At 52.9% G+C, this 284,166-nt stretch overlaps 4 protein-coding genes and 1 long non-coding RNA gene across 18 annotated transcripts; 2 read left to right on the top strand and 3 right to left on the bottom strand.

Moving 5' to 3' along the window:
- Positions 1-97,255: 97,255 nt before the first annotated feature.
- On the top strand, positions 97,256-123,707 carry VSTM2B (V-set and transmembrane domain containing 2B). The gene is made up of 6 exons (XM_045772726.2): positions 97,256-97,480; positions 97,886-98,508; positions 99,060-99,244; positions 100,172-100,201; positions 101,487-101,964; positions 123,066-123,707. Exons 2-6 carry the CDS (start codon positions 98,427-98,429, stop codon positions 123,152-123,154), a joined length of 864 nt encoding a protein of 287 aa, XP_045628682.1. The 5' UTR covers positions 97,256-97,480; positions 97,886-98,426; the 3' UTR covers positions 123,155-123,707.
- Positions 113,615-163,881, bottom strand: LOC123776625 (uncharacterized). 6 transcript variants are annotated; one of them, XR_015728002.1, is made up of 5 exons: positions 163,675-163,881; positions 161,818-161,926; positions 150,590-150,684; positions 115,789-116,020; positions 113,617-114,200 (listed from the first exon to the last, which is right to left on the bottom strand). It is a non-coding gene; the product is annotated as an uncharacterized LOC123776625 (long non-coding RNA). The 6 variants fall into 6 exon arrangements; XR_015728001.1 differs by lacking the exons at positions 113,617-114,200; positions 115,789-116,020 and adding exons at positions 142,692-144,015; positions 146,718-147,007; XR_015728000.1 differs by having other exon boundaries at positions 113,615-116,020; positions 163,630-163,876.
- Positions 163,882-163,937: 56 nt separating this feature from the next.
- LOC123776621 (ribonuclease P protein subunit p29) lies at positions 163,938-173,647 on the top strand. Of its 3 annotated transcripts, none has more exons than XM_045772722.2 (7): positions 163,942-164,161; positions 166,119-166,171; positions 167,755-167,978; positions 169,403-169,480; positions 169,646-169,707; positions 171,285-171,386; positions 172,319-173,647. In XM_045772722.2, the coding sequence occupies exons 1-7, from the start codon at positions 164,146-164,148 to the stop codon at positions 172,453-172,455; spliced, it is 672 nt and encodes a 223-aa protein (XP_045628678.2). In that variant the 5' UTR covers positions 163,942-164,145; the 3' UTR covers positions 172,456-173,647. The 3 variants fall into 3 exon arrangements, with proteins under 3 accessions (XP_045628680.2, XP_045628678.2, XP_045628679.2); XM_045772723.2 differs by having other exon boundaries at positions 163,944-164,152; XM_045772724.2 differs by lacking the exon at positions 169,646-169,707 and having other exon boundaries at positions 163,938-164,161.
- A 1,078-nt stretch (positions 173,648-174,725) lies between these two features.
- MEAK7 (MTOR associated protein MEAK7) lies at positions 174,726-218,061 on the bottom strand. Of its 7 annotated transcripts, XM_045772718.2 has the most exons (12): positions 217,224-218,061; positions 213,636-213,726; positions 196,170-196,382; positions 194,475-194,698; positions 190,206-190,241; positions 187,281-187,457; positions 185,110-185,340; positions 184,639-184,783; positions 182,336-182,764; positions 179,764-179,882; positions 178,109-178,288; positions 174,726-177,671 (listed from the first exon to the last, which is right to left on the bottom strand). In XM_045772718.2, exons 6-12 carry the CDS (start codon positions 187,431-187,433, stop codon positions 177,558-177,560), a joined length of 1,371 nt encoding a protein of 456 aa, XP_045628674.1. In that variant the 5' UTR covers positions 187,434-187,457; positions 190,206-190,241; positions 194,475-194,698; positions 196,170-196,382; positions 213,636-213,726; positions 217,224-218,061; the 3' UTR covers positions 174,726-177,557. The 7 variants fall into 7 exon arrangements, with proteins under 7 accessions (XP_045628674.1, XP_045628670.1, XP_045628672.1 ...); XM_045772714.2 differs by lacking the exon at positions 190,206-190,241; XM_045772716.2 differs by lacking the exons at positions 194,475-194,698; positions 196,170-196,382; positions 213,636-213,726; positions 217,224-218,061 and adding an exon at positions 193,871-193,919.
- Positions 218,062-241,306: 23,245 nt separating this feature from the next.
- On the bottom strand, positions 241,307-281,144 carry COTL1 (coactosin like F-actin binding protein 1). The gene is made up of 4 exons (XM_045772706.2): positions 280,888-281,144; positions 280,545-280,627; positions 256,999-257,156; positions 241,307-242,601 (listed from the first exon to the last, which is right to left on the bottom strand). The coding sequence occupies exons 1-4, from the start codon at positions 280,962-280,964 to the stop codon at positions 242,491-242,493; spliced, it is 429 nt and encodes a 142-aa protein (XP_045628662.1). The 5' UTR covers positions 280,965-281,144; the 3' UTR covers positions 241,307-242,490.
- Between the last annotated feature and the right edge of the window lie 3,022 nt (positions 281,145-284,166).

The raw sequence follows: 284,166 nt of genomic DNA, 5'->3' as shown, positions 1-284,166 counted from the left end.
GAGTACAGGTCTTTCACCTCCTTGGTTCGATATATTGTTTGATGTTTTATTATGTTGGTGCAAGTCTAATGGGATTGTTCTCTTAATTTCTCTTTCTACTACTTCATTATTAGTATATAGAAGTGCAACAAGATTTGTGTATATTAATTTTGTGTCCTGTGACTTTACAGAATTTGTTTATCAGTTCTAGCAGTTGTTTGGTGGACTCTTCAGAGTTTTCTGTATATAGTATCACATCGTCTGCAAACAGTGGAAGTTTTACTTCTTCTTTAAGTGTTTATTGCTATTTTAAGCCCTTACCTTTGGAGTACTTTGTTACACAGCACTAGGTAACTGACACAAACTGAATCTCCCAGTGCAGTTAAGTTCATATCACTCACCTCTTTGTTTGCACAGAGGAAACGGAAGAGCCCTTCTGTTCATGGCAGAGTTGACTTTAGTTGGATTCTGAGCACACGAGGCTTACCTGTGTTGCTGCCCTGTGTTTTCCCAGTGCAGTGATCCAGCTTTGGTCCACATGACCGAAGTACGTTCATATGTATTGATAGTCTTCAGCTGAGCAGGGCCTGGTGGGGCCTGGGTAGCCACCGCTCTACAGGCCTATCCAAGACGTGGGTTACTACCCACTTTGTGAAGAGCATGACAGATCCCAGGGATGCTCCTGTCACCAGGCCCACAAATACCAACACTGAGGCATCCCCAAGCATCTTGATACAAATGAATTTCCCTCCAGTGCAGGGCCAGGGCCCACGCTGCGGCCTGTGCTCTGAGAACCACAGCAGGATTACGCTGGCAGCTGGAGGCTGGGGCAAATGCAGGCTGCTGGCTTCCCCAAGACCTGTCTGGGCCAAGGTGTGTGACGCTGCCTCATTCCCTCCTGACGCAGGCTCTGGATGCCAAGATCGCAGTGAGAGCGAGAGGGATCACATTTGTGCTGAACCTAGGCCTCCAGCCAAGTGTGCTAGAGGCAGCCCAGCCTCTCGTCCCCACAGATAATGACAGATCCATCATCTAAGCACTCAGCATGGGGACCAGCCCTGCCAGGCATGCCTGCCAGCACTCGATGTGCCCTTATGGTCCTCCCATTATAAGGGACAGACATTCAGGTCAATCCAGTTTAGCAAACATTGTCTGACCAGCTAATGCATGTTGGGCACAGGAGTAGCGGCTGGAGGAAAGAGAAGCTAACGTGGCTCCTGCTTTCCGAAGCCCCCCTATCCAGGGAGTGGAGAAATACAGGATACCCAGGAAAAATATAGATAAGAATTGAACTGGGGGGCCAGTAGCCCCTGCCTCTTTGGAGCACCCAACAACTAGGAACATTAGAAGAGGCCAAAGGGTAAATCCTTCAGCCTGGGCTCTGAAGAGATCATGAGGAAAGGCTTTAAATGACGGCCAACGGCAGATGTTGTCATGGAGCCGCGGGCCAGCAGGGCGTGCTCAGGGAGCGGGGCATCACTCTATCACAGCAGTATGCTACGTAGGTCAGCTCGCGACACAATAATCCTGTGTAACGAAGAACGACAAAACGACAACAGCCAACAACCAGCCTTTGCTGCTCACGGCTTTGCAAGCTGGCTGCGGCATCTCTACGGTAGCCTTTGGGCCGAGTTCTGCTCCCGTGTCTCTCCTTCCAGGACACAGGCTGAAGTAGGAACAGCTACTTGAGACATACTCTTCTCAAGGTGCAAAATAAGACTGCACACGGCCAGGCCAAGCCACACGACCACATTTAAAGCCTCTGGTCAGATGTGATGCATTTACATCTGTTCACATTCCACTGGTGACAGCAAGTCACGTGGCTGAGACCAAACTCAGTGGGACTCTGCCCAGGAGGAGCCATGGCAAGGATGGGGCAGGAAGGGAAAATATAACAAATAATATAGTCTTCTTAACTGATGGTGGCCAAGAAGTCATAGGAGATGAGAGGAAACACAGACTAAAGTTTCACATGGGAGGGACTGGCTGGTTGTCCACCAAACTATTTGTCTTTCTCTCCTGGGCACAGAAGTACACAACACTTCCCAGGTTCCTTTACAGCTCGCATCTGAATTCTGGCCAAAGGAAGGTGGTAGAAGTGAGGGGCTCTGCTCCCAGGCCCAGCCCATTCAAACCTCCCACCTACCTTTCACTCTTTCTTCATCCGCTGGGTAGCTATACAGACTCCAGCCCAGGGACCGGAGGCCCAAAGTGATGGCAGAGCCACAATGTGGAAGGAGCCTGGATGCCCGAGTCCCCACTTGGAGGACAGTGCCCTGGAGAGTCAACTGACCAGGAACTCCCATATTAGTTCCTTCCAGGAGTTCTGAGTAAACTATGTTAAGCCACAGAGATTTGTTACAACAATTCATCTACTATTACCCCCGTCACTGAGGTCCCACTGCGTGACTCACGGGAACACACTTAGAACTGGAGCCAGAGAGGCCTGGATTGAAATACCAGCCCCAGCGCATTACACTGGGATGAGGTTAAACAAATTGCTTTACCTCTCTAGGCTTTAATTTCTCATCTTTAAATGGGGATTCATAGTTCCTACCGCAGAAGATATATCAGTGACAAACTGTTTCTGAACCAGGTGGGTGTCCTGCTGGCCTCGGCAGGGTTGCCCTATCAGCCCAGAAATTTATAAGAGGCTTTTAGGAAGTTGCAAATCAGCTACATGGCATGTCAAGGGTTAACTCTTCCTGGCCGCTGTCTTCACTAGGGTTGGGGGATGCAGGGGAACCAGATGCATCCCATGGGGCTGGGGTCTGGGAAGATCCACCCTGGAAGAAAGGCATGGTTCTCTGCTTTGTTAGAAGTCCCCCCCCTCCACAGTTACTAGAGAGCCTGCAGGAACGGGGGGGGGGGGGGGGATTCTCTCCACTCAGCCTGCTGCCTGTCCTTGACCCACCCTGTGCCCCTAAACCTGCAAAGGCCATTTTGAACCCCAGATACTGAGGCTCAAGCCCAGCCTGGTGGACAGGGATTCCTAAAGCAAGACACATAGAGGAGGCTGGGAGGGCCCAGAAGGCCCCAGAGACAAGCACCAGTGCAAAGAAGGGTCAGCAGCCTTGAGTCTGGACGGCCAGGTGTTACTGTGATTTTATTATTTATGGCTTTTTTTTTCCCCTGAAACACACAGAGGAAGAACACAAACATTGCAGATTCTCAAACCTCAGCTTTGCTATTCCCTTGCTGTGTGACATTCAGTGAGTCCCTTACCTTTCTGTGCCTCAATTTCCTCAACCATAAAACAGAGACAGTGACCCTACTCTCCTCATTGGGCCTTTTGTGGGGATGACATGAGCTGATACTTAGCAAAGAGTATCCCCGGCCCAGAAAGAGCTACGTGGGCGGTTGCTGAACGGACGGCACAACAGAAGGGAATGAGGTGGGAGAGAAGACCAGAAATGGGAGAGAAATGGATGGGAGGGGATTCAAATAGGGAGAGAGAGAGAGGGACACAGGCAGGCTACCAGGGGGACAGATGGGCACATGGACAGGAACAGACAAGCAGGGAAAGAGGAGCAGACGTCTGCGTGAAAACTAGAGAAAGAGTCCCCGTGAGAGAGCAGAAGAGGGACACCAAACCCACAGAAACCCCTGGAGAACGGAATGCAGACACAGCATTCCCGATCTAATTGCAAAGTGCTGGTTCTCTAGGTGGCTTCTTGGGTCACGATTAATTCCACGCCCCTGAGCAGAGCGGCTATGAAAGCCCAGGTGCCCAGGACTTTGTGGCCTGTGTGCACAGAGAAATGAGCAGATCCCAACGGGTTCCCTTACACCCACGGGGCAGCCCAGCTCCACACAGGGCCTGGCCCCTGATCCCATCAAAAAGCCCAGGAAAGGCTTGGGACAAGTCAGAAATCTTATTCAAAACTCGATTTCCAAAAGCAGTGCTGCTCGCCACCTCCCCTCTCAAGTTCCAGCCTAATGGGTTTCACAGGGCAATGTCACACACCCTCTGACAATGGTTTCTGACCAAGGCAGCCGCAGCCCCATCACTGTAGGGGTGCTCCTGGGCTCAGCGGCGACCGCATCTGCGTGGTCAGAGCTGTCGGAGGTAATGTCACTAATCTGCGTCTAAGAGGGAAGAGGCGGCAATGAACGAAATGTTATCTCCCGCCATCAGGCCTTGTCTGGTCCAGGAGCTGACGGGTAAGCAGACTTCCAGGCCCCGTCCCCGCGGGCTGGGTCTGCCTGGCGGGCGTGGGCAAGCGCTGAACCTGGGAGGGGAAGGAGGGCATGCAGAACACCGCAGCCAAGAAATACAACGGCTCTCAGGGAGAATGAAAGAAAATGACTTGCCTACGTTCGTGGGGTGTGTTGGTGGCATGACTGAGCCTAAACCCCAAAACTTCTGCCAATCCTGTGTTTTCCCACCACATCGCACACTCACTCTTGATTGTCGCTTATAAATGATTTAATCAAGTGTTCATACAGACAGAGAGATAGCTCTGTTTTCTCGTTGACAAGTTGGGGTTGTTCTGAGGACACTAGGAGGTAAGTGGCTTACTGTGACGCCCACAGCTCAGGGACCGACACAGCATCCGTGCTTGGCGAGGGTTTGCTGTTGTTGTAGCTGCTATTATTAATAACTGCTATTATTATGTACTATTAATAACAGTCATAATAAAATGGGGCTGTGCGACGTGCTTTTCCACGCAGGCTGAGCTCCCCAGAACCCGGTCGGCTCCGACTCTGGAGTCTGACCCCAGAGGCAACTAGAAAATGCACTCAGGACTTTTCCCCCCCAGCACCCCCCCAGTGTGCAGCCACTGAAGGGACCTAAGCAAATGTTTCCGGAGGAGCTGCTCCGTGCCTGCCATGGTGCTGGGACTTCACACTTGTCATCTTAAATCCAACCGCGTAGTCCTTGAAATAACCATTTCACGGATGAGACACAAAGGCCCGGAAGGTTACACAGGGGCCAGACCCTTTCTCAGGACAGTAGGAGCCTCTGCCTGCCTAGCCCAGAGTAATCTGGCCAGCCTCGTGCTTCCTGCAGAGCTAGGGGCTAGCGGACTCCAGGCCCAGCATACGTATGGGGGCCTCGGCCATTCTCCCCAGCTCCCGCCTCACGCCCTCCCTGCCCATCTGGAGACCACAGGCAGCTAGGCCTGGTTCAAAACGTGCCTCAGCCACATTCCCCTGGGAGCGGGAATCCTTACCCACAATGAAGGAGTAATTAATACACAGCCCTGCAGGGCGCCAGGACGTTGGCGTTGGGACGCGGGTATGAAGAACCTCTGTAGGCCCCAGGCTTCCTCAGCTCCTGTCTGGCGCCCTCTCCCATCTGCAGAGTATCCAGGGAAGGGCATGCAGCCCAAGGTGGACAAGCAGGGAACACCAGCGAGGGCCAGGCCGGGGGAGGCCCCTGGTAGCTCTCTCCAGACGGGAGCCTCTTCCCTGGGACTGCTGCCTCCTGCCAAGCCCCAGCCATCACTCAAGTTCAACAGGCACCTGTGCTGATCAAGTTGGACGAGTCTGAGTCCATTTGAGGGTATTGAATTACACACTTCTTTCCCCGAAAGGCGTAGGGAGATCCACCCCTGGCTGCTGACCCCGACGGGCTGCGGCTGTATATATGTTCCGGGCCGAGCCTGGGGCTGCTCATTGGAGACTGCCACTTTTCCCAGGGAAAAAGGACTCTCCTAGAAAAGAAGGAGATGGAGGCCCCTACAGGAACCTGGGAAGGGTCCATCGGCCTGGTCTCTTCATTACCAGTATTTGCTGAGCATCTCTGACAGGCCAAACACTACGTGAGGCTCCGGGAACACAGCCCTCAGCAAGCCAGCTGTACTCTGAAAGCTCTGGCATGAGGATGCCAGGACTGTCCAGATGGGGGAAGGGCATTGGTCAGTGGAACTGAAGGCCACTGGGGGTGGAGAATAAATGGGCAGGCTCAGGGGCCCGTGCACTTAGCCCAGGCCCCGCTCTCAAGCCCCAGGGCTCTCCGCCTACCCACACTCACACGTCGGTGCTGCAGGTCCCCACTCCGGGCCACGGGACAGCAGAACCAGACTCCTTCTCCAAGATGGCTCCTCAAGGTTCGCACCCAGGAGGGGCTAGATGTCCCATGTCCCTAGACGTCAGGATCACTGCAGGGTGGGGCTCTAGGCACCAGCAGCCAAGCTGTTGGTTGGTGAGGAAAAGCACCGACAGCACAGGACTCCAACCCGCCTGCCCGACAGAATCTCATTGTTCAACACCAGAATCCGGACCCTCTCCAGACATGTTGCTACGGTCCTTTTCCCCTGGTTCTTTAGGGAAAGGGAAAGAAGGAAGGTGGGTAGGAAATAGGAAGGGGATGGAGAAGAGAAGGAAGGAAAGAGGAAAGAAATGGCAAGAGAGCGGGCAAGAGATGGACAGAACCACCACGGGCGTACGTAGACCAGCTTTCGCGGGTCTGCTGTTCTTCGAGGAAGACAATGATTCCCTCGGTATTTAGGCAAATACGTGGCTCGCCCTCCCCCAGTTCCCCAGGGCTTGTGGCTGTTTCCCAAGCTGGTCCCAAGGAGCTGAGGCCACGGAAGGGCTCTTGCAGGAAGACACCGCGACGCGCCGACTCCTGTCCCACAGACAGAGGTCCAGCATCTGCTTGGTCAGTGGAATTGAGGACGCATCTGCAATCACTGTTCCGTTTTGTTTGGTTTTGAGCTCTAGGCCTGAGGTACTGCTTCTTTAACCGCATCAGAGCCCACCAGTCAGAGCAGCGAAATGCCTGGCACGTCGTGGGCCAAGAGTGATAGGACTGGGGCGCCTGGGTGGCACAGCGGTTCAGCGTCTGCCTTCGGCTCAGGGCGTGATCCCGGCGTTATGGGATCGAGCCCCACATCAGGCTCCTCTGCTATGAGCCTGCTTCTTCCTCTCCCCCTCCCCTGCTGTGTTCCCTCTCTCGCTGGCTGCCTCTATCTCTGTTGAATAAATAAATAAAACCTTAAAAAAAAAAAAAAGAGTGATAGGACTGACGCCTTGGAATTTTCGCAGGCCCTGGCAGTGCAAGGCCTACTGTAACAGATGCTCTCTGGGGAAGACTGTTTCTAGAAACCAGGTGCTTGCACTTTCCTCAAAAGATACCAGGTTTCTAGAACCCTCACAAAGTGTGACAGCACGGAGGGGCCAGTTGAAGCCAAATGCCGTGGTGGCCGAGATTGGCCAAGAAGACACCCGTGCATTTGCACATGGCTATCAGAGAGCCCAGCTAGAGGAGGGCCTCCCAGGGCCGCAGAGCCCCAACCTGTCAGGAAAAGGGCCTCCACTGTCTGCCCTGGAGCACAGGCTTCCTCACGGTACCATCTGTTGGGTCGCACATCCATCCCTGAGCATCCCGTGACCTTCCCAACAAGAGCCTGAGGGGAAGGACCGGACACAAACAGGTTATGTAGAAGGTAAGCAGGGAAAGCACCCCCACGGGCGTGGGGCAGTGGCTGGGGAAGGGGCAGCGGCCAGAACAGTCTCGTGAGGAGCGGGCTACCTCTGAGGGTGTTGGAGAGATGTTGAGAGCAAGCTTTAGATCTGACCCCTGAGGCTGAGCAGGCTGGAGGGTGCTTGGACCGCGTGGGCCCATCCTCGGCTCCTGGGGCACCGACTCGCCAGGACCCTGGGCTGCGGCACCGCCTGGGCTAAGCCCACTCCTGCTGAGGCAAGACCCTCGGGAGACAGGACCAGCAGGGCGCATGGGAACAGGGGGTGCTGAGCGGATGGGGGCATGAGATTGGGGTTTTCTGCATGCTGCATGTTGGGCCTGGGGTTTGGATGAATCAGACCCAGTCTCCACCCTCATAGAGCCCCCAGCTGGCACAGGGAGGGATGGCAGAGACGGCCCGTAAGAGCCCCCCTTGGCCTGCCACAGCAGCAGCGTGATGCACACACCCAGTCCTCGGAGGTCGGCCTGGCCTCTGGACATAGAGGCAAGCAGAAGTCTACGCCTGGCGCTTGGACCCCTGTCACCAGCAGGAGACCATCCCAGAAAACCACACCATAGACTGAGTCCACATGCTTCTTCCTCCCAGGCAGCAAACCCCGTCTCCTGAGACAACGGAAAGTGGGAAGAGGAACGTGTTCCTCGCCCTGGGAGCCAGAAACAGGAGAAAGGGTACTGCTCTGTCCGCGTCCGTGGGTGATTCATAGCCCTGACATGCACGGAGCCTCAGGTGGGGGAACGGGGGCAGCTTCCCATCTCCTGAAGCCGTCGCCTCTCTGCGGGCCTTGCAGATTCCCCGGCCTCTCTGGGTTCTACACTCCCCGTGGGGAAGCCCCATGCCCACTGGGCTCCCAGACAGCCCGGAGCGGAGGCAGCAGAGGGGATCGGAGACTGGCGTCCGGCAGGAGTTCTGCCTCGTCCCCTGGGGCAGAGGCCACACGCCATCCCTCTCTGCCCTCATCCTTAGGGCCTCCTGCCCCATCAGGATTGTGCAGAGCTGCGCAGAACTCAGAGGACGAGCCTGCCAAGCGCTGCCAGGCCCAGTGTTAACAGACTCTCTTTCCATTATCCCTCCCTCCCATCCTGCGAGATAAAATAGATTAAATCAAAAATGCTAAGATGGAGTGTCTAAGGGCGGTGTGGCGTGAGTACAGATCCTGCTGGCTGGCCGCGCTCCTCACGAAGTGACTCAGCTCTTCTGGATTTCTAAAGACATTTCTCTCTAGACCAGCCGGCTTGTCAGCCCTGCCTTCCTCCTCCTCCCCACCACACTACTGCAGGAGAGAGCTCTCTGGAAGCCTTGTGTCGCCCACAAGCCCAGGTGGGGGTGGCTCATCTTGGACAGCGAGGACTCTGCCTCCCTCCGGCATCCTCGTACCCCAACCGAGGGAGACGAGGCACCAAGAGCTGCCTGACCCAGAACATGAGCCTCTCTTGCTCCCCCGTCAGGGAGGACCCTGAGCAGGGTGCCTGGACTTGGGGAGCACCTTGGTCCGCTCTCCCTTTCTCCCACTATGATCACTCCTGCCTTCAGAGGGCTCCAGAGGGGACCTCCTCAGAGTGCCCAACCTCACCCCATCAGAAAGCTCTTTGCATCTCTAACCCATGTCCTCAAGCAGGAGGGTAGCCTTCCTCTCCCTCGGCTAACGTCGGGATGGACTGAAGCAGGTCCCCAGCCTCCGAATGGGAGCTGCTCTTGACCCAGTGACCGGCCTCTCAGTGCCCCGAGGGACCCTTCCATGCAAATGGGAATGGCAGGAATAGTGGCCAGTTAGTGAGGGCTTCCTGTATGCCAAGCACTGTGCTAGGGAAGGATTTCGTTATTTCTTTTTTAAAGATTTTTATTTGTTTATTTATTTAAGAGAGAGAGAGTGCATCTGAGGTGAGGGGCAGAGGGAGAAGCAGACTCCCCGCTGAGCAGAGAGTCTGATGTGGGACTCGATCACGGGACTCCAGGATCATGACCTGAGCCAAAGGCAGACGCTTCACCGACTGAGCCACCCAGGCACCCCAGAATTTCGTTATGGCATGCTTATCCAGCACTGCCAGGGCATAGGTCAGTTACACACCTTGGCCAAAGCCTGGCAGTGGATGAGCACAGAGCCGGAATGCAGAGCAGACCTCTGACTGCCCACCTGGGGTCCTAACCACGGTGCTGCTCCCCCTGCTCCCCTCCTGATGGACACCTGCCCCCTCCACAGGGCCCTCAGCATTGGGTCTCAGGAGGGACTGACTGAGTGGCCCCCACAGCCTGTCAGGTCCGTCTCCCCTGTTCCTTCCACCCCTGCACTGGGCCCTTTCTGAGCAGTCGCCAGGCCTCCATTCGTTCAATCCAACCCTCTCAGCTTGTCAGCTTGCCCACTCCGAGCCTCAGCCCCTCTGTGGTGTGTAAGAGGCCAGCAGCCCCATCCAGGGCCAGGGAGCAAATGGCAACACTGCCCTCCCATCCACAGGCCCCAGGAACAGCTGGGCAGGTAAACACCCCCATGTGCACTACAGGTCGTGTGGGGCCCCAGGCACCCGTGGCCCTCCAGAAGATGGGAGCTGCCCTGTGGGGGAGAGCACGGGCCTGGGAGCACTCTGGCTGTCCCTCCACCACAAGCCACAGGCTCCGCTGGGCAGGGAGACTCCTGGGCTCTGCTTCTCTCCGTGAGCGGCCAGTCCTTCTGCTGGCAAGACTCAGAGAGATCTCAGCAAGGCTCGGCCCACCACCGGCAGTGGGTCGTCCAGCCTCGGTATCCTGTCTCTTTGAACAGCCGTGTAAATAAAACAGCCCTGTCTGCCACCACATTACAAGAGGGCACGACGGATCTTAGGAAAGGGGAGAATGCATCTGCAGAGCAGAGGGGCCCCTAGCACTCCGTGGGCTCACAGGGCCATCCTTGAGGCCCTCGAAGATGCCTCAGAGACGGGCAGGGGGTCCTCTGCAGAGGCTGAAGCTGGAGGGCGCCGTGCCATTCCCGCGGGAACCCCAGGCAAGGGAGGCTGCGGGGTCCCTGAAGACTCTAAGCCACCGGGAGTGCCCACCACAACCTGGGCAGTTCCGTGCTGTTGGCGTCGGTGGCAGGGACAGCAGCAAACAGCAGTTACTTGGTGTCCTTCTCTGAGCACAGGAAGAAGCAGGGACGACCCTTGGCTTGTGCCCCTTGCAGTCCAAGGAAGGGGCAGGGCTCAGCAACCAGGAGCCCCTTGCCTCTAGAACTCGGCACGTTGACTACTTGCCTCACGGGGCCCACTGCGCTCCGTGTGTGCGGAGGGGAGCAGGCATGACTTTAATCACGGCAACCTGTGCGGGAAGAAGGAGGCAGGTGCTGCAGCCCAGGCCCTGCTGGAAGGGCCAGGAAGCCAGAAGTGGACCACGGGGGTGGGAGGACTTGGACAGGCAGGAGGGGGGAAGTTCCAGGTGGAGGGGCGGGATGAGTAGTGAGCAAAGGGCTGGAAGTAGAAATGCACTTGGTGGTTGGAGGCTTGTCTGGAATGGAGCACAGGGAGCCCCGGGAGCAAGATGGGAGCCGGGGGGGGGGGGTAGAAGGGAGAGGGCTTTGATGTTAGGCTGGAAGGTAGAGGAAGGTTTTAGAGAGATGGTCAGCCTTAAAGGGTCTGAAACTCCCGCTGGAGAAGAGCCCAGAGACAGAAAGACAAGGTGGGAGGGATGGGGGGAGAGGCAGAAAGAGGGAGGCAGCAGAGAGAGACAGGAGCAAGCAGAGAAGGAAATGGGCTCCGGTTCAGGCCCAGGACCCATGGGTGTCCTCCAGACTCTGGCCCATGACTCTCACCCTCCCCTGAGCCCAAGACAAAGATGTTCTGCAAACCTTACCTGTCTGAGGCTAGCAAGCCAGACACTCCTTCTCCTGGTCTTGGGGGTCCTGGGGCTCCTACCTGGGCCAGGACGCTGCTCTCCGCAGTGCAGAGGTCACTGAGTGGCTCTCTGCTACAGGACTCTGGGCCCCAGATGCCCCATATTATACCACGGCACAGGCCCTTCCAGCCTGCGTTTCTAAAGGCCTCGAGTCTCCCCGCTCTAGGTCCAGGCCAGCTGCAAGGGGCCTAGGGCTCTGCACAGTGAGGGGCCGTGTGAGTCCTGCCAGGGTCTAATTCTGCTGCACTTACTCAAGAGGTGGAAGGGAAAGGTCAGATTTGACAATGGGACCATCTGCTTTATCACATTCTGGCTATCTGGATACTCCTCTGTAACCCATCTTCAATAACATTCCTGGCTTACGTGCCAAAGAGAGAGAAAACTGGACGCACAACCATGGGCATAAATGCCTAATTAAGCTCATTCTTTGAACCAAACCGTATTTGCGTGCATCTGTCGGCCCTCCTCCATCTCAGGCGCTGCAGGGTGCTGGGACAGCATTAATGGGAGGGCCTGGGAAGGGGGACGGGGAGGGAGACAGCCCAGCCTGGCAGGCAGCCCTCCCTCCCATCCTCCCCCAGCACTTCCCTGTCTCAGAGCTGCCCTGGCTCAACTCTTCGGTCTTACAGCCATCCAATTCACCCAAGCCTTTGTCCTGGGCTTGCAGCCCTGACCTGCCCCAGCCCCCAGGGTCCTGGCAGCCACCTGCCCCTCGCTCTGCCCCCTCTGGAGCAGCACCTGCCAATGACAGGTCCTGCCTAGTCTGGGAAGGTTCCCGTAGCTGAGGCTCGTGTCCACTTCCTTTGTTCCAGGCCCTAGAAGGAAACCTTCCCCTTTCCCAGTGCCTTCCTCAAAGCTGCTTGCAGCGGCCAGGTCACCAAAGAGCACTGAGGAGAGGGGACCCTGGGAGCCAGGAGACCCTGTGGGGGGGCTCTGATAGCCCCTCTGTTGCCATCTTGCTGGGTGACGGCTTTATCTCCCTCTGCCTTAGTTTCCCCATCCGTACCCAGAGGGCTGGACCCAAGGCTCTCTGTGTCACCTGCAGCTCTGTCTTCAGGGACCAGGAGCATCTGCCAGACTCTCCCACAGACTGGCTCATTATAAAGTGAGAATTGGGGGTGTGACCTGGCCCAGGGAGGGCACAAAGCCCTAAACAAAACACAGAGATGATCTCATCTCCTCCGTGCCCCACACTTGTCACCCGGGCCACAGGTGACCACATGTCTGAGAGCCGGCCTCCCCAGTGCCACGTTGCCACTCTCCCCAGTGCTCCCAGCTCCTGATACAATAGCCCCACAGATTGTTACAGCCCCCACGGGCCATGCCGCTCCTCCCTTAGCCTCATGCACCCCCTCTTCTGGAAACACTGGTGCCTCTCTTCACTGCCTGACTCCTCACTGCTCAGGCCTGTGCTGGGTGTCAGCGCCCCCAGGCCCTCCCATGCCCCCATGTATCCCCGCGCATCCCAGCAACCATCCCACAGACATCCCGGTGTCTTGCCTGTCTCTCCAGCCAGCCCATGGGCTCCTCCACCTCAGGGACCTCGGCCATCCTCCAGACCACTGTGTCCCCAGCACCCAGTTCTAGGCTGACTTGGGCTGAATGCTCTGCTCATATCTCTAGAATGAATGAGTGTGAATGAATGAGCGTTGGACCCATGGGACCCACAAACCTCAACCTTTTGTACAACTAGACCCCAAGGAAAGCACAGTCTCCCTGCTCCTGGGCCTCCCACTCCCCAAGGCAACGCCTGTGTTTCCCTGAGGGCCCCGGGAGGCCCCTCCCCAGGGAGGAGTCAGCCCTAGCTCCCCGCTGCTTCCTTCGTTTTGTTTCTGTCTTGCAAACACGTTCAAATGTTTAAATTCTGTTTGGGGAACAATTGGCCCAACATATGGTCGAATCACATTTTGTCTTCCAATGAAAAAATACACAGAAAACTTGGGAGATGATGACAGACAAGCTTTATCGTGTTTTTCTCTTTGGTTTAATAGTGCTTTGTACAACATGAGCATTCACGGGTGAGAGGCTCTCAGCAACGGTCCCAACGCCTCATTCTTCTCAGGGGGAAACTGAGGCTCAAAGAAGGGGTGAAACCAGCCCGAGTTTTCTTGACGTGAAACCCGGGTCCCTGGCAGTCGCCTCTTCCTTCTCAACCGCCTCAAGAGGGCTGGACCTGACTCTCCTGACGCCATTTTGGGTCCCTGTAGATTCTGATGTCTTCAGATTCTGTGGCTATGAGGTTTCACATCCTAGGGGGCAGGAGAGCGGGGAGCAGGGGGCCCTTTCCAGAAGCCCACCCCCAAAGCTCTGTCAGGAACAGCGTGACAGGCCAGGCTCCCACCTCACCGCCCCGTGACGTCCAGAACCCACCGCTCGCCCAGAAGGATCCAGGAGGCGTCTACAGGGGAGACACTGAAAACTCGTTGGGAAGCAGGAGACCCTGCCCCTGCCATGCCCTCTGAGAGCCCACTCCCTCCTGCCCCTTCCCTGAGACTCCAGTTCCCTGGGGTGGGTTTCAAATGCCAAGCAGCCCTGGCCTGGCCCCCGGAAGGCCCCACTTGGGCAGAGCCTGACTTGATATGATCAATCTGTGTGGGGTTATGCGTTCGTGTCAGTCGCCCCCTCCCCCCCAGTACAATATCAAATCCTGTGAGTAGGAACAGTGCCGCCTTGGCTTGCCTTACGGCCCCGGCCCGGGGCACAGTGGCAGTGCACCCTCGGTGCTCCACGCGACGTGTGCCTACTTTGCCCCCACTTTGTGAACGAGATCGGAGCCTCAGAGAGGGAAAGAGGCACATCCAAGGCCATAAGAGGGCAAGGCCACGACCGTACCTGCCGAGCCCCACTCTCTGTGGGGCAGGAGCTCAGGAGCTGGGACGTGCTCCCTTCCAAGGGGGCAGGTTCCGCCAGACGTGCGTGGGGCCCATCCCTGGCCTTGAGCTGAAGGAAGGTCGTTCTTTCCCTTGTTCTATGGGTTGTGGGGTCCCCGGTTGCTGGGCTCACTGCCATGTTTCACCAGGGTGGGTGTGGGGCCAAACGTTGGCCCTCCAGCACCATCAGCCTGCAAGGAGGCCGCCCCCAATTGGAAGATCTGGCTGTGTGAGACCGAGGGGATGGCTCCAGGTGGGGACCAGCCAGAGACAAGACCAGGGGGAGAAGACATGGGCCAGGAGAGCATGAGGGCCTGCCCCACCTGAGGCCTGGGCCTGCTCTGTGTCAGGCTGCAGAGCCCCGCACACGGCTGGGCTGCGGGCCTGGAAGATGGGCCTTCCGTGGTCACCAAAGCTGGGACACTCTTCGCCCAGAAGCCCCGCGCAGACAGCACAAGCTGAGCCTGCAGCTGACAGGACATGGCCCCAACCACTCTTGACCAGCTGGGGGGCCACGGCTCATTAGCTCCTAATTAAGAGAAAATACACGTCTGACCTTCCTTCCTGAGTCGCTCCCCACTCCAGGGCCTGGCCAGTGGCAGGTTTGTGCAACCAGATGCTCACAGGCCCACTGCCGCGGGACAGGGCCTCCCGGCTGGGGGGCAGGGGGTGTCTGTGCTGAGGGCCGGAAAGGGGTGCAGGACCTCGTGGATGAACAGCACTGTGTGGGAGTGGGTGGCAGTGGGGCGGTTCCTGCAGCTGTAAGATGCTGATTGGTCCATCCATCCGAGGTTTGCTGCAACCAGCCCTGCGGCCCCTAGAAAGCCAAGCCACAGCCTCTGACTGTGGGAGCACAGAGCGGAGAGCAACACAGTCCACACATGGGCCTGTGGGACAGGCAGGGTGGGTGGCTTCCCAGAAGAAGGGTGCCTGACATCTGGGTCTTAAAGGATGAGTAGCAGTTTGCCTCCAAGGGCAGGATGAGGAGCTGTATTCCAGACAGAAAAGACAGCCTCGTACAGAGTCACAAAGCTCAGAACCCTTCAAACCCAGGTCTCTCAGATTTTGAAGCTGTTGCCCTTAGACTCGGGTTTTGCGAGTCTGTGCGTGAGGAACCTTGAATGCCATGCCAAGGCTTGCAGAAAGGCCAGGGATGGGAGGCATGTGCAGATGTGGGAAAGCTCTGCCGAGAGCCTACTGGATAAAAGGGGAGGTTTGGGAAACGTTTCTGAGAGAGAAGCCACAAAATTCAGTCCGATCTGAGCAACTGGATACTGGACAAGTCACCCTACCTTTCTAAACCTGAGTTTCCTCTTTCATGTAAAATGGATCCCAGGGATGTCTGTCCCCCCCTCCAGCTTCGGGAGGAGCAAAAGGACCTCCGGGGCTGACTGCCTGGCCTGGGGTGTCTGAGCACACCGTCCCAGCCGTCACCTGTCACTGGTGTCCCGAAGCCAGAGGTCTGTCATCCAGAAGATGAGGCCGCCTCCTAAGCTGTTGTGAGGACAGGGTGACAAGGTCCCCGTGGACTGGTCAGCTCGGGGTCTGGCAGAGCGGGAGCACTCCGTGAGGGCCCCAGCTTGCAAAGAAGCGCACACACCACATAAAAACCGACGGCACCGACGAGAAGGTAGAAAGGAGCATCCAAGCAGCGGACCAGTTGTATTAGGAAAGAGGATTTAGAGAGTGGTGTAATAGATACTCACTGTGTTACTGAGATCGTAAATCATATTTATAATATTTAATAATTTAAAAATATTCTTTACAAAGTCATATGATATGAGTAATTATTATAGAAAAGCCCTGATCCCGAACACCTGGGGTTTGAAGCTTTCAGACACCAGGAAACACCTGGGGACACCAGGGTGTTCCCCCTGCTTCGGAGGGACAGTCCTTGGTGCTCAATGGAGCGGACAGCTTCAGAAGGTCGCAGTGTTGACAAGCCTCTGCCTGGATCTTGTCCCCAGTCCAGAAAAAGCACAAGGAACAAATGGCTGCCCTGGGCCAGACCCTGGGCTGAGCTCTTTCTGTGAACTGTGGTGTCTGATCTTCCTGTACCCTCGGAGGAAGGGATCTCGTGGCCCCACAGCAGTGCTCAGGGTCTGGACACCATGGCTCCTTCCTGGTGTGTAATTTCCCATCTGCCAGGGATGGCAAGCTCCCCACCCCGCGAGCACGGCGGCTTCGTCCCCAGGGTCCTTCAGAAACCAGGAAGCATCAGCCTCCCCACCCCCAGGCTCCGGGGCGTGAGGGGAAACACCCAGGCTGGGCTTCCAGAAAGAATGCCACCATCTCGGCTCTTAGGAACGGAAGAGAGTAGGCAGGTGGCCTCCACCCGAGGGCGAGCAGGGGTTAGGAAGATGGGGGGGGGGGGCACAGCAAATTCTGGGGTCTGCAGAGGCATCGGGAAGACGTGACAATTCATACTCAGGGACCAGAGAGGACCAACCTTGAATGTCAAACTGATGATGGACCTGTTCCATGGAAGGTTAGAAACAGGATGTGACAAGAAAAGAGCTAAAGAATGAGGAAAAACCATGTGGCCATGGTGTAGTCCAGGAAAGGATTGGGGAAGGAGATTTCTAGATTCAATCCTTGCACTCTAAAATAAAAACTATCTTCTGGAGCCACTGAGTTAAAGGAGGCCAAGGTCCCACTCCTGGCTGTTCGGAACGCTGGGAAAGCTCTGGAAGCCGCAAAGCCCCTAGTAGAGCCACCCTTTCTTTCATCTGCAAGACAAGGCATCGCTCCCCAAGTCCCAAGTTGTGTGGCCGTGGCTGCGGTGGCCGCCCAGGTGAAGAGCTTTCCAAGACAGGCAAGGCGGGCACGCAGGTGTGTGCCAACACGCAAACTCACACACTTGTGCGGGAGCCTGGGCTGGTGTGTGTCGTCTGCTATCAATTGAGACAACAAAGAGACGTCGTGAAATGCAGCCAGCAGATGGGAGCGCACTGAAATGCCAGCCAGAAGACATAGCCCACGTCAGAAAAGCAAAACTCTAGTCTAGCAAAATCCTTGCCTCCTTCCTCCCTCCTCGGAGAAAAAAATCCCGTGGAGGGCCCTGGAACTTTGGCAATCCAAAATGAGTTATTTATTCAGGACCACCGCACCATCGTGCATGTTAAGTACAAAAAGGAAAAATGCTTTCGGATTTGGAAATGGGGTTGCAGCCACAGATGGTGCCTGAACATGCATAAATTCGGTTGCTGCGTGAACAGATGGAAACTTGAAGTTTAAAAAATAAAAAAATAAAAAAATAAAAACTTTAGCATTCATCTGCCAGACCGCTGCCAGGCTGGAGAAGGCGGAGTCTGTCACTTGGCTCGGAGGGTCTCGGTCTTCCAATCTGTGGGATGGGGGTAAGAAATTGTGCTGAGTTCAAGGGTCAGGCTAAAGGGAATTGGACTCCTGACTCCACCGTTTACTAGCTGGGGGAGCAGGGGATTGTGGCTTAACTTCTCTGCGTCCCAGCTCCTCATCTGAACAAGGGAGTAATGAGGACGACCTCCCAGGACTGCTGTGAGAATTGAAGCAAGTCGTGTGCAGAGCGTACATCTGCTCTGAGGCAGAGTGAGGACCCAGTGAATGGGAGCGCCTCCCGGCAGGTGCGGCAGACCTTACCTGCCAGGTAAAATCGCAGGTAGCCTTGGAGGGCAGCGGAAGCACCAGGAAAGTCCCCATGGTTAGCCCCCCAGAGAGGCTGGGGAGATGGAGAAGAAATGGAATCTCCTCCTGCCGGCATCCCCTTTCCAGAAGACTCCCAGGCTCTGGGCAAGCTCTCAGTAAACCAGGATCTGCAAAGACTATGCCATGTGTGGACAGGCTCGGTAAGACCTTGGAAAGAAGGAGTACAGTTCAGATGGAAGGTTCTGGATCCATTGCCCAGAGATTCTCATTCAGGAAATAATTCAGGCCTGAGTTCCGCCCCAAAGCAGGAGGCCCCCTGTGGTGGATTGATTGCAAAGGTGGCCACATTTCCTCACCCCTCCCTGCCTGCAGGCCCCTTGTCCCGTGACCCACCGAGTGGTGAAGTTTCTTAGACCAGCCTGCCCTTGTGACTTTGGCCAAAAGCATGCCATGGAAGTGACAGTGTGCCCATCGAGGCCAGATTCCTGCTCTCTTTTGTTCCACTGTCTTCCCTGGGCGAGCAATGCTGGGCTAACTGGCTGGAGGAGACTCGTGGAACAGGGCCAAGTTGCCCCGGGGTCCTAGCTGAGGGCCCGGATATGGAAGAGGGTCAAAGGTGAAGGTCAATAAAGTCACTCCACTAACCTGCAAGTGACCAGAGGTGATGGAGTGAGCCCTGGCAAGCCCAGCTCAGGCCAGCAGAACCACCTGGCCAGTCCACTGGGCAAGGGCCAACACCCATGCTCAGAATCGCATGCCAGGGATGTCTGGTGGGTGCTCGGTACCCAGTGGTTTTGTGGCAACAGTCACTGACCTGCCCCTTGCAGGGACTTCACACTTCAAACCAACCTCCTTGCTCTGCGGAGAGTGGGAAGAGGGGGAGCGGGGCATTCTCAGTACAAATCCAGAACTGCGATTCAAAATTCAGAAACTCAATTCAGAGGCAAGGAGCTCCCTGTCCCACACAGACCGTGCTGCCAGCCCTGCAGCAAAGGGCCACGTCACCAGCATCTGAAAGCCCCTTCGTGGCACAGCTGGTTTCCCTGGGGAATGGTGGAAATGCTGGCCAGTCTCAGCACAGGTCTGCGGAGAGTCCCTGGTCCTCAGCCACCAGCCCAGCACCACAGAGAGGGCAGCCCCAGCCCATTGGGCACCCACAGGCAAAGGGAAACCGGAGGGTCTGGCTCCAGTGGTGGCTGCAGACTATGGAGCCGGGCAGGAGGGCTGGCACCTGCAGAGCCCCCCTCCCACATCCTGCTGATGCTCTCCAGGGAGACCCTCCCACCCCCCGCCCCCATGTGGCCTCCGTGGCGGCACACGTCTGGACACTTCTAGCTCTGGGCCCCAACAGGACCCCGGCTGACGTTAAAGAAACACTCAATGACCCTCGTTAAAGATGGTAAGACAGACTTTATTCAGGACCACGGAGGTGGGCGCAGGGAGCGCGGCCACGGGGTCTTGTGGTGAGGGAGAGAGATCGGGCTGGACTCCGAACATGGCACGGGCGAGTGGGAGCGCACAGCCAAGGAGCAGGTCAGCGAATGAGCAGTCACTAAGAGGAAGCCTCGGGGCTGGGGGATTCCGGCTAAACCTACCCAACAGGATTCTTTCTGGAAGACACGCCAGTGTGATGAGACATTACCTGGGGAGTATGGGAGGATGAGGACCTGATCAGATAGTGAGGGTGGGGGCTTCTTGCCAAAACTGGGTTTTACAAGGAGATGCACAGGTGGGCCTAGAAGTTTCAGAAGCCTGATGTGTGGCCAAGCAAAGAATCTTTGTGGCCATGGCCCATCAGGGGATGAGGCATTGTGCCCATAAGCGTGGCCGAGGTGGGCAGCACCGTGGGCTCTGTGAACCCCTAGTCCTGCACAGATCCTCCAGACCAGGCCTTCAGGTCCATCTGAAGCCTGAGCTGGTCAGGGGTGTGGTCTCAGGGGAGAGATTCCCAGCACAGAAAGAAGAGGTGATCTCCTCCTCCCACTCCACTCTGCTTTCAAAACTGCCCATTGGTTGTCTTAACTGAAAACATTTCCTGAAGAGTCTTGCCTTCAGTTTCATTTATCGTGAGTGTTACTTTCCTTTTGCTACATTGAACTTGCACACCTCTGCAATTCACAGAGTCTCAGTCTTTAGAATCACTCCTAGAAGGTGCCTTCTCAGGGGCAGTGACCTCTGTCTGGGATGCCTTTCCCCTAGTTTTCCATCCAGCAAACGCCTACTCATCCTTCACACCTGGGGCTGACACCTCTTTCATGAAGTCTTCCATGGTTTCCCAGAGCAGAGCTAACGACACTATCTTCTGGGCTTTCTGGAATTTGAGCTGTGTGTCTCCACGGGGGCTGACCATAGGTCAGAAAACTATGGCTCACAGGCCAGAACCAGCCTGTCCCTCATTTTGGTAAATACAGTTTTATTAGAACACCCCATGCCCATTTGTTTACATGTGTCTCTGGCTGCTTTCCTGCTCCACCAGGGACAGAGACTATATGGCCCTCAAAGCCAAAATATTTCCTATCTGGTCCTTTAGAGAAAAAGTTTGCTGACCCCCGCCCCAGACAAGGACAAGAGCTAGGACAAGGACAAGGGCTGCTTGTCTCGGTCCCAAAGCCCTGGCCTAGAGCCTGGCCTGCAGAAGTCACTCAATGCAAGTCTGCTGAATTAACGAATATGTGAGTGAATGAATGAGCAAGTGGAGAGGTTATGGATGTATCACAAACCAAGCCTGTATTTGCAATGTCATGCGTGCTTCCCTGGACCAGGTTCCCAGAGGGCCCAATGGAACTTTCCACAGACCCCACAGTTCAACACACGCTACTAAGAGAAAGAGCTCCAGGTTTCGGGAGGTGTGGGCCTCCACGATGTGTTGGATATTGCCCTGGCCCCCTCTCAGCCATTGTAGGAGCAACGGCCGCAGACGGGTGTGGCTGCTGGCACCTGCCGCCACGGCCCCCTGCATCTCGTGCTCTCTGCCCTAGGGCCCTCTGCTTCTGTGCCCTGCAGTGCCCAGGAAAACTCTCAGCCTTTCTGGCGCATGCCCGCCTCGGAAGCGCAGGGGAGTTACCAGCCCCAGGAACTCCTGGTGAAGGGGGGATGCGAGCCCGCGGGTAAATTCTTCCCTCCTCTTGTGTCTCAGGTGGGCGATTCTGACGCATGTTCCACACACGGCTTGAGAGGGTCCCCAGGAGAAGAGTGTGCCAGTTGTACCCTGTAGTTATACCTTTCTCAGTGGGCCAGTCCCGCGCTGTAGCAGCACGTCCCCAGAATAAACCACCTGCACACAAGCCATCGGTCTGGGCCACCGGGTTAAACAGCCCCGCCCCTGCTGCGGTGGGACAGATGATCACCTCCTCAGGGCTCGTAAGGCCTCGTAAGGCCCCACAGGGGACCTACGGTGCGTCCATTTGCAACTACAAAATACCACTTGCTCCGTGGCTTCAAACGACAGGAATTTATTCTCTCGCAGTTTTGAAGGCCGGAAGTCCAAAGTCACGGTGTCTGCAGGGCAGCCCTCCCTCCGAAGGCCGTAAAGGACCCCTCCTCGCATCATCCAGCTTCTGCGGGCTGGCCCGCTGCTGCCTGGCTCCTGGCCGCATGACCCCAGGCTCTGCCTGTCTTCAGTGGCCTTCCCTTTCTCCTACAACCCCAGTCACTAGATTTCGGTGTGTCGACTCCGAAGAGAGAGGCTCCACTTCTCCGGCTAACGCACGGAGGGGCTTTCAGGACCATCCTCCAGCGGCCAGGCGCCGATGCCCTGGAACTTGGCTTCGGTGTCCCTCGAGGAACTTAATTTGTCAGCAACTAATGAGATTGTTCATAAACTTTTTCACATCTCCCCGGCTGCACAGTGAGAGCCCAGGCCGTAGGCACGGGGCCTGCCGGAGCTCGGAAACCTCCACGCCAGGAGCCAAGAACTTTGAGTAAACCACTTCCGAAGAGCAAGTGACCTAACCTGCCCTTGAGCCCTCCCCAGCCCTGCACTTCCTTCACAGCCTTTCCCAATTTTCCTGGTCTCCAAAGAGAGGACCCTCACCCCAACGGGTGGAGAAGGCAAAGCCAGGGGCCCCAAGACTCCCCACAGGGTTTCCTTGGGGGAAAGGGGAGGTGTCTCGTCCTCCCCTGATTCTCCTCCAGCTTGTCACCAGGAGTGTCTCATAGACAGTAGGAGCTTAACATGGACTTGCTGAATCACCGGAATGTGGCCTGCTGGTAGGTTTTCTAGGCTCTGCCTCAGGAGACGACGGGAGCTGGAGCTGCTGGCCACGCCAGGAAAGAAGCTCTGAGTCAGAGAAAAACGAGGCTTTTTTGTTTGATTGGATTTCTACTCCTGGCTCAGCCTGCAAACAGTAAACATCGAATGTCTCATCTCACAATTACGCTAAAAGGTAGATAAACCCCTGGAAGCTTTCATTTGGCGTTTTGGCTCTAATCACCCTTTATCATCTCTCTCACCCGGCTGTTCTGGGGCAGGCAGGAGAAGGCCGGGCAGGCCCCTGGCCATCTGCCCTCTCCGGCAGCGCCCCAGCTCTGGGCCGTGGAGCACCCCGCACAAGGCACAGTAGCAGGGCTGCTCCCTTGGCCTCCTGGGCTCGAGCTCTGGCTGGACCCTGGCTTGCAGGACACGTCAGGACCTTCGGCATCCTCAGTGCACTTGGCCCTGCAAAGGGGACACATGGTAAGCAGCTTCTCCTGGAGCTCATCGTAAAAGGCCCAGCCCACATTAGCCAATAAAAGAGGAGACAGGAATCGAGGCTCCATCGGCGCCGCAAGGGCCAGCGGCGTCCGGCTGTGGTGTTGTCCTGCCCTGGTGAGCGGCCTGGAATCCTCTGACCGGGACAGGACCCTCTCTGACGTCAGCCAGGCAGAGCATGGCTCTCAATGCATGGGCACAGAGCCAGATCTCCCCAGGCTCCCCCACTTCCCTGCTGTGGGGCCATGAGTAAGAGGATTGACTCTCTGAACCTCTGCTTCCTCCCTGGGAATGTCCCTCCCCTCAGGGGCGGGAGGACCGAGCTTGGGCTCTGCAGGGCTCAGCACAGTGCCGGGCACATCCTGACAGCTCAGCCTGGAACGCTATTATTATCCTGGTTCCTCCACGCCCGTTTATCCGGGGTCTGAAGTTCCCATCAGGAGCTGGCAGCTCCCAGGCTCTGGGGCCTCCTCTTCCCCAAATAAGGAGCCAAAACTCTGAGCTAGGGCCCTTTCCTTCTAGCCGAAGCCCCCATGGGAATACTACCACTCTAGCCCCCCTCGGACAGCCCCACCAACACACACGAGCACACGCAGGCACAGGCATCGTCGCACACGCCCACCTGCTCGTGCACACGTACATGTCCACATATACATGTGTGCCCTCGTGCTCACACACACGCGCTCACGCATGCACACTCAGACACACGTGTCCGTGTGTATGTTTGCACACGTTTACACACTCAGACGCACAGGGGCTTGCACATATGCAGGCTCGCATCCCCACGCTCATGCTCTCACACGTGCGTGCATGCTTTCACCACGCACTCACACACATGCTCACGCACGAGCACACACATGCACGCAAGCTCTCACGTGTGGGTACACACTATCACATGTGTACATAGACATGCATGTGCATTCATGCTCACATGCACACATGCAAACACGCATACACTCAGATACTCACAGCTCACCCCCTTACTCTCCTCTCCGCTCAGAACCCAGGAGCTGTCTTTTCAGCCCAGTAAATCCACTTTTACAGCCCCAGATGGAGGGGGTGGACACGATCCCAGTGACACCTTTACGCCACGTCGCAGCCCTGGAGCCAGGTTTTATGACTGAGCTCTAGACCTCTGCAGCGGAGGCCGGAGCTGGCCGAGCAGTCAAGCGCAGCAACAGAGGGACAAGCGGGGCCGTGACGGAGGAGACAGAGAGCGGGAGAGTGAGGGCTTGGGGCCCTGGGCAGCCCATAACTCAGGCCCCCCAGCACTGGGCAATCAGGAGTGTCAGCCACATGCTTTTCTATCCCTCATCTAAAACCACCACTTAGTCTTCCAATATCTGGGCTCAATTTCCTCTCAAACTGATGGAAGTTCCATCCGATAATATACAGATTTGGTTCTCCATGTGTGCTCTCCGAAAGCACAGAAGGACCCACGGCCCCTGGCTTTCTCCATCTCAAGGGCTATCGCCCTCTTCACCCTGCCTTTCTTGTTTTAACCACTTTTTAATACATCGTGATACTTCTGTTTCTTCTAGCTCCCTCCAGAAGTCCTGGATTTGCTCAGAAGATGGATGGAAGCAAGAAGACTCTGTCCCCATTTCTGAAGGGAGCCAGGGGTTTCCTGTCCCCAGAAACCCTGATTTTGTGGCCAAGAATGAGCTGTCAGAGCAAGGAAAGGTACAGGGTGTGGCTGCCATGCCTGTCCGCAGGTGTGGGCTCTGGGGAGGACGGGGGTCTCCTGGAGGCCTCTCCCGGAGGTGGGGACCAGTGCATCCAAGGACCAGAGGAGAACTAATATGGACGACGAAGGCCTTGGCAAGGCACGGAGAGTGCCTTGGAGTGCCTTGGCACAGAGTAGCTGGAGAGCTACTCGGTTGCGTTAAGCATTACCCTCTTGACTCTACTAAAAAAAAAAAAAAAAAAAAATTTATTTATTTGAGAGAGGGAGAGAGCAAGGGGAAAGAAGAGAGAGAATCTCCAGCAGACTCCCCGCTGAGTGAGAAACCTGACACAGGGCTCGATCCCAGGACCCTGAGATCATGACCTGAGCTGAAATCAAGAGCTGGACGCTCCACCGACGGAGCCACCCAGGTGTCCCTCTTGACTCTACTTACTGAAGTTCCAGGGGAAGGCAGAGGCGCAAAGTCCCGGCACTTCGCCGGAACTGAGCACAGCAGCAACTAAAAGCAGGGTGGTGGGTGGATCCCCAGGCAGTGCAAGAGCAGGAGCGCGGGAATTGCACTGGCCACGGCTCAGCCTCCAGGACAGGGAGTGTCCACCCCAGTCCCTCACTGGAGAGATGAGGAAACTGAAACAGGGCCAGAGTGGACAGCCACAGGGAGAGGATTCCCCCCGCCCCAGGCCTTGCCAGCAGCCTGTCTCCAAGGCAACACACCATCCACAGAGCTGTAGGACCAAGGAGGTGCTTCCGCTGGAAGACTTTCCGACTGGCCCACAGGCCCTGCGGCCGCCCTGCGGCCACCCTGTCCACAACTGGCCCTCCGTTCTTCTAGACCAGGGGGCGCAGACAAGCGGTGCCGACCCAGATCTAGCCCATGAGGGGGTGGTCTTTGTCCTGTGTATTGCATATTTAATTATTAGAATTAGTTTCCAACTTTTTAGGATTGTGTTTTCTCCCCCCTCAACCCACACACACACAGACTCTCCACTCCTAGGATGTGACTTTCTTCTGGTGGGAAGAGCCCATCGTGGTCTCGTGCATGATTCTAAGCTCCAAGAACAGAGGCCTCGTGTACTTCATCCACCCTGCCCCCACAGGCCCGCCGCAAGGCTCCCCAATGCCTACAGGCACCCCAGCCTCATGACCTCATATGGCTCGAGAAGAGGCCAGCCGCTCTGGGGCTGGCACCCCTGTCAGTCTATTCTGGAAGTGACACAGTGCCCAGCTCCTCACGGCCAGCCCTGGGGACCATCTGTAGCTTACAGGCCCTACTCTCCTGCCCGGGAGGCCAGAGCCCAGCAAAGGAGGGGCAGGCCTTGGGGCGATGGTCATGGGCAATCTCTGCCCCTTCTTTCCCTCCCTCTCCACACTCCAGATCTTCCCTATGGGCGTGTACGTGCACACGCACTTGAGCAAGCGTGCACACACGCACCATGCACTTTCTGCCGCTTCCCCTGACCCAGCCAGCTGCCTGGAGCACGGTTCCATCGCATCTTACACCTGCTTCCCTGCAGCCTCTCTCCCAGGAGGCCCGCAAGGCCTCCCCACTCCCTCCTCCTCTGCTAACACGATGGCAGCCTTGCAGGATGGAGGCCTTGTTTTCTCAGTTCATCTCCCAACAGCACACAAAGCAGACGCTTTGATGACCCCCATTGACCAGGGCCTCCAAGGGATGCACACCTGGACCAAGCTCACATGGGTGGCAGGTGACCGGGCCAGGCTTTGAACTCCGCACTGAGCTGAGCGCAAGCTCCCCGGAGCTGCACCACACAGCCTCCTCCCAACGGTGTGCCTCCCTGTCCCCTGGGGCCTGCTCTGCCTCAGCTGATGGGATGTGGCCATGAGCACCGCTGGTAGGACCCTCCGAGCCCTTCTGCGGCCAAGACCTTGCCCAGGGGCTTGCCCCGTGTCATCAACCTTGGACCTCACCAGTGTTTGAGGATAGAGACATCGCCATCCTACTTGGCCCAGCTGTGGGGAAAGGGCGTGGCCCATACGGTCTGATGAGCGGGCACACCTGGGGAGCCCCTACCCCAGACACCCAGACACCCCCCTGGCCTGCACACGGTCTCTCTTCCGTGCTAAGTGGCACTGCCTTCCCCTCCTTCACTGGTGCTGGGCCTTGGGAACGGGGATGCCCCCACTACATACCCCAACGTCCAAGCTGGACACACATCTCAGCTTTTGGGCCAACCAGCCCTGTGGACAGCTTCTGACACTGCAGGACAGAACAGTCACAGGGCAACAATCGAACCGCGAGGAGCCGGAGCTTCTCCGAGAGGCGCACTGGGGAAAGTCAGCCAGAGGGTCGCCCTGCCGGTCAGAAGCACTTCTGTGCCTGGAACCCCGGGCCGTCCTTCCAGGCCCGGACCTGTGGCTCCTCAGAGAGACTTCCTGCCTCCTGAAGAATGCTTTTGAGAGGGGTGATGCCATATATTCTTGTCATCATATGTGTATATATATTTACCCCAATCAAAATTCCTGGGGGAGAATGTTACTCTTTCCTTTGAATGGAACGTCTAGGTTAGAAAGATCTCAGACTCCAGGGCCCTCACAGAGGCTAGTCAAGCTCTGTAAATGTTGGCTGCAGGGCGCCGTAGTGTCGACACGAGGGAGGGAGGAGGTCTGTCTACTTGACGAAAGTCTGCGATGACACAGCCGGTGTTAGCAGTGTCCCTAGAAGAAGGGCTCAGGCCTCTTATGGTGACATCACTAGAGAAACAGGCACATATCACCAGCACGTAATTTTCGAGAAATGTGCCCACTGTCATGGATGCTCCTCAAAGAACGGTTACGGAAAAATGGAGTCTCAGACACTGGGAGACGAGAGGAGGCACTCAGCAGCTGGGCCACACACCTGTGGGAACCGCCAGGACACAGGGGGGCCGTGCAGTCTGTGCGCCACCTGGTTGTGACCCCTAAGGCAGGCTTGACAGCCCAGGGACCTTGTACAGACTCTCAAGTCAAGACTTTCTAGCCTGCCCCCTGTCCCCACTCAGGGCTCACCAGCTCGGTCAGCGGGTCCCCAGGGCGCGCCACCCTGCTTTCATGAGTTAACTGATGAATGCAAGAGCTACTCGGTAGACACCTTCCACGTGCTGCAGCTGGAGAGGAGAAAGTTCCAAAGCAGGAGAGAGAAGAGAGCAAGTGACTATACAGTGGTCTGTGCAAAGGGCTTGGGGGGGATTCGGCTTTGGCTGTGGTGGTCGGGAAGAGCCTCTTCCATGCCCCGCTGCCTCTTGGAAAATGGCATTTGGGCTTGGTAGGACTTTGACAGGTGGAGGCAGAGTTTGCCAGAGAGGAAGACAGCCCAGAGAGGGGAGCCAGCACCGGGGAGGATTCTGAGATGGGAAAGCCCGCGCAGGGCCGCAGGGCCGCATCTAAGGTGTCGTCGGCAGAGGCCAGGCTCTCCTGCCCCGGCTGTCAGCTAGGAGGCTCTCTGGGGTCGGGGTCTGCTTCTATCCCCTGCACGGGGCCCCCCTTCTCCCCTCCCTGGTCTACCAGGGACTCCTGCCACCAGGGCTGGCCACAACAGTGGCTCCTGCTGAGTGCTCCCCTGAGCTCCTCCCCAACCCTCCCTCCTTTGCCCTCAGACAGCCCAGCCAGGTGGCTACTGTTGAGACGCCTACTTTAGAGATGGGAAACTGAGGCTCAGGCAGACCAAGAAGCCTGCCCCATCACATAGGATGCAGAGCGTGTGACGTGGTTTTGGAACATCGGTGAGATTCAGTGGAGTGGAGTCTGGAGCCAACGACCAAGAAAGAATTCTCGAGACGTCTTTGATACAAAATGGTGGTTTATTAAAGCAGGGGGACAGAACCCATGGGCAGGAAGAGCTGCTGCCACGGGGTGTGAGGGGTGGCTGATTATATACTATGGGGTTGGGGGAGGGAAGGAAAAAGGGAGGTTTCAAGAAAGTACTTTAATACTTAAAGAAGACTCACAGGATAGCTGAGGCCTTGCGGTTGTCAAGATTGTTTCCCCCTCTGGTAAGGCATTCACGTGAAGATAGTCGGGAACTTCCTGGAGGAACATTACACTCTGCCCGCTTCCAGTATCTGTCTATGGGCTGCAGGTTATAAAGAACTTCAATTGTATTTACATTGCCTTCTGGAAGCTAGGTTACTGCTAGCTTTGTTCTTGTAAACTGCTAAGACATTTGTAAACTGAGGGAGACTCAAGTCTTGCAGGACTGTGGTCTCTATAAGTTAACTATTTCTTTGTCCTTTAGGGCAGCCAGGAGTGCCTGAGGGATGTCACCTACATCCCATGGTGGGGGGGGGGCGCATTATGGGGTATCAGTTTCTGCTTCGTCCTCAGCCAGCCTTCTGCTCCCTCACCATCCTGGAGCTCACGAGGATTTCTCGAGCCTCCCTCCAAGACTGTCTCTGTCCTGCCTCCTGCTCCTTCCCCTCCCTGCCCAGAACCCCTTTGCTGGCACAGGCAGCCTGGCACCACTCAGGGCCTGAATAGCTCCAGCCTGCAGAAACGGAGCGAACTGATGGCCGCGTGCATCACTTTTATGACGTTCATAAGAGAGTCATAATTAATTTCCCAAATGCACGCGAGACTCAGGGGATAGACGGGGTGCTGTTCACAGATTGCACGATCCTGTGATGGTTTTAGGCAAATGAGGAAAGAGTATTATTTGCTTTTTTAACTGTTGCCTGGTGCATTTTGGTCTTGATGATGGCATTTCCAAAGCAGTTTCAGAAACAGATTATAGAACTAACATATTTAATCTTTAGCAAAAACCCGAGATGTAAGGAAAATTGTGATGTCTGGCGTTTTTATTTTGTGTCTTTTGTTTCTTTTTCTAGGACGATGTTTTCTAGAGTTAGGGCAAAATGTAGCACAAAGTAAAGCAACAATGGCGCTTCCTATGTAAACAGCTACATTATCTCCAATTACTCAAGCTCAGGCTGAGGGCTCCCCCCACCCCAACCTCAAGAGAGCAAGAAAGGGAGTCAAGAGGGCAGAAGCAGGAGTGCAGCCACCACCCACCCACGAGGAGGATTTGAGGCCCTGGGAGAAGCCCCTACCCCCTCCCCCCACTCTCCCCAACCCCACCCCCACGCCCCACCCCCCCCACCCCCCGTCTGGGATTCCACTGTTAAGAAATGCATTTCACAAGTGATGCTCTGCCCTCCAGGGACATTGATCACTTCCGGGTGAAACAGACTGGAACTTAAAGGAGCGAAGAAGGAAGGTGTGACACCAATAAGAAATAAATATTTGATTTGCCCCAGGTTGGTGGCACACAGCTCCTAAAACTTTTGGGATCTCCTGAATGGTGACAGTGTCTTTTGTATGCTAATGAGATGACTGGTGGCTGGGGGCCCCTAGATGGCTTCAGGATGGGGGCTGGTCAAGAAAAGACCAAGGCAGGATTAGAGAGTTGGAAATTTCAGCCCCTTCAACCCCCATACCTCCCAGGCAGGAAGCCGGGGGGGGGGGGGGGGGGGGCTAGAAATTAATTTAATCACCAATGGCCAGTGATTTACTCAATCTTGTCTATATAATGGAACCTCCACTAGAAAAACAAAAACAAAAAACCTAAACGAAGGGGTTCAGAAAGCACCCACACGCTGTCAGGGTCACATGCTCTGAGTGGACGGGTGCTCTGTGCCCCTCCCCCACAACTTGTCCCCTGTCTCTCTTCCAGTTAGCTCTTCCTGGGTTGCACCCTTTATAATAAACCACGGACAGTAAGTAAAGCACTTCCTTGAGTTCCGTGAGCCAGTCAAGCAAATTTTCAAACCCCAGCATTCAAAGCAATTCCCAGCCAGCTGGTCAGAAATACAGGTGGCCCAGGACTTGTGATGGCTTCTGAAGGGAGCACAGCCCCGTGGGACTGAGCCCCTACCCCGTCGGGTCTACGCCAACTCCAGGTAGCGAGTGTGAGACCTGAATGGGATCGTAGGGCCCTTAATTAGTATCCGGAGAGATGGGGGACTGGCTGGTGTGGGAGCAAAAACATCCCCCCACAGTTGGTGTCAGAGGGCTGGTTGTAAAAAACGGTGCATAGAGGGATAAAGAAATCCAGAGCACAGCCCGACATGACGCACAGGGGACATGGTGGTAGCCGCGGAGGAAGGGGGGCAGGCAAGGTGGCTCCACAGGCATTAGGAAGACAGGCGTGGTGCTCCGGGAGGACTGACCGTGGGAGAGGGGGATGTGAGAGATCGGTGGATGCTCCCGTATCCCCCCCTCGTCATTCACCATTTAGCTCACGCCAAGCTCTGTGTCTCCACTCCCGGGAGTCTCTGCTCGCAGGAGCCTGCTAGGCCAGTGCCCAGAGCAGAGCAGGGCCGAAGGGTCCGGGATCGAATGATCCCAGGAGCAGCCCTCATCCAGTAGCGCCCAGATGGTGGTGGACAAAGAGCCGGCTTCACGACCCCTCCATCAGGACCACTCGGACGCGTGTTCCACAGCATTTCCCAGAGCTGCCCAGAGACACGGAGCCCCAGTTACCCACCGCAGTAACCTGCTCACTGCCCTCTTTCCCTTCACTGGCTCACTTGTCTTCCCTAATTGCGCTTCCTGGATCCACTCCAAGGCCAACTCTGTGCACTGAGACTCTCCTCTCTGGGTCTGCTTCTGGGGAAGCCCAGCAGGAGAGAGCCTGTCCTGATGGCCCATCCCACCATGGCCGGGGAGGGAGTGCTCTGATTTGCCAGACCTGGGCCACAGGCCTGTCCTGGACCCAGATGGGGAGCTGGGTTCAGACCCACCTGAAACATATGGGCCGAGGGTAGGAGAGGGGAGTTCCCAGGGGAAAGCGGGGTGTGTTACCAGGAGAGAGAACGCCGTGGTGAGCAGGGAAAGCAGGTGGCTGCAGGGGCCTACAATGAGAGGGCAGGGTACAGACGGTCACAGAGCATTCCAGGGCACTCTGGAGGCTGAACAAAGTCGGAGGGTGCAGGGTACGAGAAAGAGCTAGCGGAGAGGGAACGCCACCCTCAGAAGTTACTCCGCCCTGGGGCTGGGGGACAAGGCCGCAGGAACTCCACCCCACCGTGCCGCAGAGCAGCTGGGCCCCACGCAAGCCTCCATCCTGGCACAGAGGCCAGTCATGGGAGTTCGTCCACCCCCTCCTCCAGCTCGTGTGTTTCTGAAACCCAGGCCGGAATGAAGGAGCCAGTGGGGAATGAGCTCCCCGAGAGCTGGGGCGTGGGCCCTACATGCGGCAAGATCTCCGAGATGTCACTGATTATGTAACTGGGCTCTGCCTGCTGCCAGGAGCCCCGGGGGGAAGCCTTTCCCAAAGTTTGTGCCTCCGAGCTCCTGGGTCTGCAGAATGTTCCTGCACATGCCCAGGGTGGGTGGAAGGGGGTGGTGTGATTCTGCCATCAAGAAAACGTGGGAAAGGGTGGATTAAATGAAATCAAACGGGTATCTACCAGAGGACTCCTCAGGGCCTTCACTGTGTGGTGTATATAGGACTCTGCAGGGAGAGCCAGCTCACGCAGTGTTTCCCAAACTAGATGACCTCGGAACACCTCTCAGAGCACGTGTCAGGACCAGGTTTCAAGGAAAGCCCCTTCGGAAAATGCTGAGCCAGCAGGGCCGCCTTTCATTCCCCAGAGGCCTAGCCCTAGAATGTATTCCAGACACTCTGCCCAACAGCCCCAGGCCCTGGCTGCTCCCCCACACTTACCTATCACCTCCCACCCCCCAATCTGATATAAGTACGAAGCAGGCTAAGCCGTCAGAGTCAAATGCGGTTTGCTAAGCCACTTCAACTGCGTAGACACGGTGGAGCCCGTGAGGGTGGGTGTGCGGCGAGTCCTCGGACTTTCCCGTTACCGTGTCAATAATGAAAAGACTTGAGTGCCTGAGAGCAGGTCCGTAGAACCCAGGATGCACATTAATGCCCACAGTTGTCAGCAGTGCGCATCTCGTGTCCGTAACTGGATGAGACACCTTATTATAAAAACTGCAGTGGAACCTTCATTGCCTCCTTTCTATTCCCACGATTATAAGATCCGTTTTAAGGCATTTTTCCCCTTTCTTTTTGCGTTTCGGCGTGCAGCACCTGGTTTCATGCCTCACCTCATCTCTGACAAGACACTCTCCTCACGTAATCGTTCTTCCAGGAGCGTGCTGGGTTTTACGGCCTCTACGGTAGGGACATTTCGGGACAATTAAGTGCCAGGGACATATGCCTCCTTGTCCAGTGGCTCCACCATAAACAGCCTGTAACCATCACCCCGACACCCCCGAGACACTGCTAAACACTGACTGTATAGCCTCATGGCGTTTTGTCTGGATGAGGGCACTTCTCGCGTCCTCATGAGAGCAAGACGATACATAGGTGCCCCTCGATGCGGTTTTCTCCACGCAAACCCGCTGGGCAGTGTTTGAATATCCCGCTTGGGCTCCCCAGTTCGTAGTGCAGGACTAGAGGCTGGTTTGCCTCCTATGAGTCCGACAAAAAAGCCTGAGTGTGGTCCCTTCAGAACCCAAGAGCTGGCCACCCCCTGGCTTGCAAATAAGGAGAGGATTTACCAGCCCGCCGCCAGGTTTCCAGCCACCCCCCCCCCCAATCACACTCACAAGAAGGTTCACCTCATGTGCAAAACTCTTCCGCATCCAGTATTTAACTTCATCCGCATCCCAGGGTCTGGGAGGTGGACAAGACAAGCGCATTATTTCCCTGGGGGAGGGGAGAAAACCTTGACTGTAAGAGGAGCGGCCCCTGGCTCAAGGACATCAGAGTGTTAGCGGCAGGATGAGAACCAGGTTGGTCTGGGGACACCGGGCAGCGCTTCTCCCCTTCCTCAAATATCTTTGCTGGAAACTCAAGCTGGGCTCTGAGACGCGTGAGCTGGAGTGTGGCCGGTAGGAGCTCTGCTTCTGCCAGCAGTGAGGAGTCCAGCCTGGAGGCGGCCACACCCTGCCCTTGAGCCTGTTCCCATCTCTCTGCTTTCTGGTTGCTTGCAGACAGTACGAGTATGTTCTCTCTCTCTGTCTCCTACAATGTCACTTCCATTACCCCAGCTTTCCCATCTGACGGTCCCTCTTATCATCTCCCAGCCTCTGCTTGGGAGCTGAGTGGTGACAGCCTAGCCTGGTCCAGTCTGAGGACATCCAATGGTGAGCACCAAGTAGCCGAAACCCAGTTGCCGAGGAGGAGTCTATCTACCCAAACGGCCTTTCCTGTCCAGCTCAATGCCACTTCCAGAGAGTTCCTATGATACCCCCACAGGCGCAGCAGATGTCTCCTGCCACAGCCCTTTCTGCCCCACAGGCCCCCCCGCTGCCCACTGCCCCCTCCGCTCTGGGAGCTCAGTGTGGTCAGGCTATGTGTTCCTTGCCTCTCACGGTGCTGGGCACATGTGGCGAGCACCTTTGCTGGGTGAGAACTGCAGGCTGGACAGCACAAGGCCCTGGTTTCACTCCTCCCCCCACCCCAGGGGACTGTGTTGAGGGGGAGGGCACAGGGGCAGATGGCCCTTACAACCAGGCCAGGCCTCCCCAGCCCCCAGACAGGCACCGTCCAAGACACAGTCCCACTGGTGGCAGCTTTCTTCCAGGAAATGTTGCCCTTCCCATCATTCCAGGCTGTGCTGAGAGTGGTGGGTGGCTCTGAGGCCGGGGCTTGGCGACAGGGCTCCCATGGGGTTCTGCCAGTCCCTCAGTGGGTTTGTCTCACCCCCATCCCTCTCTCCAGAGAGGAAAGATGTCCCGTGGGGACAGCCAGATACGTCCTGGCGAGCAGCTGAGATAGAGGCAGCCAAGTGCAGGATCAAATGTCTGAAAGCACAAGCCTTCAAGGACCCCGGGGGCGCCAGGGACATGCCCCTCCCCCTTCCCCTGGTCCCGCAGGTGTCCAGCTGAGAAGGGTGGCTGAGCATTCGCACAGGACAGCAGGCTTCCACTCACGTGCAGGCTGGCTGGTAGCCCCTCACACCGGGAGGGCCTCCGAGTACACAGCCACAGACTTCGACCCGTGGCCGAGAGCCACTGTCTTGTTTTCATCTACCCAGAGCTCGGCTGAGGTCCTGGTGAGGCCCCAGGTCTTAATTCTTCAGACTGAGCACAGAAAAAAGAATGAGAAATACCTCATTAGTAATTTTCTGTGTTGACTATATGATGATAATATATATATAATATATTTTGACAACATTGAGTTAAAGAAATATATTATGAAAATTAATATCTCCTGTTTCCTTCTACTTTTTTTTTTTAACCTAGCTACCGGACAATTTTAAACCCCACGTTAGCAGTGTATTTCTATATGTCAGCACTGTGCTCACAGGCCCAGCTCGAATATGGGGAGAACAAGGCAGACAGCATGTTCTCCGTGGGTCCCACTGAGGAGTTTGGACTTTGGCAGCCGTAAGCCACCCGGGGAATCTGGGCACAGAGACTCTTACAGGTCTTGAGGATACAGCAGTCAAGAAGGAAGACATGGCTCCTCCCTGGTGTGGCTTATGTGCTTGTAGGGAAGACAGACCGCAGACAACGAAATAAGTAAAGGAGCAAGACAATGTCAGATAAAGAATAAGCCTGAGTGATATGGAGCAGATTGACTGGGGAACCCTTTAGGAGGAATGGTCAGGGAGGGCTTCTCGAAGGAGGTGGCATTTAAGTTGGGACTAAATGAAGACCTGGAGCTGAGAAAGCAAAAAGCTAGGCAGAGGGAGCAGCAGACCTCAGTGCCCGGCAGGAGCAGGGGTAAGCTGTGGGCATTTGGGAGCCAGAGCCCACTGACCAGATGGAAACAGGAGGAAGATCCCCTTGACCTCAGGCAGGGGTCTCGTGTCTCAAGAAGAGTGGCCGTCCAGGGACACTGGGTGATAACTTCTGTTGCCTGAAAATCAGGGTACCTGGACCGCTGTTCTCCTTCATCCACTTACTGGTTGTGACTTTGGACAAACCTTTCTTCCTGCCGCGTTCTCGTCTCTGAAATGGAGTTGGAACCCTTGCAAGGCTACCTCGCGAGAGTTCGCTCAGACCAAAGAAAGCAATGGTTGTGGGCGCTCCCATCACTCGGCCCCACTGAAGGGCCTTCCTCTAGGGTCTGGACACGAGCGGGACTGCAATGCAGATTTGCGGTAAGAGCGTCAACAGCCTTCCAACAACAACACCCACAGCCTGCGGAAGACCAGGGTGTGCAGGGTGGGGAGGGCATCTTGGAAGAAGGGGCCTTTGATCTGGGCCTACAGTCAAGCAGAATGGAGGGAGATAAGATGAGCAGAGGAGAGGAGGGCATGGCACCCGCGAGGGTTTGGAGGTAGGGAATGACGAACGCGTAGGAAAGACAGAGCACACGGCAGAGAGCAGCCTCAGGAAAACGCCAGGGGGGCAAATGGTACTCACCCAAACGCTGTGCTTGCCGGGAAACCACCCATGCCTCCGGGGCAGACCTTCCCCCATTACCCAGGACGACCCCAGACTGGCCCCAACGCCCTCCAAGACAGTGCCACAGCTTGCTGGTAGGAGCAGACAGCACCAAACATGTAGATAAGAAATGTATAATGAATAAACATTATTTAAAGGGACTGCGTAATGCCATGAATTTTTCAGTGGCAAAAACAGCCGAGAACTTATTAAAAAATGCATGAATTTCATATTTGATTATAAGTCAAGAGCAGCCAAAAAGAGAGAGGGAGAGAGTTTGGGGTTGTGGGGGGCGGTGGGGGGTGGCAAAAGGCACCAGCAGCCTCGCAGACTGGAATTAATGAGGTTGTCCCTAACGGGGAAGGAGTGACATGGTGATTAGTTAATTACTATTCAGCCGCCTGTAATTAATGCACAACCGAAATTGGTGTACAATGAATTAAACTACCACATAAAGCTGCTACCCAAATTGAGCCTAGGACCTTGATTGCTGATTGAGGAGGGCTATTACCATGGCTGCAGCATTGTGATTTCAACAGTGGCTCCCTCCGACAGCACGTTGTGCGACTAGCAGGAGAGTTGAGCTGAAGAAATCTGCTGTTGTGCGACTAGCAGGAGAGTTGAGCTGAAGAAATCCACTGCCTGGGGCCAGGCATCAGTCATCCTGATGCTCACGGGCAGCACGGGGCTCCCGCACGGGCGGCTCTGGCTGTGGTCCAGCATCCAGCCCGGGGCAGGCCCACAGAAGGTGCTCGAAGGCAGTGCAGGTGTTGAGGACCGGGGCGGAGGGATGGCGGGAAGGAAAGAGGGATGAGAGTGGAACAGGGATGCAGCTACCATCTGTTCTCTCCTCTCCAGGAGCATCCTTACCATCCCAGGCTCCAAGTCATCCTTACCCTTCCTGAGGGCAGGACACCCAGAGTGGGGGCGACTGCAACGGTCCAAGCTCCACACAGCAGCCACGGGGATCTTTCATAAAGTCAGGTCAAACTATGACCCCCGGCTTAAAACCCTACTGTGGGTTTCTATCATGGTAAGAATGAAATGTATTCTCCGTAACATGACTTACGAGACCTGATGGGACCCAATCCCCGCTTCCTCACCACTTCGTCTCTCCCGTCCTCCTCATTCACATGGCCCAGCCATACTGATCTTTCCATGCCACAAAATCTCCAAGCTTAAGTCCACCTCAGGACCTTGACACGTGCTGTTCTATCTGCTTGGAACTTTCTTCCCAGACTTTTTCTCTCCATGCGGTCTCAGCTGAAATGTCATCTTCCCAGAAAGGTTTACTCTAACTTCTTTGCGTAAATGAGCCTTCCCACTACTACCATTATTCTCTGTCACATGAACCCTGATTATTTCCTTCATAGTACACCCTAGGGGGATCTGAATTATTTTCTTTAGGTATGCTGTCCCTTGTTCATACTGTTCCCCCATTAGATCATAACCCCACAAGGGCAGGAGTTATCTGTTCTCTCCCATGTACACCCGTGGCCCCATGACTAGTGTCCAGTGGGGAACAGCAGCAGGGAGACCCAACACAAAGGCCACATAGAGGCCCCTACAAACGATGGGCTTCCCGGCTCAGGAGACACCAGAGGTAACTCAGACTGGGACTGCCCATTGTCCCCACCCCCAGTGGCTCTGAAGAAGTGGGCTGAGATTGCAGCTAGAGGGACCCCACAGACAGACATGATTGTGGGAGTTGGAGACTGGTGAAGCAGCCAACCCACATAGAAGGTTCACGAACCAGATGGTCTCCTCTGGAGCCCACCCCCCATGCCCAGAGCTCCACAGGGCCTCCCTCCCCATAGACGGGGCCTTGGGAGAGTAGAGGTATCCACCTGCCACGTCTCAGGGGGGCTCCCTTGGCCTAAGCCAAATGCCCTGGAGACTGTGAGGTCCCTGGGGACAGGAATCACATCCTCCTCTCTGTGCCCCACTGAGAGCGGCCCACCACTGACACCCCCCACACACTATTCTGTCAGTCAGGGCCCTGTGGTTATAAGTAACAAGACCTGATTCAAACTGGTTTAGTTGACAAAAGGGAGGAGTTAGTGACTCACTGATGGAAAAGTCCAGGGGTGGCTTCGGGCATTGCTGGATCCAGGGCTCAGTGATCAGGACATTATCCCTTCTCATCTGTCGGCTTTGCCTTCCTCCTGGGAGACTAGCTCTCAACTAGCATCTCCCTAGGTGGGGCTTATTTGTTAAGATATTGTTTATTTATTTCACAGAGACAGAGCGAGCACGAGCAGGGGGAGGGGCACAGGGAGAAGCAGGCTCCCCGCTGAGCAGGGAGCCCGATGTGCGGCTCAATCCCAGGACCCGGAGATCATGACCCCAGCCGAAGGCAGGGGCACAACCAACTGAGCCACCCGGGCGCCCTCAGGCAGGAGTTCTCAAGAACCATTTTTATGCCAGTCTGGTGAAGCCTATGGACTCCTCGGAATAATATTTTTACATTTGTAACATATATATAATTAAAATGAATGGGTAAATAAAATATATAAATACATAAAGTCAAAATGTAAAATTTATTTTATAAAATAATGCATATATGCATGAAATAAAATAAAAACATTGGAAACCAATTATGCCGAACTACAGTCCTACGCATTCACCAAAGTGAAGAACCCCTGCCCTGGCAGGGGTCCCCAGCAGCTCCCCACCCACGTTCCCTGCAGCAGTACCCACTAACGCTCAGGACTGGTTCTCACTGGGCCAGCCTAGGCCACCTGACCACCTCTGGACCCATCACTGGCCAGGATGCTGATCGGCCGGGCGTTGGTCATGTGCCACATGACGTGAGCCTGGTTATGGGTTCAGGCTCCCCTGAAACACAGTGATTGGGAGGTAAGGAGGGAAGGGGAAGTGGACAGAAATGGCAGACGCCCAGTACCCTGGTGACAACTGGCCCCTCGGGCAGAAGCAGCAGGTGTGCTGTGGAGAGGCAGGAACGACCGAGCTCCTGAGTGACAAGCCCAGCGCCGCACACAGAGCACAGGGGACAGCTGTTTTGCATCTCCGTTTCCCCACCAAACAGTAATGACTTGGGCAGTCACTTAACCTTTCTGAGCCTCAGTTTCTCCAACTCCAAACTGGGGGAAGTGAGCGGCTCACAAGGTACAGAGACTGAGAATGAAGCTTAATAGAAACACGAAGTACTGAGTGAGTGCTCGGCTAACGTTCATGCCTTCTCCCCGTAAGTGTTTGCTGAGCACACAGCATGCATGCATCCCTGACGGGGGCACAGCTGAGTAAGACACGCTCTGCCCAGTCCAGCTCTGAGGTCTGCCTCTGCCCAGCTACCAGCCAGCCCCCTGTGGCTCTGCGGCACGGTAGTCTTTGGGAAGAAGGGAAGAGGCCCCGGTCAGGAACTGCTGAGGTGGGGGAGCCCTGGGCAGGGTGGGAGGTTCATGGGGGCTGCTCACAGAGTGGGGATGGTGGGCTCAGACCAGACCAGATATCACCTTGCCCCACCCCCAGGCCCACTGCCCTCAGGGTGTCTTTCTCCCTGTGGGTTCCCCATCAGAAGGCAGAGCTACTTTCCAGAGCCCCAACCCCACCCTCAACCACAAAGGAAGAAAAGAAGTTCTACTCCCCAATCTGATGCTACATACGAAAGTCTGAGAACACTAGCTCAGCTCCCGACTCAGTGTTCAGGGAGACAAGCAAGATCCCAGAACACGTGGGAAGAGAGGCACAGAACGCAGTGGAACGTTCCCTCTGCTCAGGCTCTGGCATGATAGGAGAGAAGCCTTGTCTCCCCACTCCATCAGCCTTAAAGGAAAACAACCGCTAACTCCAAGCAGACATTTCATGAGAGGCCTTGGAAGAGTCTCTATGCCTCTGCAGGCCTCAACTCTCCCATCTGTAAAGTGGGGGCAAGAATCCCCACTTCCTGGAGTTGTCCTGCCATCACGCGGATGAAGGAAGAGCATTTCCCCGCCCGAGCGCTCTAGTAATTCACACCTACAATGGAACCAGCCCGGGGAGGGGGAGATCTTGGGGCCTGGTTCTTGGCACTGGGCAGAGCCCCCTGGGAAGTGTGCTCTGCCAACACCACCAGACCCAGCTCTGTCTGCCACCACCGGGGCTCTGCAGTTTCTTCCAGCTCTGACTCCTGGGAAATGGCCAGAGTCCATTTCAGACGAAACTGCAAGATTCCCCAAGACGGAGAAAATCAGATTTGTTCTCCGTCTGACTTGCCCTCCTCTCCTTCCAAATGTTCTCTAGCTGGCTCTGATGCTCCATGGAGGGGCTGTCAGTCTTCACTGGTTCCTTCCACGAAGCAGCAGCTCCGGCTCCCACTCGGGCCCCAAGATGATCGAATGGGGAGGCACTGGGAGAACCTTCCTTCCTGACTCTGGAGGGGACCTAGAGGTCGTGTTCCTGTAGAACACAGGATGCCTCAGTCTGGGAGGTACTGGGAGGTTTTCCCACCTGGTTCCACTCTGTCACTAAACAGCTGTATGACCTTGGGCTGTCACATCCTTGGGTCTCAATTTCTTTGTCTAAAAATGGGTCCTCTCATTCTCATCCTGACCGCCCCCATGGAGCTCAGTAAACTGAGGTCAGACAAAGGGACAGTGGGTGCCACTTCAGGATGAGTGCTGGCCCCGCAGGGTACAGACTGTTTGCGGATGTCCCACTGCCTGGAAGAGAATGACCATGGACTGGAAGGCTCAGAGACCAGGCCAAGTGCTCTCGCCACTGCCTGCTGCCTACAGGAGGGAGTGGAAGGCAACCCCAGAGGAACACGCTGAACTCACGCGGTCGGTAGGAGAGGAGGACTAAACGGCAGGGCATTGGCCCCCCGCTCTGAAGAGCATGCAAGGAGCATGGAGCCTGGCAGACTGGGGCCAGCATCCCTAGCAGGACAGAGGCCTCTCTGGAAGCCCTCGATTTTTTGGAGTTCCCAGGACAGTGGTTTGGAACAGCATTTTCTCGTCCCTCGAGGACCTGGTCACACTGACAGACCAATAGCCAAAACTGAGGCTGTGGGGGACTCCCAGGAGTTCTGCCTGGGGAATGGAGAGGGGGCTATCTGGCACGCCCCTGGGATCTCAGAGGAGAGCCCCAGGGACTCAGGGTGGGGCTGGGGAGAGCCACAGGGGTGCAGGGAGAGGCCATAAGACCATGTCTTTGACTAGAATTTTGGTTTTTCATTTTTTTTTTAAAGATTTTATTTATTTATTCGACAGAGATAGAGACAGCCAGCGAGAGAGGGAACACAAGCAGGGGGAGTGGGAGAGGAAGAAGCAGGCTCATAGAAGAAGAGCCTGATGTGGGGCTCGATCCCAGATCGCCGGGATCACGCCCTGAGCCGAAGGCAGATGTTTAACCGCTGTGCCACCCAAGCGCCCCATGGTTTTTCATTTTTTGAAGTATAACATACATCCAGGAAAGTATCTGAAATGTCCGACTCAATTAATTTTTAACTTACATATACACTGCATAACCACCTCCCAGGCCGAGATACAGAACATTTCTAGCACTGGGGATTTCCATCCTGTCTCCTCTCACGGACCCCCCACCAAGGAACCACTATTCTAACTTCTATCGCTGTCAGTGTTTGAACTGCATTTAAGTAGTTTGTGTGTGTGTGTCCAGCATCGTGTTTTTGAGACACCTGTGCTGACGTACGTGTCCATAGCTATTTTCTGTTTTATTTCTGAGCAACGTTTCAACATGTAGTTGTCCTCACTTTGTTGATTCATTCACCTGTCAGTAAGCGTCTGGGTGGTTTTGCAGTGTGGGACTATTTTGAGTAAAGCTTCTATGAACATTCTTGTTGCTATCTTTTGGTGCCTACAAGTCATTCATTTTTCTGGAGATATGCCCACGAGTGCAAGCGATGGGTCAGAAGGCACGCACACGGTCAGCTTTAAGAGAAAATGCTAACCGTTTTCCACATGATCGTATCATTTTATGTTGGAACTCAGAATGCGGGAGAGTTCCAGTTGCTCCACATTTTCACTAATGCTCGGTATTGTCACTCTTTTGATGGCCATTTGCATATCCTCTTTGGTGAAGTGCCTGTCCAAATCTTTCACTTGTCTTCTTATTGAATTGTTGTTCCTTTCCCTGATTTGTAGGAATTCTTTATATATTCTGGTTGGCAAGTCCTTTGTCACATATATGTATTATGAGTATCTCCTCCTGCCCGAGGAGCTTGTTGAAACCGCTGATTCCTTGGCTGCCCCCCTAGAGATTCTGGTTGAGAGGGCTTTTAACCAAGGCCCCCCAGAGATCTGCTGCCTTGCTCACATTTTGCTTGGAGAACCCCACTGAAGTGCAGGGTGGGAAGGCAAAACACAGGATGAATCCCCATTCTGAACAAGTCTGCAAACTTGTGGACGGTTGGTTGTGAGAGCCTTACAGTCCCTGCCCCATCCCTGCCGCCCCCTCCCCACTCTGCACTGGGGGGAGGGAGGCAGAGAATAGGCTCCTCCAGGCAACCGAATGTCCCAGGTTCTGCACACAGTTTGCAGAGTCAACAGATGTGGACTGAAGGCCCCTGGCTCCGCCACTCCTAGACCTCCTTATGACTCAGTGTCCTCATCTGTGAAATGGGGATAGTAACTATGTCTACTTCATAGGGTCACTGAAAGAATTAAATGAGACAATGCATATGAGGTGCTTAAGCCTCGCATGCAGCAATACCCAATAGATGGTAGACGATTTTACTTATTAAATGACAGGTGGCCTTTCAGCTTTAAATGGCCACCTTCTGTCTCCATAAGGGCTCAGCTTGTCCTTCCAGGAGGTCTCTGACCAGTCCACTCACATCTGTCCTGTGGTTCCACATAGAAGTTTAGGAAGGTCTGGGCAGTACAGAGCACCAAGCCCCATAGCCCTGCCCTGAAGCCCAACCCCGCTGCCCAGGGCTTATCGTTAAAGTCGGCTAAGAAAGGATGTGGCTCTGGTCCCTTCCTGGAGCTCCCAGCTGCCAGGCCACCCTTCTCCCAGACAGACGTTTCAGTCTCATCCCTCCCAGAGAGTGTCTCTGTCCTCATTTGTGCTGGTTCTATTTCACTGAGGGCTCCAGCCGCCTGCTGGCAGCAATCTCAGCCAGGGAGCATACCCAATATAATACAACAGCCATCACCCCAAGAAAGTAGCAGCAGCATAAATGCCTGTGTGCCCTGTAGATTTCAGGAGCTCCTCAATGACTTTGCCAGCCCCAGACAGGCAGCTGCCCAAGGCCTGGGAACATGTCAGAAAGCTTTGCCTTGGCCTTCCTGCACACAGCGTGGGGTTCTGGGAGCCTTCGGCAGCCGGGCTTTTATGTCATGAGTAACATTCAGTCTGTTTGTGGAATGAATGGATTGACTAACCTCAGATCCATTCATTCATTCAATTTCAATTAAACGAGCATTATGGAGCAGCTCCTATTTTTACTAAATGTGTGTGACCAGACCTGAAGAGTGTGTTTTGCAAAACAGAGAATCATTCCCCTCGTGGATGGGATGGGATGGGATGGGATGGGATGGGATGGGATGGGATGGGATGGGATGGGATAGGGTGGGATGGGATAGGGTGGAATAGGGTGGGATGGGGGTATGACTTGGTAGAGCTATTGACCTGCCTAAGGGACCCCTCTCCTCTTCTCAGGAATCCCATGGACTTAGAAGCCACAGCCATGAGGAGAAGTTTTCCTATTTGTCTAATCTCTACCCAGCCTGCTTTGGCTTAACCACGTTGGCTTAACTAACATCTTTCCCGTGGCCAAAAGATGGCCCTTTATCTGACTTAGCACCAGGCAGCCATGCTGAAATGTGTCATCTGTTGGTGTCAGAGTCAAGCCCCAGGTGCGCTGGCTCATGAGACACAGTCAGAACTCGCTGCTCTGGAGAGCTGAGCAGTGTCCGGCTGCTTCCTCTGCCGTCCTGCCTCTCCAACTTCAGAAGCCCTTTGCTAGTCATGCTTGCCCACGGATGACCCCTGGGCAAATTTGCCCGACAAGAACTTTGAAGCCCCACCATGTCTGCTTCCCGTGGGATCTTCAAAATGGTTTGGCCATTGCTACACACAGTCACGGACACGAGGCATTGCAGGGCACGAGCACACAGACACTGGTTAATATGTGCCAACACTTCCCAGCACATGCCTCCTTTCAGTATCTTATAATGGCAACTAATAAGAAAAAACGGCCTCCACAAATAACATAAGCCGTCAGCAAGCCGGAGGGGTGCCTGTTCAGAGAGTCCTGCTTCCTGACAGTGGGAAGGAAATGGGCCAAGCCAATGGGGACCCCCCCCAAAGTACAGTTTTAAGAGTGAATCTCTCCCCAGAAGTCCTCAGCAAAAAGACGGCAGGCTCCGTAGAGAGACAATGCCCCCTCCCAGGCAAACAAAGGGAAAGATGCGATAGTCACGCCAGGATACAAACCTTCACAGGAGCCAGTGAGTGAACGCAGTGACACCAACCACGGTGTTCGTTGGGAATGTCCTCTGTGTTGCACACAAGGCTCAGAATTTCACATTTATCTTCTCAGTTAATCTTTGAAGTTACACCAGGATGGCTTCCATTTTACAGTGAGGAGATGAGGAGTCAGAGAGGTTAAGGAACTTGCCCAAAGTCACAGAGCTAGTAAGTGGCAGAAATAGATTTATGCCCAGGCCGGTCTGATTTGAAAATGCATTCAGCCCACTGTCTGTCTAGGCACGCCTCTGCAGCATGCCTGCTATATGAGGACTGGCCCCCAAATGGTTAAGGCTCAGCCCAGAGCTTCCCATGTAGGCCTAAGCCAGGACACCCATCAGCAAAGCCATCTTTGGACAAGCCCCGAAAGCTCCCACCTAGACCTCGAGTAGAGCTGAGACCCCTGGGTCCCCAGGGCTCTCCTGAGCTCCTGAGGCATGAGTACCTGGACATCAGCAAAAGCACCATCTTTGCCACCTGCCCAGAGGGAAAGTTCATTTAGCTGAGGAATCTTCTTTCTTCTCTTTAATTGGTAACAATGAGCACACTTCAGTTAGCCTCAAAACCTGCTTTGGCCTCATACTCTATTTCAGAAGCCAGAGATGGAATTGCGTTTCCAGTCCTCCCCAGAAACCCACCAGCCTGCACACGGGCCCTGACAGCCCTCCTCCCACTCTCACTCGCAACAGAGTTCTGGGGGTACTGGATTTCTAGTTGTGGCCCAACACTGTCCTGGCCAACCGCAGAGCCCTGGCCCCTCCCTGAAGACAGGCTGGCCCCTCGGCTGAGAACCCTCTCAAACCCAAGCGGTCTGCTCAGACAAGTCAGAAATGCCACTGACCAAGAGATCAGTGACAAGGAGACAAGGATTGGCCTGGCAGGACCTAACTCTATGACTTTAGCTAAAACTCGCATCAGTGCTGGACTTTTGTTTCCTTCTGTGTAAAGTAGGGGTGCTTGCAGCCTGCCCCCCACCCCCAGGTTATAAGGTAAGGTGCTTGGTAAGCACGCACTTGCCAGATAGCGGCAGGGCAAGACCTCCCTGCTATGTGTGAGAAGTCCCACCGCTGTGCCAGGGTGTGCTCAGCAACAGCAGCAGGTAAACCTTCATGAGTCTCACTTGAGAAATTGTGTATACAGATCCCGTCATTAGTGATGCAGCCCCTCTAATTTCACTCTGAGAGCTCTCTGTGGGACCTTAGTCAATATTTGCTGAAAATCAAATACGGACCTTGTTATGATTCCGTGCAGACACTGTGCTGAACTCCACCAAAGCATGACCCAGGCTCGAGAGAACATTAAATTAATTTGCACAATAGTCCAGGGATGAAAGGCATCTCCTGACCCCTCTTCCAATTCAGGGGACCTAGGCTCTGCCCGGGCGTTCTCATTGATTCCAGGACTCCACTATCCCGATGGTGAATCAGCACCATCATGCCTGAAAATACAAGGCACAGAGCCTAGCACGCTGTCAGCATTCAGTGAGCAAGGGAGCGAATGAAAGGGCAGACGGTAGGGGGGCAGGAAGGCCAGACCCGGAGTCACAGAGTCCGGAGTTGATCTTGCCCTGCCACCCCTGCCTGCTATTCTCTGGCTTACCCTCCGAGTCTCTAATTTCTCACCAGGAAAATAAAGTGAAGATTCTATGTGGGAAGGATTAAATGAAAGAATCTTGATAAAGGGCACAGCACAGTGCTGGACACCTAGCAGGCTCTCAAAAACGACTATAATAAATCAACCAGCCCATAATAATAACAAAGCCACATATCAAAAAAGCAGGATTCAGATATACGTAGAGACGTCAACTATTTGAAAATGTAGACATAGGAAAAAACTGGCTGGGACTCCACTTGGGATGGGGTTTTAAATTCCTGTTTGGAGCCTGCCCTGCTTCAAACTCATGCCGTTATCACGGCTAGACTAGCATTCAAAAAACTGTGACTCGCAAAGCTGTCTTCGAAAACAAGAGAAGCATCACAATGATGAGTGATGAATTAAACACAAAGGGGCAACATACAAGCGCAAAGTGCCAGAACTCTGGTGTCAGAAGCCCTGGAGTGCCCCCTGCAGGGGTCGTGGGGACTAAGACTATCCCACAGGAGGCGGGGAGCCACTGCGTGAGCCAGCCGACCAGAGCTGGGCTGTGACGGCCACTGTCAGGGGAGGGGGTATGCTAGATGCTTGACGAGCCTAGAATCTGAAATCAGTGGAGGAAGTCTCAGTGCTAAGTGTATAGAATTGGTTGGGTGCTGCTATATGCTATGGACTCATTGAAGAGAAAAATGACAGACTCGGGTCAGCCCATTAATGACTAACTTCGGGTATGCTATGACACACAGAAGGCCTCTGGGATGGTGCTGGAAGAGTTCACCCCTCTGACACTCAGAGAGCAGACCAGACTTAAGAGGAGCCCTAGGATTGGACCGAAAGAGCAACAAAACTTCAGAAAGAGTGAGACCTCCTAGGCCTAAGTCAGGGCCTTGAAAGAAAAGAACTGGGGCCCTGAGAGTTGTGATGGTGACATCTGAGTGCATGCTTGAGAACATTGAGCCCCCAGACTCCCCAAACCCTCTCTGCCTTCAGAAGTGGTCCCCTATCCCTTTCTAGAAGACAGCAGACCTCCTTGCCTGAAATATATTCAGAGGCCCCCATGGTGACAAATCCCTTGCAAGATATCATCTTCCCTCCTCAAGATCCGCCCCCACCTCCCCTCCTGGTCACTAGAAAGGTGGCCAGGGTTGAGCCTCAGCAGGGCCCAGTTGGGGAAATGCTAGTCCTTCTAAGGGAAGAGAAGGATTATTCACCAGGGGAGTGGAAGGACCTGACCGATATGAACCCACAGGAACCTGGAAGCCTTGCCTGGAAGTGGATCTTGGGAGTGACAAGCCAAGGGCAGGTGGGAAAGGGGCACAGAATATAAGGCTGTAAAGAGATTTAACACTTGGGTCAGGTTCTGGGAGCCACTCCCAATAACTTCTGGAATGGCTCCTGGAATCTTGGAAAAAATGTCTCACCTAAAATAATATATGAAAATATGAGATCAGCCTCATTAGAGTGTTAAATGAGGGATTCAGATCTTTTGATCTCGGCGTAGTTGACACGTTAGAATAGATCTATCATATAAGATCCAAGTTCTTACCATATGACTATGTCACTAGAGGGAATCCATAGGACGTGTCCTTAAGTAAGGAGCAGAGAAGGAGCTGGGGAGGGGGCGGTGGGGCGGCTACAGGCATCATCGAGGAGCTCAGTGGTTGCTGTCTGCTATGAGCTGTGCTGACAATAGATCTTGTTGTAGCTGGCTCCCTCGAGTCCCTAAGGACAGCGGGATCTAAAACAACAGAGGCCCCGTGGCAGCACTCAGTCATCAGGAGCGAGGCAGAAGGCAAGGTCCGGATGGCAACCAGGGGGCTCTGACGTACAGGGATGTGTGGTGATTCCCAGCAGACCATGGCATCTCTAGAGCAAGCTACGTGGGTAGTTGGCAGAGGTATTGATCAAGCATGGACAACAATGAGCAGATACTGGAGATAAACTTCACCAATGGGCAGTCACAGTGCTGTGTCACTTCTCAGAGCCAGAGCCTGTCAACTGAAGAAAGACCCTGAAATGATATTAGATGTAGAAACAACATCGATCACTCCAGGTCTGAGTAACAGTGCGTTGCGGAAAGGGGAAATCCTCTCTCTAGTATTGGACAGAGAATCTGACCTGACATTGATACTTGGCCCTCAAAGCACAATCATTCCCCACCCTCATTACAGTAAAAATGCACAGGTACAGAGAATGAAGGGAATCTTTCCCCCATTGTGGGCAATAGATCCACACCCCCCCCCCAAGCAGTCATTCCCTCAGCTCCTGAATACGTCCTCAGGACGGACAGACTTAGCAACTAGCATGGTAGGAAAGGCCAAATGCCAGGCCCTGGAATTGCCCCTGACCCGCTGGCCCAACCAGTCAAAATCAACATAACATCCCCAGGGTAAAGGCAGAAATTAGTGCTATTTTCAAAGGCTTAAAGAATGTAGTAGCAGGGACCCTGTTATGTCCCCCGTTTCATGCACAAGTCTGGAACCTGCAAAATCCACAGGAAGGACGGTGGGTAATGGTGAAACAGCTCAGACTTCACAGACCTTCGCCCCCATCACGGCTCCTGTGCCAGACGTGGTGACTTACAGCAGATCAACAGCCTCAGCTGCTTACAGTGCAGCTAGCGACCGTGTGTGTGTGTGTGTGTGTGCGCGCATGTGTGTGCGTGTGTGCGTGTGTGTGTGCGCATGTGCGCGCGCGTGTGCGTGCGTGTGCGCGCGTGTGCGTGTGTGTGTGCGTGTGCGTGCGTGCGTGTGTGTGTGTGTGTTTATTCCCCATCAGGAAAAAGAACCAGAAGCAGTTTTCGTTCACACGGGATGGAAACTAATACATACTTGCGGTCTTTCCCTACAGCTATGTTAACTCTCCCGTTCTCCGTCACAATGACCTTGAACGTCCGGACATTTCGCAGCGCATCACACTCATCCACAATTGTCCTATAGAAGTTGGAGGATAAACTGCAAACTCCCAGGGCCTGTCACGTCGGCCCCGTGGGCTCAGGAACACTGGTGCGCGCTATACCTCCAGCCCCCGAGGAAAAGCATGGTGCTTGTGTTCCGAAGACATATGCACTACGCTCGGACTACTTCTACGACTCATCCAACAGGCAGTTTTGAGTAGCGCCGAGTTAGAGAAAGCTCGGCCACGGGCCCAGAATGCAGCACAAGCAGATCTCCTGCTTGGATCGTGGGATTCGGCAGACCCAGTGGGGCTGGCAGTGCCTGGGCTAAATCAAGGCGCAGGGTGGAGCCTCTCCAGTGGGAAGGATATAGCACAGAGTTTGAAGATTTTGGAGTAAGCCATGCTCCAACATCTTTTTTATTCAAAAATCAGCTCCTGTAATGTGAATGTCATGTCAAGACTGGGCTTCTAACCAGGGCGCATCAAGTGGGCTGCCACCAGAGCTGTCCACATCAGGCTGAGTGCCCTCTGGAGTGACAAGTGATGACACTGAGTGCTAGCGATGCGTCATTCTGTGGGAGTTACACATCCAAGATCAGGCACAAGCAGGGCCAGAAACACAAGGAAGCTATACCAACCAAAGACCCAGACCCTCATATCACCAATCTATGTTGTGCCAATTCACCCTATGGTCTTATTGGAGGTGGGAGTGATCTCTATAACAAGCCAACAAAGGAGGAGAACACCTGGATCTGGTTCGTGGTTTGGGTCCACTCAGCATGGTGATGCAGACGAAGGTCCACTTCCACGTACAACTGCGCATAGGGGTGGCCCTGTGAGCCCAAGCAGACCTTCTGGTCAACCACTTTGCATAGAGGAATGGCCGAAGGTAAGGAGATACATAGATTCCAGGGCAGTTCAATTGTTTGGTCGATTGGTCAAGATCAAGAAAGAGAAAGATTCAAAAACTGGGACCAAGGAGATCTTGTATCACATGTCAATGTCCACAGGGAGCACCCCCTGGAGGGGGTCATTTAACAACCAGGGGGACAGGTGCTCTTAACCAGGAGGTGTCAACGAGCACCATCAACACTACAACACCTTCAGCACAGTACATGCTCGGCCACTCAGCAGAAGCCTTTCACACAGTGTCATCCTCAAGGACACCAGCAAAACACCAGCGGCAAATTAATTATACCCAACTTCTCGCTCCCTGGAAAGAACAGTGACTCATCCTGTGAGGGATTAATACGTACTTCTGGTAGGTTTGCCTTCCGTGCCCATCGCACCACTATCCAAAGCAAACAGCGCATGATTCATTGTTGCTGAATTCCACATAACATCACCTCGCATCAAGAGACCCACCTTCTGGAAAGGAGGTCAGACATACACAAGGCTCATTGGGCCTGCCACCTATTGTATCATCCCAAAGCTGCCAGCCTGAGGCACTAGCTTGGAGGTGACACCCTGCAGGGTTGGCATATAGTCCTCGAGATGCAGAATATACCTCAAATGAAACACCATTATACGGTGTTCTCTCTTCAATAGATATAATATATTGATCTAAGAAATAAGAGGTTAAAGAGGGTGTGGTCCTGCTCCCTCACTCCCAGTGACCTTCTCTTTTCCTCCTGGTCCCCTGAAGGAGAAGTTTCACCAGGAGACACAGTAGAGTCCCAGTAAACTTAAAAGTAAAGCTGCCACCTAGTCATCTGGGGCTCCTCATACCAGTAGACCAGCAGAAAAAGAAAGGAATTGTCACACTGGCAGAATTACCAGAGAAGACAGGGTTAATGATACACGATAGAAAAAGGAAAATCACGTTTGAGACACAAGAGGACCTGATAGGCATCTCTTGGGGCTCATGTATGGTCATGGCAAATGGTAATTACAGCAATCATAGCCTGAGAGGACAGAGTTCTGACCCCTCAGGGAATGACGGTCAGGCCCACTCACCAGGTAAGCCACCTAGACCAACAGAGCGGAATCCAAAATGGGTGGTTGAGGAGAGACCCGCTGAGTATCAATTATAGCCTCAGACCAACCGGAGCAGTGAAGGTCTTAGCTTATCCTACTTACCGTCTTTGTCTAAGTTATATTTCCCAGAAATTATAAGCCATCACTCACCCAAGGAACTACGACTGGACAGAGTGAAACTGTGAGACATAAAATGTGGACTAATGCAGTACTCCCCCCAAATTCCTTTGGCTATCTTTGGGTACCCTTCACCCATCTCCTGGACCCAAGTCTGGGTAACTCTGAAGCATAACTTCCACTCCAGAACTCTCTGGTGACCAGGCTGAAGCCACTCTCCAAGGGCCTGAGCCTGAGCCCGGACCTCGCTGGCTTCCTCCTTCTCTGCCCTCCCTCTCTCCCCGCCTCTCAGACTCTGCCTTCACAAACTATTTTCACATCAGTGCTCATCTCAGAGGCTGCTTCCACAGCCCTGACCGAGAAGGTATCTCTGTCTTTTCCTCATCCTAGAAAAGTGAAAATTGTTTCTGAGGAGAATTAGGGGATTGTTGGAGCAAACACCAGGACAATCGGATGTGACGGAAGGCTTCCAGGGCAACCCACTGGATGTGGAAGAGTCCCGAAGCCCTAAGGTAACTCCCACAGGAATGCCAATGTTCCCAGGCAGATGTAGTAAGCCCCAGAACATTTAACAACACCTCCAAGAAGGTTGCAAAGCCCTGCTCTTCCTACAAAGCCGCACACCACCCCGAGATGCTCTCACCCACCCCCCATCACTTCAGACAGTGACTAGAAAGCAGGTTCACAGCCACCACCCGTAGCTGACGGGAAAGACCCATGGGGCTCCCGTACGGCGATCAGAGCGGAAAAGACGCCCAGGTAGGTGCTGTGTGTGAACAAGACAAAATGGCTCGGTGTGGAAGCCAAGCAAGCGCAAGACAGAAAGACGGGAGGTGGGAACACAGCACAGCGGAGGCAAGACAACCAGACAACTAGACAAGCTAGACAAACACATCACTCCAGCCCCAGAAGATAAAAGCCCACCGTTGCTTGAAATTAGAGAAAATTTTAATAGAAACATGAATTTAATAAAATTAAAATTCAAAGATGAGATGATGGAACTACAGAAATGAGCTGGAAAAAGAGATTGAAAACCCTGGAAAACATAATTAGAGCCCAAAAGACATCATTATAGAGGAACAGAATGGATACGTTGATCATCTAATTATTGACTGGCATAGAGGGAAAACTTAGGACAATAAGAGTGAATGTGAAAGAGGAAAGAAAGGAGGAAACGAGGGAGGGAGGGAGGGAGGGAGGGAGGGAGGGAGAGAGGGAGGGAGGGAGGGAGGGAGGGAGGGAGAGAGGGAGGGAGGGAGGAAGGGAGGGAGGGAGGGAGAGAGGGAGGAAGAAAAACCCAAAGGAATCAGAACCAATACAGAGACAGATACTGACTCTAAAGAAAAAGACAGATTATCTTAGGAATAGTTGGTATTCCTGAACAAGAAGACCCAACAAATGAAACAAAATACATATTCAAAGATATAATACAAGAAATTTTCCCTGTATTAAAAAAGAAATAACTGAAACTGCCAAAAACAGAACAAAAAGAGCATAATGTATTTCAGGCGAATTTGATACAGAACTCTCACGTAAAGACACACCCACCCTCATGAAGCTATAAAACCCGAAGTTAAGAGAGAAGACCTCACACATTTGAGCAGAAAGAGCAGAATCACACACAACAGGAAAATCAGGCCGGATCTGGCTTCTCTGCAGTGACATTCAACCAGAAGAAAAGGGGTTCATATCTCAAGAGTTCCAAGAGAAAGAAAAAGTGAGCCAAAAATACGACACCCGGCCGAAGTCATTCCTGCACAAAGGCAAGAAGCAGCCGTTTCAAGCTATTAAATACTTCAAGAAATATAGAGCACGTGGGCCCTTTTTTTTGAAAAAAGAAAAAGAAAGAACTAGTCACTATTAAATTCAACCCATTAACAGATCAATAATAATAATAGTAATAATAAAATTCACTCAGGAATTTTGAGACAAGGTGAAAGAACTAGGGATGAACGAGAATTTATCTAAGTATAGAACAAATACTAAGCGACTAAGGGAATGAGGATTATAGAAGACAGTTCTTTAACCTGGGTACGGAAGACGTCATAACCTGACTGATAACGCTCAGCAGATGGGAGGGAAGCTGACCAAGGTCTCATATTTTAAAAAAGGGAGTCCAGGGGCGCCTGGGTGGCTCAGTTGGTTAAGCGTCTACCTTCATGATCCCAGGGTCCTGGGGAGCCCACTCCTCCCTCTCCCTCTGCCCCTCCCCTTCTGCCCCCTCCCCTGTTTGTGCTCTTGCTTTCTCTCTCTCTCTCTCTCTCAAATAAATAAATAAAATCTTAAAATATTTAAAAAAAAAAAACAGAAGGGAGTCCATTGAGTAAACCTAAAACTTTGAAATAAACTTGAAACTTGGAACATACTTTTTAAAAATAATGACTATGAACTCCAGATGCTTCTCAAAATCTCTCTTCTTTATTTGTAAGGGACCTTCTAGGAATTAATTTTGTTTACTTTAAAAAATATTTAATGTTAACAGTTCCCTTAATTTCACTTCAGTTACTTTTTTTCTAAGTTCCAGGGAAGTTCAATATAATAGTTTATCTTTTGAAAGAACATCTAGAGATGGTCATATTTTCATAAAAGTAAAGGTCACTGCATCCATGTTGCCTTCGGTCATATACTTGCATAGATAAGTGTCTGGAATTATGTTTTGCCAGGGTAGTGGGATTTTTTTGCAACTAGCACAGTTTTTTTTTTTTAACTTTCTTCATTTACATTTCTGTCTTGTTTAAAGTCTTTATAATAAGCATATTTCATTTTTATAAAAGTAATAGAATGATTTCTTGGAAGCAAATATGCCAAGATAAGTGATTAATTTCCAGTGGTGAGACTACTGATGATTTGTTTGTTTTGTGTTTTGTAATTTTAACCAATTTAAACTTTAAAAATATGTTTAAGAAAAAAATAAGGATAATCATTTAAAAAATAGAAATAAAATCTATAATTTCCAAATTAACAGAAGAAAATGATAAACGCTTTAGTAATCAAATGTAAAGCAGAAAGGGAGTTGCAGAGAAGCAAAGAATTACCATGGCAAAGAAAACTTATAAAATAAGATAGTAAAAATAAGTCCAAATAGATTATTTCAATATTCATAATAAATATATACAGATTTAAGTTACTCATTAGAAGACAGAGTCTAGGGGCGCCTGGGTGGCACAGCGGTTAAGCGTCTGCCTTCGGCTCAGGGCGTGATCCTGGCGTTATGGGATCGAGCCCCACATCGGGCTCTTCCGCTGGGAGCCTGCTTCTTCCTCTCCCACTCCCCCTGCTTGTGTTCCCTCTCTCGCTGGCTGTCTCTATCTCTGTCAAATAAATAAATAAATAAAATCTTAAAAAAAAAAAAAGAAGACAGAGTCTAAGAAACTACAATTTTCTTAATCGAGTGATATGGTGCTTGCTACAAAAGATACACTAATATAAATAACCCAGAAAAGCCAAAAGCAGAGAAATGGAAAAGAATATTTCTGGCAAAACAACAAAACAGGAATACCAATATTAGTAGCAGATCAAATCAAACTTAAGACAAAAGCCCTTTATAGAGATAAAAAAACAATATGTAATTGTAAAAGGAAAGGCCTCACCAAGCAGATATAGCAATCATATACTATGTACCTTACAGGACCGCAGCCCCAAAAATACATAATGCAAAACTGACAGAATTACAAAAAGAAGCTGACAAATCTATAACCAGAGTGGGAGATTCTAACTCACTGTATTAGAACCTGGTCCTGCAGACAAAAATTACTTTGGATATAGAAAATTTGTACAACACCGTATCAAGCTTGGTCTAATAGATATATAAAGAACCATGCAATCAATAAATAGAAAGTATGCATTCTTTTACAGAAAATCAGGAATATTTACAAGTAACCAGACTTGCAGTAGAACAAAGCAGAAGTCTCAACCAATTTCAGAGAATCAAATATCACAAATATCATTCTCAGACCCTAATACAATTAAACTAGAAATTGCCAATTAAAAAAACTTTAAGACAAAACTATGGAACATATGTAATGACATTCCTAAACCATGTGTGTGTTAAAAATGCAAATCCTAATCCCGAATTAAAATATTTAGGGCTAAATGAAACAGGGGTTCTACATACCATGAGTTGTAGGATAAATTCAATATAGTTCTTTATAAATTCATTTATATAAAAATAAAGGGAGGCAAAAATAAATGAGTTAGTCATACAACTCAAAGTAAACTCAAAAAAGTAAGTGGAAGAATTTTATCTGAGGTAAGGATTGGAACGTGAATAATCTTATCGAAATAATCCCCGAAGGAACCAGTAAGTAAGGAAGTAAGGAAGTAGGAAAGCACAATTAGGAAAGAGTTGTTTAGTCTTGTGGCAAAGGAGTTGAGTAAGTCGTTGGGTAAAGGTTGCATGAGGATGGGAGGGATGTATATTGCAGGGACTTCTAGCTCTCCATGCCAGCAGAGGGCTCCAGTGCTCAACAGCACTCCTTTGAAGATTTCAAATACAAACATTTAACAGCAAAGTACATAGAAGCTGGGGAAGGGGCACACTGAGCTGGTAAATATGATACAAAGGCATTTGGTAAGGGCACCAACAGAGCCTTCTACAGAATTCTACATAGAAGAGCAAACAATTCTACTAAAAGAGAAGCTTAATGCAACAACAACAGTAACAGCAACAACAACAACAAAAACAGTTATTTTAAAAGAACGAGAGTAGATAAATGTCTAGAAAAACAAACGAAAAAAAATAGCAAAATTGCACTTTTGAAAGGGCAACATTTGGGTAGCCAACATTGACTAACTCACCATAACCTATCTCTTCCATGGATTACAACTAAAATTCTAGACAAAATAGAGAAAATGACTATGTTGAGAAGTTAAAAATTCCAGAGCAGCCACTAAAAACAAAAGAACCAACAGATGAATAAAAATGAAGAGTAACCCAAAAAAATCCAAATAATCTAAAAGCAGATAGGAAAGAAAGAAGAACAAAGAGCAGAAAGGACACACAGAAAACAAACAATAAAACACTTGACCTAATGCAAACATATCAATAATTATATTAAATATAAATGATTTAAACATGCTAAATAAAAGACAGAGATTATTCGTTTGAATTTAGAAGGAAAAACGTCCACTAAATGCTGTGCAAACACTTGAGGGAGAAATCATAACAATTCTACCCAATTTATTCCAGAATACAGAAAATGAATTAATATTTCCCAATTCATTTTGTGAGGCCTTCAGTACCTTATTCCAAGTCTGACAAAAGATATTATAAGAGAAATCAATCTATCAATCGATCAACAAAGTACAAGTATTCAAAATACATAAAGACCTTATATAATTCAACACCAAAAAAACAAATAACCCAATTTAAAATGGGCAGAAGATATGAACAGACATTTCTCCAAAGAAGACATACAGATGGGCAACAGATACATGAAAAGATTCTCAACATCATTAATCACCAGGGAAATGCAAATAAAAACTACAATGAGATATTATCTCACACCTGTCAGAATGGCCAAAATCAAAATCACAAGAAATAACAAGTGTTTGTGAGGATGTGGAGCAAAAGGAACCTCTGTGTACTGTTGGTGGGAATGCAAACTGGGGAAAGTGGTACAGCTACTGTGGAAAATAGTATAGAGTTTCCTCAAAAAATTAAAACTAGAATTACCATACGCTCCTGTAATACCACTACTGGGTATTTACCCAAAGAAACTGAAAACACTAATTTGAAAAGATATCTGCACCCTTATGACTACAGCAGCATTCTCTACAGTACCCAAAGTATGGAAGTGGCCCAAGTGTCCAAGGACTGACGAATGGATAAGGATGTAGCATATGTATACAATGGGATATTACTCAGCCATAAAAGGAGAAATATTGCCATTTGCAACAACATGGATGGAGCTAGAAAGCATAATGCTAAGTGCAATAAGTCATTCAGAGAAAGACAAATACCATATGATTTCATTCATATGTCAAATGCAAGAAACAAGAAACAAAGCAAACAAACAAAATAAAAATAGACAAACAAAAAGACAGAGTCTTATCTATAGAGAACAGACTGATGGTCACCAGAGGGGAGGTAGGTGGGGAGCTGGGTGAAATAGGCACAGGGGATTAGAGCACACTTACCTTGATGAGCACTGAGTCATGCATGGAGGTTGAATCCCTGTATTGTACACCTGTAACTAATATCACACTGTATGTTAACTATACGGGAACTAAGTCAATCACTAAGTACGTAAATAAATAAATAAACTATAGACCAGTATCTTTCATAAGTTTAGATGTATAAATTCTGAAGAAAATGTCAACAAATCAATTCCAATAATATTTTGAAAAAATAATACATTAAAGGGGCACCTAGATGGCTCAGTCAGTTAGGCAGCTGACTCTTAATTTTGGCTCAGGTCATGATGTCAGGGTTGTGAGATCGAGCCCCAGGTTAGGCTCCATGCTGGGTGTGGAGCCTGCTTAAGATTCTCTCTTTCTCTCCTTCTGCCCCTCCTCCCACTCTTCCTCTCTCAAAAAAAAAAAAAGAAGAAGAAGAAGAAGAAGAAGAAGAAGAAGAAGAAGAAGAAGAAGAAAGAATAATTCATCATGATCTTGTGAGGTTTATCCTGAGAACACAAGGTTAGTTCAGCTTAGCAATAAATGTAAATCACCATATTAACAGAACAAAAAAGAAATAGCTTGTGATCATCTTCATAGGCGCAGAAGAAGCATTTGACAAAATCCAACCATTTGTAATTTTTTTAAGATCTTAGCAACCCTGGAATTTAAGGGAACTTCCTTAATCTGACAAAGGCCATCTACAAAAAAAAAACAAAAAAACAAAAAACAAAACTATAACTAACATCCAATTTGATGATGAAAGATGGAATAGTTTCCCCCAATGTCAGAACCAAAGCTGTCTATGCTCATGACTTTTATTCAACATTATACTGTAAGTCCAAATGAGTATAAAAAGGCAAGAAAAGGAAATAAAAGGTAAACATATTGCAAAGGAAGAAATAAATATCTCCCCCCCCACAGGCAAAATAGGGGCTAAACAGAAAACCCAAAGGAATTGATAAAAAATAATTCCTACAACTAATAAATGAGTTTAGCAAGATCATGGGATATGAGACAAATATACAAAAATCAATTCTATTTCCACATACTAGCAATGCACAAAGGGAATTCAAAAATTTAAAACAGTACCATTTTGTGTTTACACCACTTATCAGAAAGTTCAACACTTAGGTATAAATTTAAGAAAACACGTGTAGGACTTATACACTGAAAACTACAAACTGCTGCTAAAAGAAAAGATCTAAATAAATGGCGTGATAAATTTATGTTCAAGGACTGGTGTGTCAGTATTGAAATGATCTGTAGACTCCGTGCAAGTCCATTCAAAATCCCGGGAGGAAATTTTATAGATATTGATAAACTGTCTCTAAAATTGATTTGGAAAGGCAAAGAAAATAAAATAGTCAAAAAATTTGTGAACTGTAACAACAAAGCCACAAGTCTTCCACTACCTGATTTTAATATTTGTCATAAAGCTACAATAATCAAGACAGTGTGATTGTGTAAAGATAGCGTGAAAGTATAGAAATAGACATAGAGATCTATGGAACAGAATGGAGTTCAGAAAAGGACCCGGAGAAATGTAGTCAATGGATTTTTTTTTTTTTCAAAAAGTTCAAAGGCTTAAATTAAATAGAAAAAAAAACAGTTTTCAACAAATAAACATGATAACTAAACAATTGGATAGATATAAGCAAGAGAGAGAGAAGAGAAAAAGAAAAAAAAACAAACACTTCCACTCACACCTCACACCTTATCCAAACATTAATACATCAAAATGTATTATAGACACAAATGTAAAACTAGAAAAAGAAAGGAGAAAATCTTTATGACCTTAGGTTGGAAAACGAGTTTTTAAATACATCATCAAACATGACCTACAATAGGAAACAAAAGCAAATTGAACTTCACTGAAATCAAAAACTTTGCTTTGTGAAAGACACTTAATAGCCACAGAGTGGGAGAAAATATTTACAAATCACATATCAGACAAAACAACAACAACAACACCCATCTGTATCCAGGATAAACAAAGAGTTTCAAAACTCAACCAGAGGAAAATACAAATGGGCAAAAGATTTGAAAAGGCGCTTTGCCAAAGAAAATACACAGATAACAGGTAAACACATTTAAAGGTTCTCAACATCATTAGTCATTAGGGAAATGCAAATTAATACTACAGTGAGATAGTATTACCTACCTATTAAAATGGCTAATTTTCTTTAAAAAACTGTCAATACCAAATGCCGTCTAGGATACAAAGTAACGGGAGCTGTCAAACATCGCTGGTAGGAATGCAAATTGGTATAGTCACCATGGAAAGCACTTTGTCAGTTTCTGCTAAAATTAAACATGCACTTACCATTTCATACAGCAATTCCAGGCTCGGGTATTTAACCAAGAGTAATGAAAACTCATGTTCACATAAAATCCTGTACATAAATGTTTATAGTGACTCTATTCATAATCACCAAAAAAAAGAAAAAAAATTGTAAAAAATGTAAACGTCTTCCACTGGTATTGAATGGATAAGCAAGCTGGCACGGGCATACAGTGGAATGCTTTTTTTTCCTATGGAGCTTAGCGATCTGATATTAAAATTCAAATTGAGGGTGGAAAAAGGGAAGGCAACACAATTTTAAAAAGAAAATGCAAAGAGAGAAAATGTGCCAGGTAATAGATTTGTTATAGAGCTAACCTCCTTGAACCACTGTGGTGTTATACATACGGGAGGAGACGAATAGACCTGGGCTAATCCAGAAATGGAAGTACCATTTAGTGGGGAAAGGTGGAGTGTTCCACCAGTGTGCTGGGACGATGGTCTATCTACACATACATACCTGCCTACTTAATGCTCCTACATTTCACTATTTACACAACCTCCATCTGCGAATTGTAAAGTTATAAAGGTGAAAACGTAAAAGGTTTAGAGATGGATTTCTTAAACACGATACCAAGAGCACACACCACCAGAAAGAACACAATGAGAAGTGTGATTACATTAAAAATTAAATTGTCTGTGTGTCAAAAGCGCCATTAACACATTTGGAAGAGGAAGTCATAATCTAGGACCATCTATCTCAACACATACAATCAACATCGTAGTCTCAAGAATTCATAGAGTACTCTTACAAGGCAATTAGAAACAAATAGTTTAATGGTCAAATTCATAAGAGATAAAACCCTAATGGCCCATAAGCATATGAAGTGCTGCTTAATTTCACTAATATTCAGAAAGAATTCAGATCAAAACAATGAGATGCAGTAATTCCACATCGGAGCGCGGCACCAGGTTGGCGGAAACGTCAGGATCCGGAGATGTCCAGGGGTGCTTGAGACTGAGGGCACAGAAAACCATTCACGAGCTGCTGGTGGGAACTAACACTAATATAACTACTTTCAAAAACAATTTGGCAAAATCGAATCGAGTTGACCGTGCCCGTACCCAGCGGCTCAGGATTCCCCTGCTGGGTGTGCGCTGCCGAGAAAGCTGGCCGGGCCCTCCGGAAAGTGCACTCTGGTTGTGTCAGTGGCCGCAGCAGAAAGTCCGCCAACAGACAATGGATAAATCACCGTGGTCCAGTCATACAATACATACCGCCCTTCCACTGAAATGAATGAACTGAATGTGTCCATGTCCACAGGGAGAAATCTCAGAAGCATAATGTGGAGGAGGAAAAAACAAAGATCGGTACAAATTGCACGACACTGTTCCCATAAAATGTGGGATCACCTACAACGATCGTTCATGGACGCATTTGTATGAGGCCAAAGTGGGAGTCCTGATAAGGAAGGATGCACCCCACTTCAGTGGCTGGCTCCGGAAGATGTATAGAAAAGGTCTTCAACTCTATCTGTAACCATTTTCCTGCAGGAGGAGGAGAGGGGGAGGGGAGCGAGGAAGGGAGAAGGATGAATGAATGATGCATTTCTATGTGAATGGGCTGTAGACTGTTTTCCCCTGTATTTTGTTTCTTTCTCATTGAATGATTTTACAACAAAAATAAGAAGAAGAAGGAAGAGATGAGGGAGAAAGGAAGGAAAAGACCAAATAGAAATTCACCGAAGTACAACGATCTCCTTAGAGCATTATGGGAGATTGCATTCTGTTCTTTACACTTTGTCGTATTTTCTAAATTATCCCCGGTAAGCATGTATGACTTTCATAATCTGAACAAAAACAATGAATGCTGTTTTAAAAGCACCTTGCGAAGCCGTTGTGATGTGAAAGTCTGGGCTGTGGGAGAGGCGCTGGTATTTTGGACATCCAGGCCAGCTCCCAGAGCAACTTTTCCAAGTCAGCTTTCTGAGAGGACTGATAAGGGCACAACCGAATTTAAATTTCACTATCAGTGCCACCCCCCGGGCCTCAGGAGGTGAGGGCTCCAGGAGTCTCGATCCCTCTGCCAGCTTCCTAGGGGACAGGGGCTGCAACAAGAGATAAAAGCCAGCTTTGTTGTTCTCTCCGAAAACCTGAAAATCATTCTTGAAAGCCAAGGTCACTGTCCCTACAGCCAACTTATCATTGGGAAGGTCCCCTCGATGCCCTTGAAACGTGGCTATGATCCCCTAAATCTCCCAGCATGGGCACGATCCTGTGTGCGTCATGAGACATTGTGCGCGACAACTTTAAGTTTATCCCTAGGGGCTTTTACATTTATTTCTCAGAACTACTCTGGGAAAGCTTTGTCTTGTTTCCATTTCGGAGTGGAGAAACAGGGAATCAGAGAAGTTAGTTAACTCGTAAAGGGCCACCCAGCTAACAAGCAAGGTAGAGTGAACACCCCAGGAGGCCACCCAGAACTCTAATAGTGGAATATAAGGCACTAGTAAAAAACTAAGGAGTTAAAAGATTTTGGGTAGGGGTGGAACATTACCCCCAAATCCTAATCCCCCATCAAGACAGCAACCCCAAGTGTAGGGGCAGGGTGGGGCCTACTTGGAGATCAGACTGTGAGTATTCCCATCCCAACACCATCCTTGCCATCCTACAGGGGTCCCTGTAAGTAAGAGCCCACCACCTCCTCCCACCTCCACTGCCCATGCTTAATTATCAGGCACTTAATACGGAAGACGTTGAAGTAGCCTGGAAAGAGCTGAATGAACGGGAGTGAGAAAATGCTCCATGCTGTCTCCCATCAGTCTCTCTGATTGCTCTCAGCTCGGTTTTCTGGACAGGGTCTGTTGCAGCCAAGCTCCAAACTAGTCATTTTTAACCTCCTCCATCAGGAAAAACACGCAGTACTTAGAGGCCAGCGGGGGCCCTCAAGAGATCTAGGCAGGCAGCAACCCACAGAGCGGCTATTCCCCAAAATTGGAACTGGCTCTGGGAAGTCCTGCAGGTTTCTATACACCAGCTTAACAACTAAGTTCCCAAGAGGGAGGGGAGGAGGACTGGAGCCTTCTGGCCAGTCTCTTGACCTCCTCGCTGGGACCCTGGACCTGCCAACTCCAAGCTTAGCCCAGCATCCACACTGGGTGACTTCATCTCCTCTCCCCATGGGGCAAGCGCCCTCTCCATGCCAGGCTTTACCGGGCCTGAGGATGTGCCCATGAACCCGGTCTTGCCCACCAGACAGGAGGTCAGCTAAAAGCAGCAGGAATAATTACTCATCTGCCTAGGACTGGGAGCCGCTGGGGCAGCATGCATTACCGAAGGGGTCTGACATTGCCCTCCTGATGCCCTGGGGCCACTAGCTGGACGAGGTCCCTATTCTCAGCAGAGCCTGATACCCCAAGGGCTGTCACATCATCTTGACCCAATCCAGGCATCTCCCCCCTCCAGTCTTCACTCAGTCCTTCAGGGGCCAGGAGGTGACTTAAGCGTGGTCCCAGGGTAATGGGAGCACGGGCCTGGAGAGCATGTGCTCCTTTACAAGAATCACCCCTACTCATGATATACATGGGGTAGAGGCAACCAACAGGCAACTAACTACCTGTTACCAGCACCAGGAATCCAGCACCAGCAACAGGCCAAGGAGAGAAGCAATCTGGGGTAGGGGTCGCTGAGGTTGGATGCATGAATACATGGGCCCCATTATACCAGAGCTTTCCATTTTTTCGAGAAAAACTGGAATTCCCAATTTTTATATTAAAAATGCTCAAAGTTTTAACAGTAGTAACTATTTCTAAAAGGCTGTGTATCTCCCTGAACCAGATTGAACAAGTGTACAGGTTGGATTTGGTCTCCAGGCTACCATTTGGTCTATGGGCTGGCTAGTGGCAGGTCCAAGTGATAGAACACAGCCATCACCACGGTAACAATAATAGAAGGCCAGTCTCTCACTACCATTGACAGAAGCTTACACTAAATCAGCCCAATGAGGGAGCGTGTTTTCTGTGCCTTTGTACCTTGGCCCATCTGGGATGTCAGAGACACTGTGGTGGGCGGGTCCATACACGTGGACGTCCAAGGGCCCACTTAGTCCCTCCACTCTCTGCCACAAAGCTTCCTCCCAGGGGTAGAGGATGAAGTCTTCCAGCATGGGAGCTGGGCTAAGACTGGGGAGTGGGGGGGGGGCGATGGCCCAGAAGTGGGGGCCCCTGGAGGCAACCCTATCCAATCGGGGGTAGGACTCAGTGGACAAACCCGTCAACCTGCTGTCTCTGGAGGGACAACTCTGAGGGGTGTTCTGTGAGCGACTTCAGAGGGTCCCCAGCAGGAGTGAGCCATCATTGCCCACAGCAGTAGCCAGCTCACTCCCTTGTCTTCCTCCTGCCTCTTCTCCCCTCTCCACCCCCTCACTCCTGCTCCTTGGCATCCCTCCCAAAGAAATCATCTGCACCCAACTTCTTCAGTCGGCTCCTGCTTTCAGAGGAACCTAAATTAAGACAGATGGCTTGCAGCTAAGGACACTGAAGCTCAGAGAGGTTAAGTAACTTGCCCAGGGCCACTCAGCTCATAGAGGACAGAAGTGGGATTAAATAAGGACTGGCTGGCTCCCAAGTCTTGCTCTAACCACTGTCCACCACCTCCTTGCAGAAAACCAGGCTTTGGTCCCTTGACCACTAAGGTCATGGTCAGTTTTCACGCTCTGAATCTGAGCCTTTCAGTATGCCCAGGGGAAAGTGCCCAGAGCGTAGCACACCCACCAAAAAGTAGGAGTGTCTACGCTAGAACTGGGCAAAACTGGTCCAATGCACACCCCAGAGAGTCCTGGGAAGAGTGGGCTCGGGACACTGTCCAAACACCCCAGAAGTTTACCTGTCTTGCTCCTCCTTAGAAAGAGCAGGGCAGAGGGGACCTTGAGCACCCCCTAGGGGCCAAAAAGATCCAGTGGTGCCTGAACCGTCAGAGCTGAGTGGGGCTTGACGGGCAGGGAAGCTGCAGGTAGGAAGGCTGGGGCCTGGACAGGCGCACGTTCCCAAGACCCCACTGCGGGCTGGGATGGACAGAAGGCACATAAGGAAGAGGAATGAGTCCAGGGTTCTGCCCTTCTCCACTCCAAGGAAAGACGGGCCTCCAGCCTCCCAGGACGGCCACCCACTCTCTCAAGCAGGAGGGAGGAGGCCAGGCCCAGCCACAGCCTGATGTCAGGGACTAGTCAGGGAAGCCGGGCAACGCTGGAGAGAAAGGGTCCCAGGCACAAGGGATTTGGCTGTGTGAGGCTTACCTCCCTGGCAGGCGGGCAGTGCTAGGGGTCAGGGCCTCCTCATCACCCCTCCCGACCAAATGGGCCCAGGCTAGGACTGCAGGGTCCGCTCTGCCATCCTCTGCGGGATCCCGGGCCCACAGGCTCGCTTCCTGCATCTGTTTCCTATGTCCTAACAATCAACCACCATGTCGATTAAGCTCTCCGTCATTCGCGACTTCTGCGGAATCACGGCAGCCCAGTGGCTCGGGGCTGACGAGCGATGCCTATTCTGGGGCCGAGGAAACTCAGGTCCAACCAGGTTAGTGACCTGCCCCAAGTCACACAGCCTATCCACAGCCTTCAGCGCCTTTTGATTCCAAAGACCACATGGACTTGCTATGCTTCACTTCCTCTACTCCCTTTATTTTTAGAAAAAAAACATTCTAGAAGGACCCTCAACCCCAGCATTTCCAGGATCTTCACTCTGCTGGAAGTGGAAGAAGGAAAACCGTACACGACCTGTTTAAGAGCCCATACACACCGAACAACTACTGAGCAGAATGAGCAGAGCCAGACCAAAGAGCAGGTGTGCTGGCCGAGCAGTGGCAGGTCGCTGGTCTGGGGGCTGCAGCACATCAGAGCTGCAGCCGTGGGCATGAGCCCTGGATTTGCCTGCAGACCCCTCGCCAAAGCGCCCCCTGAGACCTGACCAGGAGAACCCCTATGGGGCCTGAGCCAGCACTGTTAAGACCCAGGGACACCACATGAGAGCAGGAGAGAAGCCAGCCCAGCCTCTGCAGGGCACATGCAGTCCCCAGAGTCCAGGGGAAGGGAGCAACTGCGGGAAACCGCTCACACAAGTGTCCGCACCCCTCTTGATGAGGCCCCATGAGTGCACAGGGCAGCTGTGCTGTTCCCATGCCCCTGGTGAGGACCCGGAGCCTCGGACAGGACAAGCAGCAAGGATGGGCCTGGAGCCCCGCTGCTGACAGCCATGCCTTCGTCTCTTTGTCCTGTGTGCTCCTGGTAAGCGCCTTGCTCTCTACACATTCATTCAGCAAAAGCTTGCAGAGTACCAAGGCCGGACCCTGCTGGGCACCATGGCTCAGTATGGGTTCTAGCTGGAGCTCTGGGCCAACAGCTCCTTGAGGTCAGGGAGGATGGCTACTTCCTGGATCCCCTCTTGGTGCCCAGAAACGCAGGCATGGTGGCCTCTAGACGGGAATTCTCTTCCATCAGGCCAGGGAGAAGACCAGACTATAGACTCAGGAGGCATATTTAAAAGCACTTGTCAGACACGTGATAAAATGACATGGAACCACACACACTCCTTGTCATTGTCACTGTGGATTTCCTGGGTTTGATACAGTGCTATTGTTACATGGATGTAACTATGGGGGACACTGGCTGGAGGCTACCCCGGATCTCCCCCGCCACTGCAACTTCCTGTCAATCAAGGATTATTTTAAAATAAAAAGTGTTTTTTTCCAAAGTTCTTGCAGGGAGCTGAGTGTGATAGTGTCTCCTTGCCTCGCCATTGCGTCTTCCTGTGACACTGAGTTGCCAGGAAGGAGAGGCAGAGCCCCAACGAAGCCTTGGCACTGTCTCCCCAAATCACTCCAGGTCAGAGCCGGCCCTGGGAGTTCTCTCCTCAGCCTCCAGTTTGCAGAGATGAGCCTAGGGAGAGCATCAGCAACTCCATATAAAGAGGAGAGACTCTGATTTATTTCCTGGGCAAGAAGGAGCTTGGAGGTGCTGCAGGGACTTTCAGGGGGAGAGCAGGGGGAACGATTTCATGTCACGGTGTTTCATTGACTTGGGCCACAGGACTCAGATTTACTGTTCCAGGAAGGACTGGAACAAGGACGGTGATAAACTGAGGGCCAGAGGTGACCAGGAGAGGTGTATGGAGAGAGCTTGGTATCAGGAGAGATTTGTGGAAATAGCTTGAAAACGAGAAAAAAAAAAAAAAAAAGCTTGTTAAAAGTATACTAAAATAATTCCCACCAGCCTATTCCTTTCCCACTGTGCACCCCAGGAACATGCCTTCATGTCCTCACGAAACCTGGAGAGAGTGAACCCTGAGGGCCGCCTGCCCGCCCTGGGGCCCTCAGCGCAGTCAGGGGCTGGCCCACTGCCTCGGGAAATGCTAAGGATGATTTCCCGGCAGAGCCTTTCTACTGAGCGCTCCCCACACACTTGTCCTCTGAAAGGTGACACTATGCCCCCATTTCCCAGGTGAGGGAACTGAGGCTGAGAAGCTAAAGAACTCACTCGAGGTCACGGGGCAGGTCCATCTGACCCCAAACGGATTCTCCGAAGGGCTGTACCAGGCTGCCCCCAGCAGTGGCTGAGGTGGCCCAGGATAAGGGTGCTTTCCTGAGACTGCCCGGGAGTGGCTGAGTGCCGGTGATGCTGGAGTGAGGGGAGCAGGCAGCTGGTAAGCGCCCTCCCTGCCCCACCAGGCTGCCCTCTCGGTGCTGTGCTGGACCCTTCCCCAAGTCTCTTCTCAGCCACCAGAACATGGATCCTGAGGAAGGAGGAAGTGTCTGTCCAGCCCCACTTTGCAGATAATGTGGTAAAGGCCCAGGGAGTGGAAGAGCTGGCCGGGGCCTCCTGACACCACCCCAGGCCTCTGGTTCCAGGCCATGGAGAGGAGGGGAGGGGGACTCATGGGAGACCTGGCCCGAGAGTGAGGGCAGGGTCCCCAGACCAAAGGAAGCAGGGATGGGGGAGCCTGGTGTGAGCCTGGCAGGCGCGGCCTCCAGGGGCTCTTAGCCTCTCTCTTGGCCTCAATTCTGCAGGCCACAGCCTGCCCATTTTGTCAGCTGTGCTCCTGACCTTACTGGGGGCTGCCGACGGACTCCGATCTACCTGGTGTGGCCAGCTCCAGTCTCACATGCCTCAGAGAGAACTAGGGCAGTGGGGGAGGCCTCTCCTGGACCCAGCATCCACGGAGCAGTTCACGCTAGCCCTCCGGGGCCTGGGTGCTCAAGGATGGCAGTGATGCTGGGACAAGCAGCATGTCCTAGCCCATGGGCCTGGGAACTGGGGACCTGGGTTCCTGTCCTGGACAGCTAGCTGGCTGCATCCTCTTCCCACATCTGCAGGCTCCCATCAGCACAGAGGCTGCCAGGTCAGAAGCCCTGCCTGGCTCCCACCTCCAGTGTGGGACTCCCAGGAGCAGACTGTAGGTCCCACCTAGTCAGGCTGGCCTGAGAGGACCCCTAGTTAGAGATCAAGGGAAAGCCTCCTGCCTAGTGGGATTTGAGAGGCACTCCCAGAAAAGCACCCCACAACCACTCAAATATGCCTAAAATACACCATCTCTGCATCGTTCCTTTGAGGCATGCATTAGCCACACAAGCCCTCTTGGACAGGATGCCTGCATCATCTCACCTGTAATGGACTCTTACCAGGACGCAGGATGGAAGGGGCAGCCTCCAGAGAGGTGGGGGGAGGGGCCAGCCAGACCTCTCCTCCCCCTTCTCTCTCCTGATCTCCCTGCAGCCCTGCCGAGTTCGGGCTTCCATTCCCACTCTACAAATGGCCACAATGGTGAGGGGCAGCTGGGGCCAGAACTCAAATCCAGGTCATCTGACTCCTGAGCTCTTTCTCCATTAAGGACTGCAAGGAAGAAAGGATGGACAGGCCCATACCCCCCATCAGTCCAGCAGCTCCCAGAGCCGCCCCTCAGCCCACCTGGTCCGCCTGGGGCAGAATAAGTTAGCAAAAAGCAAAATGAACAACAATATAGCAAACCTGACTACAAATTAATACATTTCGTTTCCTACAGGAAATACACACTTTTCCATCACTGTGATAGGTTTACAAAAATAAATATTCTTGACCACAAAAATCTCTACTTTCCAAAATTATATAGGCCATAATCTTTTTTATCACAACACCATAAGACTAGAAGTGAATAATAAAAATGTAAACCTAGTCCCTTAAGGCTTTCCAACCTTTTTAAATTTAAAACTGTCCCACAAAACTCTTGGACTAAATAGAATTTTCACGCTTTTTAGAAAAGAACAAAAACAAGGTGTTCATATCATCATATGAAAGCTAAGGGATTCATTCAAAAACATGCACAGAGGAAAATTAATAGCCTTGGTTGATTTCATTACTGAACAAGAATAAAAGAAATAAACTGAGCCTTCAACTCGATACATTAGAAAAAAGCAGATAAACGTAGCATGAGAACATAGGAGAAAGGAACAGCCTTTCTGACCTAAGAAGGAGGGGCGTCCAGGTTCCCACTGCCTTTACACGAGACTGTTTGCATAAACGAATGCTGTCTGAATGCTTTTGCAGACCATGTTAACATTATAATCTGTTGAAATAAATATTGTGGGACACTGACTTAGATAAAAACTCTTTTCTGTGTAAAACATGAAATGGGCACAGCACTTCAGTGCCAGGGCCAGACCAGAACCTGTGAAGGAAACGCACCCACTTACATTGAGAAAGACCCAGCAAGTCACTCCAGCCAGTGAGACTCAGAAAAACCTGACCCAGTACTTGCCCATCCCCACCCCTGCACGCTAACTGCAGCTATCGGATTCAGAAACTGGAATGCCATACACATACATGGCTGTTTGTAACCAACACAGATTGACTGAAAGCGTGGATTAATGATGACGACGATGATAAGGTGAATTCATACTAGTGATCAATAATGATTGAATATTAAAGTTCCTATGGGTGGAAAAGGCCATGGTGAGGGCAGGAATTCTGAATCAGGTCATACGGAAAGTACAAAATGCGGGACTTTGGGAGAACACAACGTGCAGCGAGCACAGGTTTGGCGTGAACCCCATGCTCAGCGCTAGCCACGCCCTGGAGAAGGCAGGACCGGGTGTCTCCCTTACACCTGTGACCGCAGGCAGGTGACTGAAGGAGAGTCTCCTCTTGGGGCTTCAGCGTTGGTGACGGTGGCTTCTCTTCCAGCAGCTGATGAACCCCAGTGGGGCAGAGGCCAGAAGTCAGAGGGGACCCTCCAGGAACCCTACTATTGTGTTGGCCCTTAAATAAGTGCACGTCAAAGCACAAACTTTGTAAAACTTTTGGCACAACTGGACGCTTTCCGCCTCTATCAGTGAGCAAGCCCTCAAAATAAGAAGGAATGAGGAAGGAGGGCAGGAGGGATGGGAGGAGGGAAGGGAAGAAAAACCTTAGCTCATTACAGACAAATGGCTGCCAGCACTTACTCCGGACACCTCTGCCACTCAAATCTTACAACCGTTCAGTCTTCACCTCTAGACCTTCCCAGGTCATTCATGACCTCACAGACTCCGCTCCGGGCCCACAGCAATGGTTACCTGCATGGCAGATACATTTCCGTATTTGATTATAATTAACTTAGTAACTATTTTGTAACAACTTTATTGAAGCGTAATTTACATATCATAAAATTCACCTGAAACTACCTTTAAAGCATGCGTAATGAGCAATTAGGAACTGAGCAAAGTTACTGGGAGAACAGGAACTTCTCAGAGCTGCTTGGGGACCTACAACGCAGACATGCACGGAACTGGACCGTCCCTGAGGAGTGGTTCTGGGGACTGGACCCTTTGCTCCCCCTCCTGAGCAAGTGCAAGGGTGTGTGGATCCCAGCGGGTGAATGTGACTGTGTACGCCCAGGCATCTCGGACATTCTCGCAGCCTGAGGAGCCCCATTTCATTGCAAAAATTATGTCTCTGAAAGCTGCTGAAAAGGATTGTGGGCTGTAATTAGAATAAGGCCCTACAGGATTACATTCACAAATGTAATTACATAACCGTTTAGGACTAAATAGCACTGTGAAAGGATGCAGTTTCCTGAGGATTGCGGCGAGGGGAGGTGCGGGTACCTCTCGGGGAGCCAGGGCTTCCGAGACCCCTTTCCGATGCCCGCTGAGCCCAGAAACAGAGGAAGGTGAATCTGAAGGTCCCCAGTTCCTCAGCGGGTTTGTCTTGGGTATCAGAGCAGATAGACTTCATGGATGATGAGGATACGTCCAAATATGACCCAAGCTGGAATTCTCGTCTGGCTCACGTTAAACACGCTAGAAAAGAGATGGTGGGTTTAGGATTCACCAGCTGCTTTTTATTTGGTTCATAGAAACGGTGTCTGTGCCACATATGTGGCTGCAAGTGTCAGGCACCCAGCCATCTGAGAAAGTGCCTAGAATCTGTTGTCTTACTCTCCTGAGGCCTGGGGAGCACTCAGCCTTTGGGACCCTCTCAAGCATCACTCAGCGGAAGAGAGCGGATCATTCCTATTTCACAACGGACGTCAGCATGGCAACCGTCCCCAACCCTGGGCTTCCAGAGAAGATCTGACCTTGTATGATTTCCTTCTATCAGAAAGCAGTGATTTATTCAACGTGCTATGCTTCTCATAACTTTGTAAGATATGTCATGTGGTTAAATGTGCAACTGAGAAAAATCTCTTTTGTTGGTCCGAGTGTCCTCGATTTTGGTCCAGAAAAAAAAAAGGTAGCTGTACGAGTAGACCACAGCTTTTGAAACCATGACGATAAATCGCATTAATTTGGACGCCATTAATCTGGAGTATGTGCTAATCCCATAGGCCTAGGAGGAAGCTTAGCTTTGAAGAAAGCGTTTGCTTTCTAAGCAAAGAAGGGTGCCAACAAGCCACGGTAAGCGTAACCTACTTAAAAGCAACTGTTGTTCTTAAATTAAAAGGTGCACGTTCAGTTATGCCTGCTGGTGAGCCCTGAGCTCTCAGATCCCCCTCCCTCTAGACCAGCCCACCTGCCGCAGGCTACCAATGCCAGGACCTCACCTGGCCCCGGCAAGCACGATGCTTCCTCCAGTACTGAGTTATGAAGTGCAAGTGCCCCCCGGGAGCCACTGGTCTCACAGACATCTTGGGGAAACTGAGGCCCAAAGAGGGGAAGGAACCGGCCCAAAGTCCCACACCCAGCAATTCCACCCCATGGTTAGAGCCCCCAGCCTTTGCCTCACACAGATCAGGGTTCTAATCTCAGCTCTGTCTCCTTTGGTGAGACTTTGGACAAGGCCACCTGGCCCTGTTGAGTCTCCATCCATGTAAGACGGATGAAGGCTCCAGACCTCTCTGAGGTCTGGATGAGACTGATCCAAACTCCAAGTCCACTCTCCGTGAGCATGCCCCCCTAAAATCTTTGCAAACCCCTGCAGTCACCTCTGCCTGGGGACCCCGCTCCCCTGCACAGTCTCTATTCCTACTGCATCGACTCCAGTGGGACAGCCAGCCCGTCCTCAGGGGCACATCCCCCGGGGAAGCGGTAGGCTTGCTGAAGGGTTAGGTTGAGGTTAGGCTCCCCAACAGCACAGGAAGGGGGCTGGCACTTTGTACCCTTCGTGTCACTCAGGCAGGTGTTGGCTGTGGGGATCAGGGGATGCAATCAGCTCAGGGCAGTTCCCCAGAAAGGGGGCAGAAGCCCCATAACCAAGTCTGGCCAGGGCACCCCCAGCAACCAGCACAGGGAGCAGGTGGAAATGGTGCCCTGAGACTTCCATCGTGGAATCACAGCTCCACATCGGCATCTGGCCCCCTGGCCCCGGCCCACACCTCAGAGTGCCCCTCACCCACACGATGCCACCTTGCCATGCTCGTGCCCTTTCCCCTGTTCCCTGCTCCTCTTCGTCTTCTCCCCTCTCCCTCCCTGGAATGAAAAGAGTCTCATTTTCTTCTGCAGAACAGCATCATCATTCTTTTATCCTTCTGTCGCCCGAGCTGCTGGCCACACGCTCTGTATATGGTGACCGCCATCCCAACGTTTGCCCGATTTAGTGCTGAAAGTCCCACGTCCCCGGAACCCCTGCACCCCTGTACCCCGGGCAAACTGGAACGCAGAGTACGGAGCCAGCTGAAATGGTCTAGAATTGAAACACCCTTAAATCCGAATTGCTTTTACAGCCACCGTGACTTATCGAGGCTCTCTCTCAAATGGACAGTAAGTATGATGTTTGCTAAGACAGCTAATCATCTTTTCTTTTTAATCGGGAATGGGTACTGCGTTACGTCAAATGCTGCTTTGGCCTCTATTAAAAGACTCACATGATTCAATCTGCTACTGGAGTAATTACATTAGCGTATTTCCCAATGTTGACTCGCCCTTTGTTGCCGGAATAAGCCATATTTGAACACACTGTATATTTCTTATGATCTCATGCTTGATTTGATGTTCTAATATTTTAGAGATAACTTTTGTTTCTAATGAGCTTCATCCACAGTTTTCTTTGGCTGCCTCTGTCTGATGTGGGTGCCTGGCGTAGGCTCACCTTGCAAAATGCGCCTGGGAACTTTTCCACTTTTTTCACCCATTTCCTGAATACCCCGAGCGCAAGAACAAAAAATGAAAGAAGAAAGATATTCAAAGATATAATACGGGAAATTTTCTCAAGATGAAGAGCTTCATTTTTACATCCAAAAGGCAAAACATCTTCAGGAACGAATTTTTTAAATGGATAGCTATTGAGAAATATAATGGTTAACTAATACAGTAATTCTTCAGTCGTTCACAGAGGAAAAGGAAAGGGGTTCTCGGGGCGGGAGAGGTTTGTGAAATCACGCTGTGTTTAGTCTTTTCCTCAACCATTTTCAAAGCCGTGGAGGAAAGAGAAATGTCCACAAACTTGCAGTGAAAATGTACACCTAAAATGTTATGACCATTCCATGTGTCGTTCGAGTGAAAAAGCAACAGGAAAACCTTGTCAAAGAACGGGAAAGAACTCAGGGAACATAGCCTCCAGGAACTTTTCTTTAAAATCTAATTGATAGTTAAACCCAGGCAAAGTACAACAAAAAGGATAGCGTTAGGGGGAAAAATGGAGAGGTCAGGATATGGGTCTTCAAGCTGGAAATCTCCAAAGCAAAGGCAGTTTTAAAGGCGAGACTATGTCTCCAGTTGTCCTTGAAATCTGAAAATCAGGTGACAGGCATTTCCTAGCATGAAGAAATCAGGCGGCACAGAACCCATGATTCTCAGAAAGAAAAATAGCTATTTCACAATAAAACCAAACATCAAACTAGGGGGGAAAAAAAACCTTTGAAATGGAAAAGTCATGGGAAAAAAATGACAACCGCTGAATACAATAAAATAGAGAAAAAAGAAAGCCTGTAGAAGAGAACCCAAACATTATAAACTTAGACAAGGTGAAAGAACAATCTAGTGAACAAAAATAGACAAAGAATCATCCAGAAAAAAGAAGCAAACCCTGCTAATTTCCTCATCTTTCAGAGTAAGGAGCCAGTTGCAATTGTCTAGAATTGAAACATCCTTAAAATGACTCGCAGCTCACGTCGTTTTTCATAATCTTTTTTTTTTTTTTTTAAATCTTAGGGACTCATTTAGGAGTGACATTTTTCTGAGGTGAAGACACATCGCTCTAAAGTTCAAACACTCCCACTGTCACTTCAGGCTTCCCATCGCTGCTATTAAATCAAGCAAAATTTGATGATTTTATTTGTGAATAGCTGTGTGAAATAATCTCATCGTATCAAACTGCTTCTATGGATGTGCCTGCATCTATTCCTAGAGAGAGATCTGGAATGACCACCACCTATTTTTTTTTCTTTTTGCCTCTCTCTTTTGCCTGTATTGTTTATGATAACACATTTTTTAATAAAATCAGTAAATCCATTATTCTTAAAGGGAAGAACGAAATAAAGGGAGGGAGGGAAGAAGGGGGGGAAGAAGCATTCAGGTACGAAAACATGACTCAAGTTGGTAGATAGCACTCACTCCTAAGACTGTTGCTAGAAGCCCTGGGGATGCTGGGGGCTCTGTTTTTGCCTGAGCTGCCTAACCTGTTCAGGTGACGACCTACAGACAACAAGGGCACCCATATGGGAGAGGCTGCGAGGGGATTAATCTCAAAGAAAAGCAGAAAAACACATGGAAATAGAGAGAGGTTAAACCCCTGGATCAAGCCATGCCTGAAGCCTGAGCCTTTTAGTTACTGAGTCAATAAATTGCCGTCTTTGCTTAATCCAGGTATATAATGGTCTTTATCAGCTGCAACTACAAGCATCCCAACAAAGCGGCCTCCAAAGGCCCTTCTGGTTGGAATTTGGGATTTCCTTTGTCCTAAAAATGTTTCCCTGCTAAGCTCCTGCCAATCGTCCTGATTAAGTCTCAGTTGCACATCCTATTCCCAAGGCTACTTGTCAAGTAAAGCAGTCGGCACGTGGCAGAAACCCCCCGAGCCAAGCCAGAGGTAGGGCTCCCTCGTGACCAAGACACACGCTCATCCATTCACCAGCCCCATGCTGTAGGGGCTCCGCCCTGGCTGCTCTCCTCACCCAGGCCTGCATCTGCTTCAAAGGACCTACGAGGGCTGCAGCTCTCCCACTAATTTCCAGGAAGGAAAATTCTGGGGTAGAGGGCAGGAGAAGTTTAAACCAAGCACCGGGTTTAAAAGGAACTTTGATAAAAATCCAGGCTGACCTCCCCAAGGAAGGGGGTCCTGTGGGAGAGCTGCGATGGGTCAGCCCCAAATGCTGCTACCGTAGCTGGGGACAGCTCGAGACTCCTAAGGGCCCCAGAAAATGCGGCGGGGTGCACGTGAGAGGCACCAGCCTGCGCCTCCCCCCGTGAGCCTTCAGGGGCCTGCCCTGGAATTCCTGGTTCTCTCCCAGCTTCCCTTGGCTTGTCGTGGGGCCCCGCCTCTCCTTTGCTTACCCATGAGCTCAGAGTGAAGAGCTGAATGTGGCCCGTCTCTGAGCGCCCTCAGCCCAGGTCCCTGCCGGGTCCAGCGTTCAGAACCAAATGAACCAATGAATGAGTGATTGGATGAAACCGGCAGTATTCTCTGCTCTGGGGTTCTAGGAACCTCGGGCCAGCGGGGTCCCTGCTGCATGGTGCTCACATTCTTCTGGGTCACGCCTCCAAACAAGAGAAAGAAGAGGCCATCGGGGCAGGGGCCGGGCATTCGGGACATCAGACCACCGTGTGCAATCTCTGCCGGTTAGAATTGCCTGACCTTGTAACTGCACTAAATGTCTCCTGTCCGAGCCAATTTCTTCAAGTGTCTGCACCAGGCATGGCATGTCTACGTTTCCCTGAGCGCAAGAACTGACACAGGGTAACGCAGTAAAGGGTCTGGGGACAGGGCCCAGGGCAGGAAGCCTCGCTCTCCTCTCCTGAGTTCCTTAGGCGACTGAATTCAGCCTGGCCCCTAACTGTCCATTTCTGAAATGGGCTTTCCCACAGAGTCCTCGTGTGGAGATGAGGGTCACAGTCCATTTTATTGGAATCTAGAACCCATGGCTACAGCTAAGACCTGGGTGTGACACTCCAGGGGCCTGGGGACCAAAGGGGGGGTATGCAAATAAGCCCCATCTTCCCCAGCAATCAGCCCTGGGACTCTGTGAGGACCGAACAGGAGGTCTTGGGGGACCTCTTCTGCAGGGCCATGGGGCCCCCTCATTATGTTTGCGTGATAAGAAGAGCCACTCAGACACTCAAGTTCAGTTAAGCCCAGGGACTCTCTTTGTCCACAGGGAGAGAGAGAGAGTGCAAGCGAGCGAGCGAGATGGCCAACTGTCCCCTTAAAAAACAGTAAGCCACACAGCAGGCACCTGGGATGTGGGAAGCTCCGCATCAGCAATGGAGCAGCTGAGGCCCAAAGAGCAGAGGTGACTTGCACAAGGTCACAGAGAGCCTTGCCTGCGGACTCCTGGCCCAGAGCTCCTCCCTGTGCCGTGACGCCGACGCTGGTCAGTCTTTGCCTCTCACACCGAAGTTACTAAAACACAAGTTGTCAAAATATCAGATACAAGAAGAGGCAAGAAGATTAGATGCAAAAAAAAAGAGCAACAATTTGGGTATTCTCCAAAATTCTCCAATTGCTTGAAAACTAGTGCCTTCTTTTAAACTTCCCCCATGTCTAACGTGTTATCAAATATTTTATGAAGTCACAGATCAAGCTGTTTCTGATATTTTCAGGAGCTCCATGTCAAAAGCTGATGTTAATATTTTGCGAGAGACAGGTATGGGGAACAAATGCAAAATCAATGCCACCTGTCTCCAGGAAACGACTCGAGATTCCAGACATCAGAGAGGCCTGACGCAAGCAGATTCAGGAACCAGAGCCCCCGCCCCCCCCCCCCCCCGCACAGGCAGAGAACGATGGGAACTACAATGACTCCTTTTTGGTCAAAAGAAACACCTCGGTTGTTAAAAAACAAAGGTAATGAGATTGAGCCATTTCTGGGTGATTCTTTCTTCTTTAAAACCGTCACCCCAAACACTGGTTTCTAGCACAGTCCTCACACTTGACAGCATGGTGGTATGTGGTTGGATAGCAAGAGGGACTTCCTCGATAAACAAGGTGGAGCTGGGGAACAAGTCAGTGAGGCTCATCCCTGGGAAGGCCCATTAGCCCAGAAGCATTCACCTGTCCAGAGGCAGGGGACTGAGAACATGGCCTCCAAAGGCCCTTAGCCGCCAAAGCTTCTGAGAAGGCTGGCAGAGGAGGAATACCACCGGAAGCTGGCCCCGGGAACTCGGGCAGAGGGCATGGCTGGGAAGGCTTCACAGACTCGCCAGGCTGGCTCCCAAGCAGGGTGGGCTTGACAAATGGGCCAAGGTGTCTCCGGAATTCCAGGCAGCAGGAGGCATTGTGACCACTGGGTCAGCCAACCGTTGGCCGTGTAGTAGAGCCCTGAGGTGGTCCTTCCAGGTGGGCATTTGCCGTCCCTTGTGCATGTGGCTTCTCCAGCCCTGGAGACCCTGAAGACTCAGCCGTCCAAGCAGCTTCCCTTCCTACCTGGCATCATGGCTACTTGTGTCCATCTTGCTTCCGTGGTGGCCCGTGGCCTTGACATAAGGTCTGACAATGACATGTGCGTGGGTGGGGAGAAATGGGCAGGGTTGCAATCTGGAGAGGTCTGGCCCACAGCTTGTCCTTATCACTGCCCATCACCGCCGTGGACCCCTGTGGCAGGCCACGCCGCACGCAGCTCTCTGCTCTCCAGCTGCCCGGGCATCAGGGATGTGTGCCGGCCCAGCGCCCAGACCACTCCACCCCACCGTCCCAGCTCCTCCCTCTGCTCAGATCGGGTCTCTTCTCCCAGAGAGCGCCAAGTGGGCACCATGGAGAGCCAGCCAACAGCTCGCCACCACACCACTTCCTCTCACCCTGTGCCCCATGGCCGCTGAAGGGGCCACACCTCTTGTCCCTTGCATTCTCTCTTCCGTCTGGTTTCCTGAGGACCGCCTCGGTCCCTTGGCTGGTTTGGGGACTGCTTCGGTCAGAGACATTCGGTGGTAAGGGGCATTCGCTGGCCGGTTGAATCACAGCAGACCTGCCAGAGGACATTCTGCAGATCTGCAGTCAGTCACTACATTTACCATGAGCAAGGAGCCTCCATGGCTGGACAGATATGTCTTCAAGTGGGCGTGACAGTCCGAACGCTTGGTGACAAGTGGCAGGAAGCATCCAAGACAGATCACGCAGGGGGTGGGGGAGTTTATGGGCTCAGTAGCCAAACCCCAGGAAGGGTGGAGTCCAGCGGGGCCAGGGGACAGGGGGGATTGTCAGGATTCTCTCTCCCTCTGTCCTCTCCAGCTCCTCCCACATGAGCAGCACACTGTCACACAGGCTTCCTCTTTGTGGCTGGACGGTGGCCGCCACAGTACTAGGGCTCCCAGTTCCCAGCTTCCTAGGGTTGGAAGTGAGCATAAGAAGTGGTGCCATTCGGGGCGCCTGGGTAGCTCAGTTGTTAAGCGTCTGCCATCAGCTCAGGGCGTGATCCGGGCGTTCTGGGGTCGAGCCCCACATCAGGCTCCTCCACTGGGAGCCTGCTTCTTCCTCTCCCACTCCCCCTGCTTGTGTTCCCTCTCTCGCTGACTGTTTCTCTCTCTGTCAAATAAATAAATAAAATCTTTAAAAAAAAAAAAAAAAGAAGTGGGGCCATTCCCTCGGCTCGGCTGATTTGCTGGCTTGGACCCCACCCCCCGCCACGGGCAGTAGCCTCGCCTCCCCCCCAGGAGCTTCATGCGTGAGCGAGGGGACAGGATGTTACAGAAGGGGCAGAGATAGCATTCCGGCAAAGCGAAGGATGCCCACACACGTACATTTGGAAACTCTCTTCGTCCGCCACTCCTACACCGGCAAGCGCTAACCCTGTGCGAGGGTCGTTTACCCTTCTCATATCTGAATGGGGGCTTTTCCCGGCTTCATTCCAAACTGCAGAGAAGCTGGCAGGCAGTGGAGAGGGGGTGGTGGGGTCGAGGCTCCCCTCTCCAGAGAGATGTGCTCTGAACAGGGCCCTCAAAGCCTCGGCCTCCAAGAAACACACAGTCCCCTCGATGAGTGTGTGTTGGTCCGCTAAGGCTGCCATAACGAAACACCGCAGATCGGGTGGCTTAGACAATTTATTTTCTTACAGTTCTGGAAGCCAGATATCCAAGATCAAGGTGCCAGCAAGGTGGGTTTCAGGCTGGGGCCTGCTTTGCGGGCTTGCAGGTAGCTAGCGTGTCTCTGCGTGCTTGCAGGACCTTCACTGTGAGCATGGGAGTGGAGGGGTGGGGAAGATCGCTCTTCCTCTCCTTATAGGGACACCCGTGCCATCAGATCAGGATTCCACCGTTAGGACCTCAGTTAACCTTACTACCTCCTAAAGACCCTATCTCCAAAAACGATCTCATCAGGCATTGGGGTTAGAGCTTCAACATAAGAAATGGGGGATACGATTCCGTCCACAGCAGCGTACCAGGCCCCGTGATGAGTGGGAGCCGCGGAAGAAGCCTGCGGTTAATGTCTATGTCCTTCAAATCACCAGGCATCACCCAGCCCTGGCACCAGACTGAGGGCAGGCACACCCGCAGGCACGCGGTCATGCAGGGGCAGACCCTCGTCAAGCCCTAAGAGTTGTCCTCCATCCCCTCTGCTATTCTGGACCCGCCTCCCCCCAGGAGCAGACCCTGAGACAGAGTTCAAGTTACAGGAGTTCTATTAGGGGCCTGGGAAGGAACAGTGCAGGATGTGGGACAGTAAGCAGGGGACCGCTCTGAGCAACGTGCAGGGCACCCCTGGGACACTGCAGACCACACCTCAGAGCGGCCCCACCCAAACGGTGTGGAAGCTGGGGTCTCATCGTCACTGCTGAAAGCTGCTTCTGGGGGTGTCGGCTCCCGTATATCCAGGCCCTTGCTCCCTGGCTACAAGGACATGCAGGCAGGGTCGCAGGTACAAAGGGTAAGATGCGGCTGGTGTGTGGACCCACTGTGAGTGACTTGGGGACACACGCACCGGTGGTGGTGGCCACACTCTCCAAGCAGGCACTTCCATGGGGCTGAGAGCAGCTCCAAGGGCCCAGAGACAGGGGACCCACACCAGGGCTTCGCCCCAGTGGACGAGCCCGGGCCTCAGTCAAAAATGACCACAAGCCACCAAGGGGTGCTGGGTGCCCCCCACCGGACCCCTGCCTGCCCCCTGTGATGTGTGAAGCTTCATGCCCAAGAAGCAGCACTTGCCCTGGAGTAAAAGCCCCCCCTCAGGTCTGTGTATGCAGCAGGACGGGGACAGAGACCCCATCTACCACGTTAGGTCGAGTCAGACAATTCTCCTGTCTGCATCATAATTCACTTTATTCAGAGGAATACATTACAGCAAAATATTAAGGAAATTTTTTAAAAGAAAAGCCATTTCCCTCACTAGTATTATTTTTAATGAGCTAAGTGATGTTAGTTTTGAAATTGCAATCGGGAGAGAAAGCACGCACACACACACACACATGCACACACACAGAGTAATGGACAATTTTAATTTTCAACAATTGTGATTGTGAATAATGTTACTCATAGCTTCCACGGTGGTTTATATTCATTTGCCTAAAAGCCAAACCCCAGACTTCTCTATTGAAGAGTCAAAAGATGACTCAGGCGGGGCGCCTGGGTGGCACAGTGGTTAAGCGTCTGCCTTCGGCTCAGGGCGTGATCCTGGCATTATGGGATCGAGCCCCACATCAGGCTCCTCCGCCATGAGCCTGCTTCTTCCTCTCCCACTCCCCCTGCTTGTGTTCCCTCTCTCGCTGGCTGTCTCTATCTCTGTCAAATAAATAAATAAAATCTTAAAAAAAAAAAAAAAAAAAAAGATGACTCAGGCCAACCGGTACATGTCTGTGCGCCCCACCTCCCTCTTCTGGAAAATCTTTCCGGGCTGTACCCAGTTATCAGAACCATGGGGTGTTCTGGGCCCTTGCTAGGGAGTAGAATCATTTGGGGAAGCGGTTAAATTTAAACCCTCTGGCTCATGACCCGAATCAAGCATGGGAGCCCGGGGCAGGGGGGAGGCTGGGTCATTCCCTGCAAGTGGCTCTCCACCGTCACAATTAGGAATTGCTCGAACACAAAACATTCAAATGGACAGCAGCAACCCGCACGCTGTGGGCTCCTTTAAAAATAAGCCCCATTGTTCCCCAACCGCCTATTAATAGCTGGAAAAGACATCTGTTCCTAATTTGGTCTTCTCAAATCAAGAAATCTTCCCGTCACTTCCCTCCGGGGCCAGGATGAAATCAATCAAGTGACAAAATGTATCAAGCACCAGGCACATTCCAGCCCAGAGGTCAGAGCCAACTGCAACCTGACCCAGGCCATGCAAAGCCCCGTGGCGGAGGTAGCATGCGCCCTCTCCGGTATCGACATCCTCCCATGCAGTACAGAGACCACGAAGAAAGACCCCCATGTGGGCTAGTCACAGCTCCTTCAGTACTCGAGACCCCTGCTCCATCACCAAAGGCTGGCTGTCCCACCAGATTCTGACTCCAAGCATAGCTCCCCTTGGACTCTGCCAGTGACGGGCAGCTCACCACCTATCAGGGGACTCTTCTCACCAGAGGATATCTGTGACGGCTAAACACACCTAAAACCCATCTCCCACGGTAGGACTGATGCCTCTCTAAGGGGCCACATCAATTCTTCCTATGTCAGTTCTTTGACTGCTTGAGTAGAGATGCCTGCCTGTTGCCAAGACTCATTTCTCGCTTTGATACCTGGATAGCAGGGAGCTTGTTATGAACCCAAAGCCCAGAAAGGACATGGTCACAAGGTGGCTCTCCCTCATTCTTGGGAGTGATCCTGTGCCCCCTTCCGTGCCCACTCCTGCCGTTCCAGACTCACAGCCCACCATTCCTCCGGCACTCCCTGCCCTCCCCTACCCCAGGGCCTTTGCCAGCTCTTCCCTCTGCCCAGCACGACTTTCTCCAGTTTCTACACAGCTTGTCCCCATCTCGTCCTTCAGATCGCAAGTCCTCAGAGCAGCCTGCACTGACCGTCCTGCTAAAGGGCACCCCAGCATGCCCGGGGTATTACCCCTCTTGTTAGATGCTTTGCATACCGGTGAGCACTATATGCTTTCTTCTCTCTTAGTCACACGTTCATCTCTGACTCCCCTTCTAGAATGTAAGACCACCAATACGTACAGGCTAAGAACTCAATAAATGGTCGTCATCTGAAGAAAGAACAGCTTTACAGGCCGAAGAAACAGCAGCAGGAGCCAAAGCACCAGAGAAGCCGTGGAGCCTATTGGTTCTAAGCACAGGCTTTAGGTCGAGAAAGATCTAGGTTGGCCAGCTGTGCGGCCTTGGGCAAGTTACCCGACCATCCCGAGTCTCGGCTTCTGCACCTGCAAAATGAGGACAATAACCGCACCTGCTTCCCTGGACGTGAGTGAGGCGGTGTTTGCAGAGCACTTGGTCTGAGAACAGGTTCAGAGCAAACCCTCCATCGGGGGGCGATGGTAAGTAGTGGGGAAACCCTGGTCAGGGCTGCGGCCGTCCAGGGGGCCTGCGTCTCAGAGCGAGACAAAGCAGGCTGGGTGGCGGGGAATACGAGAGCTTCTGCCCCTGACGGCAACACCGTGGGAGGAACTGCCCAGCCCCTTGGAGCCGGGAGTGGAATAGCCAAAAATAAACGACACCACTGGGACCCAGGCTGGGGACCTGCCCCCTGCCCAGCTGTTTCTCACTGTCCTCCTCCTTTCTGCCCTGCGGAAGAGCTTCCAGCCCACTGGGGGCCTGGAGCTCAGGGGAGGGGACCAACAGCGGATCACATCCATGGCTGTTTCATCTGCGGCTCACATGCCCTGAGAGCAAGGAGGCCAGCGAGAAAGGAACAGGCCTTCAGCACCCCTTTCAAGGAGGCTCGGAGCCTCCTCCACCGCCAATGCGGGTCCCACAGGCAGGGCTGTGGGAGAAAGCAGATGTCCTGGAGAAATGGGCTCCTAGGGCCTGCCTCCAGCTCCACAGGCCCGATGCCCCCCACGGCTCCTGGGCCGGAGCCAAGGCGCTTCCGCTGGCCCCTGGTTCCCCAGGACACAGCCGGAATTGTGCGGCCCGCGGCAGGCGCTAAGCTGCAGCTGAGGGGACAAGGCCCAGCTGTTCCTGGAGACAAGCGGGCAGCTTTCTTCCCGCATGAAAAGGGGACCTGTGTCCCCTGGGGGAGGGGAGGGAGGGGGAGGAAAGGGGCCAGGGGAGGCCCAGGCAGGGCTGTAAGCACCCCTCCTCAGGGTCCCCTCTGTGCCCTGGAGTGGGCCAGGTGGGCCAGGAAGGGGAAGGCAGCACGGGGTCCTGAACAATCGCTTAGGCTTGGCCCTGGCTGGAGCCTGAGGCCTGGCCTCTGCTCCTGACCCCTGTGCAACCCTGAGCCAGTCCCTTGCCACTCTGGCCCCATGTTCTCCACCATATAGGGGGAGCTCGACTGTTTTCCCTTTGATCCTTGCAAGAAAGGGGGTGGACCATTTCCTTAGGAGGGCTGGTCCCCCTGCGTGAAGAGGAAGCAGGACACAGGCCCACGAAGGTCTGGATGGCGCTGCTACCGGACCCTGCGTCTGCTCGGCAGCACAGTGCAGGGAACACTGTGGGCAACCACTCACACGCGTGAAACCCAAGGCCCCAGAAGGCACCCAAGATGGCGCTGATAGCAGAGTTGAGACAGACTCTGCCCCCGGAGCACCAGGGCACTGTCACAGAACATGAGGGCCTTCAGAGTCCTCCCTCTGAAAACTGACTAAAAATATCCAAGGCAGGTCTCTTTTCTTGTCTTCTCTTCCCTGGGTCTTATCATTAATCATACACCCCATTCTTTAGAGATAAGAAATCCACACATGCCGATACCAGTCTCTCCTTCCACACACACACACACACACACACACACACACACACACACTCCCCGGGGCAGCTCAGGGCAGGCTTGTCCCCCCGGACTTCACTGCGGGCTCCGGGTCCGGGTGAAGACAGCCCCAATGACCTTCGTGAGTGCCCGGCCCTTCAAGGCTCCGCGGCAGAGCACAGGGACCCACCGTCCCAGGAGAGCACAGTCTGAGGCACAGAAGAGGGACAGACAGTGTGCCAACAGGGTTGGAAGAGGAAACGCAGAGCACATCAGACGAAGCTTCTAGAAGGGGGCTGGGTGGACAGATACTGCTAGGACTCTTCCAGGCACAACTGACAGAAAGCTGGGGTCCTGGAGCCAGGAAAGGAAGGGACCGGCCACAGACGTGAGAAGCATGGGCGTGCCCCTCTCTCCGGGCCTGGCTGAACCGGGGACACGAATAACATCATAAGACCATCTTTCTATGTGTCAGCTCTGGCTTCTCCCCTAAGGGTCCAGAGATGGCTCTGGTCACCTCACAGCCCACCACTGTGGGTGCCGGGCATGCTGCCTTCCTGACGACTCTGGCCAGACCCCTCATTACGGCAGGGACACTGCATCCAGCCTGGGCCCTGTGCATCCCTGAGCTTATTACCATGGCCGGGGGTCAGAGTGTTCTGACTGGCAAGGTCTGGGTCACATTTATATCTCCAAAGCTGGGAAGCAGGGTCAGCCCCACGTACCCCACAAGGAGAGGGTGTGTGGCTGGGAGAGGTTATCTCCATATGGGAAGAGCTGCAGGCGTTTTTCTTTAAAATCAGCTATTCACTATAAATGTGAACAGCGTGCCAGTATCGCCCTTTCCCACAATGTGGGGGTGGGGGTGGCTGCAATCTGCAAGAGTAGAGAGAATGAGGCTAGCATGAAGAGAAAGGGAGAGAAACAGGTAGAACAAGCGTCCTGATTGATTCATTGGAGTCCCTGGATCAAGCTCTGCCTGAAATCTGTTTGAGTTACGCGCATCGACAGGTGTCTTTCTTGTTTGTTTTAGACAGTGTGAATTGTTTTTCTGTCACTTGCGACCAACATGAAGACATGTTTAAATTCCTGCCCTCCCACCTAAATGGTGAGCTCCAAATGATCAGAGATCCTATGGTTTCCATCTCTGGATGCCCAGCACCTGGCACAGGGGGGCACGGGTGGGAGGTGCTCACTGAGGGCTTGGTGAATGACTGAAACAGCATCAACAGTGACGAGGACGATGAGGCTTCTCCTCTCACTGCCTCTGCCAGCTCTCGGCATTCGTGGAGCACAAGGCCATCCCCCCTGCACCTGCACGCGGGGCACCTTCCCCATCCCCCACGACACCCTCGGACTCAGGTGGGGGGGGCCGAGGATATTGTCACCCAGCGTTCTTTCCTCAGGGCTTGTCCTTTGTTGCATGTTGATTAAAATGTTTTTAAGAGACCCGTCTATGGTACTAGGGAGCCACCTTTTGGACAGGTGGCGTCCACGCGGCCTCAGAGCGTGTCCCCCTTCTCCAGGGTCTCCCTACAAGGCCATCAGGGTACCCAGGCACGCTGGTAGAGGGCTTCGGCAAAGCAAGGCAGGCAAAGCCTCGGACATGTTGTGAGAGTGAGATGGAGATCGTTAGCCCCCATTTTAATTTAACAAGCCCAATTTTATAAATAAGAGTGAATTTTCCCAGGCTATTATACCTAATTATGCATTTACATCAATTCACATTATGCGGTTGATGAAATGTTAATACCAAAGGCAATTTTCTGCTGACGGGTGGCATGGAGAAGAGCTTTCTTCACATTACAAGTCAATATTTTTGGAAATAATTACCCAGTTGCTCACTAGAGTCTGCACTGATGGACCCAGTGGCTGTGTCTACACAGGCCCCAACCTGAGATGCTGGAGGGGAAACCCCCGGACAGGGAAGGAAGCCGGGAGAGACCAAGGGCGCTGAGGGAGGGATCCTGGCGGCCTCCGCCGGCCGGCAGAACGGGCTTCACCCTGCCTCCACCTAACACCCGTACCGTGGCCTTCGATGACGTTCTTACTAAGTTGCTCCAGAGCTCAGACGTTCATCTGCAAGACGAGAACGTCACTCTGTCCTCGGGCATAAAGGCATTTATCCCTTGGCTCCTTTGTTTGTTCAAGAAATGTTCACTGCAGGTCACTCCCTCTGGGCACTCAGGGACACCCAGTACCCGCTAATGACGATTATACGGAGGCGGGCCAAGCACACTGACATTCTCACGGACCCGGCCCATCACTCTTGGTCCCCGGGGATGACACATCTCAGGACTGATGGAGGCCAGCGGCCCCAGAGCCCCAAGACAGAACCAGAAGGACCACCCTTCCGCACAGAGCCCCAGCAGCTCTTCAAAGGGCTCCCTCCACACGGGAGGCCCGGGGGACACCTCGGCATCACCCGGGAAGAGGTGGCAGGGGTCAGGATGGGATGGCGGCTGAGGACGTAAAGAGAAACAGGCTGATCTGAGAGACATCCAAGGGTCAAATCACCACGCTGCTCCCTCCCTGAGGCAAGAGAGAGAAAGGAAGTAATCTCTCCTGCGGGGCTGCAGGGAGCGCAGGCCAGTTACTAAGCCAGAGATAACTTGCAGGTTCACAGTGGACCAGGCGCTGGGGAGGGCCAGCCTGACAGGTGCCCGTGTGACAGCCGTGTGGAAGCCACAGACACACACACACACCTCCGTGTGGAGCTGGAGAAGAGGGCCCGGGCCCCAGCGGCGAGGCGGCTGGGCAAAGACGGGCAGCCCGCTCGGAGGCGGTGGCACGGCCAGCGCCGGAGAAGGGACGTGCTTGAGGAAGAAGAGCATGCCCAGCCGTGCCGAATGTGTACAAGGTCAAGTTAAGGACTACACAGTGTCCCTTAACCTCGAGAGCCACTGCAGTGAAGGAATGGGGTGCTAGCCAGGCCGAGGAGACCTGGACAACGAGGACCCAGACAGACCTGCCCCAAAGGAAAGAGGGGGAAAGGCGGGTGGTGGTCTCCGTCAGGCTCTAAAGGAAGGCCCCTGGAAGGAGACCAGCCCTCGTCCTCCCCAGCCTGGGGCTGCCGAGCCCAGGAGTGAGGAACAAAGCAGGCACCGTGGGACCTATGGCCCAGCTCCTTCTTCCCGTGTGGGAGCCCAGCCTCCTTCCCTGTAAAGGGGAGAAGAATTCTAGACACAGGGCTGCTGTGAGGGTGAAAGGGCATGCGCAGGTGAGAGACCTATGACTGAAAAAAACCCAGATTCAAGAACAAATCCTCACCCAAACTTGAAATGGACAGAAAATTCAGGGGAGTCTGAAAATTCCACAGGACCATGTCTCATAGAAATCTCTAGTCTCACAAGTATGCTCATATGTGCACAAGGGTGCTGCCCAGTCCTCTGTCCGTGTCTCCGTGGGTTTCAGATAAGGCTTAGGGCAGAGAGGGCGTGGGCCGCACCAGAGTCATGCCGGGCAGGGGCCACAGCTGGGGCTGGTGCGGGATGAGGCCTGGAGAGCCCAGCATGCTAAACCGATGTGGCAGACCGGACCCTGTAGGCCAGGGTATAGCCGGCAGACTCCAGAGGTTTATTTTTGTAGAGGAAACAACATTTAAAAATTAAATCCTGCGTAGAAACCTGGATTTCCAGCTTCACCCAGAAACACTAGAGCATTAGACCCCACAGGCAGGGCGTGAGGGCAAGTGTGGCCCCAGGCCCGGGTCCTCCCCAGCCTCTCCACCACTGGCCCCTTCATGCTTTGCGTGTCTGCCTGGGCCCTGAAGGCTTCAGGCCTCGCACCTAGAAGAGAGATAGGGGACTGCAGTCTCCAGGCAGCATGAAGGGACAGGAAGCGCTCACGCAGCCTGGGCAGCTTGGCCCTCTTCCTCAGCGAGGGGAGGGCCTGCCCAGAGTCCCCATCCACTCGCCCACCAAGAGCAGCCAGGAGAAGAAGGGAGAGCAGCTAAGGGGAGCAAGTCAGGTCAGCTCAGGTTTGCAGTCCCAGGGGGATGTGCGCCATTAAAAGGGAGAAGAAGGGGAGAAAGGAGCAGGAGTAGAGGGAGGAATGGAGGAGAAGGAGGAGGAGGAGGGAGGAGGAAGAAGACGGCAGGAAGAGGGAGGAGGAGGAATTGAAGGTGAGGAGAGGCACAGCACAGTCTCCTGCTTCCTGTTTGATGCCCGTAGGAGGCACGCAGGAGGGCTAGCCAGCCACCAGGCTGCACCTTGTCACCCTGCCTTTGTGCAGGGCACACCGGCCTGCACACGCACACTCCATCTGCACACGCACCATCCATGCACGCACCGTCTGGGCATACGCACACCATTTACACACACCTATGCTGTCTGTCACACCAGTTGTCCGTGCAGACAAATGCTATCACCGCGCGCGCACACACACACACACACACACGCGCAGGGGGCAGGCTGTCTGCACACCGGCGGCCCATCTGCACACAGGGATACTCGTGCACTCACACACACACACGCACAGCCTCCCTGCATCTGTGCGGTCAGTGCGCATAAACACAGCATGTGCCCCCCTCCCGTGTTCTGAGAGCGCACCCCTGCGACCGCAGGCCCTGGATAAAAGGGTTGGGCTCGAAGGCCAGGGCCCGTGGGGAGAGCGTGCCCGCACCAGAGTCTTTGAGGGGACAGGCCGCAGGGCGTGTGCCGGAAGCACACAGCAGAGAGGTTGGCAATGCCTGGAGGCAGGACCCAGGATGGCCATCCTCCCAGTTCCACCCCTGCCCAGAGACGGGGCTGCAGGGGTGGGGAGAGCTGCGCCCCTCTGTCAGGCCTCCAGGGTTACTCTAGGCACACTCTGCCACTCTCTTACCATGAAGCACCCCGCCGTTCTGTCACCCTAAGCTCTGTCGCCTTGCACAGATGTGACACCCCCTTCCCCTCAACTTGGCCACTGTGGGCTCCCCCCAGCCATCCCCAGCCGGGGGTTCCAGAAGCCACGCTCTATCCCTCCTGCCTCGGCACAGGCAGCACTGTGGAGACCCCGTGGGGTCAGTGCCCTCGAGGACCCCCACCAGGGAGCTCTGAGTGTGGAGCCCACCAGAGTCCGCTCCTCTGTGTTCCGGCTTGCCTTTCCCCAGCCACCAGCAGGGCCCTGTCTCAGCCACACACCCAGCAGGTGCTCTCAAAAGGCTTGCCAGGCTGGGTTGAAACTCTTAACACCACCTCTCTAAAGTGCACGGAGCAGAATCGAAACTTGACAAAAATTCTCGTGCCCATTCTCCACCCTTGCCAGCTCCCTGACCTGAAAAGAGCAGGACAGGGTGTTCTGTTCCCCGGGGACAGCTGGCAGGCCGAGCCAGAGAGAGGTAGGAAAGGGGCACAGGCCAGTGTGGACAGGGTCTCTCCCCAGCCTCCCACCTCTTCCCAAACGGAGAACCTTATTCAACAGCTTTTTTTCTTGGAAAGGGAAAAATGACATTTTGAAACATTACTGTGAAAAATTAATTTAGGTCTGAAGCATCAAAGACATTTTGCAAACAAAACCAGGGCATTTTGTGGCTGGCGACTGCCCGAGTTTAAACCCCCAGGCGCCCCAGCCCAGCCAACAAACCCCAGGGGGTGTAAGGACCTCACCCACCTGCAATTGCTCTCCAGGGGAAAAGCGTGGCCAGGCTCCAGAGCCCAGGGGGACAGGAGAGTAATCACACGCGTGCAAAGCCAAGGCAGCCCCCGGCTCCCCAGGCAGGGTGACCTTTTGTCAACTTCGGACGGGAACACAAATCTACCGTCACTCTGGATCGGCCTTGATTGGATCAAAATCCCATTGGAAAACGGGGGGGGGGGAGGCAATAAAACCTCCAGAATTGATATTAAACCACTGACATTTCACAAGCCGAGCGGTTCTGGCAGCTGCCAGTCTACCGGCAGGAGGAACTCTAAAGGGGCAAGTCAGGCGTGAAGGTCATGGCGGTGCCGAGGAGCCTCTCCCAGGCCCGGGCATCAGCACGGAGGGGCCAGGGGCCTAGCTGGCCAGGGCCCAGCATGCTCAGGCCAGGGTGGGAGCCCCTGCCTGGGGGTCCATGTATTTTTCCAGGTGCACCCCAGCAAGAGAGATGAGTGGACCTCCAGGGCCATCCAGACCAGAAGCTCGGCGGCTCTGCAGAGATAATGTCAGACCTGGAGTCTGTGCCTGTTTCCCTGCCCCAGCGCCCTGCTGGGCAATACCTACTGCAGCCCAGCAGCGGGGGGAGCCACTATCCAGGGTGAAACAGGACACACAGACATTCCTTTGAGCAACGCGCCAGGAACTGTGCAAACGCCTTGGCTTCCTGCCACTCAGCACACACAGCCCCCGCCACGTGCCAGGCCAAGTGTCCAGAAAGGTCCAGGCCCACGTTCTTTTCCTGCAGGTAACCCACCTTGGGCAGGAGCAGGGAGGCAGGCTGAAATAAAGCACTCTACCAGAACCAGGCACCTGTGCGTGCCACCGTATGCGGACAAGGAGGGGGACTCGAGAGCCCTCGTGTTTACTCCCAAACGCCACCAACTCCAGGCCCAGACCTACAGGTGCCGGCCTCAAGGAGCAAGTGGGAGAAGGAAGCCCTGTCCAGGGCTCAGGGAGCCCAGGCAGCCACTCCAGAGATGGCACATCCTGCCGCGTCCCTCACGCCCCCCACCCGCGGAAATGGCAGATGTCACTTAACCATGACAGCAAGCCCAGCTGTGGCCTCAGAGTACTTCTCAACACAGAGCCCCAGTAGCAAGCAGCACCTCACGGGAGTCGGCCCGTGGGAAGACAGCAGGTCTGAGCCTTCCTGAAGTAAGAGCTTAACCGGGCATGAGGGGTGTTCTGAGTGCGAACGGGAGGAGGAGATCATGAGGAAGGCTTCCTGGAGGAAGAGTCTGGAAGCAGGATTCAGTCGGAAGAGCGAGTGGATAGGCAGGTGAGCAGACCCTGGCCTGGAGCAGAGATGGTGTGGCGGGACCATGGGGCTGGGGGCTGCAAAACAGCACAGCAGGAAGCATCATCAGCCCAGCACTGGGGCACTGAGATGGGGCCGGAGGGGAGCCTTCCCCAGAGCACAGGTTCCACTTCAGCTCTGGATGGTGGCAGGAGATGGAGAGCCCGTTCTGCTCCCTCACTCTCCAGAGCCAGCCCCAAGAAGTGGCACCAAGGGCAGCGCGGCTCGGGCACGGGGGTAACCGCCTGTGGGCCGCAGTGACTCCTGGTCCCCCACAGGGATGCTCCGGTCAGGAGCTTCTAGGTGGTAGCCCGGAAAGATGTAGAAAGATGCCAAAACCTTAGGGTCCTGGAAATAGAGCCATCCGTCAGCTGGACAGGCGTCTCCGGAACTGCTTCTGGGGCCCAGAAATGCCGGGGACACGGGACCAGAGTCACCAGCGTGAGTCTTCCCCATGACAATTCACGAAGCCACTTTATGGAGGGAGCCCCACAGGAGCCCTAGGAGGCAGGGATCACGCTGCCCTCTGATGGAGAGCAAAGGCTCAGCTCAGCGTGGGGGAGAGACTCAGCCCAGACCCACCAGGCTTCCACCACCCCATCTCTGCCCCCGTAGCCCCGGGCCCGGGGCCGTGGTTCTCCGGCCGCATGAGGCCAACTCCCCAGAAGGCTCCTCAATCCCAGATTCAGGGAGCCGCCGCGGACACCTCTGGCCCCCAAAAGCATCTGCCCCGGAACCATCGAACATCTCGCCACAGGGGAGACCTTGCTGTGGGTCGAGAGGAAGCACTGGAGCCAGAGCCCTGACCCTCGGGCTGACCCCTGGCCATTATTAGCCAGCTCTGTGTTTCTAATCACCGTCCTCGCCATTAACGTGAAGAAAGCACATCGGGAAATAACAGGGTTTTATCTCAAACCGATCGATCTGCTCAGATCCGTCTGGCCCCGGCCTCTTAATTCTCCGTAATGTCAAAGCAATTTTTGGTTAAGTATACAGTCTGTCCTCTACTAAATTAAACTAATAGATCTAGTGGGAAATAAAACCCCAAGTGTATTGAGAATATTAAAAATTTTTAAAAATAAACTCTTCATGGGTCTGTAAGATTTACTTTGGCAAATGATGAAACAAATAACACACGGACAGGCCGTAATAAGATTCATTAGGGGACACTCAGCAACGATGGTCACTTCCCCGCAGGCCGCACCACCCCGACCAGGCACCCGGGCTCGAGGATGGCCAGGCAGTACCCTGAAATCCCCCAGCCACATCCTCACGACACAAACGCCAGCAGGACACACGCTTGAGAATGTGGACCATGGCGGCTGGTCCCGCAGCTCACGGGCTGAGCATTCTGCTACAAACCCTTCATCTCAAAAGTCCGTGCTCCCATTCCCCGCGCAGTCAGCATGCTGGGACCCCCTCTTTACAGATAGGGAAAGCGAGGCTCCGAGAGGCCAAGACAAGACCAGGATCTGAACCGGAGCCCATCGGATTCCACACACCCGGACACTGCCTTGCTCTGTTTTGTTTTGATTCATTTGGCTTTTGACTTCATTTTTCATTGAGTGATCACTGGCCTAGGCCACGAGGCAGGATCCTGCACAGACGGGGCTCAGCAGAGCCCGTGTCTGAAGCCTCCAGAGCCAGCCCACCTGCTATTCCTGCCAACCCCGGCCTGGCACCTGTGGGCATGGGCATGGGAGGCGCAAGAGAGGAGAAAGGTGAGGCAGGAACGAAAATCCCATTTTGCCGTTGGAGAAACTGAGGCTCAGGGGCTTTCCCAACCGCACCTCAAGGTCCCAGGCACCTCTGGCGGGCTAAGGAAGGGTGGGGTAAACCCTTTGCCCCTAAGACTTGGGCACCGTGGGGCTCGCCCTGAAACCCTCACACCAAGTGTGCTGCTTGCCACAAGCCAGCTCTCAAGTGCAAAGAGAGTGGGGAGAAGAGAAGGGTGACAGGTGAGGTCTCACCGTAAGGCCCCTCCTCAGAGCTAGGTCCAGATAAGGACAGGTCTGCGGCAACCCCTTGCTCCTGCTCCCAGCTCTCCGACCTGCCCCCACCCCTACCTCACGCTGCTGTCAGTCAGACCTCCTCCTTGCCACGTTCAACACTAGCCAATGGTCCCATCGTGCTTCTTCTTCTGGACTCTTCCCTGCCTCCTCACCCCTGCCCAGGCCGAAACTCATCTGGGATGTTGATGCATCCTAACCACAGCCCACTGAAGCCAGGCAAATTCCTCTCTGCCCACAGGCCTGAGCAGAAAGGCCACACATGCAGGAAGTCTTACTCCCAGTCCCCGCTCCCTGAAGTTGCCCTGCCAGGACTGGGGTCACTCTGCGCTCGATTTTTTTCCTCATTAGGGTCCAAGCCCCACAACCAGGATCGTGTCCTATTCACCTCTGAGCCCCACCATTCTAGGCACAGAAATCTTTACCGTGGCTAGAAGGCTGCATGCGCCCTGGCCTGCCTGCCGAGCCCCCCGAGCCCCACTGTGCCCCCTTCACTTACGAGGGTCCGCCACCTTCTTCCCTCCACCTGCCCAGCCTGCCATACCCTTGGCCTTCGCACTTGCCACGCCATCTGCCTGCAGCATTCTGCCTCTCCCAGGTGTCTGCCTAGCTGACCGCTTCAGGTCTCCCTCTGTCCACCGCGGCTCCCACCAGGTGTGTCTGTGTGCGAGCACACGTGTGCGCGTGCATGCGTGTGTGGGCTGCGGGTCGTGTGTTACGCACAGCTAAGGTGATCAGGTCTGGGTTTTGTTTCTTGCTGCAGGTGTATCTCTCCCCACTTCTGGGCTGGAATGGAGGCTCCCTGCAGGCAGGATGCTACGGATTCCCCGCAGCCTGCACACTATAAAGTCCGCGTCTCCACGTATGTGCGGATAAATGAATAATGCACTCTCAGGACACGTGGGCTGGGTAAATGCTTGAGGTGAAGCAGGCTCTGCCTGGAGTGTCTCCCCTCATTCCGTCTCTCCAGGCAATCCACAAGCCTGATCAATCCTGTCTCCGACAAGCAAACAAACAGCCCCAGGTGCAGGGGACCCAGAGCAGTGACACCCATGCAGGAATGACAAGCCAGACCTGGGACTGCAAGCCAGGCCTGCTTCTCAGGGCGCATCCGGGCAGGGCCGGGGCAAGGGCAGGCCCACCTCCCTGATGGCCTGGAGACACGGTGTGAGCGGAGGACCCGCTCTTGTCTCCCAGCGATGCAGGGGCCAGAGCCCCACTGTCAGCCTCCTGGACGCGGGGCCAGAAGAGGACAACAGGTAGCCAGACTGTGAGCTTTGCCACTTGCCTTCCCCCATGTCTTAGGGGCAGCCAGGGCACAGAGAGGGCCAGCCTCCGGACCTCCGTCTGGAGAAGCTGACCTGATGTTTGCCCCTGGAGGGGAGTAGTCCCGGGGTGGACTTCGGGCCTTTATCCCGTGACAGGATGGCCACTGAATGACTAAACTGGCCAAAAATAAAAGCCCCCATAAATCTGGTATTTCCCTTTAAGCTGTCGGGTACACAGAGTGTGCCGGGATTATTGATAGAAAAGTTTATGGACGGGCTGCATCTTAAAATCAAATACATTACCCAAAATCAATGTTGCTGTACGCGGTACGGGGAGGACAGGAAGGTCAGCCGAGACAAGAATATCGAAACCAAAACTCCAAGAGGACCTGAGCATTAAAATAAATAAGTTTTGAAAGTGAGTTCCAGGAAACACATTCACTTAGGGCTGTAATTTAAGGGCACTTTCACGAAAGGCTGGGCAGTCTTTTTAAAGAGAGCTTTTCGAAGTGCCTTTGAGAGTCTAGTGAATCCGTCCACAAAATGGCACTGACAAGCGCTGCACAGCCCGACTGGCCGCCCAGCACAGCAGCGCAGAAGGACCCGGCCGGACAGAGCGGGGTGGCCACCGGCGAGCACCCAGTGCACGTGGGTCCGGTACGCGGTGGGCCCAGCGGTCACGCCACAGGACGGCCCACCGCCAGGTCCCTGCACGCAGTGATCCTGCAGGCATTTTGGAGCCTGCGAATGGAGAGAGGGAAAGAGAAACCTTGTAGTCCAAAGGGTGTCGGTTACGGCCTACTGATGAACATTCAGGATCGGAGACGTGACCGTTCTGAAATGCTCTCAAAAGTCCATCAGAGGGAAACTGGCCTCACGTCACAGGACCGACATATCCTCTAAACAGGGCATCTTTGTGGGAACCCAAGGGACAGTGGCAATTGCTAGGGGTGAGTGGGGTGAGTGACTATGTCCCCAGAGAGAAGTTTCCTTTTGTGAAGGGAACCAGAGAAACTGCACACGCTCCATCAGAGATGCCATCTTTAGAGCCTCCAACTGAGACCTTGTTCCACGTCTCAGCAGAGAGAAGGAACCAGCTCCCCTGCAGAAAGGGGGGGAAGAGGCCAAACCCCCTTCCTGCCACAACTAACAGCACTCCCGGTCGCAACATTTCCTGAGCCTCACCGAGGGCTGGCCTCGCTGGGAGTTACAGACGCAGAGAGCGAGGGCGCAGCTGCTACCCTCACAGTCTGCGAGAGGGGACGGAAGAGCAAACAGACCCTCTGCTCACAGAACTCCTGGGCACCTTTCAACAAGCAGGGAAGAAGCTGCAAGGCAGGGTCAGGCTGCCGTCAACCAAGGGCAGAGGGGTCCTGCTCTCCATATCAACTGGGTACAGAGGCCAGAGTGTCCCCTGGAGCAGGGAAAATTGGAGTGTTCTGGTTGAGAGTTAGAACCCCGGAGTAAGACAGACCCGGGCTAAAGCTTTGCTCTGCCACTGACTAGCTGTGTGACGGGCGGCTAGTTCCTCAAGTTCTCTGAGCTTCAGCCACAACAGCTCTAAAATGCAGCGAAATCACAGTGTCTATCCCACAGGGTCGTTATAGGGGTTAAATGAGCTCATTCATTCACTCCACAACTATTTATTTTTTAGTTTACTAAAATTTATTTATTAGTTTACTCTATGCCAGACCCTGTCTAGGTGCCAGAGATGTGTCAGTGAACAAGGCAGCCAAAGAGCCCCATCCTGGTAGAGACTACAGGCCACAAACAAGAAACACAATAAATAAGGATATTGTACCATATGTTGGAAGGCTTAAGGGAAGGAGGAAAAAAGAGAGTAGGGTGAGGGGAGTGCTGGGGAAGAGAACATGCAGACTGCACTATAAAAACGGTGGTCCCAGGATCCCGGTTGAGAAGACAAGTTCTTAACTAAAACCAGAAGAACATGACAGAGTTTGTGGACCAGGTATGGGGAAGGAGCATCCCAGTCAAATGATACAGCTGGTGCAAAGGCCCTGGGGTGGTGCCAGGGTGTTGCACTGTAGGAAGAAAGCCAGGGTGTCTAGAGTGATTGGGGAAAGGACAGAGAACACAAGATGAAGACAGAGCAGTGGAGAGGGAAACAAACAGACATGACATGGAAACATGTCAGACATGACAAGGCTGGTGGTGTTTATCCTGAGTGGAAAAGGAGCCACTGGTAGGGTTTTGAGCAGAGAAAGGATGATCTGATTTCTGTTTGGGAAGGGTGGCTTGATTGTCATGGTGAGAACTAATGCATGGAAAGTGTATACCCAGTGCCTGATACATGAAAAGCATGTGAAAGTATAGCCGTTATTCTTGTTAATAACACCAACTCACGAAGTGCACAAGATACACCTTACCGCAAGATACACCTTACCCCACAAGGTGCTTCAAGTCTAGAAAACTCACAGATCTCACGGATAACCCAGGTGTAACTCCCTCTAGCTGCCAGAATTCTCCCCTTGCGTATCCCTGATCCCTGGCCATTCATCTCTGCCTGTATCTGGCTTCAGGACAGAGATTTCCACCTCCCCAGGCAGGCCTCTGCACAGTGGGCTGGCTCTCGCCATCAGAACCCTGCCTGGAATCAGTCCCCAAATGAATCTGCCTTCCTAGAATCCCACCGAGGTGCTGAATCTCCGTAGCACAGTGCAAGTCTGCCCCCTCCCTTCAGAAGCTGAGGACGGCAGTGGGGCCTGCAGGGTCTTCCGTGCAGCAACCCAAGGCAGTTTCTAAAGGAAGGTGGGATTTCTACCGGAGAGCTCCTGGCCCTAGGAGGATGAAATGACAGAAGGCAGCTGGCGACTGCCTCCTTGGGTTGGAGTCCCCAGAGAGAAACTGTAGGAAGAAGAGGAAGGCCCTAGACATTCCTCCCTTTCCAGCCACAGACCTTGGCAAACAAGGGCTCCCTAGCTGAGCAGCAGTGGCCTGAGGGGGTGGGAATGACTCCTTGGTCACAGATGGGGATACTGAAACCCAGGCCCAGGAAGGGCAAAGGGCACACTGTCCAGGGGCATCCTATTGGTAAGAACAAAGCTTAGGAAGGGACTGACGCTACTTGCCACCGAGGTTGCCGGCCCTGGGCAACACACATCAGGTCTGCTGCTGGGAAGACCTGCCCTCTGGGTTTCCTTCTCCCCAGCTCGCTCTCGGGGAGCACTCTGGTGGTCCCTCCAGGAAGCCGGCAAGCCAAGCCAGGAAAACAGACACGGCAACTGTCAACCCGAGGGGGGCCTCTCACTCCCTCTTGTAGGACTGAGCTGAGAGGTTAGGGCCAGGAAGATAGGGACAAATGAACTGAAATCCGCGATTCGGGTCTCCCATGGGAAGGGAAGTGAGAGAGACCCAAGCCTAGCTGCGGGACTTGCACCTACAACTGTGCGCCCCTTGGAACCGCAAGCCGGCCCCACGTTCCCCTTTGGGGGCCAGACTGCACTCCCGCAGAGAGCTGGGGAGGGGCAAGCTCCCAGCGAAGACTGGGAGAGGTAGAGGGATGCGGGAGATGCAGGGGCGGGGGATGGGCTCCGGAAAGAGGCCGTGGACCCGACCTCTCGCCGCCTGGGGATCCCCCGCCTTGTACCCGGTAAAGAGAGGGCCGCGACCAGCGAGGAACGAGTGGGAACGCGGGGGCCAACGACTGAGGTGCAGGAACCCCACCCCCGCTCGGAAACCTCCGGAGCCCTGAGTCGTGCTGGGCGCTCCCCACCCCACCCCACCCCCGCCGCCTCTGCCGTCACTCACGGCCGCTGCTCGCTGGCTCGCTCTTGCGCTCTCCGCGCCACAGGCACCTGCTCGCCGGGCGCTCTGCGCTCACTTCTCGCTCACACACTGCAGACTCCTGGCGTCGCCTCCGTCACCCGGCCTCGTCCCCAGCCCCGCACAGCGCTCCGCCCTTCTCCCCGGCCCCCGGCGCCCACCCACCAGCCATGGCCTGGGCCTGGGACAAAGAGCGGGGCAGCTCACTGCTGCCCAAACTGGGGTAAGGAGTTGAGGGCGGGGGTCTGCGGAGAGGGCCGCGGGGCACGCGGGGTGCAGGGATAAGCGGCCGTCTCGTGCGATGAAGATTGGGAAGAAGCCAGGGAGAGTTTGGGTGGGAGGACCCCCAGCCAAAGCGGGTGCGGGCGGGGCTGCGCTCCAACCACAGAGACTGTGGTCCCTCCAAGCGACCCCAGCGGGGGGGCGCGCTCCGGGGCGGGGGAGGTGCCGGCTGTGGAAGGGGAGGGGAGGGAAGGGCGGGGGTATGCAGCGGTGGAGGCGGCTCCGCGCCCAGCCACTGACCGCCCCCTCCTTTTCCCCTTCCCCTCCCCCTCTCACCGCCTCTCTCCGGCTCTGGGTCCGCCACGCCGGACCCGCTCTCCTGGCGCTGCACTGTGTCGGACGCCAGGTCTGCGCGCCGCGGCTGAGCGCCCACTCGCCTTGCGGAAAGAGCCGCTGAGGGACCAGCGGGGGCGGCGGCGGGAGAGCTCGGCGGGAGCCGGAGGAGGTGGCATTCGGGAGCCAAACCAGAAAGAGACCGGGAGGCAGAAGCTCGCGGCTCTGAGGCACGCACTCCCTTGGCCAGGGATGGGTCCAGGGGCGGCCCAGCTTCTGCCCGGCCCGCCGGGCAGAGACTGAATTGAGGTTCCCCATCGTCCTGTGGACGGCCCGAGAGAGGGAAGCACGGACAGATCAGCAGTAGCCTCCCGGCGGGACCTCGCGTCCTGCGCCCCCCGCGCAGCGCCCCCCGCCGGAGCCGCGCCGGGCAAGCCGGCGAGGGAGCGGGGCTGATTGGCGGCCGCCGGCGGCCGGGGGAGGGGGCGCCGCGCCGGGCCATGGCAGGCTCGGAGGCGTCCTAGCCCGAGCCCGAGCCGGATCCGAGCCCACGCTGCCGCCACCGCTGCCTCTCCGCGCCCGGGCCCCCGCCGCCGCCGCGCCCCCCGCGGGAGATGGAACAGCGGAACCGGCTCGGCGCCCTCGGATACCTGCCGCTGCTGCTGCTGCACGCCCTGCTGCTCTTCGTGGCCGACGGTGAGCGCGGGAACTTTGCTGCCGCAGGGGGCTTGGGGGGTCCTTGACGGGGCCGCCAGAACCAGCCTGTCCCGGTCGCCAAGGAGCCGGAGGAGGAAGAGAAGGGGAAGGCTTCGCGGTCTCCAGCAATCCCGGTGTGCAGCCCAGGCCCAGAGGGGTAGGGGGGAGGACAGCAGCGAAGTGTCGCCGCAGCGGCGGAGCCCGCGCCGGGGTCATTTGAAGCCGGACAGGTGCTCCCGCGGAGAGGCGGCTTTCGGGGCGCGGGAGTTGGCGCACCCCAGCCTGGCTCTGGCAGTGCGGCTGGGCGCGGGGTAGAAGCATAAGCCGCCCCTGCTGCCCCGCCCGATCCGGAGGGAAGCAGCCTGCAGCGGTAGCCGGTCTCTGCTGGGGCCGGGCAGCTGTTCGACCGAACTTTGCTAGCGCCCGGGCCACGCTTGTGGCTTCAGGGTGGCAAGCACAAGGCCAGCGAGCCGGGGACGCACCGTCTCGCCTAGGGTTGCCCCAGGCCCCCGCCCCACAGTTGGTCACGCCTCTCTCTTCCCCGCCCCCAGCTACATTTACCGAAGTCCCCAAAGATGTGACAGTACGGGAGGGAGACGACATCGAAATGCCCTGCGCGTTCCGGGCTAGCGGAGCCACCTCGTATTCGCTGGAGATTCAGTGGTGGTACCTCAAGGAGCCGCCCCGGGAGCTGCTGCACGAGCTGGCGCTCAGCGTGCCGGGCGCCCGGAGCAAGGTAACCCGCCGCCCACGCGGCGCCGGCGCTCACCGGCTCAGGCCGGGGCGGCTGGGGTAACCTGGGCAAGGAAAGCAGGGCGCCGCCCTGGGGAGCGCCCATCTCCCACGATCCCCGTTCCCACAGCATCTTGAACAGCAGCCCAAATCCTGGTCATCCCTTCCTTTCTCCTTTCCCTTAAAAACTCCGGGACCGTAGCCTAGCCCCTAAAAAGCAACACCTCATTCAGTTCGCCTGCTCTTGCTTGCTGGCTGCGGGCCCGCAGTCAGATGGGTGCTTGGTTGGTGAAGGAAGACCACTTAGTAGGGCCAGGCTTTCCCTGCCCTCTGCTGCTCCGAGGTCCCCAGGGCACAGGGCCAAGGAGTTAAGCTCCTCCGGGCTGGGTTCCAGAGGCCCGCAGTGCACTTCCAACCCCCCCAGGATCAGAGGGAAGGCCCCCCTGGCTGTCTGCCTCTTAAAGCAGTCTCTCACATACACTCTAACACACACATACACATCTACCTTCTACCCAGGGTCCCACCCAGAGTTACTGCTCACGTCTCCCTCTGCGTCCTGTCCAGATACACCGGCCCCTCTATCCAGCTTTCCACGGGGTTTAGAGAAACACGGCAGGGAATGAGGATGCTCCGGGCGAGGGAGATGAGGTTTTCTTCCCACCCTGGTGGCAATCCAGCCTTTTCTCTTTGGCCGGCAGGTGTGCTAGGGCAGCCCCTCCTTGGCCAGGCACCATGCTAGCTCCAAGCCCTGCTTCCTTCCGGGTAACACTCCAGGAAATCCTGATGTCCTTGGTGACTTCAGCCCGGCACATCCCGAGCGGCTTCGAGTCCTAGCCCGCCCGCGGAGAGTCGCCTTGCCCGAGGCGCATCTGAGTTCCTCGAGCCTGAAGGCCGAGAACCTAATGTGTCTCTCTCCCTCTTTGCATTTTAGGTAACAAATAAGGATGCAACTAAAATCAGCGTAAGTGTGGAGCCCCGCGCGGGCCGCGGGAGACCCCTTCTGGCCGCTTCGCGCCCCACATTTTCCTCCCTTTTAGAAAGGCTCAGCCGCCGCGCGATGTAGGGCCGTGCTCGCAGCCTCGCGTTGTCGGTTGCTTGGCATGTCGGGGCGCCATCTGTCGCCGCTAGCGGAATCGGGTTCGCTTTTGTGTAAATCAAGGGTCCCAGGCCTGAATCTCCTTCCTCCGTGCGGCGCTCACCTGTAAAACTCTCCTTCGTCTGGCCGGCGCGTTCAGGCACCTACGCTTCGATGGGCTTGCCTCTCCTCTGCTGCCTTGTCTCCCAGCAACTGGAGCGCGCTGCTCCTGGCGCTGGCCCTGACCCGTTCGCCCACTGGTGGGCCTCCCCCCCCCCCCACATACACACACCCGGCACCTCGGTGGCGCCCTCCATCGCAGCCCTCTCCTCCGCCTGGGTTTCCGGTCTGGTCCCTGGTGCTGTGGGTTCGTCGTGGGGGACGTGTGGGGCGGGGGTTGGCGGGGCTGCCAGGGGCGGGTTGGGATCTGTAACTCAAGGGGGAGATGCGCCCAAGCTCTCTTAGCTGGAGCGTGGAAATATCAGGGCCTGGAGACCACTGGGGCCTCTGGATCTCTCGGTTCCCAGGTGAGGCAAAGCCGTTGATTGCCAGCCTAGGTGAGGCGCTGTTGTAGGGAGCTTAGCAGAGCCCAGGGAGCCCAGCAGCAGCCCCAGCGTCGCCCACCTCTTCGGGAGGGCGGAGGGTTTGCTGTGAAGGGCTGGGGGGCAGGTACTTATGTGTACTCTTGCGAGCAGAGTGGCTGTCCTTCAGACACTACCCAGGCGCTCTGGATTCCAGAGTGAAGGAGCGTTGGTGGGAGTAGATGTAGAGGGTTGGGCTTAAGGCCGCGCAGCAAAGACGGGTGGCTAGCGACAGGAGGCTGAGCCTGGATTTCTCCAAGGTGCAGAAGGAAGGGAGGAGGGGTAGGTTCCGCAGTTCTGATGGACGGAAGCATAGTTTGGCGGGCGGATGCACTTAAGATGATGGGGACACGTCGCAATGGGTAGGGCCATCCAGGGTCCAATCAGGGTTGGGAGCCCCATGCTACTGGGGAGACACGGAATGAAAGAGAAACTGAGTCGCCAGGGGCAAACCTGCGTCCGAGAGGTGTTGGGGTGCTGCGGCACGGGGGCGCAAAGGCAGAGGTGGGCGCGGCTGCATGGCGCTGGCAGAGAGCGCGTTGCGGGCCTGCGCATCCTGGCCTCTGACCCCAGCCCCCGCTGTCTTGCAGACCGTGCGCGTCCAGGGCAATGACATCTCGCACCGGCTGCGGCTGTCTGCCGTGCGGCGGCAGGACGAGGGCGTGTACGAATGCCGCGTGTCGGACTACAGCGACGACGACACGCAGGAGCACAAGGCCCAGGCTCTGCTGCGCGTGCTCTCGCGCTTTGCGCCGCCCAACATGCAGGCCGCCGAGGCCGTGTCCCACATTCAGAGCAGCGGTCCGCGTCGCCACGGCCCCGCCAGCGCCGCCAACGCCAACAACGTGGGTGCCACCGGCGCCGCGGGCCGCGCCACCTCCGACCCCGGCCGCGGCGACAAAAGCCCGCCTCCGGGGAGCCCTCCCGCCGCCCCAGGTCCCGGAGTCCCCGAGGCGGCAGCCGCCTCCGCGGCCCACGCAGCCACCACCACCGTCGCAGCCGCGGCCGCTGCTTCGTCAGCGTCGCCGCCACTGGGCCAGGCTGTCCTTCGCCAGAGGCACGGCTCAGGTAAGGGCGGGTGCCGAGAGGGGGCGCGCTTGCGCGGGGGCTGCGGGACGGGTTCGGGGTCGGGGACGCGAGTGGGGGAGGGGGCTCTGGCCGCAGGGGAGGCCCCGCTCTGGCATTTGAGCTCGCCTGGGGTTGCTGGTTCACTTGGGTTCTCCTGGGGCAAGTTTTCCGCAGCCGCAGTTGGGCTCGCTCGCCTCCTGCTGTTTCCTGTTTATTGCCGGTCGCTCAGAAGTATTCAAGAAGTGTATTTACGAAGGGGGTGGGGGCTGCCCTGCCCGAATCTCCGGGTACACCGCGGGCTGCAGGGTGGGGAGCCCTCTCTTGAGTTTGGAGAACTGGACCCTTTTCTCCTGGAGCCGTTAGAGCCTAGAGGGTAGGGCACTGGCACCCCGAGTGGGGGGAGGTGGTTACAACTCAGGCAGTGAGCATCTGGATGCTGATTGACTGATAGAACAGACAGACTTTGTCCAAGGCTGTGTGCGAGGGCCTGGCTGTGTAGCCTCTGCTCTCTTTGGCTAAGTCCCCATTGGTGCTAGGCGTAGGCTTTGCTATAAATAGTCCCCTTGGGGTCCTCTTGGGGAATGAGGGAGTGGGAGAGCCTTGTCATTGCTAGGAGGGCACCCAGAGGTTAAGACCTGCTTTCCTAAGGAGCTGAAAGGGCTGTGGGAGATGGAAGGGGGGCAGGCGAGAGGAGAGTCAGAGAGCAGAAGGGAAAACAGAATGACTGCCAGGGCAGGCAGCTCTGAGGCAGGAGGGGCTGCTTGTCAGTAGTGGGGGTTTATGGAGCGTAGGTAGGCCTATTGCAGGGAGTGTCCCTCCCCAAGCCGTCCCCCACTCCCTCTGCCCACTCAAAGGTGGGCATCCGAGATGGGCTCAACTCCAGCCATCACTCCCTGTGTCTGATTTTAAGCCAGTGACTCCCTCTCTGAACCCCACCTCCAGACTTGTTCGGTCCATAGTCCCAGAGAGAGCATTTCTACTGGCTTTGCAGCACTAGACGGCTGCATTCTTTGACGGTGGCGTATAAACGTCCCTGTGGGATGGAGCACACTGCCATGCCCTACGCCCATGCCCCTCCAAGTGCAGACCACTCACCACCAGCACAGAGCTGCTAAGGATGGAGGGTCCTGGGCAATCCTGCTGAGTCTGAGGGGACAGGCCTCCCAGCCGATCTCCCTGGCTGAGATCCTACCCGTCTGTCTTCGTGTCAGTTCATTGTATCTCATTCAGTTACACCGCCCTTTGGGGAACTCTCCACGCAGCTCAGGCTTCTGGCTGGATCTTACGCTCCACACAGCCCCCCCACTAGACTTTCCCCCAGGCTGTGGGAGAAGGTGGTTGAGCTGAGACCTGTGGAGCGCCTCTCCCCAAACAGCCCCGGCCTTTCCCACCTGACTTGGAATTTTCTACCCCCTGTATGAGTGTAAGATAACACTAGCTGCTGTGACAAGTAAACCCTGAAATGCCAGTGGTTAACACTATTCAAATGTATTATTTCTGGTTCACATCTCGTGCTGCTCTGGGGGTGGGGGTGGACAGGGCCTGAGGTTCTGTTCCGTGAATTCATTCAGGGACCCTGGCTGACATACACTCTACCATCTTCAACAAGTGGCTTCCAGGGTCACTCTGGGCATTAACAGACAGCTGACAGACAAGACTGAACGGAAGCCACCCTTCTTAATCCAGTCCCCTGAGAAAACCAAGCCTGATGCTCTGAGGCAAACATTGTGTATAACAATTGACTTCTGTCTTGTACATTTAGAATGTTCTAAGTTTGCATCATTCTTGGAAGACCGAGAACCTGGCCACAGAAATCATTTTGCTAGGGGTGAATTCTCTCAGAGGAAAGCTGGTGTAGAGAGTGGCAAGGCAAGTGTTTAAGAGCCAGGCCTCCAAGTGGTAAAGATTACGTTCACCCTCATCTTTTGGCCAGAACTCAGTCACGTGGTGCAGCAAAGCTGCAAGGCAGGCTGGGAAACGTAGCCCTCGGCTTGGCAGGTGCTGTCCAACCTCATGTCTTGTCTCTTCTCGGTGGAAGGGGAGCATAAATCTTGCGGGGAGTTAGCCATCTCCGACTAGCACACAGTAGGTGTACCGGAAAGTGTTTATTGACTTGTAGAGTGATTGGCTTAATTGGGTTGGTGGGAAAAAATCCTCTGCCCCATGTCCTTGGGCCCCAGCAAGTGAACACACATGTGTCAGGCTAGAACGTTCCTCAGGGATGTTCCATAGTCCCCGAGTAGAGTGCAGAGCAGAGCATTCAGAAGGCAGGGCCAGATGTGAGTTGTGCTTCCAGCAATGATTGGCTGTGTGACTTATGCAAGTGGCCTGATATCTCTGAATGTATGTCCTCATCTGTAAAATAGAATGAGAATCCCTGACCTCAGAGGGAGCTCAGTGTGGAAATTCCTATGTAAAAGTTCATTATCATCACCGTGGCCATTATCTGCTCTGGCCAGAGAGGAGGGGACAGGGGAGATAAAGCTGAGTGGTTGGCAGTTGGGGGCCAAGCTGCTGAGGGCCTTGAATGCCAAATGGATCCAATGGGGACCATTAAAGGCTTTGGTCAAGGAAGCATCATATGAAAAAGATGTTTACTGGTAGTGTTCACAGAAGGTGTTAATGAGACCAAGGCCACAAGCTCATTCCTGCTTGAATCTCCCTCTCCGCCTGGCTGGAACCTTGACACCCTGAGACCAACCAGGGCTGATCTGTGCCTGGCTTGGCTGGCCTGATACCCAGTCTCTGGGCTGACCACAAGGGGGTTCCAGGGTAACTCATCCCCACAACAGGGACCCCTCTGTGGAGACAGTGCCCTTTTCGGAAGATCTAGAGGTCTTCGCGTCAGTTCAGTTCTGATGGCATGGTGCCCACGACCTCCCAGCAGATGGGGCCTTGGGCACTTTCCAGCCACAGGGCAGCATTTTAATGCCCCCACAGATCAGGGCAGCAGCCCAGTCTGGGGGAATCCTCTGCTCTCCCATGGGGTGGCTTGTAGTGTGCATTTCCCTCCAAAAAGCACAGCCAGGTGGGCTCCCATCAGGGCTGATGGGGCAGTGCCACCAGGATAGGGGTACGGTTGACCCCTAAGGTCTCTGTCACCCCAAAACCGTTGCCAGCTCCTGAACAAGTCAGGGACCATGTAGACACATCTCAGAAAGAACCCAAAGTTTCTTCCCAGCTCCCATTCGGAAGGCCAGAAGGTGTGCCTTTTGCCAAAAGACCAGAAAGCCTGCATCTTCCCATCTCCAGGTGAAGGTCTTGGGAGAGTCCCGGTGCCGTGGGCACCTCCGTGTCCCACTGTGGGCATGGAGAAGTGCAGTAACTGACTTCTAACCCACAAACATACCCAAATGGCCTCGATCCCAAAGAGGGACCCATGCTGTCCTACGTGTCCCATCCTGCCCACCACCCAAGGCCACCCAGGTTTGGGGCTGTCGGTGGAACAAAGCCTGGAGATGGTGTTTTGGATGGCAGGCATCGATCACCTTCCTGCAAGGCTGTGTCGTTGAGCAGTGCACGGTCCTGCAGACCATCCCGGGGTGCAGCAGGCCAGCCAATCGCCCAGAGCCGCCAGCAGCATGAGCCGGACAGGGAGCTTGAGACCGTGACCTCAGGCTTCACCTCCCCTGCTCACACTTGTCAGCAGCCTAGAGGACAGGGGACCAGCCAGGACTGCGGCCACCTGGTTAACAAGCACAGAGTGTTGACAGAGTTTATCAGTCAGGGTGCTGGTAAAGCAAATGGCACATTCAAACAGGGTTACCGGGGAGAGGCGACAAGAGTAGTTTTTGAAGGTGTGGACAGGGTTAAGGCAGTTAACAAAGGGTGAGTGCCAGTCCCCAGGGCTAGGGGCAGTGGAAGCCATTAGCACCCCTGGCCTGAAGGGGCAAAGGGAGAGCAATGAGTATAACGCAGAGGGGCTAGCCAGATGGAGCAGCCTGCCTGACGGGCGCTGCGGCCTTGGCAGAATGCCCCGGCGAGCATCTCACTTTCCCCCCGCCCTCCAGTTCCTGTCAGGGCCTCCCACTGGCCAAACCATCTGAGAGCCACGGGCAGGGACTCCGGCCGACGCAGCCTAGAAGGACAGGTGCCCAGGGGCTCAGAGCAGAATAGAGCAGGGCGGATGGTGGGTCTGGGGGGCACAAAGGGAATAACCCAACTCTCAGAGGGAGGAAGATGGACTCCACCCCACCCCACCTCCAAGATAAACCCAAAGCTGAGCTCCTAGTTAAAAAGGCCATTCCAGGCCCCGGTCAAGTGGACGCCCTGGCTGTTTCAAAACGGCAGCGTCGGGGACAGTCCCAGCCCACCTCCCAGTCACCGGTGAAGCAATTGCTCCTGGAAGAAAGTCAGAAGAAGTCCCAGAGAACACTGGGCTCCTCCGTCTTTCAAGCCAGCTACTTTGGTAATGCCAGGAGAGGGGCAGCGGCGGGGGCGGGGGGCGGTCCCGACTTGCAGCTCTATCCGTCAGCTACTGCCCCGGCAGGCCAGACAACCCTTCCCGTGCCCCAGCGGTGCCCAACACAGCCAAACTCATATTTGCACTAAAAGTTTATGTGCAAAAACTCATTCATTTCACGTCTCATTTGTCAAGAGACATTTTGATATTTGTGCTTAAAAATAACATGGGCTGGACTAGCACAGCGGATCTGGCACAGGAGACCAGGCCCCTTCGTAGCCATGTTCTCGTAAATCTGGCTCCTAATTAATCTGAACGCTGACCTATACTTTATGAACAGTTTGCTGCTGATTGCCATTTCTAGAAAAAAAAAAAAAAGAGAGAGAGAGAGAAAACAAAACAGAGTACCTTCCCGACAAACCCTTCTAATGGGGAAAGGCGTGCACCGCCGCGAAGCCACGTGCAGCCTCAGAAGAATACAGTTTGGAGCTCAACGGCTTGTGTGTTGGCAAGAGGTTCCCCTCTGCAGGGACCTGGGGATCAGATCGCAGGCATGTGAACCTCTAATTAGCCTCAAGGCTCGGGCTCCGAGGAGAGGCGGCCTGGCCCCTACAGAGAGCCGGCTGATGTGGCCAGCTGCTGCCTGGGGCCCACACGGCGAACTGGCTCTCAGTGTTTCCATTGCTAATGAGAGACAGTCAAGGCCATGGGTGTGCCGGCTTTTGAGAGGCTCTTACTGCTGGGAGCCATCGAGGCGAGCATCCTTGGGTGTCGCCATGGCAACCGTAAACCATGACCCAAGGGGGCTGTGGACAAGGTGAAGGCACTCACTCTCAACCCCTGGCCCCCGTGGATGACCAAGCTGGTGCAAGTGGGGACAGGGTGACCTGGGAGACCCAGTGGGGTCAGGCGACAGTCACCTGGGGTTCCCAATCTCCCCGGACCCATGAAGACCCCCCAAAACAATTGCCTTCAATAAACAACCCACTCTTCCCTCAAGCTCTGATGTGACATGAGGATCATAATTAAAGAGAAAATAAATCCGGCAAAATTTGTCCCAGAGAAGAGAAGGCGAGGCTCCTGAAAGAGAAAATTAAAGGATTTCATAAAGAAGACGGCTGAGCCTCACAGCTGGTGAGAGATGCCTGCAGCATCCCTGACAGCAGCACGTGTGTGAGGTTACTGGCCACGTGGCATCCTCTCCCTCACCGGCCGGTCACATGACTGCCATGAGCGGGGAACCAGCAACAGCGGCCACGAACCCAGCTTGAGGGTGTCAAGCGCCGCCTGGATCTCCACCACAAAGCTGTCTGTGTCAGCGGGAGTCCCAAGAGGGCTAGCCCTCAGCCAGCTAAGGCAATCAGAGGGGGCTTCCTATAGGCAGTGTGCAATTTCTGCCTGGGAGAGGCGCGGGGGGCTTTGTCTTCCTGCTTAGGTCAGTCCCGGGAAAGCGGCTGGAGGCCTGGCCTGCCTCCCCATCTCGTGCCACATGACTTGAGAAAGTTGCACCAGAGGGGATGGCCTTCATCCACCACGGAGTGGTTAGCCAGCTCGTTGCGTGGCCCTTCTCTCCGCATAAGGGGGACCCCAAATTAAGGACAAAACAGCCACCTTGTGGATCGCAATGATGATAAATAATTGTTGCCTTTTACTGAGCGCTGAGTATGTGCCCCACACACGCCTATCACAGGTTTCCCTCCTTCTGCTGTTGCGCATAACTCCTCCTGCCTCCCTTCACCACACAGTCCCCTCCCCCGGGAGCAGACCCCTTCCCCAGCCGGGGTGGCAGCCCCCACGAGAAAAGCAGAGAGCCGGCCTTTCTAAATGTCACTGGGAGCCAAAGCCACCAAGGAGCTTCTCGTTAAATATGCCAGGCGCACATTTTTAAAGCTCTGATTATTAAGGATTCCCCAAGCATCTGTAGGGATAAATGAGGTCAAGTGCTTTTGTAATACGATATTGATTAGTTCTGCCCCATGTGGACAGAGGCGAGGGCTTGGCTGTGGTCTAAACCCCTGAGCTTTATGGGAGATGCTGGCTTGGTTTTAACACATTTTTGCAGCGCGGGAGGAAAGAAAGTATTATCTTTCCTATTCCCCCATGCTTTGCTGACTCTTACCAGGCGTCTCAGAAACTCCTATCCGAAGCATGAGAGGCTCCCTTTGTCTTATTTTTGTAAGGGCTGCAGGAAAGTTTAAGATGACCAGCCAACAGGCCCGGCCCCTGTAACTGCTGACCCTACCTGTTCCTTGAAGGGTGACAAACCTTCCCTGCGCAGGGGCTTCTGGGAAATAAGCCTGCTTGTCAGTGGCTTTGCTGCTCTTGGGGAAGTTGTGCTGTAAATACCAAGACGCCTTAACCGATTCGGCCTCTCCGGGCCACAGTTGAGCTGCTACTGAGCAGCTAGCCATGCGGGGGAGGGGGGGGAAGGGGCTCAGCAGCCCCCGAGAGCGTGAGACCTGTGCCCTCCATGAGTCCAGGGGAGGCTGTTTCTGGAAAGTATGGGTTGCTGTGTTCCACATTGCCACTCCCTGGACTGAAACATCAGAGCTCCTCTGGACTGGCTTCTGGTGTTTCTGGTCCAAGCGGAATGTTTGGGGGGGCCACTGTCTGTACAAAATAGAGCCAAAGTGGACATTTCAAAAGCTTTCTCCCCACCTGTCATCCACCCACTCAGCCACCTCCAGGGGCTCTGCTCCGTCCAGCTCGAGAGCGTCCGCCTTGCCAGAGGGCCGCCCTGGGGAGCAGACCCTTGATGAGTGTGGAAGCCAGCTCTAAGCAGGGCACTGCCTGAGCGCCCCCAGCTGGACACCTGGTGCCCGTTAGGGCGAGCCCAGGAGAAGTGGCCCGGTCAGTTCTCTCAGGAGCTGCCCATGGTGGTGGAAGAGACCAAGCACAAACCCAGAAGAAGCCCAGAACAATTCAGGAGGAAGTTTTTCTCGCCGCCTTCCTCGGACATTTCATTCTTCCTTCCGACATGTCGAATGTTCCTTGCTGTTCAGTGAGATGGCTCATAAGCAAGCCAGCATTGGGTGCCACAAGAGTCTCCCCATTTCTGAGCCCCACAGAGCCCCGACCGCCGAGATAGCCCAGTACGTGCCTTATCTTCCATAACCTTCGTAAGTACCGTGCTTCCCATTTTCCGCGTGAGTCCAGCTGCTTGGATTCGAATCCTGATCCATGCACCCCCCGTGTGACCTCCACGTCTGTTCCCATCTGGGTGGTGCCCGTGCCCGTGCCAGCATCAGGGGAGATAATCCACAGAAGGAGCTGAGCCCAGCACGGGGCTGACACCTAGCAAACGCCGGTAGACGCTGGCTCTTGCTATCCACATCATTCAGGTGAATGGCATCGACCATCCAGGATCATTTCATGGAGTTCTGATCCGAGACATCCGTCCCTCCGCACGTGCTGTGAGCATCATGGAGCTAAAGGTGATGGAAGGACCTGGGAGCTTCAGAACAGTTTTCCCTTCAGCTTGCCAATGGCTCAGCGGGTTGCTATTTTTGTCCTTTTTCTCTCAGTGCCTTTCCCGGGGGGGGGAGTAGGAAATGGGGAGGACGCCACGTCTTCGTCCTGGCCTGGCTGTGGCTGTTCTCAATGAGTTAGGAGCTCCTTGGTGAGCAAGGACAAGCTCATCGTGGCTTCTCGCGGTCCACCCTGAAGCTATGCCGCCATGTGCACGCACCTGCTGCAGGCCGCACTGTGCACCTGTGTCATGCCTGGTCTTGCTTCACAGCCGTCTAGGCTGCTGTCGGCGGGGAGGCCGTCGTGATGGGAGGAGGCAGGGCCTTTGGTGGCTGGAAAGCCAAGATCTGAGGAGAGCCCGGAGTTTGCAGCACTAGCCAAGGGCCCCTCCACAGGAGAAGGGAGCAGAAGGAACAACCCCTTTGGGGTCAGTCAAGTAGCCAAAGGGCCTCCGGAGCAGGCCTGGGCTGGGGAGGAGGTGCCCCATGTCCCCCTTGGGAAAGCCTGGTGTCCCGCGGGGAGGCACCCGTGGAGTGATGGGGCTTGGGGCTGCTGGCACAGGCTTGGGCCTGGACTGGCTCTTCCACACAAGCACCTGTGGTTGCCTTTCATGTTCACGCTCTACCCAGATGCCCTCTGTGGCTCACTGTGCCTGGTGACTACCAGTAAAGTGTTGCTTGGGCCCCAAGGACCAGTGGGGAGAAGGGGGGACAGAGACCACCGTGGGGAGGGGCTGGGAGCCTGAGCGGGCTGCTTGCAGGGACGGAAGGCCAGGGCCCCTCCTGCCCAGCCACACCCCTCCCTGCCCCATGGGAGCTTGCCTCCCACCCAGCACAGAGAGCCCACACAGGCTCACCCAAAAGGAGGCCCACCCACTCTTGATGGCTATTGCCAAAGACCGAGAGGCCCTTGCTCTGCTCATCCCTGGCCCCCTGCCCATCAGCTCTCCTCAGGAGGAAGTCTGTTTTCTTTAGCCAGGAAAGCCCAGCTGCAATTGAGTCGCCTTATAGCAACTTTTATTACAATTGATTGTCACAGAAATGCCACTTGGCCCAGATGAAGGATCTTTAATAAACCGGAAGGAGGGAGAGATGACATCATGTCATGGCTCATTCTGAGCTGGGGCTCTTGGCCAACTATACCTGGTCTGGCCAGAGCCAAGGGGCAGGGGGCTGCCCGAGCATCAGGTAGACCCAGCCCCTACCTCAGGAAGGAGCTCGCAGTCTCACAAAGGGGGTCAGACCAAGCAAGAAGTACTCGGAGAGTGAATGCAGGGCTCAGCTGGGGCACAAGAAGGGCTCAGAAAAGGTGGGACCAGTAGAGATCGCTTCACAGGAGGGAGAAAAGCTTTGTTGACCCTGCAGCCAAAGGGGTCTCATCCACTCTGGGCTCCCAGAAGGGCTCCACTGCTGTCTCAGGGCTCCCAACATTTCCCTCCCTGTCAGGCAGTCAGTGCCTGGCTGAGTACCCCATCCAGGCTGATGCCCCGGGCAGGCAGGCCCAGTTCTTTCTCAGGCCTCTATCCTCCCTACTCCGCGTTCGTTGGGCCTGGCACTAGGTCATTCACTCACTCGTGCACGCAGCAAATGTCAATTGAGCATCTTTTATGTGCAGGAACTGTGCTGGGCATTGAGGACACATACAAGGTCCTCAGAGTCTGACAGCGGGAGAAACAGACATTGATCAAATAGTCACATGACAAGTGGAAATTTGCAGCCATGGCTGGTTACTCTAAATGAGAGACCCATGGGCTACAGGAGCTAAAAATAGGGGGACTTGACTCACTCAGGGAAGTGTCTCTGAGGTAGTGATGCTTGAGCCATAATCTGAAAGATGGTTAAGAGTAAAGAGAGAGGCTAAAGAGAGTAGGTGGGGCTTCTAGGAAGAGGGGACAGCATGTGCAAAGATCCTGTGGCAGGAGGGAACAGGGGAGTAACAAAGGCCTGACAAAAGATTACTATGGTTGGGGCAGCAAAGCAAGAAAGGGAACAGAGGGAAATTTAAGTAAAGAGTAGTTCAGAGCTCAAACCCCATAAGGCCTTATGATAGAGATGGGAGTTTGGGCTTTGTCGTAAGGGCAACAGCATGGGGAGCAAGTGGTTGATAGGGCATGATGGTTTTGGAACTGACGCTCTGGCTGCAGTGTGGCGGTTGGAGAGGTGGGGACAGAGCGGATGTGGAGAAACGACTTCAGGGGCAGTGATCCAGCCAGGAGATGATGGGTCTTAGACTACCTGTTTGGATGGATAGGTGGTAGGATCAGCAGATGGGCAGAAAAACAAGCTGGTGGCTGAGTGAAGGGAAGGATGCGGAGGTATGGATGAGAGGGTAGGAGATGAGTGGAAGGAAGGATGAGTGGAGGTGTGGACGGATGGAAGGCTGAGTGCACATGAGGATGGGTGGAAGGGAAAATGTGAACGGGTGGGTGAATGGGGGATAGAAGGAAGGGTGAGTGGGTACATGGATGAAACAGGAATGGGAAGATGGGTACACATGGGGTACAAGTGGGGTCTTACAGAATGAATGGGGTTGGGGCTGCAGACATGCCCAGGGTTGGCATGGCCCACACCTGACACTGTATACTCAGTCCCTATCTTCCAGGAGAAAGGTCCTAGGAAGTGGCATGGCACAAACTGGCTCGGCCCAGAATTCCGTGTGAGCGCTTGCTTCTGTCTGTAGTCCCCAGGCCACAGTCAGAATGGGCAGGGCACGTGGACACAGCCAGTCCCCAGCCTGCTCCAGCTCCCCTAGCACCCAGGCTCTAGAGGGCACCATCAGTCCCTGGTGAAGCTCAGGAGTGGGGGACCTTTCCATCTGCTGGATACTGGGCACTCTGGTGAATGCAGCCTGACCAAGACTGACTCGATGATTATTGTCCATGTAAAAGTTAACGTGGATACATTTTTTCAAGCATCTAAAAAATCAGATCTCCAGGTGGGCAGATGAATAACTGTATTCACATTAAAGACTAATGTAACAAAAAATACGCAAGGCAATAATTCATAACGCATTCTAGTCTACGGAGTCATATTTTAACGTGTGACATATCCTGGGCAGCTCCTCTGTGCTAATTTTATTTAATGAGCACATGTTATAGAATTTCCAGAGCACTATTCCTGGGCAATTAAAATGTGTTAACCTTTTCAGTTAAACTCTATTTCTAAAGAAAAGTCCTCAGTGTAAAACAGAAAGAAATATCTGGGCACGGCCAAGGCAGAACCTAGAGGAGAGGTTGGCAGTGCTGGCCTCAGGGTCCTCCAGCCCTTCTTCCCTGGCCCTCCGGCCTCTCTTCATGGCCAGGCCCCACTCCACTAAGCAGGGCAAGGAGGCTGAGGCCTGGACCCACACTGAACAGCCTTCACAGAGCAGAGCGGGCATCGAGTGTCCGACATTCGCCTGACCTGGGGGATCTGGGGCATGCTCGTGTCAAGGGACACAAAGGCTATGGAGGGGACCTGTGGGATTCAGATGGGGCTAGGTTGCCCTGAAGATGGGCAGGGTCCACTCATTTGAAGCGCTGGCAAGTCCTCTATGCCCTATCTGTGTAATAGGCACACTAGCGCCCCAGCACCCACAGGTCTGTGTGTTTCAGATCTGGAAAGGGTCCTGGAGAGCCTCTGGTGAATGGTTCCCAAGCTGTGTTCCTGGGAACCCTGAGCCCCAGCCCTACCCCCAGCTTCAACCAGAGCTGTTCAGTTTCTCTAATGGTTTGAAACATCAGGGTTCCATGCAGCAATTAGCTTAAAAGGCGGGGGGGGGGGGGGTCTCCCGCTTTAGAAGATTTAAAAAGCAACTGATAAAGTCCAGATATTACATATATATAACACAAAAATCCACTAATTACATAGGGTATGCAAACACCTGATATATATGTGCCGCCACCTAAGGGAAGAATTTGCAGTGGCTTACAGAGCTGCGTGTGACATCACAGAACAGAAACATTTAATGAAGAAATTAGAATAAAGGGAAAATGAATGTGAGATGGTGGAACTAGTCTGAGGAAACGCTGGACAAAGAGATGTGCGTACGGTCTTGCGTAGTTGAAAGGTCAGATCAGTGTGATAGCAGCCGGCCTCCAGCACCAGCTTGTGTTTGAAGATGAAAAATGAGCTTCCAAATGCGAAGCATCTGGTGGGTGTGCGGCGCATCGTGGATGCTGAGACTAGGAGAGCCTTCCATTCTTTCACCCAACAAATATTTTATGAGCATTGCAGGGTGCGGGCAGGGTGCTGGGAGACAGGAGTCAAAAGGTCAACCTCCCACAGGCACCCCATGCAGCTGGGAAGAATCGGAACTTGCTCTCAAGTCCATAGGATGCAGGGAGCCTCCAGATGGAGTCAGGGAGGCTGCGGTGTCTGAGGGGGACCTGGGGGTGCAGAGGAGCCCGTTAGAGGAAAGGCAGGCACAGGGTGAGCAGTGTGGAAGATGAGGGGGCTGGAAGGCAGGTGTGAAGGTGCAAGGTGGTCTGGGGCAGGGCCGGGTGAGAAGTTAGGTCTTCAACCTGGGACGGGGTCCCTGGAGGGCTGGGGCTGTGATGTGTGCTTTGCAGTTGAAAAGGCCGCTGTGGCCTCTGGCTGGGCAGGTGCCTGGCTGTTTGGGGTGAGTGGATGTGGGAGTCAGGAGCTCGGAGAGCTGATACAGTGAGAGGGAGGGTCGAGGGACCAGGCAAGGGTGGGCCAGGGGCAGTGCAGCAGGGGGAAGTACAGGAAATGAGAACTGTCTTGGAGGTCACCTTGTAAGGGCCTCTGGGCTGGGCTGGGGAAGGGGAGTGGGCTGCGGGCAGCCAGAGGAGACAGGGCAAGGCCGTCTAGTAAAGGGGACAGCGTGAGTGGCCTCCATGCAGCACCCCAGTCTGGAGCTGGGGCACCTGCAGCATTGTGGAAGTAGGTGAGGCAGCGGGATCCCTGAGCGGGGTCAGGAAGAGCCTCCAGCAGGCTAGGGAGCCTAGATTCCATTCACAGCTCCCGGGGAGTCACTAGAGATTAACCCCTGTAATTAACTGCCTACCCGCTGTGCAACTTTAGGCAAGCCACTTAACCTCTCTGGGTCCCACCGGGGAGAGGCGAAAGTGGCTTCTACCTCCCAAGGCCACTGAAAGGGTGAACGGAGAGAATTCTCTCGCTACTGAGAATGCAGAAGCCTGTGCCTGTTAGCACCCTGCAGCCTCAGAGCTCGGAGAATCTGGATGGGCAGTGGGGGATCCCCCATGAGGCCTGGGTCCAGCAGTGAGGGAGGCCCCTGCCACCCCGGCCCCGGGCACACCCTGATGCTCACTGTGGTCAGGGCTACCCCTGGCCCTGCCAACACTAGCCTCCTGACCACACGGAAAGGCCAGTGTACCATTTTCATTCAGTGACACCATTAAAGGATCATTTGGGGCAAGATCTCATTTCAAAAGAAATAGGAAAATGGAAAGGAGCACGCAACAAAGTTGGCCACATTAAGAAGCCATTATGAAGGTTAAAATACAGAAAAACATCTCATCCCACGCCGTCTCCCTTGGAAGCAGCCTGGGGCTGGGGTCAAGCTGGGGCACTGGGGGAAGAGCTCCTGCTCTCCGGTCCTGAGAGGGAGTAGAGGCGGTGGGTAGGTGTGTAGACAGCAGCCAGACCGTCTGGGGGTAATCTGGGCTCTGCCATTTATCTTAGCGTGGCCTTGGTAGGGCCAGATTTAGCAAATGAAAATATAGGACACCCAGTTAATTGAATTTCAGATAAACAAACGATAGCATTTTAGTATAAGTAGGTCCCATGTGGTATTTGGGATATACAAGCACTTAGAATTACTCAGTGTTTACCTGAAATTCAAACTGAACTGGCATCCTGTATTTTCTCTGGCAACCCTAGGCCTTGAGTACGTCACTTCCTGTCTCTGGATCTCAGTTTCCCCAGCTGTAAAATAGGGATAGAACAGCAACTCCTACAGTTGTGAGGACTATATTTAAGGCATCACACCTGCCCTGTGCCTGGCCAGCTGTGCTGCCGTCTTTCTGAAGGTGCTTGCCTCTGTCGGCTCGGGCCTGGCTGGGTCTGCTGCCGGCCATCCGGCCATCCGCTCCCCAGGATTGTCATCCGCTCCCACTTCAGGTCGCCATTTCGCACTGGGGACGGGGCTGCTTGCTGGAGGCAGAGGAGAGGAGGAGGTCCGAGGCCAGCCCTGTGCTGCACAGGTCCACCGAGGCAGGACCTGTAGTAAGAAAGGCACTTATGGGAGTGGGGAGAGAAGGGGGGGAAGACAAAGGGCCACATGAACAGCACAGACATTTGTCCCAAGCCCTCTGTGCCGGGGTGCTCAGGGAGGGCTTCCTGGAGGAGGTAGCGCTGGTTCCAGGCTTAAGGCACAGGTCAGAACTAGACAAAGGAAAAGGGGGTGCTGCAGGGTGAGCCCAGAGTCCACGGCAGGTGCTCAGAGGGAACGGTGGACTGGAGAGCAGGTCGGCTGGCCGGGGGCAGCAAAGGTGAGGTTGTCAGGGAGTGTCATGGAGAAAGAAGCCCCAGCTGTGGCCTTGAGACAGTGGCTCTTTCTCCTCCAGCGGAGGGGACCTATCAAGGTTCTGTACCGCAGAGAGCGTTCTCAGGTGTGTCTGAAGTTGGGAGGTGAGCAATGGGTGGTAATGGAGACAGGAAGGTGCTCTAGGAGGTCACGGGGCCCGTGGCATGGCAGGGAAGGCACAGCAAGCAAGGGCTAACACGAGTGTCGCACACCTACCTCCGCCCCCATTCACCCCAGGGAGCGCCTGGGCTCCTCCCACTGCGTGGCCACTGAGGCTGCCGGAGGACAGCTCGTCTTCCAACCCAGGGGGTCCCGGGCAGGCCAGGCAGCAGGGCGATCGACACGGGACCAAGGGACCCACGCCTGCCTGCTCTCCTGCACCTCTTCTTCCCGCACTCAGCTTTCCTTCCGAATGTCTCGGTTTCCTTGTGCCTCGTTTCTGCCCTAGTTACCAGCACGCATTAATGTTATGGCAGAAATTAATTCTGTCCAATTCTGTCGGTGCCCGGTTCTTCCTTGCTGACTCCCTTTGAATAAATAGCCATGAAGAGGCTTTAATTAAAACGCCAACAAGGGAAGCAGCCTCCTTGCAAGCCGGCGTCTTCCCACCCAGCTGCGGCCAGGGAGGCGGAGAGCCACGGCGGCGTGGGTGCCGGTGGCCGTGGGCAAGTCAGGAGTGTCAGAGCGGGGAGGGCCAGGGCCAGGCCTCCTGGAGGCTGCCACAGAGCGAGCTCGGGGGCTGCAAACTGGGGCACCACGGAGGGCCAAGCCGGGGGCTGGAGGCGAGTGAGGCTGGCTGAGCAGAGGGAGCCCCACCCGCTCAAGGCCAGGGAGGTAACCAGCAGCTACCCTGGGTCCATGTGGGGTCAGGAGGGAGCCATGAGCTGCAGATTCCTGCTGAGAAGAGCGGCCAGCTGCGGGTCCTGCAGATGGGAGGAAAACGTGCCCAGGGTTCCTGGGACTCGAGCCTTGCCAGTAGACACCCGAATCTGTGCTTTCATGTAAAAGCCTCCTCCCCAGTTTACATGTTGGATTATAATTTATCATTTTTAAAACTGTGTGCACCAAGCCAGACCCCTCTGCAGGCCAGACTGTGCCTCCAGTGGCCTCTTCTCTCTCCTCCTTGCTGTTGCCCCTGGGCCCTGTGGGAGCTGGTGATTTGTGGCCAGGGAGGCGGGGCTGGAGAAGGGGGTGGATGGTGAAGAAGAGGCAGAGGCCGGCCCTCAGGAGTGCCCCCAACCCTGCCCTCAGCTCTGGCCTGGTGCTTCCAGGTCATAGGCATCTCCACCGTGGCCATGCCCTCTCTGCTCGACTCCATAAGCCCCTAAAAACCCGGCAAGAAGCCCTTTGCACCCTGGCCCTGGGACACTCTAAGAGGGAGCTTCCTCCTTTAGCTAAAGCTCGACCCTCTGCCGTGGGTCCAGGATGGAGTAGGGCCGGGCGGGTCCAGGACTGCTGATGGGAACAGGAGCGAGGGCCAGTCCATCCCCGGCGGCTGCAGCCAGACAGCCCTCCGTCCCATGGCTCCGGGGTCCGAGGCCAGCCCGTAAAGACCCGCCACTCGTAGGCCACTGGCTCTTGGGGGCCAGCCCTCCTCTCTCCCTTTGAGGCAGAGCAAAACGGGAAAGGCCCACACTGGACATCAGCACTGACGGGCCTCGTCCAGGGCACTCCCTTGGCCTCCTCCCTTTCTAGCCAAGAAGCCCATATTTAAAAGATGTGTTACGACAGCATGAACAGATTCATGCGGCCTTGCTCTGCACAACACAGAGGAGGGGACTGTCCTCAAGACCCTCATCACCGCCCTTAGGTTAGGACAGCCAAGCTTACTGGCGGAATGGCTTGTTCAGGGAGGCTGGGCTAGTTCTCTGGCTACCTGTAGTCAACATGTGAATATTCTAGTGCAGGGCTGGAGGGGGAAAGGCCCTGCCTGGTGCTGTCAGCCCTCAGAGTGAACCTCCAACCTAGCCTGGGCCGTGAGAGCCGGAATCAGCCTGTTATCTGTTTTTATAGGTAGAACCAGGCCTCAAATGTATCTGAATTGTATTTACTCTTTGCAAACCTCAACTAAATTTTAGTTTTTACTCTGTAGCAAAAGCAAAATCAAAAAAGCAAAAAACAACCTCCAAGCAGCGCTGAACTCTGGGGGCATCGTTTGCAAAGCCCTGACCCAGGCCAGCCCCTCCGCTCTAGCAGCCAAGTCACCAGGAGGCCTGCGGCTGTCTCCTGTCCATGGCCGGCACGGCAGGTGCTAAAGACCACATCAGGGCAGAAGTTACCCCCGAGGCCGGGGAACCTGGGAAGGGCAGCAGGGCACATGGAGGGAGGACCGGTCAGCCCACTGGTCAGCCGGGGAGCAGCTCACCATGCTCCTGATGCCCACGGAGTGGGGGCGGTCCCCCTGGTGCTCCCACGCCCATGAGAGTCTGGGACAGAGTGGGGGTGTCCTGCTGCTTCCCCTGCAGGCCCTCCCCCCACCAGCAACCTGACTCATGGGCTCAGCAGACAGTGTGGACAGGGCAAGGGTCCCAGAGGATGACCCAAGCAAAACCTCCTCCCTCACTTCTATCCCAAGGGCCTCAGAGATTCCCTGCTTTCTTTTTTTTTTTTTTTTTTTTAATTTTTTTTTTCAAGATTTTATTTATTTATTCGACAGAGACAGAGACAGACAGCGAGAGAGGGAACACAAGCAGGGGGAGTGGGAGAGGAAGAAGCAGGCTCATAGCAGAGGAGCCTGATGTGGGGCTCGATCCCATAAAGCCGGGATCACGCCCTGAGCCGAAGGCAGACGCTTAACCGCTGTGCCACCCAGGCGCCCCTCCCTGCTGTTTTCTGACAGGGCTTTCGGCATTCTGCTATTGTCGTGTCGGTGGAAAAGTGGGCTGCTGCCCGGTCAGAAGCCGCTGGGCTGGTGCCTTTGCTATGCCCGTGGGGGCTCAGGGCCCCCACTGGGTTCTTCCGGAGCCTCTTATCCCGTCTTATCCCGCTCGCCATCTCAAGGATAAAAGTTAATATTCACAGAGCAAAAGCAGCTTTGATTTCTTTAAGAATGATTAGCAGAACGGTGATACTTGTTAAATTAAAGAAAGAATCGGCCACTATTCCATCAGAGGGCTTCCCTCACCTCTGACTTTCCAGCCTGATTTTAAGGAGCCTGATGTTCCAGCTTAATCATGACAAGCAAACTTGTGCGTGTTCCAGTGCTATTCCTGGTCCTCCTTAGGAAGGGAAGGCATAGACAGACACCGTTAGCATCCGGTCGACACAACAGCCTCACGGCCCCTGGAGCACAGCCGCCTCCACGCTGCAGAATAAAGGAGGCCAGCACAGGAGATCCTACCTCAGCTGAGCCGAAGGCACCCGCCCGGCCCTGCCCTGGACAATCAAGGTGAGCCCCAGCCAGCGGGCAGTCCCGGCTCACTCCAGGAAAGTGAAGACAAGGACGGGGGCAGCCTCCGAGGGAGGCCCAGCAGCCCCGTGCTCACCGTCAGTGTCCCTCCGAGGAGCCGGCCCCTGGGGAGAGGGACGCTGGACTGCCAGAATCCTGACTTGCCTCCGGTGTAAAGAGCCCTCTTCCCCCAGGGCCAGCCTGGAAGTCAGTCTTGCTCAGTCTGCCCTGATTCATTCGGGAAGCCAGGAGTGTGGTTGGATATCCAGTGAGAGATTGGCAAGATGTTCCAAAACCTAGGGCCTTCTCCCACCAACGATCCAGGGATGTCCGTCTGTCTTGTGAGAAATGGCTGGGGAGATCATTTGCCCTGCTTCTTCTATCTTGGAAAATTTTCCTCTTGAGAGAAGGACAACCCCTCACATTCTTTTTTCCCCAACACTCTTCAGAGAAGTGGTTATGCTACCCTTTTCAATAAGATCTGTCTGCAAAGCAACTGTGTTTGAGGCACTGCTGTTTACATGATTGTGTAACAAGGGCACTCGAAAATTCCGTGGTTTTGGTGTGATGTGACAGCCATTCATTTAGCTCACGATCCCGCTGGTTAGTTGGGCAGCCCCTCTGCTGGTCTCATCTGGGCTCACTCGTGCTTCTGTGGACAGCTGCCCTTTCAGCTGAGGGCTGATTGGACTCGACGGGCCTCGGCTGGGACATCTCATGGCTTTGATCCTGCAGCAGCCTGGCCCAGGCTTGTTCACAGGCTACAAGAGGCACAGAGGAAGGGCAAGCCTCAGTGTACAGCACGTTTCAAGCCTCTGCTTGCCTCACCCTTGATAATATTCACTGGCCAAAGCAAGTCATGTGACCAAGCCCGGAGTCATACCGTAGGGTGTGGATGCTGGAATCGCAGAGATGAGGGAAGGAGATTGTGGCCCTTTTGGCGATCTACCACTATGATCTTGCTTGATCTGGACCCCAACCTGGTAAGACATGCCAAGCACCTGTTAACTGCATGGAGCCATGCCTATGCACATCCCCACCTTATGGAGTGCGGAACAAGGCCCAGAGAGGGAAAGGGTGCTGCCCCAGGTCACACAGCAGGCTGGCTTGGAAGCCTCTCTCCCAGGTGCCAGCCCACTGCCCCACACCACCTCCCTTGGCCCCCTCTATGGTGACACCGGGCCAGGGAGTAGATATGTGTCACCAGGAGCCAAACCCTGGCTGTCCTCCCAGAGACATGCACCAGCAGAGACAGCGCAGACCCTGGCGTCTGCCCTCCCCGGGCACTGGCCTCTGTGAACCACCGTCTCAGCCCCCCAGCCCCTGCTGCTCCCACTCTGGCCCAGCATGGAGTGGCAGGCTGATTGTTTTAATCCAGGATCTTTAGAAAGTCTCGTGCAATTTTAAAACTTCGCAATGTGAGTAGGTGATATTGTGATGCTGGGAAAGGCCAGTCAGCAGTATTTGGAGGAAAATTAAAATTTCTCTTCGCATCTCCCATGCACACAGCTGCACAGGCCATGTTTACCTTGCCTGGCTCATGAGCCCAATGGCTGTTTCTCCGGCCCCCACGTGCGTTGAGGGTCTGTGCTCTGCTGCGCGCATCCATCTGCTTTCCAGGGCCGCACGCGGCCGTTTCTGTCCCGTCTGCACCTGCCCGAGTGTCAGGGTTTGCAAGAGCACGAAGATCTGAGCCAGGAGATCTGGAGGCCAAAGGGCCCAGTCCGGCCACTCAAGTCCCAGGTGCCCAAGAGGCAGCGCTCTGCCTGCTGCAGCCCCAGTTTCTGCGCACCTGAGTCCAGGTGCCTGGCCATCCATCAGCACATCTGTCACCACATGCACCCTCATCCTTTCCAGTGATGTGTGACGGTGAAAAGCAGCCATGGAGGACCCGAGTCTTTGGAGTGACCACCATACCCTGGACCTCCTTAGTGATGGATGGCAAGATACACATGACAGCTCCGGCCAGGCAGCAGGGACGGCCAGCAATGATGCCTGTGTGGAAAATTAGTGTCTGAAGAGCACCCTTGGAATTGTCCTGTCCTTGTGCTTCTCCGAGAGGTCTCAGACTGTGCTTGGAAACCACGGACGGTGGGTGAGATGCGCACCACAGCAATGGCCCCTGGATCATTGATCCTTCCTCCTCCTCCTACAAAGGGAGACCGGGGCCCAGGACATGGTGATTGGCAGAGGAAGATGGATTCGGGATTGGCGGAAACATCTTGGACAGAAGATTCCTGGCTCTTCCAACTGGAGAGAGGGGCAGGTCATGCATGGGTTAGGGCCCAGCCTGATCAGGGAAGCCAGAAACCCAGCCTGCCTGGCTGTGGCCCCTGCGGCTGCGAAGTAGGGGCAGCCACGGCCTCTGTACCACCTGCTTGGCCCAGGAGAGGGTCGCCTGCACCTCTCCACAGGCGCAGAGCTCCTCCAGCCGACTGGCTGGAGTGAAGGGAGGAGAGAGGCCTCCAGAAGGAACAGGGTGGGGCTAGAAACTATCTGTATTCATGCGGCCCGACCCTGATCATGGGCAGTGACGTCCCCAGGGTTTAGACAGCACCTCTGCACTGGCTTCTCTCAAGACCCCTGGAGCATCCCACTGTCCAGGGAAAGCCTGGGTTCACACGTAGGCCTTCCCCAGTTTACACCGGAGGCCTCCAGTAGACGTAGACCCTGATGACAGATGGGCAGGAAGCAGGGGCAGGCCGCCCAGGGAAGGCAGAATGAAGACACACGCCACCATTCCAGTGGTGGGCCAGGGGTCCAAGTTAATGGCAGTCCTGGAGAAGCAGATGGAAGTGACCTCCCACTAGAACGGTGCAAGGGTCACTCTTCCAGGAACGTAGCCCACTCACTTCCACCAACCAGTGATTTCCAAGCTCCCCACTTTGACCCCAAGGGCTCCACTGACCATACATGGAAAGATGACTCAGAAACATCAGGGTGCCTAGGACAGCATTTGTGAATACTAAATTGTGCAATTCAGGCCAGGGTTGGAGGGGCTGGAGTCGTGTGCAATCGTGGAGTCTCCCTGGAGGAGGGGGAAGCTGGGGCTTAAATGCAGAGGGTACTTTGCAGTGTATGTTGAGGGTAGTGGTAAGGGGAGCATATTGTCTTTTTATTTATAACAACGTGGACTTGAGAACTGCAATCTAGCACGCCCAGCTTCAGGCTGGGTCCTTGTGTCTGACCACAGTAGGCTCCGAAAACATGGGGTCTGTAAATAACAAACAGCAAAATGCCTCACCGTGGTATGGAAGCACCACCAGGCATCAGCTTCTCCCTGGTCTGCTCATGGCCACTAGGTTCGCGTGAATCAGGCACTCACCGTGCCCGTTGTCTCGTCCCCTGCAGGCACTGGCCCTAGCTCCGCCACGGACCCACTCCTGTCCCTGCTCCTGCTAGCCCTGCATCAGTTCCTTCGCCTGCTGGTGGGACACTGACAGACACGGCCAGCCTGCGCACCTCAGCTGCCCCACACGACCTGCCCGGACCCAGTGTGAGGCCCGCAGTCACAGATGGACACAGAGAGACTTGAGAGAAGCATGACCAAGTCCACGTGGAAAATAAATAAATCATATTTTTGGGGAGGTTACACAAACGTAGAACACCTAAAATAATGCATCTAGTTTCCAAATAAGATGGAATTTGGACCATGCGGTATGCATGGGGTCAGTGATTTCTCTACTTCAACGTATTTTTCTTTTCTAAACTTTTCCTCCAAGTCTTCATTTTGCACGAACTGTTGAGCAGTTATCTTTAGGATACTATGTAAAAATGTTGGGTCAAAGCCTTTCTGACAAAGCGAAATATTTTTAGTAGATTATTGTGTTTAGGAATTTTTTATTTACTTTTTTTCTTTGGGGGCTTTCCTTTTTTTTATTAAAGTAAATTATTTCTTTTGAGACATTTTGATTAAAAAAAGATACATCTTATCATAATTAAAATTCACTGTCAATAATATTTATTTTTAAATAAAGATTGGAAACAAGGTCAGACACTTGTTTATAAACTGTATTGTATATTGCTGATAACAGTTGAATAAAAAACAACTTTGAAATAACCTCTCTGCAGGCATGTATGAATGTTAAGCCCTGGAGCCTAGAACAGCCCGAATGCCATGCGTCCTGTTCTTTGAAGCCAGCTCCAGCATGGAGGACAGCCCAGGGAACCTGGCCAAGGCTGCACAGAGCAGACAGGAGTGTTTCCCAGCCTCCACGAGGCACAGGGGACCTCACGGAGCCAGGAGCGAGAGGAACCCCCAGCCTGGGTTCAGAAGGAAAGAAGGTCCTTGGGAAGAGGTGCGATTTAAATCAAGAACCACTTTTCCCCTTCTGGTTTAAAGTAATTGTGCAACACATTGGCCCACTTGGACATGACAGTTTCACCTCCACCGACTCCATTACTGGATTCACTGCTAGTTTGAGAAGGGAATTCCGGGAGAAGGTGGGGCAGCTCATGCTCTTGCTATATGCATGGAGAGATAGCTTTGAGCCTCTGAAATACCTGTGCTGGGTAGGTTCCACGTGTCTTAAAGAAATAGACATGCCTTGGGGGCTGTTATTCATTCCATGATAAGATTGCATGAAATAGCCAGAACCCATTGGATTTGTTTGTCTAGCCAGTTTTTAAACAAGTGTGTTTGTGCTTGACGCACCTCATCTTCCTGCATTCTGTGGCAGGTGGAGCTGTGTAACCAGCTCGGACCAGGGACTGCTGAACAGAGAGTATACATGACTTCCAGTCCCAGGCATTTGACTGCTAGTGCAAGACCCTTCAAAGCCCTCTGTTCCTCTGATCAGACTGCCAATTTTCAAGACTAAATAGCTAGCCTAGGTACTGAGTGTCTATGGTGCACGCAGCCCCCTCTGCTGGCCAGCCCTGGAAATGCAGCACCATGGCGAACCGGCCTGCGCTGTTGCCAGCCGCTGAGCTTTGGAGCTGCACGTTCGTGAGGTGCGGTCCAGCCTATCTCCGCCGATTCGGCAAGGCACTGCCCTATTCACTGGAGAGGTGAGAGGAAAGGAAGGTGCACTTGGATAACTCCAGGAGTGCAGAGACCCCCGGTGTGGAGCTGATGCACTGAGATGCTGATGGGGAGACCACCTCCACTTGCTGTTTCTGGCAGATACATCAAGTTGTTCACATTTCATTTCTATTGATCAGCACCAATCAAGCTGTAAATTTAATCACTTGTCTGGTGGATAGTGATCCTGCCAGAGGATTATCTCTTTTATAGTCAACTCAATACTGCAGCAGGCTAATGCCATGTTAAACTCAGGCCCTCTGTGCTTGAAAAGAAAGAGGCAGCTCCTGGGCAGATGCCAGGTTGAATGGAAGTGATGTCAGTGGTGGGATAACATTGCGCCAGATCACTCCAGGGCCCGGGGCTGGGGAGCCGTTTCCCATCCCCAAAACCAGACTGTCTGTATATGTGCACTCAGCCAGGTTTCTGCTGGAAGCAACTGGACCAGCGTGGTGCACACGGGAAAGACCAGGCAGATGTGCTTTGGGGAACTGCTCTCCTGGGCTGCCCCTGTTCTGCACAGATGGGCAGAAGCCTGTGAGTTCTCCTCGGGACCAAGGTTTCCAGGAAGGATATCATGGGTGAGGCTGGGCTTAACCTCCCAACAGAGGCCAATGGAAGTCAGACCAAAGCCAAAGTGGAACTAGGGTCCATGAGAGGGAAAAGCAAATCCCTCTGACCGTGGACCCTCCTGGACCATGTCCCTGCTGGTTCAATAGGAGGAGGACAAAGGAAGGAGACTCAAAGGACACAGAGGAAGGAGAGAGGAAGTGTGCCCCTGTGCACCCAGAAAGCAGATTAACGAGACCCTCCACACATGCGCCCTGAGGTCCCTCATGCAGCACTCCAAGATGACGACAGAGAGTGGGCTGGCTGCACTGCATTTTTGGGGATATATGCAAGCCAGGAGGAACAAGCACCCACCCAAAATGGAAACCATGGGATGGGACTCACCAGCCAAACCACATTTTCCCTTGGATTTTGGTTCAAGTCCATGGCAGACAGGGGCTCAGGTATGAGGACAAAGACGAATATTTGGATTTGAGAAGCAGGGACTGCAGGTGATTCAGGAACTCTGGCCCAGGCTGTGAAGACCACCCAGTTGGCTAGAAGGGATTGTGGAAGTGTGGGTCATCATTGCGAATAACACCAAAATGAGGGTGAAGAGGCAGGAGGGGAGAGGAGGGAAGTGATGGCAGGGCAAAGTCCACCCCAGTGGGAGACTGGGTAGGGGCTTGGGGGAGGGCAGTCGGGCGGTGAGGGGAGCAGGGATGTTGGAGAGAGTGGCCACACCCCACACCCAGGGGAGCAGCCCTGCGTTCTGCAGTTGTGCTAAGGGCTGGCCCTGGTTAGCGCACCCTGTGGTCCCGACCCACGTGTGTCTTCCAGGCAGCATTTCAGGGCAAAGCTTTGCAGGAAGGACAGGAGTCCTCAGACAAGTGACAGGAGGCGGTGGCATTCTGAGTTTCAGTTCTGTGTCAACCCCACATTCCTAGCTACTGCTCTGACCCAAAAAGCAGAGCTCCATCTGACTGATCAAGACGGGCCTTGGTTGCACTGTAACAAAAGGGAGCCATCTGCGAGCTGAGCTTGGGGCTAAGGGGCTCCTGACAGCGGACGGGGTGGGAGGGGGTGGTGTGATTCCTGCTTCTCTTTGCACTGCTTCCCCAGACAGACTCGTCCCGGGATCAGAGGGCATCAGGCATCCACGTTGCCGGCGTTTCAGAGGGTGCACCCTCCCCACTTTTTCTGGACAAGTGGCAAGAGGCTCAGTGCCTTCGTTCCTCCTGTGCGGGGACAGGTCTGTTCAGCAGCCTACTGCTTCAGAACATTTCTGCTTTCTGCACAGCAGGTGATGCCGCAGTGGGAGTGGCCCAGCGCCTGGGGGAGCTTCAGCCAGCCTGGCTGCGTGGTGGGGCTGCTGCCCCTCAGGCCTCCCTGCCTTCCTTTGCCTGGAAGAACCTTTAGCAGATGCCCTCGAATGCATGGAAAACCCACGTCCTCTAGGAGGACCCACCCTCTTTTGTGCCTGCAGAAACATGAGGTGAAGTCTGAACACAACACCAGCAGGACCCCTTTTAAATGACAAAGAGCCGTGGAGAACTAAAAATATGTATCAAGTCAGAAAACATGACTCCGCACCAAGTCTAATGTGCCACCAACCAGCGAAAATCAGATATTCCCTGCACTTGATCTTTTATTTTTTTATTTTTTTTTTAAGATTTTATTTATTTATTTATTTGACAGAGATAGAGACAGCCAGCAAGAGAGGGAACACAAGCAGGGGGAGTGGGAGAGGAAGAAGCAGGCTCATAGCGGAAGAGCCTGATGTGGGGCTCGATCCCATAACACCAGGATCACACCCTGAGCCGAAGGCAGACACCTAACCGCTGTGCTACCCAGGCACCCCTGCACTTGATCTTTTAAAAGAGCATGTGATTGTATCAATAAGTGATAATCTTAGAAAATATGGATGATATCTTTCCGATTTTAAAGTGGGAAGGATTTCTTAAATAACCCCCCAAAAGTGGTAACTATAAGAGAACAGATGGATGAGGGTGACCAAGTATACTGCAGAGCATTGCTTACCAAAGCCACCATAAAGAAAGTGAAAAAAGACTTACAAAATGCAACCAATAAAGGATTAATATCAAGCATGTACAAAGAACTCCTAGAAATTAGTAAGAAAAGCACACGTGATACAATGGGAAAATGGAAAGAAAACGAACTACAAAAAATATGGCCGGTAAACACAAAAAAGGTGTTCAGACTCACCTCACTAGTGATAACAGAAATGCACGCAAGTCTGTAATGATTATGGCCACTCAAGGACCAACAGTGAGACAGTCTGACGATACCAGGTGTTAGGATGTGGATCGCAAGATCTCTCAGGCATTGACTGTGGGAGCGTAAGTTGGTGCAACCTCATTGGAGACATTTGCCCCCGACTCTCAAGACTGAACATTCCCATACCCTGTGGCCCAGCAACCCCACTTCTTTTGTACACAAAAGCCAATGGCAGCCCCATTCACATAACCTGGAAACAGACAAGTTTCCGTGGACAGGAGAATGGAGGAATATGGTGTAGAGTATTCTCAGAAGGGACTATTACACAAGAGCTAAAAAAGGAACTACATTTTATTATGTATTAGTTGAAAATAATAAGCTCCAAAAGATTACTTACAGTATAATATTCTTTTTATGAAGTTAAAACCCAACGAAAGCCAATAGATAGAGGATGGATGGATGGACGGATGGATGGATGGATGGACTCTTTAAAAAACCTGTAGATGAGATAAAACTATCCAAAAAGGGAAGCAAGAGAGTGATGAATACGGATACGGAACCATGGTTACCTTGGTCAGAGGAGGCCGAGAGATGGGGCAAAGGAGGAGCCCACAGGTAGATGGAGGGGATTATCAAGATCTTAGTTTCCAAACTCAGTGGTGAGTTCGGGGACTGACTGCATTATTTTGAATGAAGGAGTGAATGATACCACACTTGAATCAGTGATGAGTTTATCATGGACAAGGACCGTGATCAATCAATTCAGCGCAGGTGAGGTGAAAAACAAAAGAAGAGACTGAGTCCCATCAGGGATTTCTATTAAACCAGAAAAGTAACATTCAACTTCCCCTTTCTACAGCCTCCAAGACAAATTCACGTCCACCTCAGTCTCCCGCCTGGGGGTTGCAAACTGAAGGTTCATGAACTACCGCCGGCTCAGGCAGGTTTTGCTTGGCCTGCACAAGGATGTTGACTATTATTTTACAATATCAGGAACGCTCATGTAAAAATCCAAAGTTCTGTCTTCTCTTGAGAAAATCATAATATGTGGCCACATGGGGCCCACAATCCTATGCGGTGACGATCGATGGGTGCCGAGCGGCTGTCCCCGGAGAAAGAGCACGGTCTCCCCACCTCCCGACAATCCCTCCGCTCTCTCGCCCCACCCAGCCTGCTTCATGCAGGTGCCCGGATCTGTGAGTATCTGGGGCTGATGAGTGCGCCCCCAAGAGGCCTCCGTCCTGCCTCTGCCCTCAGCAGCCTCTGACAGCTGTGTCCAGTCTCCTGGCCTTGCAGCCATTCAGAATGCTTCCCAAAGGGGGCTGAAGCAAAAGAAGTTTTAGGGTTAACCACAATTCCGTTCCCAAAGCAGGTAATTGATGTTTCTGTAGTACGTGTATCCAGTTTTCGATTTAAGAACACAGTGAAGTTAAATTGGATCGCAGATAGCCTAAGCTTTCTTTTCCTTGCAAATGTTGATTTTTCAGTGCTTTTTTTCCAGCAAATTATAGTATACAAAATTTTCCATTTTGCTTTGGAAGGCCTGTAATATGTCTACAGAACAATCTACCAACACATTCTTATCTACATAACCGACTAATGCCCTGTTTGCAGCCAAACATCGTCCTGCTCCCTAAATCCCAGAAAGCTTGGTATTGTCAAGCTCCTCTCCAGTGACCCAGCTCTAAGCCCCTGGATGGTAAAAATTTGATCCCACCAACCGCCACCTCCCACAGCTTCTCCAAACAGGGTCCTAATGATTGGTGCTTTTAACTCAAGCAGACCACAGTCACTTTTCAGAACATTAATTCCCATAAAATGGAATGTCAGTTTTACAGGGAAGGCTCCCCTTTATCAGCAAAAACTGATTCCATTTGACTGATTAATTGTCCTTAGAACTGTCAAAAGCTTCCAGACTAGCGGTGACAGCTGGGGAAGAGATGGCCAGGCAGTGTTGCGATGTGGGGCACTCCTGGGCCGGGAAAGCCAGATTACAAATGCACAAATAATTAATTCAAATCAATACAGCGAGGGGTTCAGGCTGAGAGACATTCAATTATGTTGTTCAAAGAGAAGATGCTGGTCTTCAGCTAGTCCGCTCCACGCTGCAAATAATAGAGTATTTTTAATTTGTGCAGCAGGGATGTTAATCTTTCCTGGTGTAATCCAGGCCTTGGGGAACGCCATAAATATGTGGCACTGAGTAAGTGAGGCTCCCTGGGGAGGGCACTCAGTCAACCCAGCCCTGGCTTCCCTGCCTGTCTCTTTACATCAATCTCTCAACACTCAATTAAAAAATATATGATAGGCTAATAGATGATGGATGGATAGACGGATGGATGGATGGATGGATGGATGGATGGATGGATGGATGGATACGGAGGCAGAGACAGAAATAAAAATTTTCAAAGACTGTCAGATATCCACACCCCCAACCATAAACAGTTTATGACTTCTAGATTTTACTTGAGCCAGTAGTACCAATAAATCCCAGAGGCATTATTCATGTCCCAAAAGGAATTGATTTAGAATTACCTTAAACAGCAAACTCCTGCAGCATGTTTAAAATAAGGTCTGGGGGCGCCTGGGTGGCTCAGTCGTTAAGCGTCTGCCTTCGGCTCAGGGCGTGATCCCGGCATTCTGGGATCGAATCCCACATTGGGCTCCCTGCTCCGCTGGGAGCCTGCTTCTTCCTCTCCCACTCCCCCTACTGGTGTTCCCTCTCTCGCTGGCTGTCTCTATCTTTTTTAAAAAATAAAATAAAATAAGGTCTGAATCTTAATTTTATTATATGAAAACAGAAGCACGAGCATAAGTGCGTGCGTGCGCGCACACACACACACACACACACACACACACACACAGAGGTTGGGAAGGTTATACACCAGGGTGTTAAGGGTTGATGTCTCCATGGCGGGTGGGACTGACTGTGAGTGTTTAGTGGCTGACTGCAAGGCTCAGCTTTTCCATGATGAACACTACTTCTGTAATAAAACAAAAGCAATAAAATATTTTTAATTAAAGCAATTCTCACACACAAAAAAGATGATTCGTCTATAAAAATGTCACGTTCCTATAGTTTTCAGAAGGAGTTACTCTAGGAAGGGGCCCTCAGGGAATGTGGTGCTACCACACCCACCACCCAAAAGAGAAATCTGTTTGGCCCAAGCACGGGGCAGGTGGCAAGCAGGACTCAGGAAGGGGAGGTTAGGGAAACGGGGTGTCCTGGGGGCCATGGACCCATGAGGTCTGCAGCCTGATATTAGCTACTGTTATTCACGCAAACACGCATTGGTTACTATTCTACACGGAGCTCTGCACAGGAGAAAGAGCTGACTGTGGAAGGGTCCCCGCCTCCACAATTCATTAAAGGAGCTGGTGGTCCAGCAGAAGGGATGACGCATCCATAGTGACTGGAATTCCAGTTGGACCAAGATAAACACAGTAATGGGGCAGAAGGGGACCCAGGGGGAGAAATAATTAATTGTGATGGGGTACAGGGGAGGGAAGCAGGGGCTCATCAAACATTCGTGGAATTGAATTGAAGTGGCATTTAAGCTGGGCCTTAGGAGCCCTCCCTCCCTCACCCTGACGCTTGGAGAGACGTATTAGACACAGACGTAGCGGGATTTCCTCTACGAGGACCAGAGCTACTGTCATTTGGGCAAAACTCAGTGCTTTCTCACAGCGGCTGTCACCGGAAGTGGAGGCCTCACTGCGTCTCTTTCCGAGATGTGTTGAGATGTGGGAACAAGATCTATAGATCTTGGGGCGGCTGAGCCAAAGGCAGCCCGTGTGGGAGGCTCAGAGCCCACTCAGGAACATGGATAGATCTCTGAGCAGGGCCGAGACACAGAGCTATGCTGAAAGTTGAGTCAGCCACAGGGAGTGCCGTGTTCCAAGCCATTCCACGCAGGTGGTGCTGGGAGACAGTGCTGGGCACCTGTCACGATGGAGACAGATGTGGGGGGAAGCCAGGCACACCACAAATCAAAAATAACAAGGAAACCTCCAGTCAAAGAAAACACAAGCAACACCAGCTCTTTGGCTCCTCCCTTTGTCAGAGCCTGGCATTCTGTGAGCACAGACTCCCCGGACAACAGAAATGCGCCCAGCGGAGATTTTGCAAATGAATAGGCAGATCCAGGGCAAAAAGATGTGTTTGTTGACCATGCTAAAAACTACAATCAGTCAAATAAAGAGAAATTTGCCATCTCCCCCTAAATTGTATGAGGCAGGGACTAAGAAAATGATCTATCAAGCAGGAAATATTTCAGCAATTGGTCCTTATTTATTAAAGAGATGTATGGCATTTGCCATGCCACCATGTGCATTTTCTTTTTTTTTTTTTAAGATTTTATTTATTCGACAGAGATAGAGACAGCCAGCGAGAGAGGGAACACAAGCAGGGGGAGTGGGAGAGGAAGAAGCAGGCTCATAGCAGAGGAGCCTGATGTGGGGCTCGATCCCACAACGCCGGGATCACGCTCTGAGCCGAAGGCAGACGCCCAACCGTTGTGCCACCCAGGCGCCCCATCCCTGTGCATTTTCTATAAAATAGAAATTGTAGAAAGAAGTCCAGAAAACCAGAGAGAAAGATCAGAGGTTTTGTCTTTGCTTGTTACTGTGAATAAAGTTCCCACTTAACCAACTTATGACATTGATCAAGATAGAAAGGGAAATTTTCACTATACTGATGACAAACGATTTTTGAGATAATTATTCCACCATTCCAATTTGGGGACATCTACTCTGTTCCCACATCAGAGTTACTTAGTTCTTCAAACGTGACCTGTCGGTGTGTCATGACTGCATAGATGCTTTTACGGCATGCAGACCTTCCCTCGGTCTTCTTGGGCTTTACCCAGCTGTGGTGGATGCTTCCAGATGCAGGCCAAGGACCCGTCCCAGAGGCTTGGCCCGTGTCCTCTGCGTTCCCGCCCAGGGCTTCCACTAAGCCACAGCACTGTTCGGTCTGGAGCAGGCACAGCGGAAGCACAGTGGGGGTGGGGGGTGCCCGGAGGGTCCCGTGGGTCCCGCGGGAATGCCCTCCTTCCCGTTCTCTTAGTGGACCGTTCTCAAGGCATCCTGCCTGCTTCTGTACTGTACAGCCGAGCCCCGTTGCCCACAGAAATGACCTAGATAGAACATCCTTTATTGTCTCTTCCTCCTTCCAGGCTCACTCTCTGCTCCCTCCCATCTACTTTCTAGAATCACCCCCAAATAAATTGCTTCCACTCAAGTCCTTGTCCCAGGCTCTGATTAGGACTCAGCTTTGCAGTGTGGTGCCGGCCGGCAGCCATTCTTCCTTTACAATCGTATTTCCCTGGGGAACTACCATGCTCTCCGTGTGCGCAGATCTCTGGAGGTGAATGCACGAGGGACCCGCAAGAGACCCACATCTGAATCTGCCCCTTCCCCACCCCCGAGCAGGCTCAGGGCCACTGGGCCCCCTGGAGGGAGAGATAGAGGGTGAGAAGAACGGCTCGGGGCCATTCCCAGGTGTCAGTAGTTTATGTTTAGCGGACTGTCTTGCTGAAGAGCTCTGACTGTGTCTTCTCCTGCCCACCCACCCAGCTCCTTCGGCGCACCTGCCTCCCCCATGAGCCCCTGACAGCCTTCACCAACCAAGAGATTCTCTGCAATGGAAGATAGCCAGAGTCAGGGCCCTGCAGCTGGTAAAAGACCACCCACTGTCAAGTATGTAAGTTATACATCTAGCTGCCCCAGGAGAAGGTGTGTACCTCTCCGTCTCAGTGCCTGTCTCTCCCTGTCTCTGTCTCTCTCTGTCTGGCTCTCTCTCTCACACGCGAGTGCATGCGCGAGTCCTATCCAAATTCCCAGAGAAGGGCTGTGATTGGCCCAGTTTAGGTCAGATGATTAGCCCTAATCCAATCAAATGTGACAAGGAGCTGGGGTTATGTTACCCAATGTGGCTTCCAGCCCCACCCCCTTCAGCTGGTGAGGGAATGGGGTGCCATTGCAATCGGGGAAGATACTGTAATGAATGTCCATTATATCAACGCTGCTCACACTTCTCTGTGCTCACAAATTCCTGGAGGGTCTTGTTAAAAGGCAGGTCCTGCGTAGGGCCCGAGGGTCTGTATCTCTGACAAGGTGGTGCTGATGTTGCCGTGTACGCCCCGCACTTTGAGTAGCGGCACTACGGTATCAGGCAGGGAGGACCCTCTTCGGCCTCACAAACAAGAGAAACCACTGCTACACAGCAAAGATTACAAGGAAGACTTCTTGCTGGGCGAGACAGAATGAGTGAGTTGTCAATGACATTTTCATGGGGCTTTTTTTACACAGGGACATTTAACACAGCCTACAAACCAAGCCATTAAACTTTCAGCCAAGTAATTACTTTCATCAAGTAATGATCAAATCAGACCCTAACCGTGAGCCTCACCCTCCCATCACTTGCCAGGGATTGTGACAGGAACATCACGGATTAATTAAAAGAGGTGATTTTATATTTTGTCACAGCATTTTTGGGACAGTGGCATCAATTGGCCAAGTCAAAGTGGTCTGCTTCTTTTGCCTACTTTGCCCAATCCCTGGAGTGTCCTCGCCTGTCCTTCCTCTTGTAAATCTCATTTCTCTACAGCTCTGGTGTCTTCTGCCCTCACCGGTGAGGGCTCCCAGCCTGCCGAGTACCACACTTGTGCTTTGCACTCCCCCTCCCAAGCCCTAGTCTTCATCTGTGTCTGTCCTTTCCTGTCCATGGCCTCAGAAGCTACCAGTGACAGACAATCCTGTTTCAACTGCTCCTCATGGCTGTGGCCATGTTGCCCTTTACCCTGCCCCATCTTCCTACTAGCCATTTAGGAGAGAACCAAGGTCTCAGGCTGAAACACCCATGGGGTTTGTGGCAGTGTCCAATTAGGGGAGCAACTCAATCTTGGTGGAGACCCTACAAACGGGATGCTGCAGAGTCTGTCTGTGAGGCTTCAGAGGGACAGGGAGAGCCACACGGCACTGTGGTCCAGGGATGGCACTGCAGACACAGTGCAACCTTGACACCTGTTGCTTAGTATTCATATCACCATGGTGCCCGGCCCTTCTGTCCAAGCCCTGCGCACCTCTCTTCTGACAAGGGCCACCCAGGGCAGGTTTCCCAATATAGCCAGACCCAGAATTGGGACCCACAGTGATCTTGCAGATCTGATGGAGTTTACTCTTACTCATGGGCCTGGCACTGGAGTCAGGAGTTCTCTTCTCAGTACCCACACTCAGGAAGAGCCCAAAGCCTCCAATAGGAAAGCAACTCATGGGAAGGGAACTCTGTACTCCTCCAGAGAAACCTCCTCTCCAGTTCAGCAGTGTGGTCATGACTATAACAAGGAATAGGATAAAGAGCTCATGCGAGGAGAGGTGCAGGCATGGCTGGATCAAGTGTGCAAACATCATCACCAGGCCTAATATTCCCTCCATCTCCCAGCTCTGCTTTCCTCAGGGCTGACTTGGGTTCTGGGCAGGCCTCTGTTTGTGTGGTACCTCACAGGGATTACGTCCTCTAGTTTAGCAACCAGTGGAAAGAGACCATCTCTCTTCCTAAAGCTCCTGGGGTTGCCTCTCAGAGGTCTGTCTTAGGTTATGTGCCAGACTGAGAACCAGTCACAGCGGCCAGGGAGGTGTGGAACTCTCACTGGCCAGGAATGAGTCATAACCTCTCACTAGAGGTAAGAACTGAGGGCAGGACAAATGTACTCCCCAAGAGGAAGTTGAGGGCTGCTAACAGAAGAAACAAATTTCAATTTGTCTAAAACAACTAAATTCTGGGGACAACGCATAAGTTCGTACAACTTCAGCTATTATATATAATATCACAGTAAGCAGTTATCCAACATGGCCAAGGATAAACCTATCTTTCAGACTGAAATGACGGGATCACACAAAGACCATACCCAGATCACTGAAGGTCATGGATTACCCCAGATGGAGACCTTGAGATGAAGGTTAGAGCAAAAGTAGTCTGTTTAGAAGGTCATGAGATATCTATAAGGGAGGCGGAAAGTGAGACACTTAATAAAGGGTGTGTTATCGGTCTCATTAACACTGTGGTGAACTGAAACCAGTCCTACCAGGGAACTCTGGGAGATGTCAAATCACACCTGAGTTATCCCAAGCAGGGGTGAGGGAGCTGGGGTATTTATACACCAACTCCTGCCTGTTGGTTCCCAGGAGCTTCTGGCTTGCTGTGCCCAGTGACAAAGGAGCCCTGAGGCAGAGAGATGCAGGTGCTGGCTGTTGGAAGTGGGGCTGGCATGCACTAAGGCGGGAAGGGTGACAGGAAATGGGCAGGCAACCAAAAACATTCACAGTCTCCAAAGACAGACTAGACTGAATAGACGGCACCACGTGGTCTTGAAGGTCCTAGAGTCATTTGAGAATCTTGTGATCCCTCCAGCTCTATAGTAAGAATGTCATTCACCGCTGTATCAAGCTCTGTACAGAAATATAGTTAGTAGAGATTTTTGGTAGGTAGAATATTAAGTAGAGTCACTTTATGAGGTTTAAAAGTTAGAAATGTCTTCTTGAAAAATGATCCTTTTTTCCTCTTCGATATTACTCTTACTCAGAATTTCAAAACATTTTATAAATAACATGGTCTCTAAGCCACCCTGAGAAAAGAAAACTGAATTTCAAGGGTTTTTTTTTTCTTAAAGTCATTTTCTTTTTTAAAAAGATACAAACTGGTTGCATAACCTCCTGAAAACAATGTAACTGATTAATTGATTTTTGCAGTTTTAACCCAATTGTTCTGACTGTTGATGAGATGATACTGTGGCACGTACGGGATTTAGCGTCCCAAATCTACCTTGTCCAGTCACCACAGCTGGTCCCCAGAAGGAACACTTTGTTCCCAGAGAGCCCAGGCCAAAGGTTTGATCATTACGTGTAAGAATCATCCCAAGTGCAAGGCCATTAACCCCACATGCACTGGGCCCTTTCCCCTTTAAGAGGCAATTTAATTCCCATCATCTCACTTGACCCTGGGAGACCAGGAGGACCTAGACCATAAGTTCCACCCCACAGATGGGCTGAACTTCATCCAGGTGAGATGAGGTACCAAGGTTGCTGGAAAAGGTGGAAACCAAGCTTTACTCTAAACTCTAGCATGAAGATCTTTCCACCACACCCCTGGTCCCCAGATAATTGGTTTTTCTTGCATTAGTAAAATTATTACATCAAGCCATCTGAAATGCCATATTTATTGGTCAAAATGATCAAATTACAGCATTGCCATTTTCATAGATCAAAGAGGTCAAAACCTAATATTATCAATTTCACCTGGTTCAACCTAATACAAAACCATTTGGGAACCTGAGTCTAAGTGAGCAAGAATATCAGAAAAACCATTACTACTACCATCTCAAATAGGAAGACTATTTTAATCAAAAAGGTGGGAAGGTGACTACATCACCATGTGAGACATTGTGCTTTGTGAAGCACGAGCTGTGCTATCTGTATTATGTTCACTAGACCTGCCTTGGGAGCCAGGGAGCCATGTCAGTCTGGAGTCCCCATCTGACAAAGAAATGCCAGGGAAGCCCATCCTGGGGCCACTGCCACAGAAGTCCTGTGCTCCAAGGAGTGCTCTGCTTGGATGGTCCCTCCTCCATTGCACTGCCTCCCTACCCACACACTGACCCAGGACAGGGAAGGGTGGAAGGTATGAGACGGCTGTCATTGGGTCCCTGGGAAGCAGCGTGGCAAAGCATCCAAGGGGCTGCACAAGTTGCAAGGACATGATCTGCTTGCAGAGCCACCCTCGCTGCGTGGCATAGATGAGCAGAGTGGGTACCACAAGGGAGAGACTCCTCTGATCTCAAGGCAGAAAGCTACAAGCTGAACAGACATGATGACTCATAAAACCCAAAACTGTTTTGAGACCAATTCCTTTTTATGTAAAAAAGAAGAAGAAAAAGAAATATGTCTGTTTATTCTTTCTCTGGACTGAGCTTAATATTTAAATAAAGCATTTTACGAACGGGCCCCACAAATCATCATCTTTGCTGCATGAGTTCTAATTGCATTATCGCTTAACTGCAAAGCAATAGAGTGTGTAATTTGGGAGCCGTAATGCCTGGGGGCGGGGGGCAGGGATGATTTAAACTTTTCATGCAAATCCCAGAATTCAGAAAACTGGGCTGAGAACAGCAGCAAGAGTCCAGCTTCCTCTCTAGCTGGCTTCTTGGATACCTCAAATCTCCATGTCAGGGAGGCAGCAGAGAACAAAAACCCCTCAGATGGCGCCTCATGCTACCCTCGCAGCAGAGCCTCCTGAAGAGATGTGGAGTGCAGGAATGGCATGTCAGTCAGCAGTTACTGTACGCCTGTTGCCAGGCTGCATGAGCACCAGGGACACCCACATGAACATGGCTGGTTTCTGACTGCAGGAAAGCTGCTCTAGTGAAGGGAAGCAGACATGTCAACAGAGCTCAATGATGGAGACACGCGGAGGAGGTTTCTTCGAAAAAAGGACGCCTAGACCCAAGTCTCTAAAAGACAAAGTTCGATTTTTAAAAAGGAGCAGTGAGACTAGCCGGATGCTCACTGGCACTTGCTTCTCTTGGGTGCAACTGATCTGCTGGAAAAGTGCTCGTGAAGAAGCCAGGAAGGGAGCAGCGGGGAAGCCGAACAGAGAAAGGAGAAGGCAAGCAAGGGTATGATTCTCAGCAAAGTCCCAGATTCAGCCGGACCCCTGGCGAAGCTCTGAAGTGTAAGTTACACCTCGGAGTTTGACCTACCTCAAGGCAAGGATGCTGGTCTTTTCTTCCCCCAGGCAGGCAATCATGTTTATGGGATGCTCCAAATGAGAAAACTATTCTCTACCTACAAAGGAGGCGGCTCTGGTGCTCAACACCATCCCACAGAAGGATGCAGTTACGGTCGGTTAGACAAAAGCCCACAATGCTTGGGGAGAGGTGCGTGCGGTGCATGAAAGGGACCCAAGAGGATCAGGGCTGGCCGACACCCAGTCTGTAACCCAGACTGGCTCAACCTCGGCAACGAGATAGGGGTGGAAGATTTGCCAAACCATGCCTGCTCGTAAAACCCCAAGCACGCTTGCCCACTTACCTGCTCTCTTTCCAGTTAGTACAAGCCCTCCAACTTTGTTCTTTCTTTCCAAATCATTTTAGCTACACCAGGACCTTTTCACTTACATATACATTTTTTAATTAACATGTCAGTTTCTACAAAAAAACATCCAGGATTTTGACTGAGATTATGTGAAATCTATAGATCAAGTTGAAGAGAACTGACATCTTAACAATATTGAGTCTTCTGATCCATGAACACGGTGTATGTCTCCTCGTTTACGTGAGTCTTTAATTTCTCTCAGCAGTGTCTTGTAGGTTTCAATCTACAGAACTCGCATATCTTTTGCCAAACTTATCTGTAGGTAGTTCAACCTTTTGATGGTATCATAACTTACATTATTTTGAATTTAAATTTCTCATCACTGCTACTATAAGGAAGTGTAATGTGTTTGGCCATATTGATCTTTTTCTTGCAACCTTACTAAACTCACTTATAAGTTCCATAGCTGTTTTTTTGTAGATTGCTTATAATTTCCTACATAGGTAGATGCTGTCAACAAATTAATATGTTTAGCTTCTTCCCTTCCTAACTGTATGCCGGCCTGTTTTGTTTTGTTTTTTCTTTTCATGCCTTATTGCACCAACTACCACCTCCACCATGGAAGTGAATAGAAGTGGTAAGAACGGACATACCTGTCTTGTTATTGGTCTTTTGAAATAGTATTTTCTCTTTCACCATTAAGTATGCTGTTAGCAGGTTTTTCACAGAAACTCTGTATCAGGTTGACAAAATTGTGTTCTATTCTTAGTTCACCATGTATTTTTACCATGTTTACTATTTTTAACCAATTTTTACATGGTTGAATGTTGCATTATTGTCAAATTATTTTCTACATTTATTGAGATGATCATGTGATTTTCCTTTTTAGTCTGTTAAAAATGACACTGATTTATTTTCAAGTGTTAAACTGTGCTTATGTTCCTAGAACAAACTCCACTTGGTTGTGATGTATTCTTTGTGTTTTGTTGGATTCAATTTGCGAAAATCTTGTTAAGAATGTTTGCATCTAGGTTCATGAGAAATCTTAATTTGCAGTCCTCTTTTCTTATAGTGTGTTTTCTGGTTTTGCAATTACAGGTAATGCTGGCCTCACAGAATAAATTAGGAACTCCTCCCTCATCTTCAAGTTTCTAGAAGAGTTTGGATTGAATTGACATGTTTTTCTTTAAATGATTGGCAGACTTCTACACTAAAGCCACCAGGGCATGGAGGGTTCTTTTATGGGAAGCTTGTTGTTGTTTGTTTGTTGTGTTTTATTTTTTGTAGGCTCGACACCCAACTAACGACCCAAAGATCAAGAGTCACATGTTCTATTGACTGAACCAGCCAGGTGCCCCTGTGGGAAGGTTTTTAACTAGACTTTTAATTTCCTTAATGGATTTCGGGCTATTTGGGTTATCTACTTTTTTTCATGAGTAAGCTTTACTAATTTGTGTCTTTCAAGAAATCTGTCCATTTTCTCTAAATTGTGGAGTAATGATTATTTTTCCTGATGCCCTCTGTATTACAAGATTTTTCCACTTTTGCTGTTGGGGACATGACTTATTCCAGCCCTGTATGAGTTCAGAGGTTTTTCTACCTGCTTCTTTCTAGCGGTTCTTTCAGTTGCCTCAAGTAGTTTCCTCACATGCAGGCACTGACTGATACTCAGCTGAAGACGTGAGTGGAACCTGAGGACTCCAGAGTGTTCTCTCTCTTTCTCCTCCCTCCCTTCCTATCTCTCTTTCTTCACCCCCCTCTGGTAGTCTGCTACTTTGGCCTCCCTAAATCCTCCACTCAGTCTCCTCATCTTGAGTAAACCACTGGGCTCTGTGTGGACTTCCCTCTCCCTGGAAACTCACTCACCTCATGGAAGAGGTTGGGACCAGAGATAAATATCTGGGAGCAAGGACACAGAGCTAGTAAATAAAACCATAAGTACAACTGGAGAGCCTGTAGTGGAGGAAGGACAGTATCTTAAATATAAAACCCATAGGGGCAGGGTATGCACAAAAGAGACTATGATGTAGGAGAAGAAAGATGTAAGTAGAAAGAAGCTCATCAGAGATGAAGTTATAGAACCTAGACTTTGGAGAGTTTCAAGGAACTGAAGGGCTCCAAGTGTCCTTGCCCCAGAGGTGCTGGGCATCAATGTCAGAAGGGCTTACACAGGCACAATGCCACCCATGCCATGAGTACATCCTGTGCTGTGACTTTGCATATGCTTGTTTCACTGGTTTTGCCAATATGAAAAACTTGTCCCCTTTACCAGAGAAGACTAAAGTAGGGGTGAGTGAATGAGACGGGCAGAAGTGGTACAAGCCATACTTTCAAGAAGCTTGGCTGAAAAGGGAAGGAGATTAGTAGCTAGGGGAAGGCAGGACCAAGGTGTTGGGAGTGGAGGGGACACTTTCTGCTCAGTATCCAATCTTCAATCTGTGCATAGTCTGAGGAAGAAAAGGCAGCGGACAGGTAGAGCCTGAGATAAGGAAGAATGAGGATAATTGATGGAGCAAGATCCCAGGAGTTGGGAAGTGGGAAGGGTTTGGCCCTGTGCAGGAGGGAAGAATGAATGCCAAAGCAGGACAATTGCAGCTTAGAGAGAGAGCAAGTCTACAACCCATGTACTGCTCTCCCTGTTTACCAAGAGAGGCTGACAACACATGGGCAGTTCACATGTCAGCCTATGACAGCCTAAAAACAAGCCTCAGATTTGTTTTCTAGCAGCCCAAAATTGCAACTCTGAGACTTATTCCCTGCAGCAGCGGCAGTAAGTCCCACCAACGCACTGAGATAGTGGGCATCTGCACGTGGTGCTCAAGGCCACAGTTTAGGACTGCCTTGGGTCACCCAAATGGTGTGACATAGACAAGACATTCAAGAAATCCATTCTGCATAGTATCTATACTGAAGCATTAAGTTCCACATAGGAGAGATACAACCACCTGATTTCTACAATGCAGAAATGTATCATATTGATAGAACATGGCAACCCAAACTAGTTGAAGCCAAAAGAGAATTTATGGGGCTGGACTTGGCTGCAACTCAGTCCAGAGCACTCCCAGGTTACCTGATGCACAGGCAGCTGCATGTGCTAAGCTAATGGCAGCAAGTTCACCAGCTGAACAAAAGTTCTGGAGTTAACTCCTGGTTCTAACTGATCCGGACTGAATGATATGCTCATCTGGAACCAATTGTCAGGGCCAGAGGGACTCAATGTGCTGACTGGGTGATCCCAGGATGGCCTGACCTTTGCTGAATGCACATGGGCTAAAAATGAAGAACAGTCACCTTATTCCTGGGGGGTGGTTGGGGGGGGGAATGCATGCCGGGAGGCACAAACGACTAGTGTTCCTACAAGAATTACTTCAAGGCATCAGCTCTGGGCGGGACTGGTCCAGGAATGGAAAATGGACACAAAGAGCCATGGCCTATGTGTGCATCTCTGATGGAATGTAACCCTACATAGTGTGTACGAGAAGGAGAGAGAGAGTAAGCCACAAGCTGGGAAAATGAAAACCTCATTCGAGAAGCACTGCATCTTTCAGATGGTGCAACAGGTATGCTTAGAAAACAGTGTTCATTAGCTTCTCCTTGACCTTTGAGCTTGCTGCCCCTTCAATTTTCCTTCAAATGAACCCATAATTCCATCTCAAGAATTGACTGGAACTAATTCCTTCATTAAATAAGCTTCATTTGGGGGCTGACTACCTTGAGTCCTGGAAGAAAACACATCTTACTTTTGCGGAGACCAATCTAGGTCAGCAGTGCAAAAGCTTCTTTTTGAGAGAGGTGAACCACCAGCCCTTGGATGAAGGGCTGAGGAAGCTTTTGTACTGAAGGTGCAAAGTGGAGAAAAGAGAGCAATGGCATAAGAGCCAGTTGAGAGGGCAAGCAGAGTGCACACATACCTGCTGCTTGTCTCACTGCCCAGCCGGGAAAATTCTTTGAAACAGAGGCGTGTCTGTGATCACAAGCAGGCACGAGCAGTATCTCCAGAGCAGACGCAGAGCCACCACTGTTGCCTGTAGCCTGAGGCAGGGGTTCGCTCCAGTGGTCCCCGAAGAGCCTGTCAGTTTGTTCAGGAGTGAGAACAGACACAGGGACATTTGGGACCTTTGTTCTCCACTTGTGGGTCCCTTTGCTAGCAGCAGACAACCCTGGTAGCCAGCCTCCAAAATGGTCCCCAGTGATCCCTGTCTTCTGGTATTGTTTCTCCCACATTGAGGAGCAGTGGACATGATGATGTCTCTGGAGGGTAGATCATAAAAGATACCGTAGCTCTCACTTGCTTTCTCACTGACTCTGGGAGAAGCCAGCTACTATTTTGTGAAGATGCTCAAACAGCCCAGTGGAAAGACACACACAGCAAGGAATCAAGGTCCTCTGACCACATCCATGTGGACAAGCCATTCTTGGGAGCAGACCCTCCGGCCCAAGTCAGTCCTTCAACGGACTGATGTCTGGACTGCAAGATGAGGAACTCAGTGAAGCCAGAAGTCCTCAGTTAACCCACTCCCAAATTCCTGACCCACAGAAACTGAGGTAATAAATATTCTCACAAGAGTCAGTTTTGGGGTTATCTGTTATGCAGTAAAATAAATATTATAGCTCCACTTCCAGATGCAGGCAAACAAGTCTTGTCTCCTGGTTATCTGTCTAATATTTGCAGGACTTGCTCTCACTCAGTGCCATGATCCCATCCTTCTGGACAGAATCTTCCAGAGGGCAGGGACCAGGTTGTCATTAATGTCCACTTCCTATGCTCCTAATTTCCCCCCACATACTATAAATGCTCAATACACATTTCCCAGATTAACTTGAATTTCTGTCTTCTGTAGGGGAGAAAACTTGTGAACACAGAAGTGTTTCCTTCTCCCAGAAATTACCTTCCATAATTCAAAATGAGAAAATGCAGCTCTTTAATTAACAGAAAACATCTAAACCCAGACCTCAACAAAGTTGGTATATTGTAGAGGCTGCTTCTCGCGGAGATTATAGCTACTTGCAAAGGAGTCCACAGGTCAATACAATTTCAGAGAATTGTGTCCAGCAGGCGACCTCCATGTCCGAGAGAGGACCTCACTGCAGCACAGATCAGCGGCATGTGTCTGCTTGGCCAGCACCATCCCTGGTGAGTCACAGCGTCAAACAGCCCACCCACTGGGGAGGACTTAACGTGTGCCCAATACCATCTTGTCACTCTGCCAAGGGGTCCAACACAGAGCCCCATCCCCGGGGGTAGGAGGGCTTTCAGTTGGCTAGGGCAGGAAACGTGCCCATGGAAAGATGAGCCACACCCACATCTGAATTTGCCTAGGATCCAGCAGAGTGGCAATGACGGTAGGTGGTCTTCAGAAACCAAGGAGGGGCTCTTCACTCTGGAAAGTGTGCCACGCCCTGTGCTCCTTGTCAAGGAATGCATGGTCTTACATAGACAGCTTGCCAGGGAGGGCCTGCTAACCCAGCCCAGAGACAGTGCACTCAGGCTGAGCCCTAAAGGATGAGCAAGAAGCATCTGGGGGGAAGAAAGCATCACGAACAAGCAGCCTCATGAGGCAGGGAGAAGAGCAGCTTGTCATGACTGAGCATGTGATGTGAGGCAGGGGTGAGGACAGATACGGTGGGACATGGGTTGTGGAGATGTTGGGAGACAGTTCTTCATGGAACTGTCACATTTCTGCATATCTCATGAGCAAAGGCACTGGTGGCCTTTTTTCTGGACTATCTTTTCAAGGATGTTTGTACAGTGAACTGCCTTGAAAGACAGAGATTTGCTCTCCCTCTGGAGTGAAAGGCAGGTATGCTGACTCCCCACTACAAAAAGTTCAGGAGGCCCTAGGATTCCTCTCCTGTGAAAGCTGAGTTGAACCAGTACAGGAAAATGCTGATTATGGGCCACCATTACTGCTGTGAGAACGGAGTCCTTGGCCTCTGACCCAGGACTCGTGTGTGTTCTACCAGCATCCATGAAACTGGCAGACCAACTTGTGAACGGGAAAATAGGGTACAGTTCCTGACAGGGGGCCCCTGAATTCCAGGTTCTATACTGCCGGTTCTTGAGAAGCAAAATTACATATGTCTTTAGCCATCAAGGAATGCTATTGGGAGCATAGCAGGGTGTTCAGATACAGGGCCATTTATTGGGTTGTTTTGTGTTTTTCTCAAGACATACAGAAATCTCTTAAGGACAAAGTTAAATTCTTCTGATCTTTTTTTCTTAGCAGGAGTTAAGTAAGAGGCAACAGGGTAGAAGGGGGAGGATACCTGGAGCATCCCACCAAAATTAGAAAAGTTCCCGAGACTGTGAGTCCACTGAAGTCACCAGGACTGCTGCCTGGAGGAGGTAACCAAACTTGTCCACCACCTGTAACAAAAACCTACTGACACAGATCATCAGACCCCTCTACAGATACAGCAGTCTCAACCTCCCTGGGCATTGTTTAGTCTGCCCAGGCTGCCAGAACAATAAAATCCCACAGACTGGGCGACTTACACAACTGAAATTTATCTTCTCACAGTCTGGAGGCTGGAAGTCCAACTTCAGGGGGCCAGCATTGAGGCTTCTGGGGAGAACCCTCCTCCCTGCTTGAAGATGGCTGCCTTTGCACTGTGTCATCACATGGTAGAAAGAGAGGGAGCAAGCTCTCTGGTGTCCCTTCTTATAAGGCACTAATCCCATCATGAGAGCCCCATCCTTCTGACCTCACCCAAACCTGATTACTTCCCAAAAGTGCCATTTCTAAATACCATGACACTGGGGATTATAGCTTCCACATACGAATTTTGGGTGGGGGGGAACACAATTTAGCCCATAGCAGACAGTCTGGAGTCTTGACCCCCAAGAGCTCCCAATACACACAACACCCACTAATTTATGATACAACACTCAGGGACCACTCAAGTCCTCAAGCCAAGAGAAACTTGAACACCAACTAGTCCAGCCTCTTGCCACTGAGTGAGGAATAGCAACAGTATCTAGAGTAGGTGGCTGGTTAAATTAAAAAATTTTTTAGAGGGGCGCCTGGGTGGCACAGCGATTAAGCACCTACCTTCGGCTCAGGGCGTGATCCCGGCATTATGGGATCGAGCCCCACATCAGGCTCCTCTGCTATGAGCCTGCTTCTTCCTCTCCCACTCCCCCTGCTTGTGTTCCCTCTCTCGCTGGCTGTCTCTATCTCTGTCAAATAAATAAATAAAATCTTTAAAAAAAAAATTTTTTTAGAATCTCAAGGAAGCAGGTATCCTCCTTATTCCCCTCAACAACCCAATGTACCCTGATGGTCAAATTGGTCAAATCATCTGACAATATTCTCCGGATTTCATTTAAACCTAATTTCTTGACCTTTGGTTCCATTAAAATGGCACTTGGTTATTCTAACAATAATTTTTGCTGAAAACCACCCGAATTGCTTTTAACTCAAATGGACAGTTGCAAAACGGAAATGTTAAGGTGCCCCAAGCCCAAGAATCATAAAACATTCTGCATTACAATTCAATGTCAGGCGAGTGCCATTAGGATGTCACAGGTAAAGAGATTTCACAGGTAAGGAATCTCTCCTGTTCAGTGCCTGAGAATCCAGACTAGACTAGAGTCTCTGACTCAACTGGGCCTTCCTCCTGTGGCGGCTCCTTCTCTCCTGCATCGCCTCGTCCATCACAGGCCAATGCAGTCACTCTGCAGCAGACGCTCTTGGATTCTAGACTGCCAGAACCCGGGAGCCAATGCTTCTCTGATCTATTTCCCGGCCAGCTGTCCAAAAACTCTGCACCTTGTCTCACACCATATGCATTTCTCATGAAGGTGACAATACTCAGGCCCGCCTTCAGAAGACCAACACACACACAAAAGTCATTTAAAAAGGCAATATCTTACACTCTGACTCTAGAAGCCTTCGCTGGTGGATGATTTCTGGCTTTCTCTGCATTTCACACAGTGAATTGTCATCCCTCAACATAAAGTTTTCCCCCAATGGTGACAAGACATGGGGTTTAGGAAAGAAAATGTATGCTGGAGGGGAAGGAGGGGGAGGCTCATATCCGCAGTAAGAGGAGCAGGGGCTGCTCCGAGCTCGGTCATTTTTCCTTCTCAGAAAGGATACCCAGGGAGCATCAGGTAGTATTTGTGTTAGAGAACTGGGACAGCTCTAAACCCCATCTACCAGGTACAACTTCCCATTTTGTTAGAGGTTAGGAAAATCAAATTTCCTGGTTGCCTTTTGAGGGTGTGGCTGTCCTGGGTCTCATCCAGTAACACATCACACAGCTTTATCCCTTCCAGTTAGCGCCCGATGCAGGAACTGATGTACTAAAAATCCACTTCATTGATCTTCATCTGAGAATATGGTTAGCAAGGTATAACTTCTTCTGATCAATGCTACTGATCAATTACCTAATGAAAGAAAAATAAAGGAGGGGCCTCCTTGGCATCAGAATGAATGTATATACGTCCAAAGCAGCACACCTATAACTAACTCAGGACTGATTCTCTGTTCAGGACTCTGCATTAATAACAGATAACTTCCATGCACAATGAAAGATGTGTGCTCTGTGTTTCAAGGAAAGCATGTGTGTCTCCAAGAGGGAGGGGAAATCACCTCCTAAGGCAATCAGCCTCTGGGCAAACGGAACTCAGTGCCTGGCATAGCTAGGTGAAGCAAAGTAGCTCAATTTACAGAAGAGGGGGCACAGGAGGGCTCCTCACACCTGCCCCTCTAGTGGTCTTTGCATACAGCTTTATCAAGGTCCTCAGTGGAAGGAAGGCCAGGAAATAATAAAGAAGGAAAACATACTACTTCTCCTCAGTTATAGCCAACCAAGATAAGTCAAGCTCTCAGGCCTGTGCCCCGTCAGATGAAATTCTAAGTCCAGGTTTTCATTGTGGAGGCAAAAGGGTGACATGAGCCAAGTCACTTTTTATCTCCTCCCTTGTCCCCACCCCTCATCCCCACCCTGACTCCTTAGACCAGGCTCAACTGCCAGGTGAAGGGTTCACTGTCACATGGCAGAGTTTCTTTACTACCCTCAAGTAGTGTTTATATTTCAAAATAAACCTCTGGAGAAAGCAATGCTCCCCCTGAAGGAATGACTCGCCATTGGCATTCCAAGCACCCTGGTTCCTGGAGCAGGAGCATGCCTGTTACTATGGGGTGGGGGTGGGGGACAGGGGTGCTTTATGGTGCCCCTGGATTCACACAGCTCAGGAAGTAACCTCTTCTGCCTGAGCATGAGCCAGCCCTCTCCGTGCCTCTCAGTGGACTGCAGACAGGCAGTCACTCATGCGTCCCTTCACAGATGCTCTATGCATGTCCGTGGGGCTCCCGCGCTGCGGGTCCCAGGATTCCCACAGGCAGCCTGGAATAACAAGGGGCAGCACCCCATTCTCCTGCCCTCGCCACCTTCCATCTGCCCTCCACAAGCACTTGCTGTCCCTTGATAAGGAGGAGGGAAAACTACAATCAAGTGCTTCCTAACCCAGATGTCACGAATAAATGTCACCAGTTAGTGTCCAACGTCAAAATAATAAATAAATAAATAAATAAATAAATAAATAAATAAATAAATCTATCTTAATCTGCAGTTTTGCTAAATAGCTTCAGCTCCCTTTGTCTTGATTTCTACCTCCATGTACACAGAAAAGGACACTTGTCTCATGAAATTCATGAGCTCATGTCTATATATCACTGGCCCATATTGTATTATTTACTCTGTGGGTAGGAGTGTCTCTCTCCATGGTAATAACAAGGTCACTGGGCAGAAAATCATTTCACAGTAAAAGGAAAAAGGGCACTTCCAAAAGCAAACAAAGCCCACCACAGCGGAAATTCCCTCACCTCCTCTAAGCAGCCCCGTCCAGAACCCGCTGCAACCTACCCGCAATCCAGCCAGCGGAACCGCTCCTCCCCTCTCCCTCCACCTCACTGATGCACCACCAATTTCTGAATGTCAGCCACAATCACGCCTCCTCCCCAGGGTCTCATCGTTCCTCTCTTCTTTTAACCTCCATCTTGTTTAAACCACTTAACTCGGTCATCATCCATTCTGGCAGGGAAAGCGTAAATCAAAATCAAGTTCCATTGTTTAGAGAGAAATAACCCCATCTCCTGGATGGTCGTGGGTTTAGTACCCAGGGCTGCAATTCTTTGAAGTGGATGGTAAACTGGGGTTTTGACAGGCTGGGAGGAAAACAACTCCAAGACTCTGGGGGAGGCCGCCAGCCACCGATTCAATCCTTGTGTTAGGCTGCCATCTTGTGACATACTGGGATATGCAGCTGAGGACCCAAGGCGGCATTTATGTCTAACATTGTAAAACCTTCCCCCTCCCCAAAATGTAAACCAATAGATAATAAATGCCAGTATAACCTCTCTTAGCCTAAATGGCTGAATATTAAAGTCAGTTCTTCTTCAGGCATCAAGGAGCCTCATTATATAGGAAAACAGATTACACAGCGGACTCAAACTTTGTCAGAAATCTAAAGTGTGTCCTGACATTGGCCCCTCAGACCACCTCCCCTCTCATGGTCTCCTCACCACCCAACCCTGTGTCAGATGGGCTGGGCCTTCTTCTTGCCTATGAGCCAGGTGTGTGGGCTTCCCTCATGGCCATTAGTGCTCCAAAAGCAAAGACCAACAGGGCGTCCAGGAGTGTGCTAGAGATGGATCTGCCATCAACACCCTCAGAGCTCCCGGGTGTCCCCACTGAGTCCAGGGGACCATGTCAAATAGAGGAGCCCCTCCAAGCTCACGAAGAGGGCTGCTGTCCCCAGCCAGGCCCTGAGTGCTCTGCAGGCCAGCACCTGGGATAAAGTGGACCCGGTCCTCTCTGTTACTTCACTGACAAGCGGGAACAGACCCTCATTAACGAGGTCTGACTTGGCTACTGCGAATACAGAAAATGACTGGGAGTCCAGCCTAGCCCTGGAGCTATTCTCCAGCTGGCAAGCTGCACATCCCAGCTCTCCAGATGCCTCAGGCTCTGGGACGCGGCCCTCGGGGCCCAGAGCTCACAGAGAACCTTTCCCAGGATATGACCCCTCTCCAGTAGGGCAGTGGAGGCCTCAGGCGGGCGGCTAAGAGTCCCCAGGGCACCTCTCATTTAATAAGCAAGACACAGGGGCCCAGAGAGTGCTCAGCGAATAAATATCTGTTTATCAGATGATTAAAAAGGAAAGTGTGTGTGGTCTGGGGATATAGTCTCAGTAGTTATAAAAAGGTTAACTTTGCACATGTAGGCTGCTGCCATCACAGGAAACACTGAAAGCATTTTTCAGCTATAGAATTTCTCTGCTGAAATTCCTCCCTTTTTACCCATTTTGTCCCTCTTTTCCTCTAAGTGATTCGATGTACTTACAATAGTAGTTTTTATTGAAGTATACTTGACATACAATATGATACTAGTTTCAGGTGTACAACATGTGACTCGACAATTCCATACGTCACAAAATGCTCACCGTGATAAGCACAGTCACCATCTTTACCATACAAAATTATTACATTATTGGTTATATTTCCTACTCTGTACTTTCCATCCTCGTGACTTATTCATTTTATAACTGGAAGTTTGTAACTCTTAATTCCTTCACCTATTTTGCCCATCCCCTCCCATCCCCTTCCCTCTGGCAACCACCAGTTTGTTCTCTGTATTTAAGAGTCTAATTCTGGGGGCGCCTGGGTGGCACAGCGGTTAAGCGTCTGCCTTCGGCTCAGGGCGTGATCCCGGCGTTATGGGATCAAGCCCCACATCAGGCTCCTCCGCTATGAGCCTGCTTCTTCCTCTCCCACTCCCCCTGACTGTGTTCCCTCTCTCGCCGGCTGTCTCTATCTCTGTCAAATAAATAAATAAAATCTTTAAAAAAAAAAAAAAGAGTCTAATTCTGGGTTTTTTTTTTCTTTGTTTGCTTTGTTTTTTAGATTCTACACATAAGTGAAATCCTACCATATTTGTCTTTTTCTGTTTGATTTTTTTCACTCACCCTTGTACCCTCTGGATCCATACGTGTTGTTCAGAAAGATAAGACTTCACCGTGTTTTACAGCTGAGTAGTACTCCATTGTAGACACAGTTGATCCTTGAACAACACAGATTTGAACTTCATGAGTTCATTTATATACGGATTTTTTTAATAAATACAATAGAATATCATAAATGTATTTTCTATTCCTTAATTTTTTTTATTTCCTATATTCAATTAGCCAACACATAGGACATCATTAGTTTCAGATGTAGTGTTCAACACTTCATTACTTGCATATAACACCCAGTGCTCACCACATCACGTGCCCTCCTTACTACCCATCACCCAGTTACCCCATCTCCCACCCCCTCCCTTCTGTAACACTCAGTTTGTTTCCTGGAGTCCAGAGTCTCTCATGGTTTGTCTCCCTCTCTGATTTACTTGCATTCAGTTTTACCGCCCTTCCCCTGTGGTCCTCTGCACTATTCCTTATGTTCCACAGATGAGTGAAACCATATGATAACTGTCTTTCTCTGCTCGATTTATTTCACAAGCATAATACCCTCCAGTTCCATCCAGTCAATGTAAATGGTAGCTATTCATCCTTTCTGGTGGCTGAGTAATATTCCATTGTATGTATGAACCACATCTTCTTTATCCAGTCATCTGTTGAAGGATCTCCACTGCTTCCACAGTTTAGCTATTGTGGACATTGCTGCTAGGAATATTGGGGTGCATGTGTCCCTTCTTTTCAGTACATCTGTATCCTTGGGGTAAATACCTAGCACTGCAATTGCTGGGGTGTAGGGTAGCTCTATTTTTTTAACATATTGAGGAACCTCCATACTGTTTTCCAGAGTGGCTATACCAGTTTGCATTCCCACCAACAGTGTAAGAGGGTTCCCCTTTCTCCACATCCTCGCCAACATTTGTTGTTTCCTGCCTTAAGTTTAGCCATTCTAACTGGTGTGAGGAGGTATCTCATTGTGGTTTTGATTTGCATTTCCCTGATGGCAAGTAATGTGGAGCATTTTGTCATGTGTTTGTTGGACCCTTGTCTGTCTTCATTGGAAAAGCGTCTGTTCATGTCTTCTGCCCATTTCTTGACTTGATTATTTGTTCTTTTGGTGTTGAGTTTGATAAGTTCTTTATAGATTTTGGGCACTAGCCCTTTATCTGATAAGGCATTTGAAAATATTTTCTCTCATTCTGTCAATTGTCTTTTGGTTTTGTTGACTGTTTCCTCTGCTGTGCAAATCTTTTTATCTGGATGAAGTTCCAATAGTTCTTTTTTGCTTTTGTTTCCCTTGCCTTTGGAGACGTGTCTAGCAAGAAGTTACTGAGGCCAAGGTTAAAGAGGTTGCTTCCTGTGTTCTCCTCTAGGATTTTGATGGATTCCTGTCTCACATTTAGGGCTTTCATTCACCTTGGGTTTATCTCTGTGTATGGTGTAAGAGAATGGTCGAGTTTCACTCTTCTGCATGTGGCTGTCCAACTTTCCCAGCACCAATTATTGAAGAGACTGTCTTTTTTTCATTGGATTTTCTTTTCTGCTTCACCAAAGATTAATTGACCATAGAGCTGAAGGTCCATTTCTGGAGTCTCTACTGTGTTCCATTGATCTATGTGTCTGTTTTGGTGCCAGTACCATGTTGTCTTGATGATCACAGATTTGTAATAGAGCTTGAACTCAGGCATTGTGATGCCACCAGCTTTGGTTTTCTTTTTCAACATTCCCCTGGTGATTTGGGGTCTTTTCTGGCTCCATACAAATTTTAGGATGGTTTGTTCCAGCTCTGTGAAAAATGTTGGTGGTATTTTGATGGGGATTGCATCAAATGTGTAGACTGCTCTGGACAGCACAGACATTTTAACAATGTTTACTTTTCCAATCCATGAACATTGAATGTTTTTCCATTTCTCTGTGTCTCCCTCAATTTATTTCATAAGTGTTCTGTAGTTTCTGGAGTACAGATCCTTTACCACTTTGATTGGGTTTATTTCTACATATCTTATGGTTTTCGGTGCAATTGTAAATGGGATCAATTCCTTGATTTCTCTTTCTTTAGTCACATTGTTTATGCATAGAAATGCAACTGATTTCTCTGCATTGATTTTGTATCCTGCCATGTTGCTGAATTGCTGTATGAGTTCTAGCAGTTTGGGGGTGGAGTCCTTTGGGTTTTCCACATAAAGTATCATGTCATCTGTGAGGAGAGAGTTTGACTTCATCTTTGCCAATTTGAATGCCTTTTATTTCTTTTTGTTGTCTGATTGCTGATGCTAGGACTTCTAGTACTATGTTGAACTATAGTGGTGAGAGTGGCATTCTGTCATGTTCCTGACCTTAAGGAAAAGATCTAAGTTTTTCCCATTGAGAATGTTATTCACGGTGGGCTATTCATAATTATGGCTTTTATGATATTGAGGTATGTTCCCTCTAGCCCTATACTTTGAAGAGTTTTTATCAAGAAAAGATGCTGTATTTTGTTAAATGCTTTTTCTGCACCGAGAGGATCATATTGTTCTTGTTTTTTCTTATATTAATGTGCTCTATCACACTGATTGATTGTGAATGTTGAACCACTTTTGCATCCCAGGAATAAATCTCACTTGGGTCTAGTGAATAATCCTTTTAATGTACCGTTTGTTCCTACTGGCTAGGATCTTGGTGAATATTTTGGCAGCCATGGTCATCAGGAATATTGGTGTGTAATTCTCCTTTTTGATGGGGTCTTTGGTTTTGGGATCAAGGTAATGCTGGCCTCATAGAATGAGTTTGGACATTTTTCTTCCACTTCTATTTTTTGAAACAGCATCAGTAAAACAGTATTATTTCTCTTTTAAATGTTTGGTAGAATTCCCCTGTGAAGCCATCTGGCCCTGGACTTGCTTTTTAGGGAGTTTTTGATTACTGCTTCAATTTCCTTGCCATTTATTCATCTGTTCAGATTTTCTACCTCTTCTTGTTTCAATCTTGGTAGTTTATAAATTCCCAGGAATGCATCCATTTCTTCCAGATTGCCGAATCTGTTGGCATACAGTTACTGATAATATGTTCTAACAATTGTCTGTATTTCCTTGGTATTGGTCGTGCTCTCTCCCTTTTCATTCATGATTTTATTATTAATTTGGGTCCTTTCTGTTTTCTCTTGGATAAGTATGGCCAGATGTTTATCAATCTTATTCTTTCAAAGAACCAGCTTCTCATTTCATTGATCTGTTCTACTGTTTCTTTGGTTGGATTCTATTCCATTGATTTCTGCTCTAATCATTATTTCTCTTCTCCTGCTTGGTTTAGGCTTTATTTGCTTTCTTTCTCCAGGTCCTTTAGGTGTAAGATTAGTTTGTGTATTTGTGATTTTTCTAATTTTTTGAGAGAGGCTTGGATTGCTATGTACTTCCCTCTTAGGATGGCCTTTGCTGTATCCCATATGTTTTGGACTGATGTGTTTTCATTCTCATTAGTTTGCATGGATTGTTTACATTCTTCTTTAATTTCCTGGATGACCCATTCATTCTTTAGCAGCATGTTCTTTAACCTCCAAGTGTTCAAGTTCCTTCCAAATTTCTTCTTGCAATTGAGTTCTCGTTTCAAAGCATTGTGGTCTGAAAACATGCAGGGAATAATCTCAATCTTTTGTTATCGGTTGAGACCTGATTTGTGACCCAGTACGTGATCTATTCTGGAGAAAGTTCCATGTGCACTTGAGAAGAATGAGTATTCTGTTGATTTAGGATGGAATATTCTTTATATATCTGTGAAGTCCATCTGGTTCAATGTGTCATTCAAAGCCCTTGTTTCTTTGTTGATCTACTTAGATGACATGTCCATTGCTGTGAGTGGGGTGTTAAAGTCCCCTGCTATCATTGTATTATTGTCAATATGTTTCTTTACTTTGGTTATTAATTGGTTTATATAATTGGTTGTTCCCACATTGGGGGCATAGATATTTACAATTGTTAGATCTTCTTGTTGGATAGACCCTTTAAGTATAATATAGTGCCCCTCTACATCTCTCACTACAGTCTTTTGTTTAAAATCAAATTTGTCTGATGTGAGGATTGCTACCCCAGCTTTCTTTTGTGTGGTAAATTGTTCTCCACCCCCTCACTTTTCAGTCTGGAGGTGTTTTCAGTTCTAAAATAAGTCTCCTATAGATGGCATATGGATGGCTCTTGCTTTTTTATCCAATCTGATACCCTGTCTTTTGGTTGAAGCATTCAGCCCATTTACATTCAAAGGAACTATTGAAAGATATGAATTTGTTGTCATTGTATTGCCTGTAAAGTCCCTGTTTCTGTAGATTGTCTCTGTTACTGTCTGGTCTATGTTACTCTTGGTGTCTCTCTTTGCTTACAGAATCCCCCTTAATATTTCTTGCAGGGCTGGCTTGGTGGTCACATATTCTTTCAGTTTCTCTCTGTCCTGGAACCTCTTTATCTCTCCTTCTGTTCTGAATGACAGACTTGCTGGATAAAGTATTCTTGGCTGCATGTTTTCATTTAGTACCCTGAATATATCTTGCCAGCCCTTTCTGGCCTGCTAGGTCTCTGTGGATAGGTCTGATGTTATTCTGATGTTCCTCCCTCTGTACGTGAGGAATCTCCTCTCCCTGGCTGCTTTCAGGATAGCCTTTTTGGCTCTAAGATTTCCAAGCTTCACTATTATATGTCTGGTGTTGATCTGTTTTTATTGATTTTGGGAAGGGTCCTCTCTGCCTCTTGGACATGAATGCTGGCTTCCTTTGGAAATTCTCAGCCATGATTTGCTCAAATATACCTTCTAGACCCCTCTCTCTCTACCCAACCCCTCTGGGATTCTGCTAATTCTGACATTGTTACATTTGAAGGCACATTAAATTTTCAAAGCTTTTCTTCATGGGCTATTAGTTGTCTTTCTCTCTTTTCTTCAACTTCCTTCCTTTCCGTCAGTCTGTCCTCTAGGTCACTTAGTCTCTCTTCCACCCCTATGACCCTAGCTGTTAGAGCATTCAATTTAGACTGCATCTCATTCATAGCATTTTAAATTTGACCTGTTTGGATCTCATTTCTGCCCTTAGAGATTCCATATTGTCATTTATACTTTTTCAAAGCCTAGCTATTAACATTATAATTGCTTCCTGAACTCTATCTCTGACATCCTATTTATATCCATATTGATTAGCTCTATGGCAGAAGAACATTGCCTCTGGTTATTTCCTTTGCTGTGAGTTCCACCTTCTAGTCATTCTGACCAGGAAAGGATGGGTGAGCTAAAGAACAGAGTCCAACGTAAGCAAATGCACCCTAAAAAATCTAAAGTGGTTGGAAGCCACCACAGAAAAGTGAACAGAGCCAAAATGAAACAAAACAATAAAAAAAAAGGGGGGGTGGGGAGAGAGACTATAATCTCACAGGGTGGAGAAAGCAGGGTGACCCACTCGTTCCTGACTGAATTTTGCTCTGTGTGTTAGAAAACACTACATCCCAAAGTTGCAAAGAAACCAAAACCAAAAGTGAAAAAAGTACTAGAATGAGGCATAAATCTATAAAATGTAGATGTAAAAAAATGAAAGTTAAAAAGTGACTTAAAAACAAAAGTTGGTAAAATAAGAATCTAGTTGAAATGGGAAAAAGGTAAAAAAAAAAATAGAAAATAAATCAATGGAAAATTTTAGACTGATGGATAAACAAGTTTTGAGGAAACACCTGGAGCTCAATATACTATTTAACCCTGGTGCTGGAGTTTTACACTCTTGTGGGATCCATAAGCTTGTCATTCAGGTGAATTCTTCCAGTCTGTCTCTCGGGGAAGGGCCTGCTGTTCTGCTTCTCAGGCGTCTTTGCATGGGTTGAGTTGCCCCACCACTTGTCAGGCGGATGGGCTCAATGTGAGCTGGTTGTCTGTGTGGCGTTTGTTTCCTTTGCGACTTTCCATGCCTCTTCAGAGGGTCAAAGCAAAAATAGCCATGCCTGAATCACTGGCCCAGAGCCACAAGATCCTGGTTCCCCCTCTTCAATAAACCCTCTGGGTCAAACCGTCTCCACTTCTGAGTGCACCAAACTCTGCAAGCTCCTGCAGTTCATGCCCACTGCAATCCTCGCAGGGGGATTCCCAGGGACCCTGGGCGTTAGTCGCTTTGTGCCTTTCCAACTGTGAATGGTTGTGGGCTCATGTATGCACACTGCTCTGCTGCTCCCAGTCACAGATGGGTGCTGCCCTACTGTCCTTTCTGGGGCCATCACCGCCCTGTGAGCTGTTGCCCAGTCATGGACACAGCTGTTTCGTCCCTCCCAGGAGATGGTAAATGGCCCACATGTCCCAGTCCTTCTCAGGGTGCGCAGGCAAAGAGTGGTCTCTCTACCATCCTGGCTTGCGGTTTATGGTGACCAGAGCTGAGAATCCTTCCTGGGCTTGCTGACCATAACCAGTTTCCTCACTCTACTGCCTGGGCACTCTTATCAGTTCAGGCACTCCTGTTCTGTCTGTGTCTCCTGGGATCCTGAGACCACAATAACCCAGCTAGAATTCTACCCTTTTCATCCCCAGAGCCCCTTTCAGAAAGGGATATCTCTCACTGGAGCAGATTACTAAGGGTCCAGATTTTGCACTCCAATGTTGTATCACTTTCCAGAGGCCAGCTTATGGAGGCTCCCTTTCCCTTCCATTTATCTTCTGATATTTCCCCACAGATTCACAACTCCCCACCTCCTACCTTGCAAAAAGCTGTCATTTTTCTGCTTATAGCATTCCAGATATGTTTTCAGACATCTCAAGCTGAATTCATGGGTATTCAGAATGGTTTGATATCCAGCTAAATTCAAGGGAACAGATGAAATGAGGTTCCCTACTCATCTGCCATCCTGCACCCCCCCCCCTCGCCGAGCTTGTCTTTTTATCCATTCAGTCACCTTATGTCTTTAGATTGGAGCCTCTAGTCCATTTAATTATTGATTGGCATGTACTTATTACCATTTTGTTAATTGTTTTATAGTTGTTTTGGAGTTCTTTGTTGTTCTTCTCTTACTCTTTCCTTTGTGGTTTGATGACTTTCTTTAGTGTTAAGTTGGGATTCCTTTCCTTTCTTTTTTTGCTTATCTATTATTGGTTTTGGTTTTTACCATGGGGTTCAAACAGAACATGCTAAGTATATATCAGCCTATATTAAGCTGATATTCACTTAAATTCAAACACATTCTAAAAGCACTACATTTTTATCCCCCACCCCTCCACTGTTTGTTATATTTTACATCTTTGTGTGTGTGTGAATTACTTTATTTTTTTTAGAAATAATTGATTTTACTATTTTGTCTTTTAACCTTCATACCAGCTTTATGATTGATCTACTACCTTTACTCTATGTTTGCTTTTACCAATGAAGTTTATTTCCTTTCATAATGTTCTTATTTCTACATATGGCCTTTCCTTTCTTATGTAAAGAAGTCCCTTTAACATTTCTTGTAAGACTGGTTTAGTGGTTAAACGTCTGTCTAGGAAACTCTCTCTTTTAATTCTGAATGATAACCTTATTGGGTAGAGTATTCCTGGTTGCAGGTTTTTTCCTATCAGCCCTTTGAATATATCCTGCCACTGCTTTATGGATGGCCTACAAAGTTTCTGCTGAAAAATAGCTGAAAGCCTTATGGGGTTTCCCTTGCACATAACTGTTTGCTTTCCTCTTGCTGCTTTTAAGACTATCGCTGTATCATTAATTTTGTCATTTTAATTACTATGTGTCAAGGTGCAGTCCTCGGGTTCATTCTGCTTGAAGCTCTCTGGGATTCCTGGACGTAGATATTTGTTTCATTCCCCAGGTTAGGGAAGTTTTCAGCAATTACTTCCTCAAGTAAGTTTTCTGTCCCTTTCTCTTTCTCTTCTTCTGGGACCCCTCTAATGTGAACGTTAGTAAGCCTGATGTTGTCCCAGGGTCCCCTAACTTAACCTCACTTCTTAAAATTATTTTTTCTTTTTGCTGTTCAGCTTGGGTGCTCTACCCTGTTTTCCAGGTCACTGATCCATTCTTTCCAACCCCATTCTACTATTGATTCCCTTTAGTTTATTTTTCCTTTATTTTATTATTTTAAGATTGTTTATTTATTGAGAGAGGGAGTGCACACAAAGCGGGGGAGGGAGAGGAAGAAGCAGACTCCCTGTTGAGCATGGAGCCACACATGGGGCTTGATCCCTAGACCTTGAGTGACCTGAACTGAAGGCAGACACTTAACTGACTGAGCCGCCCAGGTGCCCTCCCTCTAATATATTTTTCACTTCAGTTACTGTATTCTGTAACTCTGATTGATTTTATTTTATATTGTCTCTCTCTTTGTTGAAGTCCTCACTGAGTTCATCCACTCTTCTCTCAAGTCTGGTGAGATCACTGTGACCATTATTTTGAACTTAGTATCAGGTAGATTGCTTATCTCTGTATCATTTAGTTCTTTTTCTGAAGTTTTATCTTATTCTTTCATTTGGAGCATATTCCTCTGTCTCCTTGTTTTGGTTGACTGTGTTTGTTTCTGTGAATTAAGCAGAACAGCTAACTCTACTAGTTTTGAAGGAGTAGCCATGTGTAGGAATGTCCCCTGTGTAAATTGCATGTACCTGGCAACACTGGCTGACTGGCTGGAGATGGAACAGGAAGGAGCTGGAGGTCTCAGGGTACTTCGTCCAGGGTCTCCCTGGTGAGATGGCTGGGGCTGAGGTAGGCATGGACCAAAAAGTTCCAGGGGCTCTACACCAGAGCCACCCAGGCAGGACAGCTGGAGATGGGGGCGAGCATAGGTCAGGTACTCCTGTGATCCTCCATAGGGCCACACTGGCAGAACATCTGGAGCTAGTATGTGGGCTGGTAGGAGTTCCAAGGTACTCCATACTGGAGCCACCTTGGCAGGACAGCTGAAACTCGAGTAAGCATGGCCCAGGTGGTCCTGGGATGCTCCAGGTTGGCACCACCCTGGCAGTATGACTAGAGCTGGGGTGGTCACAGGCTGGAACACTCCACGCAGGGGGTCCACTGATGGGACCATTGCAGCTGAAACAGGCATGGGCCAGTGGGTGCTCCAGGCCAGAGCCACCCTGGTGGGATGGCTGGAGCTGGGGAGGGCATGGGCAGTCAGGCCGTGGAGGAATGGCTGGAGCCAGTGTGGGCTAGGAGCCAAGGTTCACTGAGGTGGTGGGCCAGCAGGAATGCCTGGGCCCTGCTCCCATCTGTGCTACCAAGACATAGAGGAAACATCAACAATGGTGCTTGCCAGTGCCTCTGACCTCAGAGAGAGTTCCAGAAGTTCCCCCCCAAAATTGGACCTTCTAGTGTTAGTAAATGGGCTTCCTTATAGTCTAGCTGTCCTTTAAATCACTGTTTTTTGTTTTCTGTTCCTTTGCCGTAGATCAGACAAAACTGCACCTGGGTCCCTCAGTGCTGTCTCTCCCTATCACAGTTCATAGTATCAGGAGTGGGGTCCCCAACATTATCACGTCTCCATTTCTCCTGCCACTTTCTATGTGGTCCCTCTATCCTTCGTCATGCAGCAACTGTTCCATCAGCTATCAGGTGCTTCTTCAGGAAGAATTTTTCTACATGTAGGTATAGATCCAGTGTGTGCATGGGAAAAGGTGAGTTCAGGATCGTCCCATGCTGCCACCTAGGACTCCTCCTCCTGTAATAGCGTTGTAAAAGTTTTGAAGTATTATAAAAGTATTTTAAGTATTGTCTTCCAATTCAAACATCTGGGTCATCTATGGTTCTATTCTGGTGACATTTCTTCTCCTGATTATGGGTGACAGTTCCTGCTTCTTTGCATGTCAGAGACACTGCTTTTCAAATTTTAAGCTGCATGTGGTGTATTAAAGAACAGAGACTGAAGGAAACTAAGAGGTAGACCCATCTCTCAGAAAGGTCACACCTTTTCCTGTCAGGCAGCTATGCTGAAGGCCTGACCTCTTCACTAAACTGGATTTTTAAACAGTTTCAGGTCCCCTTCTGGCTTCAAATATCTTGAAAGGGAAGTCTGTCCCGAACCTCCAGCAGGGCTTTGGGACTCAAATAGCACAAAACCCAGGTCTCTTTGCTTTCTGGTCTTACCCCAATTTCAGTTTGGGGTGATTTTATATCAGCTCCTTTCTCCCACCCACTTTCCCATATTTTGGCCCAGAATGGACACATATATATGTTAACACATAGCTCTTAGGCTGCTTCCCCAACACTGAGCACAGATCAGAACAGGTGAGGGGAAGTGTGAGCTGCACGCACACATGCTCCATGAAGCCTGCAGTGATTTCCCTGCAAATCCTTCAAAAGACTCAGCAATGACCCCTTAAATCCAGTGAAGGACATCTCTTAGGACCCCAACGAGCCTCCTCTTCATTCAGATATTCCATCATGAAAAACATAACTGAGTTTCCTCAGTGGGTTCAGCTGAGAAGGAAACTTCTTCAGGGAACTGGAAGAATCTATAATGTTGCATTTTAGACATCTGGGGTCAAGTTAACCTTGAAGAGTGACTTTTGGATTTTGAAAGACTGACAAACCTGGATTTCAGAAACTGATATTTGGCCACACATGCTAAGTGCTGTAGTCCCTGCTGCTTGGAGTTCTAAATGGTTGGCCTTAAACTGACATAGAGCACAGTACTGTCTCTTGACCAGAGGGGCTGGTATGCCTTCCTCCTGTGAGCATCGCTCTTTGATTCTCGTAGCCAGAACACCCAATCGCCCAGCAGGAAAGGGCTTGTCTGGCAGGAATGTCCAGTGTTAGGACGGGAACCTTATTGCCTACTCTCCTCACACTCTGTCACACGGGGAGTCTCCTACAGCACTATTAAGCCTGAGGAATGACTGCTGGTGCCACTGTGTCCACATCCCCCACCACCACCACTCCCAGCTCCCTTGTCAGTCAATGACACATTTGGACCAGCATACAGATCAAGGGGCGAGAGACGTTTTTAATCTTGAGCCTCAGGGACTGTGCCCATTTTATGAGACTGCAGATAATGACGGCTGTCCTGTCCAACTGTGTCGTCTGTGCCAGGCTCTGCTTTAACAGAGGCATCAGCTCACTCTATGCCATATTTGTGTATTTATTTATAAGGCACGTCCTAACTTTCATAGAAATGCATAATCTTTTGAGCTTAAATATGAAACTTTTGTGTACTCAACCTAACAGCCTGAATGTCTTAAAGCAGCAATCAACAGAAACCTGTCTGAAGAGAGCAAAATATGAACTGTAGAACTTAAAAACATATGGGTGTTCACTGTAGAATTCTTACCATTTTTCTGCACTTTTGAAGCCTTTCACAAGTTGTTCAGGCTGAAGGGGATGATCATTTGCAATGATGCTCTCAAACTTTGACTTCCTATGGAACTTTCACAAAGCCACTAGTGGGAAAACACATATGTAGCCATGTTTGAAAGCTTATCATTTATAGATATAAAAAAAAATAAGAAAGTCTCATTTTCTCTGAACAAAATTTAGAAAATAGACAAAAGGAAGAATCTCTCATAAGCTCACTTATGCAGCCATTAAAAACTTCCTCTATATTAGTCTGTCTTTTCAATCCTTTGTGTGTATACATTGAGCTTTGTGTTAATATTTTAAACCTTTTAAAAATTTATAATTTTTAAAACATTATAACCTTTTAAAAAATTGTAACCTTTTGTTATAATATAAACTATAATTTGTTTAATGGCTGTATGGTGCTCTATCATATTAAGTTCTATAATGTACCATACTATAGTTCCCAAAACTACTCACAAAATCATCTGGGAACTTTTTTTTTTTTAATATAGATTCTTAAGACACACATACTAAAGAAGAATCTCCAGGGATGCTAAAGAATCTGAATTTTTTAAGCTTACCCTTTGACTGCAATGCAACTTAATTTATTTAGTTAATTTGCACACACTTTATTTAATCCACTATTGTTGGATATAGAGTGGTTTCCAAGTTTTTACTATTATAAACAACAATCACAATAATACTGATATTTGTAAGGACAGGTGCCACTCTGCATATACAGACAATTGTTTCCTGAGGATAATAAAGTGATTTATTTTTTAAAAAATGATGTAGTGATCAGGGAATTACAAAGTAACTGCAGTTCTCAGTGTTCACCCCACCACAAGCAGGGAACTCCATGGAAGACTGGCAGTCATCCGAGCAGACTTGGCTACTTCAGAAGGGGTCAACTGGGAGACAGAGAGTCCTAGCAACCCTAAAAAAAAGAAGCTCTCAAAGACAGAGGTCTGCCTTCTCCCTTGTCACCATAATTACAAAGGTCCTGCTCAAAAGGGCCCCCTTGAGACTGTATCACTGAAATTGGCTCTTACTATCTTCTGCTGTCTCATGTTGCTATTTTTAAATTCACATTGGTAGTTCACATGGTATGGATCCCCAAGAGCAGTTTCTCAAGCTTAATCCCATAGACTCCTAACTATTCTCAGGCATCTTCAAGCGCAATACATTTCAATGTTGTAATTCCACTTTGATGGTAATATACATACATTCACGTTCACCAGGACAAGCCACATTATAGCCACTGAATTACAGGGCCTGCAGTCCTATGTTTATGATCAAAATGGCACAAGGTCACCACCCAAAAACAAATCAATGTTTCCCGAACTAGGATCTGTGTACATAAAACCTCAGGGCTCCTAGAGAATTCCTGTTCCTTTAAAAGGACTCTATACCTCACTGGAAATTGAGACCCACTGACTTAAAGTGGAGGGGCTGTACTGCTCTCCTGAACCGCACTCCTCAGAAATAAAGGCTGCACAGTGCTGCACACCAGGCCACTTCTGAGAGGTCTGCACCAGGCCTTCCAGCCACAATTCTTGGACCCTTCCCTAGAACAATGAGCATCAATTCCTTGCCTTTTAACTGACTGACAGAAACTAACATTCTGGGACTCAAGAAAACGTTCAGACTATCAGGCCCAATCCACTCACAGCTGATGGGAAAAAGGGAGGCCCGGCGATGGGAAATGCCATAAGCGAGGTCAAAATTAGAGCCTAAACCTTCTATCCCAACGTCAGTGCCCTGGCCAATCTGTAGATAAGGCTGACTGGAGACCCCCACGTACCTCATTCCCACCATCCGCGACCCCTTTCTGCCCCCCCCTTGATACCCAAGGTCCCCGTGGTCCTCTTCAGGTCCGCTCGCCCCGCTCTACTCAGCTCTTCACAAGCAGTCCACACGCCCTAACCGCAACCCCACGGTTTCTGGCCTTCCTGGCGTCTATAGTACACGCAAGCTGAGAAAGCCCCACCACGCAGAGACACCCGCAAGTCGAGCAACACCTCCGCGGGTGTAGCAAAGCCGCCGTCCAGGCGCATGCGCCACCGTAGGTGCGCGCGCGTCAGTGACGTCACAATGGCGCCATCTACAAGCACGCGCGCCCGCGACCCCAGCTGAGAGTTGGAGCGTCAGTCTGGAGACTGAGCGTGGCGCGCGAGCTCGGGCACAAGAAGTCTCTTTAGCCCAAACTTTGAGGAGAGATGTTCTGATGGCCGAGGGCTGCTGAAGAAAGTGAAGAGAGGTAAAGAGTGAGCGTCGCCCGCGGGAAGCGTCATCAGAGCGCACCGGAAGCGGCCCGAGGATGAAGAGTAAGCGAGGTTGAAGGCCTCTAAGCTGTGGAGGGGTGGGATGTCAAGGGTCGGGGACTTGGTGCTGGTAGGTGTACAGGGTCGTAGCGGAGTCCGAATGAAATTGCTAGGGGCATTGTCCCGCCGTACATAAGTGAAACCGAGGCCCAGAGTCTCGGTTGGCCTGGCTCAGTCCCTGAGCTACAGATGGATGGATGTCAGAGCTGGAGACAGGTCCCCAGGGGGCCTGCTTAGCGGTGCTAAAGGAGGGCCCAAGGCCTGGGGCCGACTTGGCCACTACCTGGTGATAGTGGTTAAGGCCATGAGCCTCTCTACAACCTGGTTTCCATTCTGTGAGGTTACTTAGAGTGGTGCCTGCCCAGCCTGCTGTTCTGGGAAGGACCCTCGTCTGGTGGAAAGCGCTGGGAGCGTGCTGAGGAATGGTATCGTAACCCGGGACTTTGGGAGTTGAGTGGAGAATAGCTATGCCAAGGAAGGGAGCAAGCACCCAGGGCTGGTATAAGCAGGGGAGTGTAGACACCGTTAAAACTGGTTTTTGGACCAGTATGTTCATTTCCACCTCTGCCACTCCTATCTCTGTGATCAAGTTATGTGTCTCAGCATATCTGAGCTTCAGTTTTCTCACGTGCGTTATAGGAATAATACCTACTTTAAAGGATTGTTCAAGAAATACCATGAGATAAAATGTGTAGCTTTTTAGCCAGGTACATGACAAGTAATGAGTGCTCAATAACTGTTAGATGTGTATTGTTCCAGGGGCGCCTGGATAGGGCAGTCGTTAAGCGTCTGCCTTTGGCTCAGGGCGTGATCCTGGCGATCAGGGATCGAGTCCCACATCGGGCTCCTCCGCTGGGAGCCTGCTTCTTCCTCTCCCACTCCCCTGCTGTGTTCCCTCTCTCGCTGGCTGTCACATAAATAAATAAAATCTTAAAAAAAAAAAAAGATGTGTATCGTTCCAGAAAAGACTTTCAAGTCTAGTGGACACACCTGTGACAGTTGAAGCAAAGTCATTCCTGGGGTTGGTCTTTAGAAACAGGTTTTAATGCCATTCTTGCATTTCAAGGAGAACCAGACTCTGTATCTAATATAATATAATATATTGTATAATATATATAAACACTTTGGTTTGCTTGTTCACGAGTACTCAGGGAAACACAAAGGAGCTGGGGTGGAATTTGCAGAGTGTTGTGTAAACCATGTTTTCTAGTCTTTTGACCCTTAAACCAGGCCTTTGTCTTACATTTATTCCATTTACACCCATACTCCGTCCTCAAAGCCTTGTTTTTCTTCATCAGAAAATTAAGTAAGAAACAGAGGAGTGTGCAAGTTTTTAAGGTTGAAACTACATTGATCGATATATATTTTTTGAGCTTGAAGAAAGACCTATTATGTTTTATCAGTGTAGGACACCATCTATTATATGATAGACCCTAATTTCATAGATATAAATATGTGAAAAACCTTTTTTTAAACGTCTTATAGTAAACAAAATGTAATATTTCCAACCATCTGCAACCAGGGAGGTTCTGCCATATAACTTTTATTAAAGATTTATTTAATTGAGAGAGAGCACACTCAGAGGGGAGGGACAGAGAGAGAGATCTTCAAGCAGACTCCCCGCTCAGCGGAGGCGCCAGACGTAGGGCTTGATCCCAGGACCCTGAGATCCTGACCTGAGCCGAAATCAAGAGTTGGACACTCAACTGCCTGAGCCACCCAGGCGCCCCGAGAAGCACTGTTTGAAAGCACTCTTGGAACTTCTAGGACGGTGGCCAGAGGGTAGAATAAGAGGCATCCAAGACAGCTGAGAAGCCTGTGCTCTTTGTAGCACCCCCATCTTCTCCTATCTCTAAATAAGCACAGTTTGTTTCATAGTTAGAAAGGTCGTGGGTCTTAGAGTCATGCCCAACAGGAATTGATCATTTCTTGTTTGTTTGTTTGTTTGTTTGTTTGTTTGAATCCCCAGGTGTGGTCTACCAAGCCTTTTCTCAGAAAGAGGCCAAGGAGTTCGATATTGAGGTACAGTGCATGGCAGGAAGTCTGGGAGCAGCAGCGGTGATGGCAAAGTTGGCTCGATACCCTAGTCCTGCTTTAGATGTCCTTTCCCACATCTCACTCCTCATCTTTCCAGTAGATGGGTTCAGCTCAGTCACGATCTGCTGTTCTGATGGCCTCTTTCCATATGCCAGCTGCTCTTTCCCTTGTTCGGTTAACTGGGACCTCTTGATCCTGTGTCATCTCCCACTGTGTCGGGGACACTGGGCTGTGCCCACCTGAAAGCTGCCCTGGTGAACATTGTCATTTGGCTTTGTCACTGTGCCCCCTTGCCTCTTGAAGAGGGCAGGCAGTCACATTTCCTCGGGGGAATGTAGGGATTATATCTGGTGCTGCAGACATGCTTTGTCAGTGGGCAGAAGCTCCACTGGGGGCTGCTAATGAGCGAGTTCACCTGAAATCAAGATTTTAAGAGACTGGTACACCGTTATGTGGTTTCTTCATGAAGAAGGGCCACTTAGGAATTTAAAAGAAGCAACTAGTTGTTCTGTCACAGTAATAATAGTGATGATAATGAATCTTTAGTGAGTATGTAAAGGGGCAAGGCTGACACTGACTGCTGTCCTTACTGGGAGCTGCCTGGAACATTGAGAGTATCACATCACACCCCCGCCAGCCCCGCTTCCCCATAAGGGAGCGGGATTATTGACACATTAGCTTCACAGGGTTGGCAGCCCGTTTAGCGCAATAGGGGTTCAGGAAATCGCCGGCCAAGAGGCAGGACCTGGGTGGACAGTGGCCGACCTAGGACACGGGCAGCTAATGCAGAGTAGCCCGGTGGAACTCCCAGCATGAGAGGCAGTGACGTTGGAGTTCTCTCAGGAATTACACACAATTTGGACAGTTCTTTTGCCCCCAAATCCTACGAGTCTGTGCTAAGTCACAGTCAAATGCTGTTCTGCTCTGTGTGGGAGAGAGTGAGCACTGGAGGCTGAGACGCACTGGCAGCACTTCCTTTCCCCAAGCTCTGCGGGAGCAAACCTAGCAAGTAGTCGTGACGCGTCCACGGGGCCAAACCCAAGGAAAGAGGATTGCAACATGGGCACCGTGTCAAAATTCCTACCCCACAAGGTGTGGTCCATCCTGGGGCACCAAGTGGTACCCAAGTGTGAGGATCATTTCCTTTGAGGCCATAGCTTGGCTCCACTCTGAGCTTGCCTTCATCTGGTCATGACTGACTAAATATTGTTGTCATACATTTCTCAGGCTCTCCTCCCGGCCAAGGAGCAGAGAAAGTCTTTTCTTCCTAATATAAAGGGTTTTGGGAGTTTAAAAAAAATCCTCCTCAAAAGTTATAACCTCAGCAAAATAGAGTAGGAAGTTGAATATGGACGTGGCCGTTCTGTGTGGCAGTCACGAATTGGTATTTGAAGGTGACTTTCACATCTGGACAGCTGTGGGTAGCTGACATTCAGCAGTGGGAGGCTGTGTGAGCCTCCGTCGGGAGACAGATGGGTCAGTGAAGGCATCCCCTCTGCGGTGTGTAGGGGGGTCTGGGACGGCCCCCACCAGAACAGTGGGCCCCATGCCGCCTCGTCCCCATGCAGCTTCCGGGAGCCCAGCAGGCCGAGGCCTTCGTGAGGGCCTTCCTGAAGCGCAGCACGCCCCGCATGAGCCAGCAAGCCCGCGAGCACCAGCTGCAGCGCAAGGCTGTGGTCCTGGAGTACTCCACTCGCCGGAAGCGAAAAGAGAAGAAAAAAAAATCCAAAGGCCTTTCTGCCAGGCAGAGGAGGGAGCTGCGCCTCTTTGACATTAAGCCGGAGCAGCAGAGGTAAGCCGAGGCTTTCCTGCCGTCTCCCTAAGGCGGCTTCATCTTCCTGGAATGGGTGCGGATTTGGGAAGCCCAGCAGCAGAGGGGGCAGCCCCTTTTCCCTGAAGCTAAGGGAGCTTCGCCCACTTCTGCCACAAGGGGGCAGCCTTCCTTTACCAATTCAGACTAGGTTTGCACGTGGCTTTTAAAGCAGGGCACCCTGAGGCTCTTGCTGTTTTACTGTCTGGCTTGTGTCCTGAACTAATGAGAACCGTACCACAAGTGAGTCTGTTACCCATGGCAACAGGCTGTTTGTCTCTCAGCTTTCCTAGAGAAAGAGGAACTGGTATATCTTAATATATGCTCTTTATAGCTTTGAATAGCACTAGACAGAATCATCCACGGGAGTTTTATTGCCAAAGAGCGTGCTGCCCACGTTTCAGAAGTTTCTGAAAGGGACGCATCACTCCGTGGAAGGACGTGTTCCTCCCTCCAGCGGACACTGCATCCCTCCTTGGCCACGGTTCTGCATATGCTCATCTTCGGACTGTTTGTAGACTTCCACTCCAAGATCTGCAGCCGAATAGCCTCCCACATCCCACAGGACAAAGTCAGTCGCTTTGTCCGTGACCCGCTTGCAAAAAGAGCTGGGCGTTGGGTGCAGGAAGGGGCAGCTGCCTGCCCAGGTTTCCCTTGCTGGTGTCTGCACCAGTGGAGCCCACTTCGAGTTCAAGCTTGAGGTTCTCCTTGGTCTGACCAGCCGTTTCCTGTAACAGGTTCCCCAGGAGGCACCAGCCCAGTAATACTGACCCCAGAGGAAAGCCTCTGCAGTCCTCTCACCTGGTCCCTCCCCTTTGTCCCACCACTTGCTCTCTCACCTTCCAGACTGTTCCCGTACATGGGGACGTGCATGGCAGCCAGCAGCTCCTGTTCACTCCCCTCCCCAGGGTCAGCTCTTGTAGCAGGAGACCTCAGAGAGCAGTGGTTCAGCAAGACTGAAGTTCACTGCTCTCATGAAAAGACCAGATGAGCACCACCCCCGCCCCCCCGGCCCCCCGCCCCGGGCTGGTGTGGCAGGGACTTGGGCAGCGCTGCCCCAGGAGCTCCCTGGCTGTTCCGCCATCTGTGCCTGCTGCCTCACGGTCTGAGGGGCTGCCGGGGCGCCAGCCGTCCAGGCTGCATCTAGCCAGCAGGAAGGATGGAGGGCACCCCCTTCCTCCCCTCCTTAGCCTCAGGAGGGTTCTAGCAGCAGAAACCGAGGTTCAGGAGGTGGAAGCACTTGACTGTAGTCAGTCGGGTTATCTGCTGTAGAACCAGGATCCGCACCCAGTCCCCAGGGACCCAGGTCGGGGTCCTTGGCACCAGGCCTCGCTCTGTGCTCTGCTGACGTTACAATCCCAAGCTCGTGTCGCCTCACTGTTTACTTCTTTTTAACTTTGCCACAGATACAGTCTTTTTCTCCCTCTGCATGAACTCTGGAAACAGTACATCCGCGACCTGTGCGGGGGTCTCAAGCCAGACACGTGAGTTGCATTTCTGAAGCCTTGCCCCTTGGGGCAGAACCCAAGTCTTACGATCACTGTAAATGCAGCCTTCAGAGCCAGCCGGCTGCAGGAGTTTGTAGACCTGTGTGCTCCCTGCAGAATCTTGATCGTGGTCAACACTGAGGGCTTCTGTTTACCTCCTAGGCAGCCACAGATGATTCAGGCCAAGCTGTTAAAGGCAGATCTGCACGGGGCTCTTGTTTCAGGTAACTCGCCTAGGAGCCCACGGTCACCTGAACGCCCGCACCGTCCCTCAGTGGCAGCGTGGCTTTGTGCTACAGGGCTCGACACACTCCTGGTCATGTGGATATCTCCAGATCACCGGCATTGAGGGTGGGAGATGAGTAGCTACCCGAGCCAGTTCTGGCCCCTTTTTGGATACACCCTAAATGGTCTTTGTGTGCCTTTCCACACAGGGACCCCTGCTGCTCTCCCAGGGGGCATAGCAGCTGCTGGCACGTGCCCCCAGCCCTGAACAGAAAGTCCCTTTCATCCATTTCCCTATAGTTTTCAGTCTCAGCTGCGGACTCCCAGCTCCCAGTGTCCTCCAGGGCAGACCTTCCCCTGAACATCTTCATTTATCCAGCTGTCACTGCACACAGCCGCCCACGTGTCCAGTAGGCAGCACAACCTTTCCGTATCCGAAACCACTCCGCCTCCTCACGTCAGCCCCTGCCCTTGTTCCCCAGCTCCGTTCATGGTACCAGCGTTTACCCTGGTCATTCAGCCTAAAAACCTGGGTGGGATCACGTTTCTTCTTCCCATGTCCATCGGCGTGTGCGAGCCCCCGAATCCAAGCCACCACCGTCTCCCCTGGATTCCTGGAGAAGCTGCCTAACCCTCTGCCTGCTGACACACTGCTCTCCCCCAACCGGCCAGCCAGAGGGAAGGTCTTATACCAAACCTCAGACCATGTCTGTCTTCTGCTTCCTTACTGTGCTCTAGGCCTCTCTGACTCTACTGAGCACCAGGTCTGACCACATCGGCCTGCTTTCTGCTTCCAGGCTTGGACCCACCTCGGGGCCTTTGATTTATTCCTTCCTTCTGCCCAGAGTTCTGTGTGTTCACAGGCTGCTTCTCAGTATTCAGGTCCCTACTCAGATGTCACTTCCCCCGAGGGCCTGCCATCACTGAAAGTGACCTTCCTCCCCGTGCCTTGGGTTTTTTCTTTGCAACAGTTACCACTACCGGAAAATGCAGTCATCTGATTTAGTACACATTCCCCTCCTACCATTAGAACATCAGCTCCTTGAGAGCAGAACCTAGAACAGTCTTGTTCACTCCCGTGCCCGGCACCGACCTCGGACAGTGCCAGGCTCATAGCAGGTGCTCAGTGAATGTCTACAGGACACATGGGGGCATGGGTCAGGAGAGCTGAGGGGCTGGCCCCACTCACTGCTCCACAGCCTGTAGCAAGATTCCATTCTGGCCAGAGTTTGGGAGGTCATGGGAAGGCCATGGTGGACAGGTGCTCCTTCAGAGCCCATTGGTGAGACTTGGCCCCGTGCCAGCAACCTGTGGGTCTTGGTGGTGCTGGACATACACCTGACCTCTTGGCTTCGTAGTCCTTCCCAAGACTCCGTGGCTCCAGGCCCTCCAAAGGACACCTTGCCAGAGCAGCCCAGATGCTCTAAAGCCACAGGCAGGGCATTGGGACCTTGAGTTCTCATCCAGTTTGGTCCCTGTCCAGCTGAGGAGCCCCTCCCCCCTGCCCCCACCTAGCTAGCTGTGCTGCCCCCAGCACCACCGAGGCTGAGGCCTTGAATGTCCTTTTCCTTTGCAGTCACGAAATCCAAATGCCCCTCCTATGTGGGTGTTACAGGAATCCTTCTACAGGAAACAAAGCACGTCTTCAAAGTCCTCACCAAAGAAGACCGCCTGAAAGGTAAGTAACTGTGTGTCAGGGTGTTGTGGCCTACGGCCTACCCGGCTCCATCAGCCCTGTCCTTGTGGCTTCAGCAGCTCAGTTTGGTCTCTCACATCAGCACAGATTGCAGATGCCTGCTGACCGTACGTCCCACGCCTGCTGGGGACACCCCCTGCCCCCACCGCTCTCCCAAAGGCAGCTCGGAGCCCAGCCAGCAGCCACAGCCAGATACGACAGGAGGAAGGGCTGCGTGGCTACGCTTGCAGATACTTGGGTCTGTTTCCGTGCCTGAGGCCCTCCCCTGCCCCAAAGCTGCTGCCCCCAGAGGAGTGGACAGGACAGACAAGGGAGCTAGGGTAGTGCCTGTCCCTGGAGTTCCAGGATCTTGCCCTTTCTGCTGACCCTTGGGGTCTCAGGAAAGCAAGTGCAGGCTCACCCGCTGGGTGGGCCAGAGCTCATTGTTCTAGCAGAGACGAGCGTCCGCAGCTGGGCTGTCGAGATTTCCACACCCCTTGCCCGCAAATCCGAGATGGCAAAACCACGGTGGGAGGTTTTTGTTCCTTCAGTTTTGGAGCTTGGTTTTTCTTGCTGCTTCCTTCCGTTTCCTTGTATATTCTGGTCTCGTTTTAAACCTCAGAAAGAGGTGTCTAGGTGTCCTCGCGGAGCGTAAAGCCACAAGTTTGTCTGAAAATTATATGGGGAGACCTGTTTCTAGCACTTCTTCTGGGAGTTTGGCTTAGAGCCTTTGACCCTGAAAATTAGGTGTTGCGTTATATTTAAAATCTGAATAAATCGGTCATATGGCCGAATAACACCCTATAATCCCGGTGCTGCTAAGCTTTGTGGATCCCTGTTTCTTACTAGCTTATCAATAGTATTATGCATCAGTGTGAACTTAAGGATTTTTTCCTCGTCCTTTTTCTCCTGGGTTTTTTGTTTGTTTTTTTCAGTTATCCCCAAGCTAAACTGTGTGTTCACAGTGGAAATCGATGGCTTCATTTCCTACATTTATGGAAGCAAATTCCAGCTTCGGTCAAGTGAGCGATCTGCCAAGAAATTCAAGGCCAAGGGAACCGTTGACCTGTGAGCTGTTTGCTGCGGAGGCGACTGTTCTGACCCCAAGCACCGGGAACACCTGAGTGCCCACCTGTCAGCGAACAGATAGCCGGGTCGGTTCTGGTTCTAGACCCCCCCCCCCAGCCTGTTAACACCAGAGTTAAGAACAGTTCATCATCCGGGAAGAAACACACCGTATTGAGCAAAGAAGGCCGGGAACGGAGGGCTGTATGTTTCGAGGTGACGACGGGCGTGTTCTGCTCCGTGAGAGGAAACCCTGGCAGGATCCACACAGGCTGCCCTGACTGGTGCCATTGTGAGCTTTTTCCTTCTTTTTCATCCTTTTCTGTATCTGCTGAATGTTCTGTGATGAATCCCTGGCTTATGTAATAATAAAACCCACGTGTCGGCATAGGAGGCTCCTGGTGAAGGCCCGAGCCCTGCGGCACAGCCAGGCCCGAAGGGAAGCGGCCCGAGGCTGAGCCTGGCGGGGGCCCTGTAGACAGAATTTCCCGAGGGCAGGGGCTCGGCGCATCTGACGTGTTGCTTTACATCACGCCCCCTGTGGAACTCTGGGACCGAACGGCGGTCTCCTGGGATCGAGCCCCAAGTTGGACTCCCTGCTTGGCGGGGAGCCTGCTTCTCCCTCTGCCTCTCCCCCTCCCCCCAACTCCTGCATTCTCTCTACTAAATAAATCTTTAAAAAAAAAATGTTAAAAGTCATCAGTATCAACCCAGCAGAGATTTAAAACCATCGAGATCCTAAGAGACATGGATGGGGTTGTCAAGAGCCCACCCCTCCTTGCCCACCAAACCAAAAGGTTCCCAAAGAATGTTACCCAAAACTTAAGGGACTTCCACTTGCTTTTTTTTTCTAGAACCTGAAGAAAAGGAAAGTTTTAAATTATTTTTGTAAGGGCAGCCTAACTGTAAAGCATGACTTACGTAAAATCGGACCCAAACAGAACTACCGACCAACTCCTTTGGACGCACGGCTACGAAAGTACAGAACACAGTCTGAATTCACACATTCGAAGCGCGGCAGGCAGCATACAGACGCGGCTCAGTGTTCGCAGCCCCACTGGTTTGGTATTCCTCATATAAAAACTGAATCAGACAGTCACGGGTGCTAAAAAAAAAAAAAACTTTTTGTAAAATTCACCATCTGGACAGAAACTCTTAACCTAAGTACAAATAAATGAATACTCCCTTCACGTGAAAAATCTGTCCGCAAAGCCAGCAACCTGCTTCAGGATGAAAGACCAGACACATTTCCATTACAGTCAGGAGTGGGAAGGGGGTATCACTGCTACAGAAATTCTGGAAGTATTTGCTGATACAATTAATCAAGAGAAAGTAAAAAAAAAGTCTAGAAATTGCAAGAGTAGGGAAACCGTCCTCACTTCCGGGTACGCAATCACAGTACGTGCACTGAACACATTGTAGGTGTCGGTTATAGCCCGGTTAGGCTGGAGGGAAAAAAAAGAAATCACGGAGCCAAAAACACAGCTGCACTGAGCCTGGGGATTCATTAGCAGTGTCCACGCTCAGCTCCTCCCCAGCCCCACCGAGTCAGAAACTGGGGGTGCAGCCCTACCACCTGCCCTTCAGCACGCCTTCTAGAGGATTCTCACACAGACCCAAGGTTGAAAACCCCCAGACCAAAGAAGTCAGCAAGGTAGCTGGGTACAGAACTAGGCAGAAAAATAAAAAACCTTCCTATGTTCAAACAATCACCAGGGAAACAAGTCCACGTACAGTACCAGCAATAACGACAAAATCCACGTGGCAAACTTCGATGTTCCTGTCCTTGGGGGCGGGGGTAGCCACCTCGGCCGGGTGTCAGCTCTGCCCGCACTGATCTACATGTCATGCTATCTCCAAAATACAACCATCAAACTTTTTAGAAGGGTTACCCAAGGTCAGAGAAAACAAACAGGCAGGCATAGGAAGGAAACTTCCAAAACACAGAAGGCATCGGGGAATAGCTCTTACTTCTTTTTATCATCAAACTCCAGTACTTAAACCATGAGGCAGAGACTGAAGTTCATATAGAAATGCAGGGGATGAGAAAGTGGTCCTCCCCTCCCTCCCCTCCCTTTAGGTGGGGGAGGGGGAGGGAAAGAATCTCAAGCAGGGTCCATGCCCAGTGAAGGAACCAACTCGGGGCTCGATCTCACGACCCTGAGATCATGACCTGGGCCAAAGTCAAGGCTCAGAGGCTTAACCGACGGAGCCACCCAGTAGCGCCCTGACAAAATAGTACTTTAAGTCAGTGGGAAAGAAACATACCATTAAATATAAAGGATACTGAAATTTATTTGGGGGCAAGACAGAAGTACATTTTAAAATACATTTTGAATGAATCAAAAATTTAGAAGGAAAAATGAAAGCAGAAGAACAGAAGAAAACATGATTTTTTTTTTTTAATTACAGAGTGGGGAAAAAAACGTTCTAATAAGCAAACTACAAATCTCAGAAGCCTTAAGAGGAAACACTGGTAAATAGGACAAAATGCAAAATCTGTGTATGGAAAAATAAAGCCCAACAAACTGGAAGAAATACTTAGCAAACAAACGCTTCATTCCAAAAAGCACTCAGGCAAATCGGCAGGAAGAAAACCCACATCCCAGAAAACCAGGTGGAGGGTAGGACACAGACGGCGATGGAAACATCAAACAGTTCACAGTCACTCGGAGCAAACATCAGGTCCACAAAACTCAGTTTTAACACCGTGTCCGTATATGCACGGCCAGCAGGCACGGAGGGACGTCAGGAGTGTATACACTGAACTCCAAAGAGCTTTGCTCGTTTGTCAGCATCTGAATTAGGAAGCATCTTCTGATCCAACAATTCAACTTTTCAGAGTTTACTCGTCCCGACAAAAATCACACCGAGGCACACACCCAGCAACGCCCAGCTGCAGACACATGGTCCGCAGCCGCCGAGGCTGCGCACCCGCAACGACGGGGCGTCCGCACCAGGGACGTGGCACGGTCCGTGCCATAAACCGGGAGTGGAAGGGTGCCTGGCAGCCACGTCCACCAAGAACGAGCGGGACGCACACGGTGCAGCAGACACAACTCTGCTGGGCGTGCGAGGGGTCCCCTCCGGCCGAGACCTAAGCAGTTTCCTGTGAGTGGCTTTGCCTTTTGGGAAGGAAAACAGCCTTTTGGGGAGGAAGATTTCTCTCTCAAGTTACATCCTTCATAGTTCAACCTTTTTTACCTTGTCCACCTGTGGTCATTGTTTTAATAAAACATGGCAGGGGGTGGGGAGTAATGACAGCCACGTCTGCACCACGAACCCCATTCTTTCACCTCTTCCTTCTGGCACCTTCTGGGGGCACTCACTGGCCTTCACTTACAGGGAAACCACGGGCCCTCAATTCTTCTGTTGCTGAAAGAACCGCCTGTTCACTGTTAAACCAGCACCGAGTGTCTCCCAGGCCTGGGTGGAGGGAGGGGCCAGGTCCGGTGACCCTGGCCGCGGCGTCACCCTCCACAGGTCGGTGGGCGGAGAACCTCACAGCCAGAGAAGCCCACCTGCGGGCTGCACCCCCCTGGGGACCACGCGCCTGGACTGGGCACCCCCCTTTCCCTGTGTGAGCAAGCCGTCCTAGGAAACGGGTCCCTGCTTGTCACCTGCCCTCTGATGACAAAGAGCTCGAGGCAGAGCGTGCGCCCACCAACAAAACCCAAGCCCCTCTCTCAGCCACGGGCAGAGGCAGTGGCAACGGCACTTAAGCTACGAATCCCAGCGGGCCTGTTACTAGTGAGGTACTGAGTTGCTTTTTTATAAAAAGAAATCCAGAACAGACGGAAGGTGCAAGACCGACCCGGTTCTTTGGATTTACGGTAAGGATCTGAGGAGCCTCACCTCCCCTGTCTGCTAGCCCATCGAGTGGGGAGACGCACAACATCCCCGAGCAGCTTTTCATGAGGAAAATCAATCACGACTACGCCTGTCATGTCAGGCCGCTGCCTCTCTGCGTCCTGTCTGGGCGCGCACTTTTCTTTGGGAAGCTCATTTGCAAGGCTTTCTGCTCCGTCAGGGGCACGGCTAAGTGCACAATTTGGGGAGCCTCCTGGGAGAAAATACAGCACCTGCAAAGTGCACACAGCTTGGCTTCCTAGGGCTTAGAAGCAGGCAAGTTCTGCAGTACAGGTCCCATTTTCACCACATCTGCAGAAGGTCCAGGTATACAACGAAAGACCCAAGAAGGTGGTATAGGTCTCCGAGCCGAGCCCACAGCTCTGCCCGTGAAGGACGGACTTCTCACGGCGGGTCAGACCCACCCAGGTCATGGGTCAGCACGCCGGGATCACTCGAGTCCGTGGGAGTCCCTGCTGTCAAATGACCCGTCAGCCCTTTGGGGGCCACAGCGCCGGAGGGTGACACTGAAGAGGTGGTACCAGGGCTGGGAACCCAGGCCAGGAGGTCAGGTTACTCACCACTAATTCATGCCACGGGGCGTCTCAGAGCTTCCGACTTCCCCATGTTTAAATCAATAACAGAACCACCTGGAACCTCTGTAGACCGTGGCACAGACTCATTTAAAAGCAGCTGAGAAGGGGGGGGAGGAACCTTATCACAAACATCTATGGAGGACCCCCCCAAACCCCCCCCCCCGACAGGGACACCTGCTCTCTCACTGTTTAGGCTTTTTTGTAAATAGAAATTTCAGGTCATAGGAAGCTGCTCCCAGAAGGCACTGAGACTCACGCTGGGACGTGCCTCTGCCCTTTGCCAGTGAGAATGGAACATGAGGCACGTTTTTAACTGCAGCGGCTTGAGCGGGGGGCCAGGTGACCCCAGTAGGCGGAGCCCCGCCCTGCACGGCAGGGGTGCCCGTGCCCTTCCGACACTAACTCAGGCAGAGGTCTCCAGCGTCCGTGTCTTCAGATTTCATTGGCGAGAAAGGAACAGAAGATAAGGATTAAGTTGCTAACAGACACTCAGGATTCCTGGGAGACGTGCCCGCCGATCCATACGTAGCATCAAAGGAATTTTACCGTGTTCCGATTCAGCACGTCCCCGACCACGTGGACATGCCCAGTGCGGCCCTGTGTTGAACCATGTGATGGGGGCCAGGATCCAGCTCTAGGGAGGCCCGAGCTCGGGGGCACCTCCTCACTGATCCTCCGGGATGTCCCGGAGCCCTTCGCTGTGGCGACTCCGCCCGCTGATTTCCAGCAGGGCCTGGGCCTCGGGGTCCACGTCCAGGATGCTCTTGCCGCTCTTGGCCTTGGGAAGAAGGGAAGGGACGTGAGCGTCTCCCTGACGGCCAAGAACGAGCAGGGGGGTCCTGCTGGTTTCGAGCTCATGACAGTCAGACCCCTGCTGCTGCCACAAGGAAAACACCATGGGGGCTCTGGCGCTCTCGCAGACGTGCTCCCGACCCCAGGATGCCATCGTTGGGAGGTCATGGGGTGCAGAGGGCCCAAGAACAGCTCACTGCAGAACCAGGGGACGAGATCCTCATCGTAGGTGGGCCACGCTTCCCACCCCAGACAGGCCCTGTTTCCCGGCAGGTTCACTTCACAAAACGCCACAGACCCCAACAGGACTCCCAGCCCTGCTGTGCACCCCCCAGCATCTCCGTCCGGCAGCAGCTCTGGGACCAAGTTTAGGATGAACGACCTCCAGACGGAGCAGGAAAAGGGGCAGTGCCCCCAGCTCACCTGCTGCGACCCCGAGGCGTCCCCCACTGCCCACACCTCCATCTTCTCAAAGCCGAAGTCCTCCTGGGCCGACAGCTGAGGGCTGTTGTACGTGGTGCACTTGGGCTTGGCCTTGCTGTGTCCTTTCCCGAAATCCACATCGACCCACAGCCCGAAGTAATTGTGCTGTCCTCCCATGCCCTGCGGGGGAAGAGCAGGGACTCCTCAGTCGGAGCCGCCAGACCCCCCGAGCCCGCCTCTGCTCAAGAACCAGGCTGACAGGAGGGCCAGGAAGAGCTGGACGCAATTCTCTGCCCCGTTTATAAACCGGAAACATACTGAGTGCTGCGATTTAAACATCCCATCCCAAGCTACTAAAACAATCATCGAGGCGTGTGGGCGCCCCTCCCGCCGCTCCTTCTCCTGGGGCTGCACTGGCTGGGAGCACAAGCGACAGCAGAGGACAAAACAAAGGATTCAGACCAGGGCCCAGAGACCCAAGGCATTAAACTAAGAGCGGAGAGAGCAGCACCAACCCTGATGCTGGAAAACCAGACAGGGTGTGTGTCTCACTCAGACCAGGACCCTGGGCCGGGAGCCTGGGAGTCGCATGCTCCATGGGGCCAACTGCAGGGCAACGAAGAGGAAGCAGACCTGGGGGCGACTCACGCCCAGTCTTGCCACCATCCGCCACTCCGCCGTCACGCTAAGCTGTGGCCGGCAAGACAAAACCGTTCAGCCTCCGGATGACCGTCCCGGATGCCCCCTCTACCGCCGCCTTCTTGGGCCCCTCGCGGGCCGAGGACTGAGGTCGAGCAATAGACCAGAGCAGAAAATGCCAACTCTCAGGGCTGCTTCTCTCTTGGGCTGATTCCTGAGGACATACTGGGTGCTGCTCCTGAGGCCACCCACCTCTCTTTTCTGGGAGGTGTCTGGGGTCCTCAGGGGGCCCCACGGGAGCTTTCGGGTGAGCCTGGGAAGGAGCACTGGGGCCCTCTCCATCCTGACAAGCTGCAAGCACAGAGCTGGGATCCCCCAAAAGCTGCTTTGTGTTAAGCCTCAGAGAAAAGGAATCGCTGGGGTGCTGGCAGGAGACCCATTTCTCACCCAAAGTAAGCAGCTCACAGGTGCAGGGCGGGGGTGCACATGCAGGGGCACCCATCCAGCTCCTCCCCTTGGCCCTGGCCCCCAGCCCCCACCCCTGGCCCGCACCCTTGTCCTCTTCCTCCCATGGCTGCGTCTCCGGGCTGCAGACAGAGCAGAGGGGAGGTGCGCTCACCCTGACAGGAGCCCCAGTTGTATGACTTACCCAGGGACAACTCCTGATGGGCCCGGGGAGCCCACATCTGGGCGTGCCCCTCGCCCAGCTCATCTCCAGCCACAAAGGCCAAGCCCAACCAGCTGACCCCAGGAAAACTGGCCGAACCCACCATTTGCACACAAACCACAGACAGGCCTCAGCAGAGCCCGACCTTGCAGGAGAGAACTCTGTCCTAGCTGTCACTCGCCACCGCACCAAGCCCCAGGCAGAATGAACACAGCCCACGCCCGTAACCAAATGCATACGGCTCCCCTGGCTCGCGGGGCAAGTGTCAGCCTGGGCATGTCGGGACTGACCCCGTGGCAGGAAGGACATCACGAAGGTGGGGCAGCCCCTGCCCTCCCTAAGTCCTTACCAGTCCGTTTGGGATGGTCTGCTGCCCGTGATTCAGGTACATGTAGTGGTCGTTGTAACCCGTGGACGTGTACACGGCCATGCGGGGGGAGATGGAGAACAGGAAGCACGTGTCATCCCCTGAAAGTGACCAGAGTGTGGACAAGCTCACATCAACGATCCCACACAGCACCATTTCTTACACTCTGGGGAACTGGGGCCGGAGAAAGCAAGCCCCGTGCTGCTCAGCCCACGGCCGCAGGTCTCTGCGCCGCACAGCAGAAACGGTAAGCCGCCAGGAAGGGACTCCCCGGGTCTGCAAGGTGAGGACAGCTTCCAAAACCGAGGGACAGGACCGCAGGGAAGGGGACCACATCTGTGATGCGAGGCTGCCCTCTGCTGGAATTCCATCGAATTCTCATGTCTCAGGACAGCACAGAGAAGTTTGAAAATCTGTCAACTGTGTTTTTCCACGTTCTTCGGGGGCCTAATCCTGCTTCTTAATAAAACACTAAGAGCAGCAGAGACCAGTCAGACCAATGTGGGAGCCGGGAGAAGCGGAAGGTCAGCTGTTATGACGATTCCCTGTACCCTAAAGCCGAGCCTCCAACCGTGCAGACAGCAGCTCATCATTCCCCCAAAGCCTTGAACGGAGTTGGGGGGAAGGTGCCCCATTCGTCCCCCCCGGACACTATGACAAGGAAGGTGGGGGTGCAGAAGTGAGTGAACGCAGCAGGGCTGAGACTGTGGGCCCCAGAAAGGTCCCTGGGCTGATGTCTGGGAGCGTGGATTTGGGGAGGGTCCCCCCCACTCCCAGAAATGGTAAGAGGGGCTCCCTGTGCAGTGTGGTTGATCCAGAACATCTGCTTTCCTCCCGGGACTCTGGGATTTGGGTGATCACATGACCAGCCCCCAGGAAAACCCTGAGTGCTGAGCCCCTAACAGGCATCGCTGGTAGACAGCCCTGCTGGGGAATCGAGTGGGTCCTGTGTGTCCCCCGGGCGAGGGCTCTGGAAGCTGGCGCCTGTCTCTCTGCTGACCTTGCTCCACGTCCTCTCACTGTCATTAATCATGGCCACTGGGGTGACTGTACCGAGTCCTGCAGGTACTCCCGGGGAGTCCCCAACATGGGGGTGGCCTTGGGGATCCCTGACACAGTGGGGAAGAGCTAGTAGCAGCAACTGGATTAAAGATCTGGAGTATTCTGAAACCTTAGAGAAAACTAAATCCTAGAAACGACAGGATCTCAGGGATTCTGCTCATGATTCCCGCCACCCACCCCGCAGCTACCACGATCTCCCTTGTAATGTCAACTCTGCACCTGGACACGGCCTCCCGGCTTGCAGAAGCTTGCCTCCAGAGGGAAGGTGTGCAGTGTGACAGAGGACCCACAGGGCACCATGTGCACCCTGTGGGTCCTCCCATGTCTGGGAAGGCTTCCTGCAGGAGGTGACCTCAGGCTGAGTCCCAACAAGGAGCTGGTCATGCAAACAGGGTAGGGGGAGAGAAAGAGCAGCATGCGCCAAGTCCAAGGATAAGAGGGAGTCTGGGGAGACGGAGCAGGCCACAAGGCTGGAGACAGGAGACGTACGTCCTGCAGGCAGCATTCAAGCGTCTCAAGAGAAGACACCATGTCAGACATGCTGGGATGTGGCAAATGGATTGGAGGGCAAGATGGAAACCAGGGGGCTGATCAGGCGGCCCCACAGCAACATGGAGGGAGCGGCATGAGAGAAGTTGAGGGGATAGAACAGAGGACCCTCCCGTTCACACTCGCGGTCCCTGTCCCCGAGGAGCACGTGGCATCGGTGTCGCATCTAGGGACCCGGACAGGAAGGGTATCAACCGTCCTGGCTCCTGCTGCATCACATTCCAGAGCCTGTGGGAAAGGCCCCCACTTCACCGCTGGGGAGACGCACCAAGGACACAGGCTCAGGGCCACACGCCGAGGCACATGCAGGGACGTCAGACCCTGGGAAGGCATGAGCACCTCGAGCCCGAGAACATCCCGCTACCCAGGAGATAAACGATCCTTGAAAAATGTTGATCAGAGCACGTTTCTTTAAGGAGGGGAAGCATTTACTTCAGGACTTTCATCCAGCATGCTGAATGTCACGCAAGGAGTGCTCGGATTACGACAAATCACAGGACTGGGAAACCAGGGCAGACGGAAAAGGCAGACCCCGCAGAGCAGATGCACCAGCGGGGATCGGGCTGTCCAGGGACGGGGACGGCCGGTGACAAGAGCCATCCATCAGACAGGACCAGCGGAAGCCCCCACAGCCCAGCCTCCTCCATGGCCTGGACCCCGCGTGGTTTAATAATGCCGAGCCATGGTCTCCTCCTCTGAGAGCCACGGTCGGGATACCTGTCCTGTGTCCCTTCCTCTGTTGCCAGAATCACTGGACCACGTAAAGCTGCATCTCCTCCTACTGTCCTCCTGACCGTGTCCCGAGAAGCACCCGGAGGAGACGGAACAAAGCCTCCGCACACCGACGCCCCCGGTTGGCTCAGAGGTCCCCAGGCAGCAGCCACGAGACCCAACCCTCCAGGAGTACCATGCTATGGTGTGCCATGTGGGGACCCGGTCTCACCTTGAAACTGAGGCTTGACCTCCCAGGAGCAGGAGGCAAACCCGCCGAACACCTGGCCGTCGTGGTCCTCCAGCAGCAGCACGCAGGGGCCCCGGTGGGTGATGCGGCCGCAGAGCTGGGCAAAGCTGTGCCCGTGGAGCTCGGACGAGAAGAGCAGGCGCCAGCGGCCCCGCTGCTCCTGGCGCAGGTGGGAGTTGACGAAGATAACCGACAGGACGTCCAGGATGCTCTCAAACTCCCTCTCCTGCTCAACGTGACGCTCGGGGACCAGGGTGGCCAGATCGAGGGAGAAGCGCAGGAGGAGGAAGCCTCTGTGGATGACCACGCTCAGGAACGTGGCCACGTGGGGGGCCCTGAACACCCAGGCCTCGATCGTGGCTCGGTCACACTCACAGTCCAGCTGCTGAGGCCCTGGAAGCTTCTCGCCACCTAGGGGAGGGACAGCCCAAGCCGTGTGGCTACCACATCACCTGACATCCACTCCCCGCACCTGTGCAGCCCATCGTGGGAGCCACACGTGGCTCCTGAGTGCCTGACATGTGGCTGGTCTGAACGGAGCTGTGCACTAAGTATAAAACGCACACCCGAATGCAAAGAGCCAGTGTGAAAAAAGAAGTGTAACATCGCAATCATTTTTTATATTGATTATGGAGGTTATCCTTTGGACATATTAGAAGTAATTCCCTGTGTTTCTCTTTACTCTTTTCATGTGGCTACTGGAATATTTAACATTTCACACGTGGCTTGCATTGGTGCCTGCACTGATCTCAACAATTTGACGTCCAGACCCTTCTTTTCTCTCCTCTGCAAGCTGCATGGGAGAGACCCAGGAGAGAGCCAGGCCTCACCCCTGCGCCCAGCCCTGAAGCCCTCAGCAGGTATTTCCAAGAGAGCCACACCAAAAACCACTCTTCTAGGGGTTTCCACCCAACAGACCCATTTCGAGAGGCCCTTAGAAGTTGACACTCTCCAGGCAAGTCGGGGTGGAGGCTGGTAACTTATGAGACACCCCCACCACCAGTTATCTGGGAGGAACGGGTATCATTAACTAGGAATTATGCTCGACACCAAAGTCTTGTTCTCTCTCTCTTACCCACCGAGAATGAAGGGGATATGGTGGGGACACCAGAAGGCCAACTACTGATACTTTACATATATTATGTTACTCTCCTGTCCAAGTTCCAAATTCACCACTTGATTTTTGACATAGGACCTATTTCAAACTGCATTTTAAAATCCAGCTTTATAATAAAATAATGCTTTTATAAAAACAAATCTACTTTGCAAAGAGATTCACCACAGGTATTTTTAAATCCCAAATAAATTCAAATGTGTATGGTTTCTCATCTAACGATAGTAGAATACACAGTAGTTTCAAGGGCACATGCAACCTTCTCTGGAACAGACCGTACATCAGTGCAGGAAGCAAGCCTCCGTAAATGGAAAAGGACTGAAGTCATACGAAGTAGGTTCTTCAACCACAATGGAAAGAAATCATAAATCAACAACAGGAGGCGATTTGGGAAATTCAAAACATGTAGAAGTCAATTAACACACATCTACGTAACCAACAGACCAAAGGAGGAACCACAAGTTAGAAGATACTGAGAGGGTTGAACACACACACACAACGTACCAAAACTCATGGGATGCAGCTAAAGCAGTGCTTAGAGGGAAATGTATAATCGTAAATGCCTATATTGAAAAAGAAGAGAGATCTCAAATCAATAACCTAACCTTCAACCTTAGAAAACTAGAGAAAGTAGACCAGACTAAATGTGAAGCAACCAGAAAGACAAGACAAGACTAGGGTAGAGAGGAATGAAGTAAGAGACCAAGAAAACCAACTATATCAAAAGTCGGCTTTCTGAAAACATCCACCAAAACCTGATAGACCCTCCGCTAGATGGATCAAGAATATAAAAAGCCTAAGCCTAAGCCTTCTGACTAATACCAGAAATGAAAGTGGGGACATCACTACTGATCCTACAGAATAAGGATTACAAAGAATACTAGGAACGATTACATTAATTTCTTCATGTTTGTGAATTTCCCAAATGCCTCTTGTTACTAACTTGTAATTTCTTTCCACTGTGGCTGAAGAATCGTACGTTGTATGATTTCAGTCCTTTAAATTTATCATGAGGCATATTGCATGGCCAACCAATAAGATAGTCCACAACAAACTTGGAGGACTCACGTTTACAGATTTCAAAACTTCACTACAAGGCTACAGTGACCAAGACTGCATGGTACCAGTCTACACATCGAGGTCTCAGTGGGAGAGCACACAGGGCACTTGCCTTGAAGGTCCATCTCAGAGAAGAGCTGGGCAGCCAGCACCTGCACCCTGGCAGGGGGGCCTGAGCCTCTCTTCTGGGTCCAGCCTCTCAGCTCCTGTCTGTAGTTGAGCACATGCACCACAGAGCCAACCAGATCCTCTGTAAACTGTAAGACCACAGTGTTACCGTTCATCACATTTCCACCATGACCCACGACCTACATCATATCAACACAGGGAAGGGCGCTTTATCTTTTCAATGCCAACTACAATAGGCCACAACGTGGGAAAAGATTACATTACTTAAGTAAGTGTTCAAGCTCTATTTTGCCAAAGCCTCCGTCCAGGAGTCCTGACCTCACCGGTGATGTGGTCTAGGGTCCCCAAGGGGGACATCTCCATGTGCCTCCACCAGCTATACAACCATCCTAAGTCCCCCGAGGACACCCGAGGCTTCTTGGCATGGCTACAAACAGCCTTGTGGCCTCTCTACCTTCTGGACTTCTCTTGCTTTCACGGGACCTTCGGTGGGAGAAATCATTTTCAGGATCACAAGACTCTTCTCCTCAGAGTTTCCCTTCAACAAGTGGGACATGGACACCGTGAACTGCTCCTGGGAGACACTGTCGCTGGGCCCCTTGGCCTTTCCCGTCAGGTCAACGCCCCGCATGCCGTCATATAGTCTGGTGACCATCGCCAGGGGAAGAGCTTCCCCAACGTGGCTCTGTTGGGAACAAGTGGGAGAAAAGGCTGGACAGGGTCGAGCTATGCATAGTAGGATCGCAGGAAAAGGACCAGGGACCAAGACCAACCTCTGCCATTCCCGGATGCTTCCACCAGCACTCACCTTCCTAAACCCCACGCATCTCCCCTCTCCCCCACCCAACGGGATCACATCACCCCAAAATGCACATGCCTGATGTGTCCTGGCTTGTGGCTCATCTTGGCCATCGGACTCTTCCACAGTCTGTTCCCATCCTGCCCTCCAAACTTTTCAGTCCCTGGCCCCCCCCAGATTGGCCACATCATTCCTGCTCTGGCCACTGCCTGCTCTTTATTCTGCTTACACCTTCTTCATTCTAGACCAACAGCTGCCACACGCACATCGGAATTTATTAACCCGTGGAACATACATGTGTGCGTAGCTGATCTGTTCTCTGTATGAGAGGAGTCAGCTCTTCTTATCCAAAATCTTTGTGTTTAATATGTATTTTTACTTAAGGTTTAAATTTTCAATCTATTTTTTTAAGATTTATTTATTGATTTGAGAGAGAGAGAGCGCGCAAGCGAGCATGGGGGAAGACGCAGAGGGGGAGAGAGAATCTCAAGCAAACTCCATGCTGATGATGGAGCCTGACGCGGGACTCGATTCCATAACCCCGAGATCATGACCTGAGCCAAAATCAAGAGTCAGATGCTCAACCCAGTGAGCCACCCAGGCGCCCTGATTTTAAATCTTATTCCTAATTACCGTCTTGCCAATAACATTCTGTAAATACTGTTTTCCTTTTTCACTACAACATGCAATGTGATTTGCTCCAGGGATGACAAAAAGATGGAGAGAGAGCGCAAATCACAAACTGCATCACGAGCTTCCTTCGAGCAGGGTCTGAAAACCGGGTTCTCTCTAACGGCACCCTGTGTGTGCAGTCTGGGACCACACGGGTATTCCGAGGCTCTCATAAAGCAGGTTCCCGAGCTCCCCGCTCAAGAGTACTCCTATTTCCGTCTGTTTTCTCCAGGTTCTCCTGAAAAAGCGACCTTCACTTCTTCCCCAGAAGAAACTTTCTTCAGTCACCAGGGTTTTCTGATCAACTGTTCACCCTCCAGACCATAATACACACACGTGAACAGTTACCCACCCTGCACTCACGCCTTCAACTGGCCTGGCCGGTTCTGCCTGCTTCAGCTTCGTGGGTGACCCAGCAGACTGGGGTGCTTGGGTCCAGTGCAGATCCACACACACCCACGTACACACGCACGCGTACACACACACACACACATACACACGCACGCACACACACACACGCGCACACACACGCGCGCACACAGCTGTGACCTGGATGAGCCCCCTGGCCAGTTTCCTCGTCTGTGAGGTGAGCATGTTGGGGGATCCCAAGGCCCCCACCAGCTCCCACTCTGCACATTCTAGAGGAGGCCCCTAGATTGCCTTCCCCTGATGCAGCCCCTGCCCCACCACCCAGCAAGATGGGCCGGCGGGGTCTCTGTGCCACTGCCTTGCTCAGTCCGGGCACTCAAACATGCTGTTAAAAAAGCCCCGTGGAGGGACACCCGGGTGCTCAGTCGGGTAAGCATCTGCTTCTGGTTATGATCTCGGGGTCCTGGGGTAAAGCCTGCTCCCTGCTCAGTGGAGAGTCTGCTTCTCGCCCTCCCTCTGCTCCTCCCCCCACCATGCTCTCTAATAAATAAAGTCTTAAAAAAAGAAGTATCCCCCCAAAACACCGTACACAGAGGCAGAGCAGCCGCAGCAGACCCCGCAGCCCGCCACACGGAAAGTGCAGACCGTCTGCCTTTTGCAGAGAACGCATTTGGCCTTGTGGCCGAACCCGCGTCGGACTACAACAGAGGGCCGCTTCGGGCCCAAGGGCCACAGCGCGCGCACCTGCTCAGACCACGCACTCACCGCCCCCCTGCGGCTCTTGCCTTCAGCGCCTTCAGAGAGAAGCATCGGGCCGAGGCGTCGGAGCTGGGTGCCTCCGAGGACAGAGCATCGAACAGTCTATCGATCTCCTCCTGCTCCTCGGGAAGGAACCGTGAGCAAAACTTCTGCGCCGACCGGCTTCCGCTGCTCCCCATCCCTCCTCGTACCGGCACAACTCTCTGCAGAAGACAGCAGGTCGGGGATCAGGAGAGAGAGGCCACAGAGAGCACATGTCGGTAAGTGCGCACGGGCAATTCATCAATACCGATTCAGCGGCAAAGACAGGCTAAAACCCGTCAGAGCTACGGCCTGGAGTCGACACAGATCAGGCGGGAACACCGGCCCCCGACCCCGTGGTCTCCCCGAGCACACGCGTGCCCGCCAAGCAGCCTGCGCTTCCTTATTCAAAAACACAGTTCTACACTAATGTACCTAAAAGGTAGAAAAATCAGTATGTTCATCTAAATACTCTGATTTCCAAAACTTAACTTGAAAGAAGTCTAAGGCTGGCTGATCCCATGTATTTGAATAAAATCGACACCTTGAAAATAGCACCTATGAAGCAAGCGTGGGACCGGACAAGCTCTTCCCTGTGATCCTGGCTCCGCCCCGCAGCAGCTGCGCAGGCTGGGGTGGGCTCCAGAAGCTTCCGTGCCCCCACATCCTCTTGTGTGAAACGGGGATCAGCACGCCCTCCAACATAGGTCCTGGTGACCACTGGGCGAGTTAGCCCAAGCAAAGGGCTGAGAAGGTGCCCGTGACCTGCAAGGGACAGTCACAGAGACAGGCACCCACAGGCCCAGGGCCTTGTTCATTGTCACAGACCCCATTCCTGACAGGGGTCGAGGGCCATCAGATCTGGGAGTCAAACAGAAAAGCACAGTCGGGGGGGAAATCTCTCACGAGCCAAGTGCTGTGGCTTGTTCCTTCCGTCCTTAGACTCCACCTGGAAGCCGGTGTCGGTGAAATTGCTGGAGAGAAACGCACCTTCTCCCCCAGCCCAGGAGTGAACCGTCTCCCACCAGGTCAAGGCAGGGAGCTGGGAAGGGGAGGGCAGGCCAGCCCAGGCCCCCCAAGATCTGGCTGACCAATACCCCAAGGGAAAATTTTTCTTCCCCAGATTTTTCTTCCTTCTTGAGGAGAGAGTTACCTAACGTGAAACTAACCACTTTGGAATGAACAATCCAGCAGGACTTAGCGCATTCAGTGTGGGGCAACCGCCACCTCTGCCGATTCCAAAATATTTTCGTCGCCCCCAAAGGGAACCTCGTGCCCATTAGCAGATACTCCCCACCCCCTCTGGGGCCACCGAAGTGCAGCGTCTGTGGGTGACCCTGTTCCAGACATTCCACGTACACGGAACCACACCCTCTGTGGTCTTGTGGGTCTGGTCTCTCTCTGGTGGCAGACGGTTTTCGAGGCTCACCCGAGCCATGGCGAGTGTCCGCACTCCGTCGCGTAGGGTCGAACGCTACTCTGGTACGCGGCAGACCAGGCCGGGTTTACCCGTACATCTGCTGTCGGACAGGTGGGCTGTCTCTACCTGCTGGGTATTGTGAACAGCGCTGCTACGAACACAGACTCGTTCCAGGCTCTGCTTTCAGACTGTGGGGTACCTAACTAGGAACCGAGTCACTGGGTCGTGTGGTGATCCAGTGTTTAATTCGGGAGAAACCACCGATCAGCGTTCTGTTTTCCATTCCCAGCAGCAAAGCACGCAGGTTCCAATTTCTCCACAGCCTCCCTGATGCTATTTTCTATCTTTGTTACTCCAGCCATCCTGGCAGGGGACCCATCTGCCCTGCGGAGGAGGACGCCGGCAGGGACTCGGACAGGGACTGCAGCGCACTTGCCGAGGCAATGGAGAGGAGGGCTCGCAGAGCCCAGCTTGGGGCTGTCACTCACGGGCCACCTGATCTAAATGCTTCCACTCCTCAAGCTTCTCAGCAGCATGAGAGCCAAGAAGGAAAACCTCCAGCCCTGGGCTCAAGGGCCAGCCTGCGTGAGGCTCTCCTCATCGCTAAGACAGAGGGGACCATGCCGGCTGGTGCCTGGTCCCCACCAGGGGCACGGCCCAACCAACGGCCCAGAAAACACCTGATCGTGTAGGACTCCAACAGGAGATGAGCCACCATCGCCTGATTTGTAAATACCCACTGATTCCGGAGGACAGTAGCAGAGAGCGCCGAGCAAAGGGAGACACGGCCGTGACCAGGATACGTTCCACCAGCCACGAGCCCGTGCTGTCAGCACTGAGGGTCCTGAGGCCATGCCCCAGAGGAGTCGGAAGAAGATGTCGATGCTGCCAGCTGAAGGCCAGCAGGGGCACACGGGAGCTCAAGGCTGCCTTCCAGGCTGCTGTGCAAGGAAGCACGGGCACCGGGCAAGAGCACGGGAGGCTGGGCGTGGGGCTGGGGCGCACGAGGGGAGCGCAGTCTGGACTGGGTCTGTTCATCACTTCCCTGCAGACGCGGGAGGAACAGCTAAGTCATCACTGGGAAGAGACCCACGTGTTCGTGTTTACCAGGACGGCGGTCGGGGATCAACCCGCGCCCCCCAGGAGAGGGGCTCTGTACAGCGTGGTCTGGCTTTGGCCTTGTTCTGTCACAGCTTTGTGTGTGTCGCTGGTAAATCACGACAGCTTCAGTCAGAAGTAGTTAGACTAATATTCCCCCACCACCGCCAGGGAAATTCAAGACTCTCTCAAAATCTGGGTTAACTTATCGAGTCACCAAAAACCTTGTCACACAACTCTCCCTGGGTCTCTAATCTTGTTATTCTGCCAAAGTCCTGAAAATGGTAAATGTTTAAAAATACACCCTAGTGGTTCTATTTCATTCCCAGATGGGGGTTCCTGACAAAGATCATTAACTTTTTCACTTCTAGAAAACCTTAAGGTTTGTGACTCAAAAGGGCCCATGACTTACCTAAATGGCTGGAAGGAATAAAGGTCTTGCCAGCACCTGGGAGGGGAAGGATTGGCGACGTCAGCACAGTGTCACGTCAGAGCTGGACTCTAACAGAGGTATGTGGTCCACTCGGGGCATCAGACTCTAGTGCCCTATGTGGCTCAGAGGGCCCTCACTGTCCCCCACACACCACCACCCCACTCAGCCTTTGTGTTCCAAGACTACTCAGCATTCCTAACTTTCCTAGAACTGATAGTCGCCTTAACTGAAGTGGAGCACAGACCCCTCCTCCCCGACTCTGCTCGCTCTCCCCACTCACCACCCCCCCAGGTTCATGCCTGACTTGCCGGCTCAAATCTGAAAGTCCCAAGAGACTCTGTCCTACGGCCACCTGCCTGGCACCTTAGCCACCTGGTGCACGCAGGCACAGCGCCGTGGCGTCCCGGGCCGGCCTGTCAGGCGCACCGGCCCACTCTCCCGCGGCCAGCTGGGCTCCCGTGTGCAAATTCCAAGAGGCCAGCCTCGCCCGAGTCCTAAGAGAGCCCAAGCACTGCCCCAGAGACTCAATCCCAACCCCTACTGCACTCAGGGGCCCCGGAATTGGTACCACTCGCTCAGCCACCACGACCTGTCCCCTACCTGGGGACGGGCTCCAGGATGCCCTCACGTCTGCATCCCACAGCCCCACCAGGCCCGAGCCACAGCAGGCACTCCACCTATGCTCTTCCATTCACCAAACCATCCCCCCATGAGAAGAAAACAGGCCCGGAAGACACCAGGGAGAGCCAGCAGCATGGATGGGAGGTCCAGCCGATGCTGCCTCTGGCGTCTCTTTTCCTGGTGCCATCTGACTGCCTTGCCTCCCAATCCCCAAATCCCAAGATAGCTTCCTCCCTGCTCAAAACCAACGAATCACTCCACCAGGGGGAGGCCAGCCTCTTTAAGGGGGACACATGGAGCTAAACGGCCACCAACGTTTAAATGCCACTCCTCAGAAGTTTCCATGTCCCAGAGGAGGGAACAGTGCACATGGGGCTGGGACACTAACGGGCCACAGGTCGTGCCTCCTCCAGCATGTGGGCCCTTCTGCATCTATTCTTTCAATCAGTGACTCAGTGTCCCCAGAGCCAGGCCCCGTCCCAGAGAGCAGGCAGACACAGAGGAGCCTCAGGCAGGCGCCAGCCTGCAGGAATGTTCCATTCAACGGGGAGAGACAGAAAAGCGCAGCCAGGATCAGTGGGGATTGAAGTGAGAACACAGGAGTCAAGAGTTGCAAATGTCCCGAGGGGCACATTCCGGCCCGGTCTTCAGGCGCTCACAGGTAGCTCACCTGCGCAGTGGGGACAGCGTGCACGAAGGGGCCGGGGTGCACACCACAATCACTGAGGGGAGGTCTGGGGTGGGGAGGGGAACCAGAGGCACTACAGAGAGAGCTCCCCTCACATGACCCGCTAGAACAGGTTCCTCCTGTGTTGTCTGACAACAGAGCAATATGGAGCAGACCGGCCAGCCCTCCTGGGGGCCAATCGCCATAAGGGGGGAATAGGGCCCGCCCACACGGAGGACAGGGGAGATGCGGACCATCAGCGGGAGGTAACAGGGCAGCACCTGGAGAAGACACCGGGAAAGGCCCGGGCAATGGGGCACACTGGCAACCCAGGAGGGGGAAGGGTGAGCTACAGACCTGGAGTCAGAAGGTCAGGGAGGATGGCAGCCTCTGAGAATGGGGCCCTGCCCCCTGTACCACTGTTCTTGGAGTCCCCAGAGTACTGGTGAGGGGCCACAACTGCCAACAGTTCCCAGCACAGCCCCACCTCCTCTGAAAGAACCCCCTCGGAGCAGGATAAAGAAACAGCAAGGGCAGCAGGTGTCATGCCCCCTTCCCCCGCACCCCCCCACCCCGCGCCGCGCCATCACCGCCTCGGTCACTGATCCTGCCCAAAGTCTCTCCAGTCAACTCTGGGGAAGAAATGAAGGCCTTCAATGCACACCTGTGTTTCCCCAAATACAACTTCCTGAACTTTCTTTCTGTCCCTGGCAATGGTTTTCTCCTGGCACCATTCCAGGTGTGCCTCCCTACGTAGGACAGCCGGTTTTCCTGGCAAGTGGTGCGCAAACGACCCCGCGCAGGCCTGAGCTTTCTGTAGGGTTACGTGTACCAAGTTCTCTTTCAAGAGGAAGTACCTCGATGTTACTTTAAGCCTCCTTACATCAGTGGTTCTCAACTGCGAGTCGTTCAACATGTGGCAGTGAGGCTTGGTTGTGATGCTGGCGTCTAGTGGGTTGAAAGTGGGGTGCTAAGTCTCCTACACTGCACAGGACAGCCCCCCCCCAACAAATGACCTGGCCCCAGATGTTAGTAGGGCTGAAGGTGACAAACTGGTTTTCCAGGATGCACGGCAGTGGGGCTGAGCTCAAGGGCGGGCGCTGAAGTACACAGATGATCCTCAGGGCTTGCCTGGGCCCTGGGCTCTGCCGTTACCGTGGAAGCAAAGATGGGCAGACCTGAGGTCAAGTTCTGACACTGGTTGGTTTGAGGACTACGGGCAAGTTACGAAGCCTTTTCCAACTTGAGTACCATGACGGAAGTACCACCAGCCCCATAATGAGATAGAAAAAATTAAATCAGGTTAACGCAGGGGATTTAATTCTGCTTTCTGGGGTCCAAAAACAGAGACAGATGGGCTCAAGCAAGGCAAGTTTGAATCCCTGCCCAGGAACAAGGGAAGCAGCCCAGCTTGGGAGCAAGGAACCCCCTCAGTGCTGGGGGAGAGCCAGCAGCTTCCCTGCAGAATGGAGCTGCAATCCCGGCTGGCGTCCTAGGATAGCCCCGTCGTCCTCAGAGCCTCCCCATCTGGCTCCTGTCCTCGGGGTGCTCTCCCCTCTAGCCTGCTGACATCCAACTGTGACCTCCCAGGGGCCACTGTCCTGACAGCAGTCGCCTGGCCCTCAGTGCCGCTCTTCTGCTCCGAGTCCAACCTCCTCATCTGGACATCCGGATTTCAAGCCCTGTCTACACCCCAGCACCAGCAGCCCTTCTGCAAAGGGTCAGCTCGGGCCTGCGCCAGCCTTCAGGCTGTGCAGAGTCCCTGCTGGCCAAAGGCACCGGACCTGTCCTGCTCCTGCCCCAGGCTGGCTTCCCTTCCTCCAGGGAGCCCCGATGACTCATCTGCTGGGAATGGTTTTTCTCCCCTCTGTGCTAGGTTTAGCCACCAGCTCTACTCTCCTGGGACAAAGCTAGTAAAGTGTGGTCAATACAACACCCCCAACCCCACCCACAGTCCAGTATAAGCCCCCCGACGCCTCCTCCCACAGATGCTCCCCAGTTCTTCCCGCGTCTATGCCGCCTCTCTCACCGCCCCTCCCACAAGCGGGCCGCAACCCTGGGGACCCTTTGATCTTGACAAGAAAAGAAAATTTGGGGTGATTTTGTGCTCCGACTGACCACGTGGGGAGACCCTCCCTCCCTCGCAGCTGTCCCCCGAGGGCCCTCCACCTCTTCCACCCTGGAGCCCAGCGGAGCGGGTGGCCAGAGAGGGGCAAAGCCCAGCCCCACTCCAGGCACCGTTCTCTCCCGGGTCCGGCGCCATCACCCTCAACCCCTCCCCGGATAGGCGCTCCCTCCCGGCCACCGGGCCAGCGCCCCCGCTCAGCTCACCGCAGCCCACTGACCCAGCACCCACCGGAACCTGCCAGTCGGATCCCCCGCATGGATTTTCTCTTGGAACAGCCCGCCCCAGTTGCCAGGCGACGCCGCTGACGGGCAGCTATCTGCCCCAATAGTAGACGTGAAAGCTGAGGGGGGCCTAGCCTCAGAAAGGAGTCAGCCAATGGCCATGCTCCTCATGGGGCGTGGACCCTCGCGGACGGGGGGCGGGGCCGGGGCGGGGCCAGCAGGCCGGAAGGAGGGCCTAGGTGCCGGGGCGTTCCCGCGGGAGAGGCTGGGGAGGAGCTGGAAACCGGGCTGGGAGAGAAGCTGCCGGTACAGGGCTGGGCCAAGCGTGGAGCACCTGGGGAGGGAGCAGGAGCCCGCGCTGGGGTCGAGAGGAGCAGCTGGGCTGTGGGAACAGCCGGGAGAGAGAAGAGTGGGTCCAGTGGGGACAGTGAAGGAAGAGGCGGGTAACCCGCAGCGGGACGCTTCTGCGGATCCGGACCCAGGCAGCTCTCTAGAGACACCCCTCGCTCGCCCCGCCACCTCTGGTTTTGGCCAGGAGCCCCTCCCAGGTGGAGAAAGTGCAGCCTCCTAACCTGGAGCTTGTGCTCCTGAACCCCGCCCCCCGCCCTTACCTCCTCCAGGTAACCAGGTCCTCCGGCCCGCATTCTCGAACTCCTCCTTCCCAGCTGCATTTGAACGTGCCCACGGGCGTCCGGTTGGCCTAGTCGGTTAAGCGTCCCACCCTGCGTTTCAGCTCAGGTTGTGATCTCGGGATTGTGGAACTGAGCCCCTTGTCAGGCTCCGCGCTCAGTGGGGAGTCTGCTTCTCACTCCCTCTGCTGGTGCCCCAGCTTGCTCTAGGAAGGAACGAAGGAACGAAGGAAGGAAGGAAGGAAAAAAACGTGCCCACGGCTGTTCCAGCCTTGATAAACAGACTCTCCCTGACCCCCATCCCCTTCATTCCCACTACTCACCTTCCCTTCATTCCTCAAACCCTGAAGCCTGGCCCCAGGAGCCTGTCCCTAAATCCAGCAGGCACTTTGAGCCCTTACGTGGGTATCCTCCTTATTATCCCTCCTTACTGGGCATCCAGGTCAATGGTCCCTGGCTTCTCTCTTCCTCCCTCGCAGGTAATTTCCACCCAGGCTCTGCTGGCTTCTGCTCTGCTGAGTTCCTCCCCTGCTCTTCCCCCCCACCCTCCCCCACCCCCGCAGCACATCCCTCCCCGAGGAAACAGCCTTTCTTGTGACTTCTATTGCACCTGTCTGCTGTGCTGACCCCCAAGCCTGCCCTTTGACCCCACATGTTTGCTTATCAGTCATCTCCCCAAGTCTGCACCTGAAATTCAGCCCAGCTGAAAACAAACTCAGCCTGTTCCCTCCCAAACTGCTCCTCTTTACTTCCTTCCTTAGTGCATGTCAGCACCTGCCATGCCTCTTCCCTCTTCCCCAAGTTCTGTTTTACTTTCAAGATAACTCCTGCATCCACCCCTTTCCTTCCAAGTCCCCAGGAGGCCCCTCTCCAGGCCAGACTGCAGTAACAGCCTCCTTCCTGGCCTCTTTGCCTCCTCCAGCCCATCCCCGGACTGGAGCCAATGGAGCACTTAATGCCCAAATACCTGTTCTGCCAGACTAAGAGCTAGTATTCCAGGATCAGCTGGGCTATTCATCAGGCCCCAATAACAGAGAAAGCCAGCTGATGGTTTTTACTGTTCCTCAAGTTCACAAGGAATGTTATTTCTCAGGGGCACGTGACTGCACCTGTAAAGTACTGTAATGATCCCTTTGAGTAATTTTTTTTAAAAGATTTTATTTACTTGACAGAGAGAGCACAAGCAGGGGGAGCCGCAGGCAGAGGAAGCAGCAGGCCTCCCGCTGACGGGGGAGCCCCACAAGGGGTGGATCCCAGGACCCCAGGATCCCAACTTGAGCCTAACGCAGGTGCTTAACTGCCTAACCGACTGAGCCACCCAGGCACCCCAAGTAATGAAAATTTTCCTCAAAAAGAACTTTAAACTCCAAAATCGTAGATTAGCAACAACTCTGCTGTTTGACATTCCATCATTGAGAATGAAACTTCCCGCTCCGGCCTGGAGAATGTAAGCCAACTTTGCCAGAGAAGAGCCTGGATCTCCAACCCAGGTGCAGAGCTGCAGAATAGCTTTGTGGTTCCCAAGGGAACGGGAGCCGGTGCACTTTGCTGGCCTGACCTGGCGCTGGTCCCTTCCCACTCGGCCCTGCTTTGCATCAAGTCTGTGGAAACACTGCTTCTTTCAGTCTTCACCCAAACTCCACTTTCCACGAAATCCGATGAAAGCTCGCTCTTTACCTTTGTCAGGTAAGCTGCCCGGGGTTCCTGGTGCAGTGGGTAAAGGAACCTGCTTTGCCAGACTCCGGGGTTGATCCTGGGGTTCTCAGGCTGGTGGAGCTTAGGGTCCAGAAGGGCAAGGGCCGTGCTTGTCCCTCCAGTTCATAGATGCGCACGGAACAGCGACGGGCTCTCGGCATCGCATGTTTCATCATCTGCACTTGCTGATGGCACCTGAGGTGGGGGATGAGGATTACATTGAAGGGAGGGGCTGGCTTGGGGGAATGGGCAGAGCCGTAGAAGAGAGGTTTGGGACGGATCAAGGGGAAAAAACAAGCACATTGAGAGGCTATCGGGGAAACAGGTGGGAGAGAAAGAAATATACAGGGAGGTCTAGGCTTAAAAAGAACTCAAAGGCCATCTGAACATTTTCCTTTCTTGTGTCAAAGATTTACGGCCTTTCCAAGCTCTTTTTTTTATTAAGCTTTTATTTATTTGACAGAGCATAAGCAGGGGGAGAGGCAGGCAGGGGGAGAAGCAGGAAAGCCGATATGGGGCTTGATCCCAGGACCTTGGGATCATGACCTGAGCCCAGGGCAGATGCTTAACAGACTGAGCCACCCAGGTGCCCCTTTCCAAGCTCTTTCGGCCCACCCTTGTCTCCACCCTCCCTGCCCATCAGATGCTTTCTGGCCATTTTCCAACTCTGAACCTGGACATGGGAGTTCCCTCCTTCCATGGTCCCTGCCTCAGGGCTGCACCTAGCTGATAACAGCCTGCAAGGCATGGTTCCTCACGACAAAATTGGTCTGAGCACCAAGGCCTACGTGCCAGGAGAAGCAGATCCACGAGAGCCAAGTGTCCCAAAGCCCAGCCAGTCCCATGCCCTGCAGACCAGCAACACCAGGGGACAATCCCAGCTCTCCAGCTCATTCAAGTTAGCTTCCTGCCACCTGCAGCCAAGGTGGTGGAAGGATTGGGTCCCCCTGTACTTATGCACCCATGTTGACTCAGAGACCAAAGTAGTTGCTTTGTTAGTGTTCTGATCTCTAAAGCCAGGGACATTCCTGTGCCCATTGTCTGCACCTGGGACGGCACCTCCTCCCCCTCCCCCCCGGCTGGGCCCTGGCCAGCGGGAAATCGCTCCGTGGCATCCACAGTGGCTGCCCAGTCCACACAGTCCGCCTGCTCTCCCTCACCACGAGCCGGCGAGGCTAAGCCACATCAGTGATATAATTGTCCTCCACGAAAAAGGCTTTTACGGGTCTAAGCACTAAACAAGGGGTTGGCCGGCTTATTCTGTGAAAGGCCAGATAGTAAATACTTTAGATTTTTCAAGCCATTCAGCCTCCGTCACAACTACAGGATTCTGCTGTCCTTGCACAAAAACAGCCGTGGACGATACACAGCCGAACGTGGCCATGTCCCACAGGACTTTCAGGAAGGACACTGCAATGTGAATTTCATGTAATTTTCACACATCGCGAAATATTCTTCTGTTGATCTTTCCCAACCATTTAAAATGTGAAAATTATTTGTCACTCACTGGCTGTATTAAACAGGCAGCCAGCCAGATTTGGCTTACAAGTTAGTACAGTTCCTGTTGTGTTTTAATAATATTTATAGAAGCTTCAAATTTGCACATTTGTGTTACATACCCTTTAAAAACTGGGGTTTTTAGGAGAGAACTCCCAGTCACAGTTCTGGCCCCCAGCACGCAGGGACTCCACTGCATGCCTTGGTCTCAAGAGCAAGTTTGAAGTATCCAGAATTTTCAAACTCACTTCGGGTGTGGCTTGGTTCTCCAGCCCCTCCTAGGGTACATTTTTTGTTAAAAGAGTGGATTTGAAGTAAACGTTGGAAACAGTGACCTCAAAGACCAAGAAACGGACCTTGGGCAACTTGGATGAGCTCATTCTGCATGACCACTTGGAGTTTTTGTGATTAACAATTCTCAATGACAGAGCGGCCTAAAAGCCTTTGGAATGAATCCCAAACACTCAAAGGCATGAACGGTTTTTCAGTTTCTAGAATGTATACCTAATGAAGTTTGGATCCCTCTTTCCCTATCTGTGGAGCTATAGGTCATGAAGAAATTTGCAAAGTTAATAATATATATATGTTATGACATACACATGATTGGCTAAATAATAAATGTAGAAGAGGCAAATCTTCCCTTCAAAAAAAACCAAAAATCCCAATAATTTACATAGATGCTCCCAAGTCAAGAAGGTGGAGCCTAACCCCCCAGTCCTTAGGCAGGCTGTGCACAAGGGCTTCCTCCCAACGGGGACAGGATGGGAACAGGAGAGGGGTTAACCCACAATGGACAAACCTGACAACAGTGACCTCAGCCACGTGATCAAGGTCAACAACAACAGCGATGAGTTGCGAGGATGGCATCGGCCCTTCTGACCAGAGGGCCCCTGTTTGATGGTTGCTGAGAATGCCCTTGGTCTGGGGAGTCCCCTCCCAAGGTGACCACCTCCTCTCCCGAACTATAGCCCATCATGGACCCAGCAAGCACAGCTCATGCATCCAATCAGGTTGGCCTGCATGGCTAGGACCCCCAACATCCCATCAGTTCGTCCATGTTTCAGCTTTCTCTCGGGATCTTCTACCTACTGACCATGTCCCCCCACCCCACCAGCCTATTCTTCCGCTGCTCCGTGCCTTTGCGCCACCGTCCCTCCCATGAGCTCCTATCTCCCCTTCAGGGAGTGTTAATCCCTCCCAAAAGGAGGGTCTTTAAGGCCTTGGAGAAGAGAGGAGATCTGGTTGGGGGTGCTGAGGCCATTTCCCCAGGAGTAAGTGGGGAACCAGCCTCTCACGTCAGGGCCAGTGGGGGTGGTGGCCTCTCCAAGAGCTCCAGCCAACATCCACATCACACAACCATTACCAGAGGTGCAGGGGCAGCAGAGAAGGGTCAGCTCCTGATAGTGACCACCCTGCCACCCAGCTTTTCATTAGGGGGCGGCATCTAGGACAGGATTCAGAAGGCAAGGTGGGCATGACCGCCTGGAGTCACTGTGAAAAAGACCAACCCCAGGGCACAGTGCTGACCGGCTGCAGAGGCATCAGCTAGCCCTGGGCAAAGGACGAGCCACCAGCCAAGGACGGACGCTGCCGGGTCCGGGGAGTTGCAGTGGGCAAGGAAGGCTCCCAAGGATGGACGGAAGTGACCATGAGATCAACATGCACTGTGAACCCGGGCCAGGCCCCGGTTGGCCCAGAGCCAGCGTGCCACAGTGGGAGGCACCCAGCTTCTGATCTTCAGAACCTGTGACCTTACGTGGCAAAAGGGACTTGGCAGATGTGATTAAGTTAAGCATCTTTGAAATGGGGAGCTAATCCTGATGATCCAGGTGGGTCCGATGTCATCACAGGTCCTTCTGAGAGGCAGGCAGGAGGGTCAGAGGCAGAGGAGGAGATGAGAAGATAGAGGGGGAGGAGGGAAGGAGGATGCTGTGCTACTGGCTTGAAGATGGAGGAGGGATTCCTAGAAGGTGGAAAAGGCAGGGGAGAAATTCTCCAGAACCTCCAGCAAGAACTCAGCCCTGCTGACACCTTGATTTCAGACGTGCAACCCCCTGAACTGTAAGAGAATAAGTTAATACTGTCTTAAGCCACTAAACACGTGGTAGTGTGTTACAGCAGCAATGGGAAACTAACACACCACTGCTCATCAAGGAAAGACTTTCTGCCTGCCATCTCTCCTCCCTCCCTCAGCTGCAAGCAGGCAGGGGTCAGAGACAGGCTTGCCAGATGTAGCAAATATAGATGCAAGACAACCAGTTTAAAATTTTTTTTTTACGATTTTTTATGTATTCATTTGAGAGACAGAGTACAAGCAGGGGGAGAGGCAGAGAAAGAGGGAGAAGCAGACTGCCCACTGAGCTAGGAGCCAGACAACCTGGGGCTGAATCCCAGGACCTGCAGATTGTGACCTGAGTCCAAGGCAGATGCTTAACCACCCAGGCACCCCACCCCCAGTTAAATGTGAATTTCAGATAAACAATTTTTTAGTATAGTCCCAAATGTTGCATGGGACATCCTTACACTGAAAAGTAGTTAATCATTGTTCATCTGAAACACAAAAGTTACTGGGCAGCCTGGTTCTATCTGGCAACCTTAGGCAAAAATAGCCACTGTGGGGTGCCTGGGTGGCTCAGTCGGTTGGGTGTCTACCTTCGGCTCAGGTCATGATCCCAGGCTCCTGGGATCAAGCCCCACTCCCCCAATCCATCAGCTCCCTGCTCAGCAGGGAGTCTGCTTCCTCTCCCTCAGCCTCTCACCCCACCCCCTTGTTCTCTCTTTCACAAATATTTAAAAAACAGCAGCTGTAAGGGAAGAAGGGAGCAGGGAGAAACAGCACACTCCCCTGATGTCCAGGGCAGACTCCAAAAGGGAGAGGAGAAGTTTTAATATTAAATCAAGATTCAAGCTTTATTAGCCAAGACTGGACATTTTTAATTAATAAATTGAGACCTCTTGCAATCTCAAGTGACCCGGGACCTAATTTCCCAAGAATGGACAGAAAAAAAATCATGGGAAAGTTCTGGACTTTTCTTCCAGGATCAAGAAGGTGGCTCTCTCCCCCCATTACCATGGAACAGGTTCAAGGGGCCACAGAAATAAAAGGGATGGCATGATTGCACCTGAAAGGCAGTCTTGGACCAGTGACAGTGGGATAGAGGAGCTCTGTCTCTAGCCCAAGGTCAAGGTGCAGAGTCAGCCCGAGGAAGAGTCCTGTATTTGCTTTGCATCCTTCTCCGCCCCCACCCCCCAGCCCCCTGGATTAGAAGCCACTGTAGGGTGGGAAACAGGCTCTTCCCATTTTCCAATGTGGCCATGTGCCCACAAGGTGGCGCCCGTGATCACGGCGAGATACCTTGCTATAGTCCTGGTTTTAAAAACAAAATCTTAGGGGCACCTGGCTGGCTCAGTTGGTAGAGCTTGTGACCCTTGACCTCAGGATTGTAAATTTGAGCCCCACTTCAGGTGTAGAGATTACTTACACATAAAGTCTTTTAAAAAGTTAAAAATTTCGCATGAAGGCTAGATTTATAAGATTATTGAGAATACAATACAGAAGATTCCTGTGTGCCCTACACCCAATGGCCCTATGATTAACACCCTACGTTAGTACGGCACATGTGTCAGCATTCACGAACCAATATTGATTCCTTGTTACGTGAGTCCTCCAGTTTCGCAGACTCTCCTCAGTTTTTATGACCTGGGCAGTTCGAGGCGTGCTGGCCAGGTATTTCGTAAGATCCCCCCCAGTTGGGATTTGTCTGAGGTTTTTCTCATGACTAGACTAGGGTTGTGGGTTTGGGGGAATGAAGCCTCCAGGTGTAAAGAACCTTCTCATCCATCGTATCAAGGTCACAGGCCATCACTGTGACTTATCACAGGTGGTGCTGACCTTGGTCACCTGGCCAAGGTCATGTCTATCTGGTTTTTGCATCGTACAGTCTCCCCTTCTCCTTCCTCTTTCTGTACTGTGCTCTCTGAATCATGTGGTTTTCAAAGGCTTGGAGCATATGACCATTACTTGGGGTTCTAGCCTCTTCCTGCCTCTCCAATTATCCAAGTACACCTTCATCCGTATCCTCAAAGGGGTCATAGGAAGGAGAAGGCAGCCGGAGAACAGCTGTGTGAGAAGGGCAAAGGGGTGCCACGACCCTGCCCTGTGAGCAGCACCCCCACACCTGTGCCCCCACTCCCAGCCACCTGGCCGGCAGAAGGTGCTCGGGAGACCGCTGCTCCCCCTCAATCCTTGCCAGCCTCCTTGTAATGATCAGCGAGCTCCCACCCTGTAATCAGATCACACCCCTTACCTGCTTAAAAACCCTTCAGTGAATTCCACCCTCCCAAGCAGACGCACGACTCCCCACACCCTGGGCTTGGCCATCTCTCCCTGCACGCACGCGAACCCCCCCAGCTCTGATCCTTGACATGGGCCCTTCTACTCCACCAGATAGAAGCACCCCCACTTTCTCCACTCCCTCACCCTTCAGGCCTCAGCTCAAGTTCGCTCCCAGAGACCTGCCTGCCCCTCTGTACCCCTTCACCCAGATGGTGGCAACAAGAATTGGAGGCAGAAGAGGTCAAGTCCTCCGAAGACAGAACCGGGTTCTAGGACAACAGGAGAAGACCCTGTGGATGAGCCTTGGGGTGGGGGTATGGGGGATGCCCCACCCAGACCCCCCCTGGCTGAAATTCTGAAGTTGATTCCCGTGACTGCCTCTCGCCACGCCGTGGGGACCTGGGGCCACACGCGGCCCCTTCACAGTAGTCTGTGAACTCTACCATGTTAGTTACATCCTGGTCTGACAACCCACCAGTTCTTACCACGACAAAGCCGTGTTTCTGCTTTTGCGGTACACGGGTTTTTCTTCCTCTAAAACCATAAAAGGTGTCAAGACCTCCTCGTTGCTCAAATCCCCTGTGCACACGCTCCGTTGGAGGCGCCCTTGCAGCCGAGCTGAGCAAGGCCTGGGGCACAGCCGCTCACCTGCACACAGGCACTGGGGGGATTGCCTTATATGGTGAAAAGCGCACTCTGCTGGGAGCGCCACGGGGCTCATAAAGGAAGTCCAAAGTTTCAAAATAGGCTTTGCACGGATTTTTTGCAGAAGGTCTGGCCTCAAGGCCCACAGCATGCTCACTAGCTTTCCGGAAGGGACAGTGTATCTATGGCAACCAGGAATTAGGTGTCAAAGTTACATAGAGGGGTCATCCTACTTCCTGCCCAGCAGTTAAAACAAAAAGAGATGCATGGGGAACTCGGGGCTTGGGGAAGGCCAGCAGAGAGAGGCAGTAGGGTATTCTCAATGGAGCAGAACCAGAGGAAGCTGCCGTTTTGGAGCTCAAATACGAAAATAACAGGGAAGGTGGCCACCAGGGAATCACAGGCCAGGCCTGTGGGAAGCGCCCAGCGCCCGGCGCCCGGCATCTCAACGACCCAGCAGGAAAAGCACCACTATTCGTCCCACTCTGCAGACAAGGCAAACTGAGGCTCAGAGGGTGACAGTAACTTACCTACCAGACCTAGTGAGTGGGAGGGACAGACCAAGCCTCCGAGAACCCATCCCCCATGACACTGTGCAAGCGCGGGAAGCAAAGTTCGCAGCAGCGGCGTCCAATGCCATGGGCACGGGAACCCCGGCTGCTCCCAATGAGGTGTCGGGGCAGCAGGAAACACACCAGAGTTCAGAGACCGGCTTGGGGTTGTTTTTGGTTGTTTTTTTTTTTTTTAAAGACAAAAATTTTAATTGTAAAATATCTCATTAAGTTTCATTTTGAAATAATCATAGGTTCACAGGAAGTTGCAAGGACAGAGAGGTTCACTCAGCTTTGCCCGTGGTGGCACCTTCCATAATTACGGTGCAGTGTCACAGCGAGGAACCATGTGATGCGTGTGTACGATCTCCGTCCCTTCATCCCATGGGCGGACACGTGCAGCCACCACGCTGTCAAGATGCAGGACAAGTTCCTGACCACACAGCTCTCCCTCGTGCCATCTCTCCAAAATTTAAAGTAGAGATGACATGTTGAAATAATATCTTAGCCACATCAGGTTAAATAGAAACTAAAATTAATGTCACCCATTTCTTTTCACATTTTAGAATGTAGCTACTAGAACCTTTAGACTCCTGTATGGGGCTTCCTGTATGGGAACCAGCATCCTGTTTCCACTGGACAGCGCTGGCCGGGCTCAGACCCCAGGTGTCCGGCTGGGACGGGTCACCTGACGTCCCCGAGCCCGGCTTCTCTGGAGGAGCCCAGCCCCTTGGAGTAAGGGCGCTATTGTTCACTCCCTCAACCCATATCCTGAGCGCCCGCTGTGCGCTGGGCACTGCACGGAGGGTGTGGACACAGAAGCAAGGCCCACTGCTCAGAAACAAGTGTCTCCACCCCCCCCCCAGAGTGAGGGAAGTGGGAGGTGGGGGGGGCGGTCCCACAAGGCCACCCCACCCCCGATGCCTCCCTGAGCTCACTCTCAGGCAAACAGGAGGCAGGGGCGGTGGGAAGAGCTAGGTACCCCCGTGGAGAAGGTGCTGGTGTGCATAGCTCTTGTTCCCCATCAAAGCACCCCCCCACACTCACAACTGTCCCCCCCCCCATCCATCTGTCCTTCTGTCTTTCCATCCATCCATTTCCAGAGGTACTTAGCCCCCACTGCCCCCTTAGGCTCACCTAGAAAGTTTTTTTTTTCTAGGTATTAAATATTTTAACATAAGGAGAAGCAGAATACAACAAATCCTCTTATACCCACCACCTAGATAGAACAATTGTTCACGTTTTGCCATATTTCCTACCGTTCATAGTATTTAAAAGGAAACCAGAGTCATCCCAACATTCTGCCTTAAATAGGACCCTTTCACAGCCAACCACAATACCATTAACAAAAATCCATAGTGTCCTCTGATCCCCGATCTTGGGACTCTGGTTAGAAAAGCTGCTCTCAGGTCTTGCCCCAGACCTGCGGAATCAGAGTCTGTGTCCTAAGAAAGTCCCCAAGTAATTTGCTGCACATTACAGTTTGAAAAGCACACTTTATACCCAGTCTTTTACAGGCTGTAATTTTTAAGATTTATTTGAGAAAGAGAGCAAGCACACATGAGCCCACACACTTACGTGTGAAAGAGAGAAAGAAAAAGAGAGAGCACACACGCACGCTCACGGGCAGAGGGAGACAGGTAATCTCCAGCAGATTCCACGCTGAGTGTGGAGCCTGACACAGGAACCAACCCCATCACCCTGAGAGCACAACCTGAGCCAAAACCAAGAGTCGGAGGCTTAACTGACTGAGCCCCTCAGGCGCCCCTATGGCCCTAATTCTATCCCCCCAGTTCACACGCCGAAGTTCTAAGCCCCAGACTCAGAATGGGACCTTATTTGGAAATAGGGTCATTGCAGCTGTAGTTAGTGCAGATGAGGTCCCACTGGGGCAGGGTGGGCCCCCAATCCAACAGGACTGGAGTTCCTACAAAAAGGGGAAATTTGAACACACAGACACATGGGGAGGACAGTATGAGGAGGGGGGGAAAGGGGGCCGTCTACATGCCAAGCCGGGGGGAGGGGGGGTGCCGGAACACCTGTTTCGCGGCCGCAGAAGGACCAGCCCTGCTGAGAGCCACCTGGATTCGGACTCCAGGCCTCCAGAACCGGGTGAGGATACGCGTGTGCTGTTCCAGCCAAGCAGCTGGGGGCACTTGGCCACAGCAGCCCTGGGACATGACGCACACCACACTCAAAAGCTCGCCTGCAGTGTTTTTCAACTCCCCGAGGCTGAGGCCACGCTGAAAGGTGCCGGCCTCACAGGTCTGGGAGCGGCTCAGGCGTGGTTGCTCCAAACCCCACCGAGGAGTCTCAGCCGCAGCCTGGGCTGCAATCCTTGCTCTGTTTTCCTGCTTAACCATGAAACAGCCGGTGAGTTCCCCACCTGCTGCCAGTTGCCTTGTGCAGCAGGACTAGTGAATTATCTGGGGAGACAAACACCCAGTATCAGGGCAGGGACCCTCAGCTGTGGTCCTCAACGTGGGTTCCCATGCCAGCAGCATCCGTGTCACCGGGGAGCGGGTGAGAAATGCAGCTGCTTGTGCCCCACGCCAGCGGCAGGAATCACAGACGGGGGTGGGGGGGGGGACTACGTTTTAAGGAACCCTCCTGGAGATTCTGATGCACTCCCACGCCTAAGAACCAGAGCCTTAAAGAAGTGTGGGCCCAAACTCTGCGTGTGTTCAGACAACCTCCGTCCGTACCAGCCCGTGGGGGGCTTTAAGAACATCAGCTCTACCCTGTCCAGGTATAGACCAGCAGACTCCCTCGTCAGTAGCCACAGCGGGTATTTCCTCCCCGGACCCAAACTAGCGTCTTCATCCAGCTAGGGCTCCCAGAGGTTCACTTCATTGACTTGTGTGTTCAAACATTAACACAGCAACACAGTCACAATTTCAAACGGTCCGAAGACAGGATATAATACAAGGGAAATCTCAACACCGTTCCCAGTTCTGCTCCCCCAAAGGCAGCCACGACCAGAAGCTTCTTGGGGTTTTTCCCAGAGCTGGTCTGGGAATCCACATCCGAACGCAACTACAACCTTTAAACACACACACCAGTAACCAATGACAGCCAGCGTCACACCTGGTCTCTTTCCTCCATGTAACAATGACCCCACCCTGGAGCTCACACAAACTATTTTCAAAACATGCCGCCATCCGAGAATACACAATTGAGCCAGACCTTTACGGACAAGCATTTTGGTTGCTCCCCATCTTTCGCTTTTATGCACAACCCTGCATTTGAGCATTCTTGGACACACACTCTTACATAAATTGCCCGATGTTGAGTTTCTACACTTGTGGATTTCACAGACCAGTTGAAACATCAAAGGGCTGATACAGCGTTAAAAGGACATTTAAAAATGATACTATCACTGCTTCTGTTTCATCAAATAAAATCATTTCAAGACCTAAGTCTAGAAAAATGAGATTTTTAAAAAGGAATAAATGGAATGCATTGTTTTGTAGAATGCTCACGTTTCTTGTATTACTACAGACCTGGGATGACTTCACCCTGGACTGGCTGGTTCTCCAGACCATCCTCGAAGGAAGAAGGAGGCCGGAATCACACAGAAGGGCTCACCCGCCGACATGGCCGAGGGTATGGTTTTATAAAGAGGGGCCCCACCAGGTTTCTCCCATTGTTTTCAATGACACAGCCTGCTGCCCATGTGAGCCCTTCCATCCTCATTGCGTAGGGCCACTGAATTGCCGGAGATGGTAATTCTAAGCAGGTGCTTAATGAGATTAACTCTGCGACTGGACAGCTGTTTAGTTTTCAAAGAAATCCGTTAGCAGGTGCTTATCGACTCAGCTGTTAAATGACAGTTGCTCGGTAATTCGGTAATTCGATTGCATGGTCTCTGTTATCCAGGTGCTAAAATGGCTGGAAGACAGAATGGGCTTGCCTGTGGTCTGGCCCTTCCCCACCTCCCCAGGGACGCCTGGTTTCTCCTCCCGTATGCGTAATTGCAGATGGACCCTGCAGGTGGCCGCTAACCCATGCAGATCTGAAGGCAACGGTGTTGGCATCACCTGCGTTTTTACCAGGCGATTCACAGGCACATCAAAGTTCAAGAAGCTCCAGCCTACCCCCCAAGACCCAGGGAAGGGGTGCAGTCAGACAACGTGAGCTGGGGGGCACTGCGCGTTGTCAGACAGCTGGCTGGGACCCCACTCTGCTACGTGTTTGCGGGACCCCGGTAAGATGCTTTGTCTCCTTGAGCCTCACTCTTCCCATCTGTAAAATGGGTTAAGAACAAGAGCTGCCTTCCAGGAACTGTTCTAAGGATTAAATACTCTAATGAATGTAGGGCTTTCTATCCCAGGACTTGGCACAGAGTAGATGCTTGAAAAACGTGGATACTGTTTTCCTTGCCTCCATCAGGAGGGGACTCAGACTCCCTTAGAGCCCACTGTCTTCCCAGCTCAGACCACCCAGAAACCCATATAGTCCTACACACTTGAAATTCAGTGTCCCGGGGAGGTGGTTAAACATGTGGATTCCAGGAATTGGTCCCAGAAAGTCTGAATCTGTCGGGAGTGGTGACTTGGCCAGCATTCAGGGAGCACAGACACGCCATCCCAAGGCCTCTGTGCTCAGAGCTGGTGCACGGACCTGCCGCGTCTCTGGGAGCCTGTTGCAAATGCATCAGGCCTGCCCCAGACAAGTGCCTCAGGACCTGCACGTTAACAAGATCCCCAGGCCACGGCGGTCCCCCTACCTCGGTTTCCCCACACACAAAATGCAGGGATGCGGTAGGCAGTTTGGCTCTGGGGTTTGGTGCCTCCCAGCCCTCTCCCCACCCCACCCCTTCTCAGACAGCAGGCGTTAGTGTCCTTCAGGGGTGAAGCTTGCTTTTTCTGGGCTGAGTATTGGGCCGCTTCCCGGCTCCGCTGTAACAAAGGACCACCAGCCAGGTGGCTTCAAACTCCAGAAATGTATTCTCTCACTGTACCAGAGGACAGTGTCCCAAATCAAGGTGGTGCAGGGTTGGCTCCCTGTCGGGGCTCTGGGGGAGAATGCACTCCGGGCCTCTCCTGGCTTCTGGTGGCCGCCTCTGTGCCATGGAACTTGTGATGTGTCACAGGGCCTCGTCCACATCTGTGACTTCTGTCTCCTGGAAGGACACACAGGGCATTAGATTCAGGGCCTGTCCCGATCCAGGATGAGCTCATCTTGAGCTCCTTCGTTACATCTGCAAAAGCCCTCTTTCCGAAAAAGGTCACAGGTAGGGGTTCGCGGGTGGGGGGTGGTGTTAGGGCTTGGACATGTTTTCAAGGGGGCCACCGTTCAGCCCGCCACAGGTCCGCCTGTGGGTGGCTCTTCTTTGAGGAGTCTATGCTCGGCACATCTCTCCTCTGGGAGGAAGAAAGGCTGTGTCCTCCAAGAGATCTCAGTCGTCCATAAGCGGGCGGGCACTGCGTTCATTCCCACCACATTGCACACAGCCCCGGTCAGAGCATGGCCAGCAGCTTTCACCCCCCACGGGGACACTGAGGACGAGAGAGGGGCAGCCAGGGGGCTATCGCGCCCAGCCCCACCCGGCCACCGTGAATTTCATGGACTCAACTGGGGCACCCACAGCCAAGGGAGGCCACCAGGAAATGACCGGCCACCCATCAAAGGATGTTCGTCTGGTGGTCCTTTGCGAAACATCAACACCCAACGCTAAAGGATTGGGAGTTGGTTTGATGACACCCATGGAATGAGTGTCCCGAGTCCTCTGTGGTCACGAGCTGGAGGTCACCTGAGCTGGGACACACGCAAGGACACACCCTCTAGGATGGCACATTCTGTCCGTCGGATCCAAGAGGGAGTTGAGTGGAAAGATGGAGCTGCCTGTCGCTCTGAGTGCAGCCCAGCGGCTCTCAGCCAGGCCGCTGCAGGAATCCTGCGGGAGCCGGGGCTCAGGTGTGAGGGTTCCGGTGCACGGTGGCTCGGGGCCCTGCAGGTGTAGGGCCGCAAGCTGCTGCCACACCGGCTGGGGCTTCCTGGGGGGACGTGGGCTTTATGGCACCAGCGACATCCTGAAGGCCCTGCAGGCTGAGGCGGCCGCCACGTGGCAGCCTGTTTACAAGTGCACTTCTGCCTCTGTGCCCTGGGCCCCCCGCAGCCCTCATCCGGGGACCCCACCTCCTGCAATGCACATTTGCCTCCAGAACCTCCCTCTTTGGGGCTACTCTGCTCTCGGGTTTGTGGAGACATGGGGGTACACTGCTCAGCTGTCCCTCCAAGACAGAACCTAGCAGCGTTCCTGATCCCAGATGACAGAGCCGGGAACCCCAACACGGTCATCTTCACTCACCACGGGGCTCCCCGCGGCTTGGCCAAGACGTCCTTCCTGCCCAGCAGGCTGAGCCTCTTGCCGCTTCTCGTCTCTCAGGTGTCAGACCCGCATGGCAGGCACCAGGTTTCCCACCTCCTCCTTTCCGTCCCCCGATCCGTTGTGGGCGTCACACTCCATGAGGGTCTTCCAACTGGGCGTCTGCTTCCCACGGACCTGAACTGGCTCAGAGTTCAAGCTGACTCATCAGCCATCTGCGTCCCCACGAACAGGAGCGGGATTCAGGAGACATGGTGGCCACAATGTGACAAGTGCCCTCTGTACTCTTCTCTGTCCCAGAGTCCCACCCTTCTCCCACCTGTCCTGCCTTTAAGCTCTGTTCTCTCTCCTGTATCTTGCCACTGTGTCCCTTCTCATAAACGTAACCCACTTCCCTGATCAAACCGCCACCCTCTGAGCTGGCCAACCCGTGGTACCATCAGATGGAAGGGCAGAGAAGGACAGGCATACTTTTTGTCGAAGATTTGTTTATTTAAGTAACGTCTACACCTGACATGGGGCTTGAACTCATGACCCTGAGACCAAGAGTCACATGCTTCTCTGACTGAGCCAGCCAGGTGCCCCACACCTACGTTTCTGTTAATATTTTTTCCTGTCCTGTGGACACCAACTTAATAATTAGAATCGTTACCTTATTAATGACTCACTTTTTGTATTACTCCGAAGCATCCCTTACTTGTACGGAAAAATGAAGGTCCTGGGAGTGGCTGACCATCTGCCCAGAAGCACCTCAGGAAGGTCCCCGTCAGCAGGGGTTCCCCAGGCTACACATGCACGAGCTCTGCCTCAGAGGCACCCCAGCAGCTGAGGAGTCCTGGCCCCCATCTCCCCCGTCCCGGGCGAGAGCAGGAGTGGCAGCCTCCGCCAACGGCCTGTCTGTGCAGAGAAGCGTCTCAGCCCCACATGGGCCATGGGGATGGAGGGGGGTGGGCGGGGGTTCCCCCTCTCCTGCTCATCCCCAGCCCCCTTCCTCCCTGCCTGCAGCCCCACTGGCCCCATGGCCCTGCTTCCATCTTTGTTCAGCTGCGCCAGCCAAGCTAAGAGCGTAAGCAGATTCCGTGCAAATGCCCCTTAGCAAGCACAGTCCACCCTCCGCCAGCCCAGCCAGCCAAAGAGGCTGCCCGGACTGGCCAGAGCCTCCGCTTCAGGGGAGTCACGTGACGCCCCGGAGTGGGGACAGTGGGCCAAGCCCTCCTGCACTGGCAGCGGGGACCGCGGCCCTCGGAGAGCACGGGCACACTGTCGTCTTTGTCAGGGCTGAGCGTTGCTGACGCCCTGTCGATACCACCACCAACCCTACCAGGGAGGTGACGGTTCCAGCCCCTCGGAAGCCCCTGAGCTGGAAAATCGGTAAAGCCAGCGGCCGAGGCTTTTGAGGCCGTGCTATCGGTGACTGCAAGGACTTCCCAACAGTGGCCTGCACCAGGCTCGAGAAACACAATCACCGCTCTGATGTTTCCTCGGCTGTGGGAATCTCAGCCTAACTGGCTAAAAAGAAGAGGCTGACATTCAGCCATTGCTTTCGAGCCAGTATTTCTGGGGACACTCCTAGCAATCGGGTGTGGAAGCATGACACCCGATTTCACAGACATCAGACTCGGGGCTCAGAGACATCTAGTGACTTGGGCCACACACACAGCAAGGAAGGGCAGGGCCAAGCCGGAGCCGGGGTCTCCTAGTTCTAAGCAGAGCACAGCGCATGTCTGATCCCCCAGGAACCAATTAAAAGAATTTCCCAGCCAAAGTCTGTTCTTTGAGCAAATGCGGATGTTGGATGTTGCTATTTTAAAATGTAACCAGACCAAGCGCACAAATGGCATTCTCTATGCGCCAAGCCTTGTTCTGAGCCCGTCGCCAGCACCGGATCATTTAGTCAGCCCCAGCTCCATGAGGCCGGCTCAGGCACTAGTCGAGTCTTATTACTTCCAAGGACACTGAGGCAGAGAAAATCCGACTGACCTGCTCCAAATCCCACGAGAATGTCTGAGCTGAGATTTGCTTCTGGAATCCGTGAACTTAACCACTGCCCTTTGCAGCAAAGAAAAGAAAGATCCCATAAAGAAAGGAGAAGCCGGTCCAGCTCATGAACAGGATCAAAACTCACTGAATTTAAGGGCAAAAGGCCCTCGGCCTGCAGCATCGGACGGCTGGTTGTGACGCATGCGCCGTCACCACGAGACGGCAGAGCCTCTGGGTAAAGAGAGAGGGCAGGCTGCAGACCCCCAAGCTGTGTGCCCGGGCTGCTTCTCGAGCTGGCTCAGTTTCCCCATCTGTAAAATGGGGGTGGAGTAACTACCCCGTATTCTAGGCATTAAGGACAGCTCTTAAAATGCCACCGGGCTCTCAGCACTCAGAAGAGTGTAGCCATTGTTATTCCTGTTTTTCTGCTCATTTCGACACACCCAGCAAACGGCCACCACTCTCCCCTCGCCGCTCTCTGAAAACTGGTGACTCTGCAGGGATAAAGCAGCCCCCACCCCCCAGGCTGGCCCGGCGACTTAGCGACAACCACGTGAGGACCACAGAGGCTTGTGATTGAGGACTATGACTTAAAAGGCCATCAAGGGGTTGCAGCTGTGTCCGTGGGTCGTTTCTCTCCTTTCAACACCAAAGCCCTGGACGTGAATTCCATCAAATGGAAAACCTGGTTTCCTCACTCCACCTGTTTCCTCCTCTGTGAAATGGGCGACTCCCCGTCAGAGCCGCCTACCTTGTCATTCCGAGTGTGGTCACGGACGGCCGCAGCCGGGCTGGGAGTGTAAGAAACTCGGAGTCTGCAGCCACCGCCCCCGGACCTCCTGAGTCAGAGTCTACATTTTCACGAGATGCCCCAGGGAATGTGCGTGGACGTTACATTCTGAAAAGTCTTGGCCCTGCCTCACAGGATTCCTGGAATAAATAAAACGTCAGGTTGTCGGGACGTGACTGACTTTACACAGAGGTGAGCTCCTTCCCCTGAGCTGCTTTCCTGCCCGCGGCAAGGTAGGAACTCCACCCTCTCTGGAACATGCGATCCTGTTGACCGCGGGCCGGAGAGCGCGTTAATGAAGGACAGCGCCCGCACTTTGGATGCCCAATGTGTCATCCTCACAGCGCCCTCTGAAGGAGAAGCTACTGTCCCCACGTTCCAGACAAAGAAACAGATGGTCAGGGAGCTCCCGTGACTTGCCCGAGTTCCGAGGCCGAGGCAAGCTGGGCGATGCCAGAGCCCTCACCCAGACCACCAGACTCTCCTCCCTGCATCTCCCGGCCTGCGCCCTTGGGACCCCGGGTCCAGCGCACTGCCTGCTCCCGCTCTCCACCATGGGCTCGGGTCCCCACGACTTCCGCAGGCTGGGGAGGCGTCACTGTCCTGCGGGAACCAGGCCCCCCGGGGCCACTCTGGGAAGTCTGGACACACACACCCTCCAAGCAGACGAGCCAGACCTCGAGCAAAGCAACACCGAAATGTCACCACCTTGCAGATTCACGGGCCGTCGGGATGGCCAGGGTGGCATTTCTAGCCAAGTGTCCTTTCTGCCCACTCTGCTTGCTGAAATCACTTCCTTCTGACTCTGTCGCTCGCAAGTGTAACCAGGGCGGTCGCTGGGACTGGGAATGTGACGCAAACGGTGACCCTTCCAGAAGAGAAAGGCCAGTTGCATTCCTGAGAGGAACTCCCCAGACACGCCTGAGGACCTTGGTGGCTGGCGTCTCCGGAAGCACCATCCTCAACTGCTCGAAATCTCATCTCTGGATCTCGTCCTGGTTTCTTGCTGTGCACAAGTTCGGTCCCCGCCCAGGGACACCCCAGCCGCCTCCTGGCTGCCGGAGAGAGGCGGGCAGGGTCCCGCACCCTCGTCACCGGGAAGGATACATGGAGCCGAGGGCCGGGAGCGGGCAGGAGCCCACAGCAGAGCGCCTGCTGGAAATGTCGCGGCGGAAGCTGCACCGAGAACCTGACCTCATTGCGGACGCAGCATCACGGCTGCACATTCACGCGACCATTTTCACGCACATTTACTTGTTCCTTATAAACGCGGTATGACTGCCTCCCAGAAACAAAAAGCAGGAAATCACCCACATACCTTGTGTTGAAGGACGCCCATTTTCAGCACGGGGTTGTATTCGTGGCTAAGATTTATTTGCAACAACGGGGTCAGGACATGCAGACAGATCCTAAGGAAAAACCCACAGATAAGAGTGTTTCCGACTGATTGTTTGTGTCCCCTCAAAGTTCATCTGTTGAAGCCCCCCCCCATCATGTGATGGCATTTGGAGATGGGGACTTTTGGAGAAGGGTTCAGGTGGGATGAGAATGTATGAACTCATGATGGAGAAAGAATAGGGTTCGGTTGGTTCCACAGTTTTTCAAACACAACAACTGGAACCAAAAGGTAGCCTTGCAGATACGTTACTGAGAGGTACCACCGGCGCTTTGTGGCCCTCCTGGGTGTGCCGCTGATGGGGCCCCTTGGCTGCCCCCAGTCAAGAGAAGGTTCTCTGTGCTCTGTTCTGATCCAGACCCAACTCTTCCCTGTCAAGCACCTACAGTCATCCCCTTTGGGGTTCTTGGGCTGCAGTGCTCTGCCCTAGAGCACTCCCCCCAGGACCCCGGGCAGTATCTGCACGTGCCCTAGTAACATGGAACATATGGGAGTTTGCTCTCCGTTCCCACCGACCCACCCCGCAGCCTGGGGGGTCTCGGCCAGACATCTGCCCCGGGGATGCCTTTTCTCTCCTTGTAATCATGCTGGACTTTTCTGTCCTCTGCAGTTCCCCTGCCCCTGAAGTTCTAGGAGGCATCTGAAGCCCCTTCCTTTGAGTGGGAAGACCGCCTTTCCACCCGGGTCTGTCTTGCTCAGGTTCCTTTAGTGGCCGATAGCAGAACCCCCGGCTACGTCAGGAGTGCGCCACCTGCACAGACAGTCACAGGGGCCCTGGGCTCTGCTGTCACCACCTTGGAGTTCTTACAAATGTTCCAACAAGAGGATCCACAGTTTCCTTTTGCCCTGAACCCCATGCATTATGTAGCCGGTGCTGCGCAAAGCCATTCAGGAAATTAGAATTACCAAAGGAGATTTATCGGGAGGACGAGGGGGAGTCTCAGAGAACCCAAAGGCAAGACCGTGGCTGGGCCTCACAGGGCTGGAAGCAGGGCTTGGAAACCCAAGAGGAGCCCAGGACAGCCCTACCCGCCTCCTCAAGGGAGACCCACGGATGCTGGCCTCGCCCGAGACTTCATCTCCTCTGTGCCGGGATCTGTCCCACCGGCAATTTCCGGGGACAGAGACGCTGACAGGCCCGGCTCGGGTCAGGCATCCAGTCCTGGTCTGGCTGAGGGGTCAGGGTCCCGCGGCACCTACCCAGCTTCCGCGTGGAAGACAAACCAGAGTCAGCAGTTGGCAAAGAGCCAGCCTGCCTTGAAACTTGCATGGAGACACATTCCATAGCCCCCTGGCTGCAGGGGCGGCCCCGGGGCGCACAGCTTAACCATTTCCTGCCCCCCTCCCTCCCCCCCACCCCTGCCAGAGCCTCCCTTCCGGGAGGGAGGCCCTCAACACGACCTTCAGTCCCTTTCCCGCTGGGCTACTGATTTAGGGAAACTCCTACAGCCCTTTGGCTTGTCGTTTTGTTTCTCCTCTTGTTTAAAAACCAACCAACCAAAATGAACAAACAAAACTTCACAAGCAGTCCGGGAGGGTGAACAATACAGGTATCCAGACATGGCTTTTTGGAAAGAAACCCCACACACGCACGCACGAATGTGCATCTCCTAAGACTCCCTAAGCAAGCTCTAGACCTTTGGCCCTTCCACGTCTGATCCGCAGTAACTCACTGCAAAGCCTTCTCTGGGGGGCATTCAGAGTTCTGTGTGGGACAGATAGGGGCCTCTCCAAAGGAAGCCGATTAGCCTCTGGGAGATAAATCTCCCCGGCTTCCTTCCTCTCGGAGATGATTACAGCAAAGTGCTCCGGCAGTCCTTGCCGGAACAAAGGCCCAGTGTCCGGCGAGACGCCTCCACCCAACCTCTTCTGCACTGAGCCGTGACCTCATGATCATTTCGCACAGCTCTCCAGGCTCTGCCGTGGCCACTGCCCATCCTCGGGCTGCGTGCCACGGGAGACGCCTGGGCCCCTCCGGACGGCCGTCCTCCCCACGGCCCCCTCTCCGGCCCCGGGAGACTGCCAACCCCCCAGCTATAAATGCAGCCAGGCCTTCTGCTAAGGCCACCCTGGCTGTCGTCCAGGCCGGGGCTGGGGAGGGCCTTCCTCATGAGGCTCTTCTGTTTCCCCTGGATGATCGCCCTGGGTGCGGGGACCCTGACCTGCAGGAAGGCCGGGGACCCTGAGGGGATAACGAGCACAGGCTTTCAAATCTGCGCAGTGCCCACTTCCCGGCTGCCCCTCGGGAGGGTGACTTCCCTGCCTCTGTCTCCTTGTCTGCAGAAGGGGGATCATGACAATACGGCTGAGCTCACAGGGGTGCCGAGAGGCTAAATGCGGTCACGTGTGCGGAGTGCTTGGCAGAGGGCCTGGGCCACAGCAAGCATGGGATGAACTCTGGCCAGCAGCCGTCAGGGCGAAGTGAAACTCTGCCTCCTTGTTCAAAGGCAGGAAAAGCCTTTCTCCTTCCTTCTGCAGCCCCCCAGCCCCCACCTGTTGTGGTGGTTTTAATTTATTAATGACATGCTCTCTGGGGCACGGGACACTCTTGGACGAGTCAGTGGAGAGCAGCAGGGGTTCCTGGGGAGGGCTGGGTAGCCGGCGGCTGCAGCGGGCTCCAGGGGGCAGGGAGGTGGCGGCAGGCAGGGCCACCAAGCCCCCCACGCCCGCTCCGCTGTCCCCATCGCGTGTCACTTACAAAACACAAATGCAAAGACAAAATTATCAGGACTTGCAAGATAGCTGCCACAGAGAATTAAATCCCGGGCGCGGGCCTGCCCGACCGGGAGACCAGACACCCATGACACCTGCCCTGACTGTGGCCACGCTTCTGATTTATCCATCGCCCTGACTCTGCTTCCAGAAAGTCATCCATTGGATAAACCACTCCTAACCCTACGACGGCTGAACTTGGTGCACACGAGCCATTCCACTCCCGGTACGCACCCAGCAGGACGGGTGCACGTGTGAGAACTTGTACGAGAATGTTCTTAGCAGCACGACTCACCCTGGAAATGACCCCAGTGCCCATCAACTGTAGAATGGTGAGAAAAAACATGTGGTCTATCCATAGGACAGAAAACCACCCAGGACAAAGGAGGGCTGACAAGTTCACACAGCTGGGGGGCCGGGTCCCATGCACGTCACGCCGAGTCAGGGGAACGGGACACAGAAGAGCATGCGGTGTGTGTGTGTGCGTGGGGGAGGGGAGGCGTGTGTGGTTTCCGTACAAAAGCAGGACCATGAATCCACGCCGTTAGAAGTCAGGATAATGCTTACCACGGGGGGGCCTCGGAGGCACGAGGTGGGGCTGGGGGGCTGGGAACGTTGTGCTCGCTGTGGGTAAGTGCACTGCTCTGTGTACATTCTATCTCAGCAGAAAGTAAAAGTAAAATGTCCTAACAGCCTTTCCCAGGGGCTCACCATGCGGATGATTTAGGGGGACAAGGAGCTGGCGTGGGGCAGCCCCCCAAGTCCTAGCTTTCCTCTGTCTCCTGTTTGGCTCCTTACCTAGATGCGACTTCACGACCCTCAGAACACCTCTCAGCGTGCAACACGGGTGAGAGCACCGGCGGAGAGCGTGCCACGCTGTGAAGGACGGCGTCTCGGCATCCTCTTGGTTTTGTTCATGGTCCCCAGAGAGGTTTGGCCAACACTGGATGAGCACCTACTATGTGCCAGGTCTTAGGGACACAAGGATAAGGATGTCTCTGCCCTCGAAGAGCTCAGGGTCTGGTGACAGAGGGATGACTCTTGCTGTAGAGCTCGGTGTGTTAGGTGCTCCCCGGGGGGTTCGGGAAGATGAGAAGGCTGGCACGGTTCCAGGGGCCCGCAGGGAACAGGGTGGGCAGTACCCCAGCAGCTCTGATCCGTTAGGCCTCAATCTATGATGGGCTCAAGATGAGCCGGTACCCGGGGTCCTGTCGCTGTACTTCTTTGTGACTTACAGCACGGCAAGAGTCACATGAGAGCCAAGTTTAGCTCCAAGACTGCTCGTTGCTGCATTGCATAATAGTGAAAACAGCAGAAATTACCTGTATTTCTGACAAGGGAAGGTTGGGCCAAAGAGAGACAGAAAAGCAACATGAGGGCCGGCTGTGCAGCCGCTGGAGTAATGCTGGGGAGGACCGCGGACGAGCGGAGACTACCCTGCGTGCCAGCCCACGGGCTAGCCTACCCGTTCCAAGACTGCTGGCAGAAGACACGAGCCCTCCAGGTCAGAGGAGGGCTTCCTGACTCAGCCCTGCAGCAAGGCAGCTTCGGGTCCGCATCTGTTCCCTCCCGCCCAGGCCCCTGGAGGGCGGCGAGAAGCTGCCCAGCGTGCTCCTTCCCACCGAGGAACCCGGAGCTCAGGAAACTCAAACGTCCTGTGCTCAGCAGGAGGCCTGCCTGACCTCTGCCCTGGAGGGACACTGTCCGTCACAGTGGGCAGAAAACCACGTGGGCTTTGGCTCGGAGGAAGACACTACCTCTAACCAGCAAGGCCTGTTGCTACACAAACACCCTTGAAAAGAGACTCAACGTTCCTGCTTGCAAGACATCCAGACACCTGAGAGAGCCATGGAGAACTGTGCCCCAAAAATGACCAGAGAAACGGGGGATCGCCGAGAAACGGTTTACAAAACAGCCCCCCGTCACGCATGACCTTGAGTTCTGGGGATACACACATGCATCTTATATAAGCAGGAACCCCCGCACGACCTCTGAGGCAGGTGCGATGTACTGTCCCCATTTTCCAGATGAAGCCAAGTGAGGCCTGGAGAGGTCACATCGTGGACAGTCAGCACAGCTGGATTCTGAATGCAAGCGTGTGGCTGCAGACTTCATGCCCCGAACACCACTTCCTGGGGCGCCTGGCTGGCTCAGTCGGTGAAGCGTCTGCCTTCGGCTCAGGTCAGGATCCCAGGGTCCTGGGATCGAGTCTCACGTGGGCTCCCTACTCAGCGGGGGGGGGGGACCTGCTTCTCCCTCTCCCTCTGCCCCTCCCCCCTCGCTTGTGTGCTCTCTCTCTCAAATAAATAAAATCTTCATTAAGAAAAAAAAAGAAAACACCACTTTCCTCTGTGCCTTATTATTACAGGACAAAAAAACGCTCCCCCAGAAAAATCAAATGAAGCTGAAACCAACTGTAGCTGGAGAGGAAGACCGTGGAATAACGTGCAAATGCTCAGGATTAAGTCAAAAGGCAGGCCGTGTGCCTTCTGTACGGCGGCCTCGCAAATCTGTAGACGACACGCGGCCGCACCCGGGGGGCATGCCAGCACCCAGTGTACAAGGCTGCCGCGGTGCCCGCTCTCGGGCGCTGAATCCCCAGTGATGTGTTTTCCTGTTCTCCGTTCTCTGAATGTTCTAGAATACGGTTATAATTCTTTCATGGAAAAAAGTTATACACGTGTAAGAAGATAAAGCACCAATGAGGCTGATTGGAAGCTATGAGGGGTAAGGGAGGTCAAGTCTAACACAGCCCAGAGGTTATGTGCTGACCGCCCGCAGGCCTGACCTGCCCGGACACTGTTCCACTCGGCTGAATCCTGGTGTATTTATTAATTCATTAAGCTTCTATTATTTTTTAAAGATTTATTTATTTTGGCGAGAGAGAGAGAGTGCACATGTGCTCGAGTCAGGGGGAGGGTCAGAGGGAGAGAATCTCAAGCAGACCCCCCCCCAGAGTGCAGAGACCTATGCAGGGCTGGATCCCAGGACCCCGAGATCATGACCTGAGCCGTAATCAAGAGTCAGACGCTCAACCGACTGAGCCACCCACACGCCCCTTAAGATTTTCCTTTTAAGTAATCTCTATACCCAACATGGGGCTCGAACTCACAGCCCCAAGATCAAGAGTCGCACAACTACCGACTGAGCCAGCCAGGCGCCCCAACTGAGCCCTTGTTTCAACAGATATTCATTGCTTTCTGTCACTAGAAACTAGGGAGATTTCAGATAAAAATCCATTTTTCTCAGAATACTTGCCTTGGCCTGACCCAGCAGTCAGACCACTGGGATAGATTCGGTAGAAATGTGCGTGTGTGCCCCCCAAAGGTGTGGGCTAGAGTCCTCAGGCCAGCTCTACCCATTACAGACCCCCACCCCAAGGGACCACCCAACACCCATCGCGGTAGAAAGACTGAATATAGGTGCTGTGTTCATACCATGAACTACGGTACAGAAGCTGAATGTGAACGATTCACAGCTACGCCCAAAACCTGCATGAGTTTCAGATAGAACACAGGGGTGGGGGGCAAGAAACCAGACACAAGAGTACACCCTGAGTGCGAGGCGTCAGCATAACTGTCAAAGCCACCGCGGGTGCTAGAGGTCAGGACCTGGCGGGGGACTGTGGTGACAGTGATGGCAGGGGGTGGAGATAAGGTGCATTTGAACACCTTTTTTGGGCATGAATGTTCCACTTTAATTTAAAAACCTCAAAATGACAAAAGCAAGTATGATACAAATCTTCACATTAAAAAAAAAATCCACAGTTGTGGTTTCTTTCGAAAAATCAGATGTTCTAGAAACCTGAGCCCTCATTCGGTCCCGGTGGTAAGGGAAGGCTGGCTGTGACCCCCTCGGGCTCACTTAACCCCAAGCACCACCCCCCTGGCACCGGCAGGCCGTCACTTCCGAGGAGCAGAAGCCCGGGCTCTGAGAGAGGAAGCGGTTTGCCTTAGGCCACACAGCCACATGGTGACAGAGCCGTGGCTGGACCCCAATTTCAGGGCCCTCAGGCCATCTTCCCATGCAGGTTAATGTCATCTGGGCTGGAGGGAGGAAATGTCACCTTCAAGCTGATGCTGAAGTCCTTCTACAACCACAGTGAAGGGGGCCAGCTGGCCCTGCCCCTCTGGGTGCTAATTCCATTGATGGCCAGGGACGGGGCATGGTTTCAATCGTGCGGCTCTCTATTTTTCTCTCATTTTCAAAGCACCTAGGACCCGCTGGGAAAGGAGTACTGACCCCCTGGGTGAGTCTTAAGCCAAAAAGTGACAGCAGCTGAGGGCAGGAGCACTGGGTACCCTTCCCAAGATCCAGGAGACCGGGGGGCATTCATGCAGGCTGGTGTCTGCTGGGCTGGCAAATCACAGCAACACAGAAATGGAAAATCTGGGGTTCAGCTCCCTCCACAACCTGGGCCCTCTTGCTGCAACCAGTTTCCTGGGGGTGACTTCCGGGAGCAAGGCAAGTGGGGCTTCAAGCATTCTGCCCTACCTGATGCCTGCAATCCCACCACAGAAGTTTCCATCCCTGCTGCCATCGCTCTTCCCCTGGAAGGGCACTGCTATACTACTCTCGGTCCCTACACCTCACTGTGGAAAAGGAGCTGACGGCAGGTTTTCCAAGGTGGGTGGAGGAGCCCTCACAGATAGACACCTGAGATCTGAGGGTCGGGGTCCGGGAAGGCCAGGACAGTGGATTGTGTCCGGGTGCAGCCCTTGCCCTCCGGAGATGGACACTGAACCATAACAGGGTGGCACACAACTGTCCTGGGCATGCAGGACAACGAGCAAGCTACACAGATGGGAGGAGGGTTCAAGCCTCAGTTTCCATACCTGCGCAGTGTGGGTGACAGGAGTGCCCGCAGAGGAGGACCATCATGGAGACCAGAGAAGTCAGTCAGGTAAAGCAGTAAGCATGGTATCCGCCATGTAGTAGGTGCTCAATAAATGCTGGGGGAGGAGGGGGGCGGAGGTCTCACCGTTGCCCGTGGTGCTGGCCCCGGCCTGGTGGTTCTCAGCCAGTCTTACAGCTGAGTGTCATTGGCCCAGAAGCTGGCAGCTGCTTGGCCCTCCTCCCTCCCTGGGGAACTCAGTTCCCCGCCCCGGGCTCCAGGAGGGTGGGACCTTGCTATTTACCTCCCTGGTGGATCCTTGGCACTGAAAAGGTCTACAGTGGTGACGGGAAGTATCTGGTGACTGAATGCATGCACCTTTCAAAGCCAGCTCAAATGGCGCCTTCCCTCCGGAGCCCCTCACTGCCTCTCCCTGGGCTCTGGTAGCCCCCGTGTCCCCTTGTGAGCGCCTCAAGGGCAGGAGCAGAGTTTTCTCCTCCACCCGGCACCTGGTACCGAGTGTGGGCGAAGTCGGAACCTGCCAGAAGGAATATACAATGAAATACTACTCAGCCAACAAAAAGAACGAAATCTTGCCATTTGCCACAATGCGGACAGAACTAGAGGGTATCATGCTAAGCGAAATAAGTCAATCCGCGAGAAAGACAATGATCATTTGATCTCACTCATATGTGGAATTTAAGAAACAAAATAGAGGATCATAGGGGAAGGGAGGGAAAAATAAGACAAAATCAGAGAGGGAGACAAAACACGAGACTCTTAAGCATAGGAAACAAACTGAGGGTTGCAGGGGGTGTGGGGGATGGGGTAATGGGGTGATGGACATTGAGGGCACGTGATGGCACAAGCACTGGGTGTTATACAAGACTGATGAATCATAGACCTGTACGTCTGAAACCAATAGTACATTATATGTTAATTAACTGAATTTAAAAAAATAAAGAATACACGGGTGGATGAGTAAAGACTGGGAGGGCAGGGGGTGGGAGTGAATGAGGTGAAGGCTCTGCGGACAGATCTGCACGCTGAGCCTCTGGCTTGTGGCCATGGGGGAAGCCTTGCTTCCTGGTTCCTCCCTGCCCCCCCCCACCAGGATGCAGAGAAAACAAGCGGGTCCTCCCTGCCTCCCGGCTTTGCGGGGACCATTCCAGCTCAGAGGGGCCATGCAACGAGCTGGCCCGGTAAGCTCTTTCTCTCCTGGGTCAGAGCAGGAGGGGCATCCCCGAGGAGACGGGGAAGGGGAGGGCGGCGGGGGCCGCGTGGTGGCTAAGGGATGGAGCCAGCCGCCTAAGGCGCCCTCTCCCGAACTTCAGGCTGTAGGTGGGGTCCTCGCGAGGGGTCTGCCAATCCACCAGCGAAGAGAATTTAAACATGGGCCCAATATGTATTTGCTACTTTACAAATTCATATAAAAGCAGTTATAAGGAATAAAACCTGCTCCTCTCCCGTTGCTGTCTGAACTCCGCAGCAGGCTTTCGTCCTTGGGCACTTTCTGAATCACCAGATGATAGACGGCATGGGCGAGGGCTCAGTCCTCGGGCCCACCCAGCCCACCTCCCCAGGACGGTGTCCCCGGGCCCCACAGGCGCGGACGTGCACCTTGCAAGTCAGCTGCTCTGGCTGTAGCTGATTGGACCAAGGGTGGTCACCTGACTCCATCTGGGCCAATCAGATGCTTCTCCTTAGCACGTGCCTCCACCATGCTGTGTCCTGGATTTGGGGCTCATAAATTTAGGTGTGAGGGCCACCATCTGCCTCCTGGATGGGGAGTAAGCAGATTGGCAGTGACAGAAGATGGAGAAGGGATGTACCGGGGTCTCTGAGGGCCTTCCATCTGGCTCTCCCTCCCCAGGCCCTGCTGCCCTTGGTCAGTTGGGAGTCCACCATGCCTCTCTCTGTAAGTCTCCCCTTTCCCCTTCAGCTGGCCAAGTGGTTCCTAACAACGTTAACAACGGCACCACACTTCCCAGTTTTGCGTGAAGCAGGTGGCTTGCATTTGAAAGGATTCAGAACTAATGGTCTAGGCTGCAGAAAAGCCCACACTTCTGTAATTCACAGTAATTGCATGTTAAAGCAACATCAGAAGAGATCTGGCTTCTATCCCTAATAGGAGTCTTGAAAAATAGACCAGGATGGGGCATAGTTATGCCTCCTTCTCAAGACAGCGTTTAATAGCCTCATTTAAAGGAGAAACAAGAAAAAAACAACCAGCCACTCTCTTTAATTGGGCAGATCTCCCTAACAAAACCACGAGAGCAATGCGTTCCTCAGCCTCTCCCATTTGCCAAAAGATCTGGTTACTTTTCTGTTTGAGGCGCTTACAATCAAAAAAGAACAGACGCTGTAATCGATAGAAATTCTGGAAGGAGTGGCTAGCAGAAGAGGCCACTTGTGTTTGGGTTGGGTTATGGGGGGAGTCAGAAAGTACTAGCGGGGGGGGGAACTATGGTGGTTCATAGTTTGCTGTGTGGCTTTGGTCAAGAGTCTCCCATCTCTGGGCCTTTTTTGTGAAATGAGCAGCTGGACTTAGGTATGCTCAGCTCCCTTCTGGGGGGCTCTGTATACCCAGACAGGGCAATCCTTACCCGAAGGCTGCCTCCTGGGAGTCCACAGATGGGCCTGGACCCCCTCACGTGCAATGCAGCCAAGAGAGCAGAAGAGCAAAGGATGAACAGCTCTGTCCTGGTCCTGACCTGCTTGGGGCCTCTTGCTCACCAAAGCCTCCATTTCAAGAAAAGTCAGAAACCTGGATTCTATGTGAAATTTACTGATTTCAATTGAAATGAATCCACATTTAAAAAGCTCCAGGTGGGTCTAATGTTTTGTGTCCAGGGAGTGATGGAGACAGCTTCCCTGGTAAATGGTCAGAGGTCACGGCTTTGGTGAGCAAGAGGCCCCTCATCTGTGAAATGGGAGTACTCCTCACTGGTCCCACAGAGTGGTTGGGAGGCCGAGGGGGGTGATGCAGGGAAGCTCACCACATGTCCGGCCCAGGGGTGCGCTCCCCGGACGTGGCACTGTGTGTGGTTCCCGCTGATGTTACTGGCATCTCCTCTGCGCAGACCCGAGGACCACCCCCACGCCAGTCTCACAGTGAGACTGTCAGCACCATGAGGGGCAGGCCCGTGCTGCCCGGTGCACAAGAGGACATACCCACCAGACAGATGGAGCCGGTCCTCCTTCCCAGGGAGAAAGGCCTGGCGGACAAGCTGTCTGAAGTTGACTCCGTGTGAATATTTTCCAACGAGCACTGCAGAAGCAGAGTTCTGACAGGAGCCCAGGGAACATCCTGGAATAGTTCCTGGATCTTAGGAAAAGAGCCAGGCAGAGGCAGGGGATCTGTGTTTAATAGCTCGGTGCTGGAGGCCTGAGTTCTCCATTTCCGGCAGGGATAGTTGCTGGGGAAAGTAGACATCAGAGTCAGAGGTGGGCAGTGGTGAGGCACTAAGTGTGTCTACGTGGCTGGGACTCCACCCCACCCTCCATCACTCTCTATCCTGGCTACACTGGCCCAGTAAAAGCTCCCAGTGCACAGCCTGCCTTTGTACCACAGGGCCTTTGCATATCATAGTGGTTTCCAATTGCTGCTTGCAAAGTTTAGGAGTCCCAAGACCTCCTCACATCCAAGATCACCCTCAGATTTGATAGTATGCTTGAAGGACTCAGAAAAACCATTATACTCATACCATTCCTGTTGAGTACAGTGAAAAGATACAGACTGAAATCAGCAAAGGGAAGAGGTGCATAGGGCAGAGTCCTGGAAAGACCGGGCAGGAGCATCCTCTCGCCCCCTCTCAAAGGAGCTGTGAGGACAGCACTTATTTCTCCCAGCACTGATATGCAACAACAGGCTGGGACCCTTGCCAGACAGAGAAGCTCGCCCGAGCCTTGATGTCCAGCTTTACTGGGGCTCGGTGATTGTGGGCACGGCTGACCACCTGCCCGGCTAACCTGAGTCTCCAGCCGCTGCGGAGGTCATGAGTGGATACTGTGCGCCCATCCGCACCATAAATCACATTTTTACCATAAATTATACACTGTGGCCCCAGGCTCCCGGGAAAGACTCTCTTATCAAGCAGGACATTCTGAGGGTGTTACGGTCACCCCCCAGGACAAAAGCCAACTTGGTCAAGGATAATCCTTTACGCTGATCTCACAAATAACCACACTCAGTGGCTTAACATTCACCCTGTTACAGTCCTGGAGGCAGAAGTTTGAAACGAATCCTATTGGGGTTAAAATTCAGGTGTCGACAGGGCTGGCTCCTTGGGAGGCTCCAGGGGAGAATCCACTCCAGCCCTTCTGACTCCTGGAGGTGCCAGTGTTCTTCACAGTCCTCTGCTCGGGGCCACACCCCTCCACCCTCCTCCCTCCATCCCTACAGCTCCTCCTTCCAAAACCGCATATCCCTCTGCCTCCCTGCTACAAGGACCCTTGTGGGGACCCTAGGTCCCCCCTGGACATGGGGCTGTCGTGAGTCTCAGTCACACCTGCAGAGTCCCTTTGGCCATAGAAAGTAACATCCTCGGCTTCCAGGGATTAGGCCTGGATGTCTTAAGGGCCAGTATTCAGCTGACCACAGTTCTCCCCCAAATGCCCCGGTTGTCCCCGGATGACGCCTCCTCAGCCTTGCGATTTCAGCCTAAACTTTATCCTCCACAGGGGGCTTTTCGGGAATTTGAGGTCAGGGTGCCGAGTTGGAGGATTTCCCTGTAATTTCTCTCTTGTCAGTTTCCCCGAGCCTCAGTCAGCGGCTGTCCCTACGATGTGCTGTGGTCAGAAGTTCAGCCCAGCCCATCTGAGGGGTGCAACCAACCCCGGTTCTGGGCCTGCCTTCACTTGCCCCCCACCCTCCCCATCACCTCCCCCACCCCACCCCGGTGGGGAAGCTGCAGCCAGAGCTTTGCAAACCAGCAGAGCTGGACAGCCCAGTGAGCCCGTGCATCTCACAGACCTCCTCGTCCAAGGCCACCCTAACAGATTTTCTCATTTCCAGGCACGACCTAGGGTAGATTTTTCAATCTCCTTGTTTTCTGTTTACCTGTCAATAAGATCTTGAAGGCATGTGCATAGATCCCAATTTAAGGATGAATTTGAGCTGGCATCATCGTTTAAAAGGCAAAGCCAGAATGTGCAACTCGGACATCTAGAAACACGGTATGAACATGCTGATCTCCCAGAGTCCCCTGCTTGGGGACACCAGCCCCAGCTTCCCCACTGGCATGAACCTCGGCACTGCGAAGTGCTTTGGAATCTTTTCTCCAAAGGAGGGCATACCCTTCCCATATAAGTAAACCCAGGGAAGCCCATCTGAGCTAACTCGGTTGTCTGCAACATAGCAGTACTATTATTTAGTTCCTATTTCAAAAAAATCAACCTCCGGTAGCTTGTCTCTTCTTAGCTTTAGGAAATATGCATGACATTCGGGGTTTGACAAGCCATGTAGCTCAGTGATGAACAGGGCAGACAGTGCATTCAGACTGTCTAGGTTGAAAGCCTGGGTCCGATACAGCTGCGTGATTTGAGACGAGTTACTTACTCTTCCCAGATCTCCGTTTCCACATCTGTGGAATGGGAACGAACCATCCTAGCAGCTATGACACAGGGCGGTGGGAAGGGTTAAAAGAGTTAACCCCTGTAAAGAGCTTGGAAGAGCTCTGGGCATGCAGAGGTGTGCTGGCAAGGTGCCGATCAGCTGCCTATGAGGGGAGCCCTGATGTTTGCTGATGCCTGGTGTCCCGGGTGCAAATACCCCCATCATGGCTGATTGCAAGCTATCAATGCGAGGTCACCAAACGCGAGATGGGAGGGGTGAGCACCGCTGGATCGTGTAAACCGGTTCAAGCCGGCTCCAGCACACCGCTGAGTGCAGAGCCCCCTGGGGAGTGTTCTGTTAGTCGGTAGTGTAAAGTGGGGTCCCAGACTAGCGCATCCGTAGCACCTGAGGCCTTGTTAGCAATGCAGATTCTCGGGCCCCCCCCCAGACCTGCAGCTGTCAGAAGTGCTGAGGGAAGTGTGAGCTTTGGTCTGTGTATGTTTTAATACATTCCAGTGACTACGTAGCAATTAACATAGAACTGTTCTGTGCGCCCTAACGTCACTGCCCCAAGTCGCCAGTCTCACATCCATCACGTTTAGGAAGACTGACCTCATTCCAAGGGGACACGGAGCGTCAGAGAAGCGAAGGGACAACCCCAGGGCCACACAGCGGTACCTGGGCAGACAGGCTGGCCGTCCCCTGTGTGGGGCCCTCAGGAGGCAGACGGAGACACGGGGCCCTTCTTACCAGGCCAGTCGGAGCCCGAGGGGAAGGGGCCCTCAGGTCATCCCAGGGTGGAAATCAGAAACCCTGAAATGGGAGCCCAGCAGCAGTGTTTCAGAGTGGAACCCCAGGGCACGGTGAAAACAGCCTCTGGAGTGAGCTGTTCCTTTTTCAACGGAAAGGGCGTATCATGAATAATTAAATAGCTATCTTGTCCTGTCTTACTGTGGATTCCCAGCAGTTCCCAGAGCATTTGGGGATGTGCAGATGTGGGTCCCAACCACCAGGGGTCCCCAGGAGCGGGTCCTCACTGCCACAGCTCCCAAAAGGGGGAACATTCATCCGCAGCAGCATCAACACCATCTTCTTCCTGGCCCGGCACCCACTCCCCTGCCAGCCCCGACCCTGTCCTTTCACATTATGGAAGATTCTTCTCCCTGCAGTGCACATAACGGGTGATGTCCAGGGACCTCCAGAGAGTATGTGCAACCCGTCTCAGTTTCCCCCAGTGTTTATGTCACAGGCGTCATCAACACAAGGTTTCAATATTTTCCCACACTCCCTCCCAGTCCTTGTCACACTGTTGGTATTTTAGGACAAAGACAGTAGCCCCCGTTTACCGGGCACCCACAATGGCCCAGGGGCCCTCCCTGGCGCTGGGAACAGAGAAGGGAAGCCAGCAGTGGACAGGGAGGCAGACAAGGGGGGGCAGTGAGGGGCAGACAGGCAAACCCCCGTTCTCAGGTGGTGATAGGAGCTGGGAAATGTGCACCAGGCCCAGTGCCTAGAGAAGAACCCAGGGTGCGGTCTCAGAACAGGCATCAGGCAGGGCCTTTGCCGACAGACTGGGTTCAAGAACCGGCTTCACCACTCACCTTTGGGATCCCAGGCAAATAGCTTCTGAGCCTCCGTATTTTCCAATCCCGCAGCGCTCACAGATGAGCGCGGCATATGTTTGTCACAAACATTGTAGGCCCTCATTTCAAATGGCGGCCACTCCTGCATGGGAAGGGTTCTCACTCCCCTTCCCCAAACCGCCCCCCAGTTTCTCCTGTCAGCACAGAGGCTTTGGCGGCCGGCCGGGCTGCCTGGGAGGCCCCAAGCTAGCGCTTTCCCACACAGAAATGAAGCCTGAGAGCCTAAGTTAATGTGACTGCAGACCTTCGGGCCTAATGACCATTGTCAAGAAGAGCCTTTTAGAAAAACTTCTAGGCCCGAGCCAGGTTTTAAGGCCCCTATGGGCTTGTTAAAGCCAGCATTTCCCCCCACAGCCAGGCAGCCCTAGGGAGGGTGGCCTGCACACACACACACCCCCCAGAGCTCTCCAGCACTCCCCAGGCGGCGGGTGGGGCCCTCCCTGCTCCCTGACAGCTGGCGTGCCCCCAGCCTGCTCCCCAAGGCCTGGCGGGGGGGGGGTGTTCTCTCTCTCCCTCTTTCAGCTCAGAAACAGCCCCAGCCCCCAAGGCCAACTCAGCACAATGCACCAGGCTGGGGAGGTCAGAGCCCTCCCACAGCATCTGCTCCTGGTGAGCATAAATCCAGCGAACAATCCCCTCTGAGGGGCATCTCCATGTCACGCGGGGTGGGGGTGCTGGGCCCAAAGGGGGCCTCGAGATGCTCGGGGAAAGCAACACACACAGGCTTGCTTTTCCTTAGATGCTCTGCAGTGCTATGGAAACAGTCAGTGACACAGGCAGCTGAAGAGAATGTTCTAGAATCTCTAAGGAGCCTGGCAGGAGCGAACTGGGCCTGGAGACCGAGCTGGGGGTGTCTGTCTGGGCTTTCAAGCCTCCCTCAACGTGGAACCTACTGTTCCCTCTTGTTCTCTTGGCAAAGGAGCCAGGCTGTGGGGCAAAATGCCTCCCTGCCCACCACCGCCCGCGCCTCTCCATGCTGTCTAGAACAACGAGAACGTGCTTTCTGAAAAAGATGCCAGTGCCTTTTCCTGAAATATCCAAACCTGGGGCCTCTTTTGAAAATCAAAAAGTCTGAGAACACAGGGCCACCACCACGTGGGGTAAGAGCTGTCCTCTGAAGCAGGGCACGCCCTCTTCCCTGGCCACAGTCCCCACCTCTCTGTGCTGTCCCCTTGGCACTCAGCCTCCTTCCCTGCCCCCTGCCCAGAGAGGACCCAGGAGGGGCTGAGGAGGCCGGGGCTGGAGGCAGGCGGCTCTCCCAGTTAGGGTCGACAGCCCGCGGGACGGGGAAGGCAGGGAGGGACCGCAGGGTCAGGGATGGGCTCATCTGCTGTTTGTCGAGCCCCTCCCCCAAGTCCGATCGTGAGGAGGAGAGAGCGTGTGCTTTCTTCCACGTGCACTATCCTGCCTCGGAGCAGTTGAAATACATACCCCTGTTTGCATAGCTGACCTGCAAAAAGCAAAAAGATTCATAAGAGACAGAAAGCAGAGTTGGCTGCCCTGGGCCGGGGGTGCGGGAGGGAAGTGGGGGTAAAGAGAGGCTGCTTAATGGGTAGGAGGTGTTCTTTTGGGGTGATGGAAAGTTCTGGAACTAGACAGTGCTGATGGTTGCATAATATTGTGAATGTGCATAATGCCACTGAATTGTTCACTTTAAAATGGTTAAAATGGTAGATCCTATGTGTATTTTACCACAATAAAAAAAGGCATCCTCTCCAGGGCTGGTGGGGGCATGGGGGAAGGGGCGGCATGCGGACAAGCACAGGGCTTCCCCAGGGTGTGCTTCCTCATGGCTTTATAACCGAGATCCTCCTCTTCTTGCTGCCCCCCGGCCAGGAGCCTCTCTCGGCCACCCGCCCCCCAGCAATGCAGCCTCTCCCTCACACCAAACCCTCTCACTCTTTGAATGTCCCCGCCAGGGAGGCCCCATCCCTTTCAGGTCAGGCCCACCGAGGATAACGTCCCTTTCTTAAAGTCAGCAGCGCTGTGGAACCTACCCCAGCCCCGGGAGCGAGACCCCTTCTTATTGATCGCTCCTCCACACTCAAGGGCAGGGGTACCCCAGGGTGTGGGTCACTGGGGGTCGTCAGAGAATTCTGTCTGCCTCCGTGTCCATCGATGGGGGACCACTTCAGTCAACTAGGATACCTCCACGATCTCGAACACGAAGGAGAATTTAAATAAAATGAGATCCGTCTATGCCAACTGCTGGCGAACATTTCCCTCGATGCACTGTGAAGTGAAAAGAGCACATTGCAGAACTGGACACATATATGTATATATACGTAAAAATAAACTGTCACAGATGAACACAATTTCACTTACAGTTTCATTTTATCAAGAAAATTATACCTAGGCATGGCCATGCGTGTGCGTGCACGTGTGCGTGTGTGTATGTGTGTGCATGTGCACGTGTGTGCGTGCGTGCGTGCGTGCACAAAGTCTGGAAGAATACACGTGTTGAGGTGCCCACCATTTATAGTTTGGTCTGTATCCTTCCAGACTTTCTCTTATTTAAATATTTCTGAACTATTAGAATTCATTTCATGGGATAGCTGTTACTTTTGTAGTTAAAAAAGATGAAGGCACTAGTAGAAAAAGCTCACGACAAAGTCACGGGTTTCGCCTCTACCTTTTTAAGGCACATAAGGGAAAACTGGGCCACCTCCACAGGCCCTCTGATGTGACGACCCCGGGCACCCTTTTCAAGCCAGGCTTGTTCTTTTTAGCTTTGAAATATTCCTTAGTGACCCTTGAACTTGCACATTGCTACGTGAGAGATTCTGGAAATCAGAGTGTGCTGAGAACTGGAAACGTTTCCCCGGGTGCGGTGTTCTTCTCAACGAGCAGGAACCCATGCTCTGTGCAGGCGGGCGGCGGGCCGAAGCGGGTTGTCTACACTGGAGATGAGCAGCAGCCCGAGGTCGGAGTCAGGCTGAGAGTCAAGACCCAGCTGCTCCTGGCAGGTCAGGGCAGGCACACACCCCAGGTGGCATGAGTCCGGCTCAGTGCAGGAAGTAGACAAGATCCTAAGTATGTCTGGCGGAGAGATAGTACAGGTATTAGGCGCTTACAGGGTGATGTCTGGCTGCAGGAGCAGCTCCGGATGAGCCGCAGGCAGGACCCCAGCTGCCGCAGGACTGACCCGCCCGGGGAGCTGCCACGCTCCGGAGAACTGAGCATGGGAACGCTGTGGGAGAGGCCACCGGTCAAGGACATGCCCTCAGAGCTGCAGCCCGGGGCTCAGAGCCCCCTCGGCTGCCCTGCACCTGCCTTGAGACACCCCCCGAGCTGAAGCCCCAATGCCAGCATCCCAAGGACCTTGGGGCCAAGAAGAAGCAGGCCACAGAGACCTAGCTTCCATCTCCCCCCACCTTCCAAATCTCACGTGAGCGCTCCTAACTGGCACACCAGAACCCTACGGCAAGAGCGTTTGGGGAATTCATTTCTAACTTCTCGGGGAAGTCAGAACCTGTGCTGAGTCCAAGGGTCCTTACCCACGAGGGGGGCAGCCTGTGGCAGGAGGTCAAGGACCCCACCAGGGGCCCTGGGAGTCAGGGCAGAATCCATCCCCAAGGCCCAACACCTCATCCCCAGCCCCCAGTTTAGGTTTCTTGGATGACCGCAGGGGTCCTTGAGTCTAGTGGTGGCCATCAGGTTTCTCTGCATTAGCCCGGTGTGGCCACCCAGATTAACTCCCGCGAAGCTCACACACTGATTATCATTGATCATCGGAGTGGTGCTGGCCGTTCTGTGTCCAGTGGCTGCCACACCAGCCACGCGCCGTGCTGAGTGCTTCAGGCATCACCGTGTATCAGATACTTCACAGCAAACTTACAGGACGGGGACTGTGGGATGATTTACAGGGTGATGAAACAGAGGCCCAGAGGAGTTTTGCAACTTGCCCAAAGCCACACAGCACGTGAATGGCAGAGCCAGGGTTAGAACCCATTCATTTAACTGTGTGACGTGTTATTAATGAAGTGACATCGGGACTGCCACAATTCCTCTATGATTTTCTTTTTAAATGAGAAAACACATCTGTGCTTCCTAAATGCAGTTCGTTGGGCAGACAATTATTCCAGAAGACAGAAGGCATGGGCCGGAAACAACAAAAGGAATCCTTTGTGGGGGAGGAGCCAGTATCTATAGAACGAAGTGATCCCTGGGGCTCTCTTTCAGAGCCAGCATTCTGTTCTCAAAGCAAGCCTGCTTCCCTTATTACATAGCACCCGGAACCTTCCCGGAGCTGAAAATGCTGAAAATGACTCCCCACGGGGTCGGGGAGGTGGAGGGGGGGTGCTGCTTCTTGGAGGATCACTCGTGAAACAACCTGCAATATGGTCCCAGGGTTGCCATAGCAACTCCCCATCTGGGTGATTTCAATGAAATATAGGAAGCATCTTCTGTTTCCAGCCTGTTGTGGCTTTGAAGAGGGATTCCTTCATTCATTCAACAAATACTTAAAAGTGGCATCCTGAGGTGGCAAACTCCGATGCTTATAGGAATCAGACTGTTAACATTGAGGAGTTTTTGTAAAAGGGTAGCAGGGGATTAAGCAAGCATCAGGGGCTGTAGGGTCCTGGAAAGTGCACCTCCCCCCAATCCGTAGGGGCACTCATCTCAGTCCCAGCCCCCCCCAGCCCTGCAAGAATACGATCCACCCGTTATAGATATTTTCTGGATTTGTCAAGAACAGTTGAGAGCTGGGTTTTTATGTGAAATCTTTCCCTCTTTTAAGCATTGACGGCCAAGTCAAAATTTGGGGTGGGGCTTCTGAGTACTGTTGTGCGGGTTGTGCACAGCACTGCTCTGGGGTCACCCGTCTCATGTAAATTCAAGGGAACAGTGCTCTCTCCAGTTTTGCATTGGCAAATGGTGCAGTCCGTTCATGACAGAGGGCCCAAACCTGGCTGTGGGTCACCAGCTTGCCCATTCCAACTCTAAATATCCAGCCATGGACGTTTGACTAATGATGGCACAACCATCCGGGAGAAGATAAACCATGACTCGAGTAGTTCTCACGGATATGAAAAAGCACTCACCGTAAGTGGAAGGAGCAGATTACAAAAACATCAACAGAGTATGATCTCAGTTTTTGAAAACAAAAATGTCTATTCTTAGTTCAAGAGTCTGAAAGACTATACCCCTAAATGGGACAACGGTTACCTCTGGGAGGTGGAAGATCAGATCATTTTGATCTTGTCTTAATCTCCGTTCTCTAATTATCTTTATGATGGCAAGTAATACAAAGTGGAAAATGTTTATTCCAAAAATTCTTCTGAAATGCGATCAAAGTTTCTTTTTGAGCAAAAGAAGAAGAGTAGGGCTGTGGTCAAAAATAGTGGTCCTCAAACCCAACCGTGCCTCCACATCACCCTGAGGGCCTGTTTGGACCCCGACTTCCTGCCCACCCCCGAGTCTGTGACTCCACCGCCCGGGGACCGGGCTTGCGGAACGTGCCCGGACCGTGCACATGAACCCGGGAAAAACCATCATTAGGCTCTACCTCAGTGAAGACTTTCTCATTAGAGTAGCTCAGAATCACTTGGCAAAGTTGCTAAAAATGCAGATTCTAGGACAATCCCCCAAATCACGGCCCCCGGGTGGGTGAGTGGGGTGCGGGAATTTTAGCTGCATTGTAGCAAATACGCCGGGTGGCTTTGCCATGGCCTGTCTGGGGACACCCTTGGAGGTACGAGCCCTTTTAGGTGACACCCAACTGCTGAGTATTCCCTGGGCTCCAGCTGTGTGCCAGGCTCTGTGCCGGGAGCTGGCAGAGCTGGACAGAGACACGTCCCTGCTTTCTGGAGGTGACGCAGGGCCGAGCCAGAAGCAGCAAGCACCCCCAGAGTTGGGGGAAGGCAACCTAGCAGACGAAGCTGGGAGCCTCTGCAGACATTCTTCCTCCTGATCTTCCAGACCAACAGCGTGGTCTCAACAGCAACTAGCCTCCTTTCAGATGGCGTTTGAAACTTCAAACTCAAAACTCACGCCACTGGGCACAATCCGCCTGCTTGGCTCCTGGTTAGACCTCGGTAAACAGGCTTATCGCGTTGTCCCTTCGCTTCCCCCGACTCTGCCGTCCGTTCTATTTCAGACAAAGTCACCTGCTCCAGGTGAGAAGTCTGACATGTCCTCCCCTCCTCGCTAGGTGCGCTGTGGGAATTGTTTTAAAATCTGTCTCAACGTCTGTATTCCAAACAGACAGGAAAATAGAAAAAAATAACCTAACAAATCCCCACCCGCCCGTAACCCAGATGCCGACCATTTATCGTATTTTCTTCACCTCTTTTAAAAATAAATGAGACCAAAGCAACTCAGCGAGTCTCACTCTGACACCGCCTCCCTCCTCCCCTCCCTCCCTCCCTGGGACTCAGCAGCCCTTCTCCCAGGACTCGAGGTACCTCTGCTCGTACGTATATATTCACAACCAATACATCGTCTTATTCTGTTTGAAAATTCAGCTCCGCTGTAATCATTCCACAGCCTTATCGTTTTGCACATTGTCTTTACACCCACCTCAAGGCTTTGGGATTTATGGGCAGAATCCCATTGTCTTGCCTGTGCACGCCACCACGGCTTGGCGTGTCCTCAGCAGCGACGTCAGGCTCAGGAACTGCTGGGACTCAGCCGCCCCAAGAACATGTCGAGTTCTGCCCTAGTTGTCTTGAAATGACAAAATAACCCATGGCAGAGTTAGCTCCCCATTCAACGGGGCCTCTTGGCTCCCTTATCCCCCAGCTGCAGGGCAGTCCCCCAGACCAGGGATGGAGCTCCCCGCTCCAGGTCCCAGCCAGCCTCTCCCCCGGCTCAGAGTCTGCAAGTCTACGCAGAATGACTGGTAGGGTTCTTGGCCTCAGCAATATCCGCTCCACTGGCCCCTCCTGCCCCACCCCGAGGGAGCCAAGGTCCCTCACCTGCCCCGGCCCTGGGACACACGCCAGTCTCGGCAGCCCTAGTGGCATCTTTTTTTTTTTTTTAAGATTTTATTTATTTATTTGACAGAGAGAGAGACAGCCAGCAAGAGAGGGAACACAAGCAGGGGGAGTGGGAGAGGAAGAAGCAGGCTCCCAGTGGAGGAGCCCGATGCCGGGCGCGATCCCAGAACACTGGGATCACGCCCTGAGCCAAAGGCAGACGCTTAACGACTGCGCCACCCAGGCGCCCCAGCCCTAGTGACATCTTAAGGCCACTCCAGAGACAATTACAAGGGGGGAGCAGTAGGGGGATGGCTGGAAGCCCCTGGAGGTAGAGGAGCTGGCCAGGTGCACCAGATAAGTAGACAAATACAGAAGATATGTCCTCTTCCTCCAGGGGCCGACCGGGGACAGAGCCAGAGGTGGGAGCCAGTTCCCAGGTGAGGAAGCTGGGACGCGCCCCGCCCCCCTCACTCCCCACCTCTTTGCCTAGTTCCACACAGAACAGATCTGACCCAGGGGGAGCAGGTCTGGGTTCTGTGTATGGCTTGGAAAGCAGGGCGGGGCCCACCTGCTCCAGGGCAGCCTTGGACACTGATTGTTCACTGAGCACCTACTGTGTGAGAGGCACTGGGGACACCGTCCCTGCCCTGGAGAGAGGCACAGTTAGCGGGGGGGGGGGGGGGGGGGGGGGAGAAGCAAATGCAAAAGCTGACCACTGACGGCGGGGGTGGGGCGGTGGGGCTTAAAACAACGAAAATAGCTTCTCTTACAGCTCCGAGGCCAGAGGTCTGAAATCACGGTGCGGCCCAAGCTTCAGATGTGGTCAGCTCTGGGGGGCACTGCCCGCCTCCCCCCAGCTGCTGCGGCTTCACACGTCCCTCCTCTGACCCCTGCCTCTGTCTTCACCCGGCCTCCCCCTCTGTGTCCATCTCAAATCTCCCTCTGCTTTCTCTTATAAGGACCACCTGCCATTGGCTTCAGGGCCCCCACTAAATCCAGGATGCTCTCATCTGAAGATCCTTTAACTTAATTACATCTCAAAGACCTTACGGCCAAACACGGTCAGGTGCAGAGGTTCCAGGGCACGGATATATCTTTGGGGACCACCATTCACCCCACTACAGAGTGTGGGGGGACCTTCTAGAAGAAGCAGATCGGAGCAGAGACCAGTCGCTGTCTAAAGGGAGGGAGTAAAGGAAGGACGAGCAGATCAGGGGTCCAGGGAGGGAGGTACACAGAGTCCCGGTCAGAGACACCACCAAGGCCTCCCGGGCCCTTGTTCCCGGGGAGCTGAGACCTGACCCCAGGGCAAGGAGGCACTTCTAGGGGTGTTAGCAAAGGGCTGCTATGAAGCTGCAGTCTGGGGAGTGGAATTCTCTTCTAAATTTAGGATGAGCTTTTCTGATGGGCAAGGGAAGGCCTGAAATTAAAGCATAATGTTGGAAAGAAGTAAGTTCTAAAAATGTGTCTCTCTTAGTTTTACGACTTAAGAACTTACACTCAAACATAAAGGGAGTCTCGGAGGTGCCCGGGCTGCTCCGGGCGGGGAGGCACGCGAGCGCTGAGGGCAGCGGCAGGGGCCAGGCAGGCTCATGCAGGCTGTCGTCGAGATGGTTCCTCCAAGTCTCGAGCGAGCACAGGTGTGACGGATTCCTCCCCTGACTCTTCCTGCTGTCCGGCGGCCTCTGTCCCATGTCCCGTGAGGTTCTGGGGGGCTGTTAGGACCGGCATCCACTCACAGAGGAGGGGGAGGGCATCCACCTACGGCCAGCACAGCTTTGCCCCTGGTTCAGGATGGAGTTCCCGGGGGAGGCCTCCGATCGCGGACATGGCCAGTCCCGTGTGCAGACTCCGCGAACCGCGTCCCAGGCGTTCTGGCACAAGGCCGTGCTATACCTGTTCTTTGTTTGGCCAGATTTGCCAGTGGTTTTCAGCTGAATCCTTGACTTCTCCTTCTCCAAGGTTATGGTTTTAAGGCTATGACTCAACCCCTTCTGACCAAGACAAGCAGAATGAACCAAGGCTTGGGCTATTGCCCGCATTGGAAGATGCTTCTGTTCTGCCTTCAGGGGTCGTCGGCACATCAAAGAGGCCCCCCGAGAGGGCATCACGTGGCCTCCTTGAGACACCTTCAGTTTTCCTTTGCTCTTGTCTTGAATGAGAGGAAGAAGGGGCAATGGTCTTCACACTGTCATGACACCATGACCATGGTGGGGTTCAGCTGTTTGGCATTTATCCCTCTTTCTTTGAACGGCAGCCTAGCTGCCAGAATTTCTGCTGCACGCTGCCTACAGCCTGGAAGGACCCCCTGTGAAGGGTCCCGGTCCCGGCCGACGGGCAGCTGGGGTCCCAGGTGAGGCCAACAGGTCCGCTCCTACAGGGCAGAAGGTTGGTGCTCACTCACTCATTCCTGGGGCAGACCCCGCGGGGTGGGCTGATGAGCAGCTGCTGAGAACTACCAGGGGCACCTGGGGGCTCAGTCCGTTCAGCATCCAACTCTTGATTTCAGCTCAGGTCATGATCTCAGCGTCTTGAGATCAAGCCCCACAATGGGCTCCAAGCTGAATGTGGAGCCTGCTTGGGATTCTCTCTCCCTATCCCTTTGCCCCTCCCCCAGCTTGTGCTCATGCTCTCTCTCCCTCCAAGTAAATAAATAAATCTTTTTTAAAAAATGGACTACCTGGGTTCAAATTCTGCCTCACTTTCCAGGGGTGTGTGGCGGACTGTGTTTCTGTTCACATATATTGGGGGATATGTCCCTGCCCCACGGAACTTTAACCTAGCCATTCGCCTTGCCCCGGCCACTCCAAAGGGAGGCGAAGCGTCCTACGTAAGAGCGCATGGCCTGTAAGTGATGGAGCTGGGACTGGAATGCTTCCACCTCCCCCCACACTGGCTCCTGGCGCCAGCCCCCCCCAATCAGGGCAGTTGAGCGCCCCTCCAAAGCCCCACCCAGACATCAGCCTGCTCTGGGCAAACACACCACGGGAGGCATTTGTGTTCTGTCTGCCAGACCCACAGCTATAACAGTGGGCCCGTGGGCAGTGGCACTGACCAGCAGGGATAGAAGAATCTAGATGCTCTGTCGCTGCCTGGTGTCAGGCTGGAAGCCACTCACGGCCCAGCCCTTCCCCAGAGCAAGGATCGTCTTCCGGGACCACTCAGAGAGTAGCCGTCATGATCCGTAAAGCCATCGTGCTGAGCTGCTGGCGCATCCACCTCATTTGGTGGTCACGTAAACGTGTGAGGGAACACGGTGGTCTGAATGTGTGTGTCCCCCAGATTCACATGTTGGATCTCATGCCCAGTGTGACTAGGGTTAGGAGGTGGGACCTTTGGAGGGTAACAGGGTCATGAGGGTAGAGCCCTCGGGATTGGGATTCGTCCTTATAAAGGAGACAACACGGAGCTCCCTCAGCCCTTCCAGGTGAGGACACCTCGAGAACCAGGGGAGGGCCCTCATGTGCCCATGCAGGTGCCCCGACCTTGGACTCGCGGCTCCCAGACTAGAAGAAACAAATCTCCGCCGTTTATAAGCATCGGGTTCGTGGTATTGCGTGTAGCCGTCCGGCTAAGACCGAGAAGTACCGTGGTCATGGTCCCGGCTTCGAGAGGGGGAGACAGAGGCTCAGACAGAGGCCACCTCCAACCCGACTCGGCCTGAGCGCAGAGCTGCCTCCTGGCCCAGGTGCTCACGTCTTCACAGTGGACCTTTCCGTTCTTGTTTTCACCTCTCTTCTGCCACTCATGACAAATGGGGACCAGGAAGTGGCAGAGTGACTGTGGTGAGGACCACCTGTCCTGGGACGGGGGCAGCAGGAGGCCTGCCCCCAGCAGGGTGGCACCCCAGTGCTGAACTCCTTCCAGCCTCGCGAAGGCCCCTGGAGAGTCCACATCCATCAGGAGCGTGGGGTAAAGCGGAGAAACAGGCGCCTCCCCCAAGGATCAGTCAGCCAGGAGCAGCAAGCTCCCAGGAGGGCCCAGGGACACCAGGACGACAATCGGCTCCTTTTACTGCGGGTCTGCCCCTCCCCCACCCATGCCAGCTCCTCCCCCGCCCGTGCCAGCCCCTGAGCAGGAGGGTGCCCTAGCCCTGGCAGCGTGCCTGGCCACAAACAAGGTCACGCATGCCTTGGCACTCCTCCCGCTGAAAGGTGAGGTCAGTGTCCCCTCCCCTTGAACTTGGGGAGCTCACGACCCCTTCCCCAGTAGGGTCCAGTGGAAATGCCGCTCTGGGACTTCTGAGGCTCAAAGGCCATGCAGCCTCCCCCTGGTCCTCGGGGACGGTCGCTCTGGGGGAAGAGGTTCCCCAACCCCGACCCCACCGGGCCAGAAGGGGAGGCCGTGCTGGGTGCCAGCGTCTGCGCCCCACTGAGCTCCTGGACAGCTGCCCGCATCAGCTGCCGGCCACCAGGACGTCCGGCCAGTGGGTCTGACCTCAACTAAAGGAGGCCCCTGCCAGTGGGAACCACCTCGCTGAGCCCTTCCTAAATTCCTGCCTCACAACATCAAGGGCAAAAGAAGATGCTGGTGGTCGTACGCCATCGGTTTCAGGTCATCTGGAGCAGCTGTTGGACGACCAGGTCAAGTAATTCAGAGCACGTCTAAGCAGACACTTGAGTCCCCAGAGCTCCATCCCCAAGCCCTCCATCAGGGCTCAGGGCTCAGGGCTGGCCTTTGGGCAGAGACAGGAGCTGGTGGAGGGAGTTCTAGGCAATGTTACTCAATACCTACTCAGTGCCGGTCACAGGGGTAACAACATGTGGAGGCAGGGCCTCTCTCTGCCCTCGAAGACCTCACCATCCCATCAGGTGCCCTCTGGAATCCCAGCAAAGGCCTGAGCTGCCACCTCTTTGCTCTTGCCCGGAGCAAACATCCCCATGGAGCCTTTGTCCACAGTCCCCTTGTCCCCCCAGCCCCACCCCCTTTGCCCACCTCACTTCTCCTCTCCTTAGTTCCCAGGTGATGTCACCTCAGGGAAGCCCTCCTTGATGCCTCTGACCAAGACAAGTCTCTTTAGAATTTTGCCTCCTAGAGCTTGGCTTTTCTTCTAGAAGGGGCTCATTCTTACGTGTAATTGTCCTGAGTTCTCTGACCAGGGCTAAAACCCATATGCCGCAAAGCCGGAGACCTAGTTTGTCTCCTTCTGTTGTGGGTGTAGGGAAAATCTGGGGCATGCAGAGCTAACAAGACCTAGTGGTGGCCTGACGTAAGGAGAGCTGAGCCCCTACGGGACACCTTCCTAACCCCTGCTGCCCCTTCTGCCTTGGGACCCATCCCAGGAGGTAAGGTTGCTGCTGACTTTGCAGATGAGGAACCCAGACCCAGAGAGGTTAACCAACTTGCCTAAAGCCACAGAGCTACAAGCAGAGGGGCAGGTATTCGCACCGCCACAGCTGGGGGGCGGCCTTGCCCACACCTGGCGGGGCTCCTTCCCGCTCAGATTTGGGGTTCTGCCCCGTGCCCGCCCCACACTCTGCTCCTCACACCCGGTCGTCTGTGTGTCTGAGACTCCTCCAGCCTGAGTCGGGGGTCCCACCGAGGCTGGGGTACTGGAAGTCCAGTTCCTGAGCTCTAGAACCTCAGAAGGGCTGCCACAGCCCAGCCGAGGACGGTGCTTTCTCTCCGCTGCCCTCCCAGCTCCAGCGCCAGGGGCCTGGGGAGACCTGGGTTCGAATCCCAGCTCTGCACTTGCTAGCTGGGTGGCCTCAGGTGACTCGCTCCAACTCCCTGGGCCTCAGTTTCCATAAAACAGGGACAGAATCAGCACTTGTTTCTTCAGGTTATTGTTAAAAGTTAAATAAGCGACGGAATGTGAACGTGCCTGGCCCCCGATGGCACTAGAGCACCTATTAGATCCGCACGTGACCACTGCCCTCGTCCAGTCAGGAGAGAAGCTCTGTCAGACAAACCAGGCAGACCCGTTTTTTGAAAAACAAAAAACCATTTATTTCTGTAAACTGTTTGAGGGCAGATGGGCTTCGCGCCCCCAATACAGCACAGATTTCCTACCCCCAAATGAAATGAGCAAGGAAAAGAAGAGAAAGAACACCGCAAACTTGCCCATGAAGAACCAAGCCAACCTCATCTTTCTTCGGAAAAAAAAATCCTTTTGAGCGCGTGGTGCCGACTGGGGATGAACACCACAGGCCTTCCGGTGTCACGAGGGCGGGGACCCGCTCCGCCGGCGGCTCGGTGGCAGAGCCGGCCCCACCGGCACAGAGGGGCCCCCCAAAAGTGAGGAATCGGCCTCCAGTGCTCCCTGAATTCCCGCCGTGCACCCCGGCCTCTCTCCCTAGCGTCCTCATCACGGGGGGAGCCCCTGCAGGGAGCCCTGGAAGACTCGTCGGCACGGCTGGCCTGGGACCTGCGCCCCCGCTCCATGCCACGATGAGACGTCAGCCCCGAGGGGAGGAAGGAGCCGCTCCGCACTGCGGGCCCCAGCCGCGGCCGGGCACCTGTTAAGGCAAGTTTTCTCTCTTCTGTTCGGTCGGAGTCAGGCCTGAACGTCTCACGGCCGCGTGCCGTCCCCGTCGGACGGATGCGTGGCTTAGGCAACTCTGGATGGAGGGTGAGGGACCCCGGAGCACGCTCGGGCGGGAGGGGGTCTGTGCCTGATGCATGGGATCGACGTGTGTGCTGGCGAAGGCGCCCCCCCCCCCGATGGGCACGGCGGCCTCCTCCGCCACACAGGCGGGCGCCACGGGACACCAGACAGAGGCCCGGCCCCCAGGCGACGTGAGCTGGTGGCGGGAGAGGCCAGGCGGGCTACAGTGTAAGAGAATGCCAGGAAAAGGGGTCACCACAAGAGGCGCCTCAGATCTGGTGATGTGCGTGGCCTTGGCATCAAAATGATTTTTCCTTAGAACAAGCAAGAGGGGGAAAAGGAGATAAAAGAAAGATGTTCCATGAGCTTCAGGAGATAGGGCGCAGGGGGGGCTCGGGAGGGAAGCGGGGAAGGGGAGGTGGGCTGCAGACAGGATGGCGCGCGTTGCCTCTCATGGCGTCTCCTGTCCCTGGTGGGCTGGCGGGCTGGTGGCTGAGGCCGCGGTCCCCTCCCCCGGGGAGCAGGCGGATGACATTGCGAGGGGCAGGGGAAGGGCCGGGGTTACTCCGTCTGCGCGTCGTAGTTGGCGCCCCCCGCCTTCTTGAGCTCGCTCTTGATGAAATCTTCCTCCAGCTCCTTCCGGTCGCTGATCACAAACTCTTTAGCAAAATTCTGCAAGAACAAAATAGAACACAGAGTTCCCGTGAAGAAGGGACAGGGTCAAAGTGCTGCTCAGAAAACACATCCGAAAGTCCTGGTGCCTAAAATACTAAGAAATGATCAAAATGAAAATTCGGTGGCAACGCAGTTTGGCAAGAGGAGGAAAAGCCGTGACTGGAGATCAGGAAATGGGTGAAGTCGGGATACAGTGTGGTCCTGAGACCAAGGAGATGGGCCAAGGACAGAACGGGTTCGAAGGCTGGCGCTTTCGTCTTCCAGCTGTGTGACCTTGGGCAGGTTCCTTCAACTCTCTCTGCCTTCGTTTCCTTGTCTGTGAAAGACCAACCTGTCAGAATAATAGGAGAGGAGGTCGGAAAGGCAGGCTGGTGTGCTGGGAAGTGTTTAACATCAGGCTGTCCACAACGAGGGGGGGTGGGGGCGAGTCCTGAATGGTAGCTTGTGCCCACTGCCACGGTGTGAACATTCACCCCATGGTTGGTTTCAGCCACGGTGATGAGCTGAACGGGTGCAGCCACTCTCCGCCCTCGGAGTGCACAGGCTTCAACCATAAAAGCCCACGGGCCTGGCCCACACGAGGTATTCAGTAAATGCCCGTGGCATGAACACGTGAAGCAGGTGATCTGGCTTATCCGAGAACTCCGAGCCATGAAGAATCAACAGCTGTTTTGATACGTGGATCACCAGACTTCAATAAACAAGGAAAATTTCAGGACGATGAAAGAGAAGAATCCAAAATATTTACCAAAATACGAATAACAAGTCTGAAGGTCAGGAAATCATCCACACACACACACAGTCCACAAGGAAGTAGCATAAACAATGACCACCATTTATTAAGCACCTATGGGTACCAGACATGGTCACGCACTGGCAAACTTAATTCTTAAAACCCTTTCATATGACCCAGTAACCCTACCCCTAGAGATCTACACAAGGAAAATGAAAGCACACAGCCGCACAAACACTTATACACAAATATTTGCAGCGGTATTATTCGTAACAGCCCAAATGTGGAAACCACCCAGATGCCCGTGGATGGGAGAATGGGTAAGCAAATTATAGTCTGTCTACATGCCGGACTGTTACTCAGCCATGAAAAGGAACGAGGTGCCGATACATGATATCATGGATGGGTCTCAAAACCATCATGCCGAGTGAAGGAACCAGACAGGAAAGACCACGTATCGTATGATTCCATTTATGTGAAATGTCCGGAAAAGGCAAATCCGTGGAGACGGGAAGTAGAATCGTGGTTTCCGGGGACTGGAGGGGGAATGGGAGGTGAGTGCTAATGGGGACGCGGTTTCTTCTGGGGGAAGGAAAATGTTTGGGAACTAGAGAGGGATGGTGGCTGCAGAACAATGTGAATGTACTAAATGCCCATGAATCGTAGAGTTTAAAATGGACAATTTTATGTTATGTGAATTTCACTGCAATTTAAAAAAAAGACTCCAAAAAAAAAAGTCACCATCCCTCCAAGAAGAATGAGTAAACCAAAAGAACACTCAAGGTCAAGTTTCACAGTATAAAGACAAAGCGTTTGCCGTGCCAAGCCACTAAGATACTAGCAGGGAGGGGAGAAGGGAAGGTTAATATTTATCAAGCAACTAATATGTGCCAGGTGCAGCCTCACACATCTCACTTAAACCTCCCTCAGTATATTAGCTTTTTTTTTTTTCTTTTTTTAAGATAAGACCCACAGGTTGGGCTTGAAGAGATTGTGCAACTAGCCCAGAATGACAATCTCCTGACCCCTTCTAGTCCCATCCCACCATCCTGTGCTAAGCATCGGTATCTGTCTTCAGCACAGTGAGTGAACACAAATTGGACGTATGGGCTGGGAAGGGGAACCGAGAATTAACATGTTTCTCAACCAGAGCCCCAATGGCATGGGGGTGGGGGCAGAGAGCAGAGGAGGAGGAAGCCAACAGCTCGAGATGCCTCTAGCAGGAAGTGCAAAGTTCCTCTGCCGTGTGATAGCTATATATGGAGACTAAAGAAATAAGACCACTCCTGTTCATGTCTGTTAGCCATTAGGAGATTTAGATTAACAAGAGGTTTGATAAGGCACTAAGAAATCTACAGTCAAACTGTACAAGGAGCTATGTAGAGTCCAGCTGAAAACCACGAGCATATGGAAAACCAAATCACAGCCAAAATAAGGAGCAATCTGGGGCGCCTGGGTGGCACAGCGGTTAAGCGTCTGCCTTTGGCTCAGGGCGTGATCCCCGCGTTGTGGGATCGAGCCCCACATCAGGCTCCTCCGCTATGAGCCTGCTTCTTCCTCTCCCACTCCCCCTGCTTGTGTTCCCTCTCTCGCTGGCTGTCTGTATCTCTGTCGAATAAATAAATAAAATCTTAAAAAAAAAAACAAAAAACAAAATAAGGAGCAATCTGCAATAAGAGAATCTAGTAAAAACGTAACATAACAATAAATGTAAATGAGCAAAATTACCCCCCCCAAAACAGCTATGTCTCAGGCTACCAAAAAATACTGCCCCCAAACTCTACGCTATATAATATACCTGAGACATGATTTAAAAACCAAAAGGTGAGGCAAAAAGTGATTATATCAAGAAAAGTACATGGAGAGGCAACCTCACCCGCTCCCACTATGGGAGCAGCACCCAGCCTCCAGGGGCCAAAGCGGGGGTGGGGGAGCCATGTGGAGGGGGCCCTACCAAGCCTCACAGGCCTCCCACACACAGGACGTTCAGCACCCCAGAGGCTTCAAAGGTGAACTGACACTTCCCCTAAGGGTGTGGACTCAGCAAAAAGTCCCCAGAAAGTCTGAGTCAGCCTAAAACCCAACTCACATCGACCCCTCCCTTTCCCACCCATGTGCCTTCCAGCAGTCCTCAGAAGGGGCCTTCCGCTTGGCAGGGTGGACACCAGTGCCCCCAGGGAGTAGGCTTCATTGTGACCTTTCAAAAAGAGGCAGAAAGAGCAAAACCAGCTCTATAGGCAGCCGGACCCCAACCTGGGAGCAGCACACCAGAAGGAAGGAGCCGACATAAGGACCAGCCCACGGTGAAGAACCACAAAGAGCACATCTGAGCAAAGCATGGCCACCACCCCCTTTGCTCACACCTCTACCCTCAGCCACTGTCCCTAGCACCCTCGCCGTGTCACCAAACGCCCACAGTGCAGAGGCAGGTGATGTTGAAGGCCGCAGTTGCCAGAGACAAGTCCTGACTCAGAAGGAGACAGGGCCCAGAGCAATGCTAACACACAGGGAATTTTTCATTTTCTAGCAGCCACATTAAAAAAAAGTAAAAAAGAACCAGGTGATATCAATCTTCATAGGATTTTTATCTAACTTTATAGATTCAAAATACTGCCATTTTAACATGTAACCAACATACAAAATCATTAATGGGACCTTCCACGTTCTTTCCTGCAGAGTTTTCGAAACCCAGTGCACGTTTCACAGGTACGGGCCAAACCTCAAGTGCTAGGCAGCCACGTGTGGCTGGGGACGGGGCGGGTCTAGATAGAACAGGAAAGAGTCTGAAAGAACAGTGTGCTCAGTCAAGGAGAATCATTAATCATAAAATAGCTCAGCTGATATGAGTGGAGGAGGGGGGAGCTTTTGGAGGCCTGGAAATGTTCCATGTCTTGAACCAGAACTGGAAAAAAAAAAAAAAAGCCCTTAAAATTCTGACATTCACCCCCCTCATTTGATTGAAAAGCAGCAAGAGATGCAGAGAGGGGAAGCAATTCCTTCCAGGGCACAGAGCAGCCTCATGGCAGGGGTCCTGGGGGCAGGTTCTGGCCCTGTTCTGTCCTGTCCTCTCCCTCCCTCTGCTCCAGACTGCCCATCCCTCCCACCACAGCCTCTGCCACACCCTCAAGGCCACCAAAGCCATATGTCAAAGACTTCAAAGCAAAAGGTGCTGGTCTGGAGGCACAGTCACCTGTGGTTCTAGAAAGATCTTCTTTGTCGTATCTAGGAACACTCTGTCCCTGGCTGATAGCTTCCAGAAAGGGTCACTCTTCTTTTTTTTTTTCTTTTGCCATGGCAGGACTTTTCCACGGAAGAGGCCCATCCATCTAAACCTGACTCCAGGATGGCTTGGAGACATGCAGTAACCAAGTTCAGGACACGTTTGCCCAGTGACTTTTCTCACGTGCATATACGCTCATTTCAAAGATGTAACACAGACATTGCTTCCAATGAGCTTCCAATGGTCTGTTCCTGGGAAGGCAACTCCAGAGGAGGACAGGCTAGGACAAGGTTCTGTACATCGTCCAGAATCTATTTTAGGACAAAGTTCTGTACATCGTCCAGAATCTATTTGCAAAGCTGGTTTAGAAAGCGCTTAAATGTTTGCCTATCTTTAGTTTTAAACCATCTCACTTTTTTTTTTTAAGATTTTGTTTATATATTTATTTGACAGAGAGAGAGAGAGAGAGAGAGAGAGAGAGCGAGCACACAAGCAGGGGGAGTGGCAGGCAGAGGGAAAAGCAGGCTCCCCACTGAGCAGGGAGCCCAATGCGTGGCTTGATCCCAGGACCCGAGCCAAAGGCAGACGTTTAACTGACTGAGCCACCCAGGTGCCCCAACTTTTCTTTTTTTTTAAGTAGGCTCCACCCCCAATATGGAGCCCAGTCTGGGGCTTGAACTCACAAGCCGGAGATCAATACCTGACCTAAGATCAAGAGTTGGGACGCTTAACCAACTGAGCCACCCAGGTGCCCCTAAACCATCTCACTTTTAAATGGGTCCTGACTGCCCGGGTTTAAACCCCAGCTTCAGTCCTGACGTGTGCTGGGCGTGGGTTTGGTCCAACACAGATAGCAGCAGTGGTCCATTTGCATCTCCAGCAGTTGGCCTTCCCCAGGGACTTCCCCTCCCCCACCATCCTGGGACTTACCACCCCTCCCCCCACCCCTACCCCCTACTCACTCTCCTCACATGCAAATGAGGACAATAAGACCTACATCCCGGGGGTTTCAGGAGGGTCTGATGAGTCTGCATAAGGCTGGGACCCTTGATGAGGGTTCCCAAGAATTATGAGGCGATATTTTAAGAGATCCCGGGTTCGCCTTTGTTCTTAAGATCGTCAGGGGATCTGAGATGGAAAGTTTCCTGAAACGCTCAAGAGTGAAGGCACAGGGAGTGGCTGGTTCCTCTTCTCTCACCCACAATGGTTTCATCCCCATCATTTATTTTACTCAAGGAAAGTCCAGGCAATTCCTTCGAATAACCAAGGCACTGACACGGGCACCGCTTCGTCCTTGCAGAGAGAAGACAGCAAATCCAGCTGCAAAGCCCACAGCGGGACACAGGGTCAGCCACGGGAGGAAGGCAGGAAGCCAGTGGGGTAGAAGCGTCGGGTCTCCCACCCAGAACACTAGAACCAGGGTGAGTTGCTAACCTATGCAGAGAATGTGGGTGCAGAGAAAGGTCTGGGAAGAGAAACTGAGAGTGGAGTGTTTGACAGAGAAGTCTGTGATGTCAGCAATGCACGTTTCTACAAAGTGGGGCGACAGAAGAGAGGTGACCTTCATTGCATCCAAAGAGAAGGAGAGCTAGTGTCATTCATTCTCCCAACAAACACATGCTTACTAAGCACCTGTTGTATACCAGACATTCTCCTAGGTCCTGGGAAGGCAAAAGTCTGGTGCTTAGGGCTCTGAGAGTCTGAGAGCATAAGAAGAGAACCAGGGGGCGCTAAAACGCCCCGAGGGAAGCAGTCAATGGCTCTGGGCCCTGGTCTCTATCTCTGCGAAAGAAGAGGGAGAGACAACGGGTTGTCCTGGCACTTCCCCATCAGCCATCCATGGCTTTGCATCTTATCTCTGGAGCACGTGGGACAAAATTCCACGTCGACCGCCAGAACCTGAGGGGCAGTGGGGAAAACTGGCACGGGAAAGTCAACTACGGGACCAGAGACTGGCTTTCAACGTGTGCTAGCTTCAGGCCCTTCCCCAACCCCTGCACAGAAAGAGCGGGGAATAGAATCCCCCCACACACACCGTGTGTGAGCCGAGGCAGGGGGTGGAGGAGACACATGCTGGCCACCATAATGTATCTTCCCCAAGTGGCTGCAGATTAATGATAAGCCAAAGACCTCAATGTGCGGCAGGAAAGCAGTCGGGGCCCCGCAGCGTGCAGCGGGCTCAGAGAAGGGACCCCTCCAGATGGAAAGGCACAGCATCAAACCCGCTGGGCGTTCAGCTGCCAACCCCTCCTGGGCCTCCCACGCTTGCCCTCCTACAGCCATTCGAAAGAGCTTCAAAGACCCAGGTTTTCAAAATCCTTCCAGCAAGGTGTAATTTACTCAAAAAGAACAGATTCTTGTAACAGGCATGAGTCATCATAGAAAAGGGAAAAAACAAACAGCCCAATGGCACAGTCTCGTGTTTGGCAGATTCGGGGACAAAGGCACCCGCGTCACCCATGCAGTTTGTGAACGACATGACCCTACCTCGCTAGGAAGAAAACAGAGGACAAGGGAGGGGCATTCGGTCACATTTCAGCGGGGCACCGGGGAACCGTCCATTCATCCGAGCGGATGGCAAGGAGGCACGCCGTCGTGGAGCATGCTCGCATAGGGTTGGGCTAAGCCCAAACCGGGGCAGTTGTCCATATGCCTCGAATCCTGACCCCACCCCTGCAGGGCCACCCACCTCTTCAGCATTTGGGTGACCGCCTGGAGTCTGACCCCTGCTCTCCTGACCATGGACATTTACAGAAGCCCCGACTCCCCTCTGCTGGTATCTGACTATGGCCACATCCACATCGGGAACGGCAGGAATTTGGGAAACATACGTCACTCCTGCATCCACGGCAGACGCCATCATCAATCGTGGCGCTTTTCTCACGAGTCCAGACTTAGTGTCAGAAGCCTTCTTAACCCAGAGCCCCCTGCTATTGAGGGACTGACAAGCACACTTAAATCCAGGCTTACGTTTTCAATTATCGCCTGGTCAAAATTGTGCCCAGCCTTTCTTGTTCCCCGGCCACACCCACTTTGGGGAATTTTTCCCAGGAAATAATTCAACAGATTTTTGTTTTTTTGTAATTATAATATATACTCACAGATGTTCATTGTCAGTAAACACCAGATTGTTTTCCCATTTCAACAAAACTTGAATAAGTAAATAGTATCTGCATTGAACAGTTTATATACATCAGGAATTTTATACCATATTTTATTTAATTTTTATAATCCCATGAGTTAGATATTATCATTCCAAGTTTCTAGAGGAGGAAGCTCAAGTTCAGGGAAGTGAAATAAGTAGCCAGCAAAAGCAGACACCTGCTGAGGGGTGGGCTGGGCCTGGACCCCACAATGAAGCCCATGCCAAGGTCTTTACAAAAGTGAGGAGTGGTCCATGGAAGGGACGAGAAATAGGAAAAATCCGAAGGACACAAGCTGCAAAGAGTACAGGCAGCTCCAGCCCAACAAGATCGTGGGGTACACGCGTGTCACCCGGGAAGAGGAGCTGCCTGGACTCGGTGCCCCGGGCTCCTTCGGTGAAGACCTGCCCGCGCTCTAGCTAGGTCCCCACCGCGGGGAAACTACGCCGGTAAGCGTGTCTGGAATCGCTGCACGGGGCATCACCAGCTGCTGGCGGGTGACCAGGCAGGGGCCATCCCACCACTGGCTGGCCAAGGGCTGGGACCCATGTGGGGCTTAGCGAGGGGCACCCAGGCCCCAGCCCGCCCCAGCTCTTGGCTTGTGCAAGTAGCCACCACTGCTGCGCCAGGCTCAGGACTTGGGGCCTCCTCCCCTCTCTCCTGACAGCTTGTGACGTCTTGGTAGCAGGAGCACAGAGTGGGCCATGGGGCTCCCCACCATGAGAGTGGGCTCTGATCCTCCACCAGCCACTTCTGCCTTGGCTCAAGGACGCGTGCGTCCGAGCCTCAGCCTCCACATCTGAGTAGTGGGTATAGTGACAGCACGTGGCCCACACCTGCGATACCACACGTCCTTCGCAGGCTGCTGGGGGCTTGTATTTCTAACTGAGTCGTTTGTGTCTTAAACACAGGACACAAGCAACAGAAAGCGCCCTTGCCTGAGCCCAGGCCCAGGTGAAACGCACGGGCACAGAAGGCCCCTCCTGGTTTGGAGAATAAAGGGCCTTTCCATAAACCTTGAGCCTGGAGAAGTGTAAACATTCCTGCTGAAAACAAACAGCTGAAACCCTCTGGAGAGCCACGAAGCAGCCACAGCCGGTCCCCAGAGGGCCGGGTCCCCAGAGTGCTGGGTGGCAGCGAACGCTCTGAAGGGAGGGCAGCGGCCGCATACGTCTCATGACACGGACGAGCGCGGGTTCTCCCGGCCGACCCGGCCGGCTCGCACCTCTGCTTGCTATGGAAACAAAAGCAGAGTGTTTGCAAATTCGAGTCCACCCCCAAATCCCTCCGAGTGTAACTGGTTTGCACAATTTAATGCAATCCTGAGACCAGTTATTGAACATTTAGGAATGTTCTCCCTCTGTCCTAGGAATATGCAAAAAAAAATAAGACACAGTCTGAGGCCCGTGTGAACATCTTTGTTTCTTCACTTTTTAGCACCTGTTTCCTACTCTTCTAGGCACAAGGGGTGCCCTGTAATAAAGCAGGCAAGGTTCCTGCCCTCGAGACTACCTTCTAGGGCCATTTATTTATAATTCCTGGAATCTATAATTCATGGGATCATGGTAGAAACACAGATGAAGGAGCAATTGGTTCTGATGGAGGCCAGTAGGAGAATGGCATAAAGAAGGAAGGTTTTGAAGGATGAATAGAAGTTCACCGGTCACCCAACTAGAGAAACCCTTTTTCCATCCTTTGCATTTCTTTAATCCTTCCAACAGCACCATGGAAATCTACATTCTCCTTTTCGTAACATCTTTTTCACAGAATCGAAAGATACAGTTACTTGCCTGAGGTCCCATAGCAAAGAGTTGATGCAACTAGAATATCAGCTTGGGTCTCACACCCCCTTAAGCCCATGATCTTTTCCATTGACACAGCAGCGTTTGTTTTTTTTTAAAAACAAGTGCTGAGCAATGATATTCTGTTTCCAGTTTTTATTTTAAAGGCTCTACCATCAAGAAGATTAAGTTTAAAAATAAATCTAAGAGGTTTATTTCCTGCACAACTTCTGAGAGCCTTTAATGGGCCATGCGAATCAACACAGGTAGGGTTTCCAAACCGCATGTGACCCCAGAACGTTGTCTCGGTGCTGAGGACTTTGGAAACGGGCAGCAGGGCCAGGTGACTGCATCGGGGCTCTGGGGCCAGGCAGTCTGGGCACCAGGCAGGGCTCCACCACGTCCAAGCTCTGGGACCCTGAGCAAGTGACTCGGCTTCCCTAGGCCCCCGGCCCCTCATCAATAAAATGGGGATGGGGTAGAACTGGCCTTGTTGCAAAGAATTAATGATTTCAATATGGGGAAAGTCCTCTGAGGTGCCAAGCACACGGTGGGGCACAATAAAACCGTCATTAGGAACGTTATTAGCACAGTGGTACACCCAGGGGGCCCTCTTGCTAGAGCGTTAGGTATATCTGGTCTTGGCCCTGTGGGGTGAGAGGAGGTCCAGCATTTAAGCTGACACCACTCCTGTGGTGTAGAAGCCGTCAGAATTCACATTAAGCTGACAGTTCCACACAGTCACTGAAACGTCCGTCCTTCCTGCCCCCACTGCTCATTGGAGGCAACACGGCTGCTGTACTTTCCCAAGGCTGAACGCGGAGATGGACCCTCTGGTCTCTCCGCTCCGTGAACATTCATAGGATGTTAAAAAAAATAAATAAAAGGCTCACATGAATAAAGCCATTCTGCAAGGCAAGCACGATGCATCACAGCCAGAGTCTGGTCTAAATCAAGACAGCCTGGCCCAGCCTGGACAGCAGGCCCCTAACAGTAGTGCCTGCATTGTTCCCGTAATCCCGCACAGGCGCCGGAACAATGGCCCGGGTGTTCTGTCCCCAGCACCACCCGGGCCCTTCTGTGCGGCAGATGACAGCCGGGGCGAGACAGCCACTCATGCTGTCCATCCGGCGAGCCCCCCGACCCCAGTCCGGGCGTCACCACTGTCCAGCCCAACATGCCTGGAAGCCTGTCTTGTTTTGTCTTGCTTTCCCCTGGCCGCAGACACATCTCAGTTTCTCAGCCTGGCACTGAGCACAGACTAGAGACCCACGGTTAAACCTCCTGACTCTGACCTCCTCTGGACTCTGGCCGGGATTGGCTGTTTGTGAGCCAGGGCTTTGGGGCAAGTCCTAGCACTGCCCTGGGCCTCAGTTTCCCCATCTTTTAATGCACCTATGCAGCAGGCCCCAGGGGAGGGATGACATCAGCGCCAGCAAAGGTGGGCAAGGCCGGGACCTCTGGTGTTGCTGATGGCGGGGACTCCGGTCCAAGCCCTGTGCAGGACAATGAGGCAATGTGGCTCAATCGCAGACTTATCACCGGCTGAGGAAGTGATGCACGATGGAGATAGAGAGCTGTGCGTCACGGTCTTGTCGACAAGGGGACGCTGGGGTAACAGCAGCTACCACGCCCAGGTCTTCACCAGACGTGGTTCTTTTTTTTTTTAAGATTTTTTTTTATTTATTCGATAGAGATAGAGACAGCCAGCGAGAGAGGGAACACAAGCAGGGGAAGTGGGAGAGGAAGAAGCAGGCTCATAGCAGAAGAGCCTGATGTGGGGCTCGATCCTATAACGCCGGGATCACGCCCTGAGCCGAAGGCAGACGCTCAACCGCTGTGCCACCCAGGCGCCCCACCATACGTGGTTCTAAGCATTGTCCTCTATTTGCTCAACACTAAGAGGCAGACACTATCTTACCCCTGTTTTGGACTTCAGAGGACTGAGACTGGAGAAGGTAAGCAACATGCCCAAGGCTGCACAAGGTGCTGGACTCACACCATGTGGCTCAGAAAGCCCCGCTCAGACCACAGCACTGCAGTGCCCCTCTGTCCGACTAAGTAAAATGAGGTTCCTTTAAAGGAATGACGCCCTAAACAAAGTGCCACATTTTTTAATGAAAACGTTTCAGACTATGTCAAAGCGGAACATGACACAAGTCCACCCACTCAACTCTTCCTTTTATAAAGAAGGAAACTACAGCCCAGGAAGGGAGAGCGACTTGGCCACGGCCAGGCAGGGGGCACGAAGACCCGCCTTTCTTGATTCTAGTGTCTCTGGGTCCGTTTACATTGTCTACATTTCATGCAAACCACAAGGATGTGGGTCTAGTACTTTCATTACAATCAAACCCGAGGGTTTATTGGTAACCCTAAACTAATCGCCAATCCACTTATTCTTCACATGGAAATCATAGCAAGAGGCAGATGGAGGGGCGCCTGGGTGGCACAGCGGTTAAGCGTCTGCCTTCGGCTCAGGGCGTGATCCCAGCGTTATGGGATCGAGTCCCACATCAGGCTCCTCCGCTATGAGCCTGCTTCTTCCTCTCCCACTTCCCCTGCTTGTGTTCCTTCTCTCGCTGGCTGTCTCTCTGTCAACTAAATAAATAAAATCTTAAAAAAAAAAAGAGGCAGCTGGAGAAGGCCACAGCGCACAAGACGCAGAATCCAGAATGGCCCATCAAGAAGGTCCCTTAGAGAACATCCGCTCTGAGTGCCTATTAAACATTGGGGAAACTGCCAGGTGCCCCAGGATCATCACGATTTTAGCGACTGTGGAAAGACACCATTGCGCCAGCATAACTGACCCTCTGTAGCTTAAATGGCTGTATTTGCAACTGTAGCATCCATGAGAGGTATTGTGATGGCTTCAGATAATAAACCTTTTTAAATGCAGATGTGAAAAAGGCAGAAGGTAATGGTCAAAATATTACACTGCACCTGCAGTTCAAGATGTCCCAGCTCCCCCACCGCAGTGGACATCGGTGCCTTCCCATCTACCAGCGTCGCTTTAACATCTGGGCACACGCCCGAGCTGCCAATCATGAGGCCCCGCCTCCCCACCCATAGGATGTGCATGTGACCTAAGTTGAGCCAATCAGGGTCCTTGTAAGGGAATGATTGACACCCGAGGCCAAACCCAGAGAAAAGAGAGAGGACAGGAAGCTACAGGGGGAGCCCTGGATCCAGCCACACCTAAAGGCCGGAAACCCTGCGCTTCCCAGTTCTGAAAGCCAGGCAATTCCCCTTTTTGCTTCAAGGTCTTTGAGCTCGCAAACAAATGGGTTATGACCAATAGTCCCAAGTGAAACTTCACACCGAAGAATTCTATTTCCCGAAATCACCCTCCGCCCCTGGCTCACTCAACCAAACTGGGCCGAGTTCTAGACCTGAAAGGAACTCTGCAGGCCGCTGGTGGGGACGGGGTTTCCTTTGCAGGTGACGGAAAAGTTCTGGAAACAGACAGGGATGGTGGTTGCCCAACACTGTGAATGTGCTTTAACGCCACTGAGTCATACGTTTTAAAACGGGGAAAATGAGCAATTTTATGTCACTGTATTTTACCACAATTTTTTAAATGGAAAGAAAAAAGGAGCCCTGCAAAATTCAAAAGGCGGCCCGACTGGCAAGCATTCTCTCCCCACACGCCCTCCCCTGCTGGCCACGCATGTCCAGGCCGCCAACGGAAGAGGAACCGTGGATGGTGGAACCCAGCAGGAGACCTTCGGCCACGGAACAGGCCTTCTGGCATTTTTCAATCTGCTGCCACAAAGGAGACCCCTGAAAGCTGCGTAACCACTAAAACCCAAATGGACCTGGAGAAAAATAGCCCGCGGGGTGGAGTCGGGGGCTTTCCAGCGCAAGGGCGTCAGCGCTGGGCAGAGTGCTGAGTGGTGTTAGCCAGGGACGCTCAGTGGGCTGGGAACTCAGTGACACTGATTAAATAAACACTTACTGTGTCCCAGACCTGGTGCTAACCCGCTTCGAGACGATCATCTGACAACTCAGACCTTTTAAAAATGACTTTCACGTCCATTAACTCTGGACGCCCACCTCCCGAAAATGTGTCCTAAAGAAATAATTCAGTGGGAGAGACAAAGGAGCTGCGTGTATTGAAATGTTGGTTGGAACATTATTTATAGAAATAAAAACAGGCAGCAAGTCAATAGGCCAACCACAGGGGATGCTCAGTACCTGACAGTGTCCTTGCGCACCAAACAGCACAGCCAGCGTCAGGAGCACGCTCGTTACAAAGACTGCAGCCACATCGTTTAGAGAATTAGGCTGGCGGGGGGTAGGGGAGATGCCCACCTAGAGGGTGACTTGCAGGCTGTGATGCGCGGGCGCGGCGGAGCTCGCCCCCAGAGCTGGCAGGGAGAATGGAAGACAGGCCACGATAATGCAAGGACGGGAATTCTTTCTTCTTTCCTAACATTTTTTAAGTCGAAGTTTGATTTGCGGGATAATTTGAGATTTACGGAAAAGCTGCGGGAGAGACAGCAGGAGAGTTCGCACACACCCCACACTCCGTGTGCCTGAGGGCTGACATCTTACGTTCCTGTGCTAAGTTGGTCACAACTGCGAAGCCAACACTGAAACACTACCGTTAACTAAACTCCAGACCTCGTTCCAATTTCATCAGTTTTTCTTTTCCAGGATCCAATCCACGATACCACATTGCATAGAGCCTATTTTTGTGTCTGTTCTGTTTTTGGTTTTTACAATTCAAGGCTTTTCACATAGTTACAGATACATGCACCCATCACCACAGCCAATTCAAGAATATCTTCATCCGCTCAGAAAGCAAGCCCATGCCCATGAGCTACCATCTCCCGATCGTGGGCTTGAGAGACCCTTCTGCAAAAGGGAGAACCCTTGGTAAGGAGAGAACTCTCCGTCACCTCCCTTTTCCCCTGGTTTATCTTTCTGGAAATCAGATTTTCTCTTCTCAGCGTGACCCCAAGCCCTCGCCCCATATGGACCACCTTGGAAGTTTCAGACAGTACGGATTTTGGTTACATCCGGAGCAGAGGAACACTTGGAAATAGAGAGCCCTCCAAGTAAAACCTCAGGAAAGGAACTCAGAGACTAACCCCTCTTCCTACTAACCTAGCAAGGACGGGGGGCAAGTGTTATTCCTGAGCAACTACTGGGTCCCAGACACTGTTGAGAGGCCGTGCACGAAGTCTCCCACTGGGTCCTCACGGCCACCACTGGAAGTCAACCACGATGACCCACGATCCAAGTAGACAGCGGCTACCATTTTGGTCATCGTTGCAGCCCCCTTCATCATGAACCACCTGCCCCATCCCAAAGGTAGGCCCTCAGCTGCCACCTTTCCATTATGTGGTGGTCACAATCACAAACCTGGCTACCCGCCCCCAGCCCACACCCCGCAAACAACTCAGGGAACGTTTCCTCAGCGGCTCTGGGGGTCCAGAGATGGGTGCAGCTCGCGTTCTGTCCTGGGCGCCACCCCCGCCCACCCCATCCCAGGAAGAACACAAGACCAAGTACCTGCACGACCTCCTTCACCAGGGTCTTGTCCGTGCCGGTTTTGGCTCGCTGCAGCCCGCTGACGTTCTCGCCGATCCACGTGATGAGGGCAAACTTGGACCTCTTGCTCATGGCGTCCCCAGTGGTGAAACGCACAAAGGCAAACAGCCGCACGTCATCTGTCGTCAACAGCAAAACAGGGCACGGTGCTCAGTGAGAACGTCCCGAGACTTTGCTCCTGAGAAGGAGCCATGAGCCAGAATATGCCCAGAGCCGCACGGCAGGAGCCCAATGCTGGCCTCGGCCAACGTCCCCTCATGTAACCCAGCAACGGCATCGCAGGCTCCGAGGCCCATTTCGCAGCTGGGAAGGGAGGTTCAGAAGGGGCACGCGACACTCCCAAGGCCAGTGGGCAGTTCGAGGCCATGCTGGCCTCGGAACACAGGCCTCTCTGGCCGCTAAGCCTGAAACTCCCCACCCCGCATCCTTCACATGGTCAAGGAAGGCTCAGGTTCTGGACCCGATTTAGCGAAACCTTCCTCAAGTCTTCTTATCCCCCAAGGAGCTGCTCGGAATGGGAACTGAGATGGGGGGTGGGAGGTGGGGGGACAGAGTGGCCCTGATCTTGGCGTGAGATATGGCTCTAGGACCGCTGGCCTGTCTAGCTCGTGGCTGGATAATTATCGCAGTAAAGAATGCTGAGTATTGTGCCGTTCGGTGTGTCCTGCCGGTTATAAGTCACAGATCTGTTATTAGGAGGTCGGGGTGGGGGGAAGAGGGAGAGGGGTTTGTCCTACTGGTCCACATCTATCTACCTTTTGTTCCATTACCATGCTTTTATCATTATTGTCCCTTCAGACAGCCTGCCACTGCTACGCGTTACCAAAATATCTGCGATGGTGCTGAGTTTTCAGAGTGACCCGGGTGTGGGTTTCCCACTAGGACGGGTCAAGGTTTCGCCGCCTCAGCACTCCTGATTCTTGCAGCTGGATCGCTCTTAGTGGTGGGGACTGTCCTGGGCAAGGCAGGGTGCTGAGCGGCATCCCTGGCCCCCCACCCACAAGCTGCCAATATCACACACCCCCTGCCCCAGTTGCCACAACCAAAAACGTCACCAGACACGGCCCCGCAGCCTCTTCGGGGCAAAATCGCTCCCCCAGCTGAGAATAAACTTCTGGACGGTTTGTGTGCCCACTGAATCAAGACCCTCAATGTGTTTTCTACCAACATTCTGTGCTTTTCTTTGAGGAAACCACTTATCCTTACTCAGCTTAGTTCCTAAATAGTTCATATTTTACTTGCAATTATCAGGGAGAGCTCGTCATTGTCCCCAACTGCAGATGACTGCCCAGTACCGGCTTCGGGGTGCTCACCTCGGGCTGGCTACTCAGCTCAGCTCTCCCCTCTCAAAGGGCTTCTAGCATCTGGCTTTAGGATTTCTCAAGTCCCCACAGACAGTGGAGAGCTGTGCTTCTCAAGTGCCCGTGTGTATCTGACTCTCATGGGGCTCTCGCTAAAATGCAGACGTAGAGTCCCCAGGTCTCGGAGGGGCCCCGGGGCTGCATTTCTAAGTGGCTCCGGGGTGATGCTGATGCTATGGGTCAAAGGACCACATGGGAGCTTTTCTGTATTTTCATTTTTTCTAAATCAAGGTATCTTCCTCCTAAGTCTTCCCAGCTGCCTCCCTGCTGAACCCCACACAGCTTACAGGTTTACGCCAAGCCCTCTGGGTGTAAAGGGGATCATCTGGAGCTGGTTAAGTTCGCTGCCTGGCGGGGACGTCAAAGCTTGAGCACGTCCTGGCCTACAAGCTGTGCGTCTCACGGGCAACCAGGGGAACCAAGAAACACGGTTCTCAGCCAGACGGATTCCTGATTCGGACCCCACGGTCCAGGCCTGGCGGCCCCACAGCATTGATGGAAACAGGTCATAATCACCAGTCACGGTTTCTAAAACACACTCACGTTTTACTATCTCATGTGGTCTTTACAATGATGCTGTGAGGTGGGTCATGGGGGAGGAGGGGACACCTCTGTCGTCTTCATCAACATGCACTTCGCCCTGAGACAGATGAGCCTCAGAAGTCATGGGATGTGCGCAAGGTGACTCGTGACAGTTAAGCCGAGGCCTGGGTGGCCTGGGTGTGTCTGCCCAGCCCCCTTCCTTCGGGGAACTGCCCCACCCGGCCACAGGAGTCTGGCGGACACCCACTGTGGGACTGGACCATGGGGGTCGGCACCAACAGAGAAAGAGTCTCGGGGGCATTTCACGGGCCAAATAGACAGGGCTTGGTGGCAGACTGGCCATGGGGGGAAGGAAACAGGAGTCCAGAGACTCCCAAATGGGGGTGAGGGCTCCATCTCCTAGCCTCAAGGACTCTGACTTAGTCCCCAAGCACTGAGCCTCAGCTGCCTCAGCTGTAAAAAGGGGTGATATTTTTTGGTCCTTCCTTTTATTTTTTTTCTTAGAAAAGAAAAAGTCACGGAACATAAAATTCGCTGTTCCAGCTGGTTCACAGGGTACAATTCAGGGGCATTCAGTACACTCACAGCGCTGTGCCGCCACGACCCTACCCATCACAGTCCTTCCGCTGCCCTCTGCCCAGCCCGAAGCAGCACTATGTCCGTTCTGCCTCTGGATTTGCCTCCTCTGAACATTTCGCATAGACGGAAGCGCACAATCCGCGGCCTTCTATCACTCAGCACGTCAGCACGGCTCATCCCCGCTGTGGCATGTTCCATCCCTCATTCCCATTACGGCCAAATCATATTCTAGGGTATGGCTATGCCACCTTCTGCCCACCCATTCACCCGCGGAGGCACATCTGGGAGGTTTCCCAACGGGGCGATTTTGCCTCCCTCATCAGTCAACCGCAAGGATTAAATAGGAACGCCGTGCAACCTGCCTGGCCCGCCACGGTGGGGACGTCTCCATGAAGTTGTGGCCACAGGACAGAGCTGCCAGGTGGGCAGTGAGCACAGGAAGCGAGGTGGCGGGGCGGAGGGACTGAATGTCCACAGCCACGCATGGCTGGTGCCGACGGCGTAGGGGGAGGCCCGCCAGTTCCAGGGCCCTCTGAGCAGCCGGGAGGCTGTGGCGGAGGAAGCAAGATGCCCCGGCGGGGGTTAATGAGACTGCTGCCTAGATCTGGGGGGGCAGGGGGGGGCAGGGCCGCAGGTCGGGTGCCTCCTGAGGCGAGGACGCAGGCAAAAGCACAGCAGCCTGTTTCCATGGGAACCACTCCATCTCCCATCCCCACATTGGAAGCCTGGAGCCTCGGTGTCTGTGACCGCAGCTGGACCCCCAGCACCCCATCACTGGCCAGAGCCTCCACGTGGGAAAGCCGCAAACCGTGTGTCCCACGTACCAGCGCAGGACCTGGCGTGAGAGGGACGCACCAGAAGTGAGTCACCAGAAGTGAGTCACAGCCCGGCCACCAGCCCCCGCAAGGGCTTGGGGAACCTGGCAGTGCAGACTTTCCCCAATGTCATTTACATTATAATGGCAGGAGGGACTGCGTTCCGCGTTCCTGGGGCGGCTGCTGGCTGCTTATCTGACAACGCTTTGGCCAACAAGATCGCTGACGTTTTTGAACCGCCAAGAGTCACGTTATGCTTACAAATGTTTGCGGCCTCAGATTTGGCCCGACACTGAAAAGTCAGCTGAGTCTGCAAGGGAAAGTCGGTCTGTCCGAGCGACGTTTTCGGAGCTGCCCACACGGACCTGCAGCCTCTCTCCCCCACTCACCCTGAAGGAGGCTCTGAGCCGGTTGTGACCTCAAACCGGCTGGTGCAGGGGAAGTTTTAGTTCTCAGTCCTGCGTTGGGCCACCTTCCCTGACAGAACACACGCGCGCGGCCACAGCACCGCATCTGCGTGGCAAACACCCCTCCCCTCCTGCTGGCACCGCGCTCACACACGGAACATGTGGGTGTACCAACAGAAAGGCAGAGCGAAGCCACACCGCACACGTGGATAACACGTGTGCCTGCACCCATCTATGTGCACGCACCTGTGTGTGTGCACTATGCCGGAACCTGGCCGGGGGGGACGTGGCGGCTTGAGACGGCTGTCACCCTCACGGTGCCACTCGGTCCCCAGAGGGCCAGTGGCACATCTTTCCAGCCTGAGGCTCAGGAGCTGACGGTGCAGCTCCAGGGAACCCCAGTGGGGGAAGCCGGGCCCAGACCCCCCCACAGCAGACAGACCCCTGAGCTCCCTGTCTTCTATAGAAGCCTCCGCACCTCTGTCTACACCGGCTGCTGCGTCAACTTTTCACCCTTAACCTTCTGCTCCCCAGCAGCCAGGTTAACAGTCCAAGTTCCGGAATCTATTAGAAGCTCCTGCCACTTCGTGCCAGCTCTGTGACCCAGACCAGATGCACACAGGGCTCTAAACCTCAGCGTCCCCATCTGCACAGTCCTGATGCCGCCTGAGGGTCTCAGGAAACAGGATATGCAACAGGCGTGGTTCCTGGGTCCCCACCTCTCCGGTAAAACTGCCCCGGGGGCCTCAGTGCCGTCGACCTGCCAGACCCAAGCACGGCCTCCCTGCCTCTCCCGTCTGCACTGGCTTTCCGCACCCACCACACTGACACTCGCTCCTCTGCGTGTCCACGCAGGGGCGTTCCCCGCACAGCCATTCAGCGACTGTGGCTTGGCTCAAGGGCCTACTATGTGCCAAGCACAGCGCTAAGCACTGGGGTGTGCAGCTGAGACAAACAAGGATAACAGAAGCTGTTTATCGAGCGCCGACAACATGCTGGGCACCATGCTAAGCGCGTACACGTGTGGCCACATGTCTTCATCCCAAGCCCTCTGTGCGGCCGGAACGGCTCCCAGGCCCATTTTTACAGCTGAAGAAACTGAGGCTCAGAATGCTGATGTGGTAAGCAGCCAGACAACCCTCTCCCTGCCTGTTGGAGCACTGGTTAAGTGGAGAGTCGTTCCCACAGCGGGCCCCCCCCCCCGACCCGCAGTGTCAGCCTCCCCCAGGAAACCATGGAAACGTGGCTCAGGGTCCACCCCAGACTTGCTGATTCACGAGCTCTGGGAAGCCGTGCCCCTGGGGGACTCGGGGGGCTCCCCAGCTTGAGAAGCACTGACCCAGAGAAAACGGGGAGGGGAGAAGAACTCGCACCAGCCCTGGCAGGAGGGGGGTGAGGTGGCAGGTCTCAAGGGCAGAAAAGCTGAAGTGCCCCAAGTTCACCCCACCCCCTTCCTTCCCACCCACACTTCTTTTATTTTGAGGAAGTGATCGTGAAAAGGAGCTTCCTGTACGGCCTGGCTTCTGGACACCAGAATTTACAGACCCGAGGACCGAGGCAGGACTCCGAGTATGTCGGCACCGAAGACCATGAGGACTGTCCCAAGACTCTCCCTCGCTCAAATCCCACAGTCCAAGGAAGAGAAGCGCTCTCTTTAGGAGCAGGGCTACTGAGCCGTGGCACGGGGCCGCGGGGTCCTTTCTGTCACCTCTGGATCGTCCATTAGACAGGAGCCATCACTGACAAGGAGTCACAAACACATCACAAGATCACGTAGAGCCCCGTCTTGGAGGAGACGTCAACCCGCGACAAAGCAAGGCCAGGAGCGCCATCCCTGAGGACCGTCCGTGCCACCGCCCATCGCCTTCTGGATGGCGCCGCGAGTTGGGAGCCCAGGCTGATGGCACGTCAGGCCTCGGCCCAGAGTGAACGCTGTGGATACCCACCCCTCCCCCCCGGCCAGTCTTAGTCGTGAAAAGATGGCCCTCACGCAGCATGAATAAACCCCACCCTCGGAAGAACTGGACCTTCTCGGTGGTCTGTGAGGCCTCGCGGTGTGAAAGAGCTCCCACGGCCCTCTGGCCCGGCCACCGAAGGACTGAGAGATGCCGGGCTGGGTCTGCTCGGTTCCCCGTCCTATTTCTCTCTGCAAGGTCCTTGCCTTCATTTACGAAGAAAGTTCATACACGACATGAGGCCACCGCTGCCGAGTTCGTGGGCACGGCCTGGCACCAAGTAAGCACCCGGAAAGCCACTGTGGTCACCGCACTCTCTCCTCCACAGTCCCTCCCTGCCTCGGGCTCTCTTCTCACCCCTTTCTCCACCCTACATTTCCCTCCTTTCTCTCCCGTTCACCACTTTTACCCCTCACCACCTCCTCCTGAGCTCTGTCTGGGGCTGGACTGGCAGGAGGGATTCAGAAGTGAGAGAGGGGATGGCAGGAGGACCAGGGGGTGATGCTAAGCGCTTAGGACAAGGCAGGTGTGGGAGGAGAAACGAAAAGGGGAGATGACCACACAGGGTATGGGAACAGAGGAAGGAAAGGAGGAGGAGTCAGACTTCACAGGGATCACCATGGCCACCAGGATGAGTCACCCCGTATTTTCCCAAAAACTGCGAACGGCACAGAATCTCTAGCAAGCTCTCAAGGACTCCCCTGCCCCTCCCACCCCAACTTGAAATCCCCCTCGCCTCAGGTAATCACTGAGGGGCAGATTCTGACCACGCCACCCAGCATTCTCACCAGGGGACCCCAATGCAAGATCGGCACTGACCGAGGACCTCTACCTTCTCCCAAAAGGGACCCTAGTCTTCCCCTCTGCCTCTCCCTGAAGCCAGCCCTGGCTGGAAAGGGACAAAACCCAGAGGAGACTGAGAATTGTTTACAAATGCTCTGGACAATTTTTTTTTTCATTTCACACAGAACACAAAGTGGAGAATAATCAGCAAATCATTACAAATAAGCAAACATAAGGGTCTAAGCACCTGAGTCACCACTCTGGCGCATGTCCTGTGGATCTATTCAGCTACTTTCCTATCTGTCCGGCCCATGTCACATCCCCCAGCACCAGGCACACAGTAGGCACCACTACATGTCTGCTGGCCAACAGAGAGACAGAAGAGAGCACCTCATTTCGTAACTTCCAGCCAATAGTGAACTTCAGAGCAAGACAAAAGAAAGGGGAAGGAGAAGCAGGGAGGAAATTGCCCCAGAGCACGACAGGATTGCAGCTTGCTCTAAAGCTGACCTTACCTTATATAGACTCCCTAAGAAGTTATGCAAACAAGGTTCAGTAAGGAAGAAAACAACCCACACACCAAAGAGCTGAGCCGTCAGCTTCCACCAAGCGAGCTCCCTGGAGCGAGGACGAGAGGAAATGGGAAAGAATTCTAACATCCTGCTGCCCAGGGCGAGGGGATGTGCAGACTGTGGACAGGGCAGCAGCAGCCCTCCCTCCCGGCGGGCTGCTCACAGGGGGAGCCCAGGCAGTCACAGACCAGGGCCTGGGAAGTGGAAAAGGTTCTCCCCGGGACTCCAAGGACAGAGGGCTTGCTGGGTGCCCAGCGGAAGGGACTGAAGCCTGAGGCTGGCAAGAGCCAGTTCCTCCCTCGAGGGGAGTTGACCTATCATTCCTGAAAAGCCCCATATTACTCACTCTTTCTTTTTCAAGGTGATTTTTGTTTGCCCTGATTGGTAAAACAAACAACAAAAAAACCCTCCTGTCCCACTCAAAAAATGTTTAGAAAACAGGAAGCACAAGAAAAAAAAATAAAGCCCATTACCCTAGGAATGCAACCCCCGCTGTACTGGCTCCTCAGAGGGCAGAAATGGAGATGTTATTTGTTTACGAGCTCTATACTGTGTGTGCACACGGATGTGCACACGGTCTCCGCACCTGAGGCCACAGTGCGTGTGCAAGCGGACGGTGGTGACCCCGTTCCTGGCAGCGGTAGACTTCTCCAGCGATTCCTGACTCACTGCATTTTCATTAAATGTGAATGACCCAGCTCCCTACTTTGACGGAGAATACGAGAAAATGGAGTACAAGATAGCCAGAGGAAAAGCAAGATGATTACTTCCGTAGGACCCGCAGGGACTGCACTGCTCTGGATACCCAAATTATCCGGGTAGCTGAAGGCTCTCCTCCAGTGACAAAGCACCAGAACTTTTTTTCTTTTTTTGATGGTTACTTTTACTTCCTTAAATGGAAGTCAGCATGTTACACCCGGCTCTACCTTCGGGCTTAGAGAACAGAGGCCATAACCAGTTCCCCCGAGGCGGAGCCCGAGTCTCCGGCACCTGCAGCGGGACACCCTGGAGTCGGCGAAGTGTCTGACTGTCCTGTCCTGCTCGGCTGTGGATTCATGCTGCTGCGTCCTCCACAGCCGTCAGTCTGTCATTTGACAAACACTTATAACAATCTGTGATGTGGGGACTTTGCTGAATAGGACGCAGTCCCTACCCTCAAAAGCTACACAGTCTAGTTTGGCCAACAAAAACAAAATGCAGTTACACAATGTAGTCAGTGTCCTAGTAACAAGTTGTCACAGGGTGAATGGGAACATCAAAGAAAGAAGGAAACTCATTCTGCCTGGGGAGTGGTAATCAAGGCAGGCTTCACAGAGAAGGTGACATTTGATCTGGGTTTTGAAGGACAAGATAGAGTTCGCCCAGCTGACAGGATAAGGGCAAAAGGGCTCATGTTAACAACTCAGGGGAGAGATTCTGACCAAACTCCACAGGTAAGAGCAACAGCTTCTGGGGGCAAGTCCAAATGCCTTTCTTTCCCAGCCCTTCTATTTCTGACTTGCACAGGCTAGAGAAGCATGTAACTGCCTTATTATTACTGCGTGTAAAATAAGCATTTAAAGGCTCAGGACGGCTCTCCTGAGGGCTCCGACGGTTTGCGCATCCTTACGCTGCAGGAGGGCAGGAGTCTCGTCCCTACTCTATCAAGTACCCAGGACAGTGCCGGTCACACTGCGCGTGCTCAGTAGATGCCCGAGCACACGAAGAGCCCTGCCTCCTCGTCTACGGCCGCTAGAGAGCTTTCCAGCCCCCCATTGTCAGCTGCACTCAGTACAGTGGGAGATGCCATTTTAGAAGAATAAAACCAATCCCCTTCCTGGATTTTTAGAAGTGTGGCTTCCACCCCCCAGGGAGCAGGAGTGAATAGAAATGATCAGATGTGGACAGCGAGATAGCAGTTGACTGGTCTGGACAAATGTGCCCTTTCAATAAAAGCACGTGGGAAAAGCGAACCAACGTGATGCTGGAATTACCGAGAGATGCATAACGTGGCGTCTTCTCGACCTTTCCTGTGCGTGTCACCAATTATACTGCCACAAGCGAGCGAGGCAAGCTCTAAACCTCGGCAGCCCGAGGGAGCCAGGACACCCAGGCTGGCGTCCTAGCTCTGCCTTTGTCCATGGAGTGACCGTGGCCCAGTGGCCTCCCCCAGGGATCCCCAGTTCTCTGGGCTGGGGCATGGCTTTCCCATCTCTGCCTCGGAGCCCCTGGGTGGGGGGGACAGAACTCACAAACGGATTTTATCCCCGTGGCCGTTAACACCCCGGCCTTCAAGCCTGCCAGAACCCTTACCACTGACTCACTTCACTTTCAGTCATTCACTCATTTCTCAGCCCATATGACTATCCCAGACAGAGCCTCCGCTTTTCTTGAAGCGCTCGTTTCCGACACCGGGGTTTCAGGCGGTGAAACAGACATCAGACCGACGGCACGGGCCGCGGGCCAGGCGCTGAATCAGGGGACAGGAGGGCCCAGCCGGGGGGCACTGCGTCTCTGGATATCAATCCTCGTCAGACTGGAGAGCTAAAGCCCTCAGCATTGGGCCTGGCGCAGAGCAAGCATAAAAAAAACCCTAGACGGTGATGACAAAAGGTCACAGCTATCATGGAGCGAATGGAGGCGCCAAGGAGACTGGAAACCCAGGCCGTCAAATGCACATGGCGGGTGGAGGGGCCGGGGCGTTGCGTGCATCTGAGGGCCCCGTGGGGATGGAGGGTCGCGTGGGGACGGGCAGGTCTGAGACACAGAGGGAAGAGTGGCAGAGCTAAACGGGCTGACCAGGGAATTTGCCACAGAAAGGACCGAGGCAAATGCTAGACGGCTGTCGAAGAGAGGTCAGAGGAGTAAAACGCTCAACTAAAATCCAGAGCTGTCACCGTGACCCACGAGGCCCGCCACGCTCCGGCCCTGCCCGCTGTGGACCGCGCCTCCCTCCAGGCTTGCTGCCACAGCCCTGCTGGATTCCCGAGCTCCCGCTCGCCCCCTTTCCTCTCCACGGGGTCCAGATGAGATATCATTTACACACCATAAAAAGGCACACACCCTTTGACGGGTGCAGTTCATTGGTCTTTCGTATGATCACAGGGTCTAATCCCAAAACATTTCCTCATCCCCAAAAGCAGACCTCATACCCACTCGTGGTCACTCTTCCTGCCCTGTCCCCACCCAACAGCTACTCAGCTGCTTTCTATCTCCACGGACTTACTTGTTCTGGAAACTTCTAACCCATGGAGTCATACAGTACGTGCCTTTTGTATCTGGCTTTTTCTACTTGGCATAACGTCCCCACGGTTGGTCCAGGGTATAGCATGGATCAGTACTTTGTTCCTTTTACGGCTGAATAATAGTCCACCATATGGAGAGGCACACCTTGTCTGTCCTCGGTCGGATGATGGTCATGGGGGTGGTTTATACTTCCTGACTATTGCGAATAACGCTGCTGGGAGCGTTCATACACAGGTTTTCGTGCGGACGTGTGTTCTCATTTCTCTTGGGTAAATACTAAGGAATGGACTTGCTAAGCCTAAACTTTTCAGGAGCCACCAAACTGTCTTCCACGGGGGCACCACCATTTTCCTTCCCCGCCCCCAGCAGTGCATGAGGGTTCCAGCTCTCTGCACCCTCACCACGGCCTCCTGGTGCGTGGGAAGTGGTATCTCATAATGGTTTGATGAACATCCCCTAATAACTAACGACGCGGAGCACCTTTTCATTTATTAGCCATCTGTAGGTCTTCTTGGAAGAAACATCTGTTCAAATCCCTGGCCCATTCTTTAATTGGGTTGTTTGTCTTGTTATTGTTGAGTTATCTGAACTCTTTACATATTCTGGACATGAGGCCACAATCTAATACATGATTTGAGGGCCTTCCCTTTCGCAGGGCCCACTCCTCACCCAGGTACCTAAGAGTCCACCTCCTTCTCGTTCAGGTCTTGCCTCAGTCTCCCCTCCTCTTCAGGTCTCCCGTGACCACCCTGGCTGATGGTGGCCCCCCTGGGGTCTGTCTCCAGGCTGTGGCTTCGTTGTATTTTCTTTATGGCACTCTTCCCATTCTGAGTGATCTAATTTGCCAGCTTGTTGTGTATCTGGCCCTGCGCTCCCAAAACAATGCAAGTTCTGTGACTTAGATCTCTCAATTTTCCCAGCACCCAGAGTGGCCGGCACTTAGTAGGTCCTCAATTTGTGTTTGTTGGATGGGTGAGTAATGACAAGTCACCAAAGAAGAGAGTAAGCTATTTTCTCAGAGCCAGACACACGGCAGTAGTTTTTGCTAAATCGAAAACAGAGCAAGTAGCATCCCGTTCAGGGCTGCGTGGCTCACGGGGGTGAACCCAGGCCCTCCTCTGCTGGGCAGGGGGCTCGCACAGGGGCTGCCCAGAGCCCGGCTCTTCTCACTCCTCCCCGGAAGCCCAGCGTGACCCAGAGGGGACCCTGGCCTGCCTGAAGCGGCATGGTCCTTTACTCGCAAACTGTGGGGTAGAACTATAGCCAAAAAAGGGAAGAAAACTACTTCCGGGTCAGATCAGATGACCTCCCAGGCACATCCTTTCAGACCAAAGTCGTAAAGTCAGACTTTTACCCTGGGAAGGACAGAGGCATCTGAATTACAGAGCTGCTTCTCAGAGGCCACCCCGGCTTTGCCACTTCAAGAAAGGCAGAAAAATTACCTCCGAGCTGCGTATTCCCACAAACATGCCACCGGCCACAGACACGGGCCTTAGGTCTGCCCCTTAGCGTTCAAGAAAAGAGCTCGTGGAAAGCTATTATGAGCGGAGATCCTAAGAGTTCTCATCACAAGAAATTTCTTTTCTTTCTCTTTATTGCATCTGTAACAGATAATGGACGTGCAGGAAACCTACCGTGATCATTTCACAGTACGTATAAATAAAACCATCACACCGCACGCCTGACACGGATGGTGTCGTATGTCAGTTATTTCTCGATAAAGCTGGCGGTGGGGGGAGAAAAGAGCTTGCCTGTGGTCTTCCCTCCTTGTTGTTTTTTTTTTAAAAGATTTATTTATTTATTTTAGAGGGGGTGCGCAGGAGAAGCAGACTCCCTGCTGAGCTGGGAACCCAATGCCGGGCTCCATCCCAGGACCTGGAGATCATGACCTGAGCTGAAATTGAGAGCCAGATGTTCAACCGACTAAGCCACCCAGACGCCTCTTCCCTCCTGTTTTAAAAGAATTTCAGTTGCAAGGCTAGGGAAGCATGCAGGTGTCAGGAATGGTGGCCAGAAACACAGGCACTAGGAGAGCAGAAGTGCTGGGCCTCTGTGCCACCTTGGGCCAGTGTCTTCCCATCTCTGAGCCTCAGTTTTCCCGTCTATGGAGTGGGAATTACAATGGGGCCTACCAAACTGGGCCACAGTGTAGATTAAATGAAATCATTAGATCACGGTGGCTGACAAAACAGCGGCCCCCAATGAGGTCCGCATCCTAATCTCTAGAACCTACGGTGATGTGAGCTGATATGGCAAAAGGGCCTTTGCAGATGTGATTGTTAAGGATCTGGACGTGGGGAGATCGCCCTGGGTGATCAAGGTGGGCCCGCCGTAATCACAAGCGTCCTCACATCGGGAAGAGAGAGGCAGGAGAATCAGAACCCAGGAGACGGCATCATGAGAAGGACTTGACCTTATCGGTGGCCTTGGAAGGTGGAGGAGGGGCCATGAGCCAAGGGCCACAGGTGCCTCTAGAAGCTGGACGAGGCCAGGAAACGGATTCTCCCCCGGAGACTCTAGAAGGAACATGGCCCTGCCGACACCTGGACTTCAGCCCCGTGAGACAGATTTTGGACTTCTGACCCCCAGGATTGTGAGATGATAAAATTACACCATCTCAAGCCACTAAGTTTATGGGAATTTATTACAGAAGGCACAAGAAAAATGAGATAGGTGACCATAAACTAAGTCCAGAACCAAATCAGGATAGAAGGCAAGTTGATTTCAAAATGCACTGATGAAACAAAATATGAAATGTGGAGCGAAGAGCCCTGCCATCAGGTCAGACACAGGCCTCTAGGGACCTGCCCCTGCTGAGGCCACGCAGCTAAACCCGAAAAGCCAAACACATAAAATTAGGTGGGTGAGGAATGCAGCCCTGCAGGGGCCCTGGGGCAGGAAACCCTGGCCAGAGACCAGTGTGGGCAGAGGCACCCGCCAGGGAGCCTTGGCACCTGCAGACGTCCATACGGGCCACTGGGCTGCTCCATTGGCAGGGGGACGGTGTGCCCTCCAGGGGCAAGCTCAGCTCTCAAAACTCTCAGGGGACGGTCATTCATTCACCTATTCAACAAGCATCTGTTCCAGGTGCTGAAGGTATGGCAGAGGGCCCAACAGACCCGGATTGTGGCCAGGACGGCGGCCAAGGGGCTCAGACCCCAGCAGGAGAGTCAGACGACAGACATGACTCGAGGAAGCGCTAAGCGCAGTGGCCCATAACGGGCCCACATAAGGAGCGACGCACCCCTGGGGAAAAAGAGATTGGGGCTGGCTAACCATGACGGATGGGGGTTCACCACCAAGGAGGCCACCACCAGAGCCCAGTCCCTCTCTCCAGGGCCTCGCCATGGAGCTGAAGACACAGACACACAGAACCAGCACACAAGGTGGTGAGTATCACAAAGGCAAGGAGGGCGTCTGAACAGAGGGGCACTGACCCTGGGCCTTGATGGATGTATAGGAGCCCTCCAGGAAGGCGAAGCACATGAGGGCAGTGCAGGAACAGGGAGCACCGCCCACAAGCCACAAGGAAGGGGGAGGGCAGGGCAGCACAGCGCCGGGGGAAAGCCAGGGGGCTTGGACACAGATCTGGGTTCAAAGTCCAGTTTGTCCACTTACTACGCCATCTTGAGCAAGCAACTTTTGACTCTCCAAGGAAACGGCCAGATTCCTCATCAGTAAAATGGGATAACTCGTCCTTACTCCTTTCATACACATCGTCATAGATAAGAAACGTGACGTGCTACCACATGCCAAGTGCCTACGTGGGCACCTGAGCATCGGTGAGGTCCGAACCCTGTGTTGGGGATGTGCACTGGAGGGCTCGTAGGGGCACTCCGTGTCACCTCCAAGCATTTGGACCTTATGGGCAAAACCCACCAAATGTTCCAAAGGGAGAGGAGTTGATGCCACCTGATGTGAGGTTTAGAAAGCTGCCTCTGGCCTGGGCCACAGGGTCACGCGGCGCTCAGCAAGGAGCTCGGCACACAGTAGGCGCTCACCACATTTCCCGGAGAAGGAAAAGCCATGATCAAGGGTGGACCCATGGGAAACACCCACACTTACGGGGCAGGAAAGGGAAAGGAGAAGCAGCAGCAGGAAGTGAAAACGAGAGAGATGAGGGGCATAAAAGCAGAAGTATGTGAGTTTGCAGGGGAACCAGAGAGAGGGGAAAGTGTGTTTTCAGTGAGTCGTGCTCACCGACAAATGCTGGAGGGACATAAAGTGGAATGAAGACAGAGAAATGACCACTAGCTTTGGTAACCGGGTTATCAAAGACCTGCGCAGACAGCGGGGCGGGGGGGGGGGTATCATGCTGTAGGTGTGGGGGGCACCGGAATGAGGAAACGATGGGAGATGAGGGGGTGGAGGGAACACCTGGATTCAATCCACAAGCAATACTTCCAAAAAGTTGGCATCAACTCCCAAGGATTTGCAAGGAGCAAAAACTCAATTTAATTCAATGAAGTGAACACTCTTTCTGAACAGGGGACACCCTACTGACCCGGAAGATGGACATGTAGCAGCCTTTCCCGGGGAAGGGGAAGACCACGAACTCAAAAGCAAGCACCAATATCACCCAGGAGGCAGATCCAAAGCCCACGCGTCTTATGACACAAAGAAGCAATGCGCTGTGGCTCGAAAGCTCCCAGCAGCAGATGTGTGGGGACAGAAGGCAAGGAGACACCGAATATTACAGAAAACTATGAAGGTGATGGCTCAGTAGCCTTAAGGTGCCACTTAAAAATCATAGCCCAGCATCGTCCCTGCAACAAAAGAGGTGCTCCATCAACGTGTGTTGAATGCATGGACTGACAGGCTGCTTAGCACTTTACGAAGTCCAAAGCAGGGTCACAGATTTCAAGCTTCCTTTTGACCTCATATTCCCTTCGACTCACTAGACAATCTCTCTCCTGACCTCTCTCAAATTTCTGAAATCTAGGGTGTGTGCGCCACTCGGGTGAAAAAAACCCCTAGGGCAGAACAGCACAAGAAAGCAACCACCCATTGTCCGCGTGTGGTACAAGCCCACGTGCAGAGGCCACGGGCGAATGGATTTCTCGGTTTGCATCCCATCCCTGTTCTTTTGGCAACGGCAAAGAGTCTGTCCTTGACCAAATTCGAATCTGGTCTTCTTCTTTTTTTTTTTTTTTTTTAAAGATTTTATTTATTTATTTGACAGAGAGAGACATCAAGAGAGGGAACACAGGGTGGGGGGGAGTGGGAGAGGGAGAAGCAGGCTTCCCGCTGAGCAGGGAGCCTGATGATGGGCTCGATCCCAGGACTCTGGGATCATGCCCTGAGCCAAAGGCAGCTGCTTAACCAACTGAGCCACCCAGGCGCCCCTCGAATCTGGTCTTCTAAGCTCTTTTTCAACTAGGTCTCAACTTTTGGACTTCTGTGTTCATCTGTACATTACCCGATTTCAGCAAGCATCCCGCTAAGTCAGGTCAAGCCGATCCCCGACCCTCCATATCTGATCGTCGCCCGTATCTAATGAGGTTCCTTGTCCTCCATCACCTTCCAGGTACTGTGTGACCACCAGGCCCACCCGGTGGGCCGCAAGAACCCTGTCAGCTCAGTTCAGCCAGAACCCCCCTCGGCCCTGACGTTTCCCCTTGGTAAGCCCCCATCCACTGACCTCCACCTTGCTCCCTGGCTCCTTGATGATAAATTTGTACTTTTTCTTGTATGTATTCGGAATTGAGACTGACCTCTCTCCGCTGTTGCAAACCTCCACTGTAACGGTCCCTACACCTGTCACGCAGTGCCCCCGAATAAAGTCTGCTTTACTCTTCTTGAACAAGTGTCAGAATAAGCCATATTTTCCCTCTTTTTTTTAAAAAGATGTACTTATTGACTTATCTGAAGAAGAGAGAGCACACGCGAGCACAAGAGGAGTGTGACGGGCAGAGGGAGAGAATCCTCAAGCAGACGCCCTGCCGAGCAGGGAGCCTGACGCGAGTCTCAATCTCAGAACCCTGAGATCATGACCTGAGCTGAAATCAAAAGTCGGGTGCTCAACCAAATGAACCACCCAGGCGCCCAAATCATGTTTTCTTTAACAGTAAACACACCTCCATTTTCCTCAGGCACCATTCTATTGCCACTCTCAGACTGTGGTAGGGCCGACCTCATCCCACGGGGGCCCTGCCCAGGCCTACACTGCTCCACTGTTTCTCTCCCTGGGGGTAGACCAGACCAGAGAAGGAAGCTGGGAGAGAGGAGGAGAGTGCATGGTCAAGGATGGGCCCCTTCAAACCCTCTTCTAAACATCTATGTCACGTGGTTGGGCAGCTTTTCCTGACATACCTCCCATGATGAGGGTCTCACTACCTTCACTGACAGCTCATTCTAACTTGAGGACAGTTCTTTCTCAAGTGAACCCCAAACCTATCCCTGAAATTTCTACTGTCTGGTCTCATTCTACCACATGGGATTGGGGTGGGCATAGGAACACTGAAGAAATGAACACTTTGCACAGGGCAGCCCCTCAAACACAGAAGACAATACTCATGTCCCCTCAGGTGCCTCTCCAAGTTGAATGTGACCAGATTCCTGAGCCAGTCCTCCTATGAGAACTGTTGAATTCCTTGCCCAACCTGGATTCCCCTCCGTTAGCCTGTCCCAACCATCTACCTTGGGGCTCTACAGGCCAGGGCTCTTTTAGATGGAAATGATAAAGAACCTACTCAAACTGGCTTGAGAAAAAGACATTTTAACCAGCTCCTGAAAGCAAATAGCCTCAGGAGAGAGCTCCAGGCGTGGCTGGACCCGAGAGTTTAAGCCATGCCATCCGGGCCCCACTCTCCATCTCTGGCTCTGTTCCCAAGTGCCTCGCACAGGTCCTCTCTCCATATGGTGCATGGGTCCTGCAAGCTCCAGGCCTTCCCTATGCTTACAGGTCTTAATCCCAGAGAAAAAGGGCTCTGTCCAAAGTATCAGGGATGGAGCTGATTGGCTTAACTTGAGTCACAAGGGCCCAGCCCCGAACCAATCAGTCAACAGAGGGCATGGCTTCCTCTGATTGGCCACGTCTGGGTCACGTGCCTTCCCTGTAGGGCAGTGTAGAGTCAAGTCAACTTCCTTGGAACTACATTGGCTGAGCAGGATTATAATGACAGAGGAAAAGTCCACACCCCCACCCCAAGGATGGGATGCTGGACAGACAAAAATATCAAACCCCACTTTCCTCTGTGAGTGATGTTTTAAGTGGAAGACAAAGCATCACGGGACTATCACCTGCACCCAGGGCATCATCTAGCCAACATCACAGGGCATCCGCCCCATCAAGCTTCAGGCTGACCCTGTCCTCCATGAACGCACATTTTTTATAACCGGCCCACATAGTTTATTTCAACCTATCCATTGATGCACAACATCCCCCAAGAAGGCGCTACGTTAACAATAACCATAGTTTTGAGCACTGACTCACATGCCAGGAGCTGCCCCACGAGCTTTATACATATCACGTCAACTTATCCACACAACAACGCCGTGTGTGACGTGCCGTCGTTCTCCCCATCTTACAGAGGAGGAAACAAAATCTGGGAGACTTGCCCAAGGTCGCACAGCGCACCAAGGCTGCGAGTCAAGGCAAGACACCCTGGCTCGACCGTGGCTCCAAAACATACACCAACAGAAAACTGGATTCATTCCCAGGTGCTTGGACTCGTTCCAAAATAAAACTGCTTGCAACAGAGAACTCTGGGGTCCATCAAAAAGAACTGGCTAAACAATATTACATTTATATGGGAGAACACTATGTAGCCATTGGAAAGGCTGGGCAACGACAATAACACATCAGCTCCCTGAGGACAGGGACCTTCTCTGCTTCTCTACTTATCCTCAGCGCCTAGAGTAGTACCCTGCAGGGGAGCCACTCATATACAGGAGAGGAAGGAGGGAAGGAGAGGGGGAGGGAGGAGGGGACGGAGGATGGAGGGGGGAGGGGACGGAGGATGAATGAGACACCGAGCAAATGAATTAATAAACAATTTCTGAGTGGTAAAACTTTATCTGAACTATATCTAGTTTCTATTCTTTTCACTTAGTCTTGCTTTTTCAATATTCTACTAGGAACACGTATTACTTGTAAGGCGCCAAAACAAAACATGATTTCAGAGACAGCGTGAGCCACTGCTGGCCACATATACGTGATCTGTGAGCCCTTTCTGCCGCAATCCGAGAGATCATGGGTCCAGTCAGCCTGGCAAATGGCTCCTCCTGGCTCCCGAAGGCTCTGTCGTGGGTACCACTGGCCCTCGGGCACAGCTCCGTACCCGTTTCCTCCCCATCATCTCCTTACCCTCCCACCTTTCTGGCGCTCTCAGACCACACGTTCTACTTCCACATCAATTAAATTCCACCAACGAGATGACAATCACTGTAACTAACACTTAGGGAGCGCTTACTGTATCCTCGCCACTGTGGAACTGCTTCCTCAATCTTCCTAATGAGCACGTTACAGCAAAGGAAGAGCAGCTGGGTCACTCACCTGCTCCAGGTCACGTGACTGACTAGACTTGGAACCCAGGCCAGCCAACATCGCCTAAACCTTTAACCACTGTGCTAACCACCTCTTAAGAGGTAGGTGCTTATGTACTGAGCGCCTACTGCATGCAGACCCAGGCCAAAGGTCTAACACACGCCCACGTGGGGCTGAACGCCCACTGCTTGCCAGCCTGGGGTTGAGTGCCTAGTGGGGCTAATCAGGAGCTGTGTGCCTACTGAGCACTGAGCCGGGGCATGTACCGAAAGCACAAGGTCATCCTAAGAGCTGCAAGAGCAAAAATAATAAAAAGTAACAGTAACCACAGCCACGTGCATGCATCGGGGGCCTATGCTCTCATTTTGAATGTGTTATTTCAGCTAACACTCCCAGTCACTGTCAGAGGTAGGCACTGCCAGGATCCCCATTTTACAGACTAGAAAACTGAGGCACAGAGAAAGGGATGTCCTTGCCCAAGGTCACAGAGCAAGCAAGAGACATAGCTGGGATGTGACTCAAGAGCCTTTCTAACTCGGGGCTGTTGAAATAAAGAAGACATCACACTGGGTTGGTTGGGGGCAGAGACGGTGTAGAGGAATTCTGCCTGGAGGGAACTTCCAAAATCAAAGGTCCAAAGGTATCGGGCTGCAGGTGCACAAAGGAAGGTGTGGGCAGGAGATGTGGGTGGACAAAGTGACTGGACTGCCAAGCAGACAGCCTGTGCCAAATTCCATGGGCAGAAGGGAGCCAGAGAAGGTTAAGGAGCTGTGGAGTGACTTGGTTAGAGATGGGCTTTGGGAAGAATTACTCCAACAATGGGACTAGAATGGATATAAGACAAGAAAGATCAGGGGCACCTGGGTGGCTCAGTCGTTAAGCGTCTGCCTTCGGCTCAGGGCGTGATCCCAGGGTCCTGGGATCAAGCCCGGCATCAGGCTCCCTGCTCTGCTGGGAGCCTGCTTCTTCCTCTCCCACTCCCCCTCCTTGTGTTCCTTCTCTCGCTGGCCGTCTCTCTCTCTGTCAAATAAATAAATAAAATCTTAAAAAAAAAAAAAGCAAGAAAGATCAAGGGCTAAGAGATTGTTGCAATAAGGGGAGGGAGGTGAGGGGCAATGGACCTGTGTTTGGTTTGCCCCTCTTCTGGAAGTAGCAAGCCTCCCAACACACACACCGCCACTCTTCCCTTAAGAAGCCACCCTCCCCGAATCTGTTTCCTGGTTTGGGTGGGGCTGCCCCTCCCCCACCCCAGGGGGTGGGCACTGACTCAGGACTATCCAGCCAGAGTCCCACTGACTGGTCCAGGACAGGCACATGAATCCAGCCAGGACAAGGAGAGTGTGTCAGTCTGGAAACTTCCGCTGATGTCATTGGCCAAGGGTCTCCCTCTGCCCACAGGGATGGCTCTGCCTGGCTGGTGGCCTTTTGTATCACCACTCAGGGAGAACATGCCCTCCTGTCCCCAATTAGAGTAATGAAGGAGAAAAGCAGAGCTAGGGGCTGGAGCAGGGGGGCTGAGTTTGGGCAGCCTTCCCTGCAGCTACTACTTCTTACCCACGGAAGCGGCTTAAGCTAATCTGCGTGAGGTCTCTCCCTCTGCACCTGCAAGCTCTCGGGGACTGAGGTGTGGGGCAGGAAGCCAAGAGTGGAGGCGCTGATGGAGCAGTTAGTGCAGGAGGAGGAGGCCAGGTGCGTCCAGCCCCAGAAGAGCCAGGGCAGAGCCCAGAGAGCTCCAGATCGTGCCAGCAGAAACAGGAAGACGAGAGACCTTCCAGAAAACAGCTGCAGTGGACAAGGGGAGGCCAGGCCCGGGGGCGAGGAGAGATGAGAGGGAGAAGCTGGACAGTCAGGGCACAGGGGTGGGAAAGAAGGGTGTGTCACAGAGAATGCCAGAAGAGGGGCTGTCAGGGAGGAGAGAAAGCCCAGAAGGAAACTCCCCGCCCCACCCCCCACCCCCAGCACTGACGCAGGGAGAGACCAGGTGCTGTTTCTGGCTTCCAGGTCCTCCGAGCACCTTGTTAGATGCTTGGAAACAGGAAGGCTGGGCCAGAAGGGGAGCCTGTCCTCATAGCAAGGGCCCCTCGGGCTTATCAGGACACCTGCCTGGAATTAGGGCCACAAAGAGCCCTCCCTGCCTCATGTAAGTGGGCAAGCACGTCTCCTGTAACCTGCAAACAATTTCATGGGGCCTGAGCAGAACCTGCTGTATTGAAGAAGCCTCGTGGCTGGAAGGTGAGAAGGCAACCACTTCCGGGGCGCCTGGCGGGCTCGGCTGGAAGTGCGAGCAAGTCTTGACCCCTGGGTTGTGAGTTTGAGCCCCACATGGGGTGTAGAGATTACTTCAATACATAAAACTTAAAAAAAAAAAAAATCTAAATCCACTTCCTTAGAGAGATGAGGCCGAGACTCTGGGCCTTCGAGCCAGCCTGCCTGGGTTCAGGTCCCAGCTCTGCCACGTCCTAACTACGTGATCGCAGCCAAGTCACTTCACCTCCCTGGGTCCTGCTGTACTTGTCTGTGGAAGGGAAACAATCTGGTCATGGGAGACAAGGCACGTAAAGCACAGCGACTTGCATATATGAAGTTACTAGTTGGTGTTGAGTCCTTTGTCACTGGGTTATGAGGACACGGCTGGGGGAAGGAACACAGTTTTCCAAGAGAAAGAAGGGCAGACACAGCACCCATAACTGGCCTATACATTTGTCCAACAGATGGCCCGGGAAGGCGGGCAGATTTCCAGCCAACGCAGACGGAGCCTTCAGATCCCACAGCCCATTCATAAGATCAACAAGCAGCAGGGAAAGCATTTTTAGTTCCCCGCCAGGCACTCCCATCCCTGCCTCTCTGCCGGGTGGGGGAAGGGTCAGAGTAACACCCCTCCTCCCCACCCCCTGCAAAGCCCAGGGGAGGAAGGAAGCGTTCTCCCACTGCATCAAGCCCTTCCAATGGCCAGGAGCAGCTGTTCAAAATCTATTCTATTGACAGGATGCTCTTTTATCCCCGGGTCACCTTCTCCTACTCGGTGAGGAGAACAATAGCTTCAGGAGCAAAACCCAGTCTGATGTGGGGGGAGGGTGATGGATGGTCAGCAGGAGGAAAGAAACTGCTAGTTTTCTGTTCTCGAGTTCAGCGAGGAGGGAAGCTGGCCTGTGAGACAAAGCCTCAGATCCGACAAGGCAAAAAATACCGCTGAATCTCCTAGATGTGCACCAAATTGGGGGAAAGCCAAGAGTTTGCATTTACTCTACTTGCAAAAGCATTTGCCATTGGGGAGGAAGCGTAGAGGTGGTAGAGAGACAGGGCTCCTGAGTCATGGGCCTGAGTTCAAATCCTGACCCACCGACTCTCCACAAGAGGCCCTAGGTGCCTTATTAAATGCTGAGTTGTTATAGTACTTCACACATCGGATATTTTAAACCAACCCTTTGCAAAAGCCATGCCTGACTATTTACAGGCAGCTCTCAGGAAGACATGTTAACTGGAAGAACATTAAAAACCAAAACAAAACCTTCGTACCACCTAGTCCAGAGCAGACACTTCATAAATATTCTTTCAGTTAGACTAACTGCAAACTATCACTCGGTTAAGGGAACAGCTACAGAAAGGAGCAGTCACGTGATCTGGGACACAATTTCGTGCTTTTTCTTTATTCCGCAAATGACCACGTAATTGTGTATAGGCACTGCCCTGAGCATTTTCCACGCGTTGACTCACCCATCCTCACAACAGCCTTCCAAGATTACAGGTGAGGAAACCAAGGCCCTGAGGGGTTAAGTAACTCACCCCAAACCACACAGCCAGGAAGTGGCCACTCAGTGATTCAAACCCAACTTGCCAGCTCAGGGTTCCTGCCTAACCTCCAAGCTGCACTGCCTTTGTCTCCACATCTGTTTCAAAGCGAGGGACCAGAGACCTGGAGAGAGTTCATCCTCCACTCTCGGCTCTGAAGGGTCCTATTACTGAGCAGGCTGAGCCTTCTGCTGCTGCTGGGGGTCTGTGGTTCCATACACCATGTGTTCCTTTCTTTCCGTGGTTTAACACACCCCAGGGAAGTGCAAGAAGTTTACAGTTCGTAAGTATTTTCCTTGATGATTTCTTACACATGTACACACCTGTGTACCCACCTCCCAGATGGAAATACGAGACATCTCCGACACCCCTGAGCCTTCCATGTGCCCCTCCCAGTCAGTGGCTGTCTACTCCAAAATGTGACCACCATTCTGACTTTCCACACCGCAGATTAGCTTTGCCTTTTCGACAGCTCCACATGAATGGCATCACAGGGACTGTACTCTGTCATATCTGGCTCTATATTCTACAAATAAAAACCCACATGGAACCAGCACACTGACAATAAGCTTCGGAGAAGGGAGGATATCGCTGACAGTTTCTTTCTCCTGCAATAAGCTGCAGGATTGTGTTTTTATTTTGGCTCACTGACCGATGAAAGAGGGTGGTGGGGAGAGCTGAACGGGAGGTTGGAACCACACTGAGTTGACCCTTGAAAAACCAGTGACCTGCAGGGGGCAAAGGAGCTGTCTCTTCTGGAGAGGGTACTGAGGGGAGCAACGGAGCCAGGCGGCCACCTCTGGTGGCTCAGGATTTCCAGACAGGAGCACGCTTTATGAGGCTTTAAAAACCTCAAAATCTGGTTCCTGCAGCGCCAGAGGCACCCGGGGTAGCCAGGCTCCTCCCAGTTTGGCCTCTGCAGCTCCTCCCCACCGCGTTGACAATTTCCCAAAAGATCAGGAATTCCCCCCAGAAGGCGCGTTTCCCTACCTGTGCACTCTTGGATGAAGTCCTGATATTCCGCTCCCTGCTCGCCGGGGACGATGGTGGAGCCGTCATACTTAAAAGTCACCCTTTGGATTGGAAGAAGAAAAACACACACACACATCAGCGATGGTAGTAGCTGCACGGTGCCGAGCTTCCAGCAGGACAATCTAAAAGATGCTCTGGCTTGGGGGGAGCCAGCGCTGGCTTTCCACGCTGTCCTGAGTTAAGGCTGCGGGAGACAGCTCGGGATGACCCTTAATCCGTCCCGTTTGGAAGACGGCTCAGTGCACCAGGCCCCTCGAGAGCTCGGGGAGCGGGGCTTGGAGAGCAATGGAAAGTTCCTCACCAGATGACGGCCGAGCCGTCGTCGCGCACCAGGTTGTACGCCGCCCGGCAAGCCTCCTTGTCGATCTTGGTGGCCATCGCCGCAGGGCCGCAGTGGGGACACTCTGCCCGGAGCGACTGAGCGCGCCCCGGGCCGGCCGCAGGGATCGGAGCGCAGCGGGGACGCGCGGAGGGCGGGCGGCAGTAGCAGCGGCGACAGCGACGAGGGACGCGAGCTACGAGCTGCGAGCGCTGCGGCGGCTCCGAGGGCGCACGGAGCGCGCGCCGGGACCCAGGCGGCTTCGCCACGCCCCCCTCTGGCCATTGGCTGTCTGAGCGCGGGGGAGGGGCGTCTTGACCCGCCTACGACCAATCCCAGTCCGGGCGGGTTGCGCAACTCCGTGGCGGGGGCTGGAGGAGGGGCTTTCTGCTCTCCCTCCCCCTCCTCCCTCCCAACCCTCTTCTCGGTCTCCCACAGCCACCTCTTACTCCCTCCATTTCCTCCTCCCCAACCCCTCTTTTTCCTTTCCTTCATCCTTCTTTACTCCTTCTCCTTCCTCCTCCCTCCCCTTCCTTGTGTCTCCCTCTCTTTAGTCCTTCCCTAGACCTCTCCTCCCCTCCCCCTCCTTGCTCCTCCCACTTCCCTAACCCCTTCTGCCTCCTCTTCTTTTATCTCCCCTCCCTTCCTTTCTTCCGCTTCTCTCTTCCTTTTTTCCTCTCCCAGTATCCCCAAATCAAGCCCTTCTTCATCCTCCCTGTTCCCTCCTCAAGATCTGTTCCTCCCCTCCTCCCTTCCCCCTTCCCCCTCCTCCCTTCCCCTTCCTCCCTTCCCTCCTCCTCCCTTCTCCTCTTCTCCCTTCCCCCTCCTCCCTTCCCCCCTCCTCCCTTGTCTTCCTCCCCTTCTCTTCCCTCCCACTCCCTGCCTCCCCCTCCTCCTTATTCCTCCTCCTCCCTCCCCCCACCACCCAGGCTGCGGGGCTGCAGAGCTTCATGCCTCCAAAGGGATCCTCCAAGTGGGTGATTTAATCCAGCAAGCCAGAGGAGACTGCCACCACCTCAGTGTTTGGCTCTTTGGTTTCTAGGTGGGGAGGAATTGGGAAGAAGTAAGCATTTCAAATAGCAGGGGATAGAAAGTGGATTGCATCCAAAACGCTGGTGGGATCACTGTTTACTTTGTATTCTGGTTATTTGCATTCACGTCTTATCTCCCCCTTTGGGTTCCTCTGAGTGGGAGAGCTGACTCATTCTGTCTTCCTCACTCCCTCACTGACTCACTCATTCATTCCTCATCCTGCCATTCCACAAAGACCAGTTACAGTGTCAAGGCAGGTAAAAAGGCCAGACCCTGGAAACCAGGCTTTTGAATTTCCTCCAGCACTGCCACTTTCTAACTGTGGGCCCTTGGGCAAGCCTCAAACACTCTGAGACTACTTTCCTCAAATGGGATAATAGTACTAGCATCATGGGTTTGTCTATGGTTTAATGGAAACATACATATAAACAATAGATATTCAATAAATGGTCGTTGTTGGTTATTAAGTAATCAAAATAAATCCTAAATAGAAATCCAAAAAGTCAGGGACAATGTCCAATTAATAATAACATTCTCAGTGGCAAACAAGAAGAATCAGTCAATCAGTGGGTGGGTAAACGGGTGGGTGGATGGGACCACATTTTGAGAAAAAGCGGATCTGGTGTCGCTATAAATAAAAAGACAAAAACAAATTCCGGTTTGAAGTAGCCCAAAGCAGTTTCTATCTTACTCCTTGATAAAGGTAATGATATGATTGGCCATTGGAAAGAAAAACAAGGGTGGATTCATACCTCACAGCATTGATCAGGATAAATCCAAAGCATCCAAGATTTAAATGTGAATAAAGGAAAGCACAGAAGTTGCAGAAGAAAAACATAGGAAGCTGTCTTCACAAGTCTGGAATGGGAAGGGTCCTTCAGCCACGACTCTAAGTCCAGAAGCTAGAACAAAAGATGGATACTTTCAAGTATATAAGAAGTCTTCAAGGAAAAAAACAGAACAAAACCATAATGTCTCATGCAAAGTGTAAAAACAAAAGACTAAGCTGTGCAAAGTATTTGCAATCCAAATCACAAAGAATTCCTCTTGTTTACATACAAAGAAGCCAATCTAAACAAAAATGAAAACAAAATGGGCAAAGGCCACCCCCAGACAGACCTTGACTCTTAAACATATGCTAACTCTCTGCCCAAATTAAGGAGAGACTGAGATACCTTCAAAATAAATTAACAGGTCAGCAAAGATCCAAGTTCGACAAAGCCTGCTTTGTGGTGAGGCTAGGAAGACCCAGGCCCTCTCAAGCCGGTGGGAGTGCAGGTGGGCATAACCCCCAACACAGGCCACTTGGCAATATCTAGCAGATTTGCAAGTCCCTGCGCTCTTGACCCATCAGGTTCCCCCAGAGGTCAGTGGTGTCCAGGGCCGGCTGCAGGCTGGAGTTTCTGTGATGCTTCCGCAACACACTCAGAGATTCTGATGTAATTGATCTGAGGTTCAGCCTGGGGGGTTGGGACATTTAAAGGCCGCCGCCGTGATTCTCGTGGCAGCGGGGGGGTGGGGGGGTGGGGGGGTGGTGTTGCAGCCACTGCTGTACTCAACGCTCACACGAGTGTAATTCTTTTCAAGGTTATTCACTGAGCTTTATTTCCAGTAGCAGGAGGTTAGGAGCAACCTGAGTGCCCGTCAATAGGGGGACTGGACAAATAGATAATGACACAGGTCTGCCAGGGAGAACCAAGGCAGCTGTGAAAGAGTGGTGGGGGAGGGGAGGTTGGCGTGGGGGAGGCTGCGACCTTCTCCGTGGACGAATGTGGAACATCCTACCAGATACATCATGAGCACACAAAGCTGGGTTCAGCACACTTTGGGTGTTGCTACCTTTTGGGTAAAGTTGGGGGTGTAAGTAGATATTTCTATTTGTTTACACACGCATAGAAACCTTTGGAAGAGCACACAAGAGAAAAGTCACAGTCACAGTCATACCTGTGATGGAGGTGAGGTTGGAGATCAGGCACAAGGGGAAGGGTATTGAGAGTAGGGAGATTTCATCCAGTGCCATCCTATTGATTCCATTCTATTCTGAGCCATGTAAGTGAATTATCTATTCAGAATAGATGAAGTAAAGCCCCCCCACCCCCTCACAAAGGTGGCTTCCATCCTGAACATGACCCCACAGCTCAGCATCCCTGGAGAGAGCACCTTGCCTGCATTTCACCTTTAACGGTTGTTCTCCTTCTACTCGTTGCTGCTGTCGCCCCCTACTGGACA

This window comes from Ursus americanus, chromosome 21, assembly GCF_024610735.1.
Source record: "Ursus americanus isolate L20-20 chromosome 21, mUrsAme1.1.p, whole genome shotgun sequence".
Taxonomy (NCBI): Eukaryota; Metazoa; Chordata; class Mammalia; order Carnivora; family Ursidae; genus Ursus; species Ursus americanus.
This window is presented reverse-complemented; position numbering and strand designations above follow the sequence as displayed.

Coding starts and splice junctions, on each gene's coding strand:
- VSTM2B (XM_045772726.2), top strand. CDS start 98,427: ATGGAACAGCGGAACCGGCTCGGCGCCCTCGGATACCTGCCGCTGCTG. Junction 98,509..99,059: donor GCTGCTCTTCGTGGCCGACG/GTGAGCGCGGGA, acceptor CCCCGCCCCCAG/CTACATTTACCGAAGTCCCC. Junction 100,202..101,486: donor AGGATGCAACTAAAATCAGC/GTAAGTGTGGAG, acceptor GCTGTCTTGCAG/ACCGTGCGCGTCCAGGGCAA.
- LOC123776621 (XM_045772722.2), top strand. Junction 169,481..169,645: donor GGGGGTCTCAAGCCAGACAC/GTGAGTTGCATT, acceptor TTTACCTCCTAG/GCAGCCACAGATGATTCAGG. Junction 169,708..171,284: donor GCACGGGGCTCTTGTTTCAG/GTAACTCGCCTA, acceptor TTTCCTTTGCAG/TCACGAAATCCAAATGCCCC.
- MEAK7 (XM_045772714.2), bottom strand. CDS start 194,534: ATGCAGCTGGGAAGGAGGAGTTCGAGAATGCGGGCCGGAGGACCTGGT. Junction 182,765..184,638: donor CTCTGAGATGGACCTTCAAG/GCAAGTGCCCTG, acceptor TCCCTCCCCTAG/GTGGCGAGAAGCTTCCAGGG. Junction 179,883..182,335: donor GGTCAAGCCTCAGTTTCAAG/GTGAGACCGGGT, acceptor GGTCACTTTCAG/GGGATGACACGTGCTTCCTG.
- COTL1 (XM_045772706.2), bottom strand. CDS start 280,964: ATGGCCACCAAGATCGACAAGGAGGCTTGCCGGGCGGCGTACAACCTG. Junction 280,628..280,887: donor GACGGCTCGGCCGTCATCTG/GTGAGGAACTTT, acceptor TCCAATCCAAAG/GGTGACTTTTAAGTATGACG. Junction 257,157..280,544: donor CTTCATCCAAGAGTGCACAG/GTAGGGAAACGC, acceptor TGTTGACGACAG/ATGACGTGCGGCTGTTTGCC.